The 288,358-nt window shown below is 38.2% G+C and overlaps 1 protein-coding gene across 2 annotated transcripts; it reads right to left on the bottom strand.

Annotated features, from left to right (window-relative positions):
* Positions 1-7,008: 7,008 nt before the first annotated feature.
* On the bottom strand, positions 7,009-144,064 carry atp10b (ATPase phospholipid transporting 10B). Of its 2 annotated transcripts, XM_028812737.2 has the most exons (22): positions 143,796-144,064; positions 142,634-142,828; positions 113,850-114,054; positions 96,357-96,442; positions 86,464-86,570; positions 80,157-80,288; positions 74,284-74,411; positions 73,767-74,019; positions 70,247-70,461; positions 55,676-55,852; positions 43,413-43,998; positions 41,511-41,617; positions 40,592-40,718; positions 37,387-37,571; positions 26,106-26,418; positions 24,944-25,020; positions 19,276-19,401; positions 18,289-18,489; positions 16,546-16,626; positions 14,593-14,697; positions 10,651-10,838; positions 7,009-9,045 (listed from the first exon to the last, which is right to left on the bottom strand). In XM_028812737.2, the coding sequence occupies exons 1-22, from the start codon at positions 144,044-144,046 to the stop codon at positions 8,634-8,636; spliced, it is 4,257 nt and encodes a 1,418-aa protein (XP_028668570.2). In that variant the 5' UTR covers positions 144,047-144,064; the 3' UTR covers positions 7,009-8,633. The 2 variants fall into 2 exon arrangements, with proteins under 2 accessions (XP_028668570.2, XP_028668571.2); XM_028812738.2 differs by lacking the exons at positions 142,634-142,828; positions 143,796-144,064 and adding an exon at positions 134,248-134,870.
* Positions 144,065-288,358: the final 144,294 nt, after the last annotated feature.

The following is a 288,358-nucleotide window of genomic DNA, read 5'->3' on the forward strand; positions in this document are numbered from 1 at the left end:
TATTCTTATGTACTTTAAACCTCCACTTCACAACTGTTTTAAGGATTAAAGATTTATTGAATGCTCTACTGCATTTTGGACACCTGTTTTGATTCTTTTAATAATCAGTTATATTATTTATCAGTGTTATTTATTAAAGGTAGACTACAGTATATATAATTTATCAGTGTTATTTGTTAGGAAAATTGATTTTTATGTTAATATATTTGGGATGCGGAACGGATTAACTGGATTTCCATTATTTTCAATGGGGACGTTTGTTCTAGATACGAGAAATTCGCTATACAAGCTCAGTGCTGGAACGAATTAAACTCGTATCTAGAGGTTCCACTGTATATATATATATATATATGTATATATATATGTATTGTCACAAAGTTGAGACACAGTCATATAAAGGTTTGGGGCAGCCACCCGTATAATTAGTTTCCTGGCTGCAAAGTTGCTTCTTTAAAGTATACTGCACTGATGTGCACACAACCAAGTCCAAAACAAGACTGAGGGAATAGGGAAAAGGTGCAGGCTTTTAAAGGGGGAGACAGGAAGTGAGATCATAGGGATCGGGCTCATGTTCTTCAGCCATTGGTTCGAGCCCGGACGTGACATCACAGGGGCCGGAGCCAGCAAGGTCTCCTTCCATTGGCTCGGTCCCGGAAGTGACGTCAAGAGAGCCAAGTGGAATCTCCCGTGAATGGTCTACAGGTAATGGAGAAAAAAAGTCAGTGCACTCTGCCATATCCCGGCATGACTCAGAACTGCCTTTACTCAAGCCCTTTAGCTGCCTCCCATGTGCACGTGTGTGACAATATATATATATATATATATATATATATATATATATAGTGCCTTCCAATGCACAATATAACGTAAGGTGCTTCACCAATAGTAGTAAGTGGAAACTAAAGTAAAACAATAATCCAATAAAGTCATTTTACTAAGGGTCAGATGTTAAGTGTGTAGCAGTGCTACAACTTAAAGGACTCCATTTCCCAGCTGCCTCGAGGGTATTGCCCTGATTGGGTGTTTGAGGAAAACACAGGGGCTGCTGGGGAGAAGGGGGGCCGGCTAAGCAGCAAAGAAGCCCTTGTTGTTTTGTGTTCACCCGTCTGTAATACCATCTGTGAAATATCACGTCTATCCAGGGTCGTTGAACCTGTATGGAGTGTCTCGTGCCTGCCAGTCGTATGAGTAGTGTTGGATTGGTCATCGTGCTTCATCGGAGGGAGGCCAAATCTCATCACCCCTCACTCATAGGACTGTTTATTACATTACTTATAGAAAGCTCTTTCCTGGATCATCATCTTTTCCTCCGTTCCATTTCATCTGCTATCACTGCATTTGGACTATTTATGGACTTGGTTGTTAGTGTTTATTGTTAGTTGTTTATTCTTGTGTTAGTATTTAATATTGCTGTGGGGAAAAGGTGAGGGTCATCTGTTTATTTGTTGCTCATATTTTTCAGTCAATATACTGCTTTATTGGTTTAAATCCTGACACTTTGTGTCTCTGTGAGTGAGTGGTGCGAGTTGAGCCAAGGATGGTTGCATTTCTGGGATCCCCACCAAAAAAAATAAACAAATCTCCATCCCTACAGCGGTGTGAATCTGAGAGGCTCCAGACTGCTACAAGTGAGGAAAGGGAAAAAATGCCAGTGGGGATAAAACACTGCGGTTCCACAGCCGAGACCCTGGGTATTCTGTTGTATATCTAAAGTACAAAAAAAGAATAATATTAATAATAATAATAATAAAAGAAACAGGATCTCAGTTTTCTTCTTTCTTCCACCAACCTCGTGAAATTTGTCCACATGGTGTTGGCACAGGGTGCCTGCAGATACCAAGAAGAGAAATGAAAGACACACAGTGGGATTAGACACAAATTTAACAAAACGACAGATTAAAAAGGTATGTTTCAGAAATGTTTCAAACCACTCTACCATTCCATCCTGCCATATCTCTATTGGTATTTTATTTCATATCTTTGGAGTATAAAAGCTAAAAGCGGTCTCACCTGCCCTTTTCTGTTTTACTCTCATGACAGCAACAAAGGCAGAATTTGAGGATCTAAGGTTATGACTAGGAAAGTAAGGGGACTGTGGTGGAGTGAAATCTTATATATAAGTTGATAAATATTTTGTATATCTTTATTTGTAAACCAGACATACCAATTATAATTTTAGTATTTCATTAGGCTTGGTGTACTTTTATGTCTAACTAATTAACCCCCTAGTCCTTACGACTGACTCAGGGTGTGAATTTTATTGCAGCGTTGGGCAGGGGGTGCCTCAGACTGATTTGGAAAGGGCGCTTCTGTGAAGGACATTCTATAAACTAACCCTGGCCGGAAGGCCATTAAACTATGTACAGCAGCTGGCAAACTTCAGCTGAAGAAATGGTCTTGGGAGCAGGTGAGAAACCCACTGGTCTGAAGTATGGCTGTTTGGAATTGGTTTTTAATCAGAGGCCATTCTGTACCATGATGTCCTATTGGTGTAAGGATTTGGACAGAGAATGTGTAAATTTGGTACCTTTACCCTTCCATCTCTCTCTGTCTGTCTCTCACACCATGGCCATGAAGAGAACACAATGAGGAGCACAACTTGGCAGCCATATTGAGATGGCCAGGTGACCTGACCTGAAGAAAGCTGACTAGAAATGATGACTTAACTAGAGACATTTAAGTAACTACAAGTCTGTGTGCTGCCTGGAACTTCACATCTAGCATTTTATGGTTGCCAATATTCACATGTACTATGCTTATTGTTATTATTTTATGAATATTTTCAGGAATAAATGATTTAAAATGGTAACTTAACTCCTGCTTATTATTTTACTCTTTAACTGTCTGAGGTTATAGAAGTAGAAGGGAAGCTGGGAAGAACTTATAACGTACAATTCCTTATAAATAGTGGTAAGTCTATGGAATTTGAAACATTTTGATAACGTTTATACAATAAAGAATGCAAAAGGGGGAAAGTGGAGTCACAGATGACTCTTCCAAGACAAAACAAGCACGAACATTCCAAGATATATAAAGGTGTTTTTCAAAGCCTTATAAAGAATTAGCAGTATTTTAAAATTGATTCTGAAGACACAGGCAGCCAGTGTAGAGACGCTAATACTGGTGTAATGGAGTCAGATTTGTTCTCTTTAATTAGGGTTCTTGCAGCTGCATTCTCAACCCACTGTAATTGATTGAAATCTTTTTTTTGAAAGACCTGTCAGGAGTGGACTGCAGTAACCTGAAAAGCCCAAACAGCCACAACACACAGCTAATGTCTCCACAGAACATCTACACATGAAATGAGTCCAGGCAATGATTTTTTTTCCCACTGTAGACCTTTATTGCAACACTTGTGTTCTTGTGTCTGTCATACAGATTGTTAGGTCAGCTCATGTCAGATTGGGGAGCACGCATTGGTACAGCATGTTACTGCACCCACCACACAACGAAAAAGCTTGGGATCCTGGCTGGCAACACCCCAGGCAAACAGTCTAACGCTTCGGAAATGACCCTCTATCTGCCACAGCCAGATGTTATGTGGCGTCCCCTTGGGCTGGTGCAGCCACTCAGGTCCTCAATATTGAGGATCCTGTGAGCCAGATCACCCTTGGGTAATCGTGCTACTTGGTCGTAGTGCTGTAACTGGCACTCCCTCACAATGCAGGTAATGTGCCTCATTCAGGCCTCTGTAAGCAACCACTCATTTGATACAAAGTCAAAGCAGTGATACCCAAGGATTCTCTGAAGAGACACAGTATCAAAGGAGACCAGGCTTTGTCTCAGGTCACTGGATATCGTCCATGTCTTGCAACCATATAGCAGATTGGAGCACCAGGATTCTAAAGTAAATTTTACTGGAGGTAAAATGCAATACTTGCTGCAAGTTCAGTTCCATGTGACTCATTTCACTCATCACCGATTGTTGGCAAACACACAAAATGGCAATGTGATGCTGTCACTTAAAGAAAAATGAAATCATGAAACAGAAGAAAATTATTAATATGTTGGAAAACAAAATCAGATGTGATAACTAATTGAAAAATGCATTATTGATTTATAGCAATGACATCACAGTGAAGAAGACAAAAGATGGCTGTGCAGTAACATACTTCTTGTACTCACCATTTAATGCTTCTCAAGTTATTTTATGTATTGTTATGAAATATGAATTTGCTTATTCTTGTGTTCTGCTTTGAACACTGCTACTCCTATTCCATCTCTTTATTTGCTTAGAAATTGCTACTGTAGTGTCTGACAGAGACTTACATAGCTCAGGAGAGGAGAGTGCTAGGCTCTGGACTTCAGTTCCTGAGATTGCAGGTTCAAAATCTACTGACACTGTGTGACCGCGAGCAAAACACTCCAGCTGGCTGTGAGCCAACTGGAAAGACAACAGGAATGTAACCAACTGTATCTCCTTTGACAAAGGTGTCAGCCAAGTAAGCAAATGAGTGAACTGAAATAATTGATGGTGCACCAAGATGGTCTGCAGTGTGCAAATAAATGAGTGAATTAGTAATAGGGATGGCCAAAGCACTGCAATGAGGAGCAATCCTTCATCACATTCCCCACTAATGGACAGAGCTCCTAATGTGGGGGCATTCCAGCAGCCCCATAATAATGCAGGCACTATTTTAGTAAGACGTTTGGACGCAGTATCAAAGATGTCTGTACTTAATCGTTCTGAGAGATCACCTTCAATGAATGTTTCTTGCTAGGAGGATTGACTTCTACAATAAAACACTCTCACTGACCTTCTAGCATGTGTTATGGAATCCTGCCACACCAAGCCTACTGTAAAGGAATCACCCCCAGGTGGCATAGCTCCAAACTCAAAAGGAAACCTTTCAGGCCTGTACAAGTCCAAAATAGTGCTATGGACTTTAAAATTATAAAAATGTCCACAAATATCATGAGGAGAGAAGGAAATGCTGCAAAAACCACTGGCAAAATAAAAACAAAGTTCCGTAAATATTTCCAAAGATGTATTTAACGCTAGAAGTGCCACACATTTATTCAGTACTGTAACCGCCAAGGCTATGCCAAGTGACGTGTGACTCATTTTGTTCTCACTAAGGGCCCCTCAGCTCGGCATCTTGATAATGCATCCCTACTTCCCAGAGCCCAAAAGCCACAGATAGCCTAACACAGCTTGATTGAAGGTAAAAATAAATATTTTCTTAGCACACAGCATACGTTAGTTGCATACATTTTCACTTTGAATGTTAGCATACATTTTTAGTAAAAAAAAAAATTAAGTTGTGCTACTGCTACTGATTCAGTATTTATGAGTATTACTAAAAAGCAAAACAACTGGGCACATGAAATAACAAATCAAGTAGAAACTACTGTTTATTGTTCACTTACTTATTTGGCTGATGTCTTTATCCTAGGTGAACTTACAACATTTCTGATACAACTGCTTCCATTTCTTTTCATTTTCCAGTTGTTGCACAGGCAGGTCAAGTGATTTGCACATGGTCACACAGTGTCAGTAGCAGGATTTGAACCCACAGCCTCAGAGTTTAAAGTCCAAAGCCATAACCATTACACCACATGCCTGTCTATTGTAGAAATAGTTTTAAAATGTACAACCATACTGACATATTTCTGTTGATATACAAACGTTTATGTGGGGAAGTGGCATGCAGGCTTATTACCAAACAGTACACATCAGCAGCCAGCACAGATTTTTGACATCTTTATGGTGACACTTTACTTTACACTCAAAACAACAAAAGAAAACTGTGTAAAGTACTCCAGGTGCACCCGGATCCTTTTCTGGCAGCTCTTCCAAGTGTGGTGGAAGTGCTGCATTCCAGAGCTCCGGAACTGCCCAGGCACCCCCTGGCGGTGCCCCAATGCAATCCAGGGGGGTTGCCCTCTTATGTTCTGGGGGAGGTATTACCCCAAACATGTCCTCTCCCCCAGTCCTCCCATCACAGGGGCGTCCCAGCCGGCATGGGTCCCAGCTGTCTGCCACAGTGGTAAAGGGAACGCTACTGTTAAAGAATGCGCATGTGACATCAAACATAATCCAAAGAAATCCTGAAGCATCTGTAAGAAACCTACACCTGGGGAGAAGATGTGTTTTTCTGTAAGACAACAACTCCAAGTATAAGGCCAAAGCTACACAAGAATAGCTAAAAAATGAAAACGTTAATATCCTGTAGTGGCCAAACTTGATAAAGTCTGTTCACTCACAATCTCCATGCAACCTGACAGAGCCTCAGTGGATTTGCAAAGAAGAATTGAAAAAAATGTGCAAAAGTGTCCAAATGTGCAAAGGCGATAGAGACCTGTGCCCACAGACTCAAGGCTATGATGGCTTCCAATGGTGCGTCTTCTAAATACTGACATGAAAGAAGGTGAATGCTTATGTGGTCAGTTATTTGGTGTTTTATAATTGTAATTCATTTAGACCACGTTACAGAGATGTTTTCACTTTGACATTAAAGAGTCTTTTTCTGTCCCGTTGTGATTCAGTGTTGTGTAAAAATAAATGTGAAAATGTCGGGGAGGACACTTTTTACAGGTACTTTCTACACACTTTAGTTTGGTCTACATTTAATTTTATTTGGATACATTTTTTATTTTTGCCCATCAATCTACACTCAACAACACATAATGACAAAGTGGAAACATTTCAGAAAGGTTTGCAAATTTGTTAAAAATCAAAAACATGTTTTGTCATTGTGGGTTATGGGGTGTAGATTGATGGTTGAAAAATGGCAAACGTATCCATTTTAAAATTAAATCTACAACACACAGTGTTTGTGTGCAGAAAGTGAAGGGCTCTGAATACTTGCTGAATTCACTGTTGATTCCCACACAGATGTAGTGGACCATTAAGAATCCATTTTGTAATCCACATTGGGGCTGTAAGAAATGCTAGCGCTAATGCTGCAAGGTGGAAGCCCACTTTGGACAGCAGCCAGTTCATTGTGGGTAACACTCACATATTAAATACACTTAAAATAAATACAACAAGCAATGCAATTATACTTAAAAAATTTATTATTAAAAATGTTCTTTAATTGAATTTTCAGTTCCTTCATTGTAAGATTACATAACATATGGGTGACACAGCCCCCATTATTGCACTGCAAGTAATCCTTTTTAACTGTATCACTGTACAAACAGATAATAAGCGACTGTTTACCAGAAAATCTATTTCTGCTGCCTCTTTTAAAAAAACAGAAAGCTCCAGCTGTGTCATTTCATTCAATAAATTAATAAAAAATATTATTACTAGGGGCTAAAATAATCAACTCAAATACAAAGTCTCTTCTTGAAGGAGCCAAGACACATGTCCCGCCGGCCTTGTAGGTTCGATTAAGCCGTGCAATGCTCCCAAACCTGTTCACCTTTTCATGACTGAAAAATGCAAAATTGAGTATTCGTAGTTTCATTGTCTGTCTATAATTTGTAATCATGAATTATGAAAAATGATAGAAAGTTGCAGTTTGAAGACACAATGCCTGCTTCTCTCTCTCAAATGCCTAGTGCAGATATAAATAAATTGACAAGCATGGATTTGTGAAGCCCCCCACTCAATTATTGCTTCTTGACCCTCAGTGAAATCACACTTAGTCAGCTTCTGCTGGTGCAGAAAGATGCTACATTTAAACTATTATAAACTTATAAATCACAGAGAATATTTCTTTCTCTTTTTTTGCACAGGAGGTAGAGGTAGTTCCCTTTGGTAATTTCACCCAAGGCTATAAAAGTGAGTTGTGAAGCCCCACATTCAATTCATGTGTGAGTGGTCAAATGGCGGTGATGTCAAGCAAAACTTCAAGTATTGTGATTGTAAACGGACACCATGACTGAGCCTAACATGCCCTCAAATGACTTAGCAGTTCTTCAGTGAGATGCACTCATCGATACGGTCTGTATAGGAGCGTGGTGTGCACACTCATTCCAATGTGTCACCAGACTTGCTAAAGTTAGGAGGGGACGATCCTTCATTCTGGCTACACATCTCATTTAAATGTCCAAAGGACGAGTGCAAGAAAAAGAGGATGGAGAGGAGGACCGGGACGTGTCGAAAAGCTGAGCACTACTGAGTTAAGCATGGCAGGCGTCCCCAGTAATTCAAATGGCCAAGTGTGGTAGTTTTTATTTAATTCGCCCCCGTTTGCCTCTTCAAGGGTTTATTGATAACTAAGGTTTGCTGCCTGCACCAATGTGTATGTGTGTGGTGCCCTTTGGCATATTGCTCTGTTAATATCTTATTGCACCATTTAACAAAAAGTCAAAGAAACATTCCTGTTGACGTGTCTTACTTGGCCCTGCAGATGCCACTTTGGCAGGTAAGGCACACGACCAGAAATAGGGAGGATAAGTCAGTGGTTATGGCTAGAAGGAGAATAGTAAATATAAAGAATATTAAAAAAATCTAATTTTTGCACTTTACATAAAAAATGTAAACATTTTCATTATAAGAATTCAATCTTCTCATAATTTACATCATGCTGAAATATTATGCATGTTGTATGGGGGTCATTTTAGTAACAAACATTGTTCCACTTATAAAAAAAAAAAATTTGCATCCCAATATGGGATTAGTTAAAAAAAGGTGATGGCAACTTTGCACAAACAAAATGACAGTCCACTAAAATAATAAATTAAATAGTCATTATGCTGAAGGAGCGCTGATGTCCCAAGCAGAAGGCATCAGAGTGGTCTTTAGGAGTGTCAGCATTGCCATCTGACGTACAGTTGTGTTCACTTTCCATTTGGCCCGACTGGGGTGTCTGCGGCCCGTCTGCGCCATTCACTTTCCATTTTCCAGGATGTCTGGTATTGTCTGTTTCCAAGGAGAAAGATGCCTCCTGATTAAAGGTGTTGGCAGTGATATATCTGGGGGACAGAGGAGACAACATGTCGGACCTAGGGGAAATAGTGTCACTGGCCCGTAGGTTTGTCTTCCATTGCCTGAGCACCTTCTCCTTCTTGTGTTTGTCCAGTTTATCCAGCTTTCGAGCTTCAATTACCAGAGCTTGTGAGAAAGTTCCTTGCATTATTCGGAATAAATACCTAAAACAATAAAATACAGACACAATAAAAGGCCTGATTGAACCCATAGTTCTTGAGATATGAAGTTTCAGTCCTGTCCATAGTGCTACTGCAATGCCAACATGCTACATATGGATATATATATATATATTTATTCAGGGTCATGGGGGGGCCAGAATGTAAATCTATGTAATCACCATATAAATGTCAAAAGAATGTAAAAGGAGGAAGTTACAGGCTTAAAGTTTATCATCACTGGGCACAGCTCTTGTTCATCTTTACTTTCAAATTGTTTTATGAAAACTGAATTTACTGTTGAAAGAGAAGAGTCAGTGAGCACAAGCACATTTGCTTTACAGCCTCTAGTCTGTGATAACAACTGAATAGAAAGGCACATAACACACAAACCTCCATCAGAAGGATAGGGATGTGGTGTTCCCAACAATTGGGTTTCCTGCTGGAGTCAGCCTGACGGCCTTTTCACTGAACGTTAGTGTTAGTACTTCATGCCAAAATCAGTTGACTACAGTGAGCTTTTGAGATCCTTTTTCTGATTTGCCTTTGTTTTCATGATAAACAAGCAGTTGGAGTCAACCCAGCCACATAGCACTGGGCTACAAGGCAGGGTCACAGGGTGTGCATGGCACACATGTCTACCGAGGAACACACTCACACAGACTGTGTGATGCACTCCAGTAGAGCCGGCTTGTCTCCACCACTAACACTCTTCACCCACTGGGACACAAACTCAGGTTCTGGCAGTTGCTGCATCCTACTTGTCAAGTGATCTACAAAAACTTCTACCCTAGTCCTAGTCGAGTCAAGGCACTTACGAAACGTGATGCTCTTTTACAGGAATAATACATAAGAAAGAAATGTGTTAGAAATCTATCTATCTATCTATTATATAGTGCCTTTCTATCTATTATATATTGCTTTTCTATCTATCTATCTATCTATCTATCTATCTATCTATCTATCTATCTATCTATCTATCTATCTATCTATCTATCTATCTATCTATCTATCTATCTATTATACAGTATATTGCTTTTCTATCTATTATATAGTGCCTTTCTATCTATCATATAATGCCTTTCTATCTATCTATCTATTATATATTGCTTTTCTATCTATCTATCTATCTATCTATCTATCTATCTATCTATCTATCTATCTATCTATCTATCTATCTATCTATCTATCTATCTATCTATCACACTTACTCACACATCCATTTTTGTAACCAAAGCACATCAATAGTTAGCAGGTGCTGTCATATCGTAAGCAGAAGACCAGTTACATATTTGTGTAGTCTCATAACCTCACTGTATTTTACTGAAACTGTTACTTCCATTATGGGACACCAAACACTCAGGCAGAGTCAAAATATATTTAAGCAGTCAACGCAGAGCCCTTTCAATTTTACTGGAACTGTGAGGCAGCAGCACTAACTGCTGCGCCACCATGTAGCTCAGATTTACTTCTAGCTACCATGATCAACTTTTAAAATAATATGCGTTCATTCAGGCTGTTCACTGGCCTGCATTTCAAATCAATCTGCTAGAGCAAAGCTGTACACAGAACAGTGGGGGTCCACAGTGGGGTCACTTGTGCTTTCCTTACCTTGGTAGAAGTGCAATGACAGGAGTAATTAAGCAAACCAGGTAGAAAACAGGATCTGCCATTTGTAGTTCCATGATGAAGTAAGGATTTGAAGGTGCATTGCAGGTGACACAGGTGGCACAATAGACAAGAGATACCACAAAGTAGAACAGAATGCTTCCTGCCATTGTGGCCCAGTGCACCAAAGTCTGAAAAGACAAGAAAAGATACTAAGCATTTATTTTAACATCAATGGTGTATATGTCTTGTCATACAGATACTGCTGTCTATGATGCTTGACAGATGTAACATTTCAAGTGCACAAGAAAACAATTAAACCTCAATAAAATGTATTTGCATTATTTATTCAAAGAAAAAAGAACCTGAAATATTTGTTTGGGGATTGAAAAGGATCAGCAACAGAGAACAATAATTAGGATGTTTTCCAGGCTGGAGGCCTGACCGTGCTGTGCTGCATGATGGAAATGCATAAGCTACAATGGGGCCAAGTGGCATGGCATGGCACTCAGCACTACTGCCACATCTCTTTATTATCTGAGGACGTACTAGGGAGGGTGCTGGCATGTCATAAGGCACGAGCTAGGCAGTGGACGAATTGATGTGAGTTAATGTTTCTGTGGTCATCTTCTCAAGGCAGGCTGTAATATTGCACAGGAAGACTCCAAAGCTAAGTCAGATTACTCTCTGTGTGAAAATGCTAATTTCATATTTCAAGTGCAATTAATTCCTGTGCTGCTGTATCTCTGCCACAGTGCCTAAAACTGAGAATTAATCAACAATGCAGGCCAGACATTTGCATTCAAATCCTAGAGCAATGTGAATTCATCCGGAGCGGGAACGGCATCAGCATCAAGAAAGGGAAAACTAATGACTTCTCAATTAATCATTTATTACCCAGGCTGCTTTTATGCATGAACAAAATCATAACCAAACAACCTTTCTTTGGAATAAAGTCAAATTCATATTTTATCATTACAAACAGTAATGTGCACAACTTATTCACATCCTCTACAGCAGAGTTAGCTTGATAAAGCAGAACACAAGGCAGGGCCCCACTTCAAAGTGAGCTGACATCTTTTGAAGGCCCTCAGGGGACGAGGGCTGATTAACCAAGAAGACGCAGGCTGCGGCTTTCTGACTTTATGCAAGTTGTCCAAGAAACTCCAGCAAATTCATGAGCTGCTCTGCTCTAACAACTGGTAGATCTTCTCCTGGACATCTCTGTGTCAGACTAGACATTGATTTGGTGGGGAGAGTCGCGGTGGTCCCCAGGAGACCACTCTAGCAGCCATTGACCACTAAATTTCAATAAATCATCAAGTCAAGTTTTCCCAAGCAGAACAGTTTGTTTTTTTTAATTTACACCCTTACCCCAATGAGTCAGCAGTTTAATCGTGACTGACATGGTATCCTTCTATAAAATCATGAATAAAGAGACTAACAGTCCAATTCAGGAAGCCTTATTCAACCACAAATCACTTGATTGCATATGTTGTACCCATAGGCACTTTAGAAAGCAACACTCTAAATAATTGCTTTCTTAAAATATCTACATATCAGAGAAAATTGTTTTATTTGGGTTCCTTGCCTGCCAAACTAACAGTTCATGGAAGTAACCAGAACTCGACATTGCTGTACTTTAACTCATTATGGCTCTCCAAAGAACCCGAGAGTGGCTGTGGTTGTTGAAAGATGGTCACCCTTTGACTACCCAAAACTCACAGCATCCATCATTCTGTAATTTATTTTTTCTTATTGTATATCACTCTGGGTTACAGGATTTATGTTGCTATTTCAAATGGGGTAGGAGCCTAGAAGTAGAGGCCATTAAGGGTTTCTTTCTTGAAAATGGTTTTGTTGTTCTACTGTAATCCATGTCATTTCCATTATTTATTTATTTATTTATTTATTTCTGCTCGCTTCACTCACCAACCCCCGGGCCTGTGCTATGTGCTTGGTTCTTTATAGTTCTGCCGCTCACATATGGGAATGCGGATGTACAATTTAAACAGATTTTTATTTTCATGGGAATTGTTACATAAGCATAATAGAACTAACTATTTTACATTACAGTGAGTAATTAACCATAGTAAAAAATAGTAAAATGTAAAAATTTGAAAGTAAATTATGTTTCATGTTGCGTTAAGAGTTAAACGTTTTTGTTCTGTTTGGCTTTGAAATTAACACGCAAATACTTTTTAAACTTACACTTTTACTGTAAAACTTCAGTTAAAACAATTTTTTTAATTAAAGTTTCGTCAATATCGCATTGAATTTTGATTCTGTATTTGGACTTTCATCGTGACAATGCACAATATAACTGCCCGTGACTGAATTTCATTTCTTTCTCTCTATTAAAATGACTTTTTCGAATGTTTGGCTCTGAGTTTTGTTAATTGTCTTTCGAAAAGCTTTTCTAATGGGAAACTGTTAACGTTTTAATATGAATGGTATATCAAGATCTCCTTTGTTGTCTAATGTTATCCCCTGAAGATGTACTGTATTATCTTTCTTGGATACATTCTTCTTTCTACAGTAATTCGTGCAGTGGAACTTAATGGTTGTAAATATTCTTCGGGATATTGTAAGTTGATGTTTTCATGTTCCGCACGATCACCACCAACTCTTTCAGCATAGCCTATTGATACGCATTTAACCAATCTGCCATGTAACCGATCAACATTTTTGGTGTTAATTCATTTGACTTCATCGTTTCTCTGTGCTAGGATTGCCCGTGTACTCATTTTTTCTGTTTTTCTGTAAGATTTGGACATAATACGTTTTCTTTAACTGGGAACTACAAGTGAGGAAAACATTAAAATTTCTAAGAGCTGAGAGTGCTTTGAACTTTGTCTTTCAAAAGCATTCACACGAATGAGAGATGAGAGTACCGTGGGCATGATTGAATATGGTTGAGAATAGGATGTGACTTGAAAAAATCTCATGGTCAAAGTCTCGCAGGATTTGAAAAAATCTCTTGAAAAAGTCTGGTCTCGTCACAGGATTATTTTATATAATGGAGAGATTTATTTATTTATTGTTTAAAAAAAGTATTATAAAGGTAAAGGTAAAAGCTTGTGGAAGTTCAAATAGTGGAGCTCACTGCATCAGTACTAGCCACTTCAATATACATTTCAATCCTTAACTGTAAAAATGACTTAACATGGCACACATAAAATAACAGACATTAAAAGGTAAAGCTTCTTCTACAAGCAAATTGTGGGAGAGGAGGAGATGGGAAATCTTGCCCTTACTGGCTTATAGGCATTCAGAGTAACGTGTAGAAGAAGGGAAGAAGCTGTCTTCTGTCTTAAACTGGTTTAATGGTTAAAGAGCTGGACAAAATGCTATCTGTTTGACCTTAAACAGTGCTGGATTTAGACTTGGGGAAGCCCTTAGCTATATAAAGCTTGGAGGCCCCCTGTTAAAAAGTTAAATCAGAATGTATCACAAAGTTGAGTACCAAAAAAAAAAAATTGAGCCCAGAAATACAGAATACAAGGCAAGGACCAAACCGGGGCAGGACCCCAGTACACCACTACTCTGAAGAGACCCTTCGTGAACTCTGCACATACAGGGAGCAGTGAGGCAGCAATGCCACCATCTTTAAAAGCATTCATCCATCCATCCACTCATTTTTTGTAGCTTTTTTTTTGATAACATGCAGTGCAAGGCAAGAACCATGAGACAGGATGACAGCGAGAGAAAATGAGGATCAATCAAGATTACTCCAAAACTGAATGGGAGCTGAAAATGAGCCTGAACCTTCAAGTTAACAGCTCATTGTTTCATTTTTTGTTTTTCCCTCAATGTGACAAGTTATTGTTGAGAAAGTACCATTTCTACATATGTTCATCATTTCATTCACATACATAGCATCACAAAGTAAAAATATTCTTGCCTTACTGAGGACATGGAAAGGAATTTAAATAAAATAACTACCCAAGTTTTAATCTCGATTGCCAGGTGTAAAAGGATGGTAAAAAATGCCACTGTGTTAATTGGTGTCCCAAATGAAAATACATCAATATCAGAGTCTTTGTAGGTCTGCAAAAGAAAACATTTAAACAGATTTAAGAAAAACAAAGCATACAGGCACAACACATTACTTTATTACTAAAATGTATAGTCAAAATAGTAATGCAAATAAAGCTGAGACAATGTTATGTTAGTTATATAAATATAACATATACATACAGTGTAGCATATATGTAGATATATTATATATATATATATATATATATATATATATATATATATATATATATATATATATATATATATATATATATATATATATATATAAGCAGGAATTCCTGCACTGGGACCCCAAGTGTTCTTCATGTCTTGTTCTGCTTGTTTTACGATAGAGAGATAGATTTACATACAGTACATGTATACAGTAAAATTGTAGCAGGGCCACACGGGGGTTTTATTTGTATGCAAGTACGTCCTGTTGAGTGGTTGTTAAATGTCGATGACAACACTGGTTGCACTGATTTCTGTTTGTAAATTGTTAAACAGGTTTGCACTGATACAGAGGGGCTGTGTCAATAAAACCGGAAGAGAAGGATGTGGTGGGACTTTTTGATTGTGCCATTTTCCAATCAACATCATCCGCAGCAGCATTCCTGGGTGTTGTTAATATTCGGGTGGAAGTACAGTGTGGAAATACGGTAGAGCTTAGGTGTTGGCCTGATTCGATCCGTCCCTCATTTTAAAAGCGTCGGGGCTTCCTTGCTATGTAAATCTGGTGGCACCCTCCGCACAAGCTAGAAGCAGGGGGTGCACTACAAAATATTATAAGGTTTTATAAGACCTGTATTTAGAAATATGCAATACTGTGGGTGTGTGTGAGCTCGTATGGAGAATCACATGTACATGTGTGTAAATATTTCAAACATTAGTAATGTCACTTCAACATATTATACTGTATGTAAAATTTGCCAAATGCCTTTAAAAAGACAAAATGCCTCCTTTTTGCTGAGTTCCAAGCATCCACGGTAACTGCTGCTCTCCATTTTCAGCGGCCTTGAAATGTTCAGGAGACTTCGCTGCAAGCTTGAGAAGGAGCTTAGATTGAACAAGAAACGGTTCTCAATTTTCATAGTGTATGTAATAATAGGTATAATTTACGTTGGAGTTGTTTAATGTTATTTTCTCACCCAATTGATCACCTAGAAAAACACCTTAATAACATAATGGCCAGGAAATGTCTGTAAGTGACACGTTTAGTGAATTTTGAGCTGTTTGTTATATTAAAGATGTTTTTCAAGGTGTGCTGACTAAAATAGGACACATCTGCGAGCGGCTGCTTTTATGAGAAGCCTATGAAACTTTTAAATGTATGGAAAGCTAACATTTGAGGTTTGATGACAGCGAGGGGGCTCCCAGCTGGGTGGGCCCCTTTGCCATTGTTCTTTCTTGCTAATTGTCTCTTTCCCTGATGTGGGTTATTGACGTATTCTATTCGGTTCCTCCAGTCTCTGAGCATCTTTGGGAGAGTCATGCAAGGGGTGAAACCTTTGGGGCACCCAGCATGAAAGTACACATACTAAACCCCTTCAACAATCAATCCATTTTTAGCTCAACAAAGTGTTTTGTAAGCATTGGGTGCAAGGTGGGAAATAATGGTCAATGGAGAGCCAATTTATCAAAGGATGCCTTCACTTTGACAGTAACATGTACAGAATAATATCCAAAGGACTCGGAGAACCCCACAAATTCTAAAAGAACAACTATAAACAGACAGTAACTGGACAGGGAATCAAACTCAGATCCATTTAGCTAAAATGCTAACTATTCTCAATAAATTTAGAAGGTAAAGGAACTGTAACTGCTGCACTGTTTTGAAGACTCCTTCTTTATTTTCTTTGAAACAGAAGCCGTACTTACAAAGTAAGGAACAAAAAAGCATACAAGGCTTTGGTAGAAGGCATCCAACATAGCGATCCAGAATGTACTCCATTTGTAACCCTGCAAGGAAGATCAAATAATCATTTAGGTCATCATCGTGGAAACACCATTCATCATACTAGACAGCCATTCATTCATTTTCTGTACCCACTTTGTTTAAGTCGGGGCAGCAGGAGCACTGCAACATCAGGCACAAGGTAATAACCAGCTCTGGATGGGATGTACCCATGGCCACTGTGCTGCCAACACTCTAAATATGCACATGCTCACTGGATATACATTTTCAAACCTGCTTAATCCCGTTCATGGTCACAGGAAGCTGAAGCCTTTCCCAGCAGCACATTCTGGACAAGGTGACAGTGTATCACAGGACACTTTCACACACATGTAGAAGAATATAGGAGGGAAAAATATCCAGAGAAAAACCACATTGGCAGGGAGAGGATGTGCAGACCCCTCAAACACAGTGACCCCTGGGGGAGCAATGCTATTCATTGTGCCACTTTGCTAACAAAAGCAACAAATGTCTACTATGAAACCATGCGTGAAACAACAAAAAACAAACACATGGATGCTATAAATGAAGTGCAGTGTTAAAAGGCTGTTACTTGCACTGGACATTTAATTGTTTTACAGATGTCTTGCTAAACACTGACACTTTTGGCTGTTTCTTAGCAGCAGAACTCATTTGAAATGTATGATTTAATTTCCATTACATGAGTCTATCTATGCTGAGTGCATGATGAGCAGAAGCAATAGGAGGCATGAAGACCTTGAGGTTTAAGTCTTAATGTGTTATTCTACAGTGAGCTTAGTGTGATTAATCACTGAAGTTAGGAGTCCCAGTGTCCACTTCCTTCAGGAGAATCTTCATCGAAACACATTGATGCATTCACTTTTTTAAACTGTTTCAATAACCACAGGGTTGTGGGGAATCAGCCCTTCCCTTCAGTACTGGACGTGAGTCAGGGACATCTGCATTGGATGCCTGTCCATTGGTAGGCATATAACTTCATACTGTATGGTACTAATCACCATTAAAGTTGTCATACCATAAAATATATCCTCAAGTTTTCTTTATCCATTTTAGGGTTGTGAGGAGATGAAGTCCACCCTGTCTGCAATACAAGGAAGAAAACAGCCCTAGACAGGGCACCAGACACAAATCCCACTCACAGTCCCACAGAGCCAGTCTGGAACCACTACTTAACATAACCCCCAGAATTCTGAGAGTACAACAGCTGAAAATAAGGCTCTTGCACAGAGTTGCTGGGCTCATCCTCTGTGAGCTCAGCAATATGGAAGTCCTAGGAATAGAACCTGTGCATCACTGGAGAAGCCAGTTGAGATTATATGATCATGCAGTTAGGAGGTCCCCAGGATTCTTTTAAAGGGAGTGTATATGGCGCAAGCCTCCTGGCGAGGCCTCAGGAGAAGATCCAGGACACACTTAACTGATTACATCTCCTGACTGGCCAGGGAGTGCTTGGGAATTCATGACGAGGAATTTGGGAAAAAAAAAAAAAATAATGAGAACAGGGTGGTCCGATCTGTCCTGCTTGGCAAGTTATCACTTTAACCCCAGTAGGAAAAGCAGACTGAAAGTGAAGTGAAGCCTTATCAGATGCTGCACACAATTGGCTCAATAAATATCAGACTTAAGAAAGAAACTGGAAGAACACCAAAGAATATTGGAAGAATAACCTTTGAAGTTTTTCTTACCTCTGAATTCTGTCCACTTTTATAGAGTTGTGGTAAATCAAGCAGCATCTCAGCAGAAATGTCTTTATCCAAAATACCAAAAACAATGGGGGGCACAGAAGTGAAGAAAAGATTGAAGAATATCATCATCCAGTAGTCAATCATGGATTCTCCACTGAAACCACAGAAGAACTGGTACCAGAAAAGGAGATTCACATATGCCTTAAATGAAAAAAAAATGTCAGTTGGACATTTGCTGTTCATCTGTAAAATGGTTGCAGAAAACATCTATTCATTATGAAACCCTACTAGAGAAATGTTTGCCTGTACCAGTGGCATTGGGCACAAGATAAAAAGTAACCAGTATCATAAACCCTGTGTGAGGATGTCTAGCTGTTTATTACTTATGCCACATCTAAAATAAAAACGTTAGGCAAATACAGACAGGCTGCTTCTGATAGGCCTTGAGATGTTTGCAGGTCTAGGCTGTTATCTGGTCTACTTCTACATAAGAGCACAGCACTGGAAGTTGCACAGGGCACAGGAAGATGAATTTGGGTTTAAAAGGCTTCAGGAATGTATACAAATCTCACAATCATCAGTGGTCTCACCAGAGCTTTAAATGGTAAAGACCTAAATCCACTCTGAAGATCACTTGGCTTCAGGAGGTGACAAACAGTTCATATTGGGACTTCATTAGAAGGCTAATACCTGCATTCAGAACACTGTTATTCAGAGGCTGGAGAAGGAGTGTCCATACTGAACTGAAGTAGTATGTCATCTACTGGTGGTAAACATGCCAGGCCCAAATACATACGATACAAGCCTCAGGACTATGCATGTCACTCTGGATTGTCCAGTTTTCTAAATCCTCAAATAGTTTTTTGGCTGTTGATCTTCAGAGGTACATACGCCATTAACTCAACTGCTAATTCTTATTCATGCTTAATAAACCGAATTGCACAAAAAATGAAATTGGTCACAATCATTAATATCTGAAACACTTACCACATTTTTATAGAAGAAGTAGATGATCATTTTGGCCAGACGAGTATAGCACCAGTGTCCATGAACAAGAAGTAGCTTCTTTAAGTACTCAAACCGTGAAATTGCAAAGTCGCTGGCCATTACTGCCTGGAACCCAGAAATAAGCAGAAACATGACATTCCAAAATTGTGACATATCCATTCTTTTTTTAGCAGAGAGTGCTATAAGGAGTTACTAAGCAGTCAATATATTTATACCTTGCATAATGCTGTCCTGCTTGAGCACCTGTTAAAGGATAATTCATTCATTCTCAGACTCTCATAATCTAATTCAGGAGCCTATTCTGCCAGGCAGGAAACAGCTATATGCAGAGCAGCAGGTGAGAATATTTTTACAAACGTTATTAAAAAATACAAACCAAAGTATTTTTCAATCACTGACATATGGAGATTAGAAGACTAATTAAATACCTCATTCTGAAGTGAGAAAATGCATTTTACTAATGGGGAGAAAATGAAAACCACCAAAAAATCTGACATCCCTCCCAAAAGCATTCACACATTGGGAGCACATGCAGTTTATGTGATACGGTGAGGGTCAAAATATCTCCTCATATAAAACTCCAAACCCCAGCTCTGATCAAAGCCAACAGCCTTCTTGTCAAAAAATGACACTTGGGTTCTGTCTGCTGCTTTCACTGAGCCTGCTATTGCCTCTCGTGCTAACCCCCAGTCGAGTGGCTTGTATGAAATGAGCCAGTTTCACTATATATAGTATCTTCTAGGTGTCAGGGAGCTAAGCTCAAAAGGCCTGAGGCAGTCGTGTGGGGCTCCTACTAATGATAGCAGTTCCCTCTGCAATAAAATTCAGAGCAAATGCCTTAACCATTCCAGACCTGCCATACTGGTTTTAACTTAGAGAAGGCAGGCAAGCCAGAGTCGTCTTCTGTGAGTGATGTGCAGGTCACTTAAATCTGACCTCATGATTCTTGGTAATTTGCAGATGTCTGATAATTGCTTGTTCAGTTCATTCTAGCAGCAAATGAGAGATTCACATGAAAGGGAACGGCAAACAAATTAGGAGGGCAGCATTTTAAGGCTGTTTTTGCTATCCCTAGATTAACTGTATCTACCTTGTGAGAGTTCACTGCTGGCTCTACCCACTCCCCACTTTATTTTGTGCTGCTGCTCTGTGCCTTGGGTCATTACACTGTCTTCTAGACTGAAGTCTTTGAGGTGCATTAATCAATGAGGGCAAATCTGGCTCCATAATAGCCAAGACAGTGTGATACGTTCCTTCTGACTGAAGAAACAGATTTTCTTCTAACAGCTTTTCTCAAAAATGTGTGAAATTGTTATACACACCTTGGGAATGGAATCATGAAAAAGCAATCGTGCGCAATGCCTTGTAGTATTAGCTCTTAGCAGCACAGGATATGCTTTGTACATTTCATATGAATCGCAAATGGGCCAAGCACCAGTAGATCGATATCTGCTGCTGCTGATGGATAACTGACTTAGAAACTGACTCCGGGAGAAGTGACATGGGCTGTGACAATTCAAGACCACCCTAGTGGCTTGAGAGACTCTCTGGAGCTGCAGGTCTTTCACTCATGAAGCAGTTTCATGCCACACTTTAAAGGTGATCACCCCTACTAACAAAGCACATCTTCTCAACACTTGGTCAGGCTCTGTTTCTCCCTTCAGACTGGTGCACCTATTGGTCCTTCTGTATAACTAAAATATGAAACTAAAATGCATTATGCAAATAAAACCACTTGGGATATTAAAAAATGGCCATGAATTTCTAAAAATTGAACCACAAAAATAATTTGCCCAATAACTTTTAAGCTAATAAATGTTTTCTTATTTTAGACTACTGCGTCTAGAAATAAATAACTGCAGTTCTTTGCCCAGCATTTCCTTTTCACCTAGCTCACCATTTCCTATTGAGCAGGAAGTAAAACATGTTTGGTAAAATAATATTTGAAGATCAGCCATCTGCATATTTAATAATGTACAGTAGTAACTCTAGAAAAATAAATCTTTAGTTATTTTATATTCCATAAAATGCCTTATTTATTTTAGATAAATATAATCAAAAAATGATATCTTATTGTTCATCTACCCTTTTCAAATTATACCTAACTAATTAAAGGGACTGTTAGAACCTACTCCAACAACATCAGTAACAAAGTAGGAAGCAGCACTTAATGGCGCATCAGTCTGACACCATTAACTAGCACACAATGTGCTCATATGTGCCTGAGGACTTTAATTGAACACCAACATTGTCTAATATAACAGTTCAGGTGATACTGACAGTGCAAAGTTCACTGAAAGACATGGACAACTGAAGATGAAAAGTAAAAGAAAAAAGTGAGTGAAAACAGTTTCAAGAAGAGAATATGCCTCTGATTTGTGCATATCTGAGATTCTTCAAAAAGAAGAAGGTCAGTTCACCAGTGCAGTTTCACAGACTGCCTCTACATAGTCCTGAGGTACACCAGTTGTCAATATGAATATAAATATAACGATGGGTGACAGGTCTACAATTTAAATGGTCATTAATGTTTGAGTATGTTCTATTTTTGTTCACAAGAGCATTTTCTGAAAATGAATTATTGATCAATATTCTAGTAAAAATCTATTTGTTTGGGGCATTGTGAGAAGTGACTTATTTAATAATATTTTAGAAAAAATACATGTATTTGGGGTGTTGTAAGCATACAACTGGATGATTTCATCTGTAGATTATGCAGCACAAGTATCGTGAGATTTGTTCATGGACATTTTGCTGTTGTTTGTGGATCTCCAATGTTGGTCACTATAGACTTCTGTTCTATCAGAAATTTAGTTATATCAGTTCTGTGTGAAAAAATGAGATTAAAAACATTTCTCTACAAACCGCATGGAGTAAATAACATATATAAAATATATAAAGAATTTTTTTTAAGTGACATGATTTTATTCAAAAATGCACTAAAGAAATTTTTTTCTTATACTAAGATTTTATTGGTCATATGTGACTTAAAATAAAATCATGAGGCACTCATAAAAGAATTAATTTAATTCAATTAAAATGCATAGATTCATTAAAGTGAAATTTCTAACCAGCTTAACTATGGAAAGAAAATGACACATCATATAAAAGTTGATTAAAGTACCATATATACTAGCGTATAATTCGGGGCTTGAAATCCGAAAAATCGATTATAAAATAAAACTCCAACATATATGCCCATTCAAAAATGTGACACTTACATTTTTTTTAACATTTTCTTGCTACCTCCAATCTCGCATCAGTTTCTCAGACAAATCGAATTTTGTTGCAGCAGCACAGTTACCAATTTCTTTCGCCACTTCAACGACTTTAATATAAAACCAGCTTCATATTTTCTTCTGATCAAACGCTCCATCGTAGATGAGGTAATGCTCTTACGATAAAGGTGTATGAGGGTGCAAATGTTGCTTCGGAATAGTTTGGGTATTACCGTGTGGTCACGAAAGCACAATACATAGAAAAAAAGGCAATGTGCTCCATGGTTCTCTCTCAGGTCGGCGTTAACATATCATAATCTCTTGGATCAATATCGTGAGTTTTCTGCATTCAACTTATCTGACCGACATTATTAAATACCAGAAATTATATGGTAAAATCAAGCCCCGACTTATCTGTGGGATAACTTAAACGTGAGTATATACGGTATGTAGGATAATGGTAATAATTGGAGAAATTATTGTAAGAGTTATTTTTTGGAAACATTTAAGGAACCTATGCATAAAATAAAATCGTGTCACTTAAAAATATTTTTTTTTAATATATTTTTTTAGCCACCCTAATGCCATGCAGTCCTCGGCACGTTACAAAAACCTTGACTTGGGTGGGAAGATGATTTGATAGAAATGACATTAGTGATAGAGTGGAATCAAACCTACAATCTTAAAGTGAAATGAAACATTCATTCATGTTCATTTCTCATTTCTTCAATATCAATTAATCAAAATGATTTTTTAAAAATTGATTTGTCTACCTTGGACTTGAACCTTTAACTGTTTGATTGAAAGCCCAACACGCTAACCACTTGAACAATACCACTAACTCATATATATACTGTATGTGTTGGCTAAAAGCACTATATACAGTATATGTGCAATCGGTAAAAGTGTAATATAAGGAGATAAGAAATTTAAATTTAACGTACAGATCCTGGGTGAAAACTGATGAAATATTGCATTGTCAGTGGAGATCAGCATGCATGCAAAGTTTGAAGTAAATTGGTTTGGTAAAAGTGGGTAAAAAATTGATTGCAAAATTTGACCCAGACAAAAAGAAAGGGCAAGTTGAATAAAATCGTGTAATAATAAAAAATGTAATTTTTGGTTTGAGTATTCTTTAAGTGGGGTTAATTTGGGGATGTTGGTAGGCTATTATGAACATCTTTGGAATATGGGAAGGAAACTGCAACACCAGGAGAAAGACCCACGAGACATGGGCAGAACATGTAAACTGCACAGGCAGACACAGGCGACAAAGCTGGAATTCTAATACTCCAAGACTCGCCTCCTATGTCATTCATTCTACTTTTAATTTTCATAATGCTTTTATAAGTATTATCATTCTATATGTGTTAAGGAATTTTCATCCTAATATTAGTCAAATTCAGTAACTGTAATGTATACAGGAAATGTCTTCAGGCCTGAACCATTCAAGCACAATTTAGAAAAGAGCTGCTTTATTGAACTTCATAATAGAAAAAAAAGACAGGAAAAAATGATTCTGGTCTCATTCAACATGTATTTGCCCTAATATGACAGGCATGAAAGGTCAGTGTCATATTCTGAATTTTCACCTGAGTTGCTGAAGCCAGCACTCAGATCATTCAGGGTAATTATTCAGTTTGCTGCATTACAAAGTCTCTGACCCTCAGCAGCAGACAGACACATAATCCATTTATTAAAAGCCTGCAGGCTACACAATAAGAAAAATCTTCCTGAATCCTTCTGCCCCATTGAACGTCTGGTATACATTTCAGACTGCAGTGGTGCCTTATGCTTCTCATAGCCATGATAGTCTGGAGTGCACTGTTACAATAAGACATGTAGGAGCAAATATATGGCTGGGCCTTTTGACACACTTCACTGGGAAGGGCTCTCATGGCCCCAGTCATTCAAACACCATCAAATTGTTTTGGTTTGCTAAGTTCACTTTATGTGTCCGCTTCCCTTGATCCTCGACAGAAAATATAAACCACAGCCAGTCATAATGGAGATTTCTGTCTCTCACATTAGGAGCATCATTCATAGCTGAACTGTTTATTTATTTTTGCAAATGGGGAGCAACAATTTTGCCTAGCAAGACAACATAGTGTAGTGGCATCTAAACTGAACCACAAAGTCACTAGTTCATTTGCCACCACTGACTCATTGTGTGATTCTTAGAAAGTCACTTAACATTCCCATGATCCATTTGTATAACACACCCATTAACAGTTGTAATTCATCTTAATGTTATAAATGATCTGGGATAAAGGTGTCAGGCAAAATTTACTAAAATAATATGAACCTGACTTGTCTGAACACACGTTGGCAACATAACTAATAAAGATAAAATTGAGTTGGGATAATGGTAAAAAGTGTATAGTTGAATCTTAAACACAAAATGAGCAACTACAAATCAAAAATGCTACCTGCATTCCTTCCTGACCAGAGATCCCGACTCCAATATCAGCTGCTTGGATCATGTTAACATCATTGGCACCATCACCTAAGGGTATTTTAAAAAGAGAATGGACAAAAAAGAGCTAAAAGATTATTCCTCTACAGTGCTCTGGTTATCCTTTTAATGCTGTTAAAAAATTCATAAAACTCCCCATTTTATTTTACATTGCTTATGTTTCTGATTTCCAAGTGCTTTAAGCACTGAGGTCAATCATACATAATAAATATCTCCGAACAAAAGCACATTCTCCACTTGTGTGTAAGTACACGAAGATACTCATCACTGTAGACACAATATTACTGTCTGTCATCTGACAGGAGGTAAATGAGTGTAGTGTATTACCGCTGACCGTGTATTAAACTCTCATTCAAAATGTTACCATGCACAATACTGACTTCAGCCGTTCCCCAAGCCTTACACAATACTTCCATCTATCCGTCGACTTTCAAACACACTTATCCTGAGCAGAGTCATGAGGAAGCTGGAGTGCTCTTAAAACTCAATGTCCTCTAGCTGTGGTGCTGAATACTCCATGCTTTATTTCACTAAAGGGTCTGCTAACAATCCTTCCAACCCTTTTCTGTTTCTAGCAGCCAGAGCCTATCCTGGCCGCGTTGGGCACCAGTCAAACACTAGTGACAGAGTATGCTCAAGTTCAGCTTTACTCTTATGTGCACAGAATATGGTGAAATTAAAACTTGCATGTTTGACCATGATACAACTTGTTGCTGCTCTCTGGTGCCCCCCCGATCACACAGGGTTTAAGTAGTCAGACATGGACCTTACTTGGAAACCTCTACATTCTTCTTTTCTTGGATATCAAAACATTGTCCTCCAATTAAGATTATAGATAATAGGCAAGTTCTGAGTTGCTGTTTAATTTAATATACACTTTGTTGGAATGTAGCAGGAAATACTCTGTAAACCTGACAATATTAATATTACTAATACTACAAAGGTACCAGACAAAACTCATACACACATGGAAGAAAGGTGAAAACCTCCTACAGACAATGCCCTATCTGATAATATAATTCAGATTATCAAAGCTGTGAGTGAGCAGTGCTAACCACTGTCCTACCATAGTAAAAATTTAGACAAGAGCTAAAAGAAATATGGAGTTTCTTTACCTATTGACAGCGTCATGACCTTCAGTTTGTCTCTCACCAGCTTGACAATCTGGCTCTTCTGTAGGGGTGCAGCTCGGCAGCATAGTACAGCGCGACAATGTTTTGCCAGCTCTAGAAATTTCATCTGCAGCTCTCCTTGAAACACAACGCTAAGTGTTCGCCCATCAATCACCAGGCCGAATGTGGGGCAGTTGGCCACAGGGGGCGAAGTGAAACCTATATTCGCATTCAGAACACCAGTGGAAGCTGGCCTGGCAGGTGCATACTGTAGAACCTCTTCTAAAGTGCAATCAAGTATAGATTCGCAGGTCTCCTAAAACAAAAAGCCAAAAGGGACATGAAAATTCATTAACAATTCCAGCTTCACAAGCAAAAAAAACAGCCCATAATATATAAAAAAAGTGTTAGCTGTGAAACAAACTCAGTAGGGCAGAATGTAAATACAGCCATTACTCATTTGGGCTGCACATGCCTCCACCTCTTGGTTTATAAAAAAAATAAGGAGTGGGGCAATTTAAAGAAGTTTTTAAATAAGACTAGACTGGTCTTATTGGGAAGGGAACACCCCCTCCCCATGACCCTGGATTGGATTAACTAGATTTGAAAATGTTCTGCTGTTTTGTGTTATTTCTAATGGATCCAAGTAACCCAATCTGTCATTACATAATAGACTGCAGGGTACCGACTCTGTTCAGTCACTCCCCACAATTGCTCTTACCTTTATCGCCTCCTTCAGGAGTTTTACTGGATCAATGCAACATTTACTGGTTACATGTGGCCTAGCGCCTAAGCGCCAGACTGCTGATTCAGTTCACACCTCCAGCTCACGCTGTGACTGTGAGCAGGTTATTTAACCTATTTGGCCAACAACTGTAAAAATGGAGATAAATATTTTTTTTGGGATCATGATCTCGTAAATCACACTGAGTAAAAAATGTCAGCCAAATATACAATCTATATGTGTAACAATAAATATGGGACTAGAGTTGGGAATACATGTTAGAGAAGCAGATGATTGTTTTGAGCATTACAGTTGTAAAAACTAAAGATAAAAATACGTAACACTTTGGACAAGGGTAGTCTATTGAAACATTGACTAAACACAAGGGAAGGGAATGGGGTTGAAAAAACAATGTACTTTCTGTAATGACTGGTTCCTTTTTTTCGTGAAATATTAATGTGAAAGAATCAACCAAGAAATAGCATGAGATAAGAATTCCTTTCATACATTCACATATTTTTAAAGGCCTACACACTTCATAAGAATACTGTTACTACAGCAGTTGAAAATGGACAGGGGGTTTACATGACCTTAAACACACTTGCCATAGTAGTATGAAGGGTGAAGGAGAACTGCGTAAGGGTTGGAGGAATATTAGCTTTGATATGACAGAGCAAATGTAACAACATGGCTGTGCTATTGTAAAACATTTAAATATACAGTAAATTATTCCTAGGCAATTACCATGGTGGAACCTACTCATGAACATGCTTAAGTATTATATGAAGCTTTTAGGGTGTGAAAGCCATTTCTAGCAAATTAATATAAGCACTTTAAGTGCAATAAAAATTTCATTCAAATTATTATTCATTTGGATACTTAAAGGAAAGCAGGACTCTTGTCATCACAAGTCCACCTTTTCAATTATTACTTTGAAATATATTCACAGTGGGACCAGATAAATATCATTGTATCTGGCTTATTCTCAACTTTGCTTACCCTATGGACATTGCTAGTGCGCCTTCTTTCTACACAGGCAGTTGAGGCAGGTCATTGAATACTTTACATCTAGTAACCTGTGTGAAGATCTGCTACTCAGAAGAGATAGCACTGCACTAGTCACACTGATGCATAAATCTGACCTTGCAAGGCTATAATCTGCTTTTCTATGTATTCTTCTCTAGTAAGCTCATGTGTTTATACTTTTATTCACATGGTGGCTTTTCTGTATAATTTACTTGTTGGTCAATATAATTTTCTTCAGCAGTTGGGATTGATTTTGTCCATTTGTTTGTAATATAAACATGGACAATACTGTAGAGACTGGTGCCCTGCTGCCCCATGACACTGCTCTTGATAGGTGGGTTAGCGAGATGGATGTAGTGTAGAGTAAGAATAATGAGGTTATGTGTGACAAATATAAAAAGCAACTCCTAGTTTGTGACAGACTAATTTACACCATAACACCACCTTCTATCTTAACAACAACTCACACTTTCCAGGAGACATATAGGCCTTTAAAGTTGTTTTCTAGATCTATTACAGCTTGAAAAAGACCAAATCTGAGCTGCATAGAAGCTACCATACAATCTCTATAGCTTACACTGTACATCCACTTGCAGTTTTTCTTTGACCATATCACCTAAACTCATCTGTTTGTTATGATTCCTTGTCAGTTTTTAATTGTGTATGAGTATTTTTCAACTTAATTTTTTTTTTACTATTCTTTATTTATCATTACTCGAGAAATGTCATTTTGCTCTTTTGGCTTTGATGCGGTCACTTGCCATTTCATGTTAATCCTTGTGTGGTTACAGCCATGCTGTTTATTGGAGCTACGCTAATCACTGGTCACCTCATGATACATTATGTCATTATTACCCACCTACTTAAGATAGCTGTGAACAGTTTCAAACATCCAAACCTTTGGATAATACTACAATGTTTCATTCATTTACTTCAAATCCATCTATCCATCCATCCATCTTGCAAACCTGCTTACTTGTGTTCTGTTTTGTGTATTGTACTTACCCCATTTTTTGACACCCATTGGATACCCAATCTACTTGGAAGGATGGGTCTCTCTCTGAATTGCCTTTTCCAAGATTTCTTCCATTTTTTTCCCCTACAGGGATTTTTTGGGAGTTTTTTCTTGTATTCTTAGAAAGTCAAGGATGGGGTGGGGGGGCTGTCAAAAACAGGGCCAATTCCTTTTTCCTTTTCAGACTACTGTTTTGTATCAGATTCGTTTTTACTGATTGACTCATGGCCTTTTTTCACACCATATCTGCTTTCAGCTCACAGTCTTATCAATATGAAAACTTCCTAACTTCCTATCTTGCCTTATCAATCTTGCCTTTTCAAGCTTGGTCTGATTTTAATGATTGAATATGGTGTCGCCCTATTAGGGGAGATAACTGGAACTGGAAAAGAAGTAGTGAAGATCTGTATTGGGTAGAGTAAAGTGTGCAGGGATCTGAAAGAAACATGTAAATCTTATGGTCTATTTTTTAATTGATAGCAGACACTAACCTGTCCTCTATTGCTCTGGAGAGTCTAATAAGTCGTTTAACTGTCCAGACCCATTCTACAAAAAGCCTTTATTTTTTCTGTAGCAGTCTCACTCGTCATGAAACACAGCCCATAAAAGTAAGAGGCCTGGTATCTACAGCTAAGAAAGAACATTTTTATATTCTATTTATGTAAATTATAGTGCACTAAAGATGTTTGTAGCATTACATTATAATATGGATATAATATTACATATTTTGTGGTAGCGTTCTTGCTTGCTATCATTGTAGATTTGACGTGAGTAGCGAATTGTCTGCTGCAGACTACTAAGGTAGCTGTGCTCTATGTGGCCATGTAAGGTCTGCTGTTAGTGCTGTGGAACTGTCAAATGTGTGAGCAGTGCTAACATCAATTAATAATATGTGTGCACATTTTAAAACTGGCCTTTAAAAAGTCAATTATAAAATATGGAAACAAATATAATAACACAAATGACTTTTTCACTCGTGGTAAATGAAGAGAGATAAAATTTAATACTGGGAGTACTTTTTTCACCCGCTTCTCAGACTTTAGCCAGTACAGAATATTCTTTTTCATTTACTGTGACATGGCAACCTTGTCGCAGTAACATTAACAAGAAATGAAGTACTAAGTAAATAAAACACTAAAAATGTCATAGGACAATGCGCGACTCCACTGTTACGCATAGTTTAAGTGGCTCTTACTGCTTGGTTTTGTTTCTGAAAATTTTCATGCTGAACTTCTTCCAATGCTTGGGCAGTTCATCATAGTATCACTTGTTTATTTACAGTCACATGAAAAAGTTTGGGAACCCCTCTCAGCCTGCATAATAATTTACTCTACTTTCAACAAAAAAGATAACAGTGGTATGTCTTTCATTTCCTAGGAACATCTAAGTACTGGGGTGTTTTCCGAACAAAGATTTTTAGTGAAGCAGTATTTAGTTGTATGAAATTAAATCAAATGTGAAAAACTGGCTGTGCAAAAATGTGGGTCCCCTTGTAATTTTGTTGATTTGAATGCTTGTCACTGCTCAGTGCTGATTACTTGCAACACCAAATTGGTTGGATTAGCTCGTTAAGCCTTGAACTTCATAGACAGGTGTGTCCAATCATGAGAAAAGGTATTTAAGGTGGTCAATTGCAAGTTGTGCTTCCCTTTGACTCTCCTCTGAAGACTGACAGCATGGGATCCTCAAAACAACTCTCAAAAGATCTGAAATCAAAGATTGTTCAGTATTATGGTTTAGGGGAAGGCTACAAAAAGCTATCTCAGAGGTTTAAACTGTCAGTTTCAACTGTAAGGAATGTAATCAGGAAATGGAAGGCCACAGGCACAGTTGCTGTTAAACCCAGCAGGTCTGGCAGGTCAAGAAAAATACAGGAGCGGCATATGCGCAGGATTGTGAGAATGGTTACAGACAACCCACAGATCACCTCCAAAGACCTGCAAGAACATCTTGCTGCAGATGGTGTATCTGTACATCGTTCTACAATTCAGCGCAATTTGCACAAAGAACATCTGTATGGCAGGGTGATGAGAAAGATGCCCTTTCTGCACTCATGCCACAAACAGAGTCGCTTGTTGTATGCAAATGCTCATTTAGACAAGCCAGATTCATTTTGGAACAAAGTGCTTTGGACTGATGAGACAAAAATTGAGTTATTTGGTCATAACAAAAAGCGCTTTGCATGGCGGAAGAAGAACACGGCATTCCAAGAAAAACACCTGCTACCTACTGTCAAATTTGGTGGAGGTTCCATCATGCTGTGGGGCTGTGTGGATAGTTCAGGGACTGGGCCCTTGTTAAAGTCGAGGGTCGGATGAATTCAACCCAATATCAACAAATTCTTCAGAATAATGTTCAAGCATCAGTCACAAGGTTGAAGTTACGCAGGGGTTGGATATTCCAACAAGACAATGACCCAAATCACAGTTCAAAATCTACAAAGGCATTCATGCAGAGGGAGAAGTACAATGTTCTGGAATGGCCGTCATAGTCCCCTGACTTGAATATCATCGAAAATCTATGGGATGATTTACCATGCTTGGCAGCCATCAAATTTAACTGAAATGGAGAGATTTTGTATGGAAGAATGGTCAAAAATACCTCCATCCAGAATCCAGACACTCAGCAAAGGCTATAGGAGGCGTCTAGAGACTGTTATATTTGCAAAAGGAGTCTCAGCTAAGTATTGATTTAATATCTCTGTTGGGGTGCCCAAATTTATGCACCTTTCTAATTTAGTTATGATGCATATTGCATATTTTCTGTTAATCCAATAGACTTAATGTCACTGCTGAAATACTACTGTTTCCATAAAGCATGTCATATGTTAAAAGGAAGTTGCTACTTTGAAAGCTCAGCCAATGATAAACAAAAATCCAAAGAATTAAGAGGGGTTCCCAAAATTTTTCATATGACTGTATGTATATGTATATGCGTACATGCAAGTTTTTGTTGGTTTTATGATTTTATTATCTGTACGATGTCCTGGGTGTTTAGAAAGGCACCTTGAAATAAAATGTTTTATTATTATTATTGTTTAATTTATTACATAACCATTTATAGCTTAATCAGCATTTACCATCTGCTTCATAATCTTAAAATTCCGATGCCCACGCAAACAGAGGCTTTATTCTTTCCACAATGTAAAGAGAGATGACGAGGTATGCTGTGGGAAGGGTGAAGATAACAGCTCACTGCTGGGCTACTCATACCTGTCAGGAGGTAATTAGTCCAACAGGGACAGTGACGGAAAAATGTGCCAGTTAGATGCCATGCCATTCCATTTAGCACAATAAATACAGCGTAAAAATATGTAAATGTTGGTAAATGATACTACTAAATATAAAAATGGCCAAAGGAGTCAAGGGAGACTCCACAAATGTTTCATTATTTTATAGACTTCACTACAACTAATTTGCACAAAATGTGTGCCTGCATAAACTGTGCATCTTAAATCATCCTTCCTGTCATATTCTGGAGTTCTTAATTGTGCCAGGAAAAATATAATTCAACAATATCTCAGTGACATGCCTAGTAAGCATCTAATTCCATTTTGAGTAAGTATTGAACTGGGAAATTAAACTGTTCAAAAACCAAATCCTCAGAGGCAATAGGTAAAAGACAGTATTGCATGGAAATGCTTTGCTCTTGAGTACAAGCCATTTGAGTGACACCACCCAGGGCTTTGATAGATGTAATTAAATAAGAGAGCAACATAAGGATGATGAATTTTAGAAAAGAGCAGCTGATGAGAATTTATATGCAGATGATGAGATGGACTGAGTGCCAGTTGTTAGAAAGAACAAGTATATAGGAAAGGCCTGGACTGTTCAGACTTAATGTGTTCCTGGGATGGTGCACAAATTAGCATAATAAAGGTCTTTAGATCTTTCTAAAACTAAGTATTTCTGCCAATATATAAAATTCTGTCATAATCAGTTATGAAGACATACAGTAATATATAAAAATTTCATACAGCAATATATAGCTGTCACCAATGTCATTTTAATAAATCTGCCTGGAGCGCGCAATGGTTATCTCCAGGAGACTGGGCCCATCACAGCTTAACTGGAGTCTGCTGATTCTCCCCAGGTTTGACTGTTGTTTCCTGCTACATTTCGAAGACTTACATGGCAGGTTAACCAACAATTCTAAACTTTATCATTGTGATAAACTAGCACCCTGTCCTGGCTTGGCACTTGACTTGTGCTTGAAGCTGTTGGCACAGCCTCCAGCTGTTTTTTGATTATCAACCAATAAGATGGGTTGAAGCATGTTTAGAAGTGTTATTATTTGTTTGTACTTATAGCGCCTTATAAAGTTTAAATGATGCCAGACATTGTTCCAAATGTCTTGTACTTAGATACAATACAATACAATTTATTTTTGTATGGCCCAAAATCACACAAGAAGTGCCGCAATGGGCTTTAACAGGCCCTGCCTCTTGACAGCCCCCCAGCCTTGACTCTCTAAGAAGACAAGGAACCCCCCCCCCCCCAAATCCTTGTACAGAAAAAAATGGAAGAAACCTTGGGAAAGAAAGTTAGAAAGTTCGACGAGTGACCCCTTTCAAGGTAGGTTGGGAATGCAGTGGGTGTCAAAAAAAGGGGTAAATGCAATACAATACACAGAACAGAACAAATCCTCAATACAATAGAATAGTGCAATCGAAATATTACAAGTACAGATCACAATTCAACAGTAGATGATATCACATAATACGAGTTGGATTTATCTTTTAGCAACATTTTTTTCAACTGATAAACTGATGTAAATAACCTGTACTATGGAAACATATTAAATAAAATGTTGTAGTACTTTAATTGACCACATTATAACTTGCACTAATAAGGCACTTATAAAAAGCAAGGATGTTAACATCTCAGTGCTTCAACAACTGGTCATCTAGGACCTTAGCCTCAGTTGTATCTGCTGCCCATTATATAACGAAACATCTTCTTATGGTCCCATCTAGATGAAGAGTGTCCTCTATGCGCAGTACGTAATATAATTTTTCTATCACTGCTCTTAAGCTCCCAGTAAATCTATTCATGGTCTTCAATCATGTATGGATTCTGAATGAGTAACCACTACTCCTAATTGACTCAAAAGTTCCCTCTGTTGATAAATTTAATTTATATTAGTTTTAATTCTGTAATTCAATGAAGGCAGACATAACATGCTCATGCAAATTTACAAATAACGAACAGATACACAAACACATAACCATATAAAACGTTCATACATAAGAATCCACAAGTTATGAAATATCCATAAAATTTAACTAAAATGCAATAGTATAGGAACTATGAGGTGATCAAATTAAAAAGGATTTTCACATGTGACAAAAATAAAAGTTCCATATAAGCACTGCAATTAAATATGAGAGTTGGTTTTCACCTGGGAAATTAGATTCACAGTAATCAGAGTCACAGATATGATTAACCCAAACTGAATTAAATTTAAGCACTTTTTAAGTTTCATAAATGTGGATGGTCAGAGTATGCTGTATGTTTTGGTTGTAAGGAAATAATTTTTATGTTTTACTAGTATTAATATAATAATAACAATGAGAACCTGGATCATGCCAGGAGGAGAAAGAGATCATCACTGGATCGAGAAAGGCACGGTATTTTTAAGATACTGGTCCTTAAGATACTGGTCCTTCATATTGTAGTTTCTCCAATACTACTCAAAGTACCAACTATCAATATCATGTCAATCATAGTTTATTGATCATTGGAAATCTTGTAAATCATGGCAGAAGTCAGCACAAACTGGCAAGTCTGCTTCACAGCAATAGCCTCCTGGCGGAGCAAACTATAAGTCATATAGTTTGAAAAAAAATATCCTAGTAGGCTGGTCTCAACACCAATATAAAAATTCATGTGGCATTATGGTGAATTTTCCAGATTGCAGGCATCTGGTAGCCATTGTCTAAATAGAAATTGGTAAAAAAAAACTCATGTTCGTTTGATTAGTGGAGTAAACTGTAGTGCTTCTCTTGACTGATGATCAGTTATTCCTGCAGAATCTCTTTATAAATTACAATTCTTATCTCACTAGATATACTCGATGGCTGAGTGACCTTTTATGCTTGTTATTACTTCTCCATACAGTAGGTAAGTTTATCTGATATGAAGAAGATTCCATCACTCAAGACATATGCAAATGTATGGCAAATCTTCAAGTACTTCATAATGAACCCATGCATGAAGAATACTGTAATACAATTAGGTAAGCTGAATAAAAACCAAAATAAGAAACACAGTTGGAAAATCCTGATGCTGGAGCCAGTAAGGAGTCCTTTAACCTTGTTGTATATTTATGCTTTGAATGTGCAATGGACTGAATGGAAGATTAAAACAAAGGAATTAAGTACAATGGCATTTCTTGAACATTTTCAACCCAATGTTCTAATTCTTCATGTTTGCATTTTATCCTTCTCTTATTTAAAAAGTCTTAAAAAGCCAATGTCTAAGATTCAAGCTAAATGTCTGAGATGGCTGGTGTTACAGTGTACTCTGGAAGCATATCACTCTGTATGCCTTGTCTTCCCGCACTGCAGATAGAGGCCTGCTCCCTAGACTCTAAAGGACTAGGACCATTGTAATGCTAATAACTGCAGTCTTGTAATTCCTTATTCAGTCTCCTCATTTGTCAGTCTCTTTTATCAAACGCACAATACATTATCTGCAGAACTGGTGTGTGCGAAGGTGGATATTGAAAGGCCTGCTCTGACTTGCCTATAGCCTGTGCTAAACTGAAAAAATGTTATTAATATTTCAAACATTCATATTTTAACAGTGATTTAAATTTTAATGGTACTTTTCATTTGTACTTTGCAAGCTGAACAAACTGGTCTAGCATTTTGAATTTCTTAATTGAATTTTTCTTATAAGTGAAACATGAGCATTGCATATTTGTGATACAAATGCTACTATTCCGATTCCTCACACTCTGACAGCTGAGATACAGTAAACACTGACTTCTGAGGTAAAGGACATCCACCCATCAATTCGTATGACAATCTTTATAATATTCTGTTTGTGTGAAATCAGTTCTGACAGCAGCAGGTGGGGAGTAGATTTTAACTCAAGGCAAAAGTCAGTGCATTTACGACATAAACACCTAAAGAGACACATTGGCAATTGACCCCAAAAAAATATCTTTGGCAGACTGAAAGGCAACACATGCACACAGACAAAAGTTTGTAGTGTGTTCCAAGTGTGGACATCTCAACAGCTCTCATCTTACTTTTTTCACATCCTCAAACAACGATGACTACAAAAATTCTAAGATTAAATGTAGTATATTGTACATAACACACTATATTGATTACAGACTGTGGAATTTAAACTGTTTTGATATAATTGCAGTATGAAATACTAGTACAATATTAAAATTATTAAAACTACAACATTTTTTCAATTCATTATATTGGATTTCCATTGGTTTCTATTTCCTCCTTCCATGCTATGAACTTTTATTCACATGAATGCTAACTATGACATATATACGGTATATGGTAGCATTCTTAAAGCTGCTTAAAGAATACTCCAACAAAAAACATTATTTTAATATGTTTCTTACCTCATGTAGTTTGTAGTGCTGGCTGGGAAAAAAATGTAAACTCATGTTTTTGTGGAGAATGGTAATAACAATGCTTTTGATAGAATACAAGCCTTTATTGACTAACAGTGGACAAGAGCAAACAATATCAAAGACATTCATGAATAAGTCCCCTGTTACTCGTGTTGCATAATCCACATGTCATTTCATCCAGCTGTATGCTCACAATGCGCAAAACGCATGCATTTTTGTTAAAATATCTGTAAACAAATATCTCAAGAAAATAGCCCACAAACAGGAAGCTCGTTTACATGGAGTGGTGCTTTTGAACTGAAGACAGTATTCTCAACCAATGAATGGGGGTGGCGGTGGGGTGGGGTCTTCAAACTCAAGCTCTCCCTTTTTGGTGTATGAATACAAAGTGCTGCCCTCTCCCCAGCATAAAAGACAAGAGGTCATTTGCCAGAGTTAAAGTCCTCACCTTAGTAGCTTTAGCTACTACACAAACCTTTGACTCAAGATGCTCTTTTGTAACAAACTCACATTAAACTTGATCTTAAACAACTTATGACAGAAATGGAGGGGAACTAATAGTTACTCAAAAAAAGCATTTAAAATTGTTGTTTGAAAACAGCTGATTCTTAATTAATAGTGTTTTTTGTCCTGTGTTTATAATGTGGTACATAATGAAACATGAATATTGGTAGGGTGATGTTTTTCCTTTTCATGAGAAAATGAAAATGGACAAGTTCTGGGACAGTAGGACAGCGTTAACAGTTGTATTTAGAACTATAGTATTCTGCATTAGGTTCATATGATCTTTATATGAAATAAAATTTTCATATGTAAATGAAACATTTAAAACTATACACATAATATGCCAATGGTGATCCATTGTTGTAGTCTAAATTGACAAAATAAAGTTAAATCTCTAGAGCCATACTTACCTTGCTGTCGGTATTGATAGTGTAGATGATATCCTTTTGATCTAACAGCTTACAGGAGTGAGCAATGTTGATTGCTGTTTCTTGCTTGTCTCCTGTTAGCACCCATATTTGAATGCCAGCTTCCCGGAGTGCCTCAATGGTGTCTGGCACCCCTTCCTGCAGCCGATCTTCAATACCAGTGGCACCTGGAAAAAAAAACACTTAATTAAAAAATCAGCCATTGTCTCCTGGTGGATAAGGTTAGGTCAAGAAATGCCCTTTTGTCTTTTAAAAACTTAAAGATTATAACTAAATATCATACATTTACTTAATAGTATAAATAGAAAGACTTTTCAGATAAAAATATAACTAAAACTATAACTAAACGATAGATAGATAGATAGATAGATAGATAGATAGATAGATAGATAGATAGATAGATAGATAGATAGATAGATAGATAGATAGATAGATAGATAGATAGATCTTTATTTAAACCCATGAGGAAATTTGCCTTCTTTACAGAAGCTTATTTAATAAAGTAATAAATAAATAGATAAAAATAAATAAACACACACACTATGGACTGAAGAAAGAAAATGAGAAAGAAAGGAAAGCTTCTGACTTGGCTGCCACAGTCACAGTGAGGCATTATGCAGAAGTATTACTGTTGGAATAAAGGAGCCCCAGTAGCATTTCCTGACACACTTCTTTTGAACAATTGTTTGGTTGAAAGTACTCCGTGTTAGTGTGTCTCGGAGAGGATGTCTCATAACTGAGCTTGCCCTTTTTAATTAGTTTGTCGATTTGGTGGATCTTTCTTGAAGTGATGTTACTGGCCCAGCACACCACAGCATAGAAAATTATTTTTCTGCTAAATTCTAAATAGATGGTTAGGCAAAAAAAAATATATGCTGTTTAATTTAATTTTGCCAACTGCATAAAAAGACATTTTTGGGCATTAGAGCACTATGATCAACAGTAAAAAATTGATATGATTTAATAAAGGCTTCTAAAACAGAAAGCACCTTGAGATGCTGCAGCTCAGGTTGTGTTTTAAGTAAGCATGTTTCACCGCACTAAACCTCTAACCCTCTGAAGTCATGTAGATTATTGGTTAGGGAACTGGGCTGCCAACACTGAGTTAACATGTTTCACCCCCACTACTGATTAATGACAGGACCCTAAGCAAGTCAATTAACCTGTCAGCTTTATATACACAGAAATAGGATAACAATTGTAGTGTTTGACTGCTAGTCAAACTGGATAAAAGCATCAAAGAAAATAACTGAACATAAATCAATATAGTAATGTTGTGTTGTGTTAATCAGCTGATATTAAAGTAGGCTCTGTGAAGCGGGAAAAAAGAATAAAAATCCAAATAGGGAATTATGCAGTGAATGTCTTGCTGGGATTAAAAATCCTACATATTTCACTCTAAAAGATCTCTTTTCCTATTCTGACTTCTTTAAATGAAAACCATATAGAATATTGGAAACTTGTGCACATTTTGTAGACACAACACAGTCTGTTTTCTTATTTTAGTAGCAAGTATGTAATGTTTAAATGAAATATTAGCAGAACATAAATATTGGAATGTGTCCATAATATTATATGATACTCTTTTTTGGCATTTGTCAGCCTATGACAAGCCAGACGTGAGGTATCACTGCGTATAGTGCAGCATTCTTTTAAGAAACAATGCCATTTTTTGGATGTCAGGATCTGGACATCATTAGATTCATTTTGCTATTAATATTTGTTGATTTTGATAGTTGGATATTTAAAATTGAACCGCGCCGTTTGTTTTTTACATTTTGATAATGCCATTCAGTTTTTGGCTGTTGCACAGGTTTTTAGGTTTGTGGCATCTCAGTTTAAGTTTGTGCCATCAAAGCATTCATCTTTTATTAAGAGGCATAATCTGAATTTAGATCAGATGAGCTTTGGAAAATATAAAAAGGCAAGACTATTTTTTTAGAATATAACAACTTAGCAAAAATATAAATAAATTTAACAGAATTTAAGATTTTAAGCTAGGAACATTTTCTGAGCAAAATTTAATACTGCTCCACTCAAACATCTATATATATAATTCACTAAGTCCATGGTAAGCAAGACGCACGCAAGACAGCCACGCCCGCCAACTCACAGAGCCCCGCCCACGGCGCGAGAGCGAAAGTATTTGCCAAGAATGTGTTCATTAATCAAGAATGAAAGTCGGAGGTTTGAAGAAGATCACATACCATCGTAGTTCCGATCATACACGATGCCGACTGGTGATCTGGTGGCGTTATTCCCATGACCCAACGGGCAGCCAACCGGGTAACCAAAGTCTTTGGGTTCTGGGGTGAGTATGGTTGCAAAGCTGAAACTGAAAGGAATTGACGGAAGGGCACCACCAGGTGTGGAGCCTTTGGCTTAATTGGACTCAACACGGGAAACCTCACCCGACCCGAACGTGGCTCACAGGTGCATGCGACTGAGGCGGTGTGTGGAAAATGAACAGTCAACGTGACTCACAAGTGCATGTGGACTGTACACAGATGAAAGCAATTCAGGTGAGGAGTTGGGGGTGAACACATGAGCAGGCAGTGCGTACTGAACGACGACTAAGAGATGACTTAAGAAATCGGCAGACTAAAATGGCGGGGGTGGAATGGGCGTCAGACGATCGAACTTGCCTATCTAGAGGATGTAAATGTCCTAACACGGGTTCCGTAGGTGAACCTGCGGAAGGATCGTTACCGGTTGTGCCAACCCGTCGTTTGACGGTTAGGACCCGAAACCTCTCGGGCCCGCTTCCCTGCCCTCTCTCCAGAGTTTCATATTTGCATTCACTTACAGTCGTATCCTCAAACCCACCCCATTTGGACAACTGTGTCTTTCAGGAAGTGTTCACCCGTCAATACATAATTATGCAGCGTATGCTACGCCGCGGGTTGGTTAGTTACATTAATTCTTTTTGGTTTCTGATCGTACCCACACAACTATCAACCTTAGTATGTCAATCTCCTTTCTCTGCAACTCAAAATATGCCTACTAAATCCAAACTTTTTAATGTCTTCTCATGCACTGATTACTTTGATTATAACACTGGACGATATGTCCAAAGGCATACATCTCTCTTAATGCCTGGAATATCTTATCAACCTTGTTCGCTTTATAGGCTCCATATTTTGTTCTAAATTGTTCCTTCTTATTATTAGAGCAGTGTAATTCATACCCAGCAAAGTAAGGTTGGTCTCTAGATTCAAAGCTGTCTCCAGCAGCATCTCATCTTTGTTGTCAATGGCCGTCTCCGCTTCAAGTCTAACACTGGACCATTGTTCATATGCATCCTCACTTATTACCTGTGGTGATTCACAGAAATGAAAGGGATATATGGAAATGTTAGCTTACATGGCAACACAGAACTAAAAGCACTCTGCTGTATTTGATGTTTTTAGGAAAACATTGCTAAAAGAAATCAAAACACTGGGTATTGCTAGTAGCAAAGTTTCAATACAATGAATGTGCTTGTCTTTTTTGCTGAATGTGAATAACAATGTTACAGTTGGTCTATTTCTGTGATCATGGATTTATATATTTTATTTTTATATTCTGATCTAGAAAAACCTGGTCAGCAAATGCACCTACTGAAATGGCCTGTGTATGACTCACATTCCCTGATCCTGATATCTAGACTTGATTTGGCTTGAGAAGGTAGCAAGGATCAAGGAAAGAGACCTGTGAATCTATAAATATGTAAGCGTGCACCCTAGTTTAAACAGATGACCAATAGTAAACCACTAAATGCTAAGCACTTCTTTGCCTTCATAACTTGGTGAATCTCTGTATCTCCATTGACTATTTACTATTCTGCAAGCATGCCATTTTTCCATTTCATTTTCTCAGATATCACATGTAAAAGCATTTTTAATTTAATCAGAAAAATGTGAAGACAGTTTGTGTTGTACTGCATGACCCAAAGCAAATTCCTTCAGGTTTTCCTTGAAGGAGGATGTCAAGTACAGCTATTGAGTGCCTATAATGATGACAATGGAATGATCTGCTCTGCTGTTACTACAGTATATGTTGAAGAATATTGTAGTTCAAACAATATGACCAAGCGACATCAAAGATTTCAGAAAGACTTTACTTACTTTTTTAGCAATGCACAATGTTCGCAGCCCATCTTTTGCATACCAGTCAAGATGTTTTTGTGTTTTTGCTGCTGTTCTTTTCATTTTTTTTTCCTCCTCTGGATATTCTGAAAACAAAGAAAAAAGTATTATGTTGTATTTACACTTAAGTTATCATTACTTGTCATGCATGTGTGCTGCGTCAACTAGGAGAATGGCAGAAATGAATGAGAGAAAAGACCAGGAGATGAAACATCTCCCAAAAAAAGAAAGCAGAGGTTAGAAAGACTAGAACAAAACTAAAATGGGAAAAAATGATTAAAGAAGTATTCTCTGTAATTCAAAACCAAAATATGAAAAATATGCGAGTTCAGAGAAAAATACATATATATCTCAAACAAATGATAGAACTTCTGAATCATAATAGTACGAGATCATCTGAAGGGTGTACGGGGACTGATTTATGGGGTGCACAGTGAAGGAGTGTGGCTATACCTAGAAGTGATGTGTCTTTTTGTTTGCTCAACAGGCTATAAACTGTTGGCCCACAAGAAGATCAATAAGCCCACCCTGAATCTTTTCACAGGCAGCTGCCTCTACTAGAGCCTTAGATGGGATAAACATTCATCATCTTCCGTAACATTGCAATAGTTGCTGCTGACAATGAATGTTGTTTTTCCAAGTATCACTAGTTGGGATTTTCCCATCAAGGACAATAAACATTCATCTTATGTTTGTTGTTTTTTATATGCTCACTCCTTAAAGTTATAATGTGGGAGATTTTTCTGCAAACCTAATAAATGTCAAAAGCAAGAGAAATAAAGTTTTTCTTTAACTATATGTTTGCAGTTTTTATAACCACAAAAGACAAGGCTAAAACAAATTTAACTTAAAAACACCCATCCATTCATACATTTTCTAAACCTGCTATATCCTAAGCAGGGACGCAGGAACGTAAAAACATGTCACTGCCATAGCTCTTTAGAAGTTACCTGACATGCCATTCCAGTTACCTGAAATGGCATTCCAGTCACCCTAAAAAACAGTTGCTCTTTCATCAATCATTACATTTCTCTTATTTGGTTTATACTTTTTTGGTGGATTCACCCTCTTATTCTAGAATTAGTTCTACAGTTTACATCCTGCCAAGTTCAAATTAACAAATATTATATATTCATCCATTCTAGAATCTAATACACTAAGATAATACCTTGATAAACAGGCTAAGGAGGACAGCTAGGGTTTAGATTTCTGTCCTGTCATTTCCTTTGATAGTTTGTGTTTTATTTTGCATCTTTGAAATTCATCTGGTAGTATTTTATCTGTGGAACAATTCCCAGGAATATTGTATTAATTATTTACTTATCTATCTATATATCCTGTAATGAGAAAATCTGGTTAAAAAAGCCTAGATTAACATACAGTATTCATGAATCTATTTAAGGTGACATTAATGATAAAAATAAAAAAGCAACAAACTTTCTCTTACTTACCACACATTTTATGTGGATTGGCCTTCAGTATGTCCCTATAGAATGAAAACTTATTTTCTTTCGTTAAAGACAAACTTCATGTGACATTTAAACTTGACTAAAGAAACAGAATTAGCCAGTGAATAATAACTCAATGGCTTAGTCAAGCCAGGTCACAGCTGGCAAAATAAAAAAATATTTAATTGTTCCCATAGTGAATGGGAATCCACCCCACAGGACAGTCTCTTGAATTTGATTGACTTACAGCATGTGCCACATTTAATCACACTACTGTCTATGAGATATTGATTTAGTTTTGGCAAATTATGTTTTGTTATTGAACTGGTCAGGAACACTTTCTTTCTCTTTTTTAATAAAGACTGAAATTTCTGAAAGTTATTGGTAAGGACAAGTCTAAATATGTACTGTATAGTGGCTGCAGAGTGCTTACCACGTGAAGGAGTTTCTAGCAGGTCCATGATGACTGAGTCAGCTCCCTTTGTGTAGACCACAATCTTCTTCGTAAGTGGGTGCCGGACAACCACGGACATTCTCTTCCTTGCTGCATCAAAAGCTAATGTACGAAGGACCTCAAAAGTCAGTATGGCACCTTGAGGTAGACGTACAGTGACCTGCTCTGAGGTCCTGGATAGCAGTGTAAAGTTATAGGCTTTGGCTGCATGAACCAAGGCTGCTTCATCAGGACTCTCAGCCTCATAGCAAAGTTCAGACCCAACATGGTCCTCCCCAGTGATGCCTTGTGTGTCATCTTTGCTCTCCATGCTAATTCTACTGCTGCAACTCTTCTCAATACAACCCCCAGAGGCACCATTACTCTCCACTTCACACCAACTGCCCTCGGGTAGCTCAGTACCATCAGCAATTGCCTGTGCCTTCTTTGTTCCACTGGACTGATCGGAGTTGGACTGATTGGAAGTCCAGGCCTGGCTGATTTTTCCAGTTTTTAGTTTCTGCAGCAAGTAATGCAGTTTCTCGAGAGAGTACGTGGAAGGCTTAAGCATTGGTGGCTCTGTTACCTGTGAATATAAAAAAGACATATTAGTTTATCTTCTTAAACTAATTGTTTTATTGGTGAGGCAAGAAGCTTTACTGGAAAAATACTTGAAAATAAAATTTAAACCAAACAATTTTAGACAGTTCAAAAATCTCATCAGATGTACCATGTCATAGTGATGCAGTAGTTGACACTGCAGATTCACAGCTCCAGCTAATAGCATTTGACAATATGGAGTTTGCTTATTCTGGATATTAAAGTATATCAGTACATATTGTGAAAGTTGTTGTGAAAGGGTGAAAGCCAACTCAGTGCATTACCAAAGAGAGGGGATCCATGAGTAAATATTCTCCCTGGTCAATAATCATTTCTTTTGCGTTTTGCTTTCTTTTGCTTAAGTTGAGCAAGCAAGGGGACAGGGTTTGTTTTAGTTTAGAGGCCACAGCAAACCTGAGTAATGACTCAAGTCTGCAACAATTCTTTCTTATTAGCTGACTTTGTGTATATATTTAGGGTATAAAGATATTTATACATGTTTATTGTACCTTGACATATAGCATTCAGTCCTTCAGTGAATTTGATGTTGTGCTTTGTGCCAAAAGCAGTTTGCTGGTGTAATGATTTTAATAGCCCATTGTCATAATAATTTGAGTTGTTTCAAAACATTTTTAGTGGAAACAGGTGCTATTGTTCTAGCTGAAAAGGTGCCAGAGGTTATCTCCTATGTTACCCAGGGATCTTGCTTTCAGGCTCGTGAGGGGTAACTCTGTGATACAAAGTAAGGGCTAGGTGGTTGTATAACATGGGAGGCAGCTAAGGGGCTCAGAAGAAGTTAATTCCCGGTTAGACCAGGGGTTGGCAGAGTGCACTAATTCTCCTTTCTCTTATCTCCCCACAGAGCAAATGCGGGAAATTCTGCCTGGCTCTCAGGACGACGTTACTTCCGGTTCCACCCCAGAAGACGCCACTTCCAGTTCCGCCCCAGAAGATGTCACTTCTGGTTCCAACCCTGAAGATGTCACTTCCAGTCCAACAGAAGAGCTCACCTCCTAATGACGTAATTTCCACATCACAAGAAGTCGCAGCCCGATGACCTCATTTCCGGTTCCAGTCCCAAGATCCCTCCACTTCCTGTTTCTCAAATATACACCCACCATGTTTCCTAACCTGTTCAGTTCAGTTGTGGACTCTTGTCTATACAGACCTTTGCATCAACCTTTTTTGCAATCAGCAGCCAATTCTCAATTATACGGGAGGTTGCCCCAGACCTCTTTACTGTATTGTGTCAAGACTTGATTATTACCATATGGTAAATGTAATTAGCTAGAGTTGTTGAACATTAGACAATTACACACATTTTGACAAGAATAAACCATTCAGCCCAACAAAGCTTTTACAACTATTTTATGGATTCCAAAAATAACATCAACTTGAGATTTGTCACCGTTCCTTAGTTAATTATCATTTCTTTCATTTTTTTGTATTTGTTATGTAAGGGTTTGTATTTATGTGTAATATATCTTTTATTATTAATTTGTTTATTGTTTTTTAATATGATCATGTATTTTGTCTTAGGGTGGAGCAGTGGTAGCGCTGCTGCCTCGCAGTTAAGAGACCCGGGTTCGCTTCCCGGGTCCTCCCTGTGTGGAGTTTGCATGTTCTCCCCGTGTCTGCATGGGTTTCCTCCGGGTGCTCTGGTTTCCTCCCACAGTCCAAAGACATGCAGGTGATCCTAAATTGTCCCTAGTGTGTGCTGTGTGTGTGTGTGTGTGCCCTGCAGTTGGCTGGCTCCCTGCCCAGGGTTTGTTTCCTGCCTTGCGCCCTGTGTTGGCTGGGATTGGCTCCAGCAGACCCCCGTGACCATGTAGTTAGGATATACCGGGTTGGATAATGGATGGATGGATTTTCTCTTATGTTTGTAATCATGTACTGTATCTTTAAATATTTTGATGTTCTGTGTGCTTTGTGGGTGGAGCCCCAGGAGGCGGGGCCACCTTAACATCACTGCATCATCTCTCTCACAATATAAAGGGCTGAGAACAGTGCAGATTACTGAATTGTATTTGGAGTATTGCAAGTGTTATTTCTCTTGTGGATTTACTGTTTGTTCTGATTTTTTTGCTCTTGTTGTTAGACTTTGCTTTCGGATTGTGTTTTTGGGTCTTATTCACTTGTCTTTTAGACAACTGCTTTTTGCCGATTTGAGCATTTTGTTTTGTTTTTCAATTTTGTTCAAGGAATCCTAATTTATAAAGATTATTTATTTGCCTGTTTGTGCACAAACTGGGGGTTTATGATTATCCTCTTCCTTCTTGTGGCAATTTTTGCTAACCCTAATTTTTTTAAATTTTTTTTATTGTGCTAAATCTTGTTTGGGACCTGCTAAGCTGAAAGCCAGCAGTGAGCAGTAAGGAGTAGCTGGACTGGTGTGAGTGTCTTCTGGGCCAGCCAGTGAAGAGCCTAGCCCTGAACTGTGGCTATATTTAGGATTCTTCACACCCATTTTCATATGATTGAGACTCTATCAAAAAATATTATATTATTACAATATGCACAAAAACACTGTATACAGTGGGTAACTCGTCTTAAATATGGTTTGAATGATGTACTGTATATTTTAAGGAGAACAAAAGTTTATAAGAGCAATACAAACTCTGGATGAGATACTAGTTAACCATTTATGCTCAAGCAATATACAGCCCTCTTGTTAACTGAACTCATGGTTTATTCAGATAGCTTGTTAAACTGTTCTCTCTCTCTACTCTCACTCTTTCTCTTATTTCTGTCATAACTAAAAGATATCATGTACAATGGGCAGAATATATAATTAAATGGCATGTTACATACACCAAAAGAAATAACTCCTAATTATGAAATGGTTTGGACCAAAATCGGAGGAGTGCCCACACCTGCCTTAGCTACAGTGCCACAGGACCTATACTTTTGGATCCACTAGTATTAAAAGTTGACTTTACTGTGACATTTTTAAGCATAGAAAATGGCTGCTGGAAGTGGATCATTGTTCTGAATTAAAATAAAAAAGCTTGGATGACATCTCCTGCTGAGACTGTCCTCTTTAACTCAGCTGGCTGTGTTGTCATATTATCGCAAGAACAGAGCAGTCTGGGTTAGATTTTGCTCTAGTGGATCACCCGCTCATGAAGTCATGCCTCGAAATCAAAAAGAGAATTCCAGCCAGCTCTGCATTGGTTGGCTGCCTGTGCTCAGTGGCAGGCTGACAGCCTTCTCCTCAGTCTCACTGTATCCTAAAGCCACCGTGGTGAACATAATTGGCTTTCTGTCAACAGATTTCTTGTTAAAACTGACTTTCAGAAAATGGCCCATGCTGACATCACTGTGCTTGTTTAGAATGTGTTTTAAATTGCATATATGACGAAAGAACAATTGTAAATATTAAAGGAGAGAAAGGACACAAGTGTGTCAATTGTATTGCTATTAATTAAGTTAAAACAAGGATTAAAGTATGTCTTATCTTTGCTTTTTCACCTTACCTGATTCAATCATCTGTGTCCTTCATTAGCATTTCAAACATTACCGGATTCTCCCTGCTGGTAATATATGCTGCTGACTTCAAAGCACTCTTTGGGATAATCTCATTCCACTATTAGTGCTCATTGGATGTTTGCTGGCTCTACGGGCACCACCTTTTACATAAAGTATGTACTGCCTAATTTAAACGTTCTTTGCATCCAAATAGCAGCAGCAACCTTTGATCCTTCACAGAGCTTTAAATTGTGGACATTAATTTGGGATAATATCTTACAAAATGCACACTGGAACAACTTCTTACATTTAAAAGAAATGATTTTCATTAATAGCAGTTTTTAAAAGTGTTGATTTTTTAGGGTGATCATTTAGGGCACTTCTAATGCTAATTGATACACAAGTCAAGTTCATGAGTGGCACTTACTTTACTCGATTGACCTGCTGTCCAGAACCGTGAGTCGGTTCATCCATTTATTACTAAATCCTCTTAACCCAGGTTAATTTCAATGGACTCATTACACACTGCAATACAGCTACAGTAGATATTAAAGTCAGTGATTTGTGACATCAGATTTTTGAAGTCTATTTTGGAAAATTCTTTAATTTTTCACATCCTTTTATTCAGGGATGGCTCGAGGGTACATGGTGCCTTAGGCAGTACTGGGTGCAAACATCCACAATTCATAAATGACATCAAAGAAAGAATCTCACTTGGAAATCGCTGCACTTTCAACTGCATGTGAAAATGATGATCGGGGGGTAGTGTTCCCTTTGGGGATTGGTGCACATAAGTGGTGGATGGGGCCACTTACATGGTGTTTGGTGGCCCCAAATCTTGGTGCTTCTAAGCTGGGGCTGAGAGCCAGGACTGCTTGTATTTACTGTCTGTGGTATTAAGCAAGGTGTCTTTCTTCAAGGGATAAAGGTTTCTAAGATTTTTCTCAGGTTTGATCTCCTTAATGTGTAAAATAAGGGAGCACAACAATACTAGTACATTGGATAAGCTGATTTTTGCTTAAAATGAATTACAATGATGATGTCCATTTTAATACATTGCTGTTTATCATGGCAACAGAGATTGGTGATTTAGTTAGTCATTAGCACTAAAATATAAGTAATTTGATAGTTATAATTTGTTCCTAACCCTCACCTATTCTGTTTTTCATCTCAGTACTCAAATGTGGCACTTGGTGCCATTGCTCACTTGCCAAGTTGTTTTGCTTGCCTAAGGTAATGTCATCCCTGATGGAGGATCGCCTTGAATCGTCGGGTAGAGGGATCCTTTCGTTGGATTGGCTGGCCTAGCGCTGACTCAGCTGTGGAATGGCCAATAGGGGGAGGCAGCTTGATGGCTGAGCTCACAAGGACTCTGAACAAACCCAAATCGTATGATGTGATATCATCTACTGTTGAATACTGCTAGTTACTTGTAATATTTCGATTGCCCTATTACACAGTATATTTGAAATTACTTGTATTCTGTTCTGTGTATTGAATGGTATTTACTCCCTTTTTTGACACCCACTGCACACCCAACCTGCCTGGAAGAGGTCTCTCTTTTTGAACTGCCTTTCCCAAGGTTTCTTCCATTTTTTCCCCTACATGTGTTTTTTTGGGAGTTTTTCTTTGTCTTCTTAGAGAGTCAAGGCTGGGGAACTGTCAAGAGGCAGGGTCTGTTAAAGCCCATTGCGACATTTCTTGTGTGATTTTGGGCTATACAAAAATAAATTGTATTGTATTGTATTTATTGCATGTTGTTTGGACATGCAAGTAAGAATTTCTCTGTATTTAGCACACATGACAATAGCACCACTACTACTGCTACACGCTTATTTTTCTGACTGTGGTTTGGTGAAGGTGTCTGACAAATTAAATAATTAAATAAAATATTTTAACACAAATGTATATCCAGTATATTAAGCACTAGAAGGTTAGGTACATATAGTAAGTTAGCAGTGAATACTGAACCTGAATAATTGTAGGTGCCAATCCAATTCCTTAAGACTTGGCTATCATTTTGTTTGAGCCAGAAGTCATAGCAGAACAATGCAGTCAAGAGGAAAAATATCAAAGCTCCTTCAGGTTTGTGGCAATGTCTTATACCTTACTGTAAGTATCATGGTTTTTTCTGCATTTTTGTGATATTTATAGATATAGAAATCTGTGCAATAGTGCTACCATTTGCAATGTGCCATTGTGCCATCTTTAGAAATGTAGGAGCAACATGCATTTGATTAGTGACAGAAGTACATATAACAAAATACAATACTTCCACATTCCCATAGTCTACCTGCTCCAAAATTAGCACTGCTGCAGAGAGTTTTAATATGAAACATGCACTTTTCAACCATTGACATATTAAAAGGAAGTACTTGGGCACACTACAAACTAGGACTACCCTTTCCACTCCGGCAGAGTAAAGCTGATTTTCAGAATACTGAATTTAGAATTCTCCATTTCTATTAGCTAATGTAATCACGGAGAAGTAAAGAAAATCAGATGAATTTGATCATTACATTCAGCTGCAGAGGCTTTGTTTGTTCCCTGTTAGGTCAAAATTTACCTTTATGTGTGAAGTGTAAATTTGGTCTGAGCTGCAACAAAACTTCACTGAGAAAAGAAAATGTCCATAAAATCGATTAAACAACAACAGAATGTGAAACATCACAGTATCTTTTTTTAATTTCTTGTATACAAAGTATAGGGAAAGTATTGTAATTGTCCAAAAATTCGACCTTCAGATTTTGATGAATCTCGAGGTTTGAGTCCTCCCTGAGTCTGAAAATATCATTTTTGGAATTATGTCTGTGTCTGTCTGTGTGTGTGTGTATGTAAACACGATAACTTGAGCACGCTTTCACTTAGGTCAACCAAATTTTGCATACAAGTATTAGGTACAAAACGTTGATTTCTATCAACTTTTGAGCTATTTCCGCTAACAGGAAGTGGTACTTTTTTATTCATGGAGCTGCAGAGTCTGATTTATTCAACTTTACTTTCATAATAATTGTTCAATATTTTATTAATTAGATTTGATTTGTGGTTGATGGCTCTTTAATGTACATAATATAAAAATATAATCATTGTCTTGTGGTTTACTCCTCAAATATCCATCTCCATATCTGAGTATACAAGAAAATCTAAAGGAGACCACTCACGATTTTTTTCAGTGGTTAATAACATGCAATTTTTATCAGTATTTGCAAACTGAATGTGTTCCATTTGTGTTCAGTAACTGAATATGTAACATCACAGACTTAATGAATTTACAGCAGCATTTCTTAACCTTAGTTCTAATGTGACACCCCATTAATAAGTGTTCAGTCTTTAACGTGATTAAAATTTGGTTTAAGGTAATTCATTTTTCTTGTGTGGTTCATGGTAATGCATGCAGAAGATATATTATAAAGAGCATTAGACTTTGTATCCAAAAAATGGCAATTAAAAAATACAGTCTACCAAAGAAAACACTTAAGTAGCTTGTCTCCTTTTCATGCTCTGTAGGTAAGCAAGCAGTAAAATCTTTATTAAATGTACAGTAACTGCTTGAAAGGGCTGCTACAAAAATCAGTAGAATAACCAAATGAGAAACATCTGGCCTATGATTTCTCATTTATGTTTTGACATTTTTTAAATTAGATTAAAAGGGTTTGAGAAAGTTATGTATGTTTTGGTATGATTTGTGAATGGTAAAAGTTCTGAATTCAATTATATTTCTCAGTGCCCTTGGTTTTTCCAAGGATAAAAAGTTTTTTTAAACATACATAAACCATAAAAAGTGACATAATATCAAATTCTCAAATCAGTTAAAACCAATTCAGGGTCACAGGGTCTGAAGCCTATCCTGGAAGCATCTGGTGCAGGTAAACCTTGGATGGAGTGCCAATCAACTGCAGGGCCCACTTGTTCTCACACAGCGCTAATTTAGAGTTGCCAATCAACCTAACCTGCATGTGATTTGGATGTATAGAAAATCAGAGTGCTCAAAGGAAAACGCAATGGACGTGGGGAGATTATGAGCAAACTCCATTCAGACAAAAGCTGGGTGTGGAATTCAAACCCATGGCACTGGATCCATGATGCAGCAATGCTAACTAGAATAATCAATTTCTAAAAGAGCTACAATAGAATTTCTTGCCCATATTGCCCCTCCCATAAATATAAACCCAGAATAGACAGCAGTTATCAGATGGAAGCCAAATGTCAATAAGAATTTATAGACGGTTCAACACAGTTAACATTTAAGAAAATAAATATAAGAATGAAACATGTAGTACTTTGCCTTTTATTTCCAAACATTATACCAGCAAGTCATAAAAAAGCAACATTCGCAAATGAAAGTGTTTCCAGTGAATTTTGTGACCTTGCTGAAATTTGATATTATTAGCGTTAGATACTTATTTAGCCCATGGGGGTGGGTTTCAATTGGTGGGCTGACAACAAACGACTGATCTATTTGTTAAGACGCACTTGGGCTCTGTTTTGACAGTGCTATCCATCTGCTTTGCCGATAGCCAATCCTGAATGTGAAATCATTTGCTTCAGCTAATCTCACATAATGCAGACATCGGGATGCAAGGTTTCCAGAAACAGCTGCTTATTTAATTTTTTGCTGAAGTTGTTACTTTGGAGTCAAAATTAGAATGTAAGAAAAGCTTGGCAAAAGCTGAAGATCAATGCATGACATGATTACTAATCTGACACTCCCCTCCTCTGAGAGAAGTTAACTTTGTGCCTTGTGTGCACTTCCTGAAACACTGAGTGTAAACTTTCAAGCAAGTTTTCGGAAGCAAATAACCATGTTTTTACAATGCTGGTTGCAGTTCTTTTATAGGATTCCGAAATCATGCTAAGAGAAGAATGTGTGAGAGTTACAACATTAGATTCTCACATAGCACTAATCTCGAAGAAATTATGAAAGTAACTGACTTTCTTAAATGTATTTTCTTTATGTTGGAGGTTGCCAAAAGATGGAATGGAATGATAAGGCAGGATAGCAAGATCAATATATCATTCTATCTAAACAGAAGAGCTTTTTATTGTAAGGATAATTATCATTGAAAGAGAGAAGAAATGAAGTGGAAGATATATTAATGACTATTGCCTCATAACTCTTAGGTTATGACTGTATATACATTATATAACAGTACCACAAAGGGGCTAGGTTGCAGCCTCTGTATTCCCCATACTGAACCATACAGTAGAGTTCTTCATCACTCACAAATGACATCGGTTTAAACAATAAAAATAACCACCTACCCTAACATGTTTTCTACAGCAAATTTAACTGCAGCTCCTTAAATTATTTACTTCACATGCTTTTACTTCTTTATTTTGCTGGTGGACCCTTAAGTACAACAGTATAGATTCACAGACATCTCTGTTTAATGATGCTACCAAAGAATGTTAAATCTTTCCTCATATAACTTACTGGAAGTCTACTACTGAAACCTTTTACTGAACAGCAAACTCAAACAACACCCAATATATTCATACTACTGTAAATACACATACACAGACATGGATCATCTTGTCCTTCATATTCTACAGATGCAGTGTTACTGGAAGCTGAATTCTATTCAAGCAGCATTTTGTCAAACGAAAAAACTTTCACTAAACAGGGCGGAAATCCATTACAGTCCACTCGCATGCCAAGCAACACTTTTTGACTTACACTCAGACAATGTACACTCAATAAATAATCTAACATACAGTCCTCTGGAATGTGAGAGAAACTAAGGAGTATCCAGAGAAAAGCCCACACAGCCTCAAAGAGAACATGAAAATGCCACAGAGAATAACAAACACTTTCCTGCAGATACGAGGAAGTGGTACTAAGCACTGCATCACAGTGCCTCCAGTCACATAGTCAATATGCAAATAAAGCTGAAAGCGATTCAATAAATAAATAAATAATAAAGCGATTAAAGCAGTTTAGGGAGCTATAACCTTTCACATAAAGGTTGAACAAAATAATAAATTGAAAAACAGAATACCAATAGAATAATATATATTTTATTGATTATATTATTACTAGGGGGGCAAGCCCCCCTGGCGCCTTTGGCACCTCAACCTACAGCTAACTAAATCACCTAAATACAAACATTGGTGTTATGAATAGATACATTTTTTTAATAGTTTGTTCCTGTGAAAGAAAGTTTACTCAATCAAAAATAAAACCCATGACTTTCTTGATATTAAAAACCACGACTTTCTTGATATTTTAGTTTATAATTTAAAAACGGAATAAGAATCAGAAAATCTAACATCACATTAAAGTTTGATAAATTCTGAAAAGAATTATATCTAATATATATATGTCGATTTTAAAATAAGCCCAATTTAAAGCGTGACAAAAAAGTGACATAAAAACATCACATAAAATCATTGCACAAAATCGTTGCTCTTTTAGGCTTAGGATTTTATATATAGAGAGTAGATAATGACAATATCACATTATACACATGAGGCATCATGGTGTTGTGATGGTTACCCAGTACTTAGTTGCCATAAGTGCGGAGTTTGCACGTTCTTTCAGAGTTTGTGGAGAGTTTTTCCCTAGATACTCTGGTTTAACTGCCACACCTCAAAAACATTCATATAAGATTGATTGTTGATTCTGAATTAGAGCTGTGGGTGTGTGCCCAGCAGTGGTAGCGCTGTTGCCTCGCAGTTAGGAGACCCGGGTTCGCTTCCCGGGTCCACCCTGCGTGGAGTTTGCATGTTCTCCCCGTGTCTGCGTGGGTTTCCTCCGGGCGCTCCGGTTTCCTCCCACAGTCCAAAGACATGCAGGTTAGGTGGATTGGTGATTCTAAATTGGCCCTAGTGTGTGCTTGGCGTGTGGGTGTGTTTGTGTGTGTCCTGCGGTGGGTTGGCACCCTGCCCAGGATTGGTTCCCTGCCTGGTGCCCTGTGTTGGCTGGGATTGGCTCCAGCAGACCCCCGTGACCCTGTGTTCGGATTCAGCGGGTTGGAAAATGGATGGATGGATGGATGGGTGTGTGCCCAACAATAGACTGGTTGGTTGCTGCTGGTTCAGTCCTGCCGTGAATGTTAAATTAATTACGCAGGCTTCAGAATCCCTGACTTTCTTGTTTTTAAGGTTCCTAACGGTAGCACTATAAGTAAATATTAACACCATGTAAAGAAAGGTAAACTAATCTAAAGAAAAGATGTGTTAAAATAAAGATGAGAAAAACTGAAAAACTAAGAAGGTAATTCCCACAAACATCTATTTTTCAGAATGTTCCAAGAATTTGCCTGAAATGACACACTTAATGCCTTTCTTGTTTTGGATTTTAACAGGATTTATATTGTTAATATCCAATATTATTTGACTTGAGACAGGCATGAGGTTATTTTGAACATCCCTTTATCTTAAAAGGTGCTTACTAAATAGGCACTTTCCTACAATTACAAAGTTATGTAATTCCATTAAGAAGAATCTTGGCATAAGAAAACATAGCTCTGTTCTATTATTTAAATTCTCAGAAGATCTAACGAAACTGCATTCATTTCTTTGGAGATGCAATGAGGATTAAATGTGGCTAAATGTAAAGGATCATCCACATACTCCGGATAGTGGCCATGTGTACTTGCCATACAGTACTGAATATATTGATGCTGTTTACTGACATAAGCTTGAATTTGTCTCTTTATAATCTTTGTAATCAAGTGACAAAGTTAAAGATTTGGGAAAAAAATGTATCAAACATTTGTACAAGTAAAAACTAAAAACATAACAGGATCTTTATTCCATATGCTTTTTTTATATCAAGAAGGAATACCAGCTATTATGGTTATTAAAATGCACTCTATTAAGCGACCTTGAGCTAGAGGAATGGGGTATTACATGAACTCTTTAATGTTTAGATTTTTACGTGAATTACTGAATGTCCCAGTACATCTGAAAGGTGTAGTTGGCTCAGGTGTTTGCTGGACAAGATACATTTGACAAATGCTTTTAGGAGTCAGCATAAGATACTGGAGAAAGAGAACAGTTAAGGTTAGTCTCACATAAAAGATACCATACATCTGCAAAGATAAAGCCATACTGTACAGTATATAAGGAACTTTAGGCAAACAAATAATGAATACATTTTTGCTCATTAATTTGATAATGTAACAAGGATGTTTCAGGGATCCTAGCACAGCTGTGACTGCTGTACTGGCGTTTATCACTATTCTACTCACCCTTTGACGGGGCTCAGTCGCTGTGGAGACTATCACAGTGTTGCAGATAGCCAAGGCAAGGAAGAAATCAATATATGAGCTGTCAGAGGCTTGTCCATCCATACACCAGGTGTCCATCTGGGCTGAGGCTTCTCTCACAATTTTCAAGAGTTTCTTGTCAGGAGTTACATCAGTTTCCTAAGTGAAGAAAGTAGGAGCTTTAAGAGAAAGTGCCAAGGCCTCTTCATTTTTTGCATTACACAAGTTTCTTTCTTCCTGTAGGGGAATAATATTATAAAGTCAGCAAAAATGTTTATGCGAATGAAAAATAATCATCCATCTGGGAATTCTGAAAAGATGATGAATAATCCGAGTATGTAAAGCAGTGACTCTATCAGTGCTTAAATTTTTCTTAGTGCAGAATTTTCTGTAAAAACTGTAGAAGTCAAAAACGATGAATTATATGCAGTATGTCTCATGAAACTGAAAAAAATAAAACCTCTAATAAATGGATACTGTTGGTGTATTTGTGCTGGTTGGTTTGACCTCATTTTTAACTAGAAGGCATTTTTGTTTACCCAGTAGAGCCAGGTTACTGATATGGCAAAGGTGTGCAACCCAAAGATATTTTCCTCCTTATCTGAAAAGAACAAAGCTGGCTATTCAAGATGTAAATGTGAGGCATTTTATGGGAAGAGATGCCAGTGATAATCACTGTGCAACTGAAAGTCTTTTTCATTTCAGTCCCTCTGACTGAGGTGAGATGAAATGAAACAACTGGACTGACCCATTTTAACAACAACAACAACATTTATTTATATAGCACATTTTCATTCAAATGATGTAGCTCAAAGTGCTTTACATAACGATCGAAAGAGAAAAAAGACAAAATAAATAAGAAAATAGAATTAGGGAACACTAATTAACATAGAATAAATTTTAAATAAATTTTAGAGCTATGTTTCCTCATAGTAGAATTGAGAGGGGCAGAAGATGTAACTGAGCAACATTTGTTCCTAATTTTCATATCACTGATATGATTGGAGTGTAAATATGAGTCAGCTTTTTTACTCTATGACTGTCATTATTGTCAGATGTACAACTACAAGGAAATTCACATTTGAATGTGCTAATCAACATGCAACACATCTCCCTTCTCTAGTGCCATGTGTAATATTTTTTGGCTTTGTTTGAAATGATTCCATAAGTGGTCTGAGGCTATGCACATATGAACGGTATGTATGACTCCATTCCATTTACACAGAATCTTAATGCCCTGGAATGTATAAGGCAACTTGTAGTTTTATATTATACTATCTTGTCTAAGTTGGTTTGAAATCTAAGTAATCAACATAGGCCTCAGTGTTAACGTTTGCAGTACACCATCAATTGGAATGTATTTTTTAGTGCAAGTAATAATAAAATGCATTGAATCTGTCATCCCAAAATATGGCACATTACAATCACTTGTAGTAATAATATGTACAAATTTTAGTGATGTTCCATCTGTTGGAATGGCAAATGCAATGGATTTTATTACTATAAACTCTTGGAATGACAGAGACTGACAGACACACGCATACACAGACACACTGACCCTTTCATTAAGGTGAATAATTATACTGGTTGCCCTACCCAGCTTTGCCCGGAAGAGCGATAAAATGTATGTTAAATGTGTAAAATAAATAAAAAGCAGATTTGACACTTACGACCTCCTCTTAGCAACAGGAAGACATACGTCTTTTATGTATTATTCAGCATCTAGTAGTTCTGAGCTTATTAAGCCTTTGGAAGATTTTATTCTGAAATTAAGTTTTATAGAAATAAAAGTAATTTTGCATCAAAGAACAATTTACAGAACAGTACTAATAAATATCTCAATAAATCAGTAACAATATTGAAATGTTATAAAGCAGATTATTATAGAATGCACAACAGTCATAATCAATGTTCCCTCTAAGCTGAGCGCGTGAGCAATCGCTCACACGAATTCAGGGCGTCGCTCATACTTCCCGCACGATCGCTCATTCCGACGGCGTCGCTCGTACTTATCACACGATCGCTCACTCCGACCGTCGGAGTTGGTGCTCATAAATTTTTGGCTTAAACAAAATGTCGCTCATAAACAATGTTTTTTGCTCACTATATGCTACTCCTTAGAGGGAACATTGGTCATAATATATACTCGATTGCGGACAGACCGATGAGAGTCGAGCGACACACACACCCCTCTTCCTCCCCGAGCAGTGCTCCTAGCAGATCCCCATTTAGTGTCCATCCTCTCTCCCTCCCACCATCTCAAAAGACTTTGTTACTCCAGGTGAAGCATGGTTTTCATCATAAATGGGTCATTTGCTCAGTTATTATTTGCTTCAGACAAAAATTATATTTGACCTTATTTGTTCATTAAAAATTATACTACATGCTGTTTTTTATGTATTTTTTTAAAATGTTTATTATACATTTTGTGTAGTGGACTGTTTTTTATTATAGTAAATGTTCAGAGGAGATCTGGGGACCCGGGTTCACTTCCCGGGTCCTCCCTGCGTGGAGTTTGCATGTTCTTCCCGTGTCTGCGTGGGTTTCCTCCGGGCGCTCCGGTTTCCTCCCACAGTCCAAAGACATGCAGGTTAGGTGGACTGGCGATTCTAAATTGGCCCTAGTGTGTGCTTGGTGTGTGGGTGTGTTTGTGTGTGTCCTGCGGTGGGTTGGCACCCTACCCGGGATTGGTTCCCTGCCTTGTGCCCTGTGTTGGCTGGGATTGGCTCCAGCAGACCCCCGTGACCCTGTGTTCGGATTCAGCGGGTTGGAAAATGGATGGATGGATGGATAAATGTTCAGAGACCAGCAGGGGTTATAGTGGCTTTTGAGTGTAGGGATCATGGTCACCATTGGAATTTTGAGTGTCTTCTTGTAGCCCACCTAAGAGTTCCAAAAGGAGTTCAATCAGAGGAGGGTACCCCCTTTAGTTTTCGGCAGTCTTCTTGGAGTTTCTAGCACCTTGTGAATTTGAAGATTGGGGAGGATGGGGGTTTGTCAGAGCAGACAGATCATTTAACCACACATATTAATGCGTCTTCCTTCCAGGGGTAATATCAGAGGTGGTAAGTGGAGCAGGTTCATTTCTTAGACACCTTGTCAGTTAGAAATAACAGTGCTACCTTCTTTTCCACTTTTAGCAAAGCCACACTGAAGCTCACAGCCACGGCTTGTGGCACCCACATACTACCTTTAAAGCACTGTTACTAAGTATGCATTCCTTCAGCTGTACCAACCTGTTCCCACTCTCTCCTTTCATTTTCAGACCAAATGTGAGGCTGTCTGTTTTCTCCTGTCCAGGGTACCACCCTGTCTTCACTCATTTGTCCATAAGTCAGTGGCACTGTTCACGTAGCCCATCAGTCATTTGCCTAACGCCCTTCCTCTGCATAAACTCCCTTCCCAGTGCAGCACAGTCAATGAAGGTTAGCATAGATACATATTTTACCCTGGAAAATTGACATATTGGTCCATTGGTGTGGATGTGTATACTGGACATATATACACACACACAGAATTTGAGCTTTATATAATAAATGGCCATTGCCAGTCATGCATTGACCGACATTGCTGTGGGTGATATCATTACATTGACATTACGTAGGATTGTGGCACATTTCCAGTATGCCTAAGCTTTGAATAAATTCCCTTAATTTTTTTTGTTAGTGTTTATTTATGAAAAGTTTTATTAAACAGCTTATGATTTCTTTCTGGGTGAATTTTGCTTAATGTTTTGGATTTTGACAACTGGATTTCTTATTTTTTCCCTATATTTGATCATTGCAGCTGGAGGGCTTTGACACAAAAGACTTCCTCTGAGCCTGCCTCCAAAACTCCATTTCTTCCCGTCTCCAAGGTTTATAACCCACAAAATTCCAAAACATGTTATCCATTTGGTGCAGTGTGTAACCAAGGCAAAACTATATGGCTGAAGCAGAAGCTTCCCTCATTTTTATGTTCTTTTATCACTTTATCTACTGTATTGGTAGTAAACAAGAAGTTCCGACTTAGATCCTCAATCCTCACTGTCTTTCTCCTTCTGGTCTTTTTACTTTGTCTCATATGAGTTGCTAAGCACATCAGCAAGCAGAAATGAACAGAGGTAACATGAGTCTGAGTACGTTTATGGAAAGATCATATTGTTGGGCTCATACAAATGTTACATAGTGCTACAGCACAGTGGGCATAATAAGGCATCAATAGTTCTTTCCAGAATTTTTCTGCTTTCTTTACCCCTTGGGAAAGAAAACGTCATTTCTAAAAACAGTGGGAAGATTGTTTGCGTCTTCTGTGATAACAGAAACTTTTGCTATACTTTGGAAAAGGTTATCCACCAGACAATGCATTTTAGTGTAATGCATATAGAGATCTCATGTTGTCCATATTAGTCCTAAGGTGGTGTAGCGGTGTATTTCTGTTTTGACTGAAGTTATAATGTTGGCTTTCAAAGTAATATTAAATGAAAATCTGATAACTGAATCAATGACTTCAATCTTGCCTTTTTACTGTGTTCATATTAACCTTATTTAATCTGGATCTAGGAGAACCTCAAATGTTGTTGGAATACTTGTAATTTTGAATAACAACCTTTTAGACATTTTTTTATTTTTGCGTTTATGAAATTTTATGATTGACATAATATCTATGGACATCTCTTTTGGCTAACTGTGTCTTTTTGTTTTCTTGAGGTAAATAAAAATCCCACTGCCAAATTAAATTATCATTCACCGCAAGCCCTTCCTTTCAGAGATACAGTAATGTATTTAATTCTGTCAAAATGTAAAATTATGTAATATTTCTAGGAAAACTGTGGGGTGAATTAACTTACACAACACATTGAGGAGATTGATAGATGCTTTTACAGGTTTAATGGTAAATAATTGTACCATAGAAACACAATCATATTACTGGCAAAATATGACTTCTAAATTAATTGTCATTGACCTGTATGTTTATGGAGCATGGGGTGTGGTGAAAAATTGTACCAGTAAACATTTTCAGTTTTATAAACTATTATTTTCATTTTTGTGTCCACCAAAATTGAATGTTTCTGCAATAATATAGTGTGTGTTATGATGTATTACTCTTTTTAATTTTTTTTCTTGGTTGGTTCTACCTATGCTCTTGCTTTTTTCCTTATTGTTAATAAAAGGAATTAAAATCTTTTATCATTTTGAGAAATTAAGGTCATTTTAAGGGACCTAAAAATATTTAAAATCTCGATGCACTGCCATTTTGTTTTTCCATGTAGATTTATGCATGTAGTTATCCCCATTGTATCACACGACAATCAGATATCATGTTGCATGAATTTATCTGATGGTATAAAGGGTGTTGTTGCTATCTGGCTGTCCAACACTGGATTCAAAGCAACAAAACAACTTTTGCAGTAGTGTGAGGAAGAATTTCAAAGGCTCTGTGTTTTGAACTTTTGTCTTTGCTTATAGCTCTTTTTTGCTTTACTTTTGACTAAGAAATTTTTTTCATCCATCTCCTGGTTGTCATTCAATATGGCAATTTACTTCCTGTGGGAGAACAGTGAAAAGGCAACACTGAAAATGGCAGGCATAGTAATAATTATTGCTTATAAATTGAATAATTTATACCTTTTTGTTTATTATTTTCATTATTAACATCACATTGGTAACAAAATTCCTGATTTTCTTCAGGTGCTCCAGTTTTCCTCCCACATCCCTAGAAGTGCACGTCAAGATAAATGGCAGCTCTAAATTAAATTAAGGTTTTGGATAACCGGTTCCTTTGCCAAATCCTCTTTTGGTCACAGTGCATGTCTTGGGTTAAGTGTCTTTTTAAATGTTCAGTTATTAAAATTACATTGCTTGCTTTTATATGATCATCTCTGTGTTTTAAACTTAAAGCTCTACTTGTGCTGTACTTCCAAAATATTTTAGAGCTGTCTTCCCAAATAGTGTTGGAAAAAACATATGAACCAGTTTAGTCTCAACATGCGACATTTGGATAAATTGCATTTGCACATTACACTCCATATATCTTTTCATACCCCCCCCCCCAAATCAGCATTTTCACATACATACAGTATTAATGTGTTAACTTAGAAAATGAAACCTAAAAAGTCAACAACTTCTGACTGAGTGTTTCCCTCATAACACATTCACTAAATTAACTTTGGGTTTGTCATTTTATATGAACATTCAGTAATGGATGCACCGTACTACAATTCTTTAATAAGTTTGGCCCATCTCATTTAGACAGTGACAAGGAAATAATATTCCAGCATCTTTGAAAAATATAACACTACTTCATCCTGAATGAATAATAAACATACCTTGTTGTTACACTGAGAGGTTTCAAAATGCAAGAATGTCATATCTCTAACAGTAATTACAAGTCTACAGGAGATTTCAGATTTCTTGAGGCTGGTGAGAGGTTCTCTGATGCCCATGTAACTAGGCTGCCCTCAGACTGACAGATCAAATTCCGCTGGGCCTGGTTTTCCTATTATTTGCCCCATTAATCTGTTGAGTACAGATGTTTGCAATTTATTTTATTCATGTTGCCTCCTGCTGTCACAGCTGTTTGATAAATTGTGCCAAGGCATCTTTACGTGAGATGAAAAAAGAGTGGGAAAAAGAAATGCACTGGACCATCCTGGATTGAGAGAGGATAGGGGGCTATGAATTTGAGACTGGGGCTCAAAGACCTTCATAGCCACAACCTTTGTTTCGAAGTCACAGCTTTAATGCAGGAAACTTATTTGCTCCTGTCTGGCCAGCTAAAATCTGAGTGCCATTTTTATAAAATTGCAGCTATTACTGGTTTTACCTTGATGTTGTTTTAAATTAATTTTTGCCTTGAAATTTATTGGATGTATATAGTAGTCCATCTGTCCCACTTCCTGTAACAGTCTTTTTCAATTATAGCTATTGGGCAAAAAGGAATTAATACTTTCATCTGGTGCATCATTACAGTTGAAATGTAATTTCACTTATTGCAGTAGAAAATCTCTTATCTTAGCTGAATATATGTTGTTATGGCCACATCAATGGGCCTAGCAAATGCTATACATAAAACAAGCAAATATGCAGCTCCACGTTCATAGATATATGTTCATAATGGGGTTATTGTAGACAGTATGAACAGTACATACTTCATTGTCTAAATGGATGCCTAAGACTCATTCTCTTTCTGTGATTTATATGTCAGCACTGGGTTTTCAACATTTTGAATTTCCATGATATGTCTATCTTGGGGCGGCACGGTGGCGCAGTGGGTAGCGCTGCTGCCTCGAAGTTGGGAGACCTGGGGTCCCGGGTTCGCTTCCCGGGTCCTCCCTGTGTGGAGTTTGCATGTTCTCCCCGTGTCTGCGTGGGTTTCCTCCGGGCGCTCCGGTTTCCTCCCACAGTCCAAAGACATGCAGGTTAGGTGGATTGGCAATTCTAAATTGGCCCTAGTGTGTGCTTGGTGTGTGGGTGTGTTTGTGTGTGTGTGTCCTGCGGTGTGTTGGCACCCTGCCCAGGATTGGTTCCTGCCTTGTGCCCTGTGTTGGCTGGGATTGGCTCCAGCAGACCCCCGTGACCCTGTGTTCGGATTCAGCGGGTTGGACAATGGATGGATGGATGGATGGATGTCTATCTTGTCAAGCATGTGACATTGTAATAATAAAAAATATAACTAGCTGGCCTAGTATAGATGAAAGCTAAGGATACAACAGCTGGCACAACATCTTGTATCAAATTTTAATACTACTACTTAGTTTGTCTTAATTGGGGTATATATATATATATATATATATATATATATATATATATATACATATAAATATGACCAAATTATTCCTTGTTGCAATGAAATAGGACCTCGTTGTGAATGGGAGACATTAGCTATTCCTCATAACAGCTCCAATGTCATGTGTTTGTTAAATTGTAGCAAAATCTTTGGTGCTATGTTGCACTGTAGTATGTCGTAAAATGTTAAGGGTGACCAAAGTCTGGTAGAGTAAGTAAGAACCACGTGATCTTAGATACATTTTCTCCCTGAACTGTGCAGAAGTAAGTTTTTTCCTCTCTTCTGGTGCAATCTGTCCTCAACTTATTGCATGTTTAGTTATTTACTTTACTGGTTGTAAAAATCACATTGTAAAAAAACTAACCCATAGTTGAATATTTTATGTATGTGCTGTAAATGTGTACATTTCTCTAATTTTGTAATTAGGAAGTGTGCCATATAAAAAATAAAAATAATAAATAGATGAAAGTGATATTACTGTATAAGTACACAATACAACATCTGAATTTTAAAGTACTCCTAAAAATTTGCAATTGAAACATTAACCTTAGTGTATATATAATCTTTCTTTCCCTTCATTTCACTGTCTAGTTGCCTTTCCTGATGAGGGTCGTGGAGACAATTTGTTAAGCTGGACTGATAAAGCTACTCTCAGGTTAGTCAAGAGATATTAATCTTATTAATAGTGAGCCCAAACCACCTCAACTGACTCTTCTCAATCCAGAGAAGCAATAATTTTACTTCAGGGTTCTCCCATATTATTAAGATGTTCATTCTATTATAGACAATGAGCCCAATAACTTGGCTGGCCCTTAAATAGAAAAACAGGACTCAGTAGTGCAGTGAGTGCTGAGAAAGCAGATGTTACTGTGTCCAGACTGCTCTGAGACTTTGTAGATCTTTTCTGACGCACTAAGTGAATTGCAGTAAGGGCTTACTTACAGGGAGGAGCTGAAACCAGGGATTAAGAGAGAATTAGACAAGTGACAAGAGGCTGATGGTGTGGATTTTGAGGAGATTGCAATGAGGGGAAACGGCCTGTATTATAAGTTCATAGATTTATAGGGTTGCTATACCTTGCTGTTTATGAAAGGTTTGCTTGCTCTCCTTTCTGTTTTTTTCCATACTGGGAGTTCATATTTGCACCTGCTTCCCAGAGGTACTTGGTGACTCTAAACTGACACAGGATGGATGGAGTCTGACCGAAAATGCTGAAAATATTGGATATTGCCAGGGTGCTGTGGCTAAAATACCTCTTTGGTGCTTTCTCAAATTGTGAGTAAAAGGTCAGGACATTGCCTGAGAGTGATGTAGTTCCATTAAACAACCCCAATTCCATAATTCTGGAAAATGAGGGTTAGAGAATGAAATGGAGATATGTATGGGCTGGTAATACCAATAAATGTTCATCTGAATACACACAATATGGTAATGAGGTCTGAACCAAAGGATCCTTGCTCTGGTGCCACTTTTATGGTAGGGATACAAGTGGCAAGTTAGTGCAGAATGACCAGTAAAATGAAGCAGGGTAAAAACAGGAGTCTTTATAGGAGTGAAAGCAATGGCTACAGCATTCAAGACTAGAGGTTCTGAGCAATGAAATAAACTATCTGAACTGAAAGTGACTACATGCTGGCAGTTGGTATGCAAATGATAATTCATTTTTCAAAGTTCTTGTTCATGTACATACTTCTGGGTATGTACTGGATGTGTGCCTGTTCTTTCTCTTTTATTGGGGAATATTCAGGGCATCTAAAAATGACACAATTCACAAAATATGTTAGCATCATTAGCAGATTTGGTGGATCAGAGAATTACTGTCCATTACTAGAAAAACAAATCAATGATTGATGCATATTCATTAATAACAGTATGCTGTTCAGAACAGTATGATAACTCCATCTTTTTTGGTTTCACAGAGAAAGACAAATTTTTAAATAAGAAGAATGCAAAAATTCAATTACCAAATCCATCCATCCAGTTTCGAACTCAGTTGGTCTTATTCATGGTTTCAGAGTAAAGTTAATTAATTAATTTTGATTCTATAGTGTTTACACTGTTTAAAGTTTTTAAATGTACAGTAAACACAGTCCATAATAATCTAAACTCTGTTGTAATCCAAAGTCATGCAGTTAAGTGTCAAGCTGTTCACTGTGAGGCAGTTAGTCTTCTTAGTAACTAGACCAGGGGTCCCTAACTCCAGTCCTGGAGGGCCGCAGTGGCTGCAGGTTTTCATTCTAACCCTTTTCTTAATCAGTGACCTGTTTTTGCTCCTAATGAACTTCTTTTGAATTAATTTTATTTCACATGCAATTGAAGACACAAATGCCTTAATTGTTTCTTTTTCCTTAATTAGCAGCCAAACAATAATGAGATACAAAATGAACCAAAACACGACCAGCAAAACATAACCAACATTGTCGATCATACAATATCTGAAAATAAAGAAAGGTGAAGGTCTCAGGAATGCTGATCTGTTCAGCTCCCTAAAACATTTGAACAGTGCTCTTAGAAAAGAGAAAATCAACAATTTTAGAAATGATTGCTATTGCACAATGAGAGCAGCAATGAGCCAAAAAATTAAATAACGAGTTTAATTAACAACAAGAAACAGAGCCTAATTAAGCAAATGGTTGGAGTGAAATTGGTTGGAGCTTCAGGACCTGACTTAGCTGGTCTTCTGTTGGCTCATTCACTTCACATTTCATTTCTGTTTGGGTGCCGTTCAAGGAAAGAAATGAAGCACTTCAGAGGAACGATGAAGAAATTCAAGGGAGCAAAAAACAAGTCAATTAAAATTAATTCAAAAGAAGTTAATTGGGGCAGCAGGTAGGCGTAGTGGTAGCACTGCTGCAGCGCAGTAAGGAGACCAGGGTTCGCTTCCCAGGTCCTCCCTGTGTGGAGTTTGCATTTTCTCCCCGTGTCTGCATGGGTTTCCTCCAGGTGCTCCGGTTTCCTCCCACAGTCCAAAGACATGCAGGTTTGGTGCATTGGTGATCCTAAATTGTCCGTAGTGTGTGCTTGGTGTGTTGTGAATTTGTTCCTGCCTTGTGCCCTGTGTTGGCTGGGATTGGCTCCAGCAGACCCCCGTGACCCTGTGTTAGGATATAGCGGATTGGATAATGACTGACTGAGAAGTTAATTAAAAATAAAAACTGTACTAATTAAGAAAAGGGTTAAAATGAAAACCTGCAGCCACTGGGGCCCTGAACTAGACAATATATCTGAATTCTAAATCACAGAGGCACTGCGAGTAAAAAGAAACAAATTTGCTTGAATGTAGACAATATGTACAAATGTCTACAAAAGGCATACATATAACACACTACTATACCACTGTGTGAGCCTGAAGAGTCACGTTAGTTTTAACAGCTGCTCATGGAATACAATGTACAGTACTGAATAAGACTTGGCGTTTCTAAAGCTAGGATTTATAATATTGATTTTTAAAATATTTATAATTACAGAAACCTGTGTTTTGGGGAATCCATCTAGGCTTCTGGGTCATTACAAATTTCTCCACCATGTACTGTATATACATGTGCAGTTTAGTTTTGCTTGTACCCCTAAAGCCTGGATATCGTTCACTCACTCATAACCTTTAATCAGCAGCACATGGGTGTGTGGGAAGGCAAGCAGAAAGAACAGAAAGAAGAAAGAAATTGGTAGAAGCCCTCAGTGGTATGATAACATCACCCATCAAGAAACTGAACATACTTGGAAAAACCTGAACATGATCATTTAAAAAGTGGCACAAGCAAAATAATTAAGAAGTTAGCCAGTAAATAAGAATATCACATTCATTTGATAATGTCTATAACAAAACATTAAATACAAAAAATTATCTCAAGGACAGAGAGAATATAATGACCCTGTATAAACATTGTCATGTGTATCATTGACTTTCTATTTATTATAATTGTAAAAAATATTGTATCCATAAAACAGAATGCTTCCTATTTTGGCTATTTTTGTAAAAAAGTTCAGAATGGAAAATTGACACACTGTGCTCTTGCTCCATTTTGTCCATCTGCCCTCCTTCAAACCCCATCTCCCAGTGGAGATGTGACAGGCCATATGGAAATGGGGATTAATTCCTCGGTATGAAGAAACAGGCAGCAGGAAGAGATTACTTGCCCCCTTATGGGCTCCAAAACCTGGACCAGTGGGTGACAAGCTGCCCACTCCATTGCTGTTCCAGCATCTTACTGACACTTCCTAAAGGGGATTAAAGGTTGCTGGGGTGATGAGCAGTGTGGGATTAATCGTGGGATAACAGTGAGCAGCACACACCTGCATCATCTTGACAGTGTCACAAAACCAGTGCATTTTCTTGGAAAAATGTTTTCGCTTCCCTGTTGCTTTGGAAGGAAAAGCTGCCTGCAGTTAAACAGGATTTGAAAAAAGAAGGACCGAGTAGCACATGTACACTGAATCTCAAAAAAGTATCCAGTATGGATGAACCATACATTGTGTAAAAAGCAGCAGGAAAATGACCCTTTTTTGTAAACTTCACAGTGGATCTAGTGGTACTCCTACTGTTAGTACTCTTTCATCATGACGGCTACATGAGTAACCCATTTGACCTGTTAACTTGGGTTGCTTTGCACTGTAGTCATTTATGCTTTGTAAAGCATCTTGTGATGTTACTTTGCGTAAACTTTTGACAGGTTGCCTGGCTAGTACAGAGTTGCCAGGGACTAAGGGGGTACAGGCATGGTACTTGACTTGGTTTAATCCATTTGTTTCTGTATGCCAAAAAAGCACCTAGAGAGCTAAACCCAGTTCCAAGCCAGGGGTTGATATGCCACACTAGTTAAAATGGTACACAGTTACTCTAAGGGTGCTAATTAGAAACAGATATGGATGACTGGCAGAAAGAAGAACACTCCATCAGAGGCCAACAGAGAGTCCCAGTGTGAATCGGTGTGGTATAATTATGGCTGTGTATTATTAAAGGTAGGTAGCATGGGATTCATCAAGGGTGCCTGGTTCTTTAATCAAAAATGGGGGCTCAAGGATCCCAAGTCAGGGTGGGTTTTAAAGACCACACCACACCAGTTTCCCCTTGACCTAACAGTTGGAAGGTAACAGGGTACAATTGCTGAATTGGCAGACACATAGTCAGAGTAGATATACAGAAACATTGATTACTTGATTGTTAATTAGTGTTTCTCCTGAGTTAAATATGAGACCTTTCTTATTGAAACTGTAAGTAGCACACAGTATTTGGGAGTCTGAGGCTCTGTGATTTGGATGGTGGCCAAGGGGGCAAGCCTGCACACCTGATAGATCAGAACCCAAACCTCTACAGCCAGGCCCAGCTAGGCAATTAGGGTTTATTTTCTTTGATTGGTTTTATTATTTTGTATTCTTCCTTTGACCCAACGTCCCTTGAGATTTTTTTTTTTTACTATAAAATGACTATTATTGCTAAAGATTTGTTGTTGTTTTGGGTTATTAGTATGGCACACATGTACAGTGAATTCTTATTATTCGATTGTTTATCATTTATTCCTATCATTGTCAAAATTCTATTGGTTTAGTAATGGATAAAGCATTTAAAGGCAACCAGGGGCATACAATGGCACATCATTCCAGAAATCAGGAAGCTCACTCTCTTTTATAGAGAGAGTAATGGAAGTCAATATAAAACTACGCCATCATGGATTTGAAGCCAGTACCTTAGTGTTTTGTTAAGAATGAAACACTTAAGACTCTGAGACAGCTTAGCTATTATCTCCTCAAAGCAGGCCAAACAGTCTCTGCTTATCTGGAAACTTTATTAGGCTGTTCTTGCTAAAGACTTCACTTTGCATTGTTTACACAATACAGTGCAATGGCTTAAGTAAGGTAAAGGTTTATCTGTTAAACTCCCATCACCAACTCAAGCCAGAAAATGCTTAGCTTTAACTCTGTCAATATGCACACCCTCCTATTCAGTCAATCTTTTTTTGTACAAAGTGTCACTAATTGCATGAACCACCTCAAGCTGACCTACAGGACAGATATATAATGATGTTTTTTATATTTCTTTTATGAGTCAGCAAGGTTGGGCTATTCGTTAAGGAGCAGAGTTCTACTTCCTCTTCTTTCCTAAGTTTACACGCTGTACTTGTGCTCCTCTTTTTCCATCTACCCACTTCCAGTTCGCACATCCAGTAGCTGAGACATGACAGACCATATGGAAATTGGGCTGTCACTTATTACTGTATCTTATTTATAAGATCTACATTAATCTTTCTAGTTAGCCAATAAAAGGTGTCATTTTGCTTGGCTTTTCTCTACATAAGATCTACATAAAAGACAAAACTGATGAAGGTTTCACGTGATAATATCCCTTAGAATATATCTACAGAGGGAAGCTCTTATACAGTAAAGTACTGCTCCAGCTTGGTTTCTGGACAATATGGAGGTTAGTGTATGCTGTCTGTAAAAAATGTTTTATATGTATGAAGTACTTTGTGTTTGTATTACAATAAAGTAAAATGATGTTGATTTGAACATTACTAAAATAATTGGTGGTTAGATTACTGAGTAGTGATTGTGTTAGAAGCATTTGAGTAATACCCTGACCACTGCTTTTAATATGTGATTTAGAACAAGCCATGCCAAACACCTAGTACTACAGATGTGTAAATAAAAGTTAACAACTTTAAAATGCTACTCAACATGGTAAGATACAAGAAAAGCAAAATGTATTTGATTACTGATGGCAGATTTCAGGAGGAACTACAAGAGGGACTTCTTAGCATGCACACATAAATAAGCTTACAAAGAACTCACTAATGGACTGCTGAAGGCCACTTCACTGTCCACCAGTCCAACGGACTTCTTCCTTCGCTGTCCAGTATAGTATGCCCGGGCGCTGTGACATCTCCTGAGGTTCTTCTGATTTTGCTTGCCATGATTTTGTTTCAGTCGACCCCTGAGCTCCCTGTGTGGAGCTGCTCTGTCCTCTTCATCAGAGTCTGCTTCTCCATGGGCAGCTAAGCGCAAAGCTGTTTAAACACCAAGAGGGAAACTGTTGGTCATGTTATTTAAAAGAGGCCAAGATAAAGTTCACTGAACAGCTTTATGATATCATGTGGCTGATAATTTAGTAAAAAATAGAAATTAACAAAAGCAGTTAGATGCTGTGGATCAATAGTCTCTCATTTTAACTTTTGGTGGGCAAACTTTCATTTTCATTCACATAGCCTACATTTGACTTCATCTTTGGTCAATGAACAGAACTAAATTTATATAAAGACTGGTACTCTGGGTGTGTGCCATCCACTATTAGAGCTTGACTTCAAGGTGTAGATGATGAGATAGGCTGTGGCTTTCCATGATTATGTACTGAAAATAAGTAGACTCAGAAAACATATGGCTAGATAGACAGAAGAGTGACATTGGTGCATATTTGTCCTTGCACGCAAGTTTAACAATTGTCCTTGGGCACATTTTCTTACAAAGTTATTACAAATACACTTACGTATATGCCACCTGTTAAATCCTTTCATGCGCATTCATGCACAAGCAATAGTAGACTGACTCAGAATGTTACATAATTAGAGGCTTATATTAATTCCATCCTGATATCACAACATGGCCTAGTAAAAGTCCATTCTTCCATTTTCCTAACACACATGCTCAGTCAGTTTCTGTGTTATACAAAGTTACAGCCTATCCCAATAGCATCAGACAGACTTCAACGGGAGGCCAGTGTGCTGCAGGACACTCTTACTCATATAACGACAATTTAGAGTCATCAGTTAAACTTAACTTACATATCATTTGGGATGTGAAGGGGAAATAGATTTGAAACTGCAACAAGAAATAGGCAAAACACGCATACTTCACATTGATATTGACAAGACTAGTGTTTGTTTCAACATGGATTCTTGACCTGCGATACAGGAGTGTCAACCCTGAGCTGATTTAGCAGAAAAAGCTAGGATAAAAGCACTGTAAACATGTTACAAAAGTCGTTAAAGAGACAAAACATTTAGAATGTAGTCATCCAATTTGAAGTTTTGATTGAATAACTGGGAAGAGAGAGAGAGAGGTTAGGAGTATGTGCTGATACAGCGCATTGCCACACTCACCACGTGACAAACCAACTCAGGATCCCAGATTAGGCCCAAGTGCACCCATTCAACGGGTGACACATCAGCACCACACTAGTTCAGATGGAGTGGAACACTGTGAGGTTTTTTATGGTGGCTGGAGTGCCAATCCTGCCACCAATCCCCAAGTTTTCCCTGCAGGTTGGAGGGCCTACATGCAGGGCTGGATGCAGTTTAACGTCATACCCAGGATGGAATAACTGGTAAGTGCATAGATAAATAAGGAATCTGCACATATACTGTGAAACAAAATGTTTGTAAACGGAAATGACTGCATGTGTCTGAAAGTATGTGCACCTATAAACTGTGTATTTATTTAGCTGCCACCTTATAGTAACTTCCAAATAACTTCAAGTAACTTTCAAGTGCAGTGCATGGTACAATTATTTCTTTATTATGACAACAGGAGCACTGACAGCTTTAAAGAATTGCCAAGTGTCACAAAAGTAAGTCATTTGCATGGACAGAAACCTGTTATCACATATTTTATAATCCATATCTATGGCTGCTAGGTTACACTGGCCAATGCCAACATGTACATAATTAAGGTGTCAGTGCATGTGGCGATACTTTCGTGTGTGTAGAGGAAGTTTTTTAATGTGTATCTGGAGAGTGTATGTTTGTATGAGTGTGTTTGTTTGAAACTGCACCTGAATGAGGGGTGTGCACATGCATATGTCTGTATGTAATGTATGGACCAGCACATGATATCCTTACTGCTGTCCCATGCTTCCCTTTGTTCCTGCTACCAAAGGCTTCACCTTGAAAGTTGTAAATAAAGAGACAGGATGAAGAAGAGGAGAAGCTGAACACGACTGCACTCTACTGATCTTCAACTCTAATGTATCCCTTTGTAATAGATGAAGATATATTGTAGAAAAGTTAAAGCTGAGCTCCTAATGTGCATCAGATTTGTTGCTTTGACAAAGAAAATGAGCCATGCTTTATTCAAAAGCTTGCTTAGATTAAAAATAAAACAAACTTTTAAAGTAGGTATGTGTGAATTCCAAAACTATGTCAGAAATAAGACTGCTAGAAGGAAGCTGACAAGCATGGTCTGCTGTCATACACAAATGCAAAGGAAAAATGAATTATAATCTGGAGGAAATGGTTTGCTAGCTGGTTTGCTAGTGGTGTAGGCCTTTCTTTACCCTGTGCTTTACACTTTTGATAACGCTGCAGTCACACCATCAGCACATTTTCATTCTAGCCAAACCACTAATGTAAAGATATCACATATTTCAGTTATATGATTTTTCATCTGTATGATGCTTTAGTTAAGCACATTAGATTCTTCTGAATCGGATTTCAGGGGATGTTAGTGAGTGGTTGGTTTACAATGATTCATACCGTATGTATAACTACATTTTTCTTTACATATTCTTTACATATTATAATGCATTCTGTGCATTTTAACACTGGTTGCACATACCGTACATCGCCATAGATGTAGGAAGATGAGCTGCAAAATTCATTAGCGCATGGTAGTTAATGCATTACATATTGAAGTACTAATCAAAAAGTCAAAATCAAAACCAAAATTTTTCTGAAAGTGTCAATGCTGCCTATGGTATAATTCAGAAATGCAGAATTTTAAAATGTTTAATCTAAACTGGATATATTGAGGTGGTTGCTCTTATGTACCTGACTTTTTTGCAGTGTGCATGCACTGCTACAGGAAGTTATTATACCACTGCTAGTGTATGCATAAGCTTTGCAACACCAAGACATATTTAGACTGTAGCATAGAGCTAATGTGATTGCTGAATAAACATAGTGATCCAGTTCACAGCTAGTAAGGATCTATGTGCAACAATGTGCACAGTGTAAGACCTACATAAGGTACTTGAATGAGAAATTGGATATGTCTGTAGTATGGAACACATAAATAATTTCTAAAAATAAGTTGGGACACCTAAACAGTATATATATATATATATTGGCTTTTTTTCTGGGTCAAAAAATTGAACTAAACGTATACATGCATGCAGATCAGAGGACCATCACCTCATAAGTTTAGGGGTAAAGAAGTTTAAAACAAAACAATCTGGTTAATCTTTTCGCTACTGATCAGAAAACAAAGATAGAATTAAAGATTTAAAAATCGAACAAGTTATTTATTAGTTATGAATGATACTTGATTGGTTTCATATTCCTTGACTATGTGTTGCATTCAGTGAGGACTAGCGGCTTACCGTTCTCCTGATGACAGAATTCAGTTCCCATGACAGTGCAGCGGCGGAATACCATTTTGTTTTCTGTTAGTGTTCCTGTTTTGTCAGAGAAGATGTACTGGATCTGACCCAGATCCTCTGTGATATTCAGAGCACGACACTGCACTCGGCTGTCTGTATGCTCATCATAGAGGCTAAGGTCATTGCTAATAAAGAAGACTTGACCCAACTTGACAAACTCAATGGTCACGTAGAGAGAGATGGGAATCAGGATCTGTGTGAAAGAAAGGGCAGAGAGGCAATCAGTAACAAACAAGCATCCAAAGAGCATTGACCCTACACTACACCAGGCCTGCCTACCCTCCATCGTATCAAAACAGTGAGCCCTGAAGTCAATCCTGGCAGAAGGGGGATGCTTAACTAAGGAGACCAGCGTTATAGGAGCTAATTTAGTGCCAAGTTTGAAACCAGGGTTCTATAATAACTAGTTTTTCTACTTGAAACCCAAAGCTAAGAATATATGTGCCTGGGTACTAACCTGCAATAAAATGATCATAGTAAGGAACATGTAGAAACCAGCCAAAGCAGGAGGTGTGGAATTGCCATTTTCGTCTGGAACTTCAAATAAAGGCAACTCAGGGAATTGCGTCTGCCAAATCCCATTACCTAGTGAAAAGGGAATAAAATCAGAGTTTTATTATGTTTCCATGAAGCTTTCAAAAACAACTTGATGATACTTTAGGTCCACCACACTAACCAACCTGAAAACATCTATTCATCAGTTTTTGAGTACATTTAATTTTATCAGGAGTGCTGGAGGACCCAGGCCTATCCCAGCAACATTGGGTGTAAGGCAAAAGCCAACCTTGGATAGGGCCCAAGTGCATTGCAGGGCACACTGTCCCAAACAGCCATAATCACAGCCTGGTAAATTTAGAATTGACAATCAACCTAACAGACACATGTATATATATATTTATATATACAGTAAAACCTTGATTATCCATCAGGGCTTGGGACTGAGGTTGTGAGGAATAAGAGAAAAGATGGATAAAAGGACAACTACTTTAAAAATGATATACTGTAGATTAGCAAATAGTCATATTTATTTGGAAAACAAAATAGTATTAACTTATTATAGTATTAACAAAATTATTTAATTCATATAATATTATAAAGACCAGCGTAATAAGAAAAACACAACTCAGAGGCATTGGAGTTTTCTGCGTTCTACTTGGGAGTCTTCGTTCCATAATAAACGGTGCCCTGTCTTATACTCCATTATCTGGGTTATGGAGCACACCTCCAGAGCAAGCATCATGCTTTATATCTTTCTTTGTTCTTCCTACTCCGTAAACTGAAGCCATAACAATATATGGTAGATTAATTCTAATAAAAGAGAAAAGCTACAAAATGCTATTAAAACTGAAGGTACATAACTAACACTGTGATTTCAAAATGCAACCTAGCATATGATACTGGGGAAGAACACTATGCATTAGCAGAAGGGAGAGTTGTTCCAATGTGCAGAGCTTGCAGCGTACCGGTGACGGTTAGTTGAGGTTTGACTGTGTATATATATATATATATATATATATATATATATATATATATATATATATATATATATATATATATATATGTGTGAATGTATGTATATTGTGGCGGACAGATGGAGGTTTTGCCCAGCTGAGACACCTTGAGGATGGAAGGACCGGGAGAGAGACAATGCCTCCCCTGGGACACGAGAGGGCAGTCCCCCGGTTTGCATTGGGACCACAGGGTTGGAGCTTGGAAGCTCAACCCTGCTGGGGCTTGTGCCCACTGCCAGGGGGCGCCTAGACAATTGTGAAGCCCTGGACAGCAGGCTGCCAGGAGACGATCTGGGGACACTGGGAATACTTCCGGGTGCCCTTGCAACACTTCCGCCACACACAGGAGAGCTGCCGGATACTAATGGGAGCATACCAGGAGCACTTCCGGATGCAATACAAAAGAGGCCACCTTACTCCATTCCAAGAGCCTAAGTTAGGAAGGGGGGGGGGACAGAACTTGTGAGGAGAGAAGAGGAGTGGAGGCGGCATAAGATTAGCCAAAGGAGAGAGAAGAAACAAAGGAAAAGAGAAAGAAAGGACTGAGCATTTGTGGGGGATTTGTGTACTGTGTGTGGTGCTGTAAATGCAAAAGAGGAGGAAAAATAAAAGCCTGTATGCCTTTTGGACTTGTGTGTCACTGTGTCTGTCTGTGTCAGGGCTGAACTTCCATAATATATTATATATATATATACATTTTATCACCCAACACACATTTATTTACAATAACTACTGTATATTACAAAGTGCACACACACACACAACCCACTTCACCCCAAAGTCCAGGCCTCTTTCCAATGCCTCTCCTTCAGGTCCGCCTCCACTCCTCTCCTCCGAGCTCTGTTCAGCTACGCTCCCGACTCCAGCCATTGAATGGAGGGAGGCGGCCCCTTTTAAGCTCACCCAGACGTGCTCCAGCCCTTCCTGGTGTGGCGGAAGTACCGGCTGCACACCCGGAAGCACTACGGGTGTCCCTGGTCTCCTTCCCCCCAGCACTTCCGGGTGTGGCGGAAGTGCTGAGGGCCAGGGCTCCACAGGCATTGGGGCGCCCCCTGGCGGTGACCATGGGCCCCTGTAGGGTTGAGCTTCTAAGCTCTGTTCCCGTGGTCCCTAAAGCCACCAGGGAGGTCGCCCCCTCATTGTCTGGAGGAGGTGTAAGCCCTCCTCCGGTCCTCCTGGGCGTCCCGGCTGGGTACCACCCCCAGCTGCTTGCCACAGTATATATATACACATACAAACACACACACATATATATATATATATATATATATATTTGTTTGTATGTGTGTGTATATTTTATATATATATATATATATATATATATATATATATATATATATACAGTATACATATATATGCATATATATATATGTATATACACACATACATACATATTTATATATATATATATATATATACAGTGGAACCTCGAGATACGATCACCTCCGTATACGAGAAATTCAAAATACGAGGAAAGTATGAGCGAAAAATTCAGATCTAAATGCGAGCATTGGCTCGCGTAACGAGCCACGACCCAGGCTGTGGGTATAGCTCGCGGCTTAGCGAGGGGGCGTGGTAGCAGTTGCGAGCCGCGATCTGCGGTGTTTGCGTTTCTCACTTAAGTGCACAGGTGGGAAACTGCTCACATCCATGATTGTTCCTGTGGCTGATGGGCTGCAGCTGCCATGTCCTCCGCGCATATATAGAGAAGCGCGAGCCGGTTAAGGGGGAGAAGAAGAAAGAGAGAGAGAGAGAGAGAGAGAGAGCGCGCGAGCAGGCAGGAAGTCGGTGCGGGAGAGCGAGTGAGTGCAGGCTCGCGTGTAGCTGAACAGACGAGCCAAACAGCTGAAGCAGGACGGTGTAGAGAAGGTCAGCTGCATTAAGAGTGTCTCGCCTGTTGCAGAGCCCGCAGGTGAGACGCTAACAGAGAAGAAACACCGGGGATTGTCATCTTGTGTATTTTAAACCTCCACTTCACAACTGTTTTAAGGATTATTTATTTAAAGATTTATTGAATGCTCTACTGCACTTTAGACACCTGTTTTGATTCTTTTAATAATCAGTTATATTATTTACCAGTGTTATTTATTGAAGGTAGACTACAGTATATATAATTTATCAGTGTTATTTGTTAGGAAAATTGATTTTTATGTTAATATATTTGGGGTGCGGAACGGATTAACTGGATTTCCATTTTTTTCAATGGGGAAGTTTGTTCTAGATACGAGAAATTCGCTATACAAGCTCAGTGCTGGAACGAATTAAACTCGTATCTAGAGGTTCCACTGTATATATATATATATATATATATATTGCAGTTAGAGCGGATATGAGTTAAGAAGCTTGCTCAGGTTCAAAAAATGAGTCAGGGATGGAGACTGAATGGGCAACATTAGCTACACCTGTACTCAACTTTACAAATTCAAGACATCATCTTGTGTTTACAAATTTTACTCACTAGCTATAGGGATTAGTCCAGAACGCATGCGGAGAATGTGCCACAGCATTGAAATGTGAAAGCTGAGAACTGGAAAAAACGTCTAGAAAGGTCTAGGCACAAAATGTATTGTGCCAGGGTGTAATGTGAGGTTTGGTAATTTCAGCACTCCCTTGGTTAGAGGATACACCTTTAAGACTAAGATGCTGGCCAATATGTTTTATTGTCTTTGGGGAGAGGACAATTAATAATCCTGCAGTTATAATATTAAAAATGAAAGTATACTTCAACCAGGTAACTGTGAATGGAAAAGACTTCTAAACAGCAAGTTGCATTTGTGGACACAGCAAGCTGGACCTGCTGGATTCAAATGTCAATGCCTTTAGATGTAAACTGTGGTACATCTGGATATCATATACTTTTTTTTCTTCACTTGAGCTTCTGTAAAGTTTTCATTTCCTCTTGAGGACAAATACTGTACATCTAATCTAATACTTTCAAATACCTACAAATGAACATTAATTTACATTTACAGTAAGTGCTGGTCTGATGTACTTAATGTGCCTGGTAAAGCACAGTTGTTATCAGCAATGTCAGTAATGGCAGATTAAGTGAGCTGCACTGAATAACAAAGTGGATTGTGCCAAGCAGGTACCCTTTCGGTTTCAGAGTCTAGCCTAGTGATGGTAAACCTATGACACGAGTGTCAAAGGTGATATGCCATGATGTTTTGGGTAGCGTTCACCAACATCCAAGTTACCAAAGAAACTGAATGAACAAAAATATAAGAAATATGAGACCCTGCACCACCCAGAGCTTAAAATGGATTCTCACCATTGGTGTCAGCACTTCACTGTCATCACAGCAGCCACACAGTTCAGTTGACTTCTAACTGCTGCACCGGAAGCTCATTTTCAAGGTGTAAGTGCGATATCTGCAACTGCAGTCTCCAAAATGACAGCATTATCAGCGTTTGTGTTAAATCAGCTTTTACATTCATTGCTCATGTAAAGTGCATTGAATTATTTTGTGCCAGGAGCCAGTTCAACAACACTGCTGCAGCGGTAAGGAAGTTATTAACCTCAAAGGCTATTTCGGTATACTGTCTCGATAGGGGAGTGCTGACATTGTTTTCTCTTCATAGTTACACTTCTGCAAAGGGCAAGTAGTCAGCATTTCTAAGTTTGTGCTGTTTTACATTTCTCTTAACTGTCCCTTTTAATCCTTCCTAAAACTGGCTTACTTTCCGTGCAAATCACTACTGTGACGATAAGCGGAACGAAAACTTTTCGGTATGCTGAATGTGGACAATAGCGATAGGACAGTACAAAGGCATATCTTTGTCAGCCTTCCATCTTCAGAATCTGGAACATTTCCTTCCATACCTACCAACCTCTTAGCAAAAGAAATCTACAATAATGGGGACAAAGGCCCAAAATAGGGATTATAAATATAACATAGCTCTTATAAACTTAGAAAATTACTAGAATAATGGGATTTTTTCTTTTAATTTTGTAATAAATAGCACCACAAATAATTGGGGTGTAATTTTTTAATAAATGAATTTGTAAAGAATCGTCTCTGTTTTGTTTTTTGGCGACACGATAGCAGAGTCAAGTTAGGCATTTTCAGAATTTTTGACACACTGAGCCCAAAAGGTTCGCAATTACTGGTCGAGCCCCTTTCAAGACATTGGGCTTGTAATTTGGCACAGTATGATAAACTACAATTATGCTTTATGCACTAATTTCATACTTCAAAGTAAGAATTCTGAACTTATTATTTCTTTATATATATTCTTAAATATAATTTCTTTATTATATTCTTTATAAAATGAATCCTTGTTTCACTAGAGAAGTGTATACTGTATACTTTCTGCTGTGTTATTGGGGCTGATCTGTTTTCCAGTTATATCATCCACCCACAATTACACATTCCCTCTTTCCATTGAAAACAAATGAATATACAGTCAACTAATCACCAATCCATCCATTCGCTGGTTCATCCATCTATCCATCCAACCAGCATCTAGCTCAAGTGAACCTCATAGTGGTAATGGTTTAACTCAGCAGCATAAGAGAATGCAATATAGTATTTAGTAGATTTTTTTTTCATTTTGTGAAACTGGATAACACTTCCTGTAAATTAATTTTTAAGCTATTTTTATGAATGCTATTCATAGTAATTTCTAACAAAGGCTATCTGTATCATCATTATTCTAAACAAAATCACTACATTTCTCACCTTTAAGGCCCTATTATCAGCCTGGAATAATGATTCATTTCAAAATAAATAAATAAAGTACACAAATGATTTCTCTTCTTATGTTGGGTATTGTAGATGGTTAACCAAGATGATACCTATTTTCTTTACTTTTCTTACCTATTGCACCAATAAGACACATCACAACCAACAGTCCAACACAGAAGAAAATGTCAATGTTCAAGCGTCTCTCCAGCTTGCTACGTTTGTAACGGGGGCCACTGTTATTCAACATGGCCTTGGTTTCATGACCTAAACATGGAAAGTGTTACAATTAGTATCTAATATACAGAAATAAGTATCCAGTTTATAGCAATGAGTAGGCACTTTCATAGCATTAGTTTTGCAACCTATTAAGCAGTAAGTAATATTATAAGTGAAGTAATATAAAAGATTAATGGTGACTTTTCTAGATCTTAAAGGATTACTCCACCCCAAATATTATATTTATATGATACTTGTCCCATGTGGTTTGTAGTGATGCTAGAGAAAAAAAATTATACTCTCATGTTTTATACTCTCATGTTCCTAAATCCTTACACTGGCTCCTATTTAAGTTTAGGGCAGATTTCAAAATCCTCCTTTTAAATGGCCAAGGTCTGGATTACTTATCTGAACCTATCATGAGTTACAAACCAGAGCGCACATTAAGATCTCAAGATGCTGTTCTGCTTATGATTCCTAAGATTAATAAAATAACAGTGGAATGTTGAGCTTTTAGCTACAGGGCCCCTACACTGTTGAATGGTCTGCCTGCTACTATAAGAGATGCCCCTTCAGCCGGGAAGACTCACTACTTCACTTTAGCATATCCTGACTAGAGCTGCTGATTAACTGTACAGACTGCATCTCTGTTGTTGGTCATTAGCACTAAAAACATAAGTAACATGATAGTTATAATTTGTTACTAACCCTCACCTATTCTGTTTCTCTTCTTGGTACTCAAATGTGGCACTTGGTGCCTCTGCCCTACTGCCAAGTTGTTTTGCCTGCCTAAGGTAAAGTCATCTCTGACGGAGGATCACAGGAATTGTCTGGTAGAGGGGTTCTTTCATCGGATTGGCTGGCCCAGCATTGTCTCAGCAGTGGAATGGCCAATAGCGGGAGGCAGCTTGATGGCCAAGGTCTCCAGGACTCTGAACAAATTCAAATCCTATGATGTGACATTATCTACTGTTAAATTCTGCTCTGTACTTGTAATATTTTTATTTTACTATAATACTGTAATGAGGATTACTTGTGTTCTGTTCTGTGTATTGTATTGTATTGACCCCTTTCTTTTTAACACCCACTGCCCAACTGACCTGGAAAGGGGTCTCTTTTTGAACTGCCTTTCCCAAGGTTTCTTCCATTTTTTTCCTTACTAGGGTTTTTTTGGGAGTTCTTCTTTGCCTTCTTAGAGAGTCAAGGCTGGGAGGCTATCAAAAGGCAGGGCCTGTTAAAGCCCATTGCAGCACTTCTTGTGTGATTTTGGGCTATACACAAATAAATTGTATTGTATTGGATGTTTTAATGAAGAACGGAGATAACAATGTTTCTGATAGAATGTAAGCCTACAGTACGGTGATCAATAGCAGTTAATGTTAAAAATCTAAATCTCATGTTACTTGTTTTGCATAATCCAGTGGTTCTCAAACGGTGGGGCAGGCCCCCTTTGGGGGGCACGAAGTAACAAAAAGGGGGGCATGAAGATGTGAAAAAAAGAAAACAAGAATCGAAAATATGAAAAATACATCTATTGAAACCAAAACCAATTAACTTAAACTACATTCAGATACTAGAAAAATACATATAGTTAGATAGATGTCGACAAAAGTTAAGTAGGTATAATAAAATATGCATCTATGATATATCATTAATTAAAAAAGAACAAATCATCAAGTCATCTAGTTGTATGTTCACAATGTGCAAAACAGTGCTAAAATATTTTTAAATAAAGGTCTCAGGGAAAAAGAAAGTAGTCTACAAAGAGTAAGTCTGATCAAATGGGATTACATTTTTTAATTACAGACCTATCTCTCCTACTTATTTATTTGGTCAAGAACAGAATTGTGTTCAATTCAAAAGTGTGATTGTATAAAAAATACTTTTGGGTGGAGTATTCCTTTAATAATATAATATAATATAATATAATATAATATAATATAATATAATATAATATAATATAATATAATACAAAAATTAAGTAGAGGCCAACTGTGGTAGGTGGTACATCCTAGCTTGTGGATGAGATGGCGGAGGAGTGTTTACAGTACTGTCCAGGACACCACTACAATGCAGATGAAAAGTTCTCCAATTATTCTACTGCCATGCTAATTATACAGAACAGTGCATGAAGGACCCTTAAAAATGATTACCTTGTTCTCTGTTTATCCAAGTAATTAGCATGTTAATGAAAAACTAGCAGATCAAGACATAACCTGGAGAATACTGAAGCAGCCTCCTTTTACCCAGTTTCCTTTTATGCTTCAAATGCCTTAGAACAAAGGTTTTGCAGGTGCGTTACACAGCTGACAGCTCTAGATGATAGTTTCTGACGTAAAAGTAGGGAGGGTGTCATTTCTGAAAAGAAAACAACTGAAGGCTACAATGTATAGCTTTCTTTGTCATGCAAGGGTGGAAATGGTGGAATGTAACTTGAAGATTATCAATAATTACTGTATCTCATAAGCTGAGTATAATGAGAGCAACTCACACTATCTTTTAACATAACCAACCATGAAGACCAGAAGTGACAACCACTAAACTTCTCTCGGCATGTCTGGGAGGAAAAGTAAGTCATTGCCAAAACGCGATGAACAAGAGATGAAACCAAAACTTGCAATAATTTTGTTAAACCTGGACCAAAGATCATTAACCATTCCAGTATTCTATTCCGTTGCATATACAAAACCTCAGACAAGACCAGTCAACTAAAGAAATGACATTTGTGAAAATGTTTGCTTTGTGGTTTATAAAAATGGTGGAGATTTTTATGCTACCATGCAAACAACAAAGCTATAAAAGGGAAAAAACAAAACAATCACTCCTACCAAAAAATCTGGGAATAAAGTGTTTTCTTGCTTTTGCTTGATAACCTCCTCACCAATATTTGGCTGAGGAGTTTAAAATGTCCTCCTCACCAATTACAAATCTAAGTGATAGGCTGAAGAGAATGCCCCGGGCTAACTCACCTTCTTTTTTGTTTTCTGCAATAACTATAAACAGTGTTGCTTAGCACTAAGAAGCAGAATGAAGAGAGACCTTTAATACTTGGAATTTTAAGTTGCCTGCTAATGCTGTTTTAAAGAGACATACAGCCAGATGAAGTGATTCAAACTGGCGAATGTGATGCACTGCAGGAAGTTTTGCCTGTAAAAATTGAACTGTCAAGAATCAGCTGTTTATTATTTCATGTGCCTAAACAAATCAGAGGCCAGCTCGTGCCTTTAGAGAAATGTCTCGCTTCATTGTTTCTACACATACAAACAAGGATGCAAATGCCAGACATACAGTTTATTATTTTTTGATATGCTGCAATTGCTGAATAACAAACAGAAATGAATGCAAAAGATGCTAAATAAGATGGAGTTAAATTAGAGGCTGAAATTAACCATACATAATGAAAGGTAGTGGAACAGGTAGAGGTTAGGATTCCTTTCAAAAACACAATATACAGTATGCTCATCTCAATGAGGTTTAAAACGTATGATTTGTTGAAAGTTCAACCTGCAACACTGGAGGCTATAGAGATCTTCTATGAGTAATCTAGAAGACCTCAATGGCACAGTGAAAAGGGCTTATTTGGTATTTCAAAAAGTTGTAAAAGAATAGACAGGCCTGCCAACATATATGTTTTCACAATATATCAGATGTGCATGTTAGATTAATTTATGAGTCTACATTATCTCAACATCAACGAGAGTGAGTTAGTGGTATGAGTGAGTGTTTTAGGTAAAGGCCTAACATTCTATCCAGTGTTGTTTCCTGCCTTGCCACTAGTGATGTCAGGATAGGATCCAATTCCCCATGATCCGGAACTAGATAAAAAGGTAAGCAAAGATATTTAGAAACAACTGCAGTCATTAAGCACACAAGTTATACAAAACTGTATTTCATGGCGTATTAATGTGGGCTTTACTGCAGTCAGAACAAAATTGATATTATCCAATGGTATACTTCTAATCATCACAACATATAAGATCTGTATGTCATGAATTGCTATTTTATTACTGGCAGAACATTTTTTTGCAATTTTTATTCGCTTTGTCATTGATTTTAGATTAGCTTTACTTTTACCTGTCCTTTTGTGCTATCATTTTTCTTCCATTTTGAAAGGTGTTCTTTAAATAGTGGCCATTGTCTATAGTTATCACATCATTGCTAAGTATGTTGATTGATACTGTGGTTGTGATACAATTGCTTCAGTTCTTCTTAAGATGGTGTCCAAGATTTTGGACAAACAGAACTAAAGCATTGTTGTGGTTAGGGAAAGGTTTCCATAATTAGGATCACTTGTTATGTTATACACTGACTTTGATTTTTGAATTCAGTTTTGGTTTTTGACAAACAATCTTGTTCTCTGCTTTATGACCTCTGCCCATTTTTAATGATTATTCTTTTGAGGATCCTTCTTAATTCTTTCATCCCCCAGTCTTTGCTACTTCATTTTCATACTGTATTTACTTTTCCAGCTGGACATTATATTACAAGTGTGGAGGACTCGAACACCCACACCTCTGTTATAACGCCCACCCTCCAGGGTCCCAGCAGCTGCTTTGCTCTCTTTGTGATACTACGAAAATCTGTCCTTTGTGGACACTTAAAAAGGGAGAACTTTTTTATTCTTATTGACTCCCTTGTCTATGAAAGGTGGTGTCAGTTCCAAACTCACATAAACTTGAGCCCCAATATAGAAAAAGAGGGCTGTGTCTGTGAATGCCATCTTCTAAGCTGCTTTTTTTATGCCAGTGTCTCTAATAGCCCCCCCCCCCCCTTGACAGTTTAGCATGTGTATGACATTTAATGCTTTTGTGGTTGGTAGAATTGTGGTGTGCCTTACAAAAAATGTGACACCACAGAAAACAGTTGGAAATCACTGCTCTACCTGCACCATTGCTCCTGGTATGCCAAAAAAGTTCTCTGTGCCAGATATCTTGCTTAAAAACTGACCCTGACTGCATTAATTGTGTGGTTATGATCCATTCTTACATAAATTAAAAAACTGGAATAATGGGTAGGGATAACCATCTCACTTCTGTTTTGTAGAACGTTGTCATTATATTAAGGCATGAAGCACTTTAAGCTACCTGGCCGACTGGCAAGTTAAATATAGAGGTACTAGAGAATTATTTTGGTTTTAGTGTCACTCAAAGAAAATGTATTTTACGTGCATGTGACATGACACTGATTTGATCTTCTTACAGAAACATGACATGGAAAAAGAAAAGAGTACTGAGAAAAGCGCTATATAAATGTAATGAATTATTATTATTATTATTAAAAGAGAGAGCGTAATTTTTACCTTCACTACTTTTCTTTAGTATTGCTTCAAGACTATCGTAAACCCCTCCTTCTTCCCACTCCCCTGCACCTCTGTCGTATAAATCAAGGAAATGAATACAAGTACCATGTACTGACATGGGGAAATGCATTGTGAAATGTGTAATTTAGTCAGTCAGTCAGTCAGTCATCGTCCAACCCGCTATACCCTAACACAGGGTCACGGGGGTCTGCTGGAGCCAATCCCAGCCAACACAGGGCGCAAGGCAGTGTGCTAGCCTAGACACACACACACACCCCAAGCACACACTAGGGACAATTTAGGATCGCCAGTGCACCTAACCTGCATGTCTTTGGACTGTGGGAGGAAACCGGAGCACCTGGAGGAAACCCATGGATACACAGGGAGAACATGCAAACTCCATGTAGGGAGGTCCCGGGAAGCGAACCCAGGTTTCCTTACTGCGAAGCAGCAGCGTTACCCACTGCGCCACCGTGCCACCCTGAAATGTGTAATTTGAAACTTTTAATCAAAATTTTATTTGTCAAAATTTTTAAAGGCAGTATATACATTCGATATGGATGTGTATGTAATTGTTTAGTTTCACATGTAACTTTTTTGTATTATTTTTTCATAATGTAAAAAAAAAATTACATGAAAATGCCACCCTGACCAAAGCACTGCCTGACTTGATTGTCTTGTTGCCAGCCCTGGATGTGACAATATTTTTTAATACGTTGAACAGATCACATTTATCGCAAAACTTAACGCGTTAACTTTCCCAGGCCTAATAAAAATTATATATGTAGAAAAGAACTTTTAACACACTCTTTTTTCATTTTGCCCAAAGATGATTTGAAATGACTTTGCACAAGGCTGTAGATCTTCAGTTAAAAAATGACCAACTTCACTTTAGAGAAAGCATTAAAAGCAAAGACAGCATACCTGCATACACCACTATCCCAGATGCCTCTCCAGTGTTCCTTATGGTGCAGCCACGTAGAAGAAGATTCTCTTTATTAAACCCAATTTTCTTTGAGTTTGGTGTTTCCCTGTAAACAGAAGGATGCCACATTTTCATTATATTGCAGTCATGATGGGTACTCAAAATCTCAGCTGGCTTTACAAATACTGTACAAAGTGAGGACTACCTGATGGGGGATAGTTTTGTTTAGGATAAGATGAACACAGATACTTAAAAATACAAGCAATCACTTTACTGTTTGCTTACCTCGATTTGTGTTTTTATGTTTTATGTTTATGTGCTTTATCAATATTGTATGATGTTTCAGAATCTGTGTAATTGCATTGAGTCTGTACAAAATAAAAATGCTATATAAGAAATGAAAAGAACTGAACTGGGAGGGTGGTTTGTGCTGGTGCTTCACAGTATCAGGGTCTTGGGCTTGAATATCAGTCTGATCACTTTCAGTATGGAGTTTTGAAAATTAGCCTGTCTTCCACATCCCAAAGATATGCGGATTAAAAAAGACTCTAAATTGGGTCTCTATGGCAGACAGTGTATAAGTATGGGAGTGAGTGTGTCCAATGATGGAACTGTACATCACCCTGGGTCAATTTCTTCCTTTCGCCCAAAGTGTCCTGGATAGGCATTGACTGCTCATGACCCTGAAGTGGATAAGTAAGTAAGTGTATAAATGGAAGGATCCACTCAATTACAACCTAAAACTAATAACTCCAGCCTGAAGACCTGTTCCTCTGTATTCATGTAGCTTTGCTGGTAATAGAGAAGCAGGAAACTATGTATCTCACAAATATGTAGAATATTAGAACAATTTTGACAACATAGCATTCAGACCAGCAAAGCTTATTTCTCCTATACGCCTAATTTCTCCTAAGTGACATCAGGTCAGCTTTTGAAGGTCCTAAAATGCTACTCTCTGTCACTCCTTTTTACTTTGTTCAATGAAAATATGATAATTTGTGTAAAGAATGCCTTTCTAACAAATGGGTTGGCCTTTATATTCAGCAGCAGTTGGTAGCAAGTGAAATATACATACACAAACATATTTCAGAATGGTAAGTGCAAAACCTTTTCCTAAAATTTGGCTGATATATATTATATGGGAACCTATAATGGGCTTTGAGGAACCACAAAGAAAGTGTGGGCTTCTGCTACTGGTTGGGTGTTTCCCCAACTATGAACCCCACTTCTGCTGAATAACTTGGTACAGAAAAAGACAACAGGTAATCTGACCAAGTAAACATTCAAAACATCCAATCATCAGGTTGCTATTTGTTCTGATGGTGCAATATGGCATGTACAGGAAACTCTAAATGGTCTCATTGGGATATGCTGGCTAAGCCTTAGTTACTTAATCTACCTGTACCCCATAATGAAAAATATCTGTGAATAGTTGCAACTTATCCTGATTTTGGAAAATACCTTGTTAAATACTGTCAGTCATATATATATATAAAAATAAAACTAATTTGTATCACTGCTGAGTCTGCTTCTCTTAACCTGGTGAACAGGACAGAGAAGAAGCGCTCTGAAGTTAATCAGAGAAGAAGCGCTCTGAGGCTAAGACATTCACAGGGGATCTCCTAAGTTTGAAATATATATACATTCCTGTGTTTCTTTCTTTTTCCTTCAGTTTTTTTTTAAAGTATGGAAATAATTTGATCATGGTAGCACAGTGGGTCTCACTGCTGACTCATGGATCCAGTGTGTTTGGAGTTTGCATGTGTTGTTCATGTCTGTGTGAGGTTTTCTCAGGGTACTTTGGTTTTCCTCTGACATTTCCATAGACATGGTGGTTAGGTGGGTTGGCTAATTCAAACTGGCCCTGAGTCAGTGTGGGAGTGTGTGCAAGTGGGCCTCTGCAATGGCCTGTTGTCCCATCCATGGCTGTTTCTTGGCTTGCACCCAGTGCGTCTAGAATAGGCTCTGGCCTACCATGACCCTTATTTGGATTAAGGAGGTTTGAAAACATTATGTTACACTTTGAAATTCATCACATGGTACTGCCTCATGGTGCAGGGAATCTTACTGCAATTCCTAACCCTGGCACTGCCTGCCACGACTTTATATATTGTCCTCTAAATATACATGTGTGGGTTTTCTCTGTGCAGGTGTTCATTGGTGAATCTAAACCGAGAGAATGTGGGTCCACATGAGTGTCCTGCAATGGCTTCCACTCTGCAGTGCATCTGGCTGCAGTAAGAATACAACCCTGCCAAGCCTTGTTTTGGAGAATAAGGCTGAACCCCTAAAAAAATATTTATGGGGATTTTTATCATGTGTACTCTATATCCAATTATTGTGGATTAATTCTGACATTGCTTTCAAAGTTTCTGGGATACTCTTTATTATCCTGATGTAATAAAAAATAATACATATTAATGAATATGATTAGTGAGATGATAATGAACTGTGTAAACTGCTACACTTAAGCAGTGAAAAGGTAACATATAAGATAAAGTTTGGTAATTAACATACATTTATTACTTCAATCAAACCTACTTCCATGTGCAGAGTAACCTCTAGTACTCAGGAGGACATCACATTTGTGCAATGCTAAAATAGGGAAGATTACTATTTGGCTTTTTGGAGAAAATAATTGTGAGCATCAGAAGAATTGTTTCTTTACACCAATTATTTAGAAATTAATAGGAAACCATAACTCTTGATGGATTTATCATTTCAACTTTTTACACATTCAAGTGCTTTCCAAATAGATGATGGAGTAAGACAGGGTTAATGTGCTCCACGAAAGTCTAATGAAAGAAAGAACTCAAAACTAGTATTGCTTCACTGATGTCCACGTGTGGAACATGTAAACTTTCCTAATACGGGGCTTTTCCTGCAGTCTTGTAGCACATGGAGCAGGGTAAAATCTACAACCACTGATAGAATTCACATAACAAAGAAAAGTTGTGATCAGTCTGAATAAATAACAGCACCCCATCTCTTACTGTATAAACACTAGAGCAACTGAGCTGCCCTCATCCAGACAGAAGTGGTGCCAAGCTCTTTACTCCATTGTGTCTAATTACCACCTATTTCAACCCCATTTGTGGGTTTGGTTGGCAGCCAGGGGTCATTCTACTGTGCTCTTCATAGCCCTACATGCACAGCAGGCCCCTGCTGCCAACACAGAATGGTCACAGAAGTGTCACAGTGTTTAAAGAAAATCTGCAATTATAAACAGCATACAGACACAAACCCTAAGAGTTCAGCTGAGGAAATTCCAACATGGGCATCTGCAGCAAGAGCACAGCCCTGGCAAGCCTTGGTTTGAAATGTAAGGCTGAACTCCTAAGAAAATATTTGTGGAGATTTCCATCAAGCGTAAGTCACTGTGAACAGAAGCTTCTCTGGAATAAATAAATAACAGATAAAATGAGGAGTCAAAAACGAAAGACTTTTATATACACCCTGTGCTTCAGTTCTATTGCAGCATTAACCCATTACTGAGAATCATGGTTTGTACATCACAAGGCACACTTACCACTTATTTCTTTATTATTTTAAAATAAATTATATTATATACATATATATATACACAGTATATATATATATGGAAGCGAAGGTCTGTGATACGGTTTGCATATTAGCAGCTGGAAATCCACAAAGGGAGAAAAATCAATCACGTTTCATAAAGTAGTTTTTATTCCTGAGCTTTCAGCCCCTACCAGGAGCCTTCATCAGAGGATAATGCTTAGACTTACAAGAATCAAAAGGCATTATATAGCACAATTCGTTGGGGTGGGGGTTGGGGGATGTGTTGGCGATTTACCGGTTGTAATGTTTTATTTATTATGAATTTGTAATTAAGTTTGCATATGCTGGGTTTATGTCCAAATGTATGTTAATGGCGTTTTTGTCTGATAGCCAATATTCAGCCAGTTCTCTGGCACTTTTAGTACTGGCCTTAAATCTTACTTGTAAATTGTCCAAGTTAAATGTATGTCTTGTTGATTTTGTATGTGTATAGATCTGTGATCGTGGGTCCTTCCTTCTAATGGAGTTGCAATGTTCCTGTATACTTTATTAATCACTAAGATGAAATTGTGTTTTTTGCATGACTTTTGGAGGTCAGTATGCAGGGTCAGCCATTGTCTAACACCCCTTGAGGTCCCACCAATGCAAGACCCTTCTGGCAGTAACGGGATTTGAACAAGTCACCTTCCCAATACCAACACAGAGCCACCATGCCACTTTATGTTTTTGGCTTCTTTTTGTAGAATGGCAATAACAAAGTGAAAACTTGTATGGATTATTTTTCACCTAACATTAGATTTATTTAAATTTAGATAAATTGGTAACAACTAGATGTAATCACATTAAAAGATGTAAAATCATACAATTGAAACAGAGTGTGTGCTTAATTTTTGCATATGTATTTTATCTAGTACTGCATAGACTTGAAGAATGGATTTTAACTTGGGCATGAACAAAAACAAAGTATAAGATATTCAGACAAGAACCTATAGATAATGGCTCCAAATTTCACAAACCAACACAGTTTTGAAAAACAAACAAACAAACAAAAAAAAAGACAAAAAGCAAGTATTGGATTAGTTACGGATTGGATGGTAGTGTAGTGATCAGTGCTGTCTCACAGTTGTAGGACACTAAATTCAAACACCAGTCCAGTTACTGTCTGTGTAGAGTTTACATAATTTCCCCATGTCTGTATGGGCTTTCCAGTGGGTATTCTGGTTTTCCTTCCACATCTCAAAGAGCTACATGTCAGATAAATTGAAATGTCTAATTTTAATGGAATGGAGTGTGCCCTGTGATGGACTTGTGACCTATTCTGGTTTCATTTGAGATAAGTATTGATTTAATGAGATGAGAACAAAAGGGCTTGGAAAATGGATGAATAAATAGATCAGTTAAACTAAAATGCTAAAGTAACAGTAAATCATCTCAAATAATCATATGAACACAGAAACTCAGATATGCTGACCATATACCGGAGTGCAAATGTTAGAACAGAGAAAACTATGGTTAAGGGCTCTGAGGATCATATACTGTATGGGAAAACTGCAAGATTCATAATTTGAAAATTTGCCTTGAGATAGAAGATTGCTGAGATTATTGTCATGAAGAAGAACAAGGAGAGAAGTATCAATGAATGCAAACTTTACAAGCGTTTAGTGTGACTGTTGTGGACATTTGAGATCTTTTTTTTTTGTTTTTTATTCCTGTATTTTGTTTTTATTACTAGGTGACACAGTGGAAAAGAGTTTAACACTGCTGCTTCAAGGATTCAGAATCCTATGTTAAAATCCTGCACTAAGTCCTTGTGCATCTGGAGTTTTCATGTTCTCTGTTTCTGCATGGCTGTTCGCCAAAGAACTTTGGTTCCTTCCACATCCCCAGGGATGTTAATGAGAAATATTTGGTGATTCTAATTTGGTCTTGGGTGAATATGGGTGTTGGAGTGAGCCTGCAATAGATGTTTCCTCCATGGCTGGTTATGTTTTTATTGTATTTATATTTACTTATGTAGTTAACATTTGTCCAAAGTTTATAAATTATAATCAAACAACTATTTTCACATTTCAGAAAAGGAATCATTGGTTGCTTAAATGACAAGGCCATATACAAAATATATATTTAAACAGAACTCTTTAGCCCCTGATGAGGGAGTAGCAGAAGTATTGAATACCTTTCCTAAACTAATAATTTACAAAAAAAAATCAGGACTCATTTCAGGATTAAAATCTCTGATACCTGCAGCTACTTTCACACATACAGGTTCATTGCTATGGTGAAAGCAGTAAACAGGAAACTCAACCCAGACTTTTTCCAGAAAAAAAAACCCCTTGTGCAATACCTGGGAATGTGCTGGCTGTGCTCAGGTATGAACAAAGTCATAAATCCTTTGAGTGAGTCACATAAAACATCAAGTGATAAGCTGAGATGTAATTGCGTATGAAGCAATCATGAGAGACTCGGGAACTGATATTTAGAAATCTATGACCAGCGCAGTGCAAAGATAACTATTTGAAAATGTTAGGAAACTGGATGGACTCTTTTTGAGAAAATGTGCCAGAATACCAACGGATGTTGTTGTGGACTGTCTGCTTCACTGCATGTTCCACAGGAGTGATGCCCTGCACTTGTAGATCAGTCTATGAAGCATTTCGTCATTCCAGTCACATACTACTGATTTGGCCGACTTCAGTTAGGACATGAACAGAATGGTGCAATATATTGAAATATTATTTTCATATTTAGCATATTGTAAGAAATTATGCTCTAGGAGATTCTTTTTCATAAATTTCAACACATGTGCACATTTCATTTTCATCTTAACACTGTTGTTTAAAAAATAAGCTACTTGTGCTTCTTGGTGTTCAATATTTTGTTATTCAAATTGTTTTATCAGCTGATGGTGGTGATTTGAGCAATGTTTTCTAAAACAAAGACTCCAAATGGTCACAGCCATCACTTTCATCTCAGCTACTTTATATATACTCATGACTGGTGGTACATGTTGTCATTCTCATTGTCTATTTGATTTTCTTCATTTTATTTAATCTTTATTTTTCTACTTTGTATGTTGTTGCACAGTCTAAGAATAGATGGCAAAGAGCAGAGCTTCTAGTTTTAGGCAGGGTGTGTTGTACAATGTAGCAACACCTTTGTAATAATTTCACTGTATGTCTGGGTTGACGCACTACGGTTTGGAAAACTCAGTTTTTATAGCTGTTTTTAGCTGGTTCACAATCATGTGTAAGGTGTGACTAGCTGGGAAGTGGTCCCCAAAAGCAAAGGCACAATCAGGACGGCACAGATCAGTGTTAAATTCTGCAGAAGACACCCAAAGACAAAGGAGAAACAGAGCAATTCTACCAGTAGGGAAAGTCTTGCAGATTTCCTTGTGAAGGCACAGGGACACTATGGAGTGGTAAGTCTTCTATGTATGCTGTGTGCCACTAAAGTACAAGAAGTAAGGGCAGCAGTGTAAGCATCAGGAAGAAATGGCCAGGATGAGAGCATGCGGTACTCCCCAAGACGTAGGACAGCAGGTGAAACCTGCACTTGACATGGATTCCTGGCACTCTGCCTCAAGAGAGTGAGGTAACAAAGGGAACACCTGAGGCATCTGAACAGCACATGAACCCAGATGGGAACCATAATTTCCCTGTAATCAAACAGAGAGCAGGCAAACTCTCTGCACATCTGACCCTCCTTGTTGGCTTAGGGGGTAACAGGTTACTGCATATATATATATATCACAGACAGACACCACGACTTTGTCACACAACACACCTTTTATTTGCAATTGGGAAGCGTTTCACCCTGCTCCCCACAGCACAGCACATAAGCACCAGCACACAATACTCAGTCCCTTCTTCCTCTTTCTTTGTTTCTTAGCTGCCTCCACTCCTCTCCCAGAAAGCTCAGTCTTCCTTCCTTCTTCCCGATTCTCGCTTGCTGAGTTGTAGCAGCTGTCTCCTTTTATAGACCACCCGGAAGTATTCCAGCTGTTCCATGATCATCTTCCGGCTGCACTTCTGGGTGTGACGGCAGCCATGCACAGGAGGGCTCAGCCGTTCTCCACAGGGTTGAGCTTCATATATTAAAAATGCAACTCTAAATTAGCTTGGAGTGACAGAGTGTGGTGTGGGATGCAATGATCTAACATGATCTTTGCTATCCTGGCTCAGGAGTTTTGATGATGGAGAAATAGACAATGGATAGAAAAGTACTGATATTATCTGACTCAGAAAATCTCTTATTTTTTCAATGAATATATAATGAGGCATTCAGTCAAAGAAAGAAAGTACTGCTGAAACCTAAGGCTTAAAAACAATGGATGCTTGAAGCAAAGTGTGGCATCAATTTTGACTCCTAATTACTGTATGTTAAAAGTTTTTACAAAGGTTTTTCACCAAAGCTCAATGGATTGATACTTTATATGCAGTCATGCAAACATGCGTTTATAATATAGAATTTGAAAATGGTATATAACATGTGTTAACACCATTAAGAATGTTAACATATAAGCTGAAGCTGACTTTCTGCATAGGTCAGCCATGTGATTTTTCTGTTTACAAGATGCTTACTAATGAAGCAGCTCATCTTGAATAGTCAGCATATCCCCTCACCTACTGACCCTGTGTATAAATCAAACTGTGTAGAGGTAATACTAGTAGAGGGACCCAGTGGTTTAAAAGATGTATTTAAAATAGAAAGGTCTCATGTTTAAATGTCTTGTGAAAAAGCCTTTGAATTTGTTGTTAATTCATTTCATACAACAATCAAAAATAAAAACTGATTAACTGAACATGTCCAGGAGAAACCTTTGTAAGGCAAACTTTCACAAGAAGTCAATAAACAACAAAAATAATCACTTATTTTTTAATAATCATGCAAAAGTCTCAGTGATCATATTACAACAGTGACTGGAAGTTGTCTTTAAGGAATCGTGTATTGGAATGGGCATGGGTGTCAACTGGCATCCTGCCTAGGACTTGTTGCTGTTGGAGTGGCTCTGGCAGCTATAAGATTACAAAAAGCAACCTTAGAACACAGATGGATGGATGTATATTATAATAGCTTGAAGTGAGCACAGAACCTTAACAGATCATTGTGGATATTTATAATAAGCATAACATTTGCAGAAGTTATTGGATATGAAAAGAGTGAGTATGAAATCTAGACTAGAAGGACAAAGTAGAGATATGAATTGAAAGGCAGAAAACTGTCAGGATGATCGTTACATAAATTGTCATGGAAAAAGGTGTTTACCCAACAATGAATAAAAATGATTCCTATACTATGTGGATAGTGTGGTATGTACAGTAATTGACATTATCTAATGTGAAAAAACAAAGTAGGACAGATAGGCTGGCAAACAAATTGGCAGAAAGCTAGAAAGAAAAGGCATGATAGATAGATAGTGTAAAAGATAGCCTGGCCACAGACAGACATGACACCAGAAGTCCACAACACACACGGTTTATTTACAATTACTATGTACACAATCTGGTTCCACCAACTCACACAACTACTCAGCCCTTTTCCTTCACTATACTTCAGTCGCCTCCACTCCTCTCTTGCAGGCTCTGTCTTCTCCCTCCCGACTCTGGCTCCCCGAATGGAGTGAGGTGGCCCCTTTAATCGCACCCTGGTGCTCTGTGGTGGTCTTTCTGCAGGACTTCCTGGTGTGGCGGAAGTGTTGTCTTGCAGGGCTCAGGGACCATCCAGGCACCCTCTAGTGGTGGCCATGGACCCCTACAGGGTTGAGCTTCCCTGCTCTGTATTCGTGACCCTTGATGGAATCCAGGGGGGCTGCCCTCTTGCGCCCAGGGTAGATATTGCACCCCCCCTGGTCCTTCCCTGCTCCAGGCGTCTCAGTGGGGCAAGGTCCCTGGTCATCTGCCACAATAGATAGATAGATAGATAGATAGATAGATAGATAGATAGATAGATAGATAGATAGATAGATAGATAGATAGATAGATAGATAGATAGATAGATGTTTTAAGTGCTATTGATTTTTTTTTATCAGAAACTGTAATTTAATGGGAAATATTTGTTGCTTTCCACAAAAGATTGAAATACTGCATTTTAATTGTTGTCGCTACCTGTTTGGTGGCCTAAAGCTCACATAAATGTCACTATAGTTTAAAATATAATAGTGTAAAATACTGTTGTAAATATTCAGGAAAAAATATTAGCAACAATGTCACAATCGAAACTCCACTTTAGTCAAAAGAATTCCCTTGAAGGCTGATGTCTCATATTATGGACCAGACAGGCTGTCACCCTTCCTCGACCAGTTTCTAGTGGACTGCTAATATTACATGCTTACATTTCCTGCTCATTCTTTAAGGACATAAATACTTACAGATAGCCTTTAAACCTGTTGAGATCGTTGTTTGGCTTCTCACAAATTATTTTCCCACTGAAATATTCAGGTTGAAATGGAGTTTCCTATAAAGCAAAGCACAAACAGGACACTTCAGTTTAAATGGTTAACTTTATGTTTTCAATTTGGCTTCCTTTCATATTCCAAAGCAGTGACTGGTAGGTACATATGAGAAACAGCTCTGTCCCATCTTTACAGAAACAAAACTCAACAGGTTTACTATTTTGTGCCCTCTACTGTACCACCATGTTAACATTATACTTGGTGTAATCTTTTAATAAGGTACCTTAGCTGGTAATCTGAATGAAAACAAATTTACATGAAACATAAGACATGCATTCTTAAGACTAAAGCATCGGTAGGTCACATAATTTGTTCAAATTCTTAAAACTGGCATTTGAAGCTGCCAACCAATGATACCAATCTCAGAAACATGAGCACACTGCCATTTGTAGACATGACGGCTTGTTATCAAATATGTGAGTTCATGTTTAGTGGTGAAATGAAAGTGGTTATGCTCTGGGGCAGACCTAACCAATTAGGCAAGGGTAGGCAAGTGCCTAGGGCTCCAGACTAGCTCAGGGCCCCCATGGTAAAATGCCATTTTTTTTGTATTTCAAAAATATCAAAGTTGTGTTTATAGCTGTTATGTTGAAAGGCTTTCTGTCAATGTGGGGCTCCCCTGTTCAGTCCTGACTACATTGGACTATTCCATGTTACTGCCACACTACTGCGCAGTTGGAAGTGAAGCCTGGAAGAGTAAATTTACAACATGGATATGAAAAGAGGCTTGTAGTGTAGCAGGGTCAATTAGTACCAGTATGACTAGAAAATGAAACAAAGTTACCTACGTGGAGCAGAAAAATAAAAACAAGAATAAAAAAAGATGTTCCAGAGCTCCCAAAAGTAATCTCTTTACCTTGAAATAACCTGCAGCTTTATACTAGATATTTTTTAGAGGGCCTCTTTAAAATGATGCAATAAATGCAATAGCCAAAGATATAAAAAAAGCAACTGCCACTGTTAAAATATCAAACATCCAAGCCATAAACTTCTGATGGTAATCATGACAGCACCGCCTCGTACAATCAGAGGTGGGCAAATGATGTCCTGTGGCACACGTGCAAACAGCCCACGGGCTACTCGTACAAGTATCTTATTATTCCATACATCATGAGGCGCTCTTAACAAAATGATGCTGCAGTTTGCTGGTGTAATCATTACCGGAAAATAAGCTTTTACCATAAGAACAGGGATAGTCTACAGGGGATAAATGTTGATGTTTTTAGCTGGTTGCTTGCTGTTGTCTTGTATGCTCATTTTTAAAGAATAGGAGTTTACGCAGGGAGATTTTAAAAATGATGGATTTCCATGGTAGTAGCACCATGAAAGTGAAACTTTGGGTGTCACTGTGGCTCTGTACATACATTAACATAAAGAGCGCTGTTGTACAAATGTGAATGAAAGCAGGTTAAATAGCAGAGCTACTGTATAGAAATAGATTATTCCTGTACTTGCCAACCTTCATCATGAATTTGAATTTAGATTTCAGAACTTTTGAGGGTTACGAGACACATTTTCCAATTTTTTCATCTCCTTTTGCTGTTAATGTGGACAAAGTGACAAACGTTTTGCAGCTCAAAGTAATTGAACTCCTGGGCAAAAGGGCAAATTGAAAATTAGCTTACCAAAGTTTATTTTCATGATTCATACAGACTGCACATTTTTTAGGATTTTTTTTTCCCCAAAGCTTTGCAAACTTACCAGCATGGCATCATTATGAAGCATCAGTTTCAATTGTGCGCAGGTCTTTTAACAAATGGAATTACTAAAAGTATGTATAGAAGTGTACTAACAGATACCCATCTTTGTAATAAACTGTTGCAACATCAAGAATTTCATTTAATAGTCACCATTTGTGTAGAAGCAAGTAGCTTCAGGTTCATCACCAGAACAATGGCATAAAATTACTGTTACTGATTGTTGTGAGAATGTTGCCCTTAACAGCCGGTAATAAAAAAGCTTTATAATTCAAACCATTTTTTAGAACAACTACAGCGGCATGTAAAAGTCTTCAATTCCCTTGAAAGACATTATAATTTTCTGCATGACAAAAAATTTGTACACATATCGATTCAGTATTTATAATGTGAACTCTTATGCCGTAGCAATATATTTCAAAAGTCAAAATAAACCTTATTCTGTAGATATTTAACTAAAGAAGAAAAACTAAAAAGTTAGTGTTTGCATAAGTATTCAAGCCTAACACATTAATACTTTGTCGAGAACCCATTGATTCTTTTGGGATAAGAATGTCCCAGTTAAGCACATTGTTCAGAGTGATTCTTCCCCATTCTTCTTGGTAGAATTGATAGAGATTCTCTAGGTTTGTGGGATGGCACATCTGGATAGTAGTTTTCAAATAGTGTCACAGATTCTCAATAGGGGTAAGATCAGGGCTTTGACATGGCCATTCCAAAACATTCACCTTTCTGTTTTTGAGCCATTTCAGTGTTGCTTTGGCCTTCTGCTTAAGGTCATTGTCATGCTGAAAGATAAATCTTCTCCCAAGCTGTAGGTTCATAGCAGAATGGAACAGGTTCTCCTGTAATATTGTGCAGTATATGTGTCCATGCATTGTCCCTTCAGCTCTGACAAGATTCCCAGTCCCAGCACTTGAAAAGCACCCACACAGCATGATGCTGCCACCACCATATTTCACCAGGAGTATGGTGTTTCATGAGCCATGGGCAGTGTTAGTTTAACACCACACATACCTCTTTGAAATCTGACCAGAAAGTTTTTGGTCTCATTGGACCATCAAACCACCTCTGACATCTTAACTAGGGTTTTTCTCATGCTTTGTAGTAAATTTCAATTGTGCTTTTATGTGAACCTTCTTACGGAATGGCTTCTTTCTTGCTACCCTACAGTAGAGGCCTGTTTTATAGAGAGCTCTTGAAATTGAGAATCCATGCATCTTCATTGCGGAGTTCTGAGAGTGACAGTGGGATTATAAGTAGCCTTTTTCACCTATTGACATCTTGCATTCATGTCTTGGTGTTGTGATGAACTTTGCACTTTTTGATGGTGGATCTAACAATGCTTAACGCGACATTCAAACTCTTCGATATTTCTTTGTAGCCATTACCTACCTATGGTCCTACTATGGTCGATACAAAAGGGGATTTTTATATCCAGGGAGATATAAAGGGCTCACAAGTAGTATCTAATTATGTTTAACTATGGTCAAATGACTGTCACCTTTGTGTTGTTTGTGATTCATTTTTCATTTGTGTAATCCTGAAGCTTCCAAAGCACAGAGGTAGAATACTTATGCAAACACTAACTTTGGAGTTTTTCTTCTTCAGTTAAATAGCTGCAGAAAATTGTTTATTTTGACTTTGGAATTGTATTGTTACAGTGCAAGAGTTCACATTAAAAATACTGAATGGATAAATATGTGTACAAATCTTTTGCTATGCAGAAAATTATGATGACTTTCAAGGGGATTGAACATTTTTACACGCCACTGTATTTTTAATGTTAATATCTGAGATGTACACGTATGCTAGTTTGCCTGGGTTCATAGGCACACCTATATTTTATCCGGCCCACTGCATGAGTTGTTGTAAATAATTTGTCCCAATCCCAAAAAAACAACATTTACCCACCCCTACTTTACACTAATAAGCACAAAATAAGTGTGACGAATGGGATTTATGAGGGCCCCATTCCTGTTTTAGCCTTAGGTCCCCAAATCATTAAATCTCCCTGTAGTTATGCTTAACAAAATCTGCATAGTCTTTAAAGATTGATACTGAGCACTTATCAGAAAAGATGAACGTCTGAGATTAAGCAGGCAGTGTGTTGTAGACAACTTTAAACCACACAAGTGGCCTGGTGTTACAGGAGTTAGCATTGCTGCCTCAGCTGTAGAGTCCTCAAATCTCAGCCCAGTCACTGTGTGTACATTTTACACATTCTCACTGAGTTCATTTTTTTTTTCTTTTGTGGTTTTCTTCTTGCATCCCAAAGATGTGTAGTTTAGTTTACCTGGCAACTCTAAATTGGCTTGGTATGAGCCCCACCATGCAGCTCCACCAGGACACTGACAAGTAAGCTAAAAAATGGATGAATGGACAGATGGATGCTTGTCTGATTCCCACCTCCATCACACTACATGACCTTTAGTAAATAACCTAAAATATATGTGTTACAATCATAAAAAATTCAAATATAACAATTGAAAGTTACTTTGGGTAAAGCACATACCAAAGAAAAAAACATATTACTAATACATTAAGACTTTCCATCTTTCAAGGACTTGAAACAGTACTGACACACACCTGAGAAAGTTCACAAGACTGAAGATCACAATGAACTAGGCAGCAGGTAAGAAATGCTGTGCTTATCATTGTAAATCTCAACGATGAAGACTGAATGACAGGATAAAATATAAAAGGGTTATAACATGATCAAGAGTCAGGAAGTCTATGAAGGGCCTTTTATATCATTACAAATGAAATAAAAAAAGATCATAGCAGCTGTTGCTTTAAAAGGCACAAATGTAAGGTGCCTAAAAGGAGATGGGAGGCAGATGTTCAAAGCAGCACCCTAAGGACCTTTTCTCTAAATTCCCACTTTGGTGCTATTCTTCAAATATTCCATTGGACTTAACATGTTGTGGCTGTGCTGGGGAAAGGTCGTGAAGTCTTGGAAAGGGCCAAAAGAAACAAAATCCTTGCTACTCACAGCCTGATGTCTCAGAACTGGTCTTGTCTACAAAGGCAATGCCTGTGGAGCACATATTGAGCATAATATGTAGATGACAGCTGTTTTGAGGCGTAAGCCGATATGCCTTTCCAATTTTAGCAGATTTAGATAATGAAGTGAAATTGATTTCTATAAACCAGCCACCGTAAACCGGTTATTCAAGGATGTGTCAGGAAACAGAACAAAAGAGATGTGTTACGCAGACATGCATGCTGCATTGGCGGCTCTTTTTTGTCTGATGAGACTGAACGACTTTTTTGCATTCTTTCAATTTTTGGCTTTATGGGATTACGTACGTATGCAGGTAAGTTTGTTCCTAAATGTCAAAACCAATGTAGAATGTGACATTGCTTTTTCATTTACCCAAAGATGATACTGTATGTTAGCTTTGTTTGTCAGAATGTCGTCAAACTCATTGAATTGCTTTCTTTGATGCAGAACCTGATACACAGAGCACTGCTACAGTATAAAATGAACCCATATACTGAATATACAGATATCCATCTATACACTAATCTATGCAAAATCCTTTCATCCATTATCTTTCAAATAAATTCATCTGTGAGTATTAGAACAATCTGATTAGCTAGTTTTACAAACCCAAGCATGTGTTTCCCTGTTACTTCTCAGAAGTCTCCATGCATTCCTATGATGGTGTACTTGCTCTAAAGTGTCTTGGATTTGTCTAGTTGAGCTTGTCCAACTCTCCATTGACAACAGTGCCTGCTCAGGTGAGATCTCTAAGAGACTAGTGGCTCCCCTTGTTGCAGAGGAACTGCTATAATTAATTCTCCCAGATTACAGAGCTCGTATCCCTGTCACAGTTTAATCGCTTGTACCCTAAATCTTGTTTGTGAAGCTTTAGCCAAAGCTAGTGGCCACAGGAGAGGCCAGACATGCAAGTTAACCTGTAAGCAAAGAATTTCTAAAACTTCCTGTTTTAATACCACATGTTGATAAAGCTCTGTAAACTCTGCCCCAAATCTGTACCTCAGAATATTTAACACAAACTCTAATGAAAGGCACGACGAAAATACCAAGAATCAGACAGCAGCACCTCAACGAGACTTTAAGAGGGTCAGCTCAGTGAAGAAGAGAGTGAGATAGAGAGAGAGAGAGACAGAGGAAGTGGATCTTCTGACTACCCTACACTACTGTGAACAAACATGCTTTGTGGATGACTACAACATGGTGAGTATCACAACATACAAAGAACAATTAAGGAGGAAAGTGCAGGGGGGGGCCTTGAAAACCAAGATGGCTGACATCTTTACATCAAAGACACTTTAAAACTAGCTGTGGCCTGACATTTTTTTCATTTTAGATTATTGCAGATTATTGTAGTTGAACTTTGTTAAAACCAAGAAAAAACTTGGCATTAGATAGTAAATAAAAAAAGAGCATACAAACAGAAACGAGAACTGAAGGTCAGTTGCCTCTCCGCATGTAACCAGTGACTTGGAAACAATGATGGGAGCCCAGCAGAAGTCAGATTTACTCTGTCTTCTGCTTACTGTCCTTGACAATGGGCTCAGTAGGAAAAAAATAATAACTTGAGGGGTGAAATTTCAAATGCGATCCGCACTGCAGTCTCTTTTGAGAGCATTTGGAGTCAGATGGCAAGAGTCTCAGTCCCTCTTCTAACTTCACTAAGTAACATTATCAGTGGGTGAACGAAAGAGGCAATCTTCTGAAAACAAGCAGGGGCTCATCTGCACACACTCCCTGTCTTCTGACCACCACCCAGGACGCTTTGTCCTCTTCTCACTTGTAATTTCAAATCTGGTTGTGCTAAAGCAGCCCCGTCAGGGTCCATTCGCCTGACAGCACTTGGCATACACACAGGCAGCACTGAACCAAACATGACTACAGAGAACTGGAGGAACGCCCTCAAGATGAATGGCTTTTTCCTGGGGAGCTTATTTGACAGATCAGCAACTGTTCAACTGCTCCTGGGTAGCGACAGCCTGGCACAACCCATCTGCCACAGTCACAGCAGTAAAAACTCTCAGAGTAATGATATTTATTATGTTTTACTCTCTTTATAAGGAAGATATGGACCACACATATTTCCTTAGGCAGCTGCTAGTTGTTTGGCATGCATTTCTTGTAGTAGTCCTTTAAGGGGAAGTCTTAAAAACAAAATTATTACTTTCTTTAAAAGAACAATGTGAGTGTGACTTTAAATGTACTATGCCATGTGTAATCCTTTTTTTCTGTCATAACAAAAGTAATTATATACTGTTCAATTAAACCTTTAAAAGAGGCTCTAATACAAACCACAATGAAAAAAATTAAATACAGTATCTGAACAATGTGTGAAGTTGTTTTTTCATAGGATAATAGAATGGAACCTTTTTTATTTAGATGTACACACTGACATACAAAAATATCTCATAAAACATCGAAGTGAGTTTTACGTACAGCATGTTAGCAGTCACCGGTGACCCATCCAGAGTTACTTTCCGTCTTGTGCTTGATGCTGCTTGGATAAGTTGTGTCCAACATTCTACCTGAACTTGAATAAAAGGGAGCTGAGGATGGATGGATGATTGATTGCAAATAAAGCCAACTTAAAATATTTTCAAAAACAAATTACGTTTATTAATGGCATTTTTGGTTATTTAGATTAATCAATCAAGACAGCCGTAGATAGTCGTGGCCAAAAGTTTTGAGAATGGTTTTCACAAAGTTTGCTGCTTCAATATCTCTAGATCTTTTTGTCAGATGTTTCTATGGTATACTGAAGTATAATTAAAAGCATTTCATAAGTCTCAAAGGCTTTTATTGATAATTACATTTTTTTCTTTTATTGAAAATTAACATTTATGTAAAGAGTCAATATTTGCAGTGTTGGCCCTTCTTTGTCAAGACCTCTGTAATTTTCCCTGGCATGCTGTCAATCAACTTCTGGGCCAAATCCTGACTTATGACAGCCCATTCTTGCAAAATCAATGTTTGGAGTTTGTCAGAATTTGTGGGTTTTTGTTTGTCCACCCACCTCTTGAGGATTGGCCACAAGTTCTCAATGGGATTAAGGTCTGGGAAGTTTCCTGGCCAAGCATCCAAGATTTCGATGTTTTGTTTCCCGAGCCACTTAGTTATCACTTTTGCCATATGGCACGGTGCTCCATCATGCAGGAAAAGGCACTGTTAGTCACCAAACTGTTCTTGGATGGTTGGGAGAAGTTGCTCTCAGAGGATGCTTTAGTACCATTCTTTATTCATGGCTGTGTTTTTAGGCACAATTGTGAGTGAGCCCACTCCCTCGACTAGGAAGCAACCCCACATATGAATGGATTCAGGATGCTTTACTGTTGGCATGACACTGATGGTGGCGCTAACCTTTTCTTCTCCAGACAATCTTTTTTCCGGATGCCCCAAACAATTGGAAAGGGGATTCATCAGAGAAAATGACTTTACCCCAGTCCTCAGCAGTCCAATCCCTGTACCTTATGCAGAATATCAGTCTGTCCCTGATGTTTTTCTTGGAGAGAAGTGGCTTCTTTGCTGCCCTTCTTGACACCAATTCATCTTTCAAAAGTCTTTGCCTTGCTGTGCGTGCAGATGCGCTGATAGTGCCCTGATCCCGCAGATGAATCAACTTTAGGAGACTGTCCTGGTGCTTGCTGGACTTTCTTGGGCATCCTGAAGCCTTCTTCACAACAGCAGTGGAAATGTTTATTTTGGGATTAAGTTCATTTTCATGGCAAAGAGGGACCTTGCAATTAATTATAATACATCTGATCACTCATAACATTCTGGAGTATATGCAAATTGCCATCATAAAAACTGAGACAGCAAACTTTGTGAAAATTAATATTTGTCAATCTCAAAACTTTTGGCCACAACTGTACATTAACAGGGCTTCCTTCTTAGTTTCAAATATTTATAATAATAAATAATAATACACCAAGTTTATAGGTAATACAAAATGTGCTGAATGTTAAAAGTTCCAACCTGTAGAGGCTGCTGGCCATGCAGAACATACCTAATAGTATACCGCACATACTGCTAAGAAGCCAGAAATAAGTATAATTGCTTGCACAACACAACAATCTTTTCATATCATATGTGCTCAAGGTTGTCTCAGTGCATACATCCCTGTATGTTCTGATAGGCGCAATGGCTCCCTTGATAGGAGCAATGGCATTTCTATGTTAAGGGACAAAACTAAAAAAAGTAATAAGCTTACATCAGTAATTTAACTTATTAAAATGTTTATAACACCCTTCAGCTTTGTCTTCTTAAGCATTTTTCCCATCTTCTATCAAATGCTGAATGGACATATCTAGAGAAATATTGCTCCGTGTAGTTTATGAAATTGTCAGGTGCTTCAAGCCAATTTCCAGCTAAACTGCTGGACCAGTTGTCCCTGCAGTGTTTTCGATACTTTTGAATACGTGCTCACATGTGCAACCTGAACTTTACAGTTTAGTGATGCTGCTGAAGGTTGTCACCCATATTAAAATGAGGACTGTTTGTTGTTGTTTTTGTCTATAATTGTGTGCTTGAGGTTTTTCCAGGAGAGGCCATACAGCACATGCCAATGAAAAGGTACAAAAATCTCAGTACCATTTGACCTCTTAAAGGTAGCCACATTCATTTAAAAAAAAAAGAAAGGAAATTAATATTAGGAATCCACCAAGGAAGAATGTGTAAACTTCTTCATTTTTTTGAAAAGCAGCCACAATATGATGCTCCCGTTTCAAATAAACACAGAATCCTGCCTGTGCAGTAGTTGGCAGTGCTAGCAGATTTGCAGTGTGCACTTCAAGCCTTGCAGTGTGTGTAGTCTTCATATCTTTTCTATGTTATCATGGCTTGTCCATTTCCACACCAAAGCTGATCTATTTCAAACCTGAGAGGTTGCAATTTCAATTGAGGTTCATAGTCAATACAGTTTATTATCCTCAGCAGTGTCTGGTTGCGAGGCTTTCAGTTTACATAACTTTTAAATCTATCTGATTGCATTTTGTTAGACAGCAGGTATCAAAATGGTCTGCTGCCAGTTGAGAGAAAACAGGCACCAGCATTCCATTGTTTGACTGACTTTTTGTGACATGAAAGGTATGTGAACTTGCATGTTTCACTAGTCATTAGCGAAAGAGGGACAGCTACTGTTAGTTAGGTATGTTAATGTTTACAATAGAGACAAACAGGAAAATTCTAGTATATACCCACCATAATTTTCATTCCAAAAAGCCACTTTCTGCTTAAGTGTGCTGGTGAGTGGATGGTAAATTGAGCGCTTTGAGTAGTGAGAAAAGCGCTATATAAATGCAAAGAATTATTATTATTAAATGTAAAATGTTCTCATATCAGAAGTAAGGATTAAGAAAGATATACTTGAGCCTTGCAAGTAAACAGAACTTTTTTTTACTTTCCTAAACGTTTTTTACAGTGTGAGACTGAAGGCTACTGGTTGTGATGGTAACATTTTTGATGTATCATCACTTGATTAATTTTCAGTAGAGAAGAAGTGTGTACATTATTCAGACCTCATTTAGGCCCACCTTCACTACCAAAATAAAACAAAAAAAAAAAAAAAACAACAAACAATATAAAAGACATAAAGAAAGGAAATATGATAGGAAGTATGCAGGGATAGTTTACAGCTACTCAATATAAGTACTGGTTAGGGATAAACAAAATGTGACAGTATAGAATCTCACGCAAAATTTTACAGCTCTTAACCAATAAGCTACCTCACATATTTTTCATCTAAACTGTGCTGATTTTCTCCTGGCTTAATTTTTTTTAATTTTGAAACAAAACAGCCATCTCGGCTTTTCTTAATAATGCCTGTAGAAAACTTGTGCTTAACTAGTTTGATAAACACATTTACAGAGTAACCATTTAAATAACTTCTTTTTCTTGGTTGTTTTTATTCTGATATTCTCTATGTGCTGTGATCATTCTTTTAAAAATCTTAATTTATTGACTTGCTTTATTAAAGGTGTGTTGAAAAGTAAAAAAAAAAAAGTGTTCTGAAAATAGAATATGTTTAATTTTTATCAGAAGCTATTAATTACAAGAAAGATAAGGCAGAACCACAGTTTAGACCCAAGGTGACTATAGCTTTGACCAATGGACCGCATACTCAAACAGTGATAACATGGGAAGGAAGCAGATGTTAAGTTTGGGATAAGGATTAATATCTTAAGGTCTACAACCTAGTAACAAATACGATTTAAAACACTGCAGAATGTTTTCAAACTCTAGTTGTTCTACTCACCATTTTACTTTTCAGTACAGAAGTATGGTTATAAAAGGTATGAAAGACTATTAATTAGTTCATTTGCATTATATATGTACCATACTACACTCTTGTTCTGAAATTTAATAATGGTGTCTGGGGAAATCAGGATGTTAGTTATGCCAGCAAAAAGAGTCAAGAGTAAGCAGCTGCCCTTCAGTATGATAAAAGGGACAAGTTATAATTATGTGATTTATTTATTCATTTTCAAAATTTGTTTAAGCCAGTTCAGTGTGTTCTTATAATTTCGACAACTGCACTGCCTTATAGAACATTCAATGTATGCAATTAAGACAACACTGTAACAAAGTCTGACCAAAAACACAGGAAGACTTAGTTCAAAAGGTTGACTCCGACTTGTTCTGCCCTAAATCATTTTAAACTATCATTAATAAAAAAAATAAAACACCTCTTTTGACAGTCTTATCCAGGGTTGTAACTGATTTGGGCTTCCTGGACAAGCTCTGGATCTCCATTGCATTGACTTTTCATTAATTAGGATAGATAATAGATAGATAATAGATGAATAGACAAGTGGGTTTGCAAATGAATAGATGGGGGATGTGAACGAAAACAAGTGTTTTCTGACATAAAATGAATAAAACTTACATATATATATTTGAATACTTTATCATATAAGCAGTGAATGTACTGAAGCCACCTGGCATCAACTGTTGTGTCTTTAACTGCTCTCCTTTGGTTAAATATTAACTGTACACTAGTTATGGAACAGGCTAACTTTTAATGTACAGGCTTAGGGATTGAGACATTGCAAGCCAATAAGTGAATGCATCCCACCTCTTTTATGCTCTAATAAGAAGCGTACCTTTAGGGGCCAATATTCAGAATAGCCTATTCTGTCACGCATTTTTATCCTATTTTCCTTCAGCAGTCAGTAGCTTGGATATTTATGGGAAATATGTGTGTGTGTGTGCGTGTGTGTGTGTGTGTGTGTGCGTGAGTATGTGTGTTTGTGTATGTGTATGTGTCTGTGTCATAGTGCCACTAGCAAATCCAACAGTAATTTTATTTGTATTGTGCTTCTGCACACTTTCCCCAGGCTCCATTTGACATTTCAAGTGCCAAATAAGCCTTCCTGCGGCCTGGTGAGCTCTGTGTCAATGAGACATGGTGCCAGAGGAAAGAGTGTTTACAGGCGGAATCCCTGGACTCAAGGTAACCTGTAATTAACCTAAAAGGTCCTCTCAGCAAGACAACATAAAGAGAAAACAGGGTAGACATGTTTTCTGCATGTTGTGTTTTTGAAATGAAGAGCACAGGACTCCATTGCTGGAATAAGTCAATGTCAAGAAACACAATTCCTTAGCAGAGTAATTAAACTGGCTGCATTTGCATCTTATTGACATCTATGTGATGCGTTGCTTAAGATGAATTGCTGCATATATAAGGCCAATTACAGGTTTGCAGAGCAATTTGTACAAGTCTAAATGTCCAATTGTATTTCTGTCCTTCACCTCCTTATCAATGTGGCACTGCAATAGGCAGGAATTAACACTTGGGTCATATATCTTATTAAAATGCTGCTACTCTCAGATTTGCTGGCTCAGCTTACAGTATTAAACAAATGTCTTAAAATACATCAAAAACAGGAAACAAAGGCTAAGCCAGGTGGTACATCAACCCTGACCCTCCACTGGAACAATGCCTCCAACAAGCTGGAGCCACTAATAATAATAATAATTCTTTACATCTATATAGCACTTTTCTCACTACTCAAAGTGCTCTCCACGCAGGGAGGATCCGTGAAGTGAACCAACAATCTCCTTACTCCATCTGCGTTAATTAAATTAGTCAACATTTGTCTCTTTTTTCTGTTAAGTACTAGGGTGTTGTACCATGTTAGCCATTATGGGTGTAATGAGAAGTCAAGCAAAATGACACCTTTTATTGGCTAACAATAAAGATTACAATATGCAAGCTTTCGAGGCAACTCAGGCACCTTCTTCAAGCAAGATGCAACTTTCGTTTAAGACGAATGCTGTTAGCTCACGACTGTGAGGATATCTCAGTGTTACCTTGAGGGCAAGGAGTACAATTTGTCCCAATGACAAACACATTTCAGATGAAACAGTCCATCAAGCATTCTGCTTAAGAGTAAAGAGAGAATATAGCATCAGTTTCATTCCCCAAGATTTGTTGCAATAATTTTTATAGTCAATACCAGCTAGCTATCAAATTATTTGAAATAGTTCAGACAAAATGGTTGGATTTCTTTTGGTTGATTAATCCACCGTTAGCCCCAGTCATTTAAATGGCATGCTATAGTAGCAGTGTCAACGGAAGACTTCTAAATAATAGCTTGGGTTGTTCATAGCAAGAGTTTTATTTATGGGTGGAAAAATTCTGCATGGAAAAACTGTTATTGCAATGGCTTGTTCTTACACTTGAAAATTATATTAGAGGACTGAATAAAGTGTATCTTTTAAAATAAAATGTAATATTTCGTTTACACTTCCTGGTTAGTACAATAATTAAACAGAGTTTGTTGAAATTTGGAGTGCCCATGTGTCGGCTGTAGAAAATTTTTTATGAAGATAAAGTTGTTTAAACATTACAGGATCATAACCCCTCATAAAGGTAATTTCCTTGAGATGAACACATGCCATCCCAAAAGTTTCTAAAAGAGTAAGTTTATGGTTGCACGGAGTTAGAGCCCATCCTGACAGCAACGTTTTCTAAGAAGGATCCAGCTTAGCATGGGGTGCAGTTCACTGTAGGCCCCACTCACTCACAGACCGACATTTTTTTCAATCGGGGACAATTTACCAAGCCTTCACATCTTCGATGTGGAAACAAAAGCAGAGTACTCAGGGTGCTTAACCGGTAAATTGTTTTAGTTCTACGCTGACTGTGATTAAGGAACGATTTTCATTTGGTAACCTGGAGTTGTGAAGCTGCAGTGATAATTACTGCTGTGTTATGCTGCTCGCAGTTAACATTACTTCACTTGAAACAAATGGATACATGTATTACTACACAAAAAGTAATACATGACTGAATTTTAAGGCAGAACTAATGCTATTAAGGAACAAAACAGAAGTACAGTAGACCCCCGTGAAGTCGCGGTTCAGAGTTCGCGTCCTCAGTCATTCGCGGATTTTTCCTTAGAACCTATCTAACAATTGTTAGCGGAAACTGCAAATATCCTCTGCAATTTTTATGGCTTTTATCGTGGCAATACTGCACTGTAGAGAGAACAGTAAGCAACTGTAGAGGAAAATGCAGCTTGGGATGGTGAAAGTATCCAAAAGAATTTGAAACTGCAACTCCCAGCAGTCCCTGCAGTGGCTCCGATAGGTCTTCTGCTGAGGGTGCTGGGGCTGTTGGGGTTAAAGGATGTCAGTGCGGCTTTTAAAAAGGGGGCCGTTGACCAAAAGCAAAAAAAAAAAGTTTTTGCAATTTGTGTTTCAAGTTCCTGTCTGTCTGTCTGCCTTCTGTTGGGTTACCTGTACTTATTCGTTTTGTCCTGGATCGTTTCATGATTGGCGTCTGAATTGTCTGCCGTCTGCCTGGGTGCATGAGGACTATAAGTGGATTCATTGCCATCCTGCAAAGAAAGGAGAACTCCTGAACCCATCCACCCGTCTTCACCACTTCAGGAACTAGGACTATCTTTACATTCCCATTCAACACGCAGATCTTTGGACTATTTATTTTCATCATTACATTTCATCCGTTGCCATTTTTCATGAACGTTTTTCATGATTTACTGTGTGTTTTCTTTGTGCTTTGTTGTATTTAATGTGTAATCGCCATAAGGGGAACAGGGGTGGTATCGTCGTTTCAATTTGTTTTCATTAAATTCTTTATTTGCTGTTTGATTACCAGTTTGATTTGTTTTCGTCTCTGTTTGTGAGTGCGTGCGGGTCGGGCCAAGGCTGGGTGCGTCCCTGGAATCTCCACCATAAAAATAAATCACCATCTTCTCGTCGGTGTGAATCTTAGCGGCACTGGACCATTACAGCGTTATTCATTTCTTCTTGCTGCTGATTGACTGTGATGCATCTCCAGCTGAGTGTTCTTTTGTTTTCCGCTTTGTTCCTCTGAACCCTTAAACCGCTACAACCGGCTATAGTTGTTTCCCAGTGCCATTTGTGAGCACGCAAGAGCTGATCAGTCAGTGCCGTACATTCGTTGAGCAGCCAGCTGATGACCACTGCCAGCCCCTTGTGAGCAGGGGGGCTGAACGCACCCCTAGAAGACACGGACACTCCTAAAAAAAACCCTCTTAAAAAACGCTGATAGACTACCTTCACATTGCTCCCTTACTTGCGGCTGCTCTGTCTCATGATATGCTTCTCGTGTGACGCTATGCTTACTTAAAAACCTGAACAGCACCTGTGCTTTTTGTCTGATTGCTTTGTTTCTCTCTCTCCTCCCCCAGGCATCCTCTATTCCTGTTGGGGGTCCCGCTCCCGTTGTGCTCCCATATGATGTTTGCCTATTCTTTTAATCGAGAACTAACTGCATACTGAGCTCGTTTTACTTCTGAAAGAGACATGTTTGTTTGAAGTGTTTGAATAAAGTTCCTGTCATTACAATCTCCTGTGTTTCTGTGCAATTCTGTGACCCAAGCGTGACACCCTGCCGAACTGCAGCCTCACTGTCCCTGGGACTGAGCCACTGCACTATAGCCTGGCAGCATCAGCGCTTACCTCTGTGCGCTTGTGTGCAGCCAGTTCAAGCGCAGTTGGTTCAGTGATTTCATCCAAGGCATCAATTACACCTTGTACATATTGTCTCAGTAGTTTTTAAAATAGTTTTTACAGTTCATTAGCAGTGTGTAAAATGATTAGTGTTGCAGTAATTGTGATGCTCTTTGCATGAAAAAAAATGTGTTCCATTAAAATTTGACTTTTTCTTTGTAAATTGTGATGTTTACTTAAAGTGCAGCAAAAAAGTATTTGGCATCTAGGGATGCATTAACTGTGGCACAGAGGAACTGTGAAAGGCAGCCCATTGGCTTTGATGTAGAAACATCCAGCAATGGAGGGTGGAGACAGACAATGAGTAGCGGATGATGTCTGCCTTACAGATGAAATATTCAATAAAATTATTGCACTGCTCCTCTGTGAAATTATTACAGGTGTAGGTGTGAGGACTGAGTAGATGATTTATCACAGAAAAAAGCTGCTTGGAATTTCCAGGACTGTTGTTGATTAAGTTTGAATAGTATTGAGATCTGGCGGTGGACAGTGCTCTAGAGTAGTTTTTTTGGTTTTCTCGATAAGCTAATTTGTGGACCTGACCCAAACTGACCCAAGTATGTGGCAGTTTAAGGGTTAAAACTCCAAGATGGCATTGAAACGCCCTGCACCTTCTAAGGCTTCTGGCAATGAAAATGTGCCTGCATGAATTACAGTACATATAGTGGTAACATCGGTATTTTACATTCTAGCACTGCAGGAGACATAGCAGTACAGTACTGTGCAGTATACAGGTTTACCTTTACATTCTTTTTTTAGGTAATGTATTAAGCGGAGTTTGAAATTAAATTAAAGTGTTTTGGGGCATATTTAGGGTTTAAACTATAAAAATAGGCTTTTTTTTTTTAACCACATCCAAAATTCGTGGTTTTTTACAATTTGTGGGTGCACTAGGAACATAAACATCTGTTTAATTATATAATGTGAGTTTAATACTTTTTGGAGTTTTTCTATATGTTTGTTATCAATCACAATTTTTGTAAAAAATGTAATAAATGACATTTAATTGTGAAATTCATACAGTAAAAAACATTAAAATGAGAAAACTTACTTTTTTACCTGCTTTAAATGGAGAAAATGTAATTAGTTTCTTCCTTGTGTCAGTTTTATATATTGTGATAATATTAACATACTAATACAAATGAAGTACCTCTTTCATTTATTACTCAAACTAATGCTGATCCTTGTTACATTGTTAAATCAGCCCACACTTACACTTAGATGGCAACAAGGAAGAATTTTAAATTAAACCAAAACATCCATCTTTGAGATGTGGGAATGAAAATCAGGCAAGGAAAGGTAGAACATGCAAACCTGACAGAGCACCAACCACAAAGACATCATGCCACCTATTCATAAACTAAATGAATAAAAATAACTCCTGTGGTGCATTGAGTGTGTCTGTTGAGACAATGTTGCCCATTTATAATATACAGAGAAAATAACAATTGTGGAAGTCATTAATAAATTAACTGACTCCAATGAATCGCAACTACACAGAAAAAAAAATATGAAAAGCTTTCCAGGATCTTGAAAAATGCTCTAAGGTGTACATTCCTTCAAAGTTCCTACTTTGGTCCACTTGATACCTTTCCATCCACAGCTGCATGTGCTGGCAAACCCAATCATTCCCACACAGTGCCACTGGGACCTCGTTTCACAAAACGATTCTTATTTTTTGCATTGCAAAGTTTTAAAAAATCGACATACCACTCTGGAGAAACTTCTCACTACTTCCCTTTGCTTCAGGTTGGTCTCTCCATCCAGGTTTGCCGTTTCAATATAGCAGATGCCATTTTGGTCAGATGAATGTAGGAGGAGGATATCAGCTGGGATGATCTCATTGCACACCACTTTAACAAAATCTCCCACTCTAACATCTTTCCAACATTTCTCCACATAATCCTTTAGAGTGCTGTTGCAGGAAGAGAAAGAATAGTTATTCAGTTACAAAGAATCAGGAATCATTTCCAATATTTCAAAGCAAGATTTTTATAGGCTGAAGCATCAAGGCACATTTCATCACAGTTTCCCCATTATCCATTTATCCAACTACTCAACATTTTAACTCTTTCAGTTCAATTCAGAGCCCCAGGTAGCTGGAGCGTAACCTGCCAATGTAGTTTACAAATCTCAAATAAGGACACCAGGTCATCACAAGCCGTGACCACTTGCACATCTAATTGCATTCACAGTGGGCCATTTAAACCTGGCACACATATTTTTGTAATGTGAGAAGAAGCAAGAGTACTCAAGGAAAACTAGAGTGGACAACGCGCAAATACAGAGATCAGCAAGTTTGAGAGCTAAGCCCACTTTGCTACCTTTTTATCATTATTATCCACTATTGGCATAACCAGATCCTTTACAGAAATTCAAATAATGGAATTCAACAAAAGCTTTGATTTCACAACTTTGGTGATATCATGTCAAAAAGCTATACAGGAAAGTGACTATGTTGGATTGTACATAATGATATTAAACAAATAATAACTTAAAAATTAGATAAGAACAGCAATTGGGTCAATTACATTGTACAATATAATTAATACCTAAAACAGAAAACAGTCATGCAAGATAGAGCAAGACATACAGTAAATGATTAATGAAATGCAGAAGAGTAGCAGGGCTTCTCCAGCAGTGTATTAGCAATCTTTAACTATGTATAGCTGCTATTTAAAAATCATAATAGATATTGTAATTTCTCCAAGATCACTGGGATTGAAGATATCATTCAATGGACCCAAGGCATGTGACCAACACACAAAATACCTATAAGCAGAACTTCCCATGTTGCGTCACAGAAGGTAGTCTGCATTCTGGCAAGGCAGCATCACAGCCTATTAGTTCTAATTAATTTCATTTTAATGAAGCCCTGCAGCTTGTGAATCATTACTCAACTGTTATATTTATACTAGCCTTGGCTGGTCTTTTAAAAAAGTCTAATTACATATTAATATGGCAAATACTTGCTTGAGGGGAATCTGTCATGTAGTCACTCTTGCTAGCTAACATGTCCATTTTTGCCTGGTATGATGTACCAGCCCTAGGAGCTGAGCAGATATCATCACATTTTATTAGACAGCAAGCTTATAACTGCATTTGTTGAAGGCTGTGGAGATGTTTTGTGTTAGCATACAGAATAATTAATAATCAGCATCCCATATTTTTAATAATCCGGGTATGAAAACACGCAGAGAGGTCTGGATTTGAATCCTGGCTTAAGGACAACAGCTATAATTGCCAGAATCGGGCAGTCAGACCTGACATAAGGAAATTTCAGATAATGAAAATTCTGCTTGATTAAGCAAAAAATATATTACATGTACTGTATTTCCAGTATTAAACAGATTTGATTTACAGTGATATGTTTGACTCAAATTTGACATGTCAAGGACCAAAGCTGCAGAACCCCTGCAGCTATCTGAATCAATGCTTGGTGAGTGAGAACACCAATAGATGATCAGTTCATTGTTAGCTAGTTGCATCACTATGACGTTTCATTCCATGACTCTATAAATAAAAAAGGCTGCAAGTAAATGCTAAAGCAGTTCTGGAAGAAATCCTGGGTTGATCTACCTATCAACATCAGAGAAGTCCTGTTAGTTTCAGCGAGACTCAAGCATAGTATATTCTTGTCAGAACTACTGCTGGTGCTGAACATATTGGTTTCTTATTTTGATCTTTAATTAATTATATTCTGACTGAACCTTGATAAGTTTTCTCATTTTTCTTCCTTTTCACCGTCTCCATGGTGGTCCACGGTCTGCTTTGGAATGAATATGTCATCACAAATAATGGTACATACCTGTACATACAGTATACACATATTCTGTATATATACTGCATAATACTTGTAAGTGGTAAAAACATACTAATTACTAAGTCACTTCTTTATGCAGCAGCAGCACAGTAGCTGGGTAGCGCTGCTCCCTTACAGTTAGGAGACCCGGGTTTGCTTCCCGAGTCCTTCCTGCGTGGAATTTGCATGTTTTCCCCATGTCTGCATGGGTTTCCTCCCACAGTCCAAAGACATGCAGGTTAGGTGCATTGGCAATTCTAAATTGTCCCTAGTGTGTGCTTGGTGTGTGTGTGTGTGTGTGTGTGTGTGTGTGTGTGTGTGTGTGTGCGCGTGTGTGTGTGTGTGTGTGTGCCCTGCGGTGGGCTGGTGCCCTGCTCGGGGTTTGTTTCCTGCCTTGAGCCTTGTGTTGGCTGGGATTGGCTCCAGCAGTTCCCCGTGACCCTGTAGTTAGAATATAGCGGGTTGGATATTGGATGGATGGACTTGTTTATGCTTTAGATGGTTATAGTTATAGGGATATAAATTATTTTCTTTGTTATATTGTCATATTTCACACATAGATTTAGCTTGTGTACTGTATGTACCATATAAAAGTCTCCTACCTTGTATTGAGAATATTTGACACCATATGACGTGCTGAACAAGACCTTTCAAATTTAAAATATCCACACAGAGACAGAGAATGAATTTACAGCTGCAGGCTTACAAATTGGCATTATTTATGGTTACAGTGAGGAAAAGGAGAGTCTTTGGGATTTTAGCATTTGTTTGGCAATTATAAATAATATATGAATACGATAATAAAAATGGAGCACACGCAATAACTTTGTGCTCCTATCTGTTGCTTCTATATGGATTAACTTTTGATTAGCCACTTGTTGGAAACCATCAAACCATCCAACATTGGATCCTTTTTCTAAACCAAGCCAAGTTAGCACAGCTGATAGAAGACTCGGGCAAAAATTTTGTTCACATTCCCGTTATATCAAACTCTTGTTCTGACACTAATGGTTACAATAAACTCCTGATCTCTATCACTGCTTGTATGTTTCAAGTTAATTCAGCATTAAAAGCTAAGCTTAGTTTTTTATATAATTTGTTTTAGTCTTTTGTCTTCCGCTGCCTGTTTGGAGGTGTGTGTGGGAGTGTTTTTGGCCTGGCATTAGGATTATGATAAAATATCTTTTTCTGGGAGTTTGTGTCACTTGCAAAACCCAATTGTTTTATTTTTATTTTGTTTATATTGCATGTCTATTAGAAATATTGTATTTGTAATTATTGTATAACTACAGGACAGAAAAATGTTGCTTCCTGGCAGGATTCTTGACTTAGAGTTCTTTGTGGCCTTAAGGTAAAAGATGCTGTGTTTGTTAGTTTGGGGTGGGGGGGATGGAGTTTGGGTTGACCTTCCTTCAGTTTATAATGCTTACATTTTTAGACAATCCATGAACACTCAGTACTAGTGCTTTAGAGAGCAAGTGATAATAAGCATCAAGTAAGAAATTGTGAAGCCAAAGTGTGTTTTACCGAGAGAGACTCGTCTGCATATTCTATACAATGTAAAATTCACTGTGTTTTCTTTCTTTCTCTCTCTCTCTCTCTCTCTTTCTCTTTCTTTCTTTCTTTCTTTCTCTTTCCTGACTAACTAAAAATATTGCATATTGAACTATAACCATCAAACAATTTGATCCAACTTTGCCCAGAGTGGGAAAAGTGGTTTCCTCAGAGTCTCAAACTGTAGACTTAAATGAAGAGCAGAATTGTAATTTGCAATTTATGTCCTAGCATTAATAAAAAAAAAAGTTATATCACAAAAAATAAAACACTTTTCTTCTGTAACATTTTTTTCTCTAGTTCAACTAAAATAACCAACAAGCAAGCAAAGACACAGTTACTGTATCTCTGGCACGATGTTATAATTGCAGTGTGTGGAGATAAGTGTACCAAAATGGGAACACATTGTAATTTACAGTGGTGTGACTACATAAGCTTGGTAAATCAATATCCTGGATAGAATTTGGTTATAAAGTGAGATGTCAAAATTTTTGTGGAGTCTCATACATGTACTGTACTGGGGGGTCTTCAAATCTCGGGATAACAGAGTTTTCAAATAGAGATTGATGAGCTGTTTTAGCTTATTCTTCTTGAAGTATGTTCTTATCACACAGACAGGACAGATTTTGAATTGATTAAAAGAAATGTAATATATGAAGATTAATGTAAAAAAGTCATATTAAAAATGTAGATAATTTTAAAAGAAATTTTACAGCCATAAATGGTGTGTGTATATTAAAGTTTATTTGATCCTGATTTTCACACAGAATACTACAGGAAAAAAAATGTTAAGAATTCATCATTTTTAAAATTTGTATACGTGTATATATTTTTTACACTTTAGAACTGGGTTGCTTAATTTATCTATATATGTATTCTAAAGTGAACATCTCTACCTTTTTATCTCAGTCAAATATACTGTATATAAAAGATAAAAACATAAATGAGAACAGTGGCAATCTCTTAGTGCATCATGATTTTCACTACTGTTTTCATTTTATTGTACTAAATGCCTGTTTTATTTGATAGATCCTGCAAAACAACTTGTGAAGTGTTCAATATTTTTATATAAATAAAGTCTTATTGATCAATTTGTTGAGGCAAAACAATAAAGCCCTTGAGCCCTTCAGCATAACCATGGCAGTCCAGTAATTAGACCACTGCACAGCACAAGTAGGCCAGGCTCAAATTCCCGCTTTGTGATGGTCTGAGTAGTGTCTGCATGCTCTCCCGGTGCCCATGTTTGTTTTTTCATGTGAACTCAAGTTCTCCTTTCACATTCCAAAGACATGCATGGCAGGTTGAGTTGACCCTGTATTTATTAGTGAGTGTGGGTGTGCGCACAAGTGTGCCCTGCAACAGACAGGCAATTCACACAATGTCTCCAGGAAAGGATCTGATTTCCATTTTCCAGGAACTAAGCAGACTCAGATAGCAGATGAATTGGTGGATTTGTGTGGGAGAACTGACTAAAAGTAGAAGTGTAAAAGATCTGGTGAAAGCTGATTGTTGTCATGTTAATATCTTTTTATGTACATAGAAAAGGAGGCAACTGTTTTTTTGTCTTGGTGTAGTACAAATAACCTGGAACTCAATATCACCAGGACAGTGAACATGGTAATAGACTTTTGCAAACAGCAGTTGCAACCCCTGTCACTAGAAAATAATGACTTTAGAGTCAATAGGGTGTAATCCTTCAAATTTTTGGGCACAACTAAACACTCTCAGTTGGGACATTAACAACCCCACCATTACTAAGATGTTTCAGCAGCAGACAATCTGTATTGTAATAAATTGTATTGTATTGTATTGTATCTAGACAGTTTCCTTCCCAGAATCATAGCCATCACAAACCAGTAATTTAGCTTTTCTTCCTCACTTATTCATGTATTCTTTCAAATGCTGTTTGAAGGTATAAGTGTGTGCAAGTATATGTATATGTGCATGTAATGTGTGCACGTGTGTGTGTGCACAGTATACACATACACACTTTCATATGCACATCTTCTTTAAAATTGCACTATTTTTCAACTGTTAATGATGTATGTTTTTTTAACTTAGGTTATTTATGTTATTTGTATGTGATGTTATAAGTAACTGTGCATTAAGTTTTGGCAAATAAAAGTGATTCTGATTCTTATTGTCTGTTCCTACACTTCTTAGTTTCAAGTCCATATGAGTTAACACACTTCAAAGAACAAAAACAAACATCCCAAAAGCAGCTGTGTTTCTGTAATTCATCAGAATAACATGGAGGGATAACACAGGTAAAATATAGTGTCATCTTCCGTCTCAGCCACCAACACCAGCACAGAATGAAGAAAAATTGATGGATAAGTATCAGGTAGAATATTGCAAACCAGGAACTTGGATGAAATTCTTCAATTTACGGGAATATTTGCAGTTCCTTCTTGTTCAGCATAGTGCAATAAAGCTGTGTTGTAAGTCTGAACTTTTGGTTACATAACCATAGTAAATTCTTTAAAATTTTAAGCACAAAATGTAACTACTTGTCTTCTTATCTTTTCCAACAATACTGGTTTTACAAGAATATTTTACAATGTATGCTGAAACCATGCATGATGGGAAATTATCTCTACCAGAAGTCAACTAAAAATAGCAATACACCAACCCAAGAACCACTTGGCATCTGTGTGAATCATAGATAGATAGATAGATAGATAGATAGATAGATAGATAGATAGATAGATAGATAGATAGATAGATAGATAAGGAAAGCACTGTATTAGACAGACAGACAGACAGAAATGTTGACTTTTTACAGAGGTCACTTTGTCAAGTAAACAAAAAACATTACTTTTTCCCGAATAATAAAAGATTAGTAATAAAAACTGCATCTCACAATGCATTAACATTAGAGTTACCAGGTTTACCTAAAAAGGTAAGTCTTATTCAGTTCATTCACATAACCATTTCTGTTGCTAGTACTAACTGAATATTGTTGTTAAAAGGGGGTAGTAAAGTGTGACAGAGAACTGGAGGCTATCCAGTTATAACTGACAAAGACTAAGAACTAGACCAGGATAGAACGCTATCCCATCATATACAGTAGCACTTTCATGCTCTCGGTCCCTGGATCAATTTAGGCTTATTGATCAACAAAAAAACATGTTTGAATTGAGGTCACTGAATAAAATTCATAAACATGAACACAATGTACAAACTCAATAGCACCATGGGTGGGAATTGTACAGTATGTGGGTCTAAATATTGTAAGGTAGCAACTGTACCTTTGTGTCACACCAGGGATGATGGAAGGTCATATCGAATGTAAATGTAGACCAGTGAAGCATAAAACACTTGAGGGCAAATGAGATATCAAGTTAAGTAAATGCCTGTAACCCTGAATAGACTCTCTGTTTTGTATATTCTTTATGAGTAACTGGGACAGAAGTGTAATAGGAGCTGAGATGGGTGTTTGCACAGTCCACCCATAATCTGAATAAATAGTCACCTTCTTGAAACTGGGGACAGAGACTATAATGCAATAACCAGAGTAACAAGATTTAATGAAATATGGAGTAGAATATGTAAACTCAGAATGAGTATAGAAGTTCATTTGTAATGGATTTGATATGATGTGAATTTTTAATTCAAAAATAATATATAAATATATATTTACTATAGAAATATGTAACATCTGCGGTGGGCTGGTGCCCTGCCCAGGGTTTGTTTCCTGCCTTGCGCCCTGTGTTGGCTGGGATTGGCTCCAGCAGACCCCCGTGACCCTGTAGTTTGGATATACTGTAGCGGGTTGGATAATGGATGGATGAATATGTAACATATCAATGACAAACAAGTTTTATACTAAAACAAATCCTGCCCTTTTAGTAATATGTTTTTAACACAATAAACATTACATGTAACTCGAAAAATAAGAGCAATACTGGTACTTGGATTGGTAAAAGTCACTTTATAGTAAAATGTGTCATCTTATTTAGGTTTTGCTATTAAAAAACAAACAAACAAACAAACAAAAATATACCAGATTGACTCTAGAGTCTTCTAATTTGAATCCCATTGTAGCAGGTTGCATGTTCTCCGTTTGTTTTGGTGGGCTTTTCCTCTGGGTGTTTTGGGTTTCTTGTCACATCACAAAGGTGTGTGTGTGTGTGTGTGTGTGCGTGTGTTAGGTCATAGGTGACTTTAACTTGGTCCTGCATGGGCAATAGTAAGGTGCACCTTACTATTTCTGACATGTATCTGATGCTGCTGGGATAGACTCCAGCCCCTGAAAACTTAAATTGACCTAAGTGGATAATGCCCAGTCAATAACAAAACACATAGATATGGTTGCTTTGAACAGCAAAGAAATAAAATAAATTCAAGGAAACAATGAAGAAATTCCATGGATAGGGCTGATCTTGGGACGCCATGAAGTGTCCTCTTTTAATGTTGAGCTCTTATCTGTATAAAGACTGACAGTATTGAATTGTTTTTGCATACGATAAAGCAATAAAGATTTCAAAATGAATTAGCTTTGTAAACTGGACTACTGCTCATCTCTACAACCGCTCAAAATTAAAAATAGCCGTATGTGTAAAATAAACATATGGTAGTCAGGCAATTATCAGGTACAGTTACAATATGCAGTATGGAGGCGGTAGAGGAGAAGCAGGCACTAGTGAAGAGTTTTAATAGACTGATCAGCCTGTCTCGCTCTTTCTGTTGCCTCAAGAAGGATTAGGCCAGTCAGCTTTATATTCCTTGCAGTGTATTGTTTTCTTTGACACTGTTTATTAGGGAACTTTTTCTTTCAGTCCAGTTAGCATTTTTAGCAAACATCCCAGTGGACAAGAGAGGTTCAGAAGACAACCAGAAACTTTTTCAAGTTTCTCGTGAAACAAATCAATTTTTTTTTTTTTTTTTTTTTTTTTACAAAAGACACTCTTTGGCTCCTGCAGCATTCATTGTATCAAAATAACACTGTACATCTCTGTGGGATGGCAAAGCCTTTCATTTCAACCAACATTCACTCACCCTGCAGACATATCCTCCTGTTTAATTCATTATAATGACAATACTGTATGCTGTTCGTTCAAAGACTCAGGTCTACCAAAGAGAACTCCTGAAAGTAAAGAGTGAGTCTCCTTCTAGCTAAGGCAAATCAGCTTGATCGATGTCTCCTTTCGCAGCGTCCATTATGTATGTTTAAACATAAACAAAATTATTAGAAGTGCTGTTCTTTCTTTTTAGAGATTTCCTGGCCTCTTTGGCAATTCTGTTGGAGCAGAATTTAAAATGTACTTATAAATGGCCTTTTAATCTTACTTGCATTTTTATTACTGCCTATTTTGTATTTGTGGAAAATGAAAGAAGAATGTGTAGGCTTGCACAACTTTAGGTTCCTGGTGGTTTATTGCAACAGCACTGTCTGGCATATCAAGAGAATAATTTATCCAGGATGTTTAACAAGATAAAAAATGCCAAGGCGATACACCTGCAGTTTATCTTGTAAACTACTATGCCAGTTATTTTATTTAGCATATGGTTAACCAACTGTCCTTCCTGTGTGCTAGGATAGGCCACAGTTCATGAAAACTGTAATAAAGAATCAAAAAGCATTCAATACAAATTTAACATACTCCAGTAATCAAACCAAACACTTTCTGAAACAGCTGATTGTCATTAAAGGTTGCAGGTTGCCGGAGTCAGTCCCAACAGCAATCACACAAGGAGCAGCAGTTGATCATGTTCATGTACACAGTCACAAGTACTCATTACTCACACTGGGCCAATTTACAGTAAAAAAACAGGAGAAAAACAAAACCTACACAGACATGAGTGGGATAAGATTTGAACCTTGTCTGTCTCTACTAGCAATGATTAAGCAAGAGCTAACCACTGCACTATCAAACTGCTTTAAATTAATGGTCACTTTGCATCTATTCTCTAATTCCAGAACAGAGCAGACCATTACTAGAACATAGGGCCTAACAACAGCAACAACAGACTTCATTTCCTCTTGAGACATTCCAAGGTGCACCCACTGAATTCCCTGGGTGCGTCCGTGGCTCTTGGCACAGTGAGCTGTGCCTGGTAAACCTCCTTTGGAGGTCCCCTGGAGGTATCATGACAACATGTCTAAAACACCTCAATTGGCTTCACTCAATTGTGACAAGTAACAGCTCTACACTGAGACCCTCCTGTATTTCTGAGTTCTCTTGGCAGCTTCATTCAGTTTTAATTTATAAAATTAAAAATAAGAGTTAGTTCAAGGAAGCCAAATTCTTCATTTTGAAAACCATAACTTCCACAGCAGTATTTTATTTTTTGTTTTTGGCATACTGGACAGGTCACACCAGAATTGTCCCACTGCATATTAACTTTCCTAACTCATAATGTTGGTCCCTCTTTTGCTAATGACTAGCAAAACATGGAAGTTCACACACCTTTCACATTACAAAAGAATCAATCAATCAGAACTGTCGCCTGGTCTAGTTGGTATGAGGACATAGTGATACCTGCTGACATCATCACCATCTGACTAAATACAGCCATATAGATTTACATACTATAATAAAAGTGAGAGCGTTGCAGCCACAGGAAAAATATACTGGCTATAAACTGACTAATTTGAAATGGGAACACCTCAAGTTTAGAATCAAGTGGCTTTGACATGAAAAAGAAAGAGCCGCAATAACATGAAAAGAAAATGCAGACCACGCAGATCTACATTACCAGCAGCAGCACTAACTACCATGCAGTCTGGTGTTTGCTGGTCAGTGTGAGGCCAATGAACAATTTCAACTTATAAACTTTATTTTTTTTAACACATCAGGAACCTGTTATTCACACTGCTGGTTTTTTTCCATGAAGTGGAAGGAGCACACATAGGCTGCCTTGGTGGCTTTTTCAAATTTACAATGGTCCTCTTCAGAGGTTGATGAAAATCAAAATGTAGTGTAATGACCTGTGAACAATGTATTCCTGATACTGATATCCTTTCTTTTTTTCTCAGATTACTGTGGCCACCTTTAAAGGAGCAAATGATGTTGGACTTTTTATACCTTTTTACTGGCACTGGCTGAATGGCTATGACAGGGAAAAGCTTCAATCAGAAGTGCGAACATGTGGTAAAAAAGCCAACAACAACTGGTGGTCCACATTTTAATGATCTTCAAGCATCTTTGCTAAACTGCTGTTGTCTACTGATGAATTTCAGCAAGACAAATGAGCCAACTTTGGGAGGAAACAGCAGAGGTGCTAACATCCCCTCAGTATTAACAGGTAGAGAGGGCAGACTGTTTCAGATACCTAGGTGTCCTTATCACAGACGACCTACCCTGGTCCAGACACACTGACAACTTTGTCACAATGTGTTTACCAACTAAGACAACTAACACGCCCTCCGAATTACTAAAGAACTTCTATAAATCTAGCACTGAAGTATCCTAACATGAAGAATTATTGCCTAGTGTGAGAACAGCACACTGCAGACCCACACAACTCTGCAGAGAGTGGTACAATCAGCTGAACACATCACAGGGTGTGTATTCTCAAACTGCCAGGACATTTACACCACGTGATGTGGGACCAGGCAAAGAAAATGATCAGTCACACCAACCATCCCAACTATGGTGTCTTTTCTGTGGTGTAGTTAGTTAAACTCTACCGCTGCCTAAAGTCCAGTAAAGAGTCCGAGGAGGAATTTGTTTTCCCACAGTCCCTCTGCATCTTGAAGAAGGAAAATGTCTAAAAATACATGATGCCCTATTGTTTACTCTCATACATTAAGTAATTTAAGTTATTAATTTAGTTATTATTTATTATTAATCACATAGTATGTATATTTCTATAAATTATTTTCGATATGTATAAAGTTATACTGGGCGGCACGGTGGCGCAGTGGGTAGTGCTGCTGCCTCGCAGTTGGGAGATCTGGGGACCTGGGTTCGCTTCCCGGGTCCTCCCTGCGTGGAGTTTGCATGTTCTCCCCGTGTCTGCGTGGGTTTCCTCCGGGTGCTCCGGTTTCCTCCCACAGTCCAAAGACATGCAGGTTAGGTGGATTGGCGATTCTAAATTGGCCCTAGTGTGTGCTTGGTGTGTGGGTGTGTTTGTGTGTGTGTCCTGCGGTGGGTTGGCACCCTGCCCAGGATTGTTTCCTGCCTTATGCCCTGTGTTGGCTGGGATTGGCTCCAGCAGACCCCCGTGACCCTGTGTTCGGATTCAGCGGGTTGGAAAATGGATGGATGGATGGATGGATAAAGTTATACTATTGTTATTGTCTGATTATACCAAAAGGCAGAGTCACGGGAGTTTAGCAACTAAGAATTTCACTACATATTATACTATATATATAATTTGTATGTGACAAATGAAACTTGATTTGATTTGATTTGCACATGTACATACAAACCAAAGGCTATAGAGAAAATGCAGGTCCAGTCAGTTCATTCACTTGGCCAGTGGCTTGCATAAAGACATTTTCACATAAATTCACAATATTTTTTTCATAAGTAATTGTACATTGAGCATTTGCTAGATAAATTAGAAACAGAATGGCTTAAGAATACAAAATTGACAGCTGTTATAAACATTTTAATAATAAGTTAAATTGCTTAGGGAAGCTTATTACTTATTTTGTACAAAATCTTCTCTAGATGTGTGTTGTGTCCCACCAGTCTTTAATGAAATAATGTCACATTTGTTGTAGTTAATATTCATAATATTCAAATAAATGATCAAGTATATACATTTCATATATTTCCGATTCTATCCCGCCATGGATTGACATTAAAACCAGGGTGGATTCCTCTCATGTGTCTGCTGTTGTCAGCTCTCTGTTTGTTTTCATTCAAAATGTTTAATGTCCCAGGTTTGTGCTTAAATTAAAAATGAACAGATACAAAAAAATCATAAAATAAGTCCACCTGTTCATTTACTGAATGCAATTTTTCCTTTTGCTTTCCAGTATTTTGGGGCACAAAACTTGTATCAAAATAGTCGTAACACAATTAAACATCCCGGGGGTAACAGGGAGCCAGAGCTTATCCGGGCAACTTTGGTTGCAAGACAGTACCCAACCCTGGACTGAGCACCAGTTCTGTACAAGGTGCTTTACAGTTTTGAATATGACAGTTTAACTGCTGTACTCACTGAAACAGCCATGCAGAATTTGAAGACACCACATAGACAGAAAAGGGTATGGGATTTGAACCTTGGATACTAACAGCATGGGGATTAACAACACTGCACCACTGTTATTATTTATTCATTCATGTATGATAATATGTTTTATGTATTGGGGCAAAGACTTTCACCATCATGACACAAAAAAAAAAAAAAATACAAAATGCAAGCAATTGCCAATGACCAAAATGGCCAAATAAGTTACTGTACACTAGAGAGTATGTACTCCCATGTTCTTATCATGGGAACTATTAGTACAAGGCAGGAAACAACCCTGGATAGAATACTACCTATTCACAGGGCAGATTTACATATCCATTTATCCATATCTTGTAGATAGATAGATAGATAGATAGATAGATAGATAGATAGATAGATAGATAGATAGATAGATAGATAGATAGATAGATAGATAGATAGATAGATAGATAGATAGATAGATAGATAGATAGATAGATAGATGTAACCTGCTTATTCAGTTCAGAGTCATTATATTGCAGTACTGAGTAACAGGTGGGACCCCAGCCTGGAAGGGTCCATCACAGCACACACTGACACTAATCCACTCACATACACTAACTTAGGATCACTATTAATTCTAATAGGCATATCTTTGTGATCCACCTTAGTAAATTATTAAAAGTAGATCAATTGGATGTTACAATATACAGTGATTAAAAGTTACCTTTTACCATACACATAATATAAATGATTTACTATCATTACTGTATAACTGGGTTTTCCATATTTCAAACAACTGAAGCTTAAATTAATTATTTTTCTGGGCATATCTTTTAAAGTGAGAAGCATTAGTGTCTTGTATACAGTTTACAAAGAAGCCAGGCTTCACTGAAAGCCTTTAATGCACTGTTTATTAATTTAGGAAATGGCATCCTGTTAAAAACTGTCCCTTGTGCATTTCTAAAGCCCAATACTAATTTCCAGTAGCAATGCACTGGAATTTAGGACTAAAATAAGATTGTTATAATTGATTTAAAGCTTTGGAACCAAACAAGAAGATTATTTGAGAATAATGTGATAACAAAGAATGCATAAGAGAATTCAATCTGCTGGATGTGGAAGTCAAAGGTGCTAACTTGTCTCTGTAAACTCTTGATTTTAGCTTATAAAGCTGCACTTTACATGTTACACAGTGAAAGAGCGCAAAGGCCTTATAGCATTAGAGGTTATGAAATGACATGTGGCTGATGCAAGTGAAGTTATTGAGCAACTTAGGGAGAGGCCCAGAATGACATACTGTAGACTTTGCCCTTTCCAAATGACAAGCAAACTTTTGTGTGTACCTTGGTAGGTGAGTTCCCTTGGTACCATAAGAGGAAAGCATCAGACTGGGCTGATACGCACCGTCACTGAATCACTTGGCCGTTTTCAAACTGAAACACTTTGTAAAGTTTTAGCAATTGTGCCTACAGTGCCAATAACATTAAGTTTTGAGTTTGGCTTCATTAAGGCTACAGGACAATGAGGGGGTTTTAATGGTCTGGAGTTAAAAAGTATTTGAGCTTACTCAAAAAAAAAAGAAAAAGTACTGCATTATTTTACAAAAATATTGCCTGCTGCTGCCATTATCATCATACATGTGTATATGCTTTGGTTGTCTGATGACAGCTGGTGAAAGTGAGTTTAGCAATGTGTGCAGCTGGCAATCCAGTGACATGAAGTGAACAAAACTTTAGGCATACAATTAGTTTTAATCAAGTTAAAGTTTAGTAAGTTAAGTACAGATGTTTTAGCACAGGGGTCCCCAATTCCGGTCCTGGAGGGCCCCAGTAGCTGCAAGTTTTCATTCTAACCCTTTTCTTAATAAGTGTACTGTTTTTGCTGTTAATTAACTTCTTTTCAATTAATTTTAATTGACTTGCTTTTTTAAGGTTTGGTCCCTTGAATTTCTTCATTGTCCCTCTGAAGTGCTTCATTTCTTTTCTTAAATGGCACCCAAACAGAAATGAAATGTGAAATTAGTAGTCACCAGAAGACCAGCTATGTCAGGGCCTGAAACTCCATCCAGTTGTTCAATTAGGTGCCGATTCTTGTTGTTAATTAAACTCATCCTTTAATTCCATGGCTTGTTGCTGCTCTCGTGGTGCATTAGCAGACATTTCCAAAATTGTTGATTTTCTCTTTTCTAAGAGCACTGGTAAAATATTTTGGGGACCAGAGCAGATCAGCATTCCTAAAACCTTCACCTTTCTTTATTTTCAGCAATATTTCTCAATTATGAAAATATATTTAGTCCTTCATGTGCTGTAAAGTAAAGAACATCCATCCTCTTTTTCCATCCCCAACCATCCTTGAAGATTTCAGGTATGAACATAAGACACTGTGCCACAAGATCACACTGTTTGAAAAAATCTAATTTCAAATAATTAAAAGAAAAACTAATCTGATATTTTATTTATCAGTTACTTTTATTGGATTGCACACTTTTTTCTGATTAACTGTGTGATTGTACAATGCAAAGGACCGGATACCGTCCACCATGTTTGCTTCTTGATTTAAACCCAGTGCTACTGCAATTATTACTAGCTCATTGTGACTCTGAGATGGGTGAAATAAAGGTATCCCTCAGCACATGCAGGATTAAATGTGTACCTATAACTTTTGTTAGGTTTTTGTAATTTAATTGCATGTTATGCATGTGCTTAATGTCTTTCTTGTTCTCTGTCACTGGATGGCATGAGCATGCACATGTACAATGTTATTTATCAACCATAGCAGGAAATGTCGTTGCAAAATATTCTTTTACAAAAAACAAAATAACTATTGTGAGATAATGCAATATTTTTGTAAAGTAACGCAATATTTTTTTTGAGTGGTAGAAATAAGCTTCTGTAAAAAAGAGCATCCACTGAGAAGGTTCATGGGAAGAGTGAAGATGAAAAGCCATTAGGAGCAAAAAGTTAAGTAAAAACGGGACCAGCAGATTTTACTGAAAATAACATGTCATCACAGAGCAGGAAATGGTCAATCGATAAACAAAAATGAAAAGTATGTATATGGATATCTATTTCTAATGTGCTTATACAGTTCAGGTTCACTGTGAGATAGTGCCTGTGCCTGTCTAAAGAGCTCTAGTCCACCATTTCTAGTCCAATTAACTAAAGGAATTCATTCAAATGAATGTAAATATTGTTAAAATATTCATAAATGTGATTTGAATGTGTGTTAATATGATTTGACCACAGACCCATCCATGTTTGGTTCCTACCTCATGCCTGATACTCTGCGATTAAACTTTAGCTTTATACAGGTTCAATAATAAATTAATACATATGATTCAGGTTAGCTTAGTAACATCAAACTTACTCTGGATCAAATAGAATACTGTTTTGCAAAGAATACAGAGAAATCGAAAGAGGAAATTATCCTAATGTCTTATAAAAAGCAAATAAAACCATGCTGAAGCAACCAACTATTTTCCTAAGACCAAAGTTGGAGTCAAGAAATGGAACCTGTGCTTTTTGCCATAAATATTTACGGCATTATTTACTGTATATCTGGAGGCATTCATATCGTTGCTTACGCATAAGCATGGTTACAGCTCAAGCCATGGGAAATATACAATTTTAAAAAAGCTGCATAAGCAGCTCAAGAAATGGCTACACTTCATTCACTTGGCCTTGACGCCAGGGACTCAAAAGCTGAATTACTACATCACCTGTATGTGTCAGCGTACATTTCATATCTGCAGATGCAGTTTGGCACAAGCACTGAAACTGGCAGATTCCTTTTCATTATTATTATTGCAGCAAGTCTTGAGTAGGTCTCTGCTTAACCCACTATTCCAGTTTTGGAGGTAGAAGAATCACATGCTACCTTTGCCTTTGTCACCAGTAAACTGGAATCCAGAAACCAAGATGTCTGTGCAGTAATGTAGAAATGTGAAAAGGTCATGGGTGTGTACAAGGCAGATGATGAACACACAGTAACATGCATTGTTATTGAACATTATATCTATCAAACGGAAAGGAGTATTCACAAGCATTTTTTTGATTTCTAAAAAACTGACTGTAAAATAGGTGGCGACAATCCTAGCTCAATAACCTTATTTGTGTTCTTTGTGGGTTTTTTCCTGTGCCTTCTTTCCACATTCTGGAAGGTGGACATTAGATCAATTTCCGACTTTAATCTGCTCCAATCTGCATGAGTGTGCTGCTTCTTACTTTACATTCACTGTGGCCAAAATAAGCCCTAGCTTATGTGACCCAGAACTGCTTTAATTGGGTTCAATGACAAGTGGATGGATAGACAATATTCATATTCAGCTGCATAAAGCTTTCATCTTTTCATTTTAGTGTCTAAATGGAATCTTTGCATTAGGTTAGAATTTATGTATCATTGATTAACACAAAAAATGTATATTGTGCAACTGAAAGCAAAATAGTACATGTTCTTTAAAGATAATTTTAAAGCAAAAACTTGAAATAATCAACTTCATAAGAACTTCTACCACTTGTTTCAGGAAGTCACACAGTTAGAGAACAGAGACAGATAAAAGACTGTGGATGGATGTTATACATTCCAGTAGCACCCCATGCAGACTTGGTTACTGCTTTCCATGTAGTGCTGCCTGGCAGAGCCCTATCCCCAGAATCCTGAAATAAATGAGGTGGGCTGAAAGTCTATGGACATTCCACAAACATCCAGACCAGGTCTGGATTCAGTCTTGTGACTCATTGTGCCATTGATCCAGATTAGGATTAAACAGATTTTAAAATGGATGGACAATAGCTAGATAACTGCAGAATAATTGTGCAATTGTAAAAGTAAGTCTTTTAAGTATGTCTGTTATTCTATTGTTCCTCAAATGGCAAGTAAGTTATATGCAAACATTTACATGGAAATCATAATTAAAGCAGAAAATATATTCAAATTTTATATTTAAGTTAGATTTATATTGAGTCCTATAATAGGAAGCACAGTGGCAGGGCTAGTGCTGATGCCTTATAGACCTGTGTCAGCATGGATTTTCCTCCAGATATTCTGCTTTTTCTCCCACAGTTTAAAGATTAATCACATGTGTTAACTAGGCCCATCTGAGTAAGTAATGGCATGGAATCCCACCTTGGATGGGCTCTGGCATTTCCCTTATTGAATAAAGTTTACTCATAAAAGAATTGCACTCTCACAAATTTCCCTGCAATGTCACCAAACGTCAATGATGACACAAAAAATACTTGTCAGGAGCAGAGAAGATGAGAATAGAAAAATAAAGAAGAACAGAAAATTATTTTACGATTTTTTCAGGTTTTAACAGTAAAGTTGCTTAATTAGTTTTGGTTTATGGTTACCAAAATCAGAAGTGCAGGCTCTGAGGTACTCTGAATAGGGAATGGTTACCTCTTCAGACGACTGTCTGTAAAATTATAACACAATTTGAATCTCATGAAGGCATTAACAGCATTCAGTAATCAATAAAGTGTCAAATTATAGAACACATTCACCAGCTCATGATTTATGTAATTGAAAGAATTCTTACATACATAGTAGTTATTTACAGAAGTTAGCTTCAAATTCTACAGTACTAATGTTTTGTGTGTTTATGATAGCACTGATGGTACCACGGTGCCTTTAGCATGAAAATATGCAAAGATTTCTGAACAGTTAGCCTTCCAAATGTGGCACGGAGGAACAGTCAATATATTTTTATAAGTGACAATGCAGTGTGTAGACAGTTCATTCCTGACAATATGGTTATTTAGTTGAATGTATAGTTATTTTAATGAATATTCACATTGATACTTTTAAAATAGTTTGGATCAAGTACACAGATAAGTGTTGAAACAGCTGGTGAGTTCCCTGCTTTATTACATACATTGTGTGCAAGCAGGTAGGATTAGTTTAAAATTTCTGCATAAATACTTCATGAAAAAATAATAAAAATATGTGGCAATTGTATTCAATAAATAAATTAAAAGATAGCCTAAATATGATATACTGAAGGGTTTCAAGTCCAGTATTTGTTAAAATATCATTATTATAATCTTATTTGACAGATGGCACTTGCAACATTTGACATTCAGTTTGTTACATTTCTTTTTTTGTTTTTCCAGTTGGAGCACAGGCAGGTGAAGTAACCTGCTCAGGGTTACACCGTGTCAGTAGTGGGATTTGAACTCACAACCTCTGGATTTGAAGTCTCAAAAACAACACCACTTTCCACTTAGCATATACTGTAATGAATTTTTAAAATGATATTAATTTTATTCCCAGCTATTTATTATGTGCAGATACCACAGGCAGAACTCTGTGTTCTACTAACTACCTCAACTTACCCACTTTTTACAAACTTTAGTTACAGTATTTATTAAATTCTCTTTTTATTTAATTATTCAAGAAGGTATGTTTTTGTTCTTTATCTGCTAAGTTACACTTTTTTGCACTCTTTCTTTTTTAGTGCATTTTGGTGCAATTAAAATAGTTATTTTTATTGGAAAACTTACCCTGCCTTCTGCTGTTTTTAGTGGTGCCTGCTAAATTTCCCCATTGGACAAATCTAACACGATCTATCATTATACAGGTGCATCCATATTTAGAAACATGACCCAATGCTGCTTCCAGAAAACTTAAGAGATCAAATGGGTGGTGTTTATGCATGTTTATATATCAGGTGTTTATGTACTGTAATTGTATGAAGTTGATTTTGAAAAAGTATATCAGTAGTAATTGCACAGTGGGGAGTTGGGGCCTTGAATTAAAATCCTGTGCCCCTTAATTGATGGATGAATTTATTATAATGTCAGAGAGATAGATATGCAACCATGAAAGGCTCAACGTTTATAAGTGTTCTCTGTGAAGCACTACTTTATCTCAGCAGAAAGATGTGGGAAAAGAGAAAAAGCTAGCAAAAGACAAAGCACATACAGTACAGCATCACTTTGGGTAACACTCAATATTGTAGATACGTTCAAAGGCAATTTTCTTTCATTGTCTGTCTTTTTCAGACTATACAGTCTTTCACCCTAGCCTTTAATTTGGCAACTGGCATCCCACATGTGAACACAGTAGAGTCCCTGTTCATGTTTGTATGCTAAAGTCTGATTAAATAAAAGCACAAATTTAGGATAAGAAAAAAAAATCAATACCTTGGCATACAGATATGGAGCACAAAATGATGTAATCTTTAACCAGCTCCCGCTCCTGTCTACAATCCCAGGTAACCATAAGACTGCCAGCACCCGGGGTTTGTAAACCACAATGAGTGCAGAGTAACAGGCAGCCTTCACAGTTGTAGCTTCACACAAAGCCCACTCATGAGACCAGAACAGACTTTTACCTCATGCCGAAACCCTGTCCTAAAAAGTCCAAATGTCAATCTTTGTTTAAGTAAAATCTCCTAGGTGACAACTATTCAAGCCCACTACTTTCACTGATTGTTCGGTAATATTTACTTTATTAGAAGTGTTGTTACTATTCTTTCTTAGACTTTTTGTAACTTTTATTCATGCTCTTAAATTGATTAAACGGCAAAAAAGTACTTTATAATCTTTACCAAGACTGAAGCCAAGTCTATTCAGTATTTCATCTCACAGGTTTACTTAAATGTTCAAAGAAATGTAATGCAGTTAATATATTTACCTGGTATAAATGAGACAGCTCATATTGTTTATCTCCTTATCTGCTGTATATCTACGGAAGTCTTCCCAAGCATCTTTAATGGCAGTGATAGCCAATATGACACAAATTGGAATGAGCGAGAATCCCGGCTGGAAAGCATTTACAACTGGAACAAAGTTTAGGGCTGCAAGTCCCACAAAATAGATATTAGCAAACCGGTGAAACTGTTCAAAAAGGTTTTTGGGCAGGAAGGACAACAGGGTGTATTTGGTGGTTTTGATGATGTTAGTATCATAGTCCCGGTTGGGACGCTCCTTCTTCCTATGGCCTTCAAAGGGTAAATTAGGAAGCACAGTCCTGAGCTTGTCTTCCTTTGCACCTATTCTCCTGAATACTCCTGCCGCAAGACTCTCGGGAGCCACTGAAGTCATCTTGGAAGAGGGATTCCAAAGACTCTTCCTAAAGAGGTTATTTTTTGAAAGCGCTCATGCTTCAAGCCATTGCCTGGGCTCTAGGACAGGCAGCTACACTCTGGCAGGACAATGGTGACACGCGAGAAATTGTAAGAAGAGCACTTGGCAGCAATTCTCATTACAGTTGACTCACCCTGTGAAACCTGCATAGTCACATACCTGTCTGCCTCAAGTGTCATTTAAAGCATTACCTTATTACCTTTCCTTATTGCTGGTTCAGCCTGGGCTTGTCTGGGTCCTAACAACCACCATATTAAAGGCCACATTTCACTATGAAAATAACCCGTCAAGTTACTTTTCAGATGCAGTATCTACATATTTATATATACAGTATAGATAGATATATAAAATGGACATTACAAAGTGTATACTTTGCATGTCTACAGTATATACAGCACATTATGAACTCTATCTGCTCCACATTTAAACACAGTCCATCACTTTGAGTTCAGCCAATAAAAATCAATTACAAGCAATCATCAATGCAAATGGGGCTCTGTTCAAGCTGTTATAATAGTGTAACCCTTTTTATACTAAAGGCCAGTACAAAAAAAAAAGACAGTCTACCATGCAAAACAAAGCCTTTTGCTTTTCAGCACGCCAGGTCAATGAAAAAGATCTTTTAAATATGTAACAAAATTCAGCTATCTTTTATGACACATGTGCAGGTTTCTATGTGAATAATTGTTTGCAGCATTACAAGCACTTATGATACTAGACCTAAAGCAGTTGGAAACATTTTTGCAGGCTAACCATGTAGTTCCCCTTTAAATGTGGTTTAGCATTTAAGATGCAAAAGCATTCAAAAGCAGATCAACAGCCTATAGTCCTCCATTAGTCCCATTCCTTCATGCGACATTATTTCAGCAATCAGGAATCAAGAGATATAGGCTCTCATTCTTTTCAATTTTCCACAGAAAGTGTTGCCCAATACTGCAAAAAAGTGAAAATGCATTTAAAAAGATACAGCATGGCTTACTTACTAAGACACTGGACTTTAAACCACCAGTTCAGTTCTTTTTCAGTTCAGTTCTATTGTCCTATGCTACTGTGTTACACTTAGTAAGTAATTATCTTGTTTGTGCTCCAACTGTAAATAATACCTGTAAACAGCTGTAAAATATATGAAATAGAACATTACATTGGATAAAGATGTTGCCAAAATACAGAATAATAATTCAAATTTTTCTCCTGCAAAACGTTGGCCAGATGAAAGCCTTCTGCTAACTCTAACTTCCCATCACTTGTCTCCTTAGTTGCACTCATTAGCTTTAGTCTGAGAAATAGAAGCAGTTAGGGAGTGGTCTAGGAACACCACTGATGGTAAGGCGCACACACTGACATCTGCCTTAGTATGACGTTAAAACAAAGGAGTTTCTGATTATTTTATAAAAAAAAATAAAGAAAATAAATAAACAAAGCTGCCTCCTCACACATCTCAAAAATGATGTTTTAAGTTTTTTTTGAAGTCAAAGATGATTACATCTATGGAAGGGGGATGGGGGTGGGTGGGAGTGGGTGGTGGTAGTGCTTTGGACCTTACAGTTGACATTCCATTGAAGGCTGACTTCTGCCTTAGGGCTCGTGGTTCCCTGTGACCACTGACTGGAGTAAACAGTGAAAGAGAATGGGGGGATTGATAGATAGTAACATAAGGCTTAGTCCATACTTAGACACATAATGTTTAAGACTTTCAGATTTTTTTCCCCAATAGCTTCATTCAATTGAAAAATAAAAGGCTGTAAAGAGTAACAGGAAAACACATTAAGTCCCTAAGTAGCTAAAAAATTTCTTACGTATAAAAAGTTAAACATAATAATGAGAAATAATATGAAATTACTTCTCTGATATTAGTTGAGCTTAAGATAGATGAATTTTAGTTCTGTGTTAGAGGTTGGCCTTCTTGTTTTACACTATGTGTAGCCATTCCTCCAGTCTACCCACATATTGCATATAAGTAATCAATTACTTAAATCATCATCATCATCATCATCAGTGTCCTCACACAGCCTAAGCTTCATGGCCAAGTGAGCCTTTTCCTGACATTTGATTTGACTTTCCATTATAGATGCCTCTCTACCTTCATACTACTTGCACACAGTTTATAATCCTCAATTTATAAGAAAATATTGAATATAAATCTTGAAAACGCAAAGCTTACTCCCATACTCACATGCATTATATAGAGTTCACCCTGTGATTAACTTGCTGCCTTGAATAAGGGCGCCACCTCTCTGCCATTTGACTTTCATTCTTTCTGCTATCAGGCGATAGTCTTTATCAAGCCTAACCTTTGTTAACTTTACTATTTCTAATTATACTTCACTCAGAGATCAACATCAGGTGGTCTGGATTGAGAAGCTGACATCATTCTGGAAACATAAACTGGAGATGGTGGGTCTGAAAAATGAGTGGGAAAGTCTGTTTGGATAGCAGCGCCTCTGAAATGTGGAAAGAACTGTACCCCATAGCATAACCCCCAAAAAACAAAATTTTGGTGTTCTCTATTACAAGGAAAATGTCAATTAAAATAACTTTTATCTTGTAATTTAAAATCATAATGTATTATTGACATACTTCTCAATTAATTTCCCCTTGGGATTAATAAAGTATCTATCTATCTATCTATCTATCTATCTATCTATCTATCTATCTATCTATCTATCTATCTATCTATCTATCTACTTTTCAGAAATTCTAGTGTTTAATAAAAAAACAGCAAGGAAGTTTACCCTGGAAACTAATATTGTCATTCAATCCACAATCATGTAAATCCATAATGCACTTTTCATTATTCCCATAATGAAACCATCCTATACTTCCATAATATGCAGCCAAATAAAACAGGCCGTGTGGCTATAGCGGTGTGAGATGCCATCATCTATGATAACATGTCATCTTTGCTTCTTTCCATGTCAACAACACGTCTACTACCTGTCAGGAGTTATAGAGAAAGATTCTCTGGACAGATTCGCCCTCAGACAGAATTCTCACTGAGCTTTTGTAGAGTATTCCAGATAAAAAACACACAGTCTCCCCCTCACCCTCCCTTTAAGATTATCTTTAATAATGCTTGGCAAGAAGTGGTAGAAGACACCATTCAGCCGTGAGGCAAAAATGCCCATTTTGCCAAGACACAGTAGTTTTATTTAATTCTAACACAAAATCAATCATTTAAGCATTGTTTTAAAAAGTTACTGCAGCATTAAACAAGCCCAGAACTAAAACTGACAAGAGTAATCTTATTCTTTACATGACACATTACAAGGAAAAAACATTTAAAAGTAAATATGAAATGACAGGAGATGGAAGTAGTCTGACAGTAGCAAGTGAAAAAAAAGTAGAACAGGACTCAGAACAACAGGTTTAAAGGAATCAATTAGAGAATAAAGACTAACATGAGGAAATGATTAAATGAAAGAGGTAGGGTGTATTTTCAAGTATGATCTGATTGTCAACACAAAGTAAGGTTGAATGACCAACACAGGGCTGAAGTTCCAGAGGGCATGAACAATAAAGCTATATACGCAAATGATTACATAGCCCAGGGTCTAAAGAGGGAGAGAAATGAATGTCATCACAAGATTTTGGCTTTCTGCTACAGTAGTCTGTTGTGAGGCAACCAATGATAGCATGAAAAATGGAGGGTTGACATAAATACATCAATGGTTTGAAGACGGTATAATTATTTTTTATCTGTGATTACTGAAAAAATTGTCTCCAACTGAAACATTTTTGTCACATAGTATAGCAGGCTTACGTACTATTTCAAAACTGATTTATTATAACTGATGTGAATTTCCCCCTGGGATTAATAAAGTATCTATCTATCTCTATCTATCTATCTATTTTGAATTGATCAAAATATGTATATGTCATTACAAATGATGTACCTATTTTAAAACATTTAGAATTTAGTTAGAATTGTTGCTGTTTGCCTGAGGAATAAGCCATAAGAGAATGTTGTTGACATACAACCAACAAGCACCCTTTGTATACGTTCTGTCCTCCTCCTGGTGCCATCTGAGCCACATGCACATGGAAAACTTGAGGAAAGAATTGAGGAACCTCTGGTGCCTCATGTGTGGGCCAGTAAGATCAAGACTAAGAAATAATCATGAAGCTTGAGAAGCAGAGAGTAACCCAGTTAGGTTCAGAATGAACACAAGATATTATCTGCCTTGGGTAATATGATCCAGGGAATCAAGATAACTCAAAAGAAAGAAGCTCTGTTTGTGTGTAGAGGACCCTGTCCTTTAAGAATGGCACTAAGAAAGAACTCCTCAGTAACGGAAACAATAAAGGACTCTGAGAAGTCTAGCGATGTATGCAATGAACCATTATGATTGATAGCCGTTAAAAGGGTAGAATTACTTATCTTACAGCTATTAGAAGAGCACTTGACACATTATAAAAGAGCATTATTGAAAATAAAGATATTTTCTTTTATTTGGTTCAGACATGAGTGCTTCCTCTGAGTAGTGACATGCTTGCTTGTGGCTATGATATATACATTTGTTTGTAAATATTTAATACATTTTTCTGTTTATATTTAAATACTATAATTTGTGATTTGTGTGTTTTTAAGTCAAATTGTATTTGTAGTTATTGTTTAGCATGATGGGATCTTAAGGAGAAAGTGCACTTAATAATAACAAATTAAACTGAATATTTGAAAACATTCAAGAAAGAGTGGAATCATTGTTTAGTTCAACAGAGTTTCAGCTCAGACATTAACCCTGGATATGATGGCAGTTTTTTCCAGCAAAACACATACCCATACAAAGCAAAATTACGTGAGTTACCAAATAACCTATGCTGAATATCATTTGGAATTGCAAGAAAACTTTGTATTTTTGTAACTGACAGGTGTTCATGGGTCTGGTAGACCTGTGACATTATTGGGTTTCTAAACAAACAAAAAAAAACATTTTATTTTAAACTACCTGACAGATGTTGACTTTAGATCAGTTAAAAACAATATAGATAGCAAATATGTTTACTGTTTACTATGTGCCTAGATCACATTTATCAAAGAAAATGCTGTTTGATTCATGTAATAAAATGTGGTTTTTGTGTTGAAATTCATAATTATTAAGATTAGGAGTAATATATCATATCTGTCTTGATCAACTATATATAAGACAAGGACTCCAGAGATATTGATGTGTATTGTTTTGAAAAGCTATAAACTGAAAGGACAAAGAATATAATGAGCCTGATTTCAAATGAATTCATGGCATCTACACACCACATGAAGGACAGAGTTTTTGTGTGTGTGTATTGCAATTTTATTTTTTGCAGTAAATGTATGAAAACTTTTGAGTTTTTGTCCTTCTTGGGTCCATGAACATCACAGAATTTTCTCTTGCTGCTATTACATATATAGTGGACCACCAGGGGGCGCGCTGCTGCCCAAACCAGACATAGACAGACGTGGGACACAAGTGCAAACACATACATTTGTTTATTTTTTTTCATTTCCCTGTGGGAAAAGCCTTCCCCTTGTTTCCTACGTGTACAGCACAGTCACAGTACACAAAACACACTTCTCTTCTTTCTCTCTTTTCTTCTTTTCCTCCATTCCTCATGGCAAGCTTAATGTTCTCCCAGAGTAGTGGCTACTGGCTCCTTTTATAAGGCACCCGGGTGTGGCGGAAGTGTTGCAACGAAGGGCATAGCAGCAGCTGCAGCACCTCCTGGTGGCGCCCATGGAACCCAACAGGGCTGCACCAAACTCCAGCTCCCATGGAGCCCTGTGGGAATCTGAGGGGCAGCTGCTATGGGGGCTGCCACCTAGCGCTCCGGGAGAGGTAATGCTCTGGACATGCACCCTTCCCCAGTCCTTCGAGTGTACAGGCGTCCTGGCCATACATCACAATGTATATTATATATATGTATATATATATTCAGGCAACATGACTTCAGGTTCTGGAGTCGGTTGTCCTGTGACTCCTGCATCTGAATCCATCTAACAATGACTTTAGTGGCAGGTGTCCTTGGGATGTGTTGTCTCCTCTGGATTTGAGGTCTCACCAATTCATTGCCCAGTTCTTGAAGAAAAAGTCTGACAAATGCATTGCAAGCGAAGATGTCCAAGATAGGGAACATTATTACGAGTGGCAAGTGTAGGGTTCTTCTTTTGCAGCTGTAGGCACTCACTAACTTTTCCAAGTTATCTACTTCTCCTTTTGTAGAAATGTAATCCACAATGATTTATGGTTTTTAATGCTACCACCACAGATTCTGTGGTCCCTTTGCAGCAGGCTCATGAATATTGCATTATTTGGTCTGTAAGGCACCAAAGATGTGCTGGTTATGAATAGAGACTTACTTCAACTGACAAGCCAGTTCTTTGTACTCATCAGCGTGATGTCATGACCATGAAGTTCCTGTGTCATGTCCAAGACAACCTGCATCGCTGTTTTTTTTCAAGAGCTCCTCCATCAAGTTTCCTAACACTTGCCTGCATGTTCCATATGTATAATGAAGCAGCATCACAGGCAACCAAGAAATGGCATAACCTGCTCATCAACAGTAATGTTGGGCCCAGTATTGGAGCACAGAGGAAGGCGTTCCATCCACTTGTTCAACTCTGACCGTATTGCAGCTAGCCTTGACCTGGTCTTGATTAGCGGATAATACTGGATATATTGTTAAAGTTTTCCAGAGACATTGTTGCACATTCTTGGCCTATTTCTGCATTCCACAGAGATTCAGTGGATTTCCCATTGGATTTGAAAACAGCAGCAAGTATAAGAAGCCCTAAGTATGCATATAAATTGGTTTGGTCAATTATGGCGTAGATGAGTTGATGGAATTGTTCACAGTTGATGGTAATGTAAATGGTTGGTCTGATGGTTTTAGGCTTTGGTTATTGGGAAACAATGCCTCTAAAGAAGTGTGGTTTATAGACAATTTCCACTCCTGCATTGTTTCCAGGTTTATCAGACCCAAACACCACCAATGTGATGTTAATGTGTTGTTGGGGGGCAGGGGGACCACAGTATGTTCTCAATAGAAATTCATCCTTTAATTTGTTCTTCAAAGAAAATGAGACAATGAATCTCAGATTGAAAAAAGAATTAGGTGTATCTTTTTTTTAGTAAACACTGAAAATGGGTCTCACAGTTCCCAACACCACATGAGGGTTCACCTTAGTAGGAATGTCTGCAAATTTTCTACTCACTTCCTCTACAGTTTCTTTGATGATTTAAGACTGTGGGGTTCATCCTGTAACAGTGTGTTAGGTAATGGTTATCCACCTTATTATTTTTTATTGCAACTGTTTTTTTTTCTAAAGCAGTCATGGAATTCAAGGTGCAGAAGCAGGGGCTAACCTTAAATGACCGGTTAGGTCAGCTGGCATTGTTTTGAAATTTAGGAGGAAAAGGGATCAAACCACATTAATCCTGGGGCAACCGTTCTAGTAAAGGGTCTTAAAAATAGGAGAATACATTTGACAATTAGCTTTGCAACTTAGTTGTCATCTGCAAAGTGCCTCAAAGATTAAGACAGAAAAAACTGGATTATCTCATTAGACAGAATCGGCCCACAACATTCCCAAAAAAAAATCTGCCCAGGTACCAGTGTGCCACTCTTTATGGTTGGAGTAGCTTTCTCTCACAAGATGGTGATCAGACAAAAGTGACAAAATGCATTGATCAGGATGGGATTTTGTAGATAAGTGAACAAAGCTGTTTAGTTGTGGCTGGCACTTGAAAAGTAATGTGCTTAATAATTTTAGTACAACTGTTCTACATGTGTACATGAAATTTGAAAACAAATACACCTCTTCATTTATAATTCCTCACTGGAATTTTTAGGCTATATTTCTGTTTATAATATATTTTGTTTTTTCTCTAATTACAGTAAAATGAGATTTATAGTATATATAAGCACTCATACCTCAGTCTCAGTCTTTGCATGCTTACCTGTCATAAACCTGAGTTACTTTATAATTTAGTTGCACATCAGACTTGTATCTTCTGTGGTCTTCTATGGCATCTTTAACAGCAGTTAGGGAAAGCACAACTAGCAGGGGCAGCATAGTGATCTCTCTGTGAAAAACCCCTATCTGTGGGAACCAATTGAGAATGACCAGGAAGAGAAAATATACATTTGCAGACCTGGAAGGGAACAGAAAAAAATATTTACTGCTTGAAGATTAAAAAACATAAGTTTGTGGGTCTGAGTGCAAGAAATTGGCTTGTATTTACTGTCTTGATGCACAATAAAATATTAACTACCAGTAACGACGCACTGCACGATAACGTGCAGTGAATACACTTGACTTGAGCATTCCTAGCTTTTATACTCTGTATGTTTAGCATTCGTTTGCTCAGAGGTTGATGCGCTTGCTGCTTCAGGAGCAGCTCTTCTTTTCTCCACCCTAGCGGCCTGCTTCTTCTTTTCTTTTGTCTGCATTTTTTCACGTTAAAATTGATTAAGTCAGTGTTTGTGTTGCAATTACTTAGTATGTTTTCTTTAATTTTTCACTTAAGCTGGCACTTAAGTCTTCAATCTGCTTCAAGAATGATTTAAGATAGGGGAAGTGACAGTGAAGGTGGTATGGATGAGAACAGCACCTGTACTCATGCACCGCACGGCTACCTGCTGCCCGCTGATGAGAGTTGATTCAACAATAAAATAAAATAAAAATAAAAAGAGGAATAACCTTGGAGGTCAATCATCACCCCAAAAGCGGATAATAGATGTCATGTAGTATATGTGTACCAAATTTCAGCTCAAACGGTTTGATAGCTACAGGTGATTTAAAATCCTGGACATATAAACAGACAGCCACTGTAGCGTATTATATATAAAGAATATGATGGTATGCTATTGAATGTAATCCTGTACACTTTATGCACAGATATACAGTACATGTACAATTTTGAGAGGTGAAAGCTGTAAAAAGCACAAAATAGACAAAAACAACAGAATATGTTTCTTTTGAAAGTCCTGGCTATTAAAAAAATAATGCAACATCATGAGAAAACACACCACAGTAATCTTGCTAATTCTCAAAACTGGCATTTGATCACATAGTTTCATTATCAGTCATGAATGCTTTACGTATAGAGCAAAAGTTACCTGTGGAACTGCTCAAACAGGTTCTTTGGTATAAAGCTGAATACAGAATATTTGTTAGTTTTTATTTCATTTTCCAGATAGCTTCTTGTAATTTCCTGTAAGCTCTGGGTGTAGCTTTCATTGTTTGGAATGACAAGTCGCTTCTTACGCCGAGGTGCTGATGAGGAATGTAATAAAGGAGTTTTTTCGGATATTTCACTGACAGATGATTTTCCATGTCGGTATCGTAGCCACTCAATGGAAAGTGACATCTTAACCAATAATCCGTATGGCTGAAGAAAAGAAACAAACATGATGATCAGCTTGTACAAATAAGATGATACATGCATATAAAGTAAAAGTAGCCACTATATCAGCAAAGCATTTCAGGAGCGCCAGTAATGCTATGCTCATAGCATGGCTCCTTTAATAAAAAATACAGTCAATAGTTAAGACAGTCCAGATAGTCCTGAAGTTAATATGAGCCCACCAATGACTCCAGATTTCAATGAAATTCACTTTCAGATAATATTCACATCAACAGTCTCTCAGCCACAGGGTGACGAAAGAAACATAAAAAGCTTTTTGCTGTCTAAACTGGGACCTTCTTTGGAACCTCCTAATGTTGATCATTTTTAAGTGTATGAGTTTACAAGATCACCAAGACTGTCATATATAATGAAGACATGCTGTTATTCCTGTAATAAGTTCCTGCTCAGATATCCTCTAAGTTTTACAGTCTTAAAAATATTAATGACTGGGAGAAAGTCTGTAATTACATTTTATCTTCAGTACTGCCCCAGCCAAAGCTGCTTCATACCTTATACCTGATGCCTCCAGAATAGGCTCCAGCCTCAATGATCCAATCTGTCAATGACAGGTTCCACAATAGATGGATACATCTAATTCAGTCCATGCCAGTAAAGTGTTAGTCACTGTATAAATAAAGAATAAACAACTGTACTGAGTACTGTACTAGGAAAATGCTACTTGGTTTATAATAGAAAACCGATATTTCAAAATAACTGTGTTTACTTACTGAAAGTGCTTCAAGGTTACTTTTAATTCACTTCAAGTTAAGTCAAGTTGAGGTGCATGCACTGGTACAGTGCGTTGCCGCACCCACTACACAACGAAACAACTCGTGATCCCGGTCTGCAACCCCCCAGGCAGACTCACGGTCCAGTCCCACCCTCCAGAAATGACCCTCTATCTGCCGCAGCCAGGTGTTACGTGGGCGACCCCTTGGCCTGGTCCAGCCACTTGGGTCCCCAACAATGAGGATCTTATGAGACGGATCACCCTAGGGGAAACACGCCACATGGCCATAGTGCCGTAACTGATGCTTCCTCTCAATGCAGGTAATGTGCCTCATTCGGGACTCCATGAGCAACCACTCACTCGACACAAAGTCAAACCAACGGTACCCAAGGATTTTCCAGAGAGACACAGTACCAAAGGAGTCCAGTCTTCGTCTCAGATCACTGGATAGTGTCCATGTCTCGCAACCATATAGCAAGACAGGAAGCAATAGGACTCTAAAGGCTTGGACCTTCGTCCTTTTGCATAGATATCGGGAACACCACACACCCCTTTCCAGCGACCTCATGACCCCCCATCCTCTCCCAATCCCTCTACTGACTTCATAGGAATGTCACTGCCAAGGTAAGTAAACCTCTCGACAAGGTCAACACTCTCTTGCACATTGCTGATGGCTGTGCCCAAGAGGTCATTAAAGGCCTGGATCTTGGTTTTTATCCAGGACACTCACAGAGCCCAGACACTCACCTTACCCGGCACCAAAAGCAGTGTTATCCCCCTGTAGTTGCTGCAATCCAGGCGATCACCCTTTCCTTTCCAGATAGGGATGACAAGTCCCGTTTTCCAGTCAGTTGGGATGATGCCAGTCTCTCAAATGGAAGCAAAGATTGCTTGCAATGCCAAGAGGACAGCCTTACCACCAGCCTGGAGAAATTCTCCCCAGATACCACAGATTCCTGCAGCCTTTCCCCCCCTCAGCTGGTACACCACCTGTGCAATCTCAGTGAGATCGGGTGGTTCATAGCTAATTGGAGGATCAGCCTCAAGAACCACGGACCCAGAGATATCCAACGTCCTAGCCGGAGGATCAGCTTTGAACAACTGCTCAAAGCAGCCAGCCCAGTGGGTCACAACTGCAGTGTCATCTGTAAGGACTGTTCCATCAGCTGCCCTGACTGTGACTCTCCGAGGAACAGATTCAGATGTGCATAATGCATCGATTCCTCTGTAAGCAGGACGTGGGTCGCTAGACCACAGATGGTGTGTCACTTGCTCACAGATTCCTCTAACAAACGCCTCTTTATCTGCCCTCAGAGCCCTTGCAGCCGTCCTTCTCAGTTCCGGGTACAGACCAGAGTTGCCATCCGATGATATCCAGGGTGCCCTGTGAGATGAAACACCTACTTCTGGGAACACCAGTAACACTAACACAACCCTCAGCAACCATCAGGGTCTTATTACGGAAGGTCTCCCACATCACTTTAGGATTGACAGTCGTACCCAAATCTGAAAGTTCCTCATACAAACTGCGTGCAAACTCATTAGAAACAGCCTGGTCTTGGAGTCTGGCCAAGTCCAGGCTCATTTTCCTAGTAGGTGGTAACCTACTAGACCTAAGCTGGATCCTATGAGTAGCAACAACAAGTTCATCCATCCATCCATCCATTATCCATATCCTAACTACAGGGTCACGGGGGTCTGCTGAAGCAACAACAAGTCTGTGGTCAGAATTCACAAACTGGACACTTCTGTAGACCCTGCAGTTTTGCCAGTGCCTCCAGCGTCTGCCCATAAGGATGTGATTGATCTCCTTCACTGCACCACCAGTATTGGAGTACCAAGTCCAAAAATGCGGTTCAGGGCGCTGGAACCAGGATCCAGCGATTCGCAGCCCATGACCTTTTACAAAGTCAAGGAACATAGAGCCACTTTCACCACGGTCACCAGACCCATGGGGACCGAGACAATCCTTATAGCCAGCACTGTCAGTGCCAGTGGCTGCATTGAAGTCACCCATGCCCAGAGGAGTGTCACCTCGTGGGCACCCATCAACCACCGAGTGAAGCTGCGAATAAAATGTCTCCCTCACTGAGATATCACTCACCGCGGTCGGAAAGCATACACTGAGACAACAGACAAGTCACCCAGAGAGTGCCGTAATCTGAGTTTCATAATACGCTCATTGAAAGGAGTGACATCGGACACCATCGGAAGAAGCCAATCTGCTACAGCAACAGCTACTCCCCGAGTATGACAGTCATCAGACTGACCAGACAAATAAAAGGTGTATCCACCTACAGAGATCTGGCCAGTCCCCGGTCTGTGCACCTCACAGAGTGCCGCCACTGAAATGCGGAGTTTATGCAGCTCCTTCCGACAGCAGAGGAAGATGATCATCTTGCCGGATAGACAAGACGTTCCATGCGCCCACCTGTATGGGCTGCCTCAAATTGGGACCCGAGTGCTGCCGTGCAGTGGGCGACGCCTCAGCACCACACCAGTTCTGATCCCCAACAGACCTGACCCCATTGGATCTCCAACGGTTTCGACTCTCCCGGGGATGGGGCTCCCGAGGGCTTTCTCCCATCACTTTCATGATGCGAGCATCGTTCCTATGGGCGGCTGCAGCAGAGCTACTCGCGTGGAGATCAAAAAGGAGTCCTTTCTGTAATCTCGGAGCTTTGTGAAGTTTTTTTTACGGTGGCTGGAGCATCAATCCTGCCACCAACCCCCCATGATTTCCCTGCAAGTTGGAAGACCGCTTACAGGGTCGGATGCAGTTTAACGTCATACCCAGGACCTTCACCATAATTAAATCTATTTCAAAACGTCCATCAATCCATCCATTTATTTTCAAAATTGATTTAATTCACAAATGCACCCTTTAACATCCCTAGGGGTCGTGAGCAATAAGATGTTCCCACATCAAGTATTTGGGCACAGTGTTGGAAAAAAAAATAGATGAGGAAAGCACTGTGCCTAAAGATGCATGCCACAAAGCACAGCTTATAGCGTGTTGTCACTGTTGAGTTCTGACAAGTGATTTCAGGTAGCATTTTGCATTTTGTGATTTTTGACTTGGCAGTATAGGAGTACTGGGGTGAGTGCTGCTGCTTTTCATCTCCAGAGTACTGCATTTGAATCCTGCCTCAGCAGAGTTTATACATTCTCTCCTTGTCTCTGTTATTATTTTTTCTTCAGTTTTCCTAAAGATGTTCAGAATATGCTGAGTGGTGACTATGAACTTGTCTGATATGATGAGTGAGTATGTGTGAGTGTGACCAGCAATGTCCTATTAATGTATTTAGCTCTGGTCCATTCCTTGCAACCAAAGCTGCCTGGATATGTCCAGAATGCACATAATCTAGATTAGTTGGATTCAGAAATGCATTCATGGATATATCATTTTAGTAACTTTCCTATTAAAAGTGTTGGATTTACCCCTGAGCAAAAGTTTGGCTAGGTCTGATACCAGTGTTGGCCTGTTTGGACTCTCTCCTTCATCTTCTTATCCAAACTGAATCACAAACCTACACATTTTTAGCCTTTTCACTTATAACCTATTCACACAGTCTTCACAAGAATTTACTAAAAAGTGAGTATTATTTGTGGTAAAGAGCACTTTATTATGATGAGGTTCACATCTTTATGGCCAGTAACAAATTAAATAATAATATTTGAATGCTAGCTCACCTGTATGTGGCATTTTGTATTGTCTCTATTGCTTACTGGGTGTAATGTGTTGTCTGTCTTACATTGCCTTTGTGTTTAACATGGCATCCACTCTTTGCAGCTTTTTAACTTTGTTTCCTTTCTGTTATTTTTTATTTTCATTCAATCATATCCTAATGATTTATATCTTCTCTTAAAACACCTGTTGCATGTCACCATTCCCTATTAATTAACTTACTCCACTTGTGTCTTACTTTCACCTCAAGATTTTATTCACATTCATATTCATGTACAGATTTTCTAGCATATTTTGTGAACCCAATCTTGCATAAATGTGATGCAGTTCTCCGAGTAACCATCAATTGTTGTTTAGCCCTTTAAAACCTGGCAAATATTTTTACAGCCTTATGGCCAAACCGAGAGACTGAAGAAGAGCTTTTACCCCCAGGCCATTAAACATCCTAATGAAGACATGGATGAGAACATTTCTAGTTTTGACTGTTGCTCATACCAACTTACAGTCTACTTAGAACCCTATAATAGATGTCTCTTATGCCAGTATATTTACAACCAGTATATTTCTATTTCATTTATATTTTACTATATATCTTTATATTCTGTTTTATTTCTATTTCATTTATAATTTTACTATATATCTTTATATTCTGTTCTCTCTAAAAATGTAACATTTTTCTTTACGGAAACACAGCTATTGCTGCTATATACACTGTATACTGACCTACTTCAGTTAATACACTGTATTTTGTATATTTCAAGTTTACTTACATTTTAGTATGTAGTTCTTATTTTATTTAGTTTTTAGTTCACTCTTACGCCTTTCATTCTTAGTCAATTTCTTTATTTTGAGATCAGATTGAGGTCAGATTATCTTAGGGCACAACATGAGCTACCATAGCTATGCTGATGACACACAGCTGTATTTATCAATAGCACCTGATGACCCCGATTCTCTTGATTCATTAACACAATGTCTGACTAGTATTTCTGAATGGATAAATAGTAACTTTCTCAAGCTAAATAAAGAGAAAACTGAAATCTTAGTGATTGGCAATAATGGATACAATGAGGCTATTAGAAATAAACTGGATACATTAGGATTAAAAGTCAAGACGGAGCTAAAAAGCTTAGGGGTAATTGTTGACTGTAATCTGAATTTTAAATCGCATATTAATCAGATCACTAGGACAGCATTTTTTCACTTAAGAAACACAGCAAAAATTAGACCTCTTATATCATTGAAAGATGCTGAGAAATTAGTTCACGCATTTGTTTTCAGTCGACTAGATTACTGTAACGCAATCCTCTCAGGAATACCCAAAAAAGACAAATCGTTTGTAACTAGTGCAGAATGCAGCTGCTAGAATCCTAACCAGGAAAAGAAAATCCGAGCACATTTCTCCAGTTTTGATGTCACTACACTGGTTACCTGTGTCATTCAGGATTGACTTTAAAATTCTGCTTATGGTTTATAAAGCCTTAAATAATCTCGCCCCATCTTATATATCGGAATGTCTGACATCTTATATTCCAAATCACAACCTTAGATCCTCAAATAAGTGTCTCCTTAGAATTCCAAGAGCAAAACTTAAAAGAAGTGGTGAGGCGGCCTTCTGCTGTTATGCACCTAAAATCTGGAATAGCATGCCAATAGGAATTCGCCAGGCTAATACAGTGGAGCACTTCAAAAAACTGCTGAAAACACATTATTTTAACATGGCCTTCTCATAACTTCACTGTAATTCAATCCTGATACTCTGTATATCCAATTCATTATAATAACTATTCATGGTGGCTCTAAAATCTGTACTAACCCCTATTCTCTCTTCTGTTTCCTTTTTCGGTGTCCTTTTGGTGGTGGCTCTACTGAAAGCACCGTGATGTTCTAACAGTGATGGATTAAAAGCCAGAAGTCTGCATGGCCATCATCATCAAGTCCTTCCGTGAGAACCCTAAATACAAAGAGGACTATTTCATTTATGTTAGGTAAAATGCCCAGAGGGGACTGGGCGGTCTCGTGGCCTGGAACCCCTGCAGATTTTATTTTTTTCTGCAGCTGTCTAGAGTTTGTTTTTGTTTTTTCTGTCCCCCCTGGCCATCGGACCTTACTCTTTTTCTATGTTAACTAATGTTGTCTTATTTTACATTTCTTATTTTGTCTTTTATTTTTCTTTTCTTCATTATGTAAAGCACTTTGAGTTACTTTTTTGTATGAAAATGTGCTATATAAATAAATGTTGTTGTTGTTGTTGTATATAGAAGTAGACTAGTGTTACAATGAGTCAAATCATACAACCAAAACCATGCTGGGGCACACAAAAACTCAAAATTCAGTGGTTTAGAGTAGCTGAGTACAAACCAAGGTCAGATTATGCATCAAAAAATGATAACTCACGTCCAGCAACAGTTCTCATCAGCCTGAAGCATCTTTCTTTAATTTTAAAAGAAAAAATGGGCAAAAATTGGAGGGTTCTTATGTACAAAGCTGTTAGACTTATGCTTAAACTTAACATGTAATTCTTGCCTAAGCCACTTATAAAAAACTTAGACTCAAGGGTGTTGAAGACGTATGGAAGCAATTGTTATCTTTTTATATGTTACTTCAACTCAAAGAATCTGTAGAAATTTAAACTCACTTTGGTACAGTAGCCTGCTGGGGTCACAAGTTACACCAGGTAAACGTTGCCTTATATTTTAATTAGTACCTTTAAGATATTTTGGAATACAATTGTGATTAAAAGTCTGTGTGCATGTAAACTGAATCTTTCATTTATATATTTTCAATAAATGTACCAAAATAAACAATAAATTAATTTACTTTTTTCTTCTTGTAATTTTCTCTTGGAGATGGGGTGGGTTGCGTTTCACTGTGAATAATTAATATATAACCTGAGCTCCTGCGGTGGGTTGGCACCCTGCCCAGGATTGGTTCCTGCCTTGTGCCCTGTGTTGGCTGGTATTGGCTCCAGCAGACCCCCGTGACCCTGTGTTCGGATTCAGCGGGTTGGAAAATGGATGGATGGATAACCAGAGCTCAGGTGTGCATACCTCATACGTATTCTTTGTACCAAGGGTATTGCTATCTGATTGGATCTGCTGAACTGTTTTGTTATCTTTACCTACTCAGGCCTTGGAGGACAAGTTTCAGTTATAGCAATTTGTTACCATTGGTTAATATTTATTTGCACAATATTCCTGCACATACTTAAAACTACTTTTTCAAATTGTGTGTTTTGGAATAAACAAAAAGCTTCATATGATTTTGACCTGCCTACTGCGTCCATATTATTATAGCCAAATTTGTAATGAAAAGAAAAATATAAAACACTACGGAATCACTGTATGTGAAGATGATTAAATCTAGGATTTCTAAGACCCTTAGGTGCCAAAAGACAATTCCCAAGTGAATATGTTTAGACTGAACACTGTTGCACAATAAAATGTGAAAAATTCATGAGCGCATAAACATTTTATGGCCATTTTAAGTGGTGATGCAGATTGCTGCACATTAACTGTAGAATAACCAAAACTGCAGATTGTAATGGATCACCTAATATTTTGTTCAGTTAAATAATAATACCCATTATTATCCATATTAATTTATTAGATTTTATAATGGTGCAGATTGATATCCATTAATATGCATATTAAGCTATAAATAAAAGTCAGTGTACAATTTAATGCATTAGTTAATCTGTTAATCTGTTCACTTAAATAATGATGCAGATTACTATCCGCATTTACCTATCTGTCATTTTAAATAATGATGTGGATTGTTATCTGCCAGTTTCAATAATAGTCTACATAACTAAAAATGGTGCATATCATTATACAGTATATTGAATCTTACATTTATTAATAGGACTCACAGATGTCTATCAAAAGGCGTCTAAACTGTCACAGAAGAAACATTTATATAGTGTACACTAAGCCATCAATTTAAAAATTCCCTCAACCTCTGTTCATTGTATATATTTTGTAACACGAGTCATTTATATAATATGTATAGTACTTAAGGGAAGACAGTTTATGATCATATTAACATAATTTTGTGTTAATTACCATGATTAGTTTATGTTGCTATAATTAATTCATCATGCTGTGATTTTTTAAAAAAATGATCATACCCTTCAAATGTACTGCAGTGTCTTTTTTTTGAAAACACAAGGCACCAAAATTCATAAACATGGTGTGAAATTACTTATTTCTCAGAAACTGATAGCAAGTGTGTTTGTGCAAATGAAATAGTTTTGAATATACGAATGTAAACTTCTATTGTAAAATGCAAATAAGAAAAATAAGTTAAACAAAATTGTACAGTACAAAACTGACAATTTAGCATTTTGTCTATGAAGTAAAATAGAATGATAGTGCAATGGTAAGAAGTGGTAGGTAGCTTCATAGGTACAGGAAACATGCGTAAAGAAGGCCAACAGTATATCAGATGGCTAGGTCTGATATCATTTAATTAGAAGATACATCCATCACACAGGGCTCCACAAGGGATAGGAACAACAGTACATTTCAAAAAATAAACTTAACTTTCTATTATTATTAATTTATTTAGCAGATGTCTTTATCCAAGGTGACTTTACAAAGCAAGCTATAATACATAGAGTGATCATAAGGTGCAAATGCACAAAAGCAATGGAGAACGAGACAAAAACCAAACAAGAGGGAGTTATACTACTCTTAATGTATAATTACACCTTCAACTAGAATAAGACAAAAGTCCTAAACAAATTGTCAGTGCAACTTCAGCTATCATGTAGAAGAGAAGATAAGCAGTTCCAAAACATTTACGTTAAAGGTGCATTTTCAAAAGACACCTAAACATGAGTAAATCGAGGTCATTCCCCAGCTTTGGAGAAAGAATGGAGAAGCATTATCCAGTCTTGGTATGTCTGGCAAGAGAAAGGATGATTAGCAGACATGCAGAGGCAGAATGGGAACTCCTTAAGTTGACATATGCAGAAACTAAAGAATAGAGATATTGACGAGCAGAACCCTTCTGAGAACCATAAGTCCAGACAAGAGTTCTGAACTGGATCCTTGCAGCAATAGGAAGACAGTGGAGAGATCAACACAGAGGAGTACCAGGAGTGAAACAAAGAACTCAGAACACCACTCAAGCAGCTGAATTCTGGAGGAACTGAAGAGGTTGAATAGTAGTTGAACGAAGCACCGCCAGAAGTGATTTGAAGTAGAGAGAGAACTAGTGCAGGAACAAGGAGTTGCAGAGCACAATTAGGAAGTATTGAGTCTTCTGAAAATTATGAAGAAAGAAACAACAGGATAATTGAAGAAATATATTGGGTGAATGAAAGCAAGGAGTCTAGAGTCACACCAAAATTCCTGACTATGACTGATGGTGAAAGGGTGACATCTTCATGAGCAATGCTTAGAGAAAAGACTGAGGATGGACAATCAGAGATGTGTCAATGTGTTTGAGTGCAGAAGAAATGAGTTTCTTCCAAGAGTCAAGAAGCACTTTTATTCATAAATGTGACATGGAGATCCAGGACTGTGGTACACACTCTGCTGGGTCAGTCCCAAATCAATTCTTCATAAATTACATATTAACAACACTAACCATTCTGACAACCACTGGCATTACTGACAGTTTTAAGAAGGTGTAACTAGAAGTCAGATTAACAGCTCTAAGAGTAACAATTCTGTAGACATGCATGGTTGGCTGTTCTTATGACATTTCTTCTATATAAATACACTATAACACGGAAAATAAACTTTTTTTTCTGAGCCCTGGAAAAACATCAAGTCAAACAAGTCAGATTATTTATGTATATTTTTGTCATTATTATTCCCAAAGCATTTTGCTAGTACTATCTGTTTTGATATAAACTTTATTGCTTTTAGTAAATAATTTGTATTATTTTTACTTGTTTCTGGATCTAAAATCATATTATAAAATATGACTTAAAAATAAATGTGCCATCATCATCATCAGTAGTAGTAATAGTAGTAGTAGTAGTAGTAGTTGTTGTTGTTGTTCCTCACAACAGTCTGTGAGAGATGACATATTATAAGACTAATTGTCAGAAAAAGTCAGACTAAGGATTTGTTTAAATGTTCTGCTACCATATGGACACTGAGTGCTGAAGCTACCAAGAAGAACTGACCCTCACCATGTACTACTTAAAAAGACTGAGTTTCTAAGCCTCAGTGAGCCAGAAGATGCCAGGTTTAAAAATGAAAAGATAAATAAACATGAGTACTGGGTGTCGCAACGAGCCTTAGTATTGCATACCATCCTATTCTTCAGGTCATTGTTAATCTGAAACCACACTCTTTAATAATAATGCAGATTTTTAGTGATCAGTTTATTTTTCAAACTACTCTGTATTCTTGTGAAAAACTTCCTTCGACTGTGTATTTAAGTTTTATCTTCAAAGTATTCAATACATAAATGTATTGGAGTGACAGAGACCAATTGCCTTTTTGCCTGGTGACAGCCCCTAGCCATGTGACTTTGGGTACCACTTTCAGTATAAAAGGAAATGCTTGGACTGTAGGCATTACTTTAAATTAAGTCTTACTCAAAGTTAGTGATTTGGCTTTCTTGATTGTGGTTAAATGTTGTACTGCCAGCTATTGTCTTTAAAATATGTTTTTGTTTAAAACTAGGGGCCTTGCCCCTGCTCGCCAACCCCTTTCCCCATCACACCAGCACTATGCGCCATTGTGAAGAGGGTGGCTGAACGCACCCTAAGAAGACACGTTTGCTTCTCTGAAACCCCTCTTAAACATACAATGGGAAACAAATAACTGTTGTTTTTTTTTACCTCCTCTTTGCTCGATCAGCTGCTGGGTAGCTACTGCTCCTGTGCTGCATGATCTGAATTTCGTCTCTCTTCTCCCCCAGACATCCTCAAACACTATTCTATCTCTTTTCGCTGTTCCGTTATTTCACCAAGTAATATTTTCCATTTGTTTGCTCGCTAATGCGATCTTTACTCTCATTTTTTGAGACTTTCGAATTTTCCTTCTTCCATTATCTCCAACCAGCTCTGCATGTGTATCACAGGACTTGCTTCCAAAGGTTGTAAGTATGATGTGACTTGCCCATCTTGCGGGATGTGAAAGTGATTCAAAAGATCACGTTTAGTTGCAAGTTTGTTTTTTTTTTTATAATAGAGAGATATCATTTAAAACTCTCAATCCAGTGAGTTAGTGAAATAACATCACAAACAGATGCACAGTAACACAATGAGTAACACCTAGCTGGAGGAGCAACCTATAAAGATGGAAATGCTCTGAGGTTTAAGTAGAATGGTTTCACAGAAATATAATCATATCATAATACTGTAAACCTTAGAGATACTTTATATTTGATGAAGATGTTTATTTGGTACACCAATGAGCTGTTGACTGGAAACAACTAAAGAAAATCGGGGCTTGGTCTCTCCTAGACTTTCTCATATACTCAGATATGGGGATAGATATTCAAGGAGTAAACTTCAAGACAATGATTGTATTTTTATATTATGTACATTACAGAACCATCAAAAACAAATCAAATTAATAATATATTGAACAATTATTATAAAAGTAAAGTTGAATAAATCATACTCTGCAGCTGCATGAATAAAAGGTAAAGAACATGGAAATAGCTCAAAAGCTTGACAGAAATCTATGTCTTGTATCTAATACTTGTATGCAAAATTTGTTTGACCTAAGTGAAAGCGTACTGAAGTTATTATGTTTACACACACACACACACACACACCCATGCACACACACCCACACACACACACAGACATAATTCCAAAGATGGTCTAAAACATCAAGATTCATCAAAATCTTGAAATGAATGTTTTGGAGGATTCCAATACTTTCCCTGTACTTCATATACGAGAAAGTCAGGGAGGTCTAAAACACTGAGATTCATCAAAATCTCAACCTCGAATCTTTGGACGATTACAATATTCTCCCTATACTTCATATACGAGAAAGTAAATAGAAGTTAATTGATACTTCAAAAAGTGTATGTTGTTTAAATGGCATTATTTGATGCATCTAGAAAAATGTTTTTTTTTTATTTTGATACAGCTGTGTCGTTGCTGTGACTTTAATATCACATATTACAAAGACTAAGAGGTTGCAACCAGTTTCTAAACCTTAACTGAAATAGCCACGTGTAATGGACACATCTTACACAGAAAGGTAAATATGACTGACTACAGGAGAACATTTTCAGGTCTGGAATCCGGAAAGGACTTCAGCAGGGCAGGGAATGGAAAAGCCACGTGTGTCACATATGCATCATGAAGGAAATCAGGATTGGAGAATGAATTTGTATATCACTCCATGGGCTGATTCCTGGAAAAAATATATTTAGCAGCACATTCATTTTGTTTCCCTCACAAAGGCTTTCTGTCACCTGTGAAGGCAATACAAAATTCGTGATTGCAACAAAGTAAAGAGACGACGGAGGGTGCTATTCCTCATTTGCAACCCAATTATCTGCTATTTAAGGCTTTTGCTCCTAAGATGTGCCATTCCATTGCTTTCCTTGTGTTGTAATTAACACACAGTCAAAAAAGAAAAAAAAGAAAAAGTGGGTTTCATCAGAAAAGATCATATGTATAATGCGATGATGTGCTTGCTGATTTGCTCTGATGACAAGGGATAAAAGATTAACTGTGAGGATAGCCATGTGTGGGCTTCATCAGCATTGCACTAAGCTTGATGATTCCTTCTTTGATGGGACAGGATTCACAAACATCATTTTGAGAGGTAATATATTTTCCTTAGCAAGGTCTGCAGCCCTGAACTAAAGAAGTTCCAATAGTACATTCAGGTATCTTATTTTCCAACTAACTTAAGTTATAAGAAGGTCATCTTTTCAAGGATGCATTTCTGTCAGAATGTAAGTAAAGCCATGGCAGAGAGCATGACTGAAGAGCTAAAACAAATGGACAAAATTTTACATTGCAGTCAACTGAACAGATGGGACAGACAAGCTGTTTATCTGAATATAACCAAAAACAAAAGCAAAGCTAAATACAGCACGACTTTTTTCTGTTTCTTAGCGAATATGATCTCAAAATATTTTTTTATGTCAGTCATAATTCTATCTCTTTCAGTCTTGTTTTTTCAATTACAGCTGATGTTTGCTTTTGGTTAGACATGGCTCAATCAATTCAGATCAGGGAAGGACTGAGTAAGGACAGGAACTGAATAATTTGAATAGAGCAAAATCCAGAATGAACATCAAGCTGCCTTAAATGCAGTTGCCATGATTTAACCCAAATGTTATTGAGTAGATGGTCTTGCAAGTCATGTAACATAGCAAAATTATTTTCACAGGCAGAAAATGTGAGCTGAACCAAAAGTGCACAAAAACACAGTTGCCAAGTCCCTTTTTGTATCAGAACATGCAAATGAAGCTGAATTAATTCAGTGAATCTGATTATGAGAGAATCCTGTGTGTTTTTCTCTATATATTTTCCATTTTTCCCACATCCAAAAAGATGAGCATATTTTGTTGTTTAAAATTCTAAACTGGTCTTTTGTGAGTGTGAATGTGGGTGTGTGCATGTCTGGGGCTTCCAGCGAATCAGCACCCCATCTAGAATTGCTTCTTAAATTCTCTCCAGGATAAGTTTTGTTTTCCTGAGAATCTGATCTGGATTAGGTGGGTTTAAAAATGTAATGTTATTAATAATGCCCCTACCATGTTGTGAATTCATTGTAGTGTACTATAAAAATTGAACAAGCTAGTCAGTGACACACCGAGAAAGTCAATTCTCATATCTTTCTTAAACCCATTTTACCCAACCCAGCAACACTGTGCACAAGGTAGGAAGCCTACCTAGGAATTGCCAAATAACTTAACTTGTATGTCTTTGAAGATTTGGGAGGAAACCAGAGTACCTGGAAGAATACTCAGATAGGTATGTTGAAAATGTAGGAATGTGCACAGGATTCAAACCCAGGTTCAGTGAGGCAGCAGTTCTACCCATAGCACCATTATGCCTTCCAATTAATAAATTAGCTTGTCCAAGGTCCTGTCTCTCTATTATAAAGACAAATCTTGGAAGGCTTGGAAAGAGACGATACGTGATTTTCTCGGAGACACTTTAAAATCCAGCAAAAGACACTTTAACGTCCCAGCAACTGATCCAACCACATCTCCTTAGTGTCCGTTCAGCCCGCCCCTTCATAACGCGAGTGGCAGAGACATGAAGTGGCTGGCACGTAGCACGCCCCAGGGGGTTGGAAGGGGTGGGCGAGTGAAGCGAGTAGGGGGCAAAGCCCCATAGTATTTTAAGAAAATATTTATTTCTTAAAATAGTGTTAGATAGAGAAGAAATATAACATCCTTTTAGCCTTCTTGACCTCTTGTCTGTGATTAAGTGAATAAAATCCAGAGATTATACAGTGTATCATGAAGGGAGGTGTACAAGTCAAGGGATGCTATGCTTAAGTTATATAATACACCAGTAACAGCGGACTGCACGATAATGTGCAGTGAATACATTTGACTTATAGTTTGCATACTCTTTCTCTGTACGTTTAGCATTCATTTGCTCAGAGGTTGATGCGTTTGCTGCTTCGTGAGCAGCTTGTTTTCTCCACTCTAGTGGCCCACTTCTTCTATTGTTTTGTCAGTATCTTTTCGCACTTAAAACTGATTAAGTCAGTGTTTGTGTTGCAATTACTTAGTATGTTTTCTTTAATTTTTCATTTAAGCTGGCACTTAAGTCTTCAATCTGCCTCAAGAATGATTTAAGATATTAAAAGGTAGGGGAAGTGACGGCGAATGTGGTAGGGATGAGAATGGCGCCCGTATGCATGTGCTGCATGGCTGCCTTGCTGGCCGTTGCCAAGAGTTGATTCTACAATAAAATAAAATAAAAATAAAAAGAGGAATAATATTGGAGGTCAATCATCACTCCGAAAGCGGATAGTAGACATCACGTAGTATATGTGTGCCAAATTTCAGGTCAATAGTTCAAACGGTTTGTGAGCTACAGGTGATTTAAAATCCTGGACAGACAAACAGACAGTCATGGTAACGTATTATATAAGAAGACTAGAGAGGCCTCACCTAGAATACTGTGTACAGTTTTGGTCTCCATGTTACAAAAAGGACACAGCAGCAGTCTAAAGAAGAGGACTAGGCTGATTCAGAGACTGAGGGGTATGTGATATGAGGACAGATTGAAGGAGTTGAACCTTTAGAGTTTAAGCAAACTGACACTAAGAGGTGACATGATTGATTTACTTAAAATTATGAAGTGAATTAGTACAATTGATCCTACTTGTTACTCTAAAATAAATTCCCTAACAAGAACATGGCATAAGGTTTGAAATGTGTTAATGGCATTTTATACAAGTTTTTCTTATTGCAAAGAACCACAGACACATCAAATAAATGATCAAGTACTGTGGTGGAGAATAGTACTTTAAAAACACAATTTGATGATATTTTAGACAATCTAAGCAAACGGGTGGACAAACGTGTTGGGGTGAACAGCCTGTTTTCATCACAATATTTCTGATGTTTAAATGTAACAAATGAAGGTTAAATCAAAATAAACACCAAATGTTTAAATGAAGTCAACCAAGTTAGAGTTTAAATTTGAGTTGATAGTCATCAGTATTATCTTGCTATTTGGGAAAAAACACTAACCATTAAAAGAAATTGTGTTTTTTTACCTATTTAAAAGACAAAAATGCACTCCATTTTATCTTATTAAAGGAGTTAATAAATTATATGACTGAAGATGTGTTATGTATAAGGAAAGAGATGAGTACAGAAATACAAAAAATTATGTACTGTAATGGATTGCCGGCTTCATATTCCGGCCCTCACCCCCAGGCCGCCAGGAGAAGCTCTCCCGACAGCATGGACGTGCCCCGAATTCCAGCAGGGCCTCATGGACTATGTAGTTTTTATACACAGCCCTGCTGGATACCTTGGGGACCACTGGGAGTCGCTGTCGGGAGGCCCGTGGACTCATATGTGCCCTATAACCTGGAAGTACGTCCTGGTCACGTGAACAGGAGAGATGACGTACTTCCAGGTTGAAGAAAAGGACTTCTACCCTGACCTGGAAGGAATAAGGACTTGTAGGAAATGGAACAGGAACACCTCCGGGTCAGGGGGTATAAAAGACTCTGGGAAAGCCCAGTACACTGAGCTGAGCTGGGAGGTAGGGTGGCTAAGTGTCTGGGAGCAGAGGAGAGAGAGTATCGTGATTAGTAGAGAGTTGATTTATTGTATGAGCAGTGTGGAGTGGAGGGTGCTTGGTGCACTGTATTATAACAAAATAAATAATTGTTATACTTTTACCTGCTGTTTGGAGTGGTACCTGAGGGTTCAAGAGGTGGATCAGAACCTCAACTGCTATAGTACCTAAATTATTACTCCTAATGGCATCATATAAATAGAAACACTGAATAGAACAGTTGACTGTGAAGAACACTATGTTTGACTGCATAAAGGTGTTAAGGAGAATTGTCATTAGACCTTGGTACCTATTTAAAAACATTAGATTTGTATGTATACATCACAAAAAAAATGGCACCAGTCCAGCTAAATTCTCATGCCAGCTTATTAGAATGACATTACCTAAAGCACCAAAAGTTTTGCTTATGTTTCATAGCAAAATGATAATACAGAGGTATTCCCTTCACTGGATAAAATAATAAAACTATAACAACACTATGGCTGTTTCTGTGCCATGACAAGATCAAAGCCTGAATAAAATTTCAAATCATGATAGCAGGCTTTATTTTAGAAATCATCAGTATCCTGTCACTAATTTAAATCTACAGTTACATGTGGTGTGGGAATGTCTGTGACTTGTTCCAGAGATGGGCTAGTGACCTGTCCAGTGTTACTTGTGTGCAGACTTACACCCAAACTGCACTTACATTATGCTCTGATACATAGTAGGGCTATATTTCTGCATTTTGTGACTGATGTACAGTAGATGTCAACATCTTTAGTTCACTACAGGCAGAAATCATAAAAGAAATTCTCCTGAAAGTCTTAAGAAAGACCACTGAACATAAAGAGCTGCAGATAATTACTGGAAAATCAAGAATAGTGAATCTTCCTCACTATCTTGGGTTCCCTCTTGCATCTCCACCAGACAAAATAGTGTGGGTTATGCCTTAGACGTCAGAAACACTTAAAGCAAATCTATCTCTGTTGTCGCATTGAGATGCTTTGATCTTCACTAGCTGCAACATCAGACAGCTCTGCTGCCACAAAAACGTTTAAAGCAACACCGATGAAGCAAGTTAGGCAACCTGCAATTACAATTCAGATCTAGTATCTAGTAGATTTGGAAGTTGACTGTATTTTTAAACAAAGTATTTTTATGAAATTTTACTAATTTAATATTACTGGAGTAATTTTGATTTTTTATGTCCTCCCTGGCCTCTTGACCTTATCATTGGACTTGCATTTAGAGACTTACTGTCTATTCTATTCTATATCTAAGGACAATACGTCTCTTAATTATATATCTATCTTACATAAGCGTGCATTATTGATTTTTTATATACTACATATTCATTATTATTCTTATCTAATTTTATTTTTTTCCTTGTAACTATCTCTTTGACATCTTGTAAAGCACTTTGAGCTACATCCATTGTATGAAAATATACTATGGAAATAAAAGTTGTTGCAATATCTGATGGAATTCTGCTGAAAGTTCTTCCCATGGGCTCACCACCTATGGGAGGGGCCAAGGAGGTCGGGTGCAGTGTGAGTTGGGTGGTGGCCGAAGGCGGGGACCTTGGCGGTCCGATCCTCGGCTACAGAAACTGGCTCTTGGGACGTGGAATGTCACCTCTCTGAAGGGGAAGGAGCCTGAGCTAGTGCGCGAAGTTGAGAGGTTCCGGCTAGATATAGTCGGGCTCACCTCGACGCACAGCTTGGACTCTGGAACCAATCTCCTTGAGAGGGGCTGGACTCTCTACCACTCTGGAGTTGCCCCCGGTGAGAGGCGCCGAGCAGGTGTGGGTATACTTATTGCCCCCCAACTTGGAGCCTGTACATTGGGGTTTACCCCGGTGGACGAGAGGGTAGCCTCCCTTCGCCTTCAGGTGGGGAGACGGGTCCTAACTGTTGTTTGTGCGTATGCACCGAACAGCAGTTCGGAGTACCCACCCTTTTTGGAGTCCCTGGAGGGGGTGCTAGAGGGCATACCTTCTGGGGACTCCCTCGTTCTGCTGGGAGACTTCAATGCTCACGTGGGCAATGACAGTGAGACCTGGAAGGGCGTGATTGGGAGGAATGGCCCCCCTGATCTGAACCCGAGCGGTGTTTTGTTATTGGACTTCTGTGCTCGTCACGGATTGTCCATAACGAACACCATGTTCAAGCATAGGGGTGTTCATATGTGCACTTGGCACCAGGACACCCTAGGCCTCAGTTCGATGATCGACTTTGTGGTCGTGTCGTCGGACTTGCGGCCACATGTCTTGGACACTCGGGTGAAGAGAGGGGCGGAGCTGTCAACTGATCACCACCTGGTGGTGAGTTGGCTTCGATGGTGGGGGAGGATGCCGGTCAGGCGTGGTAGGCCCAAACGTGTTGTGAGGGTCTGCTGGGAACATCTGGCAGAGCCCCCTGTCAGAAGTAGCTTCAACTCCCACCTCCGGCAGAACTTCGACCACATCCCGAGGGAGGTGGGGGACATTGAGTCCGAATGGGCCATGTTCCGTGCCTCTATTGTTGAGGCAGCTGACCGGAGCTGTGGCCGTAAGGTGGTCGGTGCCTGTCGTGGCGGCAATCCCCGAACCCGCTGGTGGACACCGGCGGTGAAGGATGCCGTCAAGCTGAAGAAGGAGTCCTACAGGACCCTTTTGTCCTGTGGGACCCCGGAGGCAGCTGATAGGTACCGGCAGGCCAAGCGGAATGCGGCTTTGGTGGTTGCTGAGGCAAAAACTCGGGCGTGGGAGGAGTTTGGGGAGGCCATGGAGAATGACTTTCAGACGGCTTCGAGGAGATTCTGGTCCACCATCCGGCGTCTCAGGAAGGGGAAGCAGTGCAGTGTCAACACTGTATATGGTGGGGATGGTGCGCTGCTGACCTCGACTCGGGACGTTGTGGGTCGGTGGGGGGAATACTTCGAAGACCTCCTCAATCCCATTAACATGCCTTCCAATGAGGAAGCAGAGCCTGGGGACTCAGAGGTGGGCTCCCCCATCTCTGGGACTGAGGTCACCGAGGTGGTCAAAAAACTCCTTGGTGGCAGGGCCCCGGGGGTGGATGAGATACGCCCGGAGTTCCTCAAGGCTCTGGATGTTGTAGGACTGTCTTGGCTGACACGCCTCTGCAACATCGCATGGACATCAGGGACAGTGCCTCTGGATTGGCAGACCGGGGTGGTGGTACCCCTCTTTAAGAAGGGGGATCGGAGGGTGTGTTCCAACTACAGAGGGATCACACTCCTCAGCCTCCCTGGAAAAGTCTATTCAGGGGTCCTGGAGAGGAGGGTCCGTCGGATAGTCGAGCCTTGGATTCAGGAGGAACAGTGTGGTTTTCGTCCTGGTCGTGGAACAGTGGACCAGCTCTATACCCTTAGCAGGGTCCTGGAGGGTGCATGGGAGTTTGCCCAACCAGTCTACATGTGTTTTGTGGACTTAGAAAAGGCATTCGACCGTGTCCCTCGGGGAATCCTGTGGGGGGTACTCCGGGAGTATGGGGTACCGGCCTCCCTGATAAGGGCTGTTCAGTCCCTGTACGATCAGTGCCAGAGCTTGGTCCGCATTGCCGGCAGTAAGTCGAACCCATTTCCAGTGAGAGTTGGACTCCGCCAGGGCTGCCCTTTGTCACCGATTCTGTTCATAACTTTTATGGACAGAATTTCTAGGCGCAGCCAGGGTGTTGAGGGGGTCCGGTTTGGTGGGCTCAGGATTGGGTCACTGCTTTTTGCAGATGATGTTGTCCTGTTTGCTTCATCAGGCCGTGATCTTCAGCTCTCTCTGGATCGGTTCGCAGCCGAGTGTGAAGCGGCTGGGATGAGAATCAGCACCTCCAAATCCGAGACCATGGTCCTCAACCGGAAAAGGGTGGAGTGCCCTCTCAGGGTTGGTAGTGAGATCCTGCCCCAAGTGGAGGAGTTCAAGTATCTCGGGGTCTTGTTCACGAGTGAGGGAAGAATGGAGCGTGAGATCGACAGGCGGATTGGTGCGGCATCCGCAGTAATGCGGGCGTTGCATCGGTCTGTTGTGGTGAAAAAGGAGCTGAGCCACAAGGCGAAGCTCTCAATTTACCAGTCGATCTATATTCCTACCCTCACCTATGGTCATGAGCTATGGGTAGTGACCGAAAGAACGAGATTGCGAATACAAGCGGCTGAAATGAGTTTCCTCCGCAGGGTGTCTGGGCTTTCCCTTAAAGATAGGGTGAGAAGCTCAGTCATCCGGGAGGGGCTCAGAGTAGAGCCGCTGCTCCTCCGCATCGAGAGGAGTCAGATGAGGTGGCTCGGGCATCTGATCAGGATGCCTCCTGGACGCCTCCCTGGTGAGGTGTTTCAGGCACGTCCAACCGGGAGGAGGCCCCGGGGAAGACCCAGGACACGCTGGAGGGACTATGTCTCTCGACTGGCCTGGGAACGCCTTGGGATTCTCCCGGAAGAGCTAGAAGAAGTGGCCGGGGAGAGGGAAGTCTGGGCATCTCTGCTCAAGCTGCTGCCCCCGCGACCCAACCTCGGATAAGCGGGAGACAATGGATGGATGGATGGATGGAAATAAAAGTTGTTGCAATATCTGATGGAATTCTGCTGAAAGTTTTAATGATGCTGTGTCATGCTAGATATTGTTCTAAATAAAGGCTGTGGGATTGTTAATATTTTCAACAAGTGATTAATAATATGAATCAAAGTGTTTTTTACAAAGAGCACACTTATGCTGTTTAATACTTTCCATATATGTAGTCTGGCAAATGTTCAGCTTGTTGATCTTCATTTATGCTAATATGTGGCATTCTATTTTAAGAAATGCATTTAACAATCATTGACTGTCTTTTTGGTTTAATTATGTTCAATTTGAAAAGAAAATTGCAGGTTAGTTTGACAGGTGATTCCTTTCTGGCCTAGTCAGAGTAAACATACCTTGTAATGGATTGTCCCTTTGTTCAAGGAATTCATTCTTTGTGCCCCGCATTGTTGCATAGTTAGGTTCTGGGCTTCACATGACCTTATACTGGAATACGCCATTTAGAAAGGGAATGAATGCTTTATATAAATCCTTTAAATATCTGTTATAATTTTTGTAAGGTAATCCATTTATATTAGTCTCATAATGTAGACAAGGTTTATGCTTTCATAATATCAATAAATGTTCCTGTACTTTATAATTTGCATGCCTCTAAGCTCTAATTAGTGATGAGTCAGGGATTTGCAGGAAATTAAATTTACAGTAAAACAAAGAAAGAAAAGTTTTTAGTTTCTGTCTGGGAGAGTTTTTTTTTGCTAATTCTACATGCATCTGCTTGTTATTTAGTGTTTAAATAAAGTTCTACAGTGAAAAAAAATCCTTTAACTTACAGACCTTTTGATGAACCATGTGACATGTATTGTAGTTATTCGGACAAAATAATGCCCAATTTGACAATTACGTAAGACATTCTTAGTTATCACAATCCAAAAAATGTGTCAGAGACAGAAACGATACTTCTTAACCTCACCTGCAGGAAACAAGAAAGTGACAGCTGTCATGTAATAGCATGGGATAAGTAACAATATAGTGCACTTTCCTGTGCAGAAAACACAACAATATACATAATGGTGGATTTTGATGGTTCACTGTAAAAACATTAAGCATGTCACATTAAAAAAATATATATCTATATTGTTGTGCTGTGGATTACCAGCATTACTAAGCTGCAAGAAAACCTTGGGTAAATACACAAGTGTGAACACGGCTTTAGCGGGCAATACTACTAAAACTATTAAAAAATCTTTAAACATTCCAAAAAACTCTTGCCATTCTAGTTCATTGCTTTTTTCTTTAGGCTATGAGCTTTGCTGCAGATTATGTGATGCTGAAAGGAGACACAATGTGTCTAACAAAGTGTCTACAGTGGATTGCTAGGCACAATTTCACTTAGATCTCCTCTTTTTTAATTTGTATTTGATTACAAAAGTCTGTGAATTCTATGTTTAATTTAAATCCACCTTCAATCACTCAAGCACTCAACTGGACTTGAAGAGACAGTACTCGTTTGTAGTTTCCCAGAGTATCTTTTTAATATGATAATGCTTGTAAAATGCATACTTGTAGACAGCAGTGAAGTTAATTCAATATTTAGATGTGTCACTCTGTATTTAATAAACTTTTCATGCATGTGTATGAAATATTATTCTTTGTAAAATATATATTTTTGTTGTATTTATTATTATTGATATTACTACATTATGTTGCTTGCTTTTACTTTTATTATACATTCTTGATTTTTTCTTTTACTATTATGTTTTATCAAACTGTGAAAAAAGTATTTTTTCAACTAACAACTTAAATTTTCTGTTCTTACAGATTCCAAAAAAAATGAGGTAAAGCTCCCAGTAAAACACTGACTGATTTATTGTACCAAAACAATATTTTCTTAAAGTTGCAAAAAGTGTTTCCACATCTTAGAATTTGAGAACTCCACAACTGCTGAACCTGACACACGCAGGTGGACCACAACTACTAACCTGCTCTACCCTCAGACTTTTGAAGTGCAGCCTTCTGCTCAGTGTCTCTCTCCAAACATCTGCACGTTCTGACAGAATCAGGAAAAGATAACGACCAGAGCATCAGAACTAATTGATGCTTTTCATCTCTGCTGAGCTCCAGTGGGGGTTTCCTAGCAAAGCCAAATGTGGATGCTACACTGATTTATTTTTTAACAACAACAATGGTATATTTTCATACAAAACATGCAACTCAAAGTTCTGTAGCTCAAAATGTTATTACAAGCTAAGTATAAAGTTATTTTTTGTGACGTGATTGTTTTTGTCCTTGTTCAAGTTTTTTTGTTAATTTTGTGGCTTTGCAGGGGTAAGTATAACTACTTTTCTACTATGTATTTTTTTTCCTGGACACACAATGCTGTAACATTGTGAAAGCCAAAATGACCTCCGACACTTGACTTATGAGTTTTTGTTACAAAAATCTCCACAGCAATTCCAATGTCTGTGATACTCAAAGTGTTGAAAGGTAGAAGGCACATATCATTAAATACTGTATTGGCATGGACTCTTGTGTCAGTCTGGGATGACATCAGCACTGAGACAGCAGCAGTGTGAGCTGCCATTCTGTTATGGAAATGAGCAGCGTCAGAGACAGATGAAAAAAAGGGGGAGCCTGGCACTGTCACAAGATCACCATTCTTGTGTGGCTAAAGTGAGAGGTCTTTCTGAGGACAACAAACTCCTGAAAAGCAGCAATGAAATTAGTTAAAATCCATTGGGTTGGCACCAGAAAGCACTACATTGCACTGTAATACATTGCTATCACATTCCCACAGATGGTGCACTCCAAATGTTAAAACTGCTGCATACATTAAAAAAGCATAACTTGTCCTTTCTGTATCAATATCTCACAATGAGAAATACTGTAATACTCTGCTGTGTTGATTTTCTTTATCACTTTTATTATTCAGTAAAGGTAACAGGAAGTGGTAAAAAAAAGTAAATGAAAGAGCATTTAAATCTCTGTCCTCTTGTAGCTGACTCTGTCTAAAACTATTTGAACTGAACACCACAATGAAGCACCTTTCAACATGTGCCAAAACATTCTGGTCATTCTGTCTAGTGCCAGAATACACAATCACTCTTCAAACATTACTGACTGACAATAAGTCAAGTTTGTGTTTATTTAGGTCAGCAGAGAATACATCTGTGAATCAAACAAAATGGCAGCTGCTTGCTCACTTCACTTTAAACATGGATGTATTTATCAATTTCACTCTTCTTCTGAAATCAGAATCTGGGAGGATAATGAAATGAAAGCACATTGTGCACACTCTTCACTGTACTATTTTTCTGCCTGAGAGAAGGTCATTATTGGATAAAGAGCTGCCCACTCTAAAGCTTTGATAAGCACACATGTAATTAGCAAAGAGATTTGTCTTTATACTTCATTGTATTTTGTGTAATTAGATAAATTAAATGTTGGCATGGCACATATTACTTGACATTATTGTCTCTTTTTCGAGGAGGTGCGAGTTTGGGGGCAGTCCATTGTTAGAAACATCACATTTATAAATAACAGTTTTGAGCAAGCAAAAGGGTTCATAATGTGTGGCTGAGATAAAAAATAAACTGCATACTGTTTCATTAGTGAAAGTGCTTAGAGTGTTAGATTACATTTTGGGGTTTTTGATAATAAGTGACTGGCATTCATTGTTCAGTTTACATGACCTTTTTCAGGTTTCACATAAGAGACAAAACAGCTGCTGCGGATGCTTTTACAAGCATAAAAAAAACTTTCAAATCTAATACAATGTCACATTTGAAGTAGGCCAGCCCTACTTAGAAATGCTGAACATGCTACATGTCATAATTATTTCATCCTTTTCTTCCTCAGATCATTCATTATTCTTTCCCATTCTGATTTTTAATCTTTCTTTAATAACACTGTTTGAGGTCTTAGATCTGTGCTCAAACACATAGCTGCTGATCAAACACAATTCTGCTGAAATGTTGCTGTGCTTTTTTTAAAGCTGATCAAAGGCTTCTGTTTCAAGCCAGTGTGACACAGAGGATAGAGAGCAAGGGGTCTCTGCTGGGGCCTCATTCTCTACTACTCATAGCTCGTGCTTTCCTTTCAGTATCCCCTTTAACCTGCATTGATAGCAGTCCACTATCTCTAAAGCTCTAATTCAACACACTGGGACCAACTCTTTAACCCACTAAATGGATTTCTAGAGTCATTAATGAAATATTAATCTGCATGTGCTAAACAACATTTAACATATCAGCACTACCTGAGTACTGCATAACTACCTTGGCTCAAAACTTCTAACCTCCTTACCTGAAAAATCTCATAACACATTTTCATAACCTAGATGCAACAAATACAATAATATATCTTAAATATAACAATATGCTTGAAATGTAACTGGGGTTCATCATGTGTTTTCACACCAGCTGGATTACTAAGGGGACTGGGGATGTTGCAAGTTGCAGAAGTAATTAGCTCTATGACTTTTCATTCAGCTTTTCTGGTTTTCAGTTTTATTAAACTGTGGTAAAATTTAAAAAAAATAGCACAGTAAAAATTGTCAGCAGTGTAAATACGGGCCCTGTTGAGAGAACAGTGGTCAGAAACAATAATAAAATGAATAATCAGTATGGGAATCGTCTTCTTTGAAAATGATTGATGGGAAACACTATTGTTTGTATAAAAAATATTTCATTTTTTATTTAGTTATATCATAGAAAACAAAATGTCATGGTGGGAGATTTGTCTTCTAAATTAGGTTAAAAGTTGTGTCCCTTAGGGATCGGTACTGTGGTCGCTGCACTTTTTATTATACTTAATAAAAATGATCTTGATAAGAATACAAGGAACAAGTTAGGTACTAAAGTAAAGTAGAAGGATAAATAATGTAGAATCAGCTAAGCAGACCTGGGAAAATTTGTGGCAAATGAAATCAAATGCAAATAAATGTAAAGTAACAGGAGGTGAAAATGTAATATTTGAATATAAAATGAGAAGTTTGAAACTTGAAAGTACACCTTAAGAGATGGGTTTAACAGCTGTAGTGGACAGAAGCGATTAGGAAGGCTATCAAGATGCCAGGTTACAAAGGCTGATTTAGAGAGTACAAGGCAAGGAAGCTTAGGATTAGCCGTATAATGCACTCGCGAGACCTCTGCCGAAATACAGTGTGCAGTTTTAGTCATCATATTACAAAAAAGAAATAGCAGCAGTAGTGAAGGTCCAGAGGAAAGTGACAAGATAGATTATGAGGAAAGGTCAAAGGAGTTCAATGTTTTCGGTTTTACTAAGATTAAGAGGTGGTTACAATTATAAAGAGAATTAGCATGGCGAATAAATACTGTTATTTTAAACTGTTATTTTTCAACAAAAACCTGTGTACACAGATGAAAGCTAATCTGCTCACAAGAGAATGCAGGAGAGCAAGGGATAAGGGAAAAGGAGATGAGACATAGTTAAAAAAGGCCAAGAAATCACTAAATCAAAGCCAAAACAACCAACAAAAGTGTGGTTAGAATCTCCAAAAACTAAAGGTTATAGCCAGAAAATCGTAAAAACAAATGCACCCAATCAGTTTGAATTGTATCTGCAATTTTGGCTAACTAGTAAATGCATGATGCTGACTTTTACACCATTGTGGTTGTGCCCAACCTGGTAACACAGTAACAACTGTAAACCATTGATTCACAAAATTTTATTGTGAGAAAAAGATGTTAAGTCATTTTGTCATTCTAAAATAAAAAGAAAGTTGAAAATGTATAGCAGGAATGAGGTCTGTTACCTACAAAACCCCCAATACATATAAAATACTCACAAAAATGCAACAGGAAACACAAGGACAATTATGAAAAAAAAAATCAAAACAAAAACCTTTTAAATGTTAATTTTTAGGAGTTTTTTTCACACAGAAAAGTAGACACATGACATAAATTATGAAGTAGTGTAGTACACAATAGAACTTTATGGACCTTTAAAACTAGATTTGATGTAATTTTGGAGAAATCAGGTGAACGGGATTTATGAGCTTTGTTGGGCTAAATGGCCTGTTCTTGTCAAAAGTAATCTAATGTTCCAATTGTATTAAGGGGACCCTAGCAAATCCCAAACCTAACACATATTCAGAATATACATAATTTTTATCAATTGGGATTTGGAAGACTTTATTGGTCACATAAGGATACCTTGAGGGGCTTGTTGGAGAAAAATAGTTGGCTTGATCTTAACTCAATGGTGAATTCTAATTAGAGAATTCTTTTTTACTTTTTTTCTATTTTATTGAATTTATTAAATGCACCAGTGATAACCACTGCAGCTCCATGCCTTCCCATCTATAATCATAATGATGCTAATTTAAACAAAATATATTAGAAACATACTTTTTTCATATTCTTTACTAAATATTACCAGCAAGTAAAAAAAAAAAGCAATACATCATTAAACAAAAAAAAAATTAATTTCTTTTGGCACTTGTTGTTCTACATTTTCTTTTAGCTGTGACCTCCTTAGCTTGTAATGAATGTTCTATCAATAATGCACAGTACAGACCCTCCCTTCGCATGAATTAGTCCGACCTTTTCTGTGGCAAGCTTTAACAGTGCGAAAAAACTGCATCTGTCCACATTAATCAAGCCATCAATCACAAATGAAGTAGATGGATTCTAATGGCCTCGCTCAGAAAGGGCTGCCTGTGAAATTGAGGACAATTTGCTGCACTGGCATCTTGGCTCTATAATAATACCCTACTCCAATTTCAATTTAGCTCCAAATTCTTAAGCAATCAGCAGGAATATAATTACTTGTTTATTTATAAGGGAGGATTTAAAAATGTGTTGGTATGACTTTACCTGATTGGTAAATCCTGCAAGCTTTCATGCCTCTTTAAAATACAGATCAGCCTCTCCACTGGGATAAACGTGAAGCTGCAGCCTTAATGAAGCTGTTACATGCCTCTCTGTTATCTCTTGGATTCCATCACATGTGAATAATAGGCAATCGCTGTTCAGAGCTAGGGCGAGGGTTTAGATCCATTCTTGTAAGACAGAATAAGCTATCCTTAAACAAATTACTTGAACAAATGTCTCGGCTTCATTTTCATAGGCACTGGTAAAAATAATTACTTAAGAAAATGCTTTAATGAATGAGTAGTCTATAAGGCTAAGACATGAAAGTGTACAGGTGCTGAATACCATAATGACAAAGCAGTTTGTACTAATAAAACAAAAGAAATTATAGATTGTAAAGCAAGCATTATTTTTAAATGAACATGAGACAGTAAAAATGAAACAGCTTCTTATCTAACTCTGCAGGTCCCTGACCAGTTCTTCTCATAATTACTTGCAAACAAAACTATAAGGGGTTGACTTTACCGATGACTACAAAACAGTACGTTTTATAGTACAGTGATCCTCTGACTGTTTGCAGTGTTGCTGGAAGGACATGTTGCTTTTGCTTGGCATAGTACATCTAAGGGTCTTGGTTTTCAGAAACCTCCATAATAGGATCATTAGCAACCAAATCTTCTTTGCATTTGCTCCATCAATATCTAGTATATGAATTAATATTATTCTTTTGGATTGTGTTGCAAACATTTCTGAAAATTTCATTTGTTTTTAATACTTACGGTAACATGGAGGCACAGAGTGTAGCAGTGACCTGCACACTGTATTTAGAACCTGGCGTGATTTTTAGCAGCACTGTCTTTGGAGTGCATATTTCATGAAGGGATATCACCCACAGTCCAAGAACATGCTGTTTGGCTGAAGGACATCTATAGAGTAGCCCAATGATAGTGCAGTTGTCAATCTGAGTGTACTCTGTAATGGTCTGGCATCTGTTTCATACCTAATTCCTATCCCACACTTAGATACGCTTAATCCAGTAAAGAAAGAGAGATGAATGAATTACTTACCATTCTGAAATGAACGGTGTTTAGATTGTCTAAGCAAATGGAAAATTAATTACATTTCAAAACAGACCAATATATTGCATTTTCTAGTAAATATAAGTAGCTGTATTTTGAGCTAATAGGGGCAATGTGTCTTTAGCACATCTGTCATATGTTACATATCTCATTATTCTTCTGCTTCTTGCCATCTACGTAAGATTCAAACTTTTACAACAATAATCATTGTGCAAGCTTGGCATTGCCCTCAAGCTAGTTCAATGACAGCTGACAACTGGAGTCACTTTAAACAGCTGGCAGACACAGCTCCCCTCACAATTGTAGGAGATCTTTATTTACCCACTTGCATTTTTAGACTTCGAGGTCTGTATATTAAAGTTTGTGATACGTCTTCCTGAAATAATGATGATATGTCTAGCTAGTGCAGAATTCTAATGTAAGTGCAAAATAGATGTTCTGTGTGAACTTCAACTGTGTTAAAATGAAATTCCATTTTTTTTAAAGTATTTTAGTCTCTTTCTCACCCGGATATTGAACTGACAATCCATACGTGATCTTTGCTTTCCACCACTGATGTGTACTTTTTTTTTTGATTTAATTAAAATCAAATAACATTCCATACAAATAACTCAAGTTTTACAAAAAAAGATTCAAAACAAATCCACCCCACCACTGAGAAAGAGAGCTAGGCCAGCAGAGTAAAACTTAAAGCTAGTAAAAATAAGTAAACAGATAAATTAATAAATGAATAAAGATAAATAGAGTAAAGAAAGATGGGAGAGAACCTGTTTTCTCAATTTAAATGTTTATTCTAAAATGTTATTGATTAGATCCTGACAGGTTTTGAGAAAGTTTTGTACAGATCCTCTAAGTACAAATTTGATTTTTTCCAGTTTCAAATAGTATATAACATCAGTTACTAACTAACTTAGAATAGGAGAGTTAGGATTCTTCCAGTTGAGCAAGATAAGTCTATGTGGCAATAGTGAAGTAAAGGCAATCACAGTTTGTTTGTCCTTCTCTACTTTAAGCCCATCTGGGAGTCCACCAAATACAGCTGTTAGTGGATTAGGAGAGATTGTGACACCAAGGCTGTCTGAAAAAGCTTTTAAAGATTTTGGTCCAGAATGAATTTGGTTCAGGCCCAAAACATGCGACCCAGTGAGGCTGGAACTTGATTGCAGCGTTCGCAGGTTGGATCTTGCCCTGGAAACATTTTGGACAATTTTAAATGAGAGAGATGTGCTCGATATATAATTTTGAGTTGAATAATTCTATGCTTTGTGCATATGGAGCTCAAGTGAATTCTGGGCATTGCTACTTTTCTGAGATGTTGAGCGAGAGATTCTTTTCCCACTGTACTCTTGGATCTTTGAAAGGGAGAGACTGTAAATTAGTTTTATATATTACGGAAATGCTGTCTGAGTCCTCAAGATTGATCAGTATTTTTTCCGGCATAGAGGTAGGTGGGAGGTTAGGAAAATTGGGCATGTTCTGTTTAACAAAGTTTCTGATTTGTAGGTAGTGAAAGAAATGTGTTGCTGAAAAGTTAAATTTGGCGTGTAATTGTTCGTAGGATGCAAAGGCGTTGTCTATGTACAGATCTCTAAGATGATTTAATCCTGAATGTTTTTCAGATATTAAAAACTGCATACATTTGAGAGGGTGTTCTAAGTGACCAACTGCTTCATCTATTGATAAAACAATTTCTATGCGCTCATAGTTGTTACATTTTTTCCCCCCCTGAAAAACGTACTGCTGGTAATCATGTTACAGTATATTTATGCATGCATGCATTTCTGTACCTACTAAAGTTCATTTAGGCCACAGCCTACTTGTGTAGCATCAGATGCAAGGCAGAACCCAATCCACTACAGGGTTGATGTAGTTTCAGATCAATCTATTCTGAACATCTTTATGATAAAATACCCAGAAAACACCCAAACACACACACACATGCACACACAGACGCGCGCGTACGCACATGCACACATGCATACACAGACACATACATACAAATAAACATGAGGAGAATGAGGAAGCTCACAGTATCAAGGAAGAGATTCAGCATTGTTAACCACTGCCTCACCATATTGTAACTCCAAATTTACTGTTTAAGAGGAAAGTAATTCTATGAAGAGAATATTATTCTCTCCGAACACAGGTATCCTTACTAAAGTACTAACAATAACAAAGTAATTTGAAGAATAATGGAGCAGGTACGCTACTAATACATTCCCCTAAAAGCTCCTTTCTGTTTCAAACATTTATTCTTTTCCTGTAATGCAAAAATGTGAAATTAAATGATGCCACAGTGTGCACTCCCTCTATAATTTAGAAATGTAATCATTTTCCCTTTGTGCATAATTATTTATTTTCTTTATCACAGGTCACCCTCTGATCTTCACCAGAATGCCAAGGCCTAAGCACACAATCCTTCCAAGTGCAAATAGATAAGGAGAAAAATATTCAAATTCCAGTTCTGCATGAGGAACAGAAGAGAAATAATAATAAGTCTGAGCATTTATTTGTGGATATCTAAGAATGAAGCCGCTCCCCAGACAGATAAAAAATAGGTATAACATTCTCACAAATAAAATGGTATAAAGTACAAAGCCAAGCTCCAGCTAAAGTGCAATTACGCCACAACTATTTGCTTATTTTCACATGCTGAAAAACTGGCATCACCTGCTATTAAAATGAGTTAGACAACAGAGCCTCTTCTGCAATAAGAGATATATGGGAAGCACTGGACCGCACCTCTGCCTTTTTTCCCTTTTTATCTATTAAATTTGCAGTGTCTGAAATGCACAATTTATTTTTGAGGTTTGCTCATTCTCATTTCTTGTGCTGATATCAGTTACCACTGATACTACGCAAATGCATCAGGCTCTAAAATACACCTGCTTTGGACAATAACAAAACAAGAAAAAAACAGGGATCTGTTTTTAAGGAAATGAGAAAAGACATATTGGTTAGATACTCATTAAAAGTCCCTTCATCTATCCAGCCATTAGGAAGAACACTCAAAGTTAGAACACATTTTCAGACCTATTTTAATTTACTTTTGTATATAATACAAAGTTGTCTCACTTGGGAATCCGCTAAAAAGGATGCTGTGATATATCAGTATTTACGGGTTAATCCTACTAATAACTGAAAAATTAATCACCCCAAAATTTCAAAAATGCCCTAAAACATTTGAGTGAAATTTGGTGAAAGAAAAGTGGACACATTTTTTCTTAACCTGGTGATAAATTTTTTTATTTGTTGATATTTATCAAAATTATGCAAACTTAAATACTCTTAGCTATGCTGAGAGTATGCTTTACACAAATGAAGGACGCAATTTAAGTGATTGACAGAAGCAATTAGCAACCAATAGGGTGGATGGAGAACTGAAGACACACCAATGTCCTGGACAAGAAAAAAGAGACATGATCACATTGTAAAATGGAAAGGGAAAGTTCAGCAAAACTCAGGGATGAAGCAAAGCTCAGTGGTTAGTAAGTGCTGACTAGCAGCGCTCTTAGATGCATATCGGTTATCATCTTAGTTGTCCATTCCATTGACCTGCAGCCCTTGGTTGCTGCACTGAAAACCGATTCTTCTCGAACCCCTACTCTTCGATTGTGACTCTTAAAACATCACTCCCCCTTCCAACTCATGGATTGCGGTGCAGAAAACTACAATGGAGAAATGTGGGTCTTAGATAGAGGCGCATGAATTTCTAATGGGAATCCACAGATATTGTGTTGCAAGATTCAAAGTTCTTTCTCCACCCTCCTTGCTCTACACGTTAATGCATCAATGGGACATATAGCGTTGAAAAACACAAAAAGAAATACTGTACTTGAGTGAATGGTGTAAACAAATTAAAATTGTAAACATCTACCAAAGATAATAATACATACTCAGATTTCATATTTTTGCTCTTGATTAGCTGTTTCAATTCAAAAGAATACACTTTACTGTAAACTGTGTTTTGCAATGACCATCAACAAAAACCAAGATACTAAAAAAAGCAGAAAAAAGCACCAAATGATCTAATGCAGGAATATTTTACTCATGGACAACAGTGTAAACACATTCAAGAGTAAGCAGCTCCAGTTACCTAATATTATTACTTATTATTTGAATGATGCCTTTATCCAAGGTGACTTACAACAGTTCAGATACAACTGGTTACATTTCTTTTGTTTTTTTAATTGGAGCACAGGCAGATGAAGTGACTTTCTCATAGTTACAGTGTCAGAATGGGATATGAATCCAAAACCTCAGACATTTTTAACCAATGACACTATAACTGAGGCCCATTGTCTTGGGAAATTTCCTGGGCAAAGCTGGCTAATTAATTTATATGCTTTATTACTATTGTTTTTTTTGTTGGCCTTTAATCAAGTTAACATTCGTAAACATGTTTTGTCAATGGGTGCCCATGCAGCTTAATTGACTTACTCAAGGTCACACAGTGAAACCTGTCTTGATGGTTAATTTATCCACTAGTCCACCTAGAAGCACTACTAACAAATACTCCTTTCTCAACTTCTATATCTTTCATTTCCTGCAGTTAACTCCCCTTATGCCTTCTGATTGTGAACTCTGCCTTCGTTGCACTCTCCCTACTGGCCCTGCAGTCCTGAGCCCAGATATTGAAAGGGACAGATAATTCACATTCCTAAAGTCCACGACTATCTTAGCAGGACCACCCTGGTATGGTTATTTCTAGTAAATTAACTGCCACACTAGTCTACCTTTATTCCTGTAGTAAACTACTCCCAAGGTACTTGTTAATAATACAGGAACTACCACCTACTGGTGGCATTTCATCCCTTGTCCTGGCGTGACATCGTTCCTCATATCTTTTGTTACTGTCAGGATGTCATGTGCTGTCTTATCCTTATGGCTGAGTGGCAGAGTGGTGGCTCTGAGGCTAGGGATCTGCACTGGCAATCGGAAGGTTGCTGGTTCGAATCTCGTAAATGCCAAAAAAGACTCTGCTCTGTTGGGCCCTTAAGCAAGGCCCTTAACCTGCAATTGCTAAGCGCTTTGAGTAGTGAGAAAAGCGCTATATAAATGCAAAGAATTATTATTATGGCTATACACTGACCTAAATTACAGCTTTGACTAGGCAACACTTTACACATGTCAGAATGCTTTTTTCATCTTCTTGTGTCCAATCGTTTTTAGGTGAAAAACTAATTGATCATGTTCAGGGAAACAATAATGAAAATCAAAATATGTAATACCATGACTTGATTTCAGACTTTACATTAAGGAAAGTCAAAATTTCAATAAGGGTGCATAGAAATGTAACATCTGTTCTACCTAATTTTGACTCAGGAACAGAACAATTAACAAATCGATATATATAAAATTATTTTTGTGTTTGAAACGGAAATTACGTATGACCACGCGATATGGAAATTACGTATGACCACAGAACATATTATAATACAGGAACTAATAGATAGATAGATAGATAGATAGATAGATAGATAGATAGATAGATAGATAGATAGATAGATAGATAGATAGATACTTTATTAATCCCAATGGGAAATTCACATTCGTTTGTGGAGGCCATTTTTATATCGTCTTTACAAATTGTTATTATTTGTATGAGAGTTATTTTACTGATAGACTACATCGCTGAGCCATTCGCCACCTGGCGCATTCTGACAGAGAAGTTTTATTTATTCGTCCACGTGACTGTCGCGGAAACTGCAATATTGTAACTTTTTTTTAGTTGGCAGTACTTGATATTAGAAGAGATGAGGAAAACAGCTTTGCGTCTTTCTACTTTTTAACTGCGCCGAGCTGTAAACAATGCGAAGACGAGACCGCCTTCAGCAGCCAGGGGTCGTGAGAACAAAGTTGCTCCACCGGGTCGAGAGCTTCGCAGTTTCAGGCAGCGTCCTCTCTTCTCGCATTGTTTGTGACACTTCAAGTGCCCCGTCGGCTCCTGGGAGAGTGGAAATCTTTGCGAATGAATGTAATCGGCACCATTGAAGCAGGACTCTGTTTGTAAATTGCCCTGCACGACTACTTACTGTCCCTTAAGGTGAGTTTGGGTCACTAAAACCCCGCAACATTCATGGTTGCTTTTGTGATGAGTTATTTTAAGAAGTACATCACAGGCACATAGTGCAAGGTTGTCAGTTAGAAATTTGGACGATCACATAGAAAATGTAATTTGTATACCACAGCGGTCGTGTAGAGCCTTTCACAAGGGATCTACTACCGAGAGATGATCCAAATACATTTTAGCTGCTGTTAGTACTACTTACCTGTTGTGTTATAGTGCCTTTAAAATGTAGTTTGCCCGAAACCACTTCAGTGGTGCTCAATGTATCTTTACTTCTTAAATGTTAATGTTTTACTGTTTAATAACTTATAGACTAAATTTTATTTTTTTCCCTTGCACTCAGTGAGCGAAGCCACTGGGTAATCAGCTAGTATTTTATACAAAACTCCCTTGTTTTTAAATATCCTTTTTTTCCCTTATCCTATCATCTGATTTTCTTACCACTTGTAACTTTCTGTTTATTTGTTTTCTTCTCAAATCACAGCTGGTCTCTGTATCCCAAACTTGAACTACCTCACTTGCCAGGTACTACCTCAAAGTTGCAGGGACTATACAAAAGTGCAGAGTGCAATAAAATGGCCAATTCACTAAAATGCATCTGTGTTGCAGTTCCAACAATTTTTGCAGTATGTTTTAGTTGGGTATCCCATTAGAATCCCCAAGGGAGCATACTGGATGGTTTACAGTCCCCCTCATACATCACAATCCCCAAGGGATTATAACAAGGCTTCCTTTCAGCCCCATTTCTCCATTTCTCTGCAGAACATAGAGATACATTTTCTTAAAGTCTGATGCCAGGCATGATAGGTGCAATAAATCTTTGTGAGAAGTCAAGATAGCAACAATTTATTTTTTTCCGAACATCAGCAGTTTTCACAATTTGATAGGTAAAACTGTGATAACAATGTATTTAACACATCTCTCTTTAGCCTTCATTACATAATAATGAAGTCTAAATTGTATGTCATCATAAAACATTGAGATGTTCATGATCATTTTTGCAAATGTGGACGTATAAGAATTCATAAAACTAGACATAGTATAATATATAAGACCAAACTGTTTGTCAGTAACATTGTTCAAAATCTATCCAGCCATTTGTAAACATATTTAATCCAATTCAGTATAGCAGGGAGTATTAGGCACAGGGTGGAAACCAATCATTGGCACAGCATCCATCCATTTAAGGGCACATTCTCTCTCTCTCTCTCACACACACACACACACACGCACGCACACACACACACATCTCCACTCATTCATACAGGGCCAGTTAAGACTCTCCAATAAACATAACTTGCAGGAGTTTGAAGTGTTTGAGGAAAACTGGAGCAGCTGGAAGAACTCTCACTCAGACATAGAAAAAATATGGATGCTCCATTGAAACAATGGCCAAGCTGGCATAAGAATGCAAGGGACAGTAGCAGTAAGGCAAAAACCTCTGCTTTTCTGCTATGCTGTGAACCTGGACAGACCTTATTGTGAAAGTATATTACTCACATTGCGAAGTGAAAGAAACAAAGAAAGTAGCAGATTTAAAAACTATGTACCTGCAATTCCTCTTTATATTTTAGTGTCAAAGTGACAGACTTATTTAACACAAAACACACCAGCTGTCCACTTTCTGCTTGATATGTTCTGTTGTAGTTCAGCCAGTCTACCTCTTCTCAGCAGCTGAAAAGATAAAAATAATGAATTCATTGTTATAAACTGCAGTTATTAACAAAGCAGGAGGCAAGAAAGAGACTAAAACAAGAAAGAGTCAAATCCCTAAATACAGCCCCATTTATTGCTAAAAATGTTTGTGATGTGCCATCTGTTATGCCGTTTCAAAAGCTGCTTATTACACATCCTCTCTCTTGGAAGTAAAGCTTTTTTGGTCGTCTTCTTCTTTCGGCTGCTCCCATTAGGGGTTGCCACAGCGGATCATCTTGTTCCATACCTTTCTGTCCTCTGCATCTTGTTCTGTTACACCCATCAGCAAACATCATAGTCCACAGGGACTCCTGTCTAATCTCATCTGTCAACCTGTCCATCACCATTGCAAATAAGAAAGGGCTCAGAGACGATCCCTGATATAATCCCACCTCCACCTTGAATGCATCTGTCACTCCTACCGCAGACCTCACCACAGTCACACTTCCCTCGTACATATCCTGTACACCTCTTACATACTTCTCTGCCACTCCCGACTTCCTCATACAATACCACAACTCCTCTCGAGGCACCCTGTCATATGCTTTCTCCATGTCCACAAAGACGCAATGCAACTCCTTCTGGCCTTCTCTGTTCTTCTCCATCAACATCCTCAGAGCAAACATTTCATCTGTGGTGCTCTTTCTTGGCATGAAACCATACTGCTGCTCACTAATCATCACCTCACTTCTTAACTTAGCTTCCATTACTCTTTCCCTTAACTTCATGCCTTGGCTCATCAATTTTATCCCCCTTTAGTTATTACAGTCCGGCATACCCCCCTTATTCTTAAATATCGGCACCAGTACACTTCTTCTCCACTCCTCAGGCATCTTCTCACTTTCCAAAGTTCCATTAAACAATCTGGTTAAAACCTCCACTGCCATCTCTCCTAAACACGTCCATGCTTCCACAGGTATGTCATTTGGACCAACGGCTTTTCCATTCTTCATCCTCTTCATAGCTGTCCTTACTTCCTCCTTGCTAATCCATTGCACATCCTGATTTACTATCTCCACATCATCCAACCTCTTCTCTCTCTTGTTCTCTTCATTCATAAGCCTCTCAAAGTACTCTTTCCATCTGCTCAACACACTCTCCTCGCTTGTGAGTATGTTTCCATCTTTATCCTTTATTACCCTAACCTGCTGCACATCTTTCCCAGCTCGGTCCCTTTGTCTAGCCAATTGGTACAGGTCCTTTTCTCCCTCCTTAGTGTCCAACCTCTCATACAACTCATCATACGCCTTTTCTTTAGTCTTCGCCACCTCTCTCTTCACCTTGCACCTTATCTCCTTGTACTCTTGTCTACTTTCTGCATCTCTCTGACTATCCCACTTCTTCTTTACCATCCTCTTCCTCTGTATACTCTCCTGTACTTCCCTATTCCACCACCAGGTTTCATTTTCCTCCTTCCTCTGTCCAGATGTCACACCAAGCACCCTTCTTGCTGTCACCCTTACTACGTCTACTGTAGTTTCCAAATGGTCTGGTAATTCTTCACTACCACCCAGTGCCTGTCTCATCACCGTCTCCCTAAACTCAACCTTGCAGTCTTCGTTTTTCAACTTCTACCATTTGATCCTTGGCTCTGCCCTCACTCTCTTCTTGATCTCCAACGTCATCCTACAGACCACCATCCTATGCTGCTTAACTACACTTTCCCCTGCCACCACTTTGCAGTCTTCAATCTCCTTCAGATTGACTCTTCTGCATAGGATGTAATCTACCTGTGTGCATCTTCCTTCACTCTTGTATGTCAACCTATGTTCCTCCCTCTTCTTAAAATATGTATTCACCACAGCCATGTCCATCCTTTTGGCAAAATCCACTATCCTCTGACCTTCTTCATTCCTCTCCTTGACACCATACCTACCCATCACCTCCTCGTCTCCTCTGTTCCCTTCACCAACATGTCCATTGAAATCCGCACCAATCACCACTTTCTGTCCCTTGGGTACACTGTTCATCACTTCATCCAACTCACTCCAAAAATCTTCTTTCTCATCCATTGCACACCCAACTTGCGGGGCATATGCACTAACAACATTCATCATCACACCTCCAATTTCCAGCTTCATAATCATTACTCTGTCTGACACTCTTTTCACCTTCAGAACACTCTTGACATATTGTTCCTTCAGAATAACCCCTACTCCATTTCTCCTCCTACCCACACCACGATAGATCAATTTGAATCCACTTCTGATCCACCTGGCCTTATTCCCCCTCCATTTAGTCTCTTGCATGCACAATATATCAACCTTACTTCTCTCCATCATATCGGCTAACTCTCTTCCCTTGCTAGTCATACTGCCAACATTCAAAGTTCCTACCCTCAGTTCCACTCTCTTTACCTTCCTCCTCTCCTCCTGCCTCCGGACACATCTCCCCCCTCTTCTTCTCCTTCTTCTTCTTCGGCCAACAGTAGCCCAGTTTCCACCAGCATGCTGTTGACTAACAGTACTGGTGGAGGTTGTTCTTAACCCGGGACTCAACCGATCTGGTATGGAAATTTGTATTGTTGTCCGTATATTGATTTGGCAAAATTTTACACCGGAAGCCCTTCCTGACGTAACCCTCCCTATTTATCCAGGCTTGGGACCGGCATGAAGAAACACACTGGTTTGTGCATCCCCTGTGGCTGGGTTGAAGGAAAACTTCTTTGGTAAATGATATTAAATGAAGTAAAAATTCTGATTTGTGTTTTCTCACTGAAACCTGGTTTAGTAAATCTTACACTATTCCCCTAGCTGAGGCATCACCAGATAGATACATATTCCTTCATAAATGTAGACATACTGGTCAAGGAGGAGGCCTTGGGATAATTCTTTGTGACAAAATGCAAACTACCTCTAAACATTTAGGCTAATTCACATCTTTTGAGGCACTCATTTTAAATATTTAAATAGATTCCAGCACAATTGTAGTGCTAGTCTACAGACCACAAAGGGCCATATTCTTTGTTCATGACTGAATTTAGAAACTTTTTATCTGATTTGGCTATAATGATGATCATGTAGTTTTGATTGGGGATTTTATTTTATGCATTGATATGGAAACGCTTTTTAACACTTTTAGCAATGTTTTATTTATTTGCTAAATTCAGTATGATTTTGTCAGATTGTGAATAGTCCTGGTCATAATCATAACCACATATTAGATTTACTTATAAATTATAGGATTGAGCTTCAAAATTTAAATATTGCTCCATTAAATTATTTCTGATCACTATTTAATAACTTTGATTTCGTTCTGCCCTTACCAATGCATTCACAGATTAAAACAAAGACAGTGCAACACCTAGACTGTAACTCTGCTTCAACATTTGTCAATATTTTGAGTATGCCAAGTGTAATCGTGGAAAATAATTTAGATCAAATTATATCATGACCTTGAGAGATGCTTTGGTTGTAGTGACTCTCCTTAAAGCAAAAGTGAACACATTGCAAAGAAACTCACCCTGGTTTAATGAGAACAGTCAAGCTCTTAAATTAGAGTGTCAAAAATTGGAATGTAGATGGAGAACAATAAAGCTAAAGGTTTTTTGAATTGCATAGACAGAGAATGTAAAAAAATATTAAAAAGCTCTCTTCAAAGACTGCTCAGACTACTATTTTTAAATAATAGATAACAACAATAATAATCCTTGTGTACTGTTTAGAACAGTGCCTAATCTAACAGAACTACAGTGCAAAACACCAACAGACATTAGCAGTGCAGACTTTATGAACTTCTTTAATGAGAAAATCGAAAATATAAGATTCCAGATTTCAGCATCACAGTGCAAACTTAATACTAGCTTAACCACTTTAGAATTTTTAATCTTGTAACAGAACTTTAGTTTCTAAAATCAAACCTACTACTTGTTTCCTAGATCCAGTGCCATAGTAAAAAGCTCAATAGATATTCATGCATTATAAATAGATCATTATTGTATAGCGCAGTTCCTGATACATTAAAAGTTTCAGTTATCATACTATTACTTAAAAATTCAGATCTAGATGACTGCATCTTTGTTGTCTGTCATTAGTACTAACTGTTACTAACGCTCACCTATTCTGTTTCTCTTCTTGGTATTCTCATGTGGCACTTGGTGCCACTGCTATACTGCCAAGTTGTCTGCCTGCCTATGGAAAAGTCATCTTTGATAAAGGAGCACTGGAATCATCGGGTAGAGGGGTCCTCTCATCAGATTTTCAACCAGTTGTCACAGTGGTAACGCTGCTCTGTCACGGATGTGAGAAGATAGTGCAGTGGATAAGCATCCGTCATCCCCATCTCTCTAGATTGGGTCCTGAAATACATGTTTTCATTGCATCGTCTTTGGACTGCTGCTGTTCTCTTCTCAATGACCTGAAAGTTCGATTCATCATGAGTTCAGCAAAATTGTAGATATGTTCAGGAACTTCGCAGAACTCAGCAAAATATATTTTAGTCAATGAGGAACTGAACTGAATTGAACTATTTTTAAGTGGATTATAATGGTTCAGTGATCTTTGTCAACTTTGCCAGACAAATTATTGTGGTCAAAAATGTGATCTGAGCTGGCATCAGTGCTAATCACTGAACCACAATGCCTCAAAGAACAAAAGATGCAGATGGAACGATATCTGCAAACAAAATACAACAAGTTATTTTTCACAATGATGGTGTATATTATTTTGCCACATAGAATTGTGTTTTTAAGGGAAGTTCTAAAAATTCTAAAAATATGTTGTTTATTTGTGCAGCTTATAATGGGACTAATTGGATACATTAGTCCACAAGTTAATGAAAAAGCCTTAAAACTTACTAAAGGTGTCCTCTTTAAAGCTACAAAGATTTCAATTTAACAAAAATATGCCTTTTGGGTTTATGAGGCATCCTTCTGATAATGAAATAATTATTCTATTCCTTGAACCATTTTTCTTAAGGTAAAAATACATTACCTTTGTACTTATCTGCTCACTGTCTCTGTTGTGCTGCAGTTATGAGATCTCAACAAGCCCCCAGCACCAAGCTACCTACTGCTCATTATCCTACTTTTGCTTCTGCAATTCTATTTTTTCAACAGTTACTTTCTTCCAAGGCTTGTAATAACAGAGAGATGTCTGCTCACATCATATGATTATCTTTTCCTAAACAGCACTCATTACATTCTGTAAATAAAACATAAAAGTTTCATTGTACTTTGTACAAATAACAATCAATTCAGGTTAGATTAGGTCAGTTTTAAGGGTTGTTCCATTCACCAATGAACATGCGTATTCATTAGCTCCATTGTAAGCCACATGAAGAGATGAGGAATTTTTCAAATATTATAAAAAAAACACTTTGTGGCAAATTAATATATACCACGAATGTGAAGAAATAACTTAAAAATGAAAAATAATGAACTTATCATTTTAATCCTGTTAAATAATAATAACAACAATGAAAATGTATTACTATTTAAAAGTAATAGTTTATTTCTGTCTTTCTGATTAAAGAAGAAAGTGCAGAACATCTGCAAGGATAATTCAGATGCAGCTGACATGTCTTTTTCTGATTTATCTGTGCAGATGCTGCACTCTTATTTCTTCATTCAAAAAGACAGAAATTCTTGGTAAATAGTAATAAATATTGTGCTATTATTATTATTTCATAGGTTCTCATGTGTTTTCTGACTCTGGGAGAGGGAGGGCTCCTTTAAGGTTAGTTTTGACTAGGCACAGCACTGCATAGCTAATTGTATAAGCATTTGGCCCTCACCCCCACCATGTAGCCTCCAGGCCTATCGCTCCTGGATCGGTTTGAGCTACTATATACTGCCACTTTCCTGTCTAAAGTTCTGAGTACTGACAGAAAATGTATGCATACCAGTACATAATGAGACACCCAAAGAGCCTGTGATGTGAAGGATCACTATATAGTATAGGCCTGTCTTTACCTAATGTGTGCTACATAGTGTGGAGCATGACATGCTTAACCTAGCAATGAAAATAAAATGTAAAACGAATCAATTCAAATTAAATTTACTATTTGTTTTCTTTTTTTTTTTTAATGCATGCTGGGTAAAAGATCATTTGGTGTAGTATCACATATGAGCAGAGCAGATTGCACAGCGATGTAAAATGTGAGATGGAGTACGCTTACAGTATACATACTTACAAGTTCTGTGCATGGCTGCTACAATTCTGCAGTGCCATGCTGGCTTCACAAAGCATCACAGAGTGCTAAGAAAAAAAGGGTCATCTAAGATGACTGTACAGCGAATTTCCAGGAAAAGAAAGGTCACTGGCAAAACACAGCACTGTCAATGCAAAAAACCCTACTTCTAATATATTTGGTCCAACATAATATGCATCTATACTAGCCTGCTTACCCTTCCAAAGACCCATTACACACTTCTTGATAAATGAATATTCAATTAAATCTGGAACTCTTTCTAAATTTGTTTAGTCTCTTTCAACATTCAAATCCAGACTGAAGACCCACATTTAAATGTTCAACCAAAGTATGACATAATACTGTAGGTATCTTCTGGCAGCCCGCTACATTGGGAATAATACCAAGGATGCTAAACATACTGTATATAAAAATATTGCATCTCTCAGAAAAGATTTCTCAAGGAAGGATTGAATATTAGAACATTAGAACAATCTAGATGAGAACAGGCCATTCAGCCTAACAAAACTCACCAGTCCTATCCATTAAATTCTTCTAAAATAACATCAAGTCGTGTTATGAAAGTCCCTAAAATCTTACCATCTACCACACTACTTGGTAGCTTATTCCAAGTGTCTATGGTTCTCTATATAAAGAAAAAGTTCCTAATGTTTGTGAGAAATTTACCATTAACAAGTCTCCAACTGTGTCATTGTCATTTTAAAATAGCAGACTCAATCCACTGTACTAATTCCCTTCATAATTTTAAAAACTTCAATCATGTCACATGTTATTCTTCTTTTGCTTAAACTGAAAAGGCTCAGCTCTTTTAATCTTTCTTTATAACTCATCTCCTGTAGCTCTGGAATCAGCCTAGTTGCTCTTCTCTGGACCTTTTCTAGTGCTGCTGTGTCCTTTTTGTAGCCTGGAGACCAAAACTCCACACAGTACTCCAGGTGAGGCCTTACCAGTGCATTAGATCAGAGCCTCCTTGGACTTGCACCCCACACATTGTGCTATATAACATAACATTCTGTTAGCCTTCTTAATGGCTTCTGAACACTTTCAGGAAGTTCAAAGCGCAGAGTCCACTATAACTCCTAAATCCTTCTCATAAGGGGTACTCTCAATTTTCAGACCTGCCATTGTGTATTAAAATCTAACATTTTTACTTCCTATGTGTAATACTTTACATTTACTGAGATTAAACTTCATCTGCCACAAATCTGCCCAAGCCTGTATGCTATCCAAGTCCTTCTGTAATGATTTAACAGATTCCAGATTATCTGCCAATCCACCTTTCTTGGTATCATCTGCAAATCATTTGCATATATTAAAAATAGCAGTGGCCCTGGCAATGACACCGGTGGAACACCACTCTTAACATTAGCCAATTCTGATAAGGTTCCTTGTTCCTTCCTGTGTTTGCACCAATTAAAAACATCAGCCTGAACTCCCACTTCTTTTAGTTTGATGCCCACCTTCTCATGTGGCACATTATCAAATGCTTTCTGAAAGTTCAGAAAAATAATATCATAAGCTCCACTTTGATCAAATCCTTTTGTTGCTTCCTCATAGAATTCAAGGATATTACTAACATGACCTCCCTCTTCTGAACCCATGCTGACTGTTCAGAAAAACTCCTGTACTTGCCATGTGCTGCTAAATCTTATCCTTAATAATTCCTTTAATTAATTTTCCTGTAAATGCACATTAAGCTTACTGGCCTATAGACTATTAACCACCTTAGCATTAGACCCAAGCGTCACTTGAGTTGTGAAAACAGTGCTAAAAGCATTAGTCCCGAGTGCCACTTGGGCAACTGTAGACATGTGCTTTGTGTAAGTATTAGACCCTAGGATTACTCGGACTGTAAAGTGCTAACAGCATTAGTCCCGAGTGTTACTCCGGCAACACTGTAGACACATTTTCTCCTAGCCTCTCATAAGAAATGTTTTCAGTAGCCCAAGTGTTGCACGCTCTTGACTGTGATACAAGCAGTGATATTGAAAATCCTTTCATCCACAGTGATGACAAAGCGAATCTTTCTTCAGGCAGTTAAACTGAAGCAGACAGTGAAACCAAAAGTGATTCTGATGAATTCTAGAGTGATGCTCATGTTTGGGTTTTTGCTGACCCTTCTTCAAATAAACCAAAACCATCCCGTTTTGATTTCTGTGCGGCATCCAGGAATAAAAGTGAATGTTGACACCTAAGATCCACTTACTTCTTTGAAGTTATTTGTTGATGATGATGTGACTGAAAGAATTGAGATGAACTGTTATGCTGAACAGTGTTGGGTAAAAGACCTACCGTTTATACTCATGTATAAGTCGGGTCTCGAAACCTGAAAAATTGATTATAAAATCAGACCCAAACTTATACGCCCGTTCAAAAATGCAACACTTACATTTTTTTTTTTTTACATCTTCTTGCCTCCTCCAATCTTGCATCAGTTTCTCAGCCGCATCAAGTTTTGTTCCAGCAGTGCAATTACCAATTTCTTTCACTACTTCAACGATGTTTAATTTAAAACCAGCTTCATATTTTCTTCTGATCGAAAGCTCCATCGTAGATAATGGATGCTCTTACGATAAAGGTGTATGAGGGTGTAAGATACAAAAAACACAAAACAGTGCAAACGTCGCTTTGGAATAGCTTGGGTATTACCGTGTGGTCACATAGGCTCAATACATAGAAAAAAAAGGCAGCGTTCTCCATGGTTACTCTCTCAGGTGGGCGTTAGCATATCATGATCTCTTGGACCAATAGTGTGAGTCTTCCGCATTCGACTTATATGACCGACATTATAAAATACCAGAAATTATACAGTAAAATCAAGTCCCAACTTATCTGCGAGTATATACAGTAAGCTGTTTTCCCATTCAAAGATATACCACACAAAAAACACATTTGGACAGTATATACAATATAATAATAATATTATTATTATTTTATTATTATTATTATTAATTGTATCATTATTATACTTTTTACACTTCTGACTTTGTACTTTTAGTGTTTTGCACATTTTACACAAAATGCAATGCTTTTTACGTGTCTTTTTTAGAAAAAACTGAATGCTAAGGACATTAAGTGCACAAAGGTATAACTACTTTTAGCAGCTCTAGGTTCCCAAACACCATAAGCCCTTAGCTGGGTTAAAAGGCCTTGGGGCCTTATGTATAAAACTTACGTTTGCTCGGAAACATGCTTAAGCCATTTCTTACACAAATGTCGGGATTTATAAAACCCAGACTTGGTGTGGAAATTGACTTAAAGTTACAGAGAGTTTCAACCAACTGTGAGTCTTACCCAGACTTGATTGGTATTGGCATTTTAGCAACTCCAGGCAACAGGACAGTAAAGTTATCAGAAAATCTAATTTTATTAAATATTTCAATGAATCATCAGTCACATTCTGATGTCCATCCATTCATTCATTTTTTAAACTCGATTGTTTGAAACCTGTAATGGATCAGGGATCACATTATTCCTGAGTAAAGGTCTCTGTAAAGTAGGTGCCATTTTGACACAATACTCCAACTGGACAGCTTTAGGACATTTAAATTGGCTTGTAAGTCGGTCATCATCACAAATAAAGACATAAATACCATTGACAATATTAAAATGGCAGATAACATTGTGTTTTCATTTGTGTAGATATTATAGTTGTGGCAAAATAATTACTTTCTTATTTTAAGATATTAGAAAATGTACACATAGCATAACATTCAGGTGGGACTTAGTTAAATGATTTGAAAGCTCGAGCATTTTGTGTTACTTAATTGATTCATCAAAGAGACAGATCACGTTTTTGTTTTCAAATATTTTGCTTAAACCATTGCCGTTTCTACAGGTGGGCATAAGCTACAGCTGTGTGCACACTATTGTTTCAATCACTCATGCTAACTACCAAGGATCTGTTTAGGAACATCTCCAAGGCATGTAAAAGAGGAAAATACTGAATACACAATATTCAAGTTGAAATACACTTTGTCAAGCTAAATCTGAAACAGTAAACTAATCCTAACCCATATGTATATGTACTGGGGGAGGAAAACAGAGCAAACCAACAGGGACCCACATGCAAACTCTACTCAGGGAGCACCAAGATGCAGCCTTTAGACTGCTTATAACAAGACAGCAGTGACAACAACAGCAATATTTATTTAAATAGCACACTTTCATACAAGCAATGTACTGGAAAGTGTTTTACAACATAAAATAAAAAGGAAGTTAATATAAAACATAAACAAACAAGATTAGGCAATAATATTATACAGTATGTAACAAAGAAAAAGATAAGGTTGGATGGCCAGAAGGACAGAAATAAACAAAAAAAGTTGGGCTGGAGAAAGAAAACAATATCTGTAGGGGTTCCAAGGCCAAAAGACCTCCCAGCCTCCACTGGGCATTCTACCTAACATAGATGTTCTAAATCAGTCCGCATGGCTTTCAGGCTTCACGTGAAAGAATTTGATGATGATGGTTATGTGGACATCTGGGACACACGCCATTCAATCCATACACAGGGAGCAGTGTGATACCTTGATCAGGTGGTAGTGGCGCAGATTATTTAAGGCTTTGTAAATCATTAGTAGCATTTTAAAGTCAATAGCAGCACTTCTACTACATCACTGTATACCTAACTCATTGATTAGCATATTAAAATTAAGAGTGGCCTAAAAATTGTGGAAAAAATACACTTTATTTGAGACTTATTTTATTAACATGGTGCCTTTGTTGGGGTGAGGGCAGGAAACCCAGGCATCTCCTTAAACTTCTCCAAATGTTTAATGTCTCAAGTTCATGTTCACTGAACTTTCATTTTCTGAGTTTTCCCATTGTTTTGAAAGTAAAGATGCCACTCAGGAACATGACCAAATTTACTTGGCGATTAGGCAATGAATATTCACTGTTACTGCCAGGAGGTGATGGGGAGTGGATGCAAGCACAAGTATGTGCTCATTCTTTTAAGTTTATTTGACATTTATAGGGGAACTTCACGTGGGACCTGGTGTACATATACTTTTAAAAAAATCCATTTTTTGTGTGTACACTATTTTTGCCTTTGTTGCATAAGCAACAGTTCAGTATGTAATCTAAGCAAGGTTTTATAGATGAAGCTCTGGTCTCTAATGCAGTCTCTTACCTGCCTCCTTAAACAGGCAACAAAGTCCCAGTCTCTGGTTCAGGGTGATATGCTGCTACCTACTTTGCGGGGATTTTTAAATTGGAATCAAGCCAGACCTCAGCTTTAGAATGGCAATATACTCTCACTTCTCAATACCTGAGGCAGACTTCCTTAAAATGATCATGACTTTGCCCTTTCTCTTCTTTGTATCATCCTGAGTAAACGTAATATTTTTCAACCAGGTCATATCTCTCTCTCTCTGTCCTGCTCTTGGTAACCCCTGACCCATGCCCTTACCATGTACCTAGAACATATGTACAAACCCTAACATATCCTATGGGCATCTGCACATGTCACTAACTTGCTAGCCACCCTTTTGGTGTGCTCTGCTCTTGATGCTGGAGGTGAGCGTTATAACAATTTTCATTCACCACATATATAAATTAGGGCAAAATGTGTGTTTCCAAAAAGCAGGTATTGTTATTCAGTCACTCAGTGTTTTGTTCTGAGGCTTCTTAGAATAATTTAACTTGGTTTATTTTTTGTTTTCATCCACTAATTGCAGAGAAATAAAATCTTTAGTCTTTTTGTTCATATTTTGGTTCATTAAGATGTCTTGAGCATTTGCTGTTACATGGCCTTAACAGTGCTTTCCAGCAAGCAGCTTTTGTTGTTGAGTGCATGTAGCACCACAACTACTATATAATAAAAATGTGACATTCACTTCTGGAACTGATATGAATTTTGTTTAAAAAACAGACTTCTGGCAAGGAAACAACATTTGCTAGCAACAAGTTGTCTAAATGGACTTAGAGATAATGACTTTTACCATTCCAAGACATTCAAGTTAGTCTCCTTTTTCTATTAAGATGAAGAATATACAAATCTGGAGCACCCATCTCTGTCTGTTCTCGTATCACGAATCTGTCTAACATTGTTATTAATCCCCAACACTCACTGTAACCAGGAACCATTTAGACTGCTCTTTATGGATAGTTAACTTTTCTTAGATTTCTGAGTAATGGTGTGATTATTTTTAAAGGATTTTTTTTACCTAACTCTGAAACTGATGTAGATTACAAGATTACTGACTAGGCTTTCCTTCTGTCTATTTCAGTTACTACTGGAAAAATGATAAAGTGTACACATAACATAATATTCAGGCACATCTGGCAACATAGTTTACTGTTTTGAAAGTGAGAGCATTTTAATTTTTTGTGTATTTACTTCATCAAAGAGATATCACATTTTGATTCATTAAAAACTTTTGTAACAATGAGTCATATAGAAAATAGCAGTAATAATGTATAAGTAAATACATAAAATGCATGATTAATTTTACAATATTATCTTGTTAAAAATCTAGCCCAAACAGAAATGCTCTGGCTGAAATAGCATTCAAACACCTAGACAGATTCTAACTCAAGTGATATAAAAATTAGTTTAATTGATGTACTGTTGTTAATTGCTGATTACGGTGGGCCTGTGAATAATTGTAGTTCATATTTCTTAAACATAAAATTTTTGACACAACTACCTTATCGAAAGTTAAAATCTACAATGAAGTCCACCCAGACATGCATGTAAGTGACTTTGTGTTCATTGATAACTCTTAGAGCATTTCAGTAATGTGCATCAAAGATTTGTTTTGAAATTGGGACCTGCTACTGGATGTGTAAAAGTAGAAAATACATCAGTTAAACAATCTATCTTAAGATAAATCTGAGTAGCAGTTTAATATGTAATTGAGATTGTAACAGAATATTTCCTTGTTTTGAGGGCAGATGATTCAACAGAAAATTACCAATACTTTTTAAACTAAACTTCTTAAAATTTCAAAAATGTATACAGTGTGCTCTATTCAAGATACCTTAATAAAAATTTAACCTTACTTACAAATTTCCTTGAATAATAAGTTGCAAATTTAGACAAAATTGGTCCACTGTGAGAAAGACAAACAGACAAGCAAACAAGCACACACACACACACGCCCACACACACACACACACACACACACGCACACATAATGACAACAACAGGTGCTTTTTATGTTTTTGCATCTAAAAAGCTACAGTTTCCTTACCAATATAACTTTGATTTAGCCAATTTTTAAATGTGTTGCCAGGAAAGTTGTTCCATTTCAATAACTTGCAAGCTAGCCTTAGAAATAAATCACGAAAATATCAACATAGCAACTGTATATCATCATAATATCTCTCAACATCCCATTATGAGATTTGTTATATCACTTACCCCCCTGCTCAAGGCCATATGTGGGACTTCGTTCTTACCTTCGTCAAACTAGTGCTGTCCTTATATCTAGTCAGCTGGGTATTCATTCTTTTAATTTTATAGCTTATGTTTATTATTGTATGATTATCTTAGAATAAAAGAGATCAGTTTTTAAATATGCCTGTCACTAACTTCTTGAGGTGTTCTTGTTATTGGAATTAGTACAACAAGTTATGTTTTAAACCCTCTTGAAACAATTTACTAGTGTTGACCTTGCTATTCTTGTATGCAAGGATCAGGTATTGTGAGGGTGGGCATGTGTTGGACAGGATGGCACCCTCTTTCAGCAGCAATTTAAATTCTTAAGGGGGTACTTGCTTTGAAGCTGAGCTATAGGGTAACAAAGCGGGTTTTTCAGGTTTGTTCACAGAAACAGACCAGGAGCCTTTCCCCTTAGACGCATTGAAGAGTTTGAGCTCAGACTTGTCAGTCTAAAACATATGGCCTGATGTCATCTGGCTACATTACTTGCACTGGGTCTTGGCCTCTGAATTTTAAGGACAAACCATTAAAACAATGTAAAGACTAAAAGAACAGAGATATATTGATTTGCAATATATTTTAAAAGTAAGACTAAAGGTAAAATTATTCCTTTAGAAACATAATCTCTGAAGTTTGTGATGACATTAAGCTAGTTTGGCCTTTAACAAAAGCCCACAGAGGAAAATGGCAGGGTGTCGAAATGTCCTTGTCTAGGGAACAAATACTCTCTATAAATGGAACAGAATGAAAACAACACTAAACACCGTAACACAGAGGAAAACACTTATTTGCCCTTTTGACAGAAAAGCCAACATTGCAATTTATAAGATGAGGGAGAGCAGATAGCAAAAAAAAGCACTTTTTTCTTTTCTTTTATCATGAGTCTCCAATACTTTTTACATATGGAAGAAAATGTAAAAGGTCACATTCCACTGAAAGTAGTTTCTTTCTCTTAAAGGTTATCACATTTTTTTCTATTTCAATTTTTAAGAATGTAATACATTTATAACCTTTTGAATTTCCTTTTTACTGAGCCAAAATAATCATACAATGTACCGTCTGACACCTTTCACTTGAATATTATCCTGCATCATGCCTGCTTCCACCTGTCTTACTTCAAAAGGGCAGCTGCCTTTGAACCTGTTTCTCTTTGCTGACACCCAAAAGGCAAGTTAGTGTTTGCTACCATCACATTGGAGTAGCCACCTGACATCAATGACAAAGGAGGTGGGGCAATAATCATTTAAGCAGACCACATAAACAGTAGCTAGCTATACAGTACAAGTACAGTAAGGTCAGGACATTCACATCACCGTGCCATTCACAGCAATACCCTCTATTCACAGTGCTGAGTTAAATCTAGGAGCAACGGATTAGCTCTTGTTCATTCTCAGATGTTGGCAAAAAAGTGTGTTTTAGCCAAAGACAATCACATCGACTATACTTTCTTAGAACGCTGGTGTCCTTCAAAATCTGCAATAAGATGCTGCAGATGTTCTATCAGATGGTTGTGGCGAATGCCCTCTTCAAACGCAATGGTGTGCTGGGGAGGCAGCATAAAGAAGAGGGACGCCTCACGCCTGGACAAACTAGTGAGGAAGGCAGGCTGTATTGTAGGCACGGAGCTGGACAGTTTGACATCTGTGGCGGAGCAACGGGCGCTGAGCAGACTCCTGTCAATCATGGAGAATTCACTGAACAGTATCATCTCCAGAAGGAGGAACAGCTTCAGCGACAGACTGCTATCAATGTCCTGCTCCACTGACAGGGGGCGTTAACGTTAACATTATTCAAAGTTGTTGTCTGTTATACCTGCATTTTTATCACTCTTTAATTTAATAGTGTTTTTTTTTTATCAGTATGCCGCTGCTGTAGTATGTGAATTTCCCCTTGGGGATTAATAAAGTATGTATCTATCTAACTATTTATAAACCTTCCTGAACAGCCGATGGTGGTACTTTATCCACTGGAGTGAGAGGCTGATCTACCATTAGGGTGTTCTGGGTGTGCATCAACAGGCTTGTGACAGTAAGGGGCAATGTTATCAAACTTGAAAACACAATGGAATATCCGCAGGCTGAAATGATAAAGGGAGAACCCCCGCTTAATTAAACAATAATGTATTTGAAAGATTAAATGAGCATGGAGTTAACCATCTGCACCCCACCCCACCCCATCCAACCCGATTCCACTCGGGGGTGATGAGGCAATTGAGTCTCATTCTGAAGTCAAGAGTGATCTATACTAATTGACCTGATGTCCACATGCTGCATTTTTAAAAGTATGATCAACTGTCTGTTATGGTGCAAAGTCAAAGCCTGTGGGAATCTTAATTCAGCATTGACTGAGTCTAAATACTGACTCAAAGGAACATTGCTCTAAGAATGCAGCTGAGAATTCAAAAGCTTTATTTATTTGTATTTATTACACTTTCTAAATTACCTTGAATAAAAAACATTTAGTAAATAAGCTAATAATAACTCTCTGCACTATATACAATTACAATGAAATATGAAGTGTGGCACCATGGGTCAGTAGTTAGCATTGCTGCCTAACAGCTCTAGGGTCCTAAGTTTAAATCCTGGGATGTGTTGTATTTTCATGGACTGCGGTGCATGGACTTCTTGTCCAGGGAAGGGTCCTCAATTGTACCCAGCAGGTTCCAGTATTTGTAACCCTCAATCAGATTAAGCAGGATTGATAATAGATAAATGCATAGATAGATGTTCTTGTCAGTGTGCAAAACATTATTTTAATTGAACAGATACGCAATTTGATTGAATAAGATGTAGTACTTTAAGTCTTATTGTTCTGTAATTTATGCATTGCAATGAAACATTGAAGTCAATAAATGAATAAAATAAAAAGTTGAACTATTAAGTAAATGTCATAGTTACACTGGACTAGTGTCAGCTCTAAAAATATTTGGTAACATGTTTAACTTACATGAGCGTTTGAGTGATTTTATTAGTAATGTCATTTTTACTTTTGTGCTAGCGACTGTGCAAATTTGTAGGCCTCACAGCTCTGCGCAGTGGAGACAAAACAATGAGAAATGCAATTTGAGCAAATCTGGAGAGTGGCTAGTATCCTACTAAGTGCTTCACCGGTCCTGTTCAAACTACTTGTTACATAGTAAAGAGCACCCTGTGCATTTTGTTGCATATTTTCATTGTTTTACTTTAAAAAAAATCAGTTTCTGTGTTGCAATTATATCCACAAAGTATAGTGCAAGTCCTCAAGGTTCAAAGCCCAAGTGTACAAATCCACTAATGAGGCTTAGTGAGAAAATACTGCAAATATGTTAGTTACATTTAATATCAAAATGTCGGCAGCCTCTATCGACTGTGACCAGCTGGCTACAGATGTCAAAGGCTATTGAGACACCACCATCAATTACAGTTTTAAGGTTAAATGTCAACTTGTCTCTGCTATGCTCCCATACTCTAGGACCTTTACGGATCTTTAGTGGTTCACAAAGCAAATGTTGATGACATGATTATTTCAAGCTGGTGCATCCTCTATGATCTCCAGCGTCACCTGCCAGCCGTGAAGGACAGAGTGTCAGAGATGATGTTAAGACCTTGCCATTTTATGTTTCTTTCCACAGGAACAACAAAAGTTTCTTTTTATTGAGATTTTAGCACAAAAGGTCACAGAATTCTAGGAAATGAGTAGAGAGAAAAATGTATTGCATGTTTATTTTGTGTAATGGATTTAATGGTTACTGTGTTATAAAAAATGAATGTTATTAGAAATAATGCTTTATTGTAAAGAATTCTATGCAGAAAAGTTTATTTTGAGCACTCTGTGGTGAAAGGTTACAGTTTTTGGTGGTCATGGGGAAATAACCTCCTGTTTCACATTGGTCCAATACTGTATATTATTAACATTCTTGGCTTTGACGTTTGCAGTGTTTTATAGCAAAGTCACTCCCTTGAAAGTTTAGGATTTACTGAAAACACAAAACTTGACATTATTTCTCTAATCCAATTGTGTAATCACATTCCCATCTATCTATCTGTTTCATGATGCAGCTCTTCCTAACCCTGAATGACACAAAGCAGTAGGCAGGTTCTTTTACATCAAAATATACACTGCAGTTTTTCTGACCAAATTCTGTTTAAAGGAAGATAAATTATAAGAAAATAGGAAACTTCAGCCAAAAGATGTTTACAGGGAGCTTCATTTTGATACCTTTGCCTTTATGTTGCTGTCTTGTAAGCACAGGCATAAAGCGGCTGAAATCAGACATTATGATGTTTAGATATTTTTTGAGATTTACCTGGATATCAGGGCAATGTGCAGATTTTCTACATGCATTGTAAACACAATACTCTCCCTGACAGCAGATGAGACATGCCTTCAGAGGTGCTCCCACTTCATCAGCATCTCTGCTGGGTAATTTTGGGGAGTTTCCATGCTTTTGATTTTGTCAGGAGGTTGGTGTACTGTACAAACCACCTTTTGGCTCTGACACAGCAAAGCAGAGGAAAGAACAGAAAGGCCCTAACGGGGAAAGCTGACATGTGTAGTTAAGTCAGGCTTTGAAGGGACGCTTCTAGAGACAAGATAAGGAAAGTGGGCATTATAGATCGTAGATGACAGCTGCAAAGAAGACAGGGCTTTTCAAAGGAAGTCTTGTATGAGGCAGTAAATGTGATATGAAGTGGGCCACTATTAACTTCACAGTTATGTAAACCAGAAGCCTCCTGAGGCAAAATAAATTTGAGTCAGCCAATCAGTTAACAATTACTGCAGCTTGCAAAATGCAGTTTATGTCACACATATACACTAAGTGCAAATAGAAAAGCATATGCTGGTGTTGGGCAGAGAGGCTCTGGGAGTTAAAATGCACTGAGTTTGCATGTCTAGTGGGAGGGAATGGTTCAAATGTATGAATGCTTGCATGATGTTCTGTGGCATAAACATGCTGCAGGTACAAATAATAATGCATTTTTAATTTTCATGAGATATTTATAATACACAAGAAGAAGGGGGTGTGGGGGCACCTTAAAAAAAAATACCAGCTCCTATGTTTGAAAATGTTTTTTCCCTTTATAATGTACTAATGAAATGTTGTTTGATTTGCTCAGCATTACATTAACTCATTTCCCCTAAATGACTCTTACCCAAGATTTGCTTCAGAGTGAAAATTCATATTCCTCTGTGGTAAAGAAAATATGCAAAGTGCAAAACTGAAACAACGTCAAACAGCCATACACAGGTCATAGGCATAACAAATAAAAAATGGCAAAAAAGACACAGGAATGTGTCAAAGAAAATGAAAAGATGATATAGTGTTCTGTATTCACAAATATTTGTTTTTGTTCATTCAGTGGTCACCTTATTAGGTGCTCCTCAACTAATAGAAATCTGGTCCTCCATATGCCTTTAGAATAGCCCACATTGCTCATGGAAAGGACTTAATATGGGTGAAGTGTGGCATAATGATGATTCCACCATGTTATTCCAAATTAATTGTCGAAGATTTCTGTTCTGAACGGAGTGTTGTATTTCGTCTCAGTTATGTTTGATTAATGACTTGGGAGGTAACTGAATTCATTCACATATGCCTGGAACAATTCCAGGACTTTTCCAGCCTTTTTGTTAGGGCACATTATCTTTAAAGATGAATTCCGTTTGCTGATGTGTACACCGCTACTTTGTACAAATACACCTGATTGGGATCAATGTTCAGATAGAGTGAGCCATTCCGCTTTTTGTGTTTTTATTTTTATTTCACTGATTTGATTTTACCCTGTGGTGGGCTGGTGCCCTGCCCGGGGTCTGTTTCCTGCCTTGCGCCCTGTGTTGGCTGGGATTGGCTTCAGCAGACCCCCGTGACCCTGTAGTTAGGATATAGCGGGTTGGATAATGGATGGATGGATGATTTGATTTTGTAAATGACAGTGAATATGCTACAAATCAAAGAAAGATGGAATCAAAACTAGAACCTCTATGTTTATGTCTCGTATCAGTATTAACACCCACCACAGGGAGCTATGTGATCAGAGAGCCCAATATGAAATAGTCTGTCATTAATATTGAGACATCAAAAAGGTTACCAGAGGCTCAGTTTGTTCATTTTTGTAAAGCATTAATGAAGTCATGCTAAAAGCTTTGGATTGTTCTTTATCAGCCTCACTACAAACCAAGAGTGAGGGTCCTACCTACAACCACATGCTCATTCAGGAAGTGGTCACCTGAGGCAGAGCAGGCTCTGAGAGACTGCTTTGGAACTACGGACTGGGATATCCTGCAGGGATCACATAGTGAGAACATTGAGGAGGTTGTTGACTGCACTACTGACTACATCAACTTCTGTATGGACATTGTAGTTCCAGTAAGAACAGTATGCTGCTATGCTAACAACAAGCCATGGATTACAAGTGACATCAAGGACCTTTTGAACCAGAAGAAAAGGGCTTTTAAAGGTGGTGATCAGCATGAGCTCAAGCGCGTGCAGAAGGAACTCAGAGTCCAGCTCAGGGCGGCGAAGGAGCAGTACAGGAGAAAGGTGGAGCAGAAGTTGCAGAATAACAGCATGAAGGAAATGTGGGATGGAATGAAGATTATCACTGACTGCAGCTCGAAGCAGGGTGCCACCATCGAGAGAGACGTGAAGAGAGCAAACCAAATGAACAACTTCTTTAACAGGTTTGACCACCCTAACCCACTCTCACCTCGGAGTACTGGACCCTCCACCCATCCCTCTGCTGATACCAGCATAGAAGAGACATCCCCACCCACAATTACAGCAGTGCAGGTGAGCAGAGAGCTGAGGAGACTTCGTGCCAGCAAAGCAGCGGGTCCAGATGGAGTATCGCCATGACTTCTGAAGGTCTGTGCGTTGGAGCTAGGGAGTCCTCTACAGCGCATCTTCAACCTGAGCCTGGAACAGGGGAGAGTCCCGAGGCTTTGGAAAACATCTTGTATCACCTCAGTCCCAAAGGAATCATGTCCTAGTGAGCTGAACGACTTCTGGCCTGTCGCCCTGACATCACATGTGATGAAGACCATGGAGAAGCTGCTGCTTCACCACCTGAGTCCACAGGTCCAACACGCCCTCGACCCTCTGCAGTTCGCATACCAGGAGAAGGTGGGAGAGGAGGATGCCATCATCTATATGCTACACCGATCACTCTCCCACTTGGACAGAGGCAGTGGTGCTGTAAGAATTATGTTTCTAGACTTCTCTACCGCCTTCAACACCATCCAATCTCTGCTCCTTAGGGACAAGCTGACAGAGATGGAAGTAGATTCATACCTGGTGGCATGAATCGTGGACTATCTGCGTCTCGGGAACGGCAGGTCTGACATTGTGGTCCGCAACACAGGAGCGCCGCAGGGGACTGTACTTTCTCTGGTCCTGTTCAGCCTATATACATCGGATTTCCAATACAACTCGGAGTCCTGCCACGTGCAAAAGTTCGCTGACGACACTGCTCTCATGGGCTGCATCAGGAGTGGGCAGGAGGAGGAGTATAGGAACCTCATCAAGGACTTTGTTAAATGGTGCGACTCAAACCACTTAAACCTGAACACCAGCAAAACCAAGGAGCTGGTGGTGGACTTAGGAGGCCCAGGCCCCTCATGGACCCCGTGATCGTCAGAGGTGACTGTGTGCAGAGGGTGCAGACCTATAAATACCTGGGAGTGCAGCTGGATGATAAATTGGACTGGACTGCCAATACTGATTCTCTGTGCAAGAGATGACAGAGCCGGCTATACTTCCTTAGAAGACTGGCGTCCTTCAACATCTGCAATAAAATGCTGCAGATGTTCTATCAGACGGTAGTGGCGAGCACCCTCTTCTATGCGGTGGTGTGCTGGGGAGGCAGCATTAAGAAGAAGGACGCCTCACGCCTGGACAAACTGGTGAGGAAAGCAGGCTCTATTGTAGGCATGGAGCTGGACAGTTTGACATCTGTGGCAGAGCGATGGGCGCTGAGCAGGCTCCTGTCAATTATGGAGAATCCAATGCATCCACTAAACAGTGTCACCTCCAGACAGAAGAGCAGCTTCAGCGACAGACTGCTGTCAATGTCCTGCTCCACTGACAGACTGAGGAGATCGTTCCTCCCCCAAACTATGCGAGTCTTCAATTCCACCAGGGGGGGTAAACGTTAACATTACTCAAAGTTATTCTCTGTTTTTACCTGCATTTTTATTACTCTTTAATTTAATATTGTTTTTTGTAATAGTATGCTGCTGCTGGAGTATGTGAATTTCCCCTTGGGATTAATAAAGTATCTATCTATCTATCTATCTATCTATCTATCTATCTATCTATCTATCTATCTATCTATCTATCTATCTATCTATCTATCTATCTATCTATCTATCTATCTATCTATCTATCTATCTATCTTATGGGGGAAAGTATATATCTTATAACTGTAAGTAAAATAAGATATTTTTTCTCCCACTTAGTTATGAAGAGTGTTTTAGGATAATTTTAGCTGCTTATGATAAGTTGAGCTGGCAACATAGTGTGAAACATCACAATAGATTTTCATGACAAATCATTGTCCTATCGGGCTTGACTCGGAAGAGGATTTAGATGTTTATGTTTAGAGGAAATGTGAATCTAAAACTGTCCTACAAATGGGTAAAGTGAAAAAAGTTACCAAAATCTTGTTCAGAATTGTGGAAAATGGTATTGGCCTTTTAAATTTTACTGCCTTCAATAATATACTGGTTGTGGCAATGATGAGTGGGCAGATTCTAAGGCAAGAAAAAACTGAAGGGGTTGCTTATAATTTCTCTTCATTCTAATGTCTCTTGAGAAACATTTAATCAGTAAAAAAATAACATTTCATCATTAAATGATGTGTATTCCTAAGAATAATTGCTTGAGGTAGACAGTGAACAATAATAAATAATATGGAACTAACAATTAGTGTGTGTTTCAATAAACAAAGTGGGTATCACATAATATTTGATTATGCATTTATCCTTCCACAATCTGGAAAACCTCAGGCATATAGTTTACTCACTGCCTGCTTCTGACAGCATTTCAGTTCTATTGTCATACATTCTGGAAATTACAATTTTTATTTATGGATTTTTTTATAGTTACTGCTTGTGAGTATCACATATTGAGTACACAAAAAACAGGAATGATGGACTAAATGTAATATCTGAAAGTTTGAAATTAAGACACGTTTAAAATATTTCAAGTCAAAATTAAACACAGCCTAGAGAATAGAGTGGTTTGATCATGTTGTGATTAAAAATTACAAATGGAATTTAACAAACATGCATTTAAAAAAAAAGGATGATAAAAAGAAAATGGTAGTAGAAAAGGTTTGATAAAGAATGAAAGGTCCAATGGCTAGGTAAAATGTTTTAATGAGCCAGTTGATACTTACGAGTAGCCTTAGAGAAAATAGAGAGGGGAAGAGAAAGAGAGAGACGAAAACACTAAAACATATCTAACCACAAGTATTTATTTATTCATTTTCCTGATTGAAAGATGGTGGAAACAAAGTAAAAGAAGCTGAACCTGGGAGTGTGGCAAAGAGACTTTTTAATTATCCAGTCAGACCACATATAGACACCTGCATCAGCCTGATCACAAAGATTAAAGTCGGTGGCCCCACTATGATGCACACCCTAGTAAATCATTTTAACTTTAGCCGTGGCCCTGGCATCTCTTCTATTGGGCTTTGCAACCAGTACTCAGCTGGATGATTTTCAATAGTTCTTGACAGATAACTCTAATGAGGAGTTACCATAAACTGTGCACAAGCAAAATTAGTTCTTGGATTGCTTTTTAAAATCTAGAGTGAGCACAGCAGCTAATTAAAATGAATGCTGTTCATTTAAAAACAATTAAAAACAGGCATGGGCATCATTATAGAAGCTCATATGGTGCATATAATGTCCCAAGGTTATGACTTCAATTTGAAGAACATCAAATAAAGTATTCTGTTCAACATGGGGGCACTAGGGAGATTCAGGTTTGAAAATTCTTCATTTAGAAGGAAAACAAGTGATCTGGAAAAGAATTAAAAATGCCAAGGCTCTGTATAGTGTTTGCCAGCACCACTACTGTCCACATTTTCAACATAACTCCCAATATTCACATTATGATTGCTTGCAGTTTTACAGTCTTACATATACAATCTCTGCTCAGTTTTGTTAAGTTGCCTGAGTCATTGCAATACTTTAAAGAATGACATCAAAGAAAACCATTATCAAAATAAGATTACATTTTAGACCAGTTAGTTGAGTAGAGTTTATTCTTAATGTTCTTGGCCACTTCATTAAGCCATTTGGGTTCATATTCATATGTTATTGTTTGGTCAATCGGTGATAGAATCTTTAAGTGAAGACAAAGCTGCTGAAAGTAGGAGAGCCGGTACCAGCATATTATGGCCAAAATCAAACATTTACAGTATGTGGCTTTGAATATGACATTGTAGATAAATCAACATAAATGTACCAGACACGCCAAAATGGACTGAGTCTTTCTTGTAAGTGAAATTTTCTGTGCCCTTTTCTATGTAAAAAAAAGACTTCATGTGCCAGTTCATTTAATATGGAGATGATGAGATCATATACAGCCACTTTTATTAACTGTAGTATTTATATATATGAAGTTCCCATTTAATGATATGTTACCAAAGACCTATCCAGATATTTTGATACCTTTCCGTCATTACAAAGCATAGTGTGTTAAACAGACTACAGTGATCCCTCGCTATATCGCGCTTCGCCTTTCGCGGCTTCACTCTATCGCGGATTTTATATGTAAGCATATTTAAATATATATCGCTGATTTTTTGCTGGTTCGCGGATTTCTGCGGACAATGGGTCTTTTAATTTCTGGTACATGCTTCCTCAGTTGGTTTGCCCAGTTGATTTCATACAAGGGACGCTATTGGCAGATGGCTGAGAAGCTACCCAACTTACTTTCTCTCTCTCTCTCTTGCGCTGCCTTTCTCTGATCCTGACGTAGGGGGTGTGAGCAGGGGGGCTGTTCGCACACCTAGACGATACGGACGCTCATCTAAAAATGCTGAAAGATTATCTTCACGTTGCTACCTTCTGTGCAGCTGCTTAGTGAAGCGACATGCTGCATGGTGCTTCGCATACTTAAAAGCTCGAAGGGCACGTATTGATTTTTGACTTTGTTTTTCTCTCTCTCTCTCTCTCTCTCTCTCTCTCCCTGCTCCTGACGGAGGGGGTGTGAGCTGCTGCCTTCAACAGCTTTGTGCCGCGGTGCTTCGCATACTTAAAAGCCAAACAGCCCTATTGATTTGTTTGCTTTCCTCTATGTTTCCTTTCAAGAGGAAGATATGTTTGCATTCTTTTAATTGTGAGACAGAACTGTCATCTCTGTCTTGTCATGGAGCACAGTTTAAACTTTTGAAAAAGAGACAAATGTTTGTTTGCAGTGTTTGAATAACGTTCCTGTCTCTCTACAACCTCCTGTGTTTCTGCGCAAATCTGTGACCCAAGCATGACAATATAAAAATAACCATATAAACATATGGTTTCTACTTCGCGGATTTTCTTATTTAGCGGGTGGCTCTGGAACGCAACCCCCGCGATGGAGGAGGGATTACTGTATTCTGTTTTTCATGATTTTGACTGGTGTAAAGTGTGTGGCTTACAGCTATTGTATGCAAATGATCCTACCCTTTATAAAATACGGCTCTACCATATTTGTTCAGTATTTGTCATAGTAAACTGAGTTTGTTCATATGCCATGCTCCACCAGTTATGTTGTAATAAAGGATGTCCTTTGGAACCATTGCAGTGGCAATCACAGCACTTATTTAAAGGAAAATGACCCAACATTCTTTATGAGTGTGGAATAGGAATAACAATAAGCAATCACACAAAACAAAATCATGTAGATGGAGTAACATGCAGACCTCAGACACTCAACTATCCTGAGTATAAAACATATTTGAGTGAATGATTAGTTAAACTTCACAACTGATTGAGTGTGGTAGCCAAAGACCAACAGCCAAGTTCAGTGTTCACACTGAGTTGCAGTCCTGTCCAAGAATTTTCTCTGCGGTTGGAGTGAAGAAACAAACTCAAATGCAAGAGGACTGGAACAATGTTGCCTGGCCTGGTAAATCAATGATGGTAAGAATAGGATATGACAAAATCCTATGAGTCCACATTATATTTCTATCTTTCTGGGTGTAAGCCATTCAGGCAGGGGCTATTTGGACCAATAACACAATTACATAAGAACATGTGAAATGTGCAATACAGAATTTATATTAACAAATACACAAAGAAACAGTTAGTATAGAAGAAACAGTATAAAAAAAGTATTTCTGGCCTACTTACCTACTTTTTACTTCCTGTTGAGTGCAACTACAATTCTTCCCTACAGATTAAATTCTCTCTGCATTTCACTTCAAGGTTTTTCTTCCACTCGGGAAATGTTACCTTTCTTTTTCAGCACCTATACTTCTTCCTACAATTGCTTCTAGAGTTGGGTTTTACATTCAAACTACAGTGCACTCCCAGCAAACACTCTGCTACTGAGACCCATGGGCATTTAGCCCCATTAGAACTCAGTTATGTTGAGGTATACAGGTTGACTCAATATCCGAAAGGATGGCAACAGTGTAGATGAGCAGAAGTTTCAATTACTGAATTGAACTGGTGCATAAAGATTTTCAAAGCCTGAAGTCAATTAAACTATAAAAATGGCAGACCTCATTTCTTGGATCCTCTGGGGATTCTGCTGCTACAGTTCAAAGCTAAATAAAAACACCAACATAAGTGCATATAACAATGTTGTTAAGTAAATAAAGCAAAAAGCAGCAATAGCTGTGCCAACAGACAGGGTGGCAAATACATTACATCAAATCTGCCATATTAATGTATATATCAGAATTATGGTAGCGTTCACCCCATGCAATTATGCTACATTCAGATACCACTAAAAGAAAAGAGTCTTATATAATATTATTTGGGATACTGAATGAGATGAACATACACAAAAGCAAGGAGACAAAATAGATGTGCTAACTCAGAGAAAAGAACTGGACTTTAAATACAATGAATCCTCAAAATCTGGTATAGGTTATGGATTTCATATCTTTTATTGAATACATATTTGAAAGATTTTTTTCTACAAACTTAAATAAAGTCATAATTATTGTAATGTTACTTAAACTTATGAAAAATTCTGTACTGTGATCACACAGTGATTGCATTCAAACTGAGAAAATGAATTCTATCACAATAGCAAGAGTCCATTCAAGTTATTGAATTCATGTAAGCAATGTATAGCTCTGTACATAAGGCCTCTGGTAAAATATCCCTGAATTGTTCAATGCCACCATGTGAGCAAAAAAAAAAAAAAGTGAATTTTAAATTACACAAATGAGAGGAAAGCATAAAGGTCATGTTCTGGCAAATTAATGAAATCTGTAAAGTGTTTACTGCTTTAGCAGCTTCCAGGTTGACATGAGTCTCTACTGGTTGCACAAATTATTTTCACACAATCTACAGGATGAAGCATTGCACACCTGTCATTTAATTCGCAGAGAATTGTGCTGCATTTCTCCTGCTTTTACTTTCTGATCATAACTCATTGTCTATGGCAGAATCGCTGGGCATTTTCTATTCTTCGCATCATGTGCCCCCAGGGACTATAGTGACTCTTCTCCAGTATGTCTGTAATTTCCTTCCAGTTTAATGCGCTCTTTGAATATTTCTAACATGTGGGCTGATCATTTACATATCAACTAAAATGTTTGTCAACTCCTAAACAAGTGGTTCAACCACAGAAATACAGTAACTGATACAGTAATGGACTTTGCCAATACTACTTTCTTTACTGATACTAGATATGTAGTTAATGTGTTTGGTTATGCATGGTTAATCCATCCATCCATCCATTTTCCAACCCGCTGAATCCGAACACAGGGTCACGGGGGTCTGCTGGAGCCAATCCCAGCCAACACAGGACACAAGGCAGGAAACAATCCTGGGCAGGGTGCCAACCCACCGCAGGACATGGTTAATCATATTTATTAAATATATTATCATGCATTCCTAGGTGAACCAGTGTCTTGGGTTGAAAATAAGTGTTTGAATCAGACCCATTTCCATCAGTTGTCCACGGCCATTTACAGCATTAGCTGCAGTCTCAAACTTTTTGTTCCTTGCCATTGAGAGCCTGATATACAGCAGCTTTAGAGGCAGCAGATTTTAAGATAACTGAAGGTATTTCACTTTGCTGAAATGGGACTGAAATGAAATCAGAATACTCAATCATACTGTATGGGCCTCACTTCACAGGTAAGAGATAAACTCTAAGAGCCATGTGGCCAAATTTCCTCTTATTTTACGGAATATTTCTGTATCTTTTACTCATTTCTAAACTGTTCTCTCTCACCTCCAGTTTAATCCTGCCTTTTACATTCAGTTCCATTCAATTTAATTTATTGCTGTTATACCTTACTTTACAATGAAAGTATATGTCGCTGATCCTACTGGTACAGAGACATAGCTATAATATACTGCATGCTAGAAAGAAACAGCAGAAATGACTTACTAAAAAAAAACAATGGCAATAATAAATAAATATCAATAAATATGCAACTGTATACATTTAAAAATAAGTGTGCATCAGATTTACACAAAAACATGTACAAGTGCCTGCTCCCAACCTAAGTGCCCATGGGCCTCAGTAGCCGCGTGTTTGATGGGAGAGCACTGAAGTTTGAATGTAAACCCCAACTCTAGAACCAATTGCAGGAAGGAGTGTAAGGGATGAAAAAGAGAGGTAACATTTCCCTGGTGGAAGACCTTGAAGTGAGATGCAGAGAGAATGTAATCTGTAGGGAAGAATTGTAGTTGTACTCAAATAACAGGAAGTAAAAAGAAGGGCAGAAATATGTTTTTTTTGTATTGTTTCTTTTATATAAGAATCAATCAACCAATACAAGCATCTGAGTTACATGCAGCATTAACAAAAATGATTAATAGGCCAGAGTACATTTTTATAAGACTGTTGGTACTGTTGGTGCTGCATGGCAGGGGCAAATAGTTTGGAAACAAATGTCCTGTGTGTGTCGGAGAGTAACTTCAATGATGAATTGGGCCATTTTTACCACCATCACCATAGACTTGTCATATGTCACAGTGTAGTTAAAATGCCAGACTGTAATGCAACTAATCAGTTAATGTAGAATGGGAAAGACAAATCAAACTTTTATAGCCTCCTTAAACATGTAATTTACTGTTGAGCCTTCTTAACAAAATAGTTAATTTTTGAAAAAACACAGGTCTTCAATGATGTGGACCCTTACGATTTCAAGGCTGCTTTGTTTTTTCCAAGCAATCTAACAAATATCACCACCTTTGAGGCTCATGATGTCCTAAGCAATATTCATTCTCAGAGTAACTGCCATTAACAAATAATTGCTAAAATGTGCCTGTAACAGGCACCGTGGTACAGTGGGTAAGAGGCATGAAACTACACAGGTGTTTGTTCAAGTCTTAGCACTGGCCCCACTGTGGGACTGTAAGCTTGCTATTTAAAATATGCTTCTATCTATTAAGGAAAAGTGTTCATGGATGTCATTATCCATGAAAAGCATTACTGATGGAAATTTGTAATGAGCCTTTAATTAGTGTGACCCAGTGGCTAATGAACTGGATTCTAACTAAAAATGTTGCAAGTTCACTCATCACACAATGACACACTTAGCTTGTCACTTAACCTGTCCAAACTCCAGTTAAAAGAAAACATTATGCTTTGGAAAATAAAATGTAAATCAATTCATCTATACTTATTTCCCAATAACTACAATAAAGTGGTGCAATATTCTGCAAGATTGTGATGCATCTAATCAGTATGTTTTAGCTGTAGAAGTTATGGCAGAACTGGAGGGACAAACATGCTTTCGTTTCCATAGCCTCCCCAAAAAGATGGAATACAGCTATGAGAGGTCTTCAATGATGAGACCTCTAAGATCTCAAAGCTGCTTACTCTTTACACAACAAGCGCAGTGATATCATTAGGCACAAGATCATCTCTGAGTCTCCTGATGTGCACAAAGGAGGTGTGACTTACTAAAACTCATTACATTTCCAGGCTCTGAGCACATAGGCAAAAGATAGCCTGGGGACCATTTTCAGAACAAATTTGGAATAATATTTTAGGATAGGGCCAACTGTAAGCCTCTATTACACCTCTGATCATTTACATTCACAATTAAAAATCGTTGCTATTGTATAAAGAATAATTCAGGGTTGCAAGAGTACTACAATGCAAATTAAGGGCATAAAACATATCTTATTCATGCCACATGGTTTCACTGATCCTTCTGACCTCCACAAATTCACAGTACACTCACAAAATAATTCCCTCACTAGAAATTGCATCTGTAAGTACAAGGGTTATTTACCTTGAGGTACTACCGATCTCAGGTCTTCCACAGAATATTTACTAGCACCCTGACTAATCACTAAAGAACTAAATGTGCTGTATAAATAAAATGATTTATTATTATTACTGATAGATAGATAGATAGATAGATAGATAGATAGATAGATAGATAGATAGATAGATAGATAGATAGATAGATAGATAGATAGATAGATAGATAGATAGATACTTTACTAATCCCCAAGGGGAAATTCACATACTCCAGCAGCAGCATACTGATAAAAACAATATTAATTAAAGAGCAATAAAAACGCAGTGCATATAGACAACGTTAACGTTTACACCCCCAGGTGGAATTGAAGAGTCGCATAGTTTGGGGGAGGAATGATCTCCTCAGTCTGTCAGTGGAGCAGGACATTGACAGCAGTCTGTCGCTGAAGCTGCTCCTCTGTCTGGAGATGATACTGTTCAGTGGATGCAGTGGATTCTCCATGATTGACAGGAGCCTGCTCAGCGCCCGTTGCTCTGCCACAAATGTCAAACTGTCCAGCTCTGTGTCTACAATAGAGCCTGCCTTCCTCAACAGTTTGTCCAGGCATGAGGCATCCCTCTTCTTTATGCTGCAGCACACCACCGCGTAGAAGAGGGCGCTCGCCACAACCGTCAGATAGAACATCTGCAGCATCTTATTGCAGATGTTGAAGGACGCCAGCCTTCTAAGAAAGTATAGCCGGCTCTGTCCTCTCTTGCACAGAGCATCAGTATTGTCAGTCCAGTCCAATTTATCATCCAGCTGCACTCCCAGGTACCTCTGATAATCACAGGGTCTGGGAGGGGCCTGGACCTCCTAAAATCTACCACCAGCTCCTTGGTGTTGCTGGTGTTCAGGTGTAGGTGGTCTGAGTCGCACCATGTCCTTGATTGGGTTCCTATACTTCTCCTCCTGCACACTCCTGATGCAGCCCACTGTTACTCTGTTACTCAGTGGAAACACATTAGAATACCAAACATTCTTCACTGGCACGTGATATTCTGATATGGAGTTCTCATCAACTTTAAGCACATCTTAAAGGCTCTAACATTTTGGTCCTGCTTAAGACTGAATGCATTGCACAGTGTTTTCTGCTACTGTCTCACAGACACAGCATCCAGAGTTCATGTTCTGCTCCACATTATTGCTTGTGTCGAGCTTATATCCTCTTCGTCTGTCTGTGTGGGCTTTCCACTAGGTTTGGTAGTTTTCTTCCCACATCCCCAGAGATGTGTGACAGGTTAATGGGTGATTATAAATTGGCCTTGTGTGAATACAAGATTGTGTCCCTATAATGGACTGTCACAATGTTCAAGGCTGGTTTCCAGCTTGCACCAAATGATGCAAGGATAGCTAATTGCCTTTTTGAATTGGATAAACAGGTTTCAGAATGTTATTTTATGTTCTTCACTCTACCATAAACACATACCACCATTCAGAAAAAGGCTGTTCAAAATGCATTCAGCACTTAATTAATCTACTGTTTTCTTGATCATAGTTTGTCTCTTCACTTGTTGCAATTGTATCATTAACCATGTAGCTTTCTATTCCAGTCTGTTAATTTTGCACTCAGACTTATTGTAAAGACACTAATTAAACAAAAAATAATCAATTGATCCATCCATTTTCTGAATCTGCTTTTCTAATTCAGGGTCATGATAGGTCAGATCGAGAAACAGCCAATAGCATTAAGCACAAGTCAGGGTGCCAGTCCTTTATAGGAAACATTCATGTGTAATGTACACCTATTCATGTCAGGACCACCTAGAGCTGCCAATCAACCTAACCTACACGTCACTATGAGAAAATGGAGGAATACTTTAGCACCTGGAAAAACCTCACTCAGACATATGGTTAACGTGAAGGCTCCATTTGTGAGGCGTAGAGCTCTAACCAGTTTGACAATATGAAGAGTAATAATTATAATCAACACAGAATATATTGAAATGCATGTCCCCCTTCAGAAAGTTTTAGTCCATTATTACTCCTCCGTGAGCCTACCAGATTTAGTATAAAATACTCAGTAGTCTGGAGAAACAAGAAGCAAATATTTAATTTTTTCAAGTTCTAATAATAGAAAACAGTCATTTACAAGATGAAAAACATCTTTACAGTTTTTTTCCTTTGGTTTTATTTTTGCCTGTTTAAAAATCGGAATGACATGCTGCCTCCAGATATTGAAGTGGTCTGTTTGACATCCTGCAACTGCGCCAATGTGATGGATTTCACAAGTTCACAAATTTGCTGATGAAAGCAATGGAATTATGACACGCAGTTGAAGATGTTTAGTTAGAGCCTCTTAAGAGCACAAAGTGTCTGCTTTCTCCTAATTTAAGAAACTGCTAATTTAGTGGTAACTGATTCTCCATTTCAGGGTTATTATTAGAAAAAGACACTTGTGACTGCTTGCTACACATTGTAAAGATTTAATTGCACAAAACGATAACAAGAGAGTAACAGTGTGGCTACTGTATGCCTAATGCTACCATATCTGTTTAATTACTAGCAGGGTAGAAACATGGATAAATAATGGAGACACAAATAATGTGCTGTATAGTTCAAGACAGGAATGTGGAGCGCCATGACCTACTGCAAAGTAAATTGTTCATAACATTGTTAGAACCATTTCCATTTAAACTTGACGTCTCAGTGAGAGACAACTGAGGAACCTATCTCCTAATTGACTTAAGTTAAAATAGCTGCTTTATCCATGGCACATCTTTTCTGGCCCTATATAATACATCACACTACTTGTGTTTAGTCCTTTCATGGTCATTGGCTTACAGCCATCATTAGTCTTCTTCTTCTTTTGGCTGCTCCCGTTAGGGGTTACCACAGTGGATCATCTTGTTCCATATCTTCCTGTCCTCTACATCTTGCTCTGTCACACCCACCACCTGCATGTCCTCTGTCACCACATCCATAAACCTTCTCTTAGGCCTTCCTCTTTTCCTCTTTCCTGGCAGCTCTATCTTTAACATCCTTCTCCCAATATACCCAGCATCTCTCCTCTGCACATGTCCAAATCAACCCAATCTCGCCTCTCTGACTTTGTCTCCCAACCGTCCAACTTGAGCCAACCCTCTAATGTACTCATTTCTAATCTTGTCCATCCTTGTCACACCCAATGCAAATCTTAGCATCTTTAACTCTGCCACCTCTAGCTCTGTCTCCTGCTTTCTGGTCAGTGCCACCGTCTCCAACCCATATAACATAGCTGGTCTCACTACCGTCCTGTAGACTTTCCCTTTCAATCTTGCTAATAACCATCTGTCACAAATTACTCCTGACACTCTTCTCCACCTATTCCACCCTGCCTGCACTCTCTTTTTTATCTCTCTTCTACAATCCACATTACTCTGTACTGTTGATCCCAAGTATTTAAGCTCATCCACCTTCGCCAACTCTACTCCCTGCATCCACACCATTCCACTGATCTCCCTCTCATTTACACACATTTATTCTGTCTTGCTCTTACTGACCTTCATTCCTCTCCTCTCTAGAGCATATCTCCACCTCTCCAGGGTCTCCTCAACCTGCTCCCTACTCTCGCTACAAATCACAATGTCATCAGCAAACATCATAGTCCATGGGGACTCTTGTCCAATCTCGTCTGTGTATCTGTCCATCACCACTGCAAATAAAAAAGGACTCAGAGCCGATCCCTTATGTAATCCCACCTCCACGTTAAATGCATCCGTCACTCCTACTGTAAACCTCACTACTGTCATACTTCCCTTGTACATATTCTGTACAACTCTTACTACTTCTCTGTCACTCCTGACTTCCTCATACGACAGCTCCTCTCAAGGCACCCTGTCATATGCTTTCTCCAGGTCCACAAAGACGCAATGCAACTCCTTCTGGTCTTCTCTAAACTTCTCCATCAACACCCTCAGAGCAAACATTGCATCTGTGGTGCTCTTTCTTAGCATGAAACCATGCTGCTGCTCACTAATCATCACCTCCCTTCCTAATCTAGCTTCCACTACTCTTTCCCATAACTTCATGCTGTGGCTCATCAATCCCCCTGTAGTTACTACAATCCTGCACATCCCCTTTATTCTTGAAAATCGGCACCAGTACACTTCTTCTCCACTCCTCAGGCATCCTCTCACTTTCCAAGATTCCATTAAACAATCTGGTTAAAAACTCCACTGCCATCTCTCCTAAACATCTCCATGCTTCCACAGGTATGTCATCTAGACCAACGGCCTTTCCATTCTTCATTCTCTTCATAGCTGCCCTTACTTCCTCTTTGCTAATCCATTGCACTTCCTGATTCACTATCTCTACATCATCCAACCTTCTCTCTCTCATTCTCTTTATTCATCATCCTCTCAAAGTACTCTTTCCATCTTCTCAACACACCTTCCCTGCTTGTGAGTATGTTTCCATCTTTATCCTTTACAATCCAGATTAGGCCTGGCACCAGAAGAGGCAGGCTGAATTTTGATTTAGGAAATACAAAAATAATTGTAGATAATTGTGTATCTTCTTTATGGGAGCCATTAAACTTAGAATGATCTGCTAGGAAATGTGAGTGATGCCTCATCACTATAAAGATCTAATAAGAAATTAAAGTCCCATTATTTAAAACCAGCACACTCATTTTGTATTTGCTTGTGCAGCACTTCATAATGCACTATTATACAGTATTTCAAAATATGTACATTCAACTTTTGTTCTGTTCCCTTAAGCACCAATTCACTCTACATGACCTTATGGAAGAGAGTGGAACTGGTGTCATTTCAGATGAATCCCAAATTACAGCCATCTCATTCCCTTCTTCAATTACTGCAACACACCTGAGACACTTGCACTTATGCCCCACTAAATGACACCATATGTAATATAAAGGAATATTTCAGCCAAAATCATCATTTTCACAAACTTTTATAAACCTGAGAAATGTCTAAAGGTAAGTGAAATCTATGCTTTTCAATCTGACTGTCTGGTATTTTACTATTTGTAGGATATTTGTGGAGCCTTTATAATGGACATTGGTTGTCATCCAGGGTAGAAAGTCGCCATGGGTAAAATATGGAAATCTCCCTGCAGCTTCTTTACATTCAAGTCACTCAGCAGATCAACAGCATCAGTTTGATGAACAATACTCTAGCATATTTTTCCTGGTCATGTATATGTCTAGGGACTTCATGTTTGATTTGTGAGGCCACATCTGTAATGTTCTATTCTGTTTTAGTCTCTATATTAGAAAGAAAGTGATAAAAGCACAAGCAAAAGTTGAGAGATTAGCTATAAGATCTGACTGAAGGACTGAAGGAGCTAAAACTCTTCCATTATATTTACTGTACATTGGGTCCTTACTCAATTGTTAAAAAGTTTAGACCTGTTTCTTACATAGTGGCACTTCCCTCTCATTTTAAGATAAAAAGCAGTATTCACTCATAGATAATCAATATTACATGCTTTGGAATTTATTATTACAAATAATATGCAAATAAAATTATAAAAATAGTTAGTATAAGGCAGGCCAGTTAATGTAAAATGTGCCATGTTAATGTAAAATTTGTTGTTCTGCACAAATAAGCTGAAGGGGAACAGACAGAAACTGGTTAAGAGTAAATATTACAGAAATATTAAAAAGTTTTTTTCCAATACAAAACCACAGACACATGGAACAAGTTACTGTACCAAGTAGTGTTGCAAGCATTAATACTTTAGGAATCTTCAGATCTCTATGTGTTGATGCCCGACTCAGTGCTGTGGAGATGGATGGCAGCTTCAAAGTTAATGAAATCACCATTAATGTTGACCTATAAAGGTCTAATACTTGTCTACGATCATGAAAACGGTTCATCTACGCATTTTATATTTTTAGACCTCTAAAGCATGAATTTCTTGATCTATGCCTACCAACTCCTATAGCTGAAGGATGGAGCCCATCCGACTGACCACATTATAATAATAATAATTCATTACATTTATATAGCGCTTTTCTCAGTACTATATTCTGCTGTGGCCCTGTTCAACTCAGGTGGATGAGCCAATGGTGCCGTCGATAATGGACTATCTTTGGGCAGACTGCAGTTTCTGAGACTCAAGGACTGTGTTTCTGATATGGATGTGAGCAACACTGGAGCACCACAAGGAACAATTCTGTCTCCTTTTCTCTTCGCTCTATACACCTCAGACTATAAAATTAACAGCAGGTCATGTCACTTGCAGAAATTCTGAGACTATTCTGCATTTACAGTATACAGTAGGAGTCAGGTGGAGAACTTTGTTTCTTAGTACTAAGAGAAATCAGCAAAACCAAGGAAATAGTTATTAACTTTTGCTGCACCAAAGAGCCCCAACTTCAGGCTTTACCCTGAAGCTGATTATGATTTTTATATATTCTTTAAGAAAGCAACAGCAAAATATTGTTGTCACCCCTCTGTTTTTATTCTGATCCCATATTGCCGGCTCTGCTAAACATTACTTTCTTCCAGCAGCGACAAACACCAATATATCAATGTAGTTTTTGAGTTTTTTACTTTTGCATGTTGACTGTCTTATGGATCTTAAACAAAAAAGTGTGATGGATGGCCTGTGTGGATAACCATCCTGGTTGGAACTGAATATGTATCCTTACCTGGTTGGAAGGCAGTTATAATGAAAGTACAGGGGAAGACTGGTCATTCAGGGCAGTGAACTCCCCAATACAAAAGGTGGCAGCTCCCCAGGGATATGGTGCCTTCATGGATTGCCACAGTACATATGGGGAATTATAGTTCACTGCCTCAATCCTGTTGGGTGCTGCCAGGGTGCGCCAAGGGGATTTGTGAGCCCTACCTTTTAGGGCTCCCAGCATACCTGAAAGCACCCCCATGTCACAGCATCAGGACACCAGAAGTGCTTCCAGGATTTGCATAAGAGGAGAAGTCTCACTTCACTTGACAGGCCAGAACTGGGAGGAGGAAGACAAAGCTTGTGAGAGGAGTGGAGGAGAGGGGCGACAGCAAGACAGTACTGCTGAGTGCTGATTGTGGCAAACGTTTACCTCTGTAATTGTACTTATTGCTGTAGGAAATGCTTACTTGGAAGCGTTTCACGCCAAATAAAAAAAGACTGTGTGTTTGTAAACTTTTGTCTGAGCCTGTGCCCCCCTGGTGGACACAAGAGCTAGGGAAGGGTATTGGCAATATATGGTTGTATATGTTTATTGAGTTACATTATTGATAGTGAAGTTATGATTATATTTGAATCAGACTGAAAAATCAGTGTATATCTTGGCCTAAATTAATACATCTCTCCAAAAAAAAAATTCTACCATTAAATCATTTAATGTTGTGTTGTTTGTATATTAACCCTGAAAAGAACATCCAAATCAAATCTCATGGATCTTCCTTCAGGTATTCTAGTTTTAATTCCAAGGACATACAGGTTAGGATTACTAACTACTCTAGCCTGGCCCTGTGTTGGTGTGTGTGTGTGTGTGTTTTGTTTACTGCCTTATATCTAATATTGCAACAATGTTGTCCAGTTTCACATGAATCAGAACTAGGTGAAGAGTGTTCAGTAAAGGATGGATGGGTCATTTAGCCAGATAGCCTACTTTTTTAACAGGCTAATAAGAATGAAGGTATGAAACTCCCTATGGCCATACAGTGGTTAGCTCTGCTGCATCGCAGCTCTAGACTTACGAGTTCAAATTCAAAATCAAGTCTAGTCACAATCTGGATATAATCTGCATAGATTCTCCATGAACTTTTGTGAGTTTTTCTCTATGGCCACTAGTTTTCCTCCCACTCTGTTGTGGTAAATTGATGGTGACTCTAAATTGACCACATATGTGCGTGTCAGTGAGCCCTGAAGTGGACTGGTACAACTCCCAGGTGCTTTCTTTTCACCTAATACTGTAAGTCCCTGATAGAAGTCTGGTTCTCCATGATCCTGAACTTGGATAAAGTGAGTTTAGTAAAGGAATATTGTATATTGCAGTGGTTCCCAACCTTTTTCCCAAGGGACCCCTCTTTTACCAGCTTTTGATGACCCTCACCTTCTCCCATCCCGGACAAACACTATTACTAAGAAAAAATAAAATAGCCCTAGCACTTTTGAATTCTTTTGATCTTTTATATTCAATGCATAACAGTAACAGTACAGAACAAAAATAATAGGCTACATGTAATTTGAAGCCAAACAGTGAGCATAATGTGCAATAACGTGCTTAACTCTGTGAATACTGCAATATATCAGCCAGTCCTTCCTATGTTTAAATGAACTTGTGACACATGAACTTATTCCCTTTCAAGGCTACAAACAAGATGGCACTTAATATGAGCTATGGGCTTCTGACTCTTGGGCCAGTGATTGGCTGACACCAAAATCACACCTGACATCCTAACGAAAGTCACTGTGCACGTCAAGCTTGCTGCGTGCCTTTGATTTGATGGTGACAAGAGCACTGAAAGCAGTCTCTGATAGGTATGTCATTGCGAACGGCAGGATCAATCTGGTGGTTGCGTGAAGTGCAAGTCTTGGAGCGATGCCAGGTTCATTCACAAGCCAAAACCGCATGTATCCATATTCATCATAGAATTTCTTCAAGAGAGAATTCGACTTAATATCCACGAGCTCGTCCTCAGCCTGAAGATAGTCCACATCTTCCTCTTTCGTGAGAAATGGGTCCATCACCCATGCGTCTTTTGCAAAGTGTTCATTTATGTCTGAATACCGGGATTTCATCTCCCCCTGAAGCTTCTCCATGTGGTGGGTGAACTGGCTGATCAAAGCATCGGATAATTTCAACCCTGCTTGTTTATTTAAAGAGATGAAGGGCTGTAGATCCCTCTTCATCAGTTTGTTCTTTCTGTACTCCACTTTACTCAAAAATGCATCCACTGCTTCCTTGCACACCACTATACTGGTCTCTGCGCCCTGCATGCGTTTGTTTGTTTCATTATAGAGACCGAATATCTCTGCTAGGTACGATGTCTTAATTAGAAACTCGGCTGTCATTTCCTCCAGCAGTTTATGGTTATGGAGGGTCAGGAAGTCTCTTATCGGATTTTGAAGTTCAATGAAATGCTCCAACACTTTGCCCCGGGCGCACCTCAGTATGGAGGAGGAGTGTCTGGTGGGTCTCATCCTCACACAGCTGTGCAAAGATTAATTTGTTGACTGGACGAGCTTTAATAAAGTTCACAATTTTTACAACAGTCTTTAAGGTTTCATTTAGTTCCTCGCAGAGGTGTTTGCTGGCCAGAGCCTGTCTGTGTATCATGCAGTGAAACACCAGGCAGTGGGGCGCTTTCTCTTTCAAACAGCTGTTGAAGCTTTTATTCTTTCCCATCATAGAGGCAGCTCCATCTGTGCAGCATGCAACTAAATTATTATAGGGAAGATTGTGTTTTGTGAAGTATGTCTCAACAACACAGAAAATATCTTCTCCTCGTGTGGTGGTTGTTAGATTGACAGACATAAGAATGTCTTGTTTCAGTTTTTGTCGAAGTACTGTACATATACAATCAGTATTGCCTCCTCTCCCATAGTGGTAGTTTCATTGTGCTGGCCGGAAAATGGGCCCGTTTTGAGATTTTCTATCAGTGTGTTCTCAAAGTTTCCAGCCATTCTATCAATTCCGTCTTTCATCGTGTTGTTAGACAGTGGTACAGTCTTGAATTTGCTAGCGACCTGAGGTCCATACAATATTTCTGCCATTTTAATGCAAGCCGGTATAATAAGTGTCTCTGCTATTTTATGTGGCTTTTTGGCTTGTGCAATAAGGAGAGAGCACTCAAACGATGCAATAGTTGCTTGCTTTTGGTCACTTCCAGCCATGGTAAAACTTTCCCTAATATTCTGGGGCCTGTTAGTTATCACAGTTTCTTTTTTTTGGAGAAAAAACTCCCTAGGTTTACCCACTGTGTCCGGGTGTTAGGTAGTCTGGTGTCGCTTCAGTTTGCAGGGTTTCATACTTTCATTCGCCAGTTTCTCACCGCAAATGACACACTCAATTTTGATTTTGTCCATTGACTCAATGAAACCAAACTCCAAATAACTGTCCTGATAAGTCCTTTTTTTATTTCTGAGACAATCAATACTCTCTTCTCCCTGACGCTTGGCCATTTCCCAAAAAGCCCTTTAACTGTTTTACCTCGTAATTCTGTGGTTAGATTAGCTTGCATGCTAGCTCTGCTCTTTGAATACTAATAGTATTATGTAAATAGCGTCCTTGTCATTGCCGATATCGCAATGTTTATTTTTTTATAAAGAAATAATACAAACTTCTACAAATTTAGTTGTTTATGTTACACAAACATTAATTAAATGCCTAGACACGTTAAATAAACAAATATTTAAATAAATAAATATTGAACCCCTTAAAATATAGAGGTCCTCGCGACTCACTGTGAGGCTTTGGCGACCCCTGGTGGGGGTCGGGACCCCCAGGTTGGGAATCAATGGTATATTGGATGGAAGGAATATTGTATAATGTCAAGATTTATAGTGATTTCTTTTAGCTTTTGATTCATTTATATACATTTTGAATAATGCCCATTCTGTTAATTTGTTTTATTCCCTGAAAGCAAAGTTTTCAGTAATTCTGTGGAAGAGTTGCCAGTACCACCTGGAAAGTCTGTTACATTGATATAACTAAAAGTGACAGACAGGGACAAACTGAGGGAGGAATAAAATAAATGAAAGGAAAAGAGAGAGGGTGAAGAGAGAGTGAGCAAGTATTCAGCACAAACCTTCCAGCTAGGACCATAGCAAGAAAGCAGTCAAGTCAAACACAGTGAGTAAAAAACAAGCATTTAAAGCAGACATTGCAACATAAATTCTCCACTCTAATTGTGCTTCAAGGAACCTGAAGGTGCAATATGACATTTGTCAGGTCCTTTCAAGAGCAGTAGTGCATGCCAAACTGTCAGGTCACATGGAGTGCACTTTCATGGCTGATGTGTGTCACTTTGTAACATCATTTATTTCAGTCATGTCACCTTCCATCATATTTTTGGAGAACCTCAAAGAACTCTCTATGAAGTGCCCAAAAGCACACACAGATTACATGATTTAGTTCATTCATGTGAGAAGTGCTTTGTTCACCACTTACCTGTGGTATCTGGGAAATGTACTATTGATCAATCTTCATATTATAAAGCGCCATTTATTCACATTGCACATAGATACAACAGCATATAAACAAGAATATCAAATAGACAATTTTAGGAAGGAAAGGAACTGAAGGTGAGACAACTTTTTCTTCAATCATTCCTCCATTGATTTTCCAAAGTTAGAATTCACTCGAGCTCCATATGCGCAAAGCATAGAATTATTCAACTCAAAATTATATATCAAGCTCATTTGTCTTGCTTGAAAATGTCCAAAATGTTTCCAGGACAAGATCCAACCTGCAAACGCTGCAACCAAGCTCCTGCTTCACTGGGTCACATGTTTTGGGCCTGCACCAAATTAACTTCATTTTGGACCAATATTTTTAAGTGCCTTTCAGACAGCCTTAGTGTCACAATCCCTCCTAACCCACTAATAGCTGTGTTTGGTGTTCTTCCAGATGGATTTGAAGTGGAGAAGGACAAGCAAACTGTGATTGCATTCACTACACTTTTGGCACGCAGACTGATTTTGTTAAATTGGAAGAATCCTAACTCTCCTCTAATAAGTCAGTGGGAAACCGATGTTTTATATTATTTGAAATTGGAAAGAATCAGATTCACAGTTAGGGGATCTGTACAGAATTTTTTCAAAACCTGGCAGGATTTAATCAATAATATTTTAGAATAAGAACAATTTTCTTTTCCTTCTCCATTTATCTTTTTTTGCCCTATTAAACTCAATAATTTAGGCATGTTTTCAAGCCTTAAGTATTACTCCTTTGGCCATGCTCTCTTTCTCAGGGGTGGGGTTTGATTTGCTTTCAATCCTATTTTTTGTAAAAATTGATCTATATGTATGGAATGATTACAATAAAATTAATAAAAAAAAAAAAAGATTTTCCAAAGTTGCTTTTCCCAATGCAGAATCACAGGGATCTAAATATTGCCCGGCGTAAAGTACGAGCTGACAGTGGAAGAACTCCAGGGCACCTAATGCATACACACCACTGTTACTCATACCAGGTGAACTTATAAGTCACAAATTAATCAATACTGGATGCCTTTGGAACTGGGAAGCATTTTAGAGCATCTGGAGAAACTCCACATGGGTACAGAGAAAAAGAGCAACATACAGTATAGTCAGTCTGGGAATTGAGATCACCCCCACTGTGCTGTTTCACCCATTTCTGTTTCAATAAATGTAATTTTTATTACAATGAACATAGGATGAAAAGAATATACTTTTAGGCTTGAAAGATTAAGTCTTGCCATCTTAGTGGAGTAATCTGATTACTCAACATCCATCAATTGTCCAACCCCATTTTAACATAATCCAAGGTTTTGAGGTGTCAGAGCCTATCCAGGCACCATCAGGGGCAAGGCAGTAACCAACCCAGAACTTGTCTCCAGACTATAATAGAACAAATCCACACAAACATCTACACTCACTTGTAACTGATTTGCCATTTCATCTAACCAATAGAAAACTTGGATGTGAGAGGACGCCAAGAATCCTGTGCAAGAAACAGATGCAGAAACAAAGATATGACTGAAATCAGCCTCTTATAACTATACAACAAAAGCACTAGCCACTGTGCCACAGTACCACCCCTTAAACTGATTATGACAATTTAAACACTCTTATTGTTTCTATTGAAGAACAGCTAGATTCCCATAATAACATTATCCTGAAACCTTTTAATTTGTGGTTAAAATTAGAAAGAAATACACTAAATTCACTATGGTTCTTTCTTATTTATACAGATTGAAGCAATGGCTAAAAAAGCAGAAACAGAAATAAAACACAATTTAAAAAAGCTGGGCTACTATGTGCCACCAGATCAGGCTCTAAATATCCTTATTATTGTATTGCAAATACTCCATTATTTTCACACCAATCAACTAACGCGTTTTTATTAAATTGCTCAGTTATGGAATGTCCCATAAATACTAAGTTAAGATTACATCTGATACTTATGAAGGCCATGGTAAATGAGCAGCATCTTCATGAAACAGTTGGGTGGCAAAATGAACTCAGAATAGAAATTATATTGATCTGGGAGACACTCCTGGTACAGGACATGGAAGAAATTTGAATATTTGGATTTATTTTCGGGTCTGAATTTCACACATAATGCTGATCTCGTCTGTCTTTTGAATTTTTCATTTGATGTTATTTTCCTGTTTTGCATACTAACAATCATGTCTGTTTGGTTGTCTGTTTGCCTGTTTGTTGATTTTTACAAAATTCTGCAAGTTGGTCCAACTTTAAGCACAGGCCACATGTTGTTTAAAAATGTTCATCAGCGATTGGAGTCATCACGGCATAACCCAAAAACTGTGCATTATTCTAAAACAGCTGAGTCAACCTTAATGAAATTTTGAATGCATTAATAAAGCTGAACCAACTTAAAGTACAGACTAAAAGATTACCATCAGGAAGGGTGGTTGTAATGGTGTGGGCAGCAAAATAGGCATCATTCCAAAATGACAGAGTGAAACTTCGAGGAATTTTGCATGCGTATTGCTGTGGATACAACTTAACATCTAGACTTTATTGTCTTTCAAAAGTCATGTCAGTCAGTCAGTCAGTCAGTCAGTCAGTCATTCTCCAACCCGCTATACCCTAACTACAGGGTCACGGGGTCTGCTGGAGCCAATCCCAGCCAACACAGGGCGCATGGCAGGAACAAATCCTGGGCAGGGCGTCAGCCCACTGCAGTGTCTTTCAAAACTTCCTTTGAGAAACAAAGTTGTAATAATGTGGGGGGTGGGAATTCAAAGCCAAAGCCCTATTAGTATGCCAAAAAGGTTTAGCCAATGGTAATGAATTGTTCAGGTTTGTCTTTACTTACAGTTGTTGGAAATGACGGCAGAGGCAGGGTGGAGGTGTGATGGAGGACCAACACAAAAATCACTCAAAAACAGCTGTATATTTTCAAAAAAATTTGTATTTACATTACTGTTCGTGCAATTTTGAATATAGGCTTGATAAGGTTTCAATAACTTCACTGGGGAGTCGTGATGGAAGGGCCAACACCACAAAAAAACATGTATTACTCCGAAGCACTTCATGAAAAGTTGCACATATATTACAGTAAATCCAGCTTAACATATGGGGTCAATTTCAGTGAGCTATGAGCTTGTGCTGATCTGGTCTTAGAACGTATTTACAGTAACAGACTAACTTTGGGGTTTAGAGCTGTTATAGTGTGCCTCACAACTGCGGACTATCAGCAGAACAAGACTATAACTAAGTGCAGTTGCAGTGTACTTCTAGGAATTGGTGAAGGGGAGCAAAGTTGCTTTCCAATTTAGATCACATTGTGAGTTGGTTTAATGGACTTGAGATGGTGGGTAATCTTACAAAATGCCTCACACTTCTGAAAGACTGTTATGGACATGAAAAAGCACAAATACAGTATGCCATTAAAATATAGAAATCATGTTTTAGTTTTGGACTGAAATATGGTGTGAAATGCATTTAAATAATTTATATTGTGTAATATACGAAATATACTTCTGCGCAGCTGCCCGAAAAACCTTACGAGACCGACATCGCGGCAGGCGGCGGATTTACGGACGCGAAAATGCAAAGAGAAAGGCGACTTCGATTAAAACTCTAGAGGCCTGAAAGGCGATTTCGACTACAGCTCCAGGCCTAATTACGCATTCATTCAATACACCTATATCAGGTTTGTGGTGCTTATACTTATTACTTACTATTTCACTTGTACCCATTTCATCTTATGTTGTCAAAACGGGCTCTTTGTCTAGTATAATATGGATCAACATACATTTAATTATTGATCTTCAGTAAAAAGACACAGAGTCAACTGCCAGTGTGCTTTAAAAGATGCTGCCAGTGTTTTCCATACTGTATTCCTTTGGAGTGTCATGCAGGTATCTTCGCAAGCATTCTTCAGTTCTGATAAAAGAGCTCTCACACTATGTATTACATAGCTCTTGTACTCTATTCTGAAGTCTAGTTGCGATGAGAATTTCTTTAAGGATATTGTCCAGCCACACACTAGGTATTTTATACATTTAATTTGGTTATTAGGAAAAATGAGCCTCATAATGAATGACAAGTATCAACTCTCCCATATTAGCTATGTAATTCGTAAATGAGTTATACAATTATCTGATTAGGACCCCACACAGGTGACACACATACATTTACACCCTATAAACATCACATAAAAAAATAAAACAAGCCGGGAGGTGGTTTCTTTTGGAGATTTAAGCCAGTGGTCACTTGTACATTTGATTGAGAGGCAGCAATATAATATATGAGTAAATACATATTTGTGAAATGCTTGAAATACTGTTAAAAGAGAAAAATGCCAGTGTTTAGCCAAAATAATCCATTCATCTGCGCTCACTTTCTGACCTGTAGATTATGTGCTAGAAATTTCACTCCTGCTAAAAGTAGTTGTGTTGCAGTTACAGTCATGACATTTTTAGGGCATAATCTACAGGTCTGCAGGTGAGAGCAGATGAAATCTGAAGTTGTTCTGATCTTCTAGCCTTATGTTAAAATGGGGTGAGTTTATTTCAGCAGGTGTGATATCAATGCAGTCGCATGCTAAATATTAAAATTGCAAACATTCTCTTAATCATATAACAGAATCAATCAGTAGCACTTACATATTCACCTGATGAAAGATAAAATGGTACCTTTTGGTTGTATGTATGCAAAGATGGGTTATAATGTGGTGGGGAGGGGATGAATTCGGCACAACACCTGCATTACTTTTATCAAGCATATGCCAAGGTTTTAGGATGAACACCCAACTCACTCTGATGGTAGATTCACCCATGAATAACAGAGATAATTAAGCTTCAGATATAATTCTTCTAAAGTTTATCTTTTGTTGTCCTTGCTTTCTATATTCATCCCAAAGATTTCAGATGCTCAAATCGAGTAACATATACAAAAACAACAGTGACACTCATTACAATCTAATATAACTTAACAACTGTATATGCATGAGGATGTACTATTTCTCTGTGCCTAGACACTTTAAATTGAGGGGAATGTGTAGCAGCACATTGTTGAGAGAAAGCGAGATGTTAATTGCCAGCACGCTGCCATTAGATTGCCAGCTGAGCATACCAAGAACAAACACAAAATAAAAGCAAGACTAACTGCGTATTAGTTAAACTTGGCATTGATCTTGTTTAGTTGTTCACTACAACAGCACTTAGACCTGAGGATCATCTCTTTTTAGTACCATACTATGTAGTTTGGTGTTGATTCGCAGCTAATATGGTACTATCTCAGGAACATTGAAACTGACCCATTGAGTTTAATAATAATAATAATAATAATTCATTACATTTATATAGTGCTTTTCTCAGTACTCAAAGCGCTATCCACACAGGGAGGAACCGGGAAGCGAACCCACAATCTTCCACAGTCTCCTTCCTGCAAAGCAGCAGCACTATGGACTTTTAAAGTTTTCATCATGAATGGGGGTTCAATAGAGCTAAAAACAATCAATGATTCAATTATTCAATGAGCTGCCCAGCTTATTAATGTGGGATTAAACATCTTTTCCTGAAACTACAATAACCATGAAATACAAAAGAGTAGAGCATTCACAGTTTCAACCCAGCAAGAAGTTACTGCAATTATGGAATCCATTTATAAACAAAAAGAACAAATTCTCGAACCAAGAGAGAAGAGAAATTGATAAGACAGGTAATGTATACAATGGTTAGGACACTTACATTTTAGCCATCAATGACAAAAGGGTGAGCTTTTAAAAATACATAAATGTATCCTTTCTTATCTTTTAACCCTTTATACAAATATATTCAGCAATGCCAGGTACTTTCGCTACTAAATCTATGAAGTATAGTGTAAATCAGACAGCAATGTCACACTCAGAAACCAGTTTTTTATAACTAGGAAGAAAGTTCTTAAGCCAGGATTTCCAAGTTAAGCAGAAATAATGAAGTCTACCCACATACCCTTAAAATAATTGTTTCAGCTAATGATCCTCAGATCCCCTTGACTGATAGGGGTTCTGCAGAGAATGGGCACAGCTACCAGTAAACTAAATCTGAAGTGATAATAGTCTGCTTTTTTGATTACATCTCAGTTGACCAAAGGGCATGGCATTGACAAAGAAATTAAGAAACACTATGGATACCAGAGTGACCAGCCAAACAGGGATTCATAAAGAGCTTACTTTTCTGTTCAAGTTGTACTTACCCTTTGTCCTCCATCCTTCCTCATTAAACAAAATCAGGCTTGCCTTCGACTTCACATGACCTGCACATGAAGAATATAGAACTGAATTCCTTCTCTCAGTATTCTGCTCCTTTCTTATCTGAATGCTCACTTTGATAGTATCTACACTCTTTTTGAAGGGCAGTTTTCCATGAACTATGTGTATTTCTGTCTTCTGCTTGACTGGATGCATCTGACAGCTCCACAAAGATGAACAGTTCATGATTTGACGCCGTTAGGCTTCATTGATAGCTTTATTTACAGTCTGGGCAACAGAGTCCGAACTTCTGGAAATGTACAGGAAATCCGACTGCTACTGAAAACTTGTGAACTACTTAGTCTATATGTGTTCTAATATTTATACTAGAAGGGTTTAAATTAAGTGATGTCATTAACATGACAGGGCCCCCCTGATGAATGCTACACAGCTGAAATGTTGCGTCCGTATCCTTTTCTTCTGTTTTTCAGCATTCGTATAACCTTTACTTTTTTCCTTTGGAAGATGCACACTGACACAGCCCTTTGCTAACTCCACTATAACCAGACATGGCCAACTTAATGGAAACCATTGGAGGTGGGGGATGAAAGAAATGCAGTGGAATATTTTGTTGTGATATATCATCAATACACTGAAGACAAGTGTTTATTTTTTTGCTTTTTTCATATCATTTATAGGAATGTAGATGCAATATATTTTATTAGATAGATAGATAGATAGATAGATAGATAGATAGATAGATAGATAGATAGATAGATAGATAGATAGATAGATAGATAGATAGATAGATAGATAGATAGATAATCCCAATGGGAAATTCACAATTAATACTTGCACAACAAAACATACTGCTTCTACACTCACATACTGTAAATGGCATACCACTAACATTAGAAGAGATTCTGATATAAACCTCCCTGCCCACTTCTAAGTTTTTGCGCATTTTGGTTTTCAATTTGCTTCATAGAAGAAAGAGATTATAAGAAATTTGCAAGTTGCACGCTTTACAATTTGTAGTATGCCAACGCACTATAAACTAGAACTCTCTCTTCAATTAAGGGCTCCTGTCTCTCATTTGGAATTATGAAAATTTTGTATACTGTACTACTGTATACTATGTACTGTTTCAGTGCTCAGACACATTGGGTCCTGTATAACTAACAGCACTTAACTGTCTAATGATCATCATTTATGAAAATGAATGAGTAGTCAACTAAATATTATATACAAATTCATAAATAATCAAATGATTTATTAATAATGTGATATCTCCTAATCTCAGTTATTTACCGACAGTCATGCTTCTAATATTTAGGCTTATCTCAAAGAGAGTCACCTAAAGCTAATCTAAGACAATAAGCGAATGTCTGATATTGCTATAAATAAAGTGTTTGTTTAACACTAGAAGCAGGAGAAAAGGTATTAAACCAGCAGATGACAGTGCAATTAAGGACTTAAACAAAAGAAGAGTCAAATGTGTAGGTGCCTAACAGTAACAAAAGATTCCTTTTCCTAACTAAAATAATACTCAACTTATCATCAAGAGTGTTTATATTTTTATCTAAAGCTTGTATGCTATGAGCTGCTATCTTACAGTATATAGCTGGGGTCCTCAATCACAGTCCTGGAGGGCCGCAGTGGCTGCAGGTTTTTACTCCAACCCAATTGCTTAATGAGAAGCATTTATTGCTCAAGTAACACTTCTGCTTCATTTTAGTTGTCTCGCTCTTTAAGATTTTGAACCCTTATTGCTTATTTTAGTCTTAAACAGCTGTATTCTTGGTTTTTAATTGCTCCTAATTAGCAATAACATGGAAAAGGGAGATGACAAAAGAGACCAGCATTTCTCCGTTTAGCTTGTTACCATTCACACCTGTGTGTATTTATCATGCACTATTGGGTTTACTTAAATACTTGGAAGGAAAGTGAAGAGAAAAAAGTGAAGGACTGAGAATTACTCCTCCATTTTAGCCTTCAGATCATTTGGATGATATCCTTAGAACACGGGGAAGAAAATCTAGGATATGAGAATGACCTCACATAGCAGAGTTAAAGCACTAACAAGCCATGAAATTAAATTATTTGCAAGAATTGATTTCTAATTAAACAACCGGGTTATAACAATAACCTGCAGCCACTGCGGCCCTCCAGGACTTTGATTGAGGATCCCTGTTATATACTGTAGCATAGCTGCCATGTAGTTATAGGTCACACACCTAACAACAACCATGGCAAACAAACAACATGAAGGCACCCATGAAAAAGCCACAAAATGATGAAAGACATGAAAACTACCAAAACAAAATAAAAACAATTTTATAGATAATAAAAAATTAAACATACACATTTACAAAATGACTTGTAACAGTTATGTATCGTAATTGAGTATTGCAGTCCTGCAGTAGAAATTAATGAGATACTGTACTTGATATCCATTTCCCAGGTTAAGAAAGATTTAAGTGGAACAAATTGAACTAAAGGTGAAGCAGATTGATATATAAAGGTTTATTGTGATATGAATTCAACTTTAATTTCACACAAATTAAAAAGTGAATAGCAAATTGCCGACTTCTGCAGGAGTACTACAATTCTTAATATATTACAAACTGATTTTTAAACTGTAATATTATCATAATATGACCTATAATATGAACTATCATGATAAAATTGAATTGCAACATCCCTGGCAATTCCCATCAATCAATCAACTTTATTTAAAGCGCATAACCATAATGCAACATGGTCCTGATACACTGTACAAATACACCACCAGTAACTATAGGAATTGAGGGCCATCTAAGGAACTTTACTTGGTAAACCAGTGTGCTGTCCAGGGACTGTCAGAGGGCAGAAATGTATAGTAATCCCAGAGTTCAGCTATGAGACCCAGGAAATAAAGTATTTAAAACTGCATATAGAATAATGGAGCTGGATAAAGACCCCCATCCTATGTGATCATGAGACACTGGTCTAATAAGAAGGTAGCAATTGTTCAATGAATAAGAAAATATTTTATTACATTTTACCTCCTCATTAAGTGTTCACATTAGCACACAGTGTTAGAGAAAACTATAATGAAAGTAGTTAGTACACAGCTGTCTAGATCGATTGGTACCCGGGGACAGAATATGTGGGCACCAGGATGTCAATTTAGTATAAACAAATAAAGCAGAAACAAGCCTTGGCAAATCATGTGTCACCATGGACTACCACAGGCTTGCATGGTAACAGCTTTCATTTGTGAAATATCTGAGCGCCTTATTAGCACAGCAGTCAAGTCTGCCACAAAGCGGGAGTGTCTTCATGACACAGTACATAAAATTAAACGATTAATCCCTATTCAGTAGCACAAAGCACTGTATAATTAAGCCATTTAAATGCTCGTATGTGTTTGACTCTGTGCCCTGTGGAGGTGACACTGCTGCAAAAGCAAAGCCTAAAAAGAAGACAGGGATGAGAAAGTCACCAGGAGGGTAGGCATCGTACAATTAGTGGCCCATCAGTATGTCTGCCAACTTAATCTATCTGTCTTCATTTTATGTAGTGTATGTCACAGTAAATGTCATGACAAACTGCTTCATACAAATTATTGAATGTAATATTCAAATGATAGAGAAGCATAGGCAGGTCACATGAGCTGAGCAGGGTGATAAATAAACTGCCTTGTGAATCCTGAGAGATTGAAGCCAGATGCTTTGAAATAGGGGTATACTGATCCGAAAAGGGTACAAGAAGCCCCATAAATGAGATGCATTTTGAGGTGCTTCCCACTATTTGGTCTCCAACTTATTTCCCAGCAAGGGTACATTCTGTGTGGAGTTTCCTCACTGTTTCCCCTCTAAAACCCAAAGACATGTTGATTGAGAAATCTGAAATGGCCAAATGTAAATAAGTGTTAGTGTGTGTTTCAATTTTCCTGTTGATGCAGTAATGGATTCTGGCTTCCGTCAGCCTTGGTCAGAAAAATGTGGGTATATGATATGGGTAGACTAAATACAAAGCTGACTCAAGAAGGTATGCAAAAGGTGCAATAGCACCTACCTTTTAGTGCAAAGGAATCCTTTTATGAAATGGCAGTAGGCCTCAAAGATAAGTCAATTGAAATTTATGAATAGGAAAATTCTCATTTGTTTCATCAAGAATGAAGAAGCTCTTCGATGTAAGATGGATTTTCATTATTGAACTGAACATGTGTTCATTCCCAACCAAAAAGGCACATTAACCAACTTACCCTAACACAAATGGACAATATCTGCTAATGTAATTTAGCTTTAAAACCAGTTTAGTATTTAAAGAACAAAGGAAATGCATTGTAAACATAGCCAAGCCCCCTTAGACTAGGGTACATTACCCTTTGTTCTTAGATCTTTGGGATGATTAAGTCGAAAACGGGTCATTAACTGTTTTAGGCAATGCATGATGCAGGTTTCATCCTCTTTATCACATCCAGCATACTACACTCTCATAAGATTACATTTAACACCTTAGTGTTACTCGCACAATGCGCTGAGATACCTTTGCTGTACCAAGTGAATGAATCACTCAGCAGACTTCTAAGTTGATTGTTAGAATTTTTTGTTCTTACAGGTTTTCCATATCTTCTATAATATACAAACGACACACATACTCCCTTTTGAGGCTACAATAGTCTTTCATAACCCAGAGTCAGCACAAATATTTCTGTAGTTTAAAATGTATTTATATTCCCTACTGTTTGCACTATAAAATTTAACAAATAATAAAATATCAATTCATGACATTCAATGTGGAAGACATAATAATTAGCTATATCGAATTACAAATCTAGAGATCCTGGGTTTAAACCTAATGCCCTGTCACTGTGTGTGAGGAGTTTGAATATTCTCTCGGTGTCCATATGAATTTTTCTCTGGGTATTCTCATTTTCTAGCCACATCCCAAAGATTTGCATGTCACTTTACCTGGAGACTTGAAACTGTCTGAATGAGAGTGAGTGGATGTATGTCCGCGAGCCCTGGAATGGAAAAACATCTCTAGGCTTTGTTCCTCCCTTCCCTTCCTCCGTGAAGTTGGATTAAAGGGAATGAATAAATGGAAAAGAATTTGTAAAATGCAAGAGTTCAACAGTGAAAGCCATGCCTAAGAGTGTAATATTCTGCTATCTTCATACAGTATATTATAAAAAAAACATGCTTGTCAAATGAAATGCAGCTAACCCAGAAGTCCTAGCAACAGATGCACAAATAAGCCCCAAATATGTATCACTATCACTCAGTCTTTTTCCTTGGACTTGGAAAAGGCATTCGACCGTGTCCCTCGGGGAATCCTGTGGGGGGTACTCCGAGAGTATGGGGTACCGGCCCCCCTGATAAGGGCTGTTCGGTCCCTGTACGATCGGTGCCAGAGCTTGGTCCGCATTGCCGGCAGTAAGTCGAACCCGTTTCCAGTGAGAGTTGGACTCTGCCAGGGCTGCCCTTTGTCACCGATTCTGTTCATAACTTTTATGGACAGAATTTCTAGGCGCAGCCAGGGCGTTGAGGGGGTCCGGTTTGGTGGGCTCAGGATTGGGTCACTGCTTTTTGCAGATGATGTTGTCCTGTTTGCTTCATCAGGCCGTGATCTTCAGCTCTCTCTGGATCGGTTCGCAGCCGAGTGTGAAGCGGCTGGGATGAGAATCAGCACCTCCAAATCCGAGACCATGGTCCTCAGCTGGAAAAGGGTGGAGTGCCCTCTCAGGGTTGGTAGCGAGATCCTGCCCCAAGTGGAGGAGTTCAAGTATCTCGGGGTCTTGTTCACGAGTGAGGGAAGAATGGAGCGTGAGATCGACAGGCGGATCGGTGCGGCATCCGCAGTAATGCGGGCGCTGCATCAGTCTGTCGTGGTGAAAAAGGAGCTGAGCCGCAAGGCGAAGCTCTCAATTTACCAGTCGATCTATGTTCCTACCCTCACCTATGGTCATGAGCTATGGGTAGTGACCGAAAGAACGAGATCGCGAATACAAGCGGCTGAAATGAGTTTCCTCCGCAGGGTGTCTGGGCTTTCCCTTAAAGATAGGGTGAGAAGCTCAGTCATCCGGGAGGGGCTCAGAGTAGAGCCGCTGCTCCTCCGCATCGAGAGGAGTCAGATGAGGTGGCTCGGGCATCTGATCAGGATGCCTCCTGGACGCCTCCCTGGTGAGGTGTTCCGGGCACGTCTAACTGGGAGGAGGCCCCGGGGAAGACCCAGGACACGCTGGAGGGACTATGTCTCTCGACTGGCCTGGGAACGCTTTGGGATTCTCCCGGAAGAGCTAGAAGAAGTGGCCGGGGAGAGGGAAGTCTGGGCATCTCTGCTCAAGCTGCTGCCCCCTCGACCCGACCTCGGATAAGCGGGAGACAATGGATGGATGGATGGATATCACTCAGTCATTACATAGTACCTTCCACTGTCAGTACCACTGAAAACTCTTCTACCCATAAATAGAGCAGGGGATCCTAATGGGAAATGAGACAAGTGTTTGAGGCTTGTAGTGTGAGATATTTATTGCAATTTGAAAACACTAGATTTTCTTCAAGTAACACCAGTAAAACCCACGTGAGCATGTCAGTGTGTGGCTGGGTGCTTATTTTTAGGGATCTAGTCTGTCATGTGTGCTATTAAAGAGCCACTTAAATAACTGTATTCCTGCACAGCGGCTATGTAGATGAGTTTAATTACCAAAAGAAAAGGAGGCTTCAGTTGGCAGAGGGCAAAGTGACAATCTTTTTATTTTTTTTGCTCATGCCACTTAAATATTTTATCTATTTAGCGGAGTTATTAAAATGAAGAACAAATTACTTCTTGGTGTCTGGCATGAAAGATATGATTATAGTGTTCATGTAGAGTTTTTATTTCTTTCCATGACTTCATTATAAAGAGAAATAAATTTTGCAAGAAAGAAAATAATAAAATGAAGAAGGACCTACATAGAGATAAACAAACATAGACAAACAAAGCAATTAAATGTGCTCCAGGAGTCACTTTTGCATTATTAAAATGTCATGTGCTTTTAATAATGTGCCTATTGTTTCTCATGTTACAGCCTAATTAATTTGCATTTGGAAAATGCTGTCTCCCCTTGGAGAGCCCCATTATTGTGCTGTGGGTCTGCCACACGAAGGCTGATTTGTGCAGCTGCTCATGTCAAAAGTCTTCTTATTAGTGATGGTACATACACTACTTTAACTAGTAAATTAACAGACTGAGGGAATAGGTGTTAAATGTAACCCTCGGCCTGCATCCATATCAAAATATCCCAGCAGAGTCCACAAATGTGGGGCTAATCACTCTAGGACCGTTTTTCAAATTTGCAGGCAAATAACTTGAATTACTGAAAGCTACATTCACATCAGGTAAAAACAACTACAAACAATTTTCAGTTTGGTGTGATGCCTTGAAAGTCCTCACACAAATTAAGTTCAAGAAGACCACCTGCTGGACCTGCCTGAATACATTACCAGCTCATTTTTTTTTTATTTACGTGAGCCATGCATTAGCCTTAAGAAAACGTAAAGGTATGGGTGACACCATACTGTTTAAAGGGGTTAGAACATTGCTGTCTCACAGTTTTAGCTCCATGAATTCAAACACATACCCCAACTTCCCATATACGTGGACTTTGCATATTTTCCTTGAGTCTGTGTTCGTTCTTTTGAGAATTAGGATTTTCCACCAGCATTTAAAAGAAATGTATGCCAGGCGAATTGGTCCTGCATTGGCGAGTATGCCAGGTGATGAACTGTTGTTTTTTCCAGGGCTGGTACTTACATAACATCTGAATTTACTGGTATAAGCTGCAACACCCCTGCAATCCAACAATGGATTAAGCAGGTTTGAAAATCTATGAATGGATGAAACACTTTGAATAAAGGAGGTGGAATATGCAGGAACTGATGTTTGGAATGAGGCTTTGGTAAAAATATTGATTTTCTGATTAATCGTTATTTTTCATTTAAATGATTCAACATTGATTCTTAAAGTCTCAAGATCGATATTGTGAATCTCTGTCCTGCTTAATTGCTATATGTAGATTTTTGATTATCTTCATTTTTGCCATTGTATCCAGTAGATGGTGTGAATATACCTGTTAAGGCTTTCTATGGAAAAAACACTTTACTAATTCACATAAAATGGTGTGTCTTCTTTAATTGAAATCAACGTTTTAGACACTTAAATCAGATGTGTGGACTTACTACAGATTCATGCAAGGGGTTGGTAAGAACAAGTGGCTAAAGACAAAGCCATATGTAAGCTGTGCAACTCAGACTTTAATTATTTTTGTAACAGAACAAATTTGAGAAATCATTTATCCCGATGTCATCCATAAATGTAATCTCAGTCGACATCCAAACGAGATGAGCCTAAACAATCCACTCTGGAGATGGTGGGTAGTTTTTAGCTTCCAACTAATTTACCTGGTGCCCCCAAAATAACAATCTATAGCAGTTTTTATCTGTAAAGATAGGAGACCCTAAAGATAAGAGACCCTACCAAGCGCCTCAACCGGCAAAGCAAGCAGGCAGTTGTTGGAATTTTCACAGCAGCCTGCGAAACAAATGTGAGAGTGTATGTAGTTCCGTAATAACGGCATTATCAGTCACAAAAGCTGGTTCGTATCCATTTATGTTCCATTAATTCAATGGCACTGTGAACAAGCGTCTGCTGTAGATCCTCATTTTAAAATGCTTCCTTTATGTCTGAGGACTGTGAGGACACTTTTTTGAGACTGATTAACCTGACTGCTACTAGTGAGCAACTGAAGATACAGTATGTGTAATTTGTAGAATTATTTCCACTGTACCTTAATTTCAACTAATTCAAGATTATTTTAAATGCCCAACTGGGGAATAAATTTGGTTAACAGTCTAGTTGAAGGGTGTCTACATGGAGATTCATAACACACGAATAGGTCATTGAATAACAACAAGCAATATTTCATTATTTTATAATATTATTATCTGCAGAAAGATATAGATGTTTTATAAAGTTGAAGCCATTGCATTGTATTAAAGCAAAGAGCCGCCCCTTAATATTTGTGAACTCTGATGTGGCGATACATGTGTTAGTTAAATTATGATGAATGTTTACAGTGCTGTGAAAAAGTTTTTTGTTTTTCTTTAAAGAGCAATGATATTTTGTTCCACATCTTCCAAAGAGTGATGTTAACTGTTCATTAATTAATCAACTATTGCTTCTTAAATGTCAGTCCATGCTTATGCCTAGGTTATGAAGTCACTATGTAGACACCCTTCAAATAAACTGTTACTGAAATTTGTCCCATACGGAACCTCTGAACAGCAGATTGAAAACAATTATGGGATAACCCTTATCTCATACAAATGTGGATCCAACAATGTGGGCTTGAATGCATAGCCTGCTTTTATAAACTTACGAATATTTATTTTTGAGGAATATAACTGTGTGAGGAAAACATCAAACTGTTTAGTGATATGTCCTGTTTCCAGAAAATGATGTACAGTAGCATGTGATGGTATTTGGTGCTAATCTGAATGTACTGTATGTGCTGTACATGCAGTATTAGCTGGTGCAACCTTAAAGTACCTGGTGCACAGGCTATGGTAAATGGTGGGCACAAGATATATAAATGGTGGGCACGAGCTAGTAAGTTGTATGCACAAATTTTTTCCCAGGAAGAAAATGCACCATATCTCCTCAAGGGCTTTACGAGTGTGCAGATGGATACCAGTAAATAGATAACCCTCCCACAACCGTAATCTTAACCCAGATGTAATAGGGCATGCGATGAGCATTTCGTGACTGATGTGGTGAGCATTAACTGATGTTTGTCATAGGTATTGCAGGCTGCAGTTAGTCCCATCTCCAACCATCTAACACTCGTTTAATAAGTAAAAGCCCACCCATCTGCTTTTTAAATGACCACGCTACAAGAGATGGGAGTGACGTCAAACTGATGTGCCGTAGCCTTGATAAAAGCGTAATTAGCTAGCCCGAAGTACACTTTTGTAATTTTTTAATCTAACTATCTCTTACATATGTGAAAAGTATTTTGTACAAACGTGAAAACATCAAAGTATCCTGTGCTTGCGAGATATTTTCACATCCGTACTAGATAAGGGCTATTTCATACTTTTTTTCACTGAGTGGATCAGAGCTTCTGTAGGTCCCATTATATTAATGTTCTCTATGTATGGTTAAATAATTTCTAAAAAAGCCACCACTTCAACTACATCAGCACAAGCTAATTCAGTCAAGATAAAATTGATTTTAAATCGAATCGGGCCATTGTGAACTGGAATCAAATCGAATCGGGACATCAGTGCTGATACCCAGCCTTCTTTGGAATAGTCCAGGAGTGGCCCACTGTGATCCTGGAGAGACACAATTAAAATGAACAATTAAGAGTCCAAAAAGGTCCAACATACATGACAACTAAAATGAAGCAGAAAATTTTCACTTGAATAGTAAGTGCTTCATCAGCAATGAATGATTTCTCATGAATCAATTGGTTTGGAACAAAAACCTGAAGCCACTGTGGCCCTCCAGGACTGTTGCTTAGTCCTGATTTGAAGGGTCTGATTCTTAAATAGCAAATAAATTAAATGAATTTAACTAGTAGCAAAAACTAGTCACTAATTCAGAAAACAGTTAGAATGAAAACCTGTAGCCACTGTGGCTCTCCAGGATCGGAGTTGGCAACCCCAGGAATAATCAAAGGTGTGTGTGCATCCTTGTGATTTACTGACACCTCTATATAAGGCTGTTTTGTGCCTTGCATCCAGTACTGGCATAAATGACTCTGTCATTTCTCTGCCCTCATTACCTTGAAGTTGAGAGGTATGAGAATTACATGTCTTATTATACTTTCACAAACATATTTGTAACGACAGGTTAATAAGCAGGTCTTTTAATTATCATTACTGCATATCTGGTAGACAATTTTACTGTAGGTATATTAGAACTTCAGAAAATATGATTATTAACACTATTTTATCACAATTAGTGCACAGAAATGTGAAGTGACTTGGTGAGTGTCACACAGTGAGTGAGCTACAACTGGGAAAGTAACTGGTAACTGTGCTCTTTAAAGTACAGTACTTTAGCCAATATACTACACTGTCCTACCACAACCAAAACATTTGTAACAACTATGACTGCAACGATTAGTCGACATCGACTACAAAAAATCGTCAATGCGGATTTTTTTTATTGTTTACGCATCATAAACAGAACCTTCAATAGAGGCTCCAGTCACAAAGAACCACATTGGTTTTTATAACTGCAATGCACTACATGAACGTCTGGGGGCAGTATTGTTTGTTATTGTTTGTCAAGACTGCACACAGTGCTACCAACGAAGAATGACGTCTGAGAAAAGAAGAATGTAGAGGAAAATAAACGTGGTTGCAATGGCGAGTCGCATAGAGTAGGGGGAAGAAGATGGAAAAAAATTGAGACAGAATCTTTCTCATGTGTGGGAGAATTTCACCGAAAGCGGAGCTTTCTTTTCACGGTTGCACCACCGTGATGTATGAGCATCTGAAACGCAAGCATCCTGGAGCTGTGATGCTGCCGTCTCTTGAGAGGTAAGTTTTAGTGAGTAAAGTTAGTGTCACGTGTTAACGTTGATATTTGTACTATAATGTGTATATCAAGGTTTCGACAATGATAGTTAACCCTTAAACTGACACATACTTGGGGGTTAATGCATCCCTGTACACCAAATACTTTTTAGCTGTACTTTTTAAGTAAACGTCACAATTCACAAAGATAATGTGAAATTTTAATGGAACACATTTTTTCTCATGCAAAGAGCATCACAGTTATTGCAATACTGATCATTATACACACTGCAAATGAACTGTAAAAACTATAAAAAAAAAAAAAACTACTGCAACAATCTATTATTATATGTTCAAGGTGCAACTGAAGCCATTGATGAAATTCAGTAAATCACTGAGCCAACTGCGCTTGAACTGGCAGCACGCAAACACACAGAGGTAAACGCTGATGATTGCAGTCTTGTCTAGTGCAGCGGCTGAATCCCACAGTGGTGCTGCAGTTCTGCCGGGGCCAGCAGTGCTCATGAGCTGGCTGCTCAACGAATATACGGCACTGACTGATCAGCTCCAGCGTGCTGGCAAATTGCTCTGTGAAGCAAATATAGCTGTTTTCGGGGTTCAATGAATGTACGTCGCCGAATATACTCGCCCCCTGCGTGCTGGCAAATTGCACTGAGAAACAACTTCAGCCGGTTCCGGTGGTTTAAGGGTTAAGTGAATATAATTTCAGTTATGTTTGCTAACGTGTTTGGAGCTATAGTAAACGAGTGAATAGGAGTAGATGAGCCGTCCTAGTTTTTTTTCTTCTTTTTTCGTATAATATTTTAGTTCATATGAATAGTAAACCATCTCTAACTAATGTTAGGTAACTTGTGTTTTGGAGTATATCAGTAATTAGCTTGTTACATATTTTAGTCCGTTATTTTTTTATTTTGGCATAATATAGTACATGATGTGATAAACTACAACACTTTTCCTTCAGAGTGTGATGATTAAAACATCTTTCTCTGTCTGCAAAATCATTCTGGTGTATTCCTGCTACCTCTACTCCCTCTGAGCATCTCTTCTCAGCAACTGGGAACATTGTCTCAAAGAAGAGAGCCAGCCTCACACCACAGCATGTCGAAATGCTCACGTTCCTGCACTGCAATCAGGAATATATGAACTGAATCTTTTATAAACTGTACATTACTGTTTGATTTTATTTGAATTGAAGCTTTATTTAAACTTTTGGACTTTAAGACACACCAGTGACCATTTTTGGTTAAGTTAAATGCACTTTTTTTGTTTAAAGACTATGTGCACTTTAGTTTGCATTGTTTAATGTATTTCTTTTTTATTGTGATGGTCACACTAATATAAAACAACTGATTATTTTCAAATTAATATGTTTCATTGGTTGTTATTTTAATTTGATTATTATTAATTTTAATCGTGTTAATGCAGATACATCAGGGTGACATTCACAGATGGACAGACGTGAGCAGATGAGGTAAGACATGCACTGGAGCCCAGAACAGGATGTGCAACCACAGTTCACAGGCATCAAAATAGTCAGGCATGAAATAATCGTGACTAATCGAAAACAAAATTAGTTTTTGAACCAAAATAATCATTAGTTGCAGCCCTACAACAACCAATACGTATTTAAATTATGAATTTCCATAATAAAAGGCATTTAAATGGCTTGTTTATGTGTATGAAACTGATGAATCATGATCAGAGGGTTCTATTCATAGTTATCTTGGATTGTATTTTCTTCTTTTCACTTTTTATTAGTTATACCTGGTAAGGACCACACTGGTAACACATCAAGTTGGAAAGACTGAGACATCCTTCCCTAAAAACAATCTCTATCTGCTTCTAGAGACAAATCAACTGAGAGATATAATTCTTAGAGCATACCTTAGGTATTCCCACTGTAGTCCATGCATAGTACACCTTCCTACAAGGCAACCAAGGGTATATCCTTACTGCATGCCCCATTCTTGATCTCTGGTTCTATACCAAAGGTATTTTGGACAGGAACCTCATTTTGGACATTTGTACTTGCAATTCCATTATTTCAATCACTGTCCATAGATCATGACCATAGGTTAAATTGGAGATGTACTTTGATAAGTAAGTTGAAAACATTGTCTGAGGATGTAGTTCCCTCCTCACAAAGATCAAGAACTTTGTATATTATGTTTACCCTTATAAACACCTGTCTAAATGGGGTGGCTTGGGGGAATGCTAGTAAGAAGCCATGGGTGTTTCAAGCTTCTGAGTCTTCACTCCAATCGAATGCTCTCATCTTAAATTTACTAAATACATATACTACCATTTACATCAAATCATGTTTTATAATATTCATCTGTTTCACAGATTAAGCTCCTATGGACATTCTTCTAGCAGATCCCATACAACCCTGGGCAGTACAATAACATGACAACAAGAAAGTATAGAAAACACTGGTCAAAGGCCTGAAACTTGCCAGTTATTAATACACTTCAGAAATGAAGTCAGCACCTTTACGCAAGTATATTCCTTGAGCAAGAAAATGATACAAAATTAAAAATTAAAATACACACATCCTCCTCCTGTGATCACACACAAAAATGGTCTAGAAAATTACAACAAAGATCATCTGTGGTGCTCGCCTGCTTATGACCTTCTGCCAAGCATCCATGACTGCCACATCATCTTCTGCTAACAGCTACCCAAGGCTATTGTAGTAACATCTTCATTTTCAGGCTGAGTGCACTAGAACTGAGAAAGCCATTGAAATAAGTATCATAACACGCTGAAACTTTATACTTTTAAAGCAAAATGCATTTCTCTGTGATCTATGCAACACATTTAACCCAGGCTGAACACTTTCACAAAATATCATTGTTGTCTGGTAGTACAACTACATATGTGGGCCAAATACTCAGAGGCAATTTGGGATAAAAGGATAGATTCACTCTAAATAGGCTTAGAAGGAACATAAAAGTATAGCTCTCCAGGGATGGATAATGATCTGTTAACACAATGTCATGAACTGTTTTGCTAGGGTACATTTTGTTCCTGTTTGGCCTAGACAGGTTTATTATAATTTAATATAATTACACTAGACTGCTGAATCTTTGGATCGGTATTCATGAAAGATCTGGCTTGACAAATATTTAAATAACATAATATACTGGTAGCTAAGAGTGCAAGGAAGGAACCAACCTTGAGCTGGGCACCAGTCCATCTCAGGGCCTATTCAAACACACATCCATGTTGACATTGGATGAATTTAGCATCACAAATTAACCTAAAACATACACATCTAGCACAGACAAGGAGAGAATGTTCATACTCCACACAGACAGTGATCATCTGCAGGATTCAAACACAGAATACTGGATCCATGATGATGTCTAACCACTATGTCACCAGGGTGCCTTAAGAAGTTTTATATACTTATATCCTAAAACTCTCTTAATCCAATTCAAGGTCATGCAGCATTGATGTGCAAGTCAGTAATAACCCTGGACACAATTCCATTCCATTGAAGCATACACTGCATTTACTCACACTGTCCCAATTTAGAACCTCTGTATAATTAACCTAACATGCAGTTAGGTCTATAAGTATTTGGACAGTGACACAATTTTCATCATTTTGGCTCCAAAGACTGAAATAAAGCAATCATTATGTGATTGAAGTGTAGAGTTTCAGCTTTAATTTAAGAGGTTTACCAAAAATATTGTATGAGCTTGTTTAGGAATAACAGCCATATTTCTGTGTGGCCCCTCCCCTTTTCCAGGGGCTCAAAAGTATTTGGACAAACTAATATAATCACAAATATAATGATCATTTTCAGTATTTGGTTGTAAATCCTTTATAGCCAATGACTGCCTGAATTCTGGGACCCATGGCCATCTCCAAGTACTGGGCTTCCACCTGAGTGATACTTTGCCAGTCCTTCAGCTGCCATCAGATGCTGCTTGTTCATTGGACTTTCTGCCATCAGTTTCTCTTCAGTAAGTGAAATGCATATCCAATTGGGCTGAGGTTAGTTGATTGAATTGGCCTTTGAAGATTATTCCACTACTTTGCATTGAAAAGCACTTGGTTTGCTTTCGAAGTATGTTTTGGCACATTGTCCATTTGTCATGTGAAGCATTCTCCTATAAGTTTTACAGCATTTGGCTGAATCTGAGCAGATAGTATAGCACTCTACAGTTCAGAATTCACCTGGCAACTTTGGTCAGCAGTCATATCATCAATAAACACTAGTGACTGACTTCCATTTGCAGCCATGCATGATCAAGCCATAAAACTGAATCCACCATGTTTGTTTTACAGATGATGTGCATCGGATCATGAGCCATTTCTTCTGGGCAGGCTTTTAAAAAATATTTTCTGGCAAAGTCTAATCTGTCCTTCCTATGCTTGAGGTTTGCCAGTTGTTTGCACCTTGTGGTGAAGACTATAATGTGTGTCACAGTCCACTCAGGGGCACTTTAACATAGAGCTGAAAGTGTTGCATTTATTACAGCTCATCAGAGTTGTGCAGTGGTGCACTGGTGAACTTGCTATGGTCACTACCACTTCTCCCCATGTCTTCTTGGGGTTTCTTCTAGACATTCCAGTTTTCTTCTCACCTCTACAAGACATGCATGTAAGTTTAATCGGTGTCCTGACATGGTTGTACTCAAGAATGACTTGCATCCTATTTAAGTTTGGTTTCTATCCTCTGCCTGATGCTGCAAAACATTGTTTCAAGCAGGCTCAGCAGGTGAAAAGATGTATGTGGTTCATGGGTAAAATATGAACTGTAGTGAAGAATATTTGATGAGTTGTAATTACAAGAAAATCTTTAAACACCTAAAGGATATATTTAGCCTTCAGAGGACAAAGAGTCCCATGATAAGAAATGAACAGAAAATAACAAGACACTTTGCCTGCCACTGTATTGTTAGGATACCTAGACAAGGCTCCTGGCCATCCAGCTTTTTGGTGATCTACATGGGCTCAGAGGGGAAAAAAATTTCCATAGGCAGGATGTCAGGCTGAATATTTTGCTTCAATGTTTATGTTGTCAACAAATGAACTATGTATGCATTTGTATCTGATACTTTTGTGAGTGACTGGCCCTGAATGAAGGGTGTATTGTTCATGCATTTTTTGTACCTGCTTTGTTAAAATGAAGACAGGGTGGGTACAGATGTCCGAAATACAAGCATCTGTCAAAGGAACCAATCCTGCATATGGCTTACCAACAGTAGATGTAGAGTAACATATTGTAACATTGTTAATTCCCCTTAATCCAGTAAAAGATCACAGATGGACACTGCAGCATTTGATGCATGGCAGGAACCAAAGCCATCAGGGACACACTAATAGTAGGTGTAGAAAAAGTGTTTCTTAAATTATAGGTTACAAAACAAATTGGGTTGAGGACATGTATGTGATGGCTTACCATGTGATTGTGAAAGAAAATGAGCTGAGTGTGAATTCTGTGGAAGGTGACATACCACTACTATTTACCATACTACTTATGGCGGTAGTACGCTATCAGTGACAAAGCCTATAAACAATGAACCAGATGCATCCCAGAAAGCTTTTGCTTCTATGATATGAAAATAGAACATGTACTTCCCACCACAGTAGCGCCACGCTCTCACAACCTGCAAGAAAAATTAGACTGGAATGACTGACAAGCAAAGACATAATAATAATAATAATAATTCTTTGCATTTATATAACGCTTTTCTCACTACTCAAAGCGCTCAGCAATTGCAGGTTAAGGGCCTTGCTCAAGGGCCCAACAGAGCAGAGTTCCTATTGGCATTTACGGGATTCAAACCGGCAACCTTCCGTCTGCCACAAAGACACACATAAAGACAAGGGAGAGAAGACAGAATGGCACTTGTGAGGTGAAGGAACCTGTTGAAATGAAAACAATGGGTGCAGCACAAAAATGTGATGATTTTTGAGGTGGTGGATGAGTCAATAGAGTTGTGGTATATTTAGCACACACACACACACACACACACACACACACACATATATATATATATATATATATATATATATATATATATACAGTGGAACCTCTAGATACGAGTTTAATTCATTCCAGCACTGAACTTGTATAGCGAATTTCTCGTATCTAGAACAAACGTCCCATTGAAAATAATGGAAATCCAGTTAATCCGTTCCGCATCCCAAATATATTAACATAAAAATCAATTTTCCTAACAAATAACACTGATAAATTATATATACTGTAGTCTACCTTTAATAAATAACACTGGTAAATAATATAACTGATTATTAAAAGAATCAAAACAGGTGTCCAAAGGGCAGTAGAGCATTCAATAAATCTTTAAATAAATAATCCTTAACACAGTTGTGAAGTGGAGGTTTAAAGTACATAAGAATAACAATCCTTTAACTCGAGGTTAAAACGTCAACAGGAAGCAGTCTTCAAAAAACAGATGACAATCCCCGGTGCTTCTTCTCTGTTAGCGTCTCACCTGCTTCTCCCATGCGGGCTCTGCAACAGGCGAGACACTTAATGCAGCTGACCTTCTCTACACCGTCCTGCTTCAGCTGTTTGGCTCGCCTGTTCAGCTACACGCGAGCCAGCACTCGCTCGCTCTCCCGCACCGACTTCCTACTGCTGCGGATTCTTGCCTCCTCCTGCGACCTCCGTTCTCTCTCCTCTCCTCTCTTTTCTTTTACTTGTTCTCCCCCTTAACCGGCTCACACTTCTCTATATATGTGGGGAGGACATGGCAGCTGCAGCCCATCAGCCACAGGAACAATCATGGATGTGGGCAGTTTCCCACCTGTGCACTTAGGTGAGAAACGCAGACACCGCAGATCACCCTGCGGCTCGCTACTGCTACCACGCCCCCTCGCTAAGCCGCGAGCTATACCCACAGCCTGGCTCGTGGCTCGTTACGCGAGCCAATGCTCGTATTTAGATCTGAATTTTTCGCTCATACTTTCCTCGTATTTTGAATTTCTCGTATACAGAGGTGATCGTATCTCGAGGTTCCACTGTATATATATATATATATATATACACACTATATATATATATATATATATATATACACTATACAGTGGTGTGAAAAACTATTTGCCCCCTTCCTGATTTCTTATTCTTTTGCATGTTTGTCACACAAAATGTTTCTGATCATCAAACACATTTAACCATTAGTCAAATATAACACAAGTAAACACAAAATGCAGTTTGTAAATGGTGGTTTTTATTATTTAGGGAGAAAAAAAATCCAAACCTACATGGCCCTGTGTGAAAAAGTAATTGCCCCCTGAACCTAATAACTGGTTGGGCCACCCTTAGCAGCAATAACTGCAATCAAGCGTTTGCGATAACTTGCAATGAGTCTATTACAGCGCTCTGGAGGAATTTTGGCCCACTCATCTTTGCAAAATTGTTGTAATTCAGCTTTATTTGAGGGTTTTCTAGCATGAACCGCCTTTTTAAGGTCATGCCATAGCATCTCAATTGGATTCAGGTCAGGACTTTGACTAGGCCACTCCAAAGTCTTCATTTTGTTTTTCTTCAGCCATTCAGAGGTGGATTTGCTGGTGTGTTTTGGGTCATTGTCCTGTTGCAGCACCCAAGATCGCTTCAGCTTGAGTTGACGAACAGATGGCCGGACATTCTCCTTCAGGATTTTTTGGTAGACAGTAGAATTCATGGTTCCATCTATCACAGCAAGCCTTCCAGGTCCTGAAGCAGCAAAACAACCCCAGACCATCACACTACCACCACCATATTTTACTGTTGGTATGATGTTCTTTTTCTGAAATGCTGTGTTCCTTTTACGCCAGATGTAACGGGACATTTGCCTTCCAAAAAGTTCAACTTTTGTCTCATCAGTCCACAAGGTATTTTCCCAAAAGTCTTGGCAATCATTGAGATGTTTCTTAGCAAAATTGAGACGAGCCCTAATGTTCTTTTTGCTTAACAGTGGTTTGCGTCTTGGAAATCTGCCATGCAGGCCGTTTTTGCCCAGTCTCTTTCTTATGGTGGAGTCGTGAACACTGACCTTAATTGAGGCAAGTGAGGCCTGCAGTTCTTTAGACGTTGTCCTGGGGTCTTTTGTGACCTCTCGGATGAGTCGTCTCTGCGCTCTTGGGGTAATTTTGGTCGGCCGGCCACTCCTGGGAAGGTTCACCACTGTTCCATGTTTTTGCCATTTGTGGATAATGGCTCTCACTGTGGTTCGCTGGAGTCCCAAAGCTTTAGAAATGGCTTTATAACCTTTACCAGACTGATAGATCTCAATTACTTCTGTTCTCATTTGTTCCTGAATTTCTTTGGATCTTGGCATGATGTCTAGCTTTTGAGGTGCTTTTGGTCTACTTCTCTGTGTCAGGCAGCTCCTATTTAAGTGATTTCTTGATTGAAACAGGGTGTGGCAGTAATCAGGCCTGGGGGTGGCTACGGAAATTGAACTCAGGTGTGATACACCACAGTTAGGTTATTTTTTAACAAGGGGGCAATTACTTTTTCACACAGGGCCATGTAGGTTTGGATTTTTTTTCTCCCTAAATAATAAAAACCATCATTTACAAACTGCATTTTGTGTTTACTTGTGTTATATTTGACTAATGGTTAAATGTGTTTGATGATCAGAAACATTTTGTGTGACAAACATGCAAAAGAATAAGAAATCAGGAAGGGGGCAAATAGTTTTTCACACCACTGTATATATATATATATATATAGTTGCGTGGTTGTGACAACTGGTTGGTGCCTCACAGAGTTTTAACCGTTATGTGACACATTGAATATCTAAATGTGTAACAGAGGTGCAAATAAGACTTTGCATTAAGATTAATGTACCTCATTGAGAAAATGGCTTAATAAATTTCAGGCTAATGGTAGTGTGAAGGATGTGATTGAGGGCTACTGAGAACACTAGAAAATATCAAAAGTACAAGATAGGCTGTGGAGTAGTGCCTTTCAGTTCAACATCACTCAATAGCATTAAATATTTCAGCCTGGACTGTTCACCAAATTCTTCACCACAATTTATCTAAACAGTGCACATTTTTAGGAATAATTTAGATCAACTCAGCTTTTTTACTCGATCTAATGAATTGTTAAATTAAAAATAGGATATACCGAACAACCTGCATACTCATCTAGAAGAATGTATCGTTAATAATGTGGCTAATAAAAAAAATATTATTTAAGACAAGGTAAATAAACTGCATCAAGTAAATACTTGTTCACTGCCTTATTCCTTATTTGACACTATGAATTAAGTGACTAAGTTTAGTGACCATTCATATTATTCTTTCAAAAATCATCTTTTAATAGCGCTAAACCTATTATAAGGAAGAATTTATTTATCTTAGCTTAGTTAAACATTACACCAAGTGCTTACAACTTACACCATTTCCACTTTTCTCTTTTAGTAATGTTCATGTGAGAAATATGCTTGAATGGAAATATGAGCCATCAAGTTAAGTTTAGATTCGGATTCTACAATGTTTAAAACATCAAGAAAAGCTGATTTTAGCATGGTGTCTGTATGTGAGTCTGTACATCATAAAATCACAATTTATGTCAGAAAATGATGCAGTTGTGTAGATCTTCTGGATGACTACAACCTCAGCAAGATACAAAAATTTAGAATGAGCAGTTTCTGAGATATCCACCCTAAATACAGAGAGCTATGTACAATGATACCTCCTGGAAAACGTGACCTAACATTTTTTAAACAAGTTGTGTTATGTTTGTCTCGTTACAAGCTCCAGGCCTATTATTTTTGGTCCAGTTTGGTCCAGTACTTATTTCTATATCATTTAACGGTATATGCCATAGAAATTGTTTATTTCAACCAGGTTTTTTGCAGTCTGTTCTGTTTAGTCGCGAGACCAGACCTATTGATTTGCAAATGAGCAGTTTTTGAGATACATAAATTATTTAAACATAAATAAATGCATGCATGAAGGCACACACAGACTCAAAGAAATTACAAGTGAAGATAACTGACAGCTTACTTACCCTACCACATCATATGCTGGATGATGAAGTGATGGAAATGAACACACACAATAGATCTGTAATGGTTGACGTGGGCAGAGGCATTAAGTCACCCCTGTACCAATTTGTCTATATATTCAGTTGTTTTCTTCATTTGACCCAATGTGTTTAGATTCAAATTAAATATTATTAAAGTTATTTGCTTGATTCAACTTCCGCTTCATTTTAGTCTGTATTTATTTGTGTAATTAATAAATATTACATTGGTTAACAAACTGGATTCTATATTATTGTACTGTACAATTTAGTTTTATTCTACTGAAAAATCTTCCACTTAGTGATTTCCTTGCATTATCACTAAAGTGTAATTTATATGGATGTACTATATGCACCATTCTAAACTGATATTTTTCATTATATGGCCATTTTTAAATTTCTGTGTCCCTGCTGACATTAAAGTAATAATACACTACTTGGGTTCCATTATAGTACTACTTTTCTTATTTCGGTCCTTGAATTAAAAAAAACCTATATATAAAAATAGAAAACACTTTTGATGTTGTTTCATTAGATGAATAATGCATCTAGTCTTCAGTATCTAGGGCTTAGTAAACTATTCTGTTTATAAGAATACAGGATGTACGGAAATGAAGACTTACAGGACGTACAGTAAATAGAGGTGAGAGAGAAACTGGCATGTTGTACAAAGGCTTTAGTGATCTCTTAGCCATTTCCAATCTGACATTGAACAGGTCAGAAGAACTTGCAAAATAAAAAAGAACCAATGGAAGATCAAACAGATAGAAAAGAACTCTTATCTCATCTTATCTCTTCTCTTATCTTATCTTATCTCTTATCTCATCTCCAGATTATGTCAAGTCCCTAAACATACAACGGAAATGACTAAGCAAAAAGAGTTAACACTAGTACTCCGACAATTGTTGATTGGGGACATATAGTATTTAAGAAAGGTATCACTGCCAACTTTGACTGTGTTAGATTCCATGTGACCTGGGATTACAATGAATTTACCACTGGCTATAAAGAAGCATTAGGAATAGCATCCAACTTTAAAAATGTTCTGCTCCAATGCCCCCTTTTATCAGTAAATGAAATCATAAATGCAATACAGCCTATAGTTCCCTATGGGTGCCCACATCTACCTATCTCAAACAAGAATGCAGGGAATCTGGCTAAACCACAGTCAGGGAGATCTGATTTATGATGGAAGTAGGGATGCATTGGTGGAGGGGTGGGTGACAGGGGTAGTAGAGGCAGAGACTAAGAGGTGTGAAAGAAACAATATAAGGACTGTAGCTTAGAATATTGGAAGTATATGAAAAATCTAATGATGTGGTAGAAGTGCGGAACAGAAGAGAAAGTGCACTATATACCAGAGATGAGATATTAAGGTAAAGGACAGCAGTACAAGGTTTTTCCGGCTTGGGCACCATGATGGAAATGCTGGAGTTGGTAAACCTATGTAGGAAAAATGGGCAAACAATGTGTTGTATTTGGTTATTTTTAATTGCTACATTCAACACCATAGCCACTATCCTACTCTATTCCCTATGTTTTCCGTATGCATTTTAGTGGTCTTTCAGGAAGGTCAAGATCAGTGGAAGAAGGGGATGACCTAGAAAAAAGTGGTTCTACAGGGCACACTCTGGTCACAAGCACAAGCTCATCTGAAGCTGAGGCCCTGAATGCAGTGTTAGAGAGGGTTCTAGCAATTTAAGAAATGAAGTTAGTCCGTCATAAAGGAGAAAAAGGGACCAGAGTCGGGCTATGTTTAAATATGAACACATTCTTGGTGGTAATTAGAAATCTTTCTTGGACTGAGAAGTCAGGGTAAGATCATAAATGGCTAAAAACCGCTTAGAGGAACAAGCAGACTGAAATCAAAAGGAGTGTAAATGAAAAGGAGACGCTTGCATTCCACTCAGGTTTTTGCAGGAACCAGCCTGGAATGCATACCAGTCCATTGCAGAACACACTAACTCACACTAGAGCAATTTAGAGTTACCAGTTAACATAAGTTGCATGTCTTTTGATATGGATGGAAAACCAGAAAAAAAACATACACGATCAAGAGCAGAATGTACAGGAAACAAGTCACTCTTCCAACTGATTACAACCTGGGAATTTGAAAACCAGTCATTCTGATTGGTGGAACCATAGGTTACTTATCAAATAATTAACAGCTGTAAATGAAAAAGTTGGCAGAAAGAAGACTGAGAGACAAACTAAATCATGCTGACCAAAAATCTAATGACCAATGTTACTTTTAAACAGCTTCTCTATCCATAGTGAGCCACAGAGTAGTTCACAAGAACTGAGTCAATGCAAATTATTATTGTGTCTTTTTTATAATTATACATAGGCAGGATTAGCAACTTGTTCAGGATGACAAACTGAGACAGGGAGATGAACTCAGATATTAAGCATATGTTTTTAATTTCATTGACTAAGCCACTAGGTCACCCTGTCTTCCTCAAAAAAAGAAACTAAAAATTAGGAGTGTGCAAAACCATTGATGACTATCTTGCTGATATAAGCAGCAGAATCAGTCAGCTGGGGAGTCAGAAATGGGCTGCTTCTCAATAGGAGCCCCTTCATTTACCTGCCGAGATGCACTTCAAAGGGAATAACTGTAATTTGGTTTGCTTCTCCTACCCGTTGAGTCACAGCTTGGTTTCCAAAGCAGACATTATCTATGGCTTACACTGTCCCTACTGATCACTCCTGTTAGGCACCATTAAGTGTGTGACAGGCATTGAGGGGTGCTTGGCAAAGATGTTGCTTGTGCTTTCCAGTCGGGCCAAAGGAAAGAGATGCGTGCGGCTGCATTTCACATTGCAGAACAGCAACATAGGGGATATATCACATTCTGCAAATGACAAGCAGAACACTGATTGCAAATATTGCTGTGCAAAATCAGTTCAGAGGACATTTTAACAGATATCAGAACCTCAAAGATAGCATTCTCCCTCGCATTCATTCCTGAAAAGGTGCCTACAGGAATTAAAATAAATCCAAATAAGACTTATTTTTTATTTAATTTTCTAATGACTTTCATCTTTAATCATTCCTTTTCCTTTTCTTTTTATTCAGAGTGATAGTAATAAAAGTTTTATTCAGAAACTCTTTAGATATTTAATATAATATGAGTGTTCAGACTACCATTAGACAATGTCACTCTCCACATGTAGGACCCAGGAGTCCCAAATCAACATTAGTGAGTGAATGGAGTGCCTACACAACGCAGCTCCCAAAAATAATCTCATGCTACAGGGCTAGTGCTCAGCTACCCAAGAAGTTGTGCCAAATTTTCTTGTGTGTTGCTTGTAGAGTAATTTGGGAAATACTGCTTTTGTTTTGGCAAAACACATATTTTTATATGACTTCTGATATCCTAAAGGTACAAATACTCCTTTTTTTTAATGTTCACTTGGGTACTGGTTTAATGTCAAAGTTTTTTTTTTAAATAGTTTATCATTCTTAGAACTGGGCAGTTCCTATAATCTTGTTCATTAAATAAAGAGCCTTGTGACACTGACTTGATCTGAAGAGGAGCACAATGTGCATGTGCTGTATGTGTTCCTCCCAGGTACCAGAATAGATGATAGTGTCATCCAGGTAGGCGGCACTATAGGAATTGTGGGGATGTAGCATTCTATCTATCAAACTCTGGAAGATTGTTGGTGCCCAGTGCAATCCAAGTGGGAGGACATGATACTGCCAATGACTACTAGGAGCGCTTAAATGTGGTTGTCGCCTTTGTGGATTCTGTTAATGGAATTTGCCAGTACCCTTTCATTATGTCAAGAGTGGTCAGATGTTGAGCTTTTTCAAGTTGCTCAAGGAATTCATCCATGGCATTGGGTAATCATTGAATCGGGACACTTGATTAAGTCGGCGGAAGTCATTGCAAAATTGCAAACTGCCATCTGTCTTTGGGACCAGGATGATAGAGCTACACCAGGGACTAAAACTTTCCTCAGTTATACCAATACCTAGCAATCTCTTGATCTCAAGTTCCACTTTAGGAGACATGACGGGTGTTCTCAGATGGCAACACTATGGCTCTGTGATGATGTCATGTGCGATCAGAGAGGTTCATCTGGGTTGTTCATTCACCACTTCTGGGACAAACAGGATGGCTGCTTCATGCTCTTGTCATTGACAAATCAGAGCCAAAATTAAGGGTCATTTTCAGGGGCCAAAAAGGAACTAAGCTCTCCGGAGAAGGGATCGGGATCCCGGTCCTACCACGGTTTCAGCAAATTCACATGGTACACTTGTTCCACTGGTCAATGATCTGGATGTTTCACCACATACTCAACCAGTCCTCTCCTTTCCTTAATTTTGTAAGAGTCTTGCCAATGTGCCAACAATTTGAAATATGAAGTGGGAATGAGAACCATGACTTGATCTCCAGGATGGAACTCACAAAATGTTGAGCCATGATTGTAATTGTGAGCTTGTGCTGACTGCACCCACTATGCTCTTTTAGTATTTTCGAATTTTTTCAAATCTATCACATAACTGTGTGATATATAATAGAATATTGGTAGGAGGGTATGCCTCTTCATCCTGACCCTTTTCTAGAATATCCAAAAATTCCTGGGGTTGTTGGCCATACAATAACTCAAACAGGGAGAAGCCCATGGAGGATTGTGGGACCTCCCAGTATGCAAATAACGCAAGGGGAGTAGCTAATCCTAATTCCTCCCATTCTTGCTGACCACATTGAACGGCATTTGTTTAAGTATTTGGTTAAACTGCTCTATGGAGCCGTCAGTCTGAGGATGATGTACTGAGGTTTTTAAGTGCTTAATTCTGAGTAACGTGGCAACCTTCAAGGTAAAAGGTGTCCCTTGATCCTTTACGACTTCTTTAGGGATTCAGACATGTACAATCTCATGGGGATAGCCTGTGGATATCGTGTAGCATAATCAACTACCACCAAGATATATTTATGGCCATGAGCTGAGGGTTCAAGGGGTCCTACAATATCTACCTCTATCTGCTCCAATGGGACATCAATGAGCGGGATGAGCACGGTCCTTCCATGGAATCTGATGCAGTTGACATTCCAGACAAGAGGCGCAAGAGCAGTGGACCTCTTCATTGATCACCAGCCAAAAATAGATCTTAATCCACTCCAAGGTCTTCTCAGCTTCCAAGTGGTTGCCTAAGAGATGGGCATGTGCTAATTCACAAACCTGTCATCAGTAAGTTTGGGGAACTAATAGCAATGACCTCACCTCGCCCTCATTCTCAGCAACATGATACAATAAATCATTTTTAAGTAAAAAGTATGGGCCTGGTGGCATATGATAAGATGCTGTCCATCGACCAGAAGAACTGCATTCCTGGCAACTTCAAGAAATCATTGTTCCATTGTTCTCTTTTAAATGTTTGCTGAAATTGAAAATGTAAGCCTGAGAGGGGATCCAGAGCAACCTCAGTGAGTGGGGTGGTGGACCATCTCACAGAGACCTCCGTGTGAGCCATCGTTTTGTCACCTGCGTCATACTGGGTACCCTTCAACTGTCCATTATACACACACACACACGACAGGTTACTATGATTTCCTAATAAATCCTAAGGTCACGTATGTTAGATTAATTGAAAATACAAAATTGGCCCTATCGAATCAAGTGTGCTCTTCATAGGAGGAGCATTTTATCCTAAAACTTAACTATGAAAATAAATTACATAAAACAATGCTGGACCCATGTAGACAAAGAAAAAGCATCTATGTTCACATACACGTAGCATGAGATTATGACAAACTGATACATATATTGTGACCCATGTGACAAAGGACAAGGAACAAAGCTAAAATTTGTAACAGTAGGAAGGATGAAGCAGTCAGTTGGAAGGTTTGTGTGTATAGGTCAAGGGGTGCAGCTACATTTTAAGTGTATCATGCGTAGCTAGTGAGGGAACACTATTCTCAGGTTCTCACAGAACAAAGTCTTTGGGGCCCTACATGTGTCTTTCACATATCCCACAGTTATATACCATGGCTGGAATGCCAAAAAGCTCCTCAGAGTTCATTATAAAAGCTGGGAAACTGCACAAGGCCCTGGCTACATGCTGGGATATAAAAAAATCAAGTGTTATTTTGCAGCACAAATCAAAAACTTTATAAAATCGAACAGAAGTATGATTCAAAATTAATGTAGTGAAGCAAAATAGTGCAATTCACTAAAGTCCAGACTTGCTGAAGTAACATTCATCATGATGGCTTGTATATTGACATCCAAATAGAGTCAAATCATATGCAAGAAGTGAGTCTTAAGAAGTTCATAGAAATCTGATAGCATCTTTGTCAAAGCATCCACAAACAACAAAAAATGACCTCAATAGCGAACTCTTCACCCTGCAGATAGGATCTTTTAAATTCTTTTTATTATTTGCAATAAGAACAGGTGAGGTTTAGTTTTAATATAAAATGTTATCTACCACATGGGAAGCAGAAAAAACCACGATTTGGTCTGCCGAATAATCAAAAGAGTACATAATTTTGCTTCCATATTCTGAAACCACCTATTCCAAACCCTCTATCAGTTATAAGTTTACATTTGTATCTTCTATCACTTTTGTCCATCCATCCATCCATCCTCTTCCGCTTATCCGAGATCGGGTCGCGGGGGCAGCAGCTTGAGCAGAGATGCCCAGACTTCCCTCTCCCCGGCCAATTCTTCTAGCTCTTCTGGAAGAATCCCAAGGCGTTCCCAGGCCAGCCGAGAGACATAGTCCCTTCAGCGTGTCCTGGGTCTTCCCCGGGGCCTCCTCCCAGTTAGACATGCCCGGAACACCTCACCAGGGAGGCGTCCTGGAGGCATCCTGATCAGATGCCTGAGCCACCTCATCTGACTCCTCTCGATGCGGAGGAGCAGCGGCTCTACTTTGAGCCCCTCCCGGATGACTGAGCTTCTCACCCTATCTTTAAGGGAAAGCCCAGACACCCTGCGGAGGAAACTCATTTCAGCCGCTTGTATTCGCGATCTCGTTCTTTCGGTCACTGCCCATAACTCATGACCATAGGTGAGGGTAGGAGCGTAGATATACTGGTGAATTGACAGCTTTGCCTTACGGCTCAGCTCCTTTTTCACCACGACAGACCGATGCAGAGCCCTCATATCACGTTTGTCTCATCAATTAATTCTTGATAATTATCTAATTGGTTTCTCATGAAGAATATTGGAATAATAATTAAAATGATAATAAACAACAAAATAATATTTGGAATAACTGACAAAAGAAAATTTGAGTACTTGGAGAAGCACAAAAGAAGCACATACAAACTCTACTTAAGATTTCATCCCAGTCTGCAAGAGCTGTATTGCCCTAATATTAATTTTCTTTAAGCTCAGATAAAAAAACTATTTTAGATGGAGTTTGCTATTTGCATTGTTCTCTTTCTCATTTTGGTAGGAGCTTAATGCTAAGTTGTATTTTATTAGGATTGACTTTGAAGCATACTGTTGTGATGTTGTCACTCTCTCTTCTGTTGCTTTTCCTGTTTTTTTGTGGTGGTGGTGGTGGTGCAGGCGCCACCATCTACTCAAAGCATCATGATGTTCCTACATTGATGGATTAAAAGCCAGAAGTCTGCATGACCATCATCATCAAGTCCTTCCACGAAAACCCTAAATACAAAGAGAACTGTTCATTTATGTTATGTAGAATGCCCAGAGGGGGCTGGGCGGTCTCATGGTCTGGAACCCCTGCAGATTTTATTTTTTCTCCACCATGTAAAGCACTTTGAGCTACATTATTTGTATGAAAATGTGCTATATAAATAAATGTTGTTGTTGTTGTTGTATTTACTATGTTAATGTTATTTGTTTGATTGAGTATCAATCTGTCGGAATGTTTTGTTTTCAATTGAAGGAAAAAATGATTTTATTTTTAAAATGAATAGATGGATGGATTTGAACAAATATATACATTATTTTTATAATATAACATTCTCATAACCACTTGATCAATGTTAGTGTTGTATGGGTATCATGATTTATACCAGCTACACTAAACATGAGGTAGAACACCACACATCCATCACAGGACCCAGTCTCACACACACTCACACTCTTACAGGGCCAAATATCATGAGTTGTCAGTTAACCTAAACTGTAGCTTTTTAAAGACCTGGAGGAATCCAGAGGAAGACTTACAAACATGAAGAGAACATGCAAGTTTGAAAAGGACAGCAAATGGGTGAGGGAACTGAACCCAGGTTTGAGGAGCCACATTCCTAATCTCAAAAAAATACAAATTTGTACTTTAGAAATATACCAGTACACACCATTTTATCATGTTAAGTTGTCTTACTTAACCCTCATGATATTTCAAATAGGAGCTTGAGGACTAGTTCCATTTTGTTCTCTGTCTATCAGAAATGCATCCAAAGCAATCAAAGATTTTTATGTCATCTAAATTATAAATGTATATATTTATTTTTTATGTTACAATAATTTAAACTGGTGGATTGTTAATATTGCTGCCTCACACTTCCAGAGCCTGAATTTAAATTCCTTGTCTATTTGTGTGAAGTTTGTTCTTCCTGTGTCTATGTGGGTTTGCTTCTGGAATTGTGTTTTTCACCCAGATTTCCTGTATGTCTGTAGTACTAGGGTGTTGTACAGTGTTAGCCATTATGAATATAGTGAGAAGTCAAAGAAGGGGTCTGAGTTACCTTGAAAGCTTGCATATTGTAATCTTTTTATTTGGCCAATAAAAGGTGTCATTTTGCTTGACTTCTCAATACCCAGACTTCCAAATTTGGCAACTTAGGTTAACATGTGACTTGAAATTGGAATAGTGTGAGTTGAATGTGGTTGTGTGCATAAATGTGCTGTCTCACCATACAGAGCTGATTCATATTTTGTGCCAAAAGTTTTAGGGATATGCCTTGCTTCTTTGAAACACTGACCTAGATATCCGGCATACAAAATAGCTGGATTAGAAATAATGAAATAACACCTATTCATCATTTTTCTGAATGCACTTTATCCATTATCATGTAACAAGGAGTCTGAGCTTGTACTGTCAAGAACTGACCCAGGACACAACAACAACAAATGTGGGCCTCTAATAAATTACACGATTATAGGTAAATATCTTAAGTGAGTGATGAGACTGATTCAAAGCTTACTTAATAGAAGCACCACTCAAGCACTGACATAAAGAGTTAAGCAAACAGTGCTTCACTGTTACAATTCAGAAGCTCAAAGCTGTCGAGGTTGAAAAATGAGTCGCTGACCTCAGCGGTCTTTAGAAACAATCAATTTGACATGATTTTAGCAAGACACAATCTGATATAAAAGCATGTGCTTCAACAGAAACTAAAGAATCTGGCATTGCCATTAAAAAAAAACAAAAAAAAAAAACTTGAGTTTTTGAAGATAAGTCTCAGGATGTGGAGTAAAAATGTAAAGAAGGCATTGGGCACATTGTTTGTGACATTTTGAAAAAATGATAAAACCAGGCCATGGAGCTTCTATTAAAATGAATTAAAGTTAACCAAATTTAAACAATGGTATTGGTGAAGCTTGTGAAAGAATGCAGTGCTCTGTGACAGACCACCACATTGGCAGAAAAAAAAAAACGACATTGCTACTTTCAAGCAGTACAGCAAGCCATCATTTTTGGAGTAATTGTGCTGTCAGCTGGCGTGCTGTGAGGCACACACACAATTCATTCGACATTACAGTTCAGAAACATTCTATTGAGTAAACTATGAAGGTTAAAAATAGCAACGTAGGAACACAATAAATGTAATAAACGGTGCTGTGCCCAGAAAACACCCACATTGATTCTCTTTTTGAGCCTTGTACAAATATTTTACTGCAAGCTTATCCATTCTATTTATTTAGACTGCTTTTTTTGTGAGGCAGTGTTGCGTGGAACCAGGGTATATCCAATGAAAACTACTGGAGAAAATCAGGTTATACTTTTGACTGAACAACAATCAATAAGAGCTTGTACCTTGTAAAATTAAATACAAATTAAAAATGTCAAAGTTTTGCAGCAACAAACATTTGTCTAATACAAACTGTGACATATTGGGACAGCTTTCCTATTACTTCATTATCCTTCTGTTCTACTCATAGTAGTGGACATCTGCTTAAAAAATGTCTCCTAAAGGAAGGCTGCTCCAGAACACCTAATTTCTTCTTTTAGACTCATGTTCATCACAAACATGGAGTGCTTATTTCAGTATCTGCAGGTCATTTAAGGAGCTTTCCTCACTCTCATTTCATCTCAGCTCCTGAAAACTGTTTTAATTGTTTGACAGTATTCATACTTTACAGCACTTTAAAAACCCTACCTCTCCTCTCCTCTCTTCTTCCAATGATGAAATATCTTCTCAAGTCTTTCTTATGGATTGATGGAAGTGCAAGAGACGAGGCCAAGAAAGATCTGAAATAAAAGATGTAGAGAGAAGTGGTTAACATGAGACATAAGAAGACCACATCTCACCCTTCACAATGATCAAGGCTGTTGAAAGGAGGAGAAGAAAATTTGAGAAGCAATAAGCCAATCCCAGTTAAACAGGTGGGCTTTCTGACATGTGTTTAAATATGATTGATAATTGCTAGATTTTGTAGTTGTTCTCTCTCAAACACTAAATGCGTACTTGTCATTAGTTTTGACAAGGACAGCATAATTCTACACTGATTTAATTCACTTATTTTTTTTTCAAACAGTCCCTTCAAACAAGGCCCTAACCAGCAAATGCTCCATCCTGGGTATGATGTTAATCTGCATCCAGCCCTGCATGTAGGCCCTCCAACCTGCAGGGAAAAACCTAGGGGTTTGTGGCAGAATTGGCACTCCAGCCACCATAAAAAACCTCACACTGTTCCATTCCATCTGAACTAGTGTGGTAGTGTGGTGCTGAGGTGTCACCCATTGCATGGCTGCAGTCAGGTCCTAATCTGGGATCCTGAGTTGGTTTGTCATGTGGTGGGTGCGGCAATGCGCTGTATCAGCACCTGCTCCTAACCTCTCTCTCTCTCTTTACCAGTACAACAGTAACAACACTTGTTATTTGTATGCAACTAATACGTTCAACGCATGGGTTATGAAATCTAATAGTCCAAAAAAATGTACAGCAATTAATTTGTCATTCCATCCCTCTATCTATCATCAAATCCACTTAACACTATTTAAGGTCATTGAGGCCTGAGTGTATCCAAACAGCATCAAATGCAAGGTTGAAATCAGCCCTATATTGGGTGCCAGTCCATAACTGGGACAGTGATGCACATCAACATTTACAAATATGAGCCAATTTAGAGTTGCTAATTGAACTAATGAGCATCTCTTTCAAATGTGTAATAAAACTGAGTACCTGGATATAAAAAGTTGTGTAGTCATAATAGACAGGCACCTATGCAGCTATACTATATAATATGAATATTCATGGTTAGAAGCTTTAATTATGGACACTATGGTTACTTCATCCTTCTGGACTGTTTCATTTATAAAAAATTGTGTTTGACATGACCTGATTTATGTTTTTATAATATGTTTAAAATGTTGGAAGCTGTGTACTCAAATTTATTGTTGGAAGCCTTTGTGCTTGAGTTGTAATGTTATATAAAATTTTTTGAATGTTGTAAATATTAATGTGTGATACAGGTTGACTTAACTAGATATACTTATTTGACAATTGAGCTTGCTGCTTCTTAATTGGTGGTCTGATTGACTTTTTGCAGCTGGTTTAGTATAATTTGGTATTTTTTTTGTAGTCATAATAGACAGACACCTGTGCAGCTATACTGCCCACACATTTACATGTTTTTATGTAGAGAAAAGCCAAGCAAAATGACACCTTTTATTGGCTAACTAAAAAGATTACAATATGCAAGCTTTCGAGGCAACTCAGGCCCCTTCTGCCTGGAAAGCTTGCATATTGTAATCTTTTTAGTTAGCCAATAAAAGGTGTCATTTTGCTTGGCTTTTCTCTACATTCATAATGGCTAACACAGTACAACACCCTAGTACCACATGTTTTTATTAAATAGTCAGCGTTTTAAAAATGGTTGAAACTGAGTTAAATGTAGTAAATAAATATATAAGGTTCATTGCCTATGTCACTGTAAGAAGAATAATCAGAATTACAGTGTATTTTAAACTTCAATAAATGCTTAATCGTTACTAAAGCTGATACATGTTCTTATCACTCATTAAACTTCCAGCAGGCTTATTAGGTCCCTATAGGCCCATTTCTATGAAACTGATAAGCACTGATAACGTCCATTTAATGATACATTCTCTGATAACAAACAGATTGGCTGCTTTAATTGCCAATTATGTTGAAATAAGGCTGCTGATTTGCATGGCCACAAAAAAAAAATCAGGCCTAGTTGAAACAGACGAAGTTGCTCATGAGCCTCCGTTACAGAAAGAGGTTAAGCATGCAACAAACTGTTTCTGGAATAGAATGAAACACTGGTTGAGTTAGTCTATGTTATTCTTCTGTCATGAAAGTTTTCATTCCAATTTTATGGGGTGAACTGATCTTAAAGGGTGCACATCTACAACCAGAAAAGTGATATACATGTCAGCTTACTTAACTGTTTGAAAGAAGACCAATGACCCTAATATAACTCATTCTACCTGTCCGGCTGTCTCCAGATTCAGATGTGATCAACATCTCTCACCTGCCCATGACAGTGCTTTAGTCTCTGCCAGCAGTGTACTTGCATACATGGTATCTTTCCAAGGAACAATAAATGTAATTTTTCCCATCAACAAACCCCCTTATTCTCATCTTATATTTGTCTTTCCTTTACATTTCTGATAAGATGTGTGGAAGGAGTTTCCTTGTTTGCATTGCCCCATGGTGTGTGGGTTGTATTTGAACCAATAAAACTTTTCTGCATTCTTTCTGTAGTTTTGCATCACTGTTAACAGTACTCTCCAAGCACCACACTTTGCTTACAGTTAAATCCTGCAATTCATGCATTTTCCTATACCTGAACCCAAATTTGGGATCACTGGGCTCTAGTCTAACACAGGTCACTGTCACATTCATACACAGAGAAATGGATCCCAATCCCATGGTTCTCTGGGTCTGACAAGACATCAGGCCCTCCTTGGCTAGTCTTACTACTTACCGGAACCAAACCTTAATCATACTGAAGAAAAGTCTATTATTAATGTTGATGATCATTCATATTTATATGACATAAGACAATCAAAGAACTGGATTATTCTAGCTGCAGATATCACATACTGCATAAATTACCCAAGAAAAATTTCAGTTGGAATTAGCATGCATTACATGAGGAGCAAATAGGAAACACACATAGCCTATGTATGCTTTGTATTTAATAATATAAATACATTAAAATCCAGCAATAACACGCCCCCCAATAACATGAGTTGGCAAATACCGTGATTACAAAAATCACAGTCACTAGTTCCTTCAAACTGAGACTGCCATCATTAAAGCTGAATAGACAGTATAGTGTTGGATTTTGTGGACATGCAGTGTACTACATTACAGCTGCTGATGCTCATAAGCAGGGCAGTATAGGCCAAAACCTATGACCATTCTAAATAGAAAAGAAAAGAAAACCAGAGAAGAAATATAGAATAATAATTAAATCGATCAGTTGTCCTGCCTTAAAGAGGAAAGCCCTGTATAATTTCATGGTTTAAAGTTCCCAAGGGCCCCGAAAAACTGCTGTAATGACAATACTACCCAAAAACGAACTTTTTATAATGTCTAGATTCTTTACCACTACACCTGGGTTCAGCTTCTTAGACTTAGTTGGTTCAATTTTCATTGTGGGTCCCCCTCACTTTTATACCCGTGCACTTGGAACCAACAAGTCAGTCTGGTAATTCAAGAATGCCTACACCTACATTCACTCATGCTGAACCAATCTAGAGCCACCAGTTAACTTAATCTGGGCAAATTTCGAACGTGAGAAGGAAACCAAGATTACCTAAAGAAAAACTCACACAGACAAAGCAGAAACATCATTTCATTTTATTTTCTGTCAAAAGCACCATAATACAAAATCACATCAATTTCAATAAAATCAAACTCATTGCAGGTTAAATCATAGTTGAAATGTAAATGTATTGGATTAGATAAACTTTATTAATCCCATGTGGAAATTTATGCATACAGCAGCAAAAACATAAAAAACAAGAATATAGACGCATTGGACAGATAATACAGCTTATCAATCAATCTACTGATTAATAAATAAATACATAAATAAATATAAACTGAATGAGTACCTTGAGTGGAAGCATTGAATTGCTTGATAGCAGTTTCCAGAAAAGACCGCCAGAGACATTTCTTAGAACATCGTGGTGAAATGAGCCTGTGGCTAAAAGTGCTTCAACAGAGTGCCTTCTGGAGAGGATGGAGGGGATTTTTCACAAAGGTATCCAATTTTGCCACCATCCTCCTTTCCACAACAGCTTCCAGTGTGTATAGTGTTTGTCATGTGATAGCACAGGCTTTCCTGGTAAGCATTGTGCTTCTTTTGTTCTCATGTTGCTTCCCCAGGAGAGTGCACTATAGAACACCACACTGGCTACCATGGACTGGTAGAACATTTTCAGGAGCTTGCTACACACATCAAAAGATCTTTGTCTTCTTAGCAAGTGCAGTCAACTCTGGCCTTTCTTGTACAGCGCCACTGAGTTGTCAGACCATTCCAGTTTGTTGTTTATGTGAACCCCCAGGTACTTGTACCACTTCCACGTCCTCCCCCTGAATGGTGACTGGTCTCACAGGCTTCTTGGCATGTCAGAAGTCCACCACCAGTTCTTTGTCTTGCTGATGCTGAGTTGCAAGTTGTAACTGCAACACAAGTCTAAGGGTGTACTCACACTAGGCACGTTTGTTCCGTACGGTGCCCAAGCACAACTGTCACCCCTCCCTACCCCCTGGTTGGCTTGCACTCACACTGTACTTAACATTCTGGGCTCGGGCATGCTTTCGTCATGACCAGCCAAAACAAAATCTGAACATGGAGTCACAGTATGCATGTCAAAATGACTTTACATATTTTTTGGTTGTTTTGGAGTCATGTACAGTGGGATAATACTCTATCCTCTTACAGATTTATTGAACGTGCAGCACAACGTTTTGCTGTTAATCGTGGTGCACGTACGAGAAATTTTTTACGGTGACAAATGATGAGGAATTTGCAGCTTTTCTTGACAACTACAATTCACTTTCATGTGTAAGATGAGAATAAAAACCTGTTTTTAACTCAAATGGTACTGAATGAAATGAGAATTGCACTAGGGGCAGCAAGGTGGCGCAGTGGGTAGCGCTGCTGCCTCGCAGTTAGGAGACCCGGGTTCGCTTCCCGGGTCCTCCCTGCGTGAAGTTTACATGTTCTCCCCGTGTCTGCATGGGTTTCCTCCGGGTGCTCTGGTTTCCTCCCACAGTCCACAGACATGCAGTTTAGGTGCATTGGCGATTCCAAATTGTCCCTAGTGTGTGCTTGGTATGTGTGTATGTGCGTGTGCCCTGCGGTGGGCTGGCTCCCTGCCTGGGGTTTGTCTCCTGCCTTGTGCCCTGTGTTGGTTGGGATTGGCTCCAGCAGATCCCCATGACCCTGTAGATAGGATATAGCGGGTTGGATAATGGTTGGTTGGGTTGGTTGGACAATTGCACTATGTGACTTGTTGCATTGTTGACGTCATATCTTTTTTCCATGCTCGGGAACATTTAGCAATTACATTGTTCCCAAATACTACTGAACTGTGCTCGGGCCCTCCTCTTCCACATGGGCCAGGGCATGGTACAGTTGGCCCGGCACGGAGTGATCACACTAGTCAAACGAACTAGACTTCATGGGGTTACATACAGACAAACATACTCGGGCATGGAACAAATTGCCAGTGTGAGTACACCCAAAGTCCTCCATGACATTAGTGTACTCCGATTTATTTATACAGAATCTCATTGACGAGTCATCTGAAAATTTCTGGAGATGGCAAGCATTGGTATTGTGCTGGAAGTCTGTTGTGTTGAGGCTAAACAGGAAAGGAGACAGGACAGTTCCCTGATGATTATTAATGACAGTAACAAAATTTAGAGGGGATGCCAGAATATGTAAGTAATATATTTAAGTATAGTCCAAAATTTAGCTGCATTAATTGCATTAGCATCATTCATTCTTAGGTCATTTGCTGTGCAGCTAGTAGGACATAATGAACATTGATACAGGTCAGTGCTTGTTTGTTCTTCACCTTAATCACATAGGGTTGATATAGCTGGAAGACTCCATCTTCTGACTTTAGATTGACATCTCGTAACCCCAGTGCAAAATCGTTTGAGAGACTGCCATTCTATCAGATTTGTATTGTGGACAGGAAGAAAACTTAAACACAGGACTTTGCAGCTACGAGGTAACAGTGCTCTTGCTGGCTACATTAGAATATCTTTGGTAATTCCTTAGGAATCACTGTTTACATAACAGCAAATTAAGATGCTGAGCTACTGTTTGTAGAAGCGAACGACAAAATAGGACAACCATAAAAGTGGAAAACAAATTCCATCATAACACTGACCAATAATTGCACTCAATCAATATTAATGAGAAATCACTTGTGCACATCTTTCTATGCCAAGATTAAATTGTAAATTATGTATTTTTTCTACTGTGAAGCATTTCTTCAAGTTGCCTTATATATTCAAACAGCACATCACGCTGCAATTAAAAGCTTGTCATTGCTGTTCCAGGCCATAAACTGAGGGAAAAACAGATACACTTTTTTTTAAATTCACTAAATTTGCATTTATGTTACTAGACTTTTAGTGTACTGTCAGTGGGCTGAAAATTATTTTAATTACTTGTAACGGCGGTGCACAGATAGCTATCACTTTAAATTATTTTGTGCTAATCTGTTTATTATAAAAAAATACAATTTATACTTGATTGAAAACTGCTTTTAATCATTTTAATAAAACATTAATCTCCAGATATTAGAGGCTAGGATTTTTTTTTTTGATTTGCTAGTTTTGAAACCAGTGTGCAAACAAATGGTTTCTCCTCCATTATCTTTGTGAACTGAATGTTAGGAATGTGACCACCAATCATCTGTTACAGTATGTAAAAGGAAGGAACGGAGTCTTGAACTGGAAGTCTAATGGGCCTCATCCTTTCATGCAGCCATCCCACAAAAGGGCTTGAAAACCTAAATTCTACTTTAAACATTTCTCACGTTTGTCACTATAAAAGGCCTGGAAAAACAATTTCACTCTGACAACCAGAGAGTTAGTAGGGACCAGTTTTTTAACATGAGATAGAGACAAATGGAACAAATTTACTCACACTTAATACAGGTTGAGCATTCCTAACCCAAAATGCCAGGAACCAGAAGTATTTTGGTTTTCAGATATTTTCAGATTTTGGAATATGCATGTACATACTGTAATGAGATATGTTGAGTGTGGGACTCAAGTCTAAACACAAAATTTATTTATGTTTCAAATATATCTTATACACCAGCCTGAAGGTAATTTCATACAATATGTTTAAATATTTTGTGCACGAAACAAAGTTTGTGCATAGTAGCATCAGCAGAATACCTGAATCAGTTATTAGACAACTGCTCCAACATACAATGGCAGTATTTTCAGTCTCTACCTACAATGCTGTGTTTTGATTGAAAGGTTATAGTACACAGAGAATAAGTGAAAACACAGTGAGTTATAAACATAGGTCTGGTGGTGATAATGTATGGTATCAGCGTCAGAGCCTATGTTCCCTGTAAGATGTGCCACTCAGCAACATTCCCCAAACCACTCCTACCCTCTACTCATCATTCATTTGCTGGTGCACCACTTGAAATAATTAATTGTAAATGCTATGCAACTAGCTCATCTGTTATTCACACTCCCTCATCAGTAAAACAAAATTGCAGAGAATATTGGCTCAGAGCCTCACATGGGCAAGTGCAGTCAGGTGTGGAATTTTCCACTTGGTGTCATTTCGGCAAATAAAGTTTTGGATTTTGGAATTCAAGATTTGGGATACTCAACCTGTTTAGAAAATAAATGGATGGAGGACATTTTTCAAATGGTTCAACAATAAACTGGAATAATCAGACGGTGTTCAAACTATTTCTGCATTAACTGATTTTTATATGTTATACAAACTGAACAATGAAGAGCAAGAGTAGCTTTAAACCAGACCATTGACTTAGTGAACCATTACACAAAAACAAGGATATTTCATTAATAAGAAGAAAAGGAGACTGTGTACATTATAACTATTAGGCAGATGAAAAGAAAGCCTGTATGCCACCCCAAGCCATATGAAAACATCCGATAAGAATGACATATACTAATGAGGATGATCTGATTCACAGTGCATTAATGCTGTCATAATTTTAGTGTTATGTATCTGGCAGAAAGATACTCTTTTTTTGTTAGCTTAATCTTTTAAGATTAATCTTTTAAGATGTTTTATTGTTGTGTTTGTAAAGTCATCGTGCCACCATTTTTTTTGTATTGAATCATGATAGCTTCTATTTTGTGTTTGTTCTGATGGCCTCAGCCATTTTATTATTGGCAGTGATGCAGTATTGCATTAAATGGCATGCTCTACTTACAGTGTGCATTGCATTTGAGTAAATGACAGACCTTTGAAGTGTGTTGTTGCGTCATCTCCTAGTATATGTAAAAAAAACTGTCATTTTTTTGACCAAGGGCTTCTGATTAGACATTTTGTTTTAGTGCTCTGATTTAGAGAGATCTTAACCTTGCTCATTTTGACTAAGATTTTTACACATAATTTCCATGTCCCAGTCCTGCTTTGCTCAGTCCTAGCATTTTTTCCAAGGCGGAAGAAATAGACAACTATCCAATATTTAACCACAGCTGAATGAGCATAGATAAAATTGAAAAACAATTTAAATCAATAATTAAAACAAGTATAATGGGTATGGTAAAGATATTAGAGGAACCGATGTTACATGCTGAAGCATTTCCATAGCATATAAGATTTTGTTGGGGGCAGACACTTTTCAAACTGTCCCTTTTTATGGGGGAACAGAAAGCATATTAGCAAGCACACCATAATATTCTGCCATGCTTTTCATAAAAAAAGAATAAATAAATAATAAAAATCATCCCTGGCCATCACAAGTCTTTGAACTGAACGCATGATACCTAGAGGCTGTCAGCTCTGGGAACACTGGGATTCTGCCACTTATTAAGAAGATAAAGCACAATGCTGCTAAGGAAAGTAACACAGATGGGACTAAAAATGCATTTTTCTGTTTGTGTTACCAGCAAAATAAACATTATTAATAATTCATTTAGGATCTGCCTTGAGGTACTATTTTGACACTGAAAAGCTGATATCCCTTTGTCCTAGAAGCTTTACATTTCTGTCAGATACTGGCAGATCTCTGTATTATGAATCTACATCACAGGTATCAGGATGTGAGGTTTACAGGGACACCCACCAACATGTAAGTTTCTCCATACCACCACCATTTTGCTCTCCCCTGCATCCCAATTGGCAGCACATCTCTGCACACCTGGATACTAGGGCCTTGTTTCTTTTTTTAAGTGGATACCAGATGGATAGCATGTAAGCAACAAAAAGATTTATTCTAAATTGTGGTTGCCTTCCAGCAAGGCTCAGTTTCTCAAGCTGCCAATCCATTCAGTTGCGTTCATGCACTCAGTCTATTTCTGAACAGAAAGATGCTTTTTAATAGAGAGTTTTTTGAAGTTACATATGTACCAAAATATTTTGACTTTAGGTTGCTGGTCTCCTTCATATAACCCAGTTTATACTGCCTCTTTTTCAAAGTCTCCTCATACACATTATATCTTCCTTTGAAAGGCACACATTTCTCCTCCTCTGTGGGTACTGAAATCTTTTTAACACCCAGTTTAGCCTGCAGCAAGGACACTGGAAAAGACCTAAACTGAAAAATAAAAACAAAATGGATGTCTGATTCACAGTGGCTCATCCTTCTACAGTTGAAATGATTTGCTTTGACCCAAGGAGCGGACCTTGATCATTTCTGAAGAAACCACATATATCAAAAGCAGCAGCCAGATGTCCACATCCCTAGCTTTCATATTCTTAGTGTTTAAAATCAATATCCTTTCTGTCTTTCTCTGCTCTTTCTTAAGCTTCATTTCAACTCATCCAAGTATTTTTTTTCTTTCTTTTTATATGTGCTACTGTTTAATCTTTTATGGCTGAGTTAAACCTCAGATGGCCACCTATATGAAAATGAAATAAACATAAAAACATTAACAAATATCATAAGTTTTCAATCAAGCTGAATGTAAGCTACATTCAAACCACAATATACAACTCATGAAGAGTTTCGAAAAATGTATCTATTTGGAAATGAGATGGGACTGTGGTACAGTACTTAACAACTGGTATCACACAAATGCTGGGTATTTAGTTCAAATCCACTGTCCAAACATCTGTCTATGTGTAGTTTTCACTTCCATCCTGTGTCAGTGTGGATTTTGTTCCAGGTATTCTGGTTTTCTTCCCACACATGTGCATGCAAGACTGATTAGCAATACTAAATTGGCCCTGTGTGAGTGTGTGCATAAGTGAAAGAACTTCAAAAAAAAAAATCTTAATAGGGCAGCATGACAGGACAGCGGTTGGGACTGCTGCCTCAGTGATCCAACACCTTGCTTGGAAACCATTACTTAGTCTCTGTTAGGTGTTTGCACATGCCGGGGGTTCGATTTGTTCTGGACATGTTGTGTCTCTGGGCATGTCAGTACACCGGGACGTTGCAAAGTGTGGTCTAGTTTCACTTGGGGAGGCAAAATGGGCGCAGGATTGTTGGGAGAGAAAGAGAGCAATGCAATTTCTTATTTATCCTTTCTATCCCATAACAATAAGTGTCAACATAACAATAAGTTCCATAGCCATAACACCTGGCAATAGTATGAAATCTAGGTCAAAGCTATCATATATAACAATGTACCTTAACGTAAGATTACAAAATGTCAACAAAAGTTCAGAAGCAATGTCTCTATGGCCAAACATTGAACTTTGTGAGGTAGAATGTTAAAGGTCTAAATCTTGGATTAAAGAGAAAAAAGGTATTCTCTCACCAACAAACGACATTTTTACAGGAGACTCACTTAATAAGTAAGGGCCAGTTTCAGTTGCAAAGAGATTAAATTGGCCAAGAGATTGCAAAGAGATTGGATTTTCATTCCAGCTCTACAAAGAAAACTAGGGGCTGTGAATCTCAATACACAGAACAATTCCTTTTATAGGATCAGACATGGTTTCTAACCCTGATGTGTGATATGACATGGTGATGGGCAATTTATTTAATAGTAAAGTGATTTTGATAAATATCTATGCACCTAATGGGGACAACAGAGATTTCACTCAAAATGTATTTGTAGCTATTCCTAATGTGAATACTCATAAAATTATAATGGCCAAAGACCTTAACTGTGTTTTATATCCAGACCTAGATAGTTCTTCAGCTACAGTGGCGATAACATCTAATACTTCAAAAATAATTACACAGTTTGTAATGGATCATAGTTATCAGATTTAAATCCAAATACTAATAGCATATTCCTTCTTCTCACCAGTACATCTTTGTTACTCAAGAATTTGTTATTTCTTCATAGACAATAAATATTGCCCATTATCAAATCTTGCAAGTACAACACTACTGTTATCTCCGACCATGCTCCTCTGTTCATGGAACTTAAATCATTAGATAGATAGATTGACAGATAGATACTTTATTAATCCCAAGGGGAAATTCACATAATCCAGCAGCAGCATACTGATACATAAAACAATATTAAATTAAAGAGTAATAAAAATGCAGGTAAAAACAGACAATAACTTTGAATAATGTTAACGTTTACCCCCCCGGGTGGAATTGAAGAGTCGCATAGTTTGGGGGAGGAACGATCTTCTCAGTCTGTCAGTGGAGCAGGACAGTGACAGCAGTCTGTCGCTGAAGCTGCTCTTCTGTCTGGAGATGACACTGTTTAGTGGATGCAGTGGATTCTCCATAATTGATAGGAGCCTGCTGAGCGCCCATCGCTCTGCCACAGATGTCAAGCTGTCCAGCTCCATGCCAACAATAGAGCCTGCCTTCCTCACCAGTTTGTCCAGGCGTGAGGCGTCCCTCTTCTTTATGCTGCCTCCCCAGCACACCACCGCGTAGAAGAGGGCGTCTCGCCACATCCGTCTGATAGAACATCTGCAGCATCTTATTGCAGATGTTGAAGGATGCCAGCCTTCTAAGGAAGTATAACCGGCTCTGTCCTTTCTTACACAGAGCATCAGTATTATGTCCTACGCACTTATCTCGTAGCTGGTATCTTAACCCCCTATCATTAACTGACGACAACTGTACAGAATTAATTTCCAACTAAATATTTTCTAGAGGGAAATGCATCCTCAGTCTATTAGAATAGATCTAGAATACACCACGTCTCCAAATGAAGCACTTTATAGGAAAAGACAGGTTTTGCAATCAGAATTTACCCTCTTGACAACTAAAGAAACAGAACAGCTTATCTTTAAATTGCAGCATAATTTTTATGAACACGGAAAGATGGTTAATAAGAGCTTAGCTCAACAGATCCATGAGCAGGTAGTCCACAATGCAATAACAGTAATTACCAACACAGACAGAGATAAAATCATTGACCATAAAAATATAACCCACACATTTAAAGAGTACTATAAGTTCTTATATTCTACTCAGTTTAAAGAAGATAAGACACAATCTAATGAGTTTTTGATGCATTACAGATGCAAAAGCTAGATACACTTAGTGCAGTGGAAGTGGATACACCTGCGACACTCTCAGAATTACTAGACACTATAAACTCATTTCAAGAGTAGGAAAGCAGCAAGCCCTGATGGCTACCCAGTAGAATTTTATAAAAAAAATTTCAAATAAGTTAGCTCCACTATTATTAGCAAAGTTTACAAAGCTAGAGACAACAAAATTCTACATCAAACTTTTCGTCAAGCATTAATTACCGTCTTTCCTAAGAAAAATAAAGACTTACTACAATGAGCATCATACACACCAGTGTCACTCCTGAATAATGACATTAAGGTACCCTCCAAAGTTCTAGCCAAAAGGACTGAGAAACTGCTTACTTCTATAATATAACAAGACCAAACCGGATGTATTAAAGGTGGACATTTAAGCTTCTATCTTTGGCACTTGTTTAATGTGATATATTCACCCATTAAATGTAACACTCCAGAGATTTTTCTATCCTTGGATACAGAAAAACCGTCTGACATGGTTGAATGGAACTACTTATTCACCACACTGCAGATATTTGGGTTCAGTCCAAACATACAGTATGTGCATGGATCCAATTACTCTATACTAGTGCAGAAGCCTCAGGTTGCATTAACAACAAGGATACCCCCATCACCATTGCTCTTTGCAATTGCCATTGAGCCATTTGCTGTTTACTTTCAAAATGCATCTGAGATAAAGAGGATAACCAGAGAAGGACTTGAACAGAAAATATCACTGTATGCAGATGATATGGTACTGAAAGCAGATTTTCAAAAGATATCTGGACTCAAAATCAATTTGAATAGAAGTATGCTTTATCCAGTGAACTCTCTAGCACACAATAATAGACTGGGCAATATCCCATTTCACTTAGCAGATCAGTTTAAATACCTAGGGGTATACAGTATATCACAAGTAAATATAAAGCTCTTTTTCAACAAAATTTTGCTATCTGCTTGGAAAAAAATAAACAAGAAGTGAATAGATGGTCTACCCTCCATCTAACATTAGCACAGAAAATTAACACTGTCAAGATGAACTTCCTTCCCAATTTTCTTTTTCTATTTCAAAGCATTCCCATATACATTAACAATTTATTTAAGAAATTAGATTCAATCATAACCTCATTTATTTGGAATTTGAAACATTCACACATACAAAGAGAGACTCAACAATGAATTTAAGCAGAAGAGGGCATGGCACTACCTAACTTTCAATTTTATTAATGGGTGGCAAATATACAGACTAAAAAAACCTGGACATTGACAGAAATTGATGAATATACACAAGGTACCTGGTCTGCTATAGAATTAAAATTTTGCAGTACTTCTTTATATTCACTGCTTTGTGCCCCAGTAAATAGAAATTATTGGCAAAACACTAACAATCCAATTGCCCTTTATTCACTCAGAATATGGAACCAATGTATGAAGCACTTTAAGGCAAAGAACCTTTTACCTGTTGCACCTCTACATGACAACCATCTTTGTCCACCCTCTCAAACATTCACAGCATTTAATGTTTGGAAAATGTTTGGGATTAAAACACTTAGAGATTAGTACACAGATAATGTCTTTGCATCCTACAAACAATTAAGCTTCAAATTTAACTTGTCATCAACACAATTTTTCCACTACTTCCAAATTAGAAACTTTGCTACACAGAACCTGCCCAATTGTCCTCACCTCCAACCTATTACTATTCCAGAAGAAATATTGATTAGTCTTGAAGATTTTGATAGCTGTCTAAAGTATATAAATACATTTTTAAGTCCCTTCCTTTTGAAGATTCCAGGGTACTGTGGGGGAAAGACCTTTCATTTAATATTTCAGAAAAGGAGTAGAAGGCAACTATGCATAAAATACATTCTCACTCCATATGCAGAAAGCACTCAATCATTCAACTTAAAATCTTTTATCAAGGTCATTTATCTTGTTTAAAATTGTCCAAAATGTATCCAGAGCAAGAGTCACCCTGTGAACATTGCAATCTAGCTCCAGCCTCGCTGGGCCACATGTTTTGGGCATGTACCAAATTAACATAATTTTGCACAAAAATCTTTGAATACCTATCAAACAGCTTTGGTGTCACAATCACTCCTAACCCATTAACAGTTGTGTTTGGTGTACTCCCAGATGTGTTTAAAGTGGAGAATGACAAACTAACTGTAACTGCCTTTACCTCATTACTAGAACGTAGACTTATTTTTACTTTAATTTTTTATTATTATTTTATTAGACTCAATTGGAATAATCTCACCCCACCTCTTTTAAGTCAGAAAGTTAACTGATGTTAAAAATTAAGTAAAAAAAAGGAGTTTGCACATTCTCCAAAGTTTGTGTTGGTTTTCAACTTGGTACTCCTTTCTTCCTTGCACAACTGCAAAGACATATGCTAGATTAATTGGTGACTCTAAACTGACCCTGAGTGGAGGGGGTGGGGTGGGGGGTGGGGATTGCCCACAAACCAAACCATCCCCCTGCCTCCACCCCTATTCTAAGCTACCAAAATAGGCTATAGCCCACCATGACTCGAAATTGGCTTAGGTGAGTTTTAAAATCTTATCTTATATAGTTAGAAATGTTCTACACAGTACTACCATTCTGTTTGGGGTTATTTACTGTTTTTTACTGTTGTCCTGCTGCTGTCAGGGTGAGATTTGACCTCCTTTAACCATGACGTTAATTAACTAGGTCTAGTGAATGGATTGATGATATAATAATCTGTACAATTTAACACAGTAGTGCAATTGTATACACATTTGCCTCATTTTTCAAGAATCCAAGTTTAAAATTACTGGTCTGGCCACTGCCTCTGTGAAGTTGGCCAAATGACAATCCACTTGAATTTTTTTTAGAAAACTGAGTTCCTTCTACAATCCACTTGGATTTTTTCCAGTAACCTGATTTCCTACCAAACCCTTAAAATGCTTGTTAGTAAAATTTGCTGCTCCTTTTTGGCACAGTGCAAGTATCTTATTCAGGGTCTGTTCCTACATTGTGCCTGTGGCTGTGGCTGCATGAGTAAGTGTTGAGTCTACATTTGTATGCCCAAGAGTAAGTAAGTAAACTTGAATGAACTGGATATTCTACAGTTTTTGACAGAATCAAGACAAAAGAAGAACTAAAATAAAAATACATTTTTGGCTGTGGAGTAAGGGAACTAAAGAAAATGCAGACTCTCTTTGTAAAAGGCTGAATTTCTTAACTTTGAAGATTGTTAAGCCAAAGAAATTTTGATTAGATACAGTGCACGTAGACAATGCTGAGTATTTTTAAACACTATCAGCAAGTGAAAGTTGAGTGACATCATGAATGGAATTCAGTTTGGAGAGCTCTGCAAAACGTTGTCCAACAATGAGTTACAGTGATCAGTCTTTAACTTTGACCATTCTGCAAAGTCTGAAGTCCCACAGATGTTAATTTTTTTTTCAAATCTTACTTCCATAAATGTTTATTTAAGGAACAAATCAATTTCAGAGAAAGCACAATCAAAATAATGACCTAACTCAACAATTTAAAATATTTTTTTCAAACTGTGTGCATGTAATGTATTGTATAAGACATAGTTTGGTATTAATTCAGAATACCCTGGTGGTTCAAATTTTTTTTATTGTACTTTAGACATAAGAAAATTAGGTAATGTAAATGCCAAACCACCTTTGCCTTATCACTAAAAAAAGCACAAGTAGTTGGAGAGTTCACCCTTCCCATTTCATTTTAAAATTTCTAACCTTTAAAAGGTAATATATAGCGTGGTCCAGATCTAATTATGCAATTTTCATTACGCTATAACTTATTAAGTTTATTACATAGAGAATTCACAGCACCTGCCCTGCACAAATTCTTTTTGTTGCCGATAGATGGCAGCACCTGCCCTGCATTTCAAAATGGCAGGGAGACGGTTGTCAGTCAAACAGTTGCATAATTAGATCTGGACCACCCTGTACAGATATTCTTGACAACGTAATTTGAATACAAAACCTGGTATATTGGGAGGAAGGGTGCTAGCACTAGCTGGTCAAGTGCTGATATCAACATGGTCTAGCTAGGGGGAGTTTGTCTAGATGAAGGGTATTATGAGATCACCTGAATATATGTTTTTTGCTCCCCTGGCATTTTTAAACTAGAAATGTATTCACAGATAAACATTAGAGGTGTTTTTATTCCTTAGGCTGAACCAATGGCTTGCCACTGCTTTGTTAGATGCTAATGTCTAGTTAGTAAGTGTATTTTATAATGGATGAAAGCATTTAATGCCTTCACGATTCTGAATAGAATAAATTACTTTGAATATGGTATAAAGTATTCTTCTGGATTTACAAGGATGATATTAGGAGGAATGCACAAATCAGTTATGAAAACTATGACCTGACTCTGAATCTTCTCATGGTACAACTTCTTGGACCAAGATGGGAATCCCCACAAAGTCTGACAAATGCTGTTTGTTCCAGGCAGTATGCACATGCATGCACTAATCCGATCATTGATAATCTTTAAAATGGGAGTTTTTCACATTTGGGGCGCCAGCCATCTAACTGGCGTTGTTGCATTTAATTTTCAATGACTTCAAATGGATAATGGGTGGACGGACAGCATAGATAATGAACATTCTGTTAAGACTACTTTTAAAATGTAATAATTTCCTTTATTCTTGTTTTAAATTCTTACTCTAAATGATCATTTACATTCAGCTAATTTTGATTTTCTGTCTTTTGGAATGCTGATTAGGATTATGATTGCCTTTGTTTTGTTTGATCACTACTGTTTTCTTGACAAGTTCAACCTGACTGGCTGTGTGGATTTAACTGCTATTACCTTGATTTCATTACTGTCACCCTAACATGTTTTTTCTTTCAGCATTAAGTTTGATCATGCTACTACCAAATTTCTTTTTAATATTTTTTTGAATAGCCATGATATCCACATTAAAAACTTTTCATAATTTCAGAACTCAAAGAAATAAGAAATTGCATTATTCATATAAGTTACTTTTTTTGTTGTTTTAACTTCAGGTTTTTTCATTCTCCTGACCACTTTTGCACTTGCTCAGTAGATTCCCTGTACTATTTATATTGGTGAATGTACTATAAATATGCTTATTCCTCATCAAATCCTCCCTCCAAAAAATCACCCAATGTTGTCCCACAATCTGATTTTTTTTCAGCTCTGTAGATCTTCATTCTTGCAATGACTACAATCAATCCAAAACCTTTTACAACTTTATATCTTTTAACTACAAAGAGTATTAACCAGTTGCGCTAGACTAACTACATGCATATTATTGGTTATTCATGTAGCTGCTCCAGTCATTTAAATAATAAACTATCAAATTATTATTGCATTAAAGATCAAACAAAGCAAGACTAGATAAGATTTCCCTCAATGACCCACTATTACAGTTAACCTCATACAATGCACATTCACTTTATTTAATTTTTTACTGGGATATTTGTTTGATTATTGTTCTGAGATTCAATCTGAATTTCATTTATCTGGGATTGCATTTGTTATTTTGCTAGTTTGAGTTGGTGTGCTTGGTGAAAGGTGCTATATAAAATAAACATTGATTGACTGGTAAAAATGGCTATCACAGTGTAAAAAGAATTAATGACTAATGGTCAGAAAAAGTCACTGCATAGTAAGAAAAAAGATTCTAGCAGCTCTTAAAATTAAAAGCTGCCATTAAAAAGTCAAACATGCTTTCTTAAATTAAAACATTTTCTGCTTCAAAACTGGAAGCTTTTGGTTAATTCTTTTTACAGGCGTGCCCCTGGGTCACCATAAGCCCTATTGTAATGTGTAAAAACACACCAAGCATTTATAAAATAAATCAAAAAAATGCTTCACTTTAGATCACGATTTTGTGTTGCAAATTAACGTATACCATGATTGTGAAGAAATAACTGATTTGAAAAACAATAAATTTATCCTTTAATGGGAAGTCAGAATGGATTTAGACAGAAGAGATAACATTTCACTTTTGTAATTTAATTTCATTAAATAATGAAAGCAGAAGGTTATGGTGCAAGGAACTTTTCCAGAATTAAGCAATGTTAAAATGGCATTCTTCAGGGATCAGTGCTGAGGCTGCTGCTTTTTTGACATGCTTAATGTTCTGCAAAAGAATATAAATAAGAAGCTGGTAAATTTGAAGAGGACACTAAACTAGGTAGAACAGCTGATATAGAAACAACCAAGTCATTACAGAGGAATTCGGTCAGAATTAAGATTTGTGAGAGATGAAATTTAATCTACTCTAAGTCAATGTATATCATGATTTGACTTTTGCTTTAATATTTTTCAGTTGATTCCTGGCTTCAGAAATTATTGAGCAATTCAGGGGAAGAGAGTTTGAGGCCAAGGTTTGCTGTGATCTTATTTTTTCTTAAATGTGTTTTTAATGAAGTTTTCTGGTGGCCCTGTCTTGTATTCATTATGGATGCCACCATTTTTTTCCTTCTTGTGTCTGGACAAAAATCACTAGCTTCCTAGTGGTTGACAGGCAGGACTTAAAACAGTCACCGTCATATATTTCCTACTCATCTGAGATTTGTGGATAGCGATTCAAGAAAGATTATGAGGTGACATGATTGAAATTATAAAGAGAGTTAATACGGTGTATCCTAGCTGTTACCTTAAAATAAATTTTTCAATAACAACATTGGGGACACTGATGAAGACATGTTAGGTATAGATTTTGCACAAATGTTAGAAAGTTTTCTTCACATAGAAAACCATAAACACATGGAATAGTGTGGAAGAGAATAATACTTCAGTGACCTACAGACCTCACCTTAATTTAATTTAGGAGAAATTAGGCGAATAGGATTGGCAGACTTGTTGGGATGAATGGCAGGTTCTGGTCAAAATTGTTCTAACACTCCATAGTGTTGACTGAGTCATAAATGAAGGTTAAGTACTGTAGGTATGCACATAACATCCATCCATCCATCCAACCATTGTCCATCCAATCCATCCATCCATTATCCAACCCGCTATATCCTAACTACAGGGTCACGGGGGTCTGCTGGAGCCAATCCCAGCTAACACAGGGCGCAAGGCAGGAAATAAACCCTGTGCAGGGAACCAGTCCACCGCAGGGCACACACACACACACACCCACACACCAAGCATGTCTTTGGACTGTGGGAAGAAACCGGAGTACCCGGAGGAAACCCACGCAGACACGGGGAGAACATGCAAACTCCATGCAGGGGAAGCGAACCCGGGTCTCCTAACTGCAGGGCAGCAGCGCTACCCAGTGCGCCACCGTGCCGCTGCACATATCATGATATGTAGTAAAAAAAGACAGGAAAAAATAAGAACTTAACTTTATAAACCAAGGGGTGGGATATATTAGGCAGCAAGTGAACAGCTTCAGGGAAGTGGCCAAGATAATCAAAATTTAGCACTTAAAAACATTAGTGTACCATCCTCAAACTGATGGTTTAGTAGAGCAGTTTAACCAGACTCTTATAAGGATATTCTTAAAGAAGGTTGGGAAATTGAGGCGCTTTACTCCACCAATGTTCTTGAATATATCACTCAATTAGGAAACAGATTCTGCAAATTCAGGCTTCTTCTAAAAGAAAATATAGAACAAGCAAAATTACAAGTACAAGTACAAGTCCAACTCTATAACCGTGGCACAATCCTGAGGAAATTCCAACCCAGAGATCGAGTCATGGTTCTTATCCCCACCTCTCATTCTAAACGGCTGGCCCATTGGCAGGGGCCCTACGAAATTAAGAAGTGGAAAGGGCTGGTCGGTTATTTAGTGAAACAGTCCAATTGTTATCCAGCTAAGCAAGTTTATCATGTGAACTTGTTGAACCCATGGAAAACTCAGTATCCCAATACCTACTTTGGTCAACCTTGCTCCTTCGTAGAGCACAAAAAGAACTTTAATTTTTGTGACAATATGTCAGCCAAACAATGACAGGACCTCAAAGCAGTCAGCCTGTGTGTCCCAGAGGTGGTAAATGAGAAACCAAAATGGAATTCTATAATTGTGCATGATATTGTAAAGAAGCCTGGGTGATTGTCAGGAAAAACCCACATTGACTTCAGCTACAGCTCCACAATTCCTACAGTGCCACCTACCTTGATGACATTGTCATCTACTGTATTACAGCAAGTGGGTAGATCATGTGCAGCACTTTCGGGTGGTACTCCTAGTATTATGTGAAACTGGTCTGCATCTCAATCCAAAAAAGTGTTATTTCAAGTTAGTGGAGGCCAAGTATTTAGGCTAGATATTATGTAGGGGCACGTTCCATCCACAATGTACCAAAGTTCATGTCATACTGTGCTGGCCCTGTCCACGAAATAAGCAGCAAGTACAGGCTTTTTGGGCTTAGAAGGGTACTATGGCCAGTTTGTGCCTTAGTTCTTGGAAAGAGCCAAGTCTTTAAGTAATTTGACAAAGCAGCGGGTTCCCAAGTTAGTGGGTTGGGATGACAAAGCGAAGGCTGTATTTAAGTGACTTAAAACATGCCATTACTTCAGCACCTACATTAATGGCTCCTGACTTCTCTTTACTTTTCATCCTCTATACCTACGCTTCGGATGCAGGTGTTGGTGCCATGTTGAGCCTAAGTGTCAATGGTGTCATCTTGTTCTAGAGCCCAGAAACTGTTGGATTGTGAGACAAAGTATGCCAATGCCAATGCTCTTTCCTGGCATCATGATCTCTTGTTTCAGGCCACCCAACCCAATGGATATGGGCTGAAGGGGAGGGGAAGGAGGGGGGGTCGTGTCACACATGTGTAATTGGGAGACAACCTCAGGGCTCATTTGATAGTAATTACCCACAAAGCCAGGCCTTAGCACTGTAATCTAATGCTTCTCTTCCATCTCCCCCTGCAGAAAGAATCATTGACAGACTAACCTCCAATGATGTCACTTCTGGATTCTGGTTCACCAAACCCACCTCTTCCTCTAAGTCTCCTTAAATATGATCTCCTTAAAGAGATCATAAAGGTTTGCCCCAACCTTTATGATCTCTTTTTGTCAGATCTTTTACAATAAAGAAATACTGAAAAATATCCAGGAGCATATTCTTTTTGAAAATGTGTATTCTCGCATCTTGAATAGGATTATGGGATCACCATCTATAAATATTTTGTTTTAAACTTTACCAAATTGCTAAACTTAGATTTAAAAAAGAATTTGAATTTTCCTTATAAGGTTACTCCTAGATTTTTAAAATTGTTCTGAAATAATCAGCAAGAAGAGATCAAGTTTATTCTGGTGTGTAAGGTGAATTTCATAAGATTTCTGGTTTAAACTGAAATTATATGTGTGTTCTCAGCAAATTCTCAAACAGATTTAGTATGACTGAAATTGAGTGTGTTTACATGCACAAACAATCGGGATAAGGTGAGTAAAGCAGAAACCTAGTTTCTTAAAAACCTCCGTTTAATTGCTTGAGTCCAATTATGGGGTTCCCCTTTGGGAAAATGCTGAAATGTCATTAAACTGTGCAAAAAAGAGTTAAATGTCCTCGTTAGCCACCGTAATTCCAAAAACAAGCATGGAGCCAGTGTTTCCTAAGCAGTGTGGGCAACATTACTTTTAAAAGTAACTTAGTTACATTACTCATTACTTATGAAAAAGAAAAAAGAACTAAAAATATTAGTTTCTTACTATAACATGTAATGTGTAATAGAAAATGTGTTATATTTTTCTTCTTATGTATGAAAATTGCACATTTGACTGGCCAGCATTTGCTATTAAATCCTAAGCACATATATGAACCATCATGAAACTGACCTGAAACAAAGCTAAACATGATAATTTTCTTGTGTTTTATAAATATGTTTAATACCTTCATCTTCTGTGCAGTAAATCACATTCATATCCTTTTCTACATCCCCAACCAGAGCCACCAAAGATTTGCAGCATGAATACTAACCACAGCATCACCCGATCGAACTGTTTCAACACGTCTACAGGAAATACCAAGATCAAAACTAAATTGACATTGTAGTAATATGTTTATGTCAGCAGATTGTATGCAGCACACTATTCTGCCTGGCCATGTAACTGAGCCTTGCAAAGGAATGTTTGTTTCTTTGCCTTACTCCAGTGCTGCTGGGATAATAATAATGCAGGTAATTTTAGCCCAGTTTTTAAATAGATAATCGCCGTACTCGCGGTTTAAAGAGGGAGTGTGGTAGTGTGGCCGGAGCGGTTCCCAGGCGCTTCGTGTTGTGGGCGGTCCTCGCTTAAATGCACAGGTGAGGAGTCGTCCGCATCCATAATTGATGCGGAAGCTGCTAATCGCCACACCTGAGCCACGTCCCCATTATATATAGTGGGAGCACGAGGGCGGAGGGGGTGAAAAAAAAAAAAAAAGTGAATGGAGGTTAAGGGAGAAGAAGGCGGAAGTAAGGAAAAAGCCAGTGCATGCAAGAGCAAGCGGTTGAAGACAGGCTCAAGAGGGAGAGCCCCCTGGAAAGGGTGTTTGACCGACACTCAGTGGGGCTGAAGGAAGCAATTCGCTCCAGCGGAGCAATCAGGGAGCTGGAGTGACCCAGAAGGTGGTTGGCTCGCCGCATAAGGCCACGGTAGGCAGTGGGAGCCAGGAAGGCTTAGGAGAGTGAACCCCAGCATGAGCACCCTGGCCAATGGGGAATCTAAGTCTTGGTCTGATGGAGCCAGGGACTGAAAGGCAACCAGACCAGAAGGCAGAGAAGGTCAGCTGCAGGTAGGGACACTCCCCTGGTGCACAGCCTGGATGGGAGAAGCAGGGGAGTTGCCAGTAGAAGAATGCACCGGGCTTTGTGTTTTAAAAGACTGCTTCCAGCTATTGTTTTTAACCTCGCTTTTATGGATTTATTTAAGGGATTTTAACCTCCTCTTTTTCACTGGTTCTATTGGATTATTTATTTATTTGAAGCACTGTACTATTTATTTCAACACTTTGTTTTGACTGTTTTTAAATAAAAGCACCTTTGCACCTTTTTGCACCATCCCATTGCTTTGTCGTTGTGTCTTCACTGATCAGTTCATCCGGTGACATTACTGACGGTGTCGGGTTCAAGCACTCTCAAAACGGAGATGGGAGCATGAAGTGGAACCCGCCTTGTCACAATTTTGTGTTAGGTTACACATTATGTTAAAAAGTAAACGAACTATTTAACACGTTACTCTTAACATATTACCCTACCACTCTAAAGATTGTTCTGCTGACCTTAGCACTGCACATACAGCTCATCAACATATGTTTAGGGAATTTTGAAATATCGATACAGATTTTTTCAACTAGCTAAAGGAATATTGTTATTACCCTGGTATTTGCAACAGGAAATTTACCTTTCTGGACACTTCCACCCTTTTCTAACCATGGCTGCTGGATATGTGCGCATAGCAAAGATTGGAGGCCACAGACATGTGCAGACAACAAAATCCTTAACTGTAACCTGGTTTAGTGCATACATTGCCAAATAACTGGGTTACTTGCTTAGAAATCTAAGTGTATTAACCTGGTTTCTCAGAGACCAATATTCTGGTTTTTCTATATGGAATAAGGGTTTACATGACATTTTAGAAACCATTTTTCTGTTGGAGAACTAGGCTATTAAAGCACAAGTTAACACACTCTGATGAGATTAAGTCCAAGATATTTCGCACCATATCATCACCATAAAGATACATTTTTTTTGGTTCAAACCCTTCCTCTTTAATCCTTTTTATATCAGATTGTATCTTAAAATGAACAACTAGGGGTTCAATATCAATCACAAAAAGCATTAGAGATAATAGACATTCTTATTGGTTTAGTATTTTAAATTAAAATAGACAGAACCTAAGTTTTTAATACAAAAGTAAGCCTCCACTAGTTTGGAATAAATTAACAAATGCATCAGTTTGAGAAATGCAGTAAATAGATAGTCCTATTGAACTCTATCAAAAGCCTTTTCTGGATTCAGAGATAGCATAACCTCTGATGACTCGGACATCTGAGGAATATATTCTGTTAATCAAAATAATAATACTTTTGATAGCAGAGGCTTTCCTTTAAAGTGCTGGGGAAAATACACTCCAAAAGCTATATAAAAATCCCTTCTTTTGCTTTCTCTTTGTACACAGGTGATGGGAAGTATGAAGTATGAAGTATGAGGGGAGATCAATATTGTGACAAGCAGACATACTGTACTTGATTCATCAAGAAAACACTTTTTCTTTACTCTTTTCTTAATACTGATAATGTTGTTATACAATCCCTACAAACAGCAATATTCAAGTTACAGTATTTCTTTAGTTGATACTGGGACTCAAACACCAAGCAGCATCGGTTAGTGGTGGCAGGCAAACTCAAACCCCCCTTTAAACTTCAATAAAACACTGCCATTGTCAAAAGCTATAAACCAACATTAAACACAACTGTTTGAAGCTCAACATGAAAGAAATCATAATTAACAGTCTAGTTTTAGGTGCAGCTGCACAGAGCCTTCTGGGATGTCAGTGCTGTCTTTTGCTACACTGCCCCCACCCAAGGTAGTTCAGTCGTCCTCGTCACCCCACAGTCCACAATAAAATCCTGATGCCAGTGTGGAGGATGTCTTAGGCGCTGGGGTCTACGGGAAGGCTCAGCAGGTGGGGCTGTTGGTTCTGGTGCTGCCAAGTGGAGTGATGGGATGTCAGGGACTTCTGGTGCCATTCTGTGTTTGAAAGGTGCCAACCAGTCTTGATGGAGCGCCATTAGCTTGTTCCTTTTGGGCATCTTGCCCCTATACACTATTTCAGAGAGTCTCTCCAAGACCGTACCTGGACATTCCCAGTGGCTGGCAAGTTTCGGGCACAATCCCTTTTTGCAGCGGGGGTTAAAAACCCACAACTGGTCTCTGGGAGCAAATACATTTGTGGTCATAAGCTCTTTTCTGGCAGGCCCTGACTTCAGTCTGGTGGCTCTTAGCAAATTTGTGGGCTGTCTCCAACCAGTCCTGGAGTTTGATCAGATACTCCAGACCAGGTGCTCCAGGAATCTTTTCTTCAGGAGGCCATCCAAAGATGAGGTTAGCTGGAGTACAGAGCTCACGACCAAACATCAGGGCTGCTGGAGAGCACCTGGTCGACTCGTGAACGGCTAAGCAGTAAGCCCATAAAACAAGTTGTAGACGTAGGTCCCAGTCCTGCTGGTGGATGGATGTGAGCATAGCCAGTTTAGCGGGTAAAGTTCACTGGAAGTGCTCCACCAACGCATCTTGTTGGGGCTGTAGGGGAGTGGTTCTGGTCTTGTGCACCCCCATTAGTTGGCAGACCTCTTTGAACAGTTGAGCTTCAATGTTTCTTCCCTGATCAATATGGAGTTCTTCCGGTACCCCAAGATGACAAATTCCAGCTACCAGGCTTTTCAGCTGTCGTGTGGCACTCTGGTCAGGGCCTCCTGCCGTTTGTTGAAGTAGTCCAAGGTGACCAGCACAAAGCGGTTTCCATTCTCGGGGCATAGGAAAGGGCCAAGGATGTCTACATCATCTCTCTCCATGGGAGCCCCTACTTGTTATTGTTGCAAAAGGGTGCAGGAGTGAGCTGTAGGCTCCTTGTAAGCAGTGGAGGTGGTGCAAGTCCTCACATACAGCTCCACATTGTTTCACCAGCCATCCCAGTAAAAATTTCTGGGTAGCCACTGCAGGGTCTTCACCACTCCGAAATGTGTCACCCCCACCAGGCCATGGGCTGCATTGAAAGCGGTCTTCTGGAGTGCTGGAAGAACCACGAGCTGCCAGAGCTTGACTCCCCAGGATGGCTTGACCCATTTGAGATATAAGATGTTGTTGACAGTTCTCCATGATTTGGGATGCTTCCAGACTCAACAAACTGTCAAACCTTCGAAAGCACTGGATCTGCAGATTGTGCTCTGCCTACTGTACCATACAAATAAAGGCGGAATTTTTAAGGGCGTTAATGACTGCCTGGAGCTCCCTTCTGGTGAAACAGTAGTTGCGTTCAGGTGCAGACAATGCTCAGCTTGTAGTAGGCTACAAGCTCACCCTCAGGTCCGGCCTGGGATAACACTGCACCGATTCTGACATTACTGGTATCTGTGTCCAAAATGAAGGGTTGACTGGGATCCGAGTAGGCCAGGACTGGAGCACTCACAAGAGCTTCTTTCAGTGCCTTAAAGGCAGCGTTGCACTCGTCGTCCCATAGGAAGAGCTGGTCTTTATAGGTTAAATGTTGCAGGTGTGCTGCAATGGTGGCACAGCCTTGAACAAAACGGCAGTAGTATGAAACAGGGCCCAGGAAGCTTTTCACTTCATTGATGTTACAGGGAACTGACCAGTCTTGAAATGCTGCAATCTTGGCAGGGTCAGTGGCCACTCCATTGGGCCCCACAATGTGGCCAAGGAACTGAACCTTCATTTAGAGCAAGTGACACTTTTTAGATTGCAGTTGCAAGCCAACTTTTCAAATGGCCAAGAATACCTCTCTCAGATTCCAGATGGCCCCCTTGAACACTGGGGAGTGACCAATAAGGTCATCCAGGTAGATGATGTACTTACTTCGAGGAATGCCAGCAAGGACCCTCTCCATTAGGCACTCAAAGGTCGAGGAGGTGTTACACAAGCCAAATGGCATTGCTTTGAATTGTCACAGACTCTCACCCAAGGAGAATGCAGTTTTTGGCCTAGATCCTTATGACACTTTCACCTGCCAGTACCCACTTCTCATGTCCTTTGGGCAAAACCACTGGGAACCAGCAATGTGATCAAGTGCATTATCAAAGTGTGGAATTGGGTAGGAGTCCTTCCTGGTTACATTATTAACCTGTATGTAGTCTGCGCAGAAGTGCCAACTGCCATCTTTTATCCGGGCTAGTACAATCGGAGCTGGCCATTGACAGTAAGATGGTTCAACAATGCCAGCCTCCACCATTTCTGGTAATTGCCAGGTTGCCTCTTCATGTTTGGTAAAAGGCAGGCAATGTGGGTGGATCTTGTTTGGATCTGCATCACATGTGTCAATCATGTGCTGTACAAAGTTGGTACGGCCACAGTCTGTGTCCTTTGCATCAATGGTTTCGGTGAAATCCTAGAGAAGCTCATCAACTAGCTGCTTTTGGCAGAGCTCCAGCCCAGCTTTGCAGTGACTACAGAGATCTTCAATGGCACGAAGGAGGCTCATAGAGGTTCTGGTTATCAATAACATGGTGGTCTGTAGTTGGCAGGCACCTTCGGCTATTGGCTTTGAAAGTTCAGTTGGTGGCACTACAGCTGCCTGCCGTTGGCTGGCATCTGAAGCTGATGTGAGGACTGGCAGGCTGGCAGTGTGCTCAGTGTCTGCTGTCGATGATCAGAACTCGCAGTTGGTGGCACTGCTGCGGCTGGCTGGTGCCCCGAGCTGACATCGATGAGTGGCAGACTGCAGGTGTTTCATCTAGCTGGTAGCTGTGAGCAGCGCCAGGGGCAGTTGGTGGTGATTGGAGGGTTAAGCGTGTTTTGTCAAATTGCTGTCTTCCATGCCACAGTTGTGTAGAATGCCCTTTTACAATCAACTCTCTTTTACAGGCATTTAAGCAGGCTTCCATTGCAATAAGAAAGTTCAGTCCTAGTATGCATTCAACTTAAATGTTAGCCAGCCAAAACTTGTGCTCTGCTTTATTTCCCTGCCAGCAGGACTCGCCTCCCTCTTATTTCTGTCAGTGCTCCAGTGACAATGTGCAAGCTGACATTCGTTGGCCTCCACCCACCAGGCTGACTGCATTCTGTTTGAGGCAGAACACCTGGGCATACCAGAGAAATTGTCGAGCATATATCCACAAGTCCACATCATTTTTTACCTTCCAAGTAACATGGAACATAGAGTCCTAAGGCGTCTCCAAGGAGCCCCACCTTCTGTATAGTGAGG

Source organism: Erpetoichthys calabaricus, chromosome 11 (assembly GCF_900747795.2).
Source record: "Erpetoichthys calabaricus chromosome 11, fErpCal1.3, whole genome shotgun sequence".
Classification (NCBI taxonomy): domain Eukaryota; kingdom Metazoa; phylum Chordata; class Cladistia; order Polypteriformes; family Polypteridae; genus Erpetoichthys; species Erpetoichthys calabaricus.

Coding starts and splice junctions, on each gene's coding strand:
- atp10b (XM_028812737.2), bottom strand. CDS start 144,046: ATGTCACTTTCCATTGAGTGGCTACGATACCGACATGGAAAATCATCT. Junction 16,627..18,288: donor AAAGTGGACAGAATTCAGAG/GTAAGAAAAACT, acceptor TCTTCCTTGCAG/GGTTACAAATGGAGTACATT. Junction 9,046..10,650: donor GTCATTGCACTTCTACCAAG/GTAAGGAAAGCA, acceptor TTATTGTTTTAG/GTATTTATTCCGAATAATGC.